At 39.9% G+C, this 275,392-nt stretch overlaps 24 protein-coding genes and 2 long non-coding RNA genes across 38 annotated transcripts; 16 read left to right on the top strand and 10 right to left on the bottom strand.

The window, feature by feature from the left end:
- Positions 1-12,910: 12,910 nt before the first annotated feature.
- Positions 12,911-15,322, bottom strand: LOC120290746. The gene is made up of 2 exons (XR_005548444.1): positions 15,184-15,322; positions 12,911-13,285 (listed from the first exon to the last, which is right to left on the bottom strand). It is a non-coding gene; the product is annotated as an uncharacterized LOC120290746 (long non-coding RNA).
- Positions 15,323-19,292: 3,970 nt separating this feature from the next.
- On the top strand, positions 19,293-21,628 carry LOC104444202 (protein STRICTOSIDINE SYNTHASE-LIKE 2). The gene is made up of 4 exons (XM_018876864.2): positions 19,293-19,428; positions 19,545-19,885; positions 20,435-20,701; positions 20,797-21,628. The coding sequence occupies exons 2-4, from the start codon at positions 19,611-19,613 to the stop codon at positions 21,377-21,379; spliced, it is 1,125 nt and encodes a 374-aa protein (XP_018732409.2). The 5' UTR covers positions 19,293-19,428; positions 19,545-19,610; the 3' UTR covers positions 21,380-21,628.
- An 8,602-nt stretch (positions 21,629-30,230) lies between these two features.
- On the top strand, positions 30,231-33,902 carry LOC104444194 (haloacid dehalogenase-like hydrolase domain-containing protein 3). Its single transcript, XM_010057835.3, has 6 exons — positions 30,231-30,706; positions 30,824-30,930; positions 32,570-32,678; positions 32,768-32,929; positions 33,018-33,191; positions 33,624-33,902. The coding sequence occupies exons 1-6, from the start codon at positions 30,380-30,382 to the stop codon at positions 33,651-33,653; spliced, it is 909 nt and encodes a 302-aa protein (XP_010056137.2). The 5' UTR covers positions 30,231-30,379; the 3' UTR covers positions 33,654-33,902.
- A 672-nt stretch (positions 33,903-34,574) lies between these two features.
- On the top strand, positions 34,575-51,070 carry LOC104444187 (kinesin-like protein KIN-7O). 2 transcript variants are annotated; one of them, XM_010057822.3, is made up of 32 exons: positions 34,575-34,786; positions 34,932-35,021; positions 35,242-35,360; positions 36,213-36,326; positions 36,413-36,494; positions 36,711-36,778; positions 36,882-36,956; positions 37,040-37,185; positions 37,277-37,379; positions 39,035-39,115; positions 39,286-39,354; positions 39,457-39,516; positions 39,587-39,748; positions 40,685-40,741; positions 42,067-42,294; positions 42,368-42,433; positions 42,519-42,662; positions 42,771-42,875; positions 43,724-43,873; positions 44,162-44,275; positions 44,361-44,447; positions 44,526-44,729; positions 44,813-44,983; positions 46,313-46,519; positions 46,646-46,735; positions 46,828-46,968; positions 48,395-48,492; positions 48,858-48,936; positions 49,035-49,196; positions 49,313-49,432; positions 49,520-49,591; positions 50,657-51,070. In XM_010057822.3, the coding sequence occupies exons 1-32, from the start codon at positions 34,663-34,665 to the stop codon at positions 50,891-50,893; spliced, it is 3,825 nt and encodes a 1,274-aa protein (XP_010056124.2). In that variant the 5' UTR covers positions 34,575-34,662; the 3' UTR covers positions 50,894-51,070. The 2 variants fall into 2 exon arrangements, with proteins under 2 accessions (XP_010056124.2, XP_039155610.1); XM_039299676.1 differs by having other exon boundaries at positions 34,932-35,360; positions 48,401-48,492.
- A 3,639-nt stretch (positions 51,071-54,709) lies between these two features.
- On the top strand, positions 54,710-56,212 carry LOC104414395 (transcription factor ORG2). Its single transcript, XM_010025483.2, has 3 exons — positions 54,710-54,963; positions 55,580-55,963; positions 56,089-56,212. Exons 1-3 carry the CDS (start codon positions 54,724-54,726, stop codon positions 56,188-56,190), a joined length of 726 nt encoding a protein of 241 aa, XP_010023785.2. The 5' UTR covers positions 54,710-54,723; the 3' UTR covers positions 56,191-56,212.
- A 19,802-nt stretch (positions 56,213-76,014) lies between these two features.
- On the bottom strand, positions 76,015-95,188 carry LOC104444178 (ferredoxin-dependent glutamate synthase, chloroplastic). Its single transcript, XM_039314739.1, has 33 exons — positions 94,859-95,188; positions 93,232-93,544; positions 92,503-92,945; positions 92,279-92,410; positions 91,101-91,199; positions 90,325-90,395; positions 89,678-89,774; positions 89,138-89,230; positions 88,215-88,360; positions 87,908-88,067; positions 87,280-87,390; positions 86,929-87,144; positions 85,784-85,941; positions 85,527-85,656; positions 85,015-85,073; positions 84,760-84,865; positions 83,862-83,958; positions 83,412-83,527; positions 83,106-83,303; positions 82,879-82,989; positions 82,483-82,722; positions 82,302-82,400; positions 80,728-80,823; positions 80,439-80,636; positions 80,276-80,350; positions 80,005-80,133; positions 79,792-79,890; positions 79,037-79,179; positions 78,772-78,865; positions 78,355-78,593; positions 78,200-78,278; positions 77,700-77,783; positions 76,015-76,808 (listed from the first exon to the last, which is right to left on the bottom strand). Exons 1-33 carry the CDS (start codon positions 95,186-95,188, stop codon positions 76,647-76,649), a joined length of 4,923 nt encoding a protein of 1,640 aa, XP_039170673.1. The 3' UTR covers positions 76,015-76,646.
- Positions 95,189-103,934: 8,746 nt separating this feature from the next.
- On the bottom strand, positions 103,935-108,108 carry LOC104444168 (phosphatidylinositol 4-phosphate 5-kinase 4). The gene is made up of 8 exons (XM_010057799.3): positions 106,675-108,108; positions 106,088-106,255; positions 105,672-105,837; positions 105,473-105,589; positions 105,080-105,273; positions 104,807-104,937; positions 104,619-104,691; positions 103,935-104,526 (listed from the first exon to the last, which is right to left on the bottom strand). The coding sequence occupies exons 1-8, from the start codon at positions 107,901-107,903 to the stop codon at positions 104,235-104,237; spliced, it is 2,370 nt and encodes a 789-aa protein (XP_010056101.2). The 5' UTR covers positions 107,904-108,108; the 3' UTR covers positions 103,935-104,234.
- A 1,252-nt stretch (positions 108,109-109,360) lies between these two features.
- Positions 109,361-110,289, bottom strand: LOC104444162 (hypothetical protein). The gene is made up of 3 exons (XM_010057789.3): positions 110,010-110,289; positions 109,837-109,909; positions 109,361-109,760 (listed from the first exon to the last, which is right to left on the bottom strand). Exons 1-3 carry the CDS (start codon positions 110,183-110,185, stop codon positions 109,512-109,514), a joined length of 498 nt encoding a protein of 165 aa, XP_010056091.1. The 5' UTR covers positions 110,186-110,289; the 3' UTR covers positions 109,361-109,511.
- A 4,171-nt stretch (positions 110,290-114,460) lies between these two features.
- LOC104444131 (amino acid transporter AVT1A) lies at positions 114,461-121,232 on the top strand. The gene is made up of 12 exons (XM_039299332.1): positions 114,461-114,645; positions 116,201-116,484; positions 116,638-116,852; positions 117,001-117,024; positions 117,104-117,284; positions 117,380-117,599; positions 117,682-117,817; positions 117,919-117,935; positions 118,048-118,196; positions 119,088-119,131; positions 120,390-120,452; positions 120,891-121,232. The coding sequence occupies exons 1-12, from the start codon at positions 114,461-114,463 to the stop codon at positions 120,981-120,983; spliced, it is 1,611 nt and encodes a 536-aa protein (XP_039155266.1). The 3' UTR covers positions 120,984-121,232.
- Positions 121,233-125,006: 3,774 nt separating this feature from the next.
- On the top strand, positions 125,007-131,579 carry LOC104444147 (amino acid transporter AVT1A). Its single transcript, XM_010057763.3, has 12 exons — positions 125,007-125,433; positions 126,975-127,258; positions 127,414-127,628; positions 127,777-127,800; positions 127,880-128,060; positions 128,156-128,375; positions 128,458-128,593; positions 128,695-128,714; positions 128,824-128,969; positions 129,886-129,929; positions 130,687-130,749; positions 131,178-131,579. Exons 1-12 carry the CDS (start codon positions 125,201-125,203, stop codon positions 131,268-131,270), a joined length of 1,659 nt encoding a protein of 552 aa, XP_010056065.2. The 5' UTR covers positions 125,007-125,200; the 3' UTR covers positions 131,271-131,579.
- A 7,190-nt stretch (positions 131,580-138,769) lies between these two features.
- LOC104444121 (nudix hydrolase 16, mitochondrial) lies at positions 138,770-142,991 on the top strand. Of its 2 annotated transcripts, XM_039302843.1 has the most exons (4): positions 138,770-139,054; positions 139,159-139,273; positions 141,310-141,393; positions 142,403-142,991. In XM_039302843.1, exons 2-4 carry the CDS (start codon positions 139,232-139,234, stop codon positions 142,652-142,654), a joined length of 378 nt encoding a protein of 125 aa, XP_039158777.1. In that variant the 5' UTR covers positions 138,770-139,054; positions 139,159-139,231; the 3' UTR covers positions 142,655-142,991. The 2 variants fall into 2 exon arrangements, with proteins under 2 accessions (XP_039158777.1, XP_039158746.1); XM_039302812.1 differs by having other exon boundaries at positions 138,770-139,273.
- A 3,008-nt stretch (positions 142,992-145,999) lies between these two features.
- Positions 146,000-146,975, bottom strand: LOC104444112. The gene has a single exon (XM_010057722.3). It carries the CDS (start codon positions 146,729-146,731, stop codon positions 146,264-146,266), a length of 468 nt encoding a protein of 155 aa, XP_010056024.1. The 5' UTR covers positions 146,732-146,975; the 3' UTR covers positions 146,000-146,263.
- A 12,000-nt stretch (positions 146,976-158,975) lies between these two features.
- On the top strand, positions 158,976-162,720 carry LOC104444098 (dolichol-phosphate mannose synthase subunit 3). Of its 2 annotated transcripts, none has more exons than XM_039307991.1 (4): positions 158,976-159,234; positions 160,674-160,790; positions 160,889-160,996; positions 162,322-162,720. In XM_039307991.1, the coding sequence occupies exons 2-4, from the start codon at positions 160,689-160,691 to the stop codon at positions 162,379-162,381; spliced, it is 270 nt and encodes an 89-aa protein (XP_039163925.1). In that variant the 5' UTR covers positions 158,976-159,234; positions 160,674-160,688; the 3' UTR covers positions 162,382-162,720. The 2 variants fall into 2 exon arrangements, with proteins under 2 accessions (XP_039163925.1, XP_010056014.1); XM_010057712.3 differs by having other exon boundaries at positions 160,669-160,790.
- Positions 162,721-169,531: 6,811 nt separating this feature from the next.
- Positions 169,532-175,995, top strand: LOC104444073 (transcription factor TGA2.3). Of its 5 annotated transcripts, none has more exons than XM_010057691.3 (12): positions 169,532-169,677; positions 169,959-170,437; positions 171,444-171,547; positions 172,171-172,244; positions 172,344-172,538; positions 172,770-172,847; positions 172,925-172,984; positions 173,131-173,208; positions 173,294-173,345; positions 174,038-174,309; positions 174,654-174,902; positions 175,467-175,995. In XM_010057691.3, exons 2-12 carry the CDS (start codon positions 170,340-170,342, stop codon positions 175,611-175,613), a joined length of 1,407 nt encoding a protein of 468 aa, XP_010055993.1. In that variant the 5' UTR covers positions 169,532-169,677; positions 169,959-170,339; the 3' UTR covers positions 175,614-175,995. The 5 variants fall into 5 exon arrangements, with proteins under 5 accessions (XP_010055993.1, XP_010055985.1, XP_010055976.1 ...); XM_010057683.3 differs by having other exon boundaries at positions 169,538-169,810; XM_010057674.3 differs by having other exon boundaries at positions 169,538-169,839.
- A 1,391-nt stretch (positions 175,996-177,386) lies between these two features.
- Positions 177,387-180,568, top strand: LOC104444067. The gene is made up of 3 exons (XM_039308061.1): positions 177,387-177,571; positions 178,860-179,006; positions 180,236-180,568. The coding sequence occupies exons 2-3, from the start codon at positions 178,884-178,886 to the stop codon at positions 180,299-180,301; spliced, it is 189 nt and encodes a 62-aa protein (XP_039163995.1). The 5' UTR covers positions 177,387-177,571; positions 178,860-178,883; the 3' UTR covers positions 180,302-180,568.
- Positions 180,569-183,839: 3,271 nt separating this feature from the next.
- Positions 183,840-190,061, top strand: LOC104444062 (microtubule-associated protein 70-1). Its single transcript, XM_010057643.3, has 11 exons — positions 183,840-184,244; positions 185,465-185,550; positions 186,298-186,363; positions 186,464-186,634; positions 186,798-186,968; positions 187,075-187,230; positions 187,345-187,491; positions 188,141-188,212; positions 188,293-188,820; positions 188,918-189,105; positions 189,530-190,061. The coding sequence occupies exons 1-11, from the start codon at positions 184,010-184,012 to the stop codon at positions 189,546-189,548; spliced, it is 1,839 nt and encodes a 612-aa protein (XP_010055945.2). The 5' UTR covers positions 183,840-184,009; the 3' UTR covers positions 189,549-190,061.
- Positions 190,062-191,146: 1,085 nt separating this feature from the next.
- Positions 191,147-194,075, top strand: LOC104444048 (UDP-glycosyltransferase 76E2). 2 transcript variants are annotated; one of them, XM_010057633.3, is made up of 3 exons: positions 191,374-191,504; positions 191,620-191,727; positions 192,900-194,075. In XM_010057633.3, the coding sequence occupies exons 2-3, from the start codon at positions 191,694-191,696 to the stop codon at positions 193,862-193,864; spliced, it is 999 nt and encodes a 332-aa protein (XP_010055935.2). In that variant the 5' UTR covers positions 191,374-191,504; positions 191,620-191,693; the 3' UTR covers positions 193,865-194,075. The 2 variants fall into 2 exon arrangements, with proteins under 2 accessions (XP_010055927.3, XP_010055935.2); XM_010057625.3 differs by having other exon boundaries at positions 191,147-191,727.
- Positions 194,076-197,547: 3,472 nt separating this feature from the next.
- Positions 197,548-208,305, top strand: LOC104444038 (DNA gyrase subunit B, chloroplastic/mitochondrial). The gene is made up of 21 exons (XM_010057619.3): positions 197,548-197,752; positions 198,106-198,250; positions 198,495-198,575; positions 198,689-198,802; positions 199,514-199,570; positions 200,063-200,164; positions 200,886-201,036; positions 201,153-201,229; positions 201,408-201,518; positions 202,520-202,590; positions 202,917-203,058; positions 203,169-203,267; positions 203,394-203,522; positions 203,662-203,776; positions 204,582-204,649; positions 206,595-206,708; positions 206,802-206,918; positions 207,015-207,068; positions 207,154-207,259; positions 207,427-207,557; positions 207,904-208,305. Exons 1-21 carry the CDS (start codon positions 197,628-197,630, stop codon positions 207,970-207,972), a joined length of 2,178 nt encoding a protein of 725 aa, XP_010055921.2. The 5' UTR covers positions 197,548-197,627; the 3' UTR covers positions 207,973-208,305.
- A 1,266-nt stretch (positions 208,306-209,571) lies between these two features.
- LOC108960721 lies at positions 209,572-216,789 on the top strand. 2 transcript variants are annotated; one of them, XR_001988689.2, is made up of 4 exons: positions 209,572-209,936; positions 213,603-213,784; positions 214,105-216,547; positions 216,639-216,789. It is a non-coding gene; the product is annotated as an uncharacterized LOC108960721 (long non-coding RNA). The 2 variants fall into 2 exon arrangements; XR_001988694.2 differs by having other exon boundaries at positions 214,096-216,547.
- On the bottom strand, positions 210,664-215,499 carry LOC104444030 (sulfoquinovosidase). Its single transcript, XM_010057611.3, has 8 exons — positions 214,470-215,499; positions 214,261-214,393; positions 213,615-213,830; positions 213,177-213,332; positions 212,784-213,036; positions 211,888-212,282; positions 211,391-211,507; positions 210,664-211,150 (listed from the first exon to the last, which is right to left on the bottom strand). Exons 1-8 carry the CDS (start codon positions 215,468-215,470, stop codon positions 210,815-210,817), a joined length of 2,607 nt encoding a protein of 868 aa, XP_010055913.2. The 5' UTR covers positions 215,471-215,499; the 3' UTR covers positions 210,664-210,814.
- Positions 216,790-220,985: 4,196 nt separating the features above from the next.
- LOC104444011 (pentatricopeptide repeat-containing protein At1g80270, mitochondrial) lies at positions 220,986-224,366 on the bottom strand. 2 transcript variants are annotated; one of them, XM_010057588.3, is made up of 3 exons: positions 224,130-224,366; positions 222,876-223,422; positions 220,986-222,679 (listed from the first exon to the last, which is right to left on the bottom strand). In XM_010057588.3, exons 1-3 carry the CDS (start codon positions 224,270-224,272, stop codon positions 221,438-221,440), a joined length of 1,932 nt encoding a protein of 643 aa, XP_010055890.2. In that variant the 5' UTR covers positions 224,273-224,366; the 3' UTR covers positions 220,986-221,437. The 2 variants fall into 2 exon arrangements, with proteins under 2 accessions (XP_010055890.2, XP_010055904.2); XM_010057602.3 differs by having other exon boundaries at positions 222,876-223,725; positions 224,130-224,267.
- Positions 224,367-232,602: 8,236 nt separating this feature from the next.
- LOC104444001 (F-box protein At2g41170) lies at positions 232,603-235,484 on the top strand. Its single transcript, XM_010057580.3, has 5 exons — positions 232,603-233,640; positions 233,816-233,895; positions 234,260-234,432; positions 234,559-234,633; positions 234,956-235,484. The coding sequence occupies exons 1-5, from the start codon at positions 232,969-232,971 to the stop codon at positions 235,141-235,143; spliced, it is 1,188 nt and encodes a 395-aa protein (XP_010055882.2). The 5' UTR covers positions 232,603-232,968; the 3' UTR covers positions 235,144-235,484.
- An 874-nt stretch (positions 235,485-236,358) lies between these two features.
- Positions 236,359-241,872, top strand: LOC104443965 (rhomboid-like protein 20). The gene is made up of 9 exons (XM_039314682.1): positions 236,359-236,508; positions 236,564-236,602; positions 236,692-236,792; positions 237,152-237,292; positions 238,109-238,175; positions 239,069-239,217; positions 239,317-239,418; positions 240,388-240,510; positions 241,539-241,872. Exons 2-9 carry the CDS (start codon positions 236,578-236,580, stop codon positions 241,704-241,706), a joined length of 876 nt encoding a protein of 291 aa, XP_039170616.1. The 5' UTR covers positions 236,359-236,508; positions 236,564-236,577; the 3' UTR covers positions 241,707-241,872.
- Positions 241,873-242,199: 327 nt separating this feature from the next.
- On the bottom strand, positions 242,200-247,927 carry LOC104443981 (dual specificity protein phosphatase 12). 3 transcript variants are annotated; one of them, XM_010057560.3, is made up of 7 exons: positions 247,718-247,927; positions 246,650-247,139; positions 245,203-245,255; positions 244,978-245,042; positions 244,798-244,876; positions 243,510-243,815; positions 242,200-242,972 (listed from the first exon to the last, which is right to left on the bottom strand). In XM_010057560.3, the coding sequence occupies exons 2-7, from the start codon at positions 247,084-247,086 to the stop codon at positions 242,812-242,814; spliced, it is 1,101 nt and encodes a 366-aa protein (XP_010055862.2). In that variant the 5' UTR covers positions 247,087-247,139; positions 247,718-247,927; the 3' UTR covers positions 242,200-242,811. The 3 variants fall into 3 exon arrangements, with proteins under 3 accessions (XP_010055862.2, XP_010055870.2, XP_018732328.2); XM_010057568.3 differs by having other exon boundaries at positions 246,650-247,150; positions 247,718-247,905; XM_018876783.2 differs by lacking the exon at positions 247,718-247,927 and adding an exon at positions 247,204-247,695.
- A 6,429-nt stretch (positions 247,928-254,356) lies between these two features.
- LOC104443957 (transcription factor bHLH106) lies at positions 254,357-256,230 on the bottom strand. Its single transcript, XM_010057523.3, has 2 exons — positions 255,713-256,230; positions 254,357-255,005 (listed from the first exon to the last, which is right to left on the bottom strand). Exons 1-2 carry the CDS (start codon positions 256,052-256,054, stop codon positions 254,580-254,582), a joined length of 768 nt encoding a protein of 255 aa, XP_010055825.1. The 5' UTR covers positions 256,055-256,230; the 3' UTR covers positions 254,357-254,579.
- A 6,828-nt stretch (positions 256,231-263,058) lies between these two features.
- On the bottom strand, positions 263,059-266,651 carry LOC104443944 (probable auxin efflux carrier component 1b). Its single transcript, XM_010057506.3, has 6 exons — positions 265,061-266,651; positions 264,287-264,563; positions 264,101-264,186; positions 263,833-263,990; positions 263,667-263,743; positions 263,059-263,520 (listed from the first exon to the last, which is right to left on the bottom strand). The coding sequence occupies exons 1-6, from the start codon at positions 266,193-266,195 to the stop codon at positions 263,454-263,456; spliced, it is 1,800 nt and encodes a 599-aa protein (XP_010055808.2). The 5' UTR covers positions 266,196-266,651; the 3' UTR covers positions 263,059-263,453.
- Positions 266,652-275,392: the final 8,741 nt, after the last annotated feature.

Genomic DNA, 275,392 nt, shown 5'->3' with positions numbered 1-275,392 from the left:
ATCGGGCTATGAAATCAATTCAAAAGTAATGTTGTAGACTGTAAGCACGCGTTTCAATAAGCAGATCATTCTCAAGTATCCAACAGAGCCTCCTCGTACCGTTGATATAAATTGATTTCGTAAATAGGCTTTTATGTCCAAATTTGATGCGGGAGCATCCGATTCTATGGAACAATCCTTAAGTTCCAACATGGTTCCGATGACTAGTCAAGCAATGCCGATATTCATTCAAGGCAAAGCAAATTTTGGTCATTACTTACTTTGATGGTTTCAAGTTGAAGATGTCGACATGAGGATTGTCGACCAAGTTATTGATTAAGGAGTTATCGATTTTTCCATGCCAATCGAGGTTTAAGTTACCGATTCACCATAATAGTTGCCGATTTCAAAGAGGTTGTTCAGAGCAAGTTTCTTGGATATTGATCTCAAAAGATAGTTAATTTCTGGTAAAAGTTCGTGGACAAATTTTGGAAGACTAACCACAAGACTGACAAGCAAAGATTTCAAGACTCCACATGATTAATGCATTTTTTAGTTCCTGTGTCTTTAATGTTGGTCTATTTCCTATGTCTTAATTCCCTATAAATAAAGGAGAGTTCTCAACTATAATGCAAACAGTGGATGATTATATGAGAATTCCTCTACATGAGTGAAGATTTATCTGATTCCTTATCTTAGTTCCTTGGTGGCAAAATCAAACAGTTTTTTAAGCCTTAGTGCTGAGCTGCCATTATCCCGATCATTTATCTTTGGCTGGTGGCGTGTGCTTTCACTCTTTGGTAGTGAGCCACCCTAATCTTTTGTCCTTTTACACATCATTCCATTATAACTCATCACACCATGTTTAAATACTAAGCCAGAAAATTGCTATTTTTGGAATTGCTCATCCCACGAATGAATCTAAATTTATTACTTATCCAAAAGAAAAGGAGTTGGTTGCACCACATAATAAATATGTATCCATTCTCCAACCTAACAGTGAAAAGCTTGACTTTCGAGTCCTAGACAATTTTGGCTTAACTGTTGCCATCGGACAATAGGCATCAGTTCCATATATGGGAGATCTTATTCCTTATCGTTGCATTCAATGTCCAAATTGACAATGAAAACGCATGATGCATTACCCTTTTAAGGACATAAGAAAGATCCTTACCACTATAAATGTCACCTAGTTCATGGTTCATATCATGTGACTACGAAATATATTTGCCAAACACGGTGTTGTCTGCACGTATTTTTGTTTACATTGTCTAATTTGTAGAATGAAATTTTAAGCCCTAAGAATTCAAAAAAAAAAAAATCTTTAGACCTTGAAAATGAAAAAAGAATAGGAAAATTGAGGGTTGGCAAATGTAAAGCTTAATTGATTTTGCTAAATACAAGGCGCGTAATTAGAGAATTGATTTTTGTAAGATCCGTCCTTTTTCTACGCAAAACTTTCAACTCCATGACTACTTAAGTCTGGCTCTCACTATTCCACAAAATACACAGTACAATGACAGAACATGAATTTTAAAAGAATTTTGTTAACACGTCTCTGTTTTAGCATGAAAAGTCTATCATTTTTAAGGTATTTTCTTTCTCGTATTATGTATAGTCAATATTAATATTTTTTTACTAAATATGATTAACGATTGTCTATATATGGGAGGCCACTACATTGTAGGATTTTTTTTTTTTTTTTGACAAATAAAGGGAGGCGCATTAAAGTGAAAAGGATTGTTTCACAAAAGAAAAAAGAGTGAAAAGGCTAAAAATGCTGATTTCAGTCATATCAGAATTCAGTAAGTTTCTCCTTTTAGGTTTATTCTTGTCAATCAAGATCTTACTAATTGTAGGAAAATCAGCCGATGAAGCTGACGTATTCATCTCATTTCTTCAAATGATGACACCCATATGGCCAAAGAGCGTTGAAATTTTTTGCGCCACTTAAATTAGGAAACGGCTTAGCAATTCTCATATAATCAATTCGTCAGTGGTTATCAATGGGGGAAATACATGCCAATGACATATGTAGGTCAAATTCATGCCTCTACCTTCCTCCATTAATTTGAGTAGTTTGTAATTTGCACACAATTAATGAGATTTAAACAAGTAATTTCTAGTTTTCAAATTGAAAATTCGTGGTACACTGCAATCAGTTGTGTCAATTTTAGAGATTAATCACATACATTGCATCAGTTATAAAGCCAAACAGTTCCCAAGTTCGATAGTTGGCCTCTTATAATAACTTGGATTGTGCTTGCTTGACTGTACTGTTACATTTGATAAGTACCGATACAAGTTGAGCCATCCATTTTGTCTTGTATGCTAGTAGAAGATAATGATTTTACATGTGCAATATTTATAGAAACACATCTGATGACAACACTCAAGACAAGAAATCCGAAAGGTAATTGACTGCAATTTTTTTTTTTTATGGTGGAATATTGTTCCAAAGTAAAATAAATGTTATATAAGAATTCATGAATAAAGAATACTAAATACTTAATGCGCACACAATATGAATAAATTGGACTTTTAATTTTTTTTAACTTTATATTTTTCTAAACGGTTAGGCAAGGACTTGATTTTCCACTGGCGTCACTTTATTACCTCGATACGATTGTCGTGGAATATTTTTATTACTGAAAACTTGTAAGAAACTAGTAATAAAAATACACCATACAATATATGTGGAAAAGAAATATATAAGATTTGGCATTTTTTCGAGGAAAGTTGTAGTTAGATAGAAGATATCCAAATTTTGATATTGAAAAGTGTGGGGAATAAATAAAAATTAAGTTGATCAATGATACTTTACAGAAGAAGAAAATCGATTGAAATTTTTTAAAAGGAGGAGGTGCTCAAAGGTAGATGCACATTATTTTGAGTATAGCTAGCCTGACGAGGCCATTATGCTGAATTTGTAACAGTGTTTTTGGGACCATAAATCTTTTGTCGTGGAAGATAGGTAATTGGAATTATAGAAAAGCTGCGGAATGATGAGATTCATCTTATATTAATCTATTAAAAAATAAGTCATGGATCATGTCCTCTAAATCTTTTCAAGCCAGAATCTGGAAGTCATGGTTGATTGAATTGAGCTCTTGATTACGGATCGTAAATCTGATATTGTCGTAAGTATTTTATTAGTTTTCTTCACGCTAATCACTTTCCTTATTTTGTTTTTATCACATTAAAAATCTCACTGTCATCTCATTAAGGATATTTTCCTTCCAAATTTTCGATGATTACCTGAAGAAATTGGAAGAGAGGGAAGGCGCGGTCTCTTTTGCGAGCATTCGCAAGCAGAAATCGGAAGACCTCATACGCGGTCCGTGATTTCGAATCCCAAGCTCTCCTTCTTCTTAGCAGCGACTGCCGTCGTCGTCCTCGCCGTCCTCTTCGCCGTCACCAGCTACTTACGAATTACGAGCTATCGATTGCTTTTTGACAATTTATGTGCGCGTGTTTTGGTGGGCTAGGAATGCTATGGTGGATTAGCTATCCAGCAGTAGATATTCATCTGAAGTTCAGATCCTGTGATCACCAGCGAATGGCTAACTTAAAATTATCAACAGAATAGCCACCGTGCATGGTAAGATCGGGCTATGAAATTGATTCACAAAGTAATGTTGTAGACTGTAAGCACGCGTTTAAATAAGTAGATCATTCTCGAGTACCTAATAAGAGCCTTATACCATTAATATAGATTGATTTCATAAATTAGTATTTATGTCTGATTTTGATGCGACATCATCTGATTCTATGGAACCATCCTTAAGTCTCAACATGGTTCCAATGACAAGTCAGGCAATGTCAATGTTCATTCAAGCCAAAGCAGATTTTTGGTCATAATCTACTTTGATGGATTCAAGATGAAGATGTCGACGTGAAGACTATCGACTAGATTATTGATTTAGGAGTTGTCGATTCTTCCTCGACGTTCAAGTTTTAAGTTACCAATTCACCGAAGTAGTTGTTGATTTCAAAGACATCGATGGGAGGCTTTGAGCAATTTCCTCGGATATTAGTTGATCTCCTAAGATAAAGAGTCAAGATTAATTGATATTATTTTCTGGTCAAGGTTGGTGGATGAATTTTGGAAGATAAACTATAAGAATAAAGAGTCAAGATTTCAATTCTCCATGTCATTAATGAACTTTCTAGTTCCGATGTTTTTTATGTTTGTCTATTTCCTATGTCTTAGTTTTTCTATAAATAGAGGAGAGTTCCGCACTGTAACACAGAGAGTTGATGAATATACGAGAATTCCTCTACATGTGAATATTTATCTGATTTCTTATCTAAATTCATCCATGGTTATCAAACAATTTTTTACGCCTAGGTGGTGAATTGTCATTATCCCGACTCTTTATCTTTAATTCGTGGCTTATGTCTTTCATTCTTTAGTGATGAACCTTTCATATCTTTTATCATTTGTACGTCATTCCATTAAAATTTGTCCTGCCATTTCCATACACTTAACCAGAAAATCCCCATTTCCGGAATCATTCGCCCCGCGCACACATCAAATTTATTACATATCCAAAAGATGAGGAGTTGGTTGCGCCAAATAATAAATATGTATCTTTTTTCCAACCTAACAAAAACAGTGAAAAACTTGACTTTCGCCTAATAGTTGCCATCGGACAGTAGGCATCACTTCCATATATGTGAGATTTTCTTCCTTATCGTTGCATTCAATATCCCAATTGACAATGAAAACGCATGATGCATTACCCTTTCAAGGACACAAGAAAGATTCTACCACTAAAAAAGTCAACGAGTTCACGGTCCATATCAAGTGACTATGAAATATATTTGCCAAACACGGTGTCGGGCACGTATATTTATTTATGTCATCTAACTTGTAGAATGAAATTTTACATCCTAAGGATTCAAAAAATCTAATCTTTACACCTTGAAAATGAAGAAAGAATAGAAAAATTGAAGGTTGGCGCAAATGTAAAGCTTAATTGATTTTTAGAAATATAGGGCGCGTAACTAGATAATTGATTTTTCTAAGATTTTTCCTTTCTCTATGTAAAATTTACTTTCTTTATAATCTACTTAAGTATTGACTTTCACCATATCACAAAATACACAGTGGAAGGACAGAAAACGATTCGAACATTAAACTTAAAAGAATTTTGTCAACGCATGCCCCCGTTTTAAGAAGAAAAACTTATCATTTTCAAAGTATTGTCTCTCTCGTATTTTTCTGTATAATTAATAGAAATAGTTTTTATTAAATATGATTTGTGTGACACTACATTGCAGGATTTTATTTTATTTTTTTACATAAAAAGGTAGGCGCATTAAAGTGAAAAGGATTGTTTCACAAAAGAAAAAAGAGTGAAAAGGCCGAAAATGTTGATTTCAGTCGTATTAGAATTCTCAATTCAGTAAATTTCTGCTTTTAGGTTATCCTTGTCAATCAAGATCTTACTGTCGCGACCAATTTTTTGGGGTTATGAACCACCTAGGGTTTGGCTAATGGATTGTTAAGCCTAGATTTAACTCGGGCTCTCCCAAGCCCATACTAATTCGCGACTTTCGTTTAAATTCTTAACATGCAAATGATTTTCAATCAGGAGTCGCCACTAATCTATTTTTTGGTGGGTCGATTAGAAACCCAAATAAAGTAACGGGAGATTTACTTTATTTCTACGAACCAGAGATTTGTGAGTTCGGGGACTTGATTACGTTAGATTTCTCTAATGCCCTTCCGGTACCTTTATCTTTTATTTTGAAAAAATTGTTTGGCAAACAATTTGAATTGATTTTAATTCCTTAACATGTGAGGCGACCATGCAGGTACGCAAACCACCAATTTAACACTCAAGAAAGCAAATGAATGAATTGCAGGACTTACCTCATAGCAACGAAAGCATCTGCGTTGTTAGTTTAGAATTCACATCAGCAGTCATAAATATGATTTCTAATTAACACGCAATTTTTGTTTTGTTTTCACTTAATTAATGAAAATCATGCAATATGCAATGCATGCCACTAATTTAACATGAAATGATATGACATGGCAACATGACCTAAGCAATATGACATAAATAAGCATGTAGTCTATCCTGAAGCATGAGATGGATTTATTCTAAAAAATAATTTTTTGTATTTTCCATGAGATTCGAAATTAAAGAAATGCAACACTTAAATATGCAATCTAAATTAATCTAATGACCTAATTCTAATGACGGGCAATTTCTAATTAAATGCATCTAACAAAAATCACTAAATGACGTGCATTGTATGAAACTAATTCTATATGACGTGCACATGATTTTTATTTTCCTATTCTTAACATGCAAGATAACCCTAAAACGAGGAATATTCTAAAACGAACCTAATCTAACTCAGTTTTTTCTTTTCTTTTCTTTTACGGGAGCAATCAAAATAAGACATCAAGAACAGCACGGCAACAAATCAGGCAATATATCATCCATGTCCATTTTGGAAATAAATTAACGAATCGTATCTCGTGCATGAGATCGGATTGGCCAATTTCAAATAAAATCGCGAATCGTATCTCGAGCGTGAGATCGGATTGGCGATTTTCCGTGCGATTGCAAGTCGTATTTCGAGCGTGAAATCGGACTATCAATCATATGCACGTTGCGAAATTAGGAAAATTCCTAATTCATGAGGAATCGAGAGATCTTTTGGATATGGAAATATCAATCAAACATTCAAAGAAAGATTGCAATATTGAATTAAGCAGCGAGATATATGAAAATCAAATTGATCGAGAGTCTTACCTAATTCAAGGATATTCTTTCCAAATTCGGACCAAGCGTAATTGGATCGGGATTGCAACCGGCTCCTTGACGGTGAAACACGACGGATGGTGGCGAGCAGCGGTGGCACGGAGATTCACAATCAAAGCCGGCACAGTTTGATGAGCCTGCAAAAATGGAAACTTCGAAAGTCGACTTGGCTCGTGGCTGCTTGAATCAGGAACGTTGTATGATGTAATGGTGGTGTTCCTTTGACAACGAATCTCCCGCTGTCGGTGGAGATCGGGGTTGGACAAAGACGCTCGCGGATGATTTGTAGGCGCGGCGGAGCGGGTGGCCTCTTTTTCAGTCAAAGTCAATGGATCTTCTTCATGCAGCAAGTGGAATTGTCTTCATGCAGCATATGGAATATTCAACGTGAGTGCTTTCGGCAAAAGAACCATGCCTGGAATCGCTAGGACTTAACGGTGAGCGTAGAGCTCGTGGCATATCAGGTCAACGGCTTAGTCGTTGAGGTTGGGGCTCGCGGTGAATTCTACAAAAGAAAAGTCGAGCGCGATGATGGATGATTCACGGTGATATCCGGCTGAGGAGGGACTACTTCGCGGTGGTTGCGGCAACTCGCTAAATTGGACTGAAATCGTCGCAACGAACTGCTCAACAAATCTGGGAAAATCAATGGAGCGGGCTGGATTTGCGCCAGGTGGTGTCTGCGATCAATGGATGTCGTGACTGTGTGTGGCAGTGCATTAAACATATAATAACCACGTCAGGAAAGTGAAGCCATGAGAAAACCAGAAAACTCTTCTTCTCTTATTTTTAGGTGTTCACATGGGTATGATATGTGTCCCTTGTACGTGACTATAGAGAAAGAAAAGTGGAATTTTTATTGAGAATTGAAAACTCCCTTGATAGCTTGATGATCCCCTCGGTTTACGCCTGAAGTTGGTCTCAGTGCAGCAGCAGCTTTGTCGATGAGGAATCCACAGTGATGATGTCACGTATGGACCGATGGTGGGACTCTCAGTACAGGCTGCTTGGTGAAGCCTGCCGGTTCAATAATTCTCGGCTAGGGAAGGAGCAACTCACTCGGTGGACTTCTCGATGGAGGTGGTGACCACGCACAAGCATGGGCTAACGGTGAGGGGGATGCTCAGATGTTCACCGAGATAGTCTCACAGCGAACCTGCAAAATAAAGAACGATTTTGTTGCGGGAAGGCACCAAACTGGTCTCAGCTCGACAACGGCAGCGATGTCATGGCTCACGGCACGGTAGAAAAACTCAGTGCTGCTTATTCGAGAACCTGCGAAATAGAAAGAGATTCGCTGTAGTGAAAGGGAAGAGCTTGGCCAAGAGGGGGCCGTCGCGGTGCAGGTACAACGTGGATGTCTGGCAGCAACAACTATGGCTAGTGGATCTCGGAGGCGGTGATGGAGCGATCTCGGAATTGGGACCCAAAGAGCAGAAATAACTTCGGTTTCTATTCTCTATTGGATCCTCCACTCTATCTATTCTCTCAACGTGTGGCCGTATGTTCAATGTGTGTGGCCCCCAAAACTTCGTGGTTGTTGATCAAGGCTTGACTGGAAGTGAACGCTGTTGCTCTATCATCGGGGAGGATCACTGGAAAGCTGGTCGTTGTCAACGCAACAGACGATCGGCAGCAAGATCGGTGTCAAGGTGCGGCCACGAACTCAGCAAAGTCACGGCCGTGAAGAGCCGGCGGAGCTCCCTCTCCGCTCTCGATTCTCACGTGTTTTCTCTCTCGTATGAAGAATGCCTCCCCCTCACAAGACGTCCCATTGTCTTTCCTTTATATTCATGAGAAGATTGAGCTCCAAGACAAAAATTGAACTTCCACTTTCCTTTACTGAATTATGCACGATTCCCTCTATTTCTTTCCACCTTTGACCATGCAAAATATATTCTCCTTTTTGGCCTTACGTAGTCAGGCCATATGTAACCCACCCGCATCCTTTTCTTTCCTTTTCTTTTCTTTCCTACAAACAAGAGAATCGGCCGCTGCAATATTCGAAGAATTATGGCCATATGAAATATTATGCTGATGATAGCCTAATTAATTTCCAAGTTGAGCACAATGTAATTTTCAGTTATGGACTCAGCTTAATTAATCTCATTTCATGGACTCAAACATGGTAATTGGGCCCAAAACCATACCTGCACCGATCCAATTATTTCAATAAGCTCAGAACTATTTGCTCAAGCTCATATACCTAAATCCACCTCTCGCCAGTTCAATTTATATGCAAAATGCATTTAATACTCTTAAAAACTATATGCTATGCAATTTAGTATTTTTTTTTTAGGGGTTAAAATTAATCCCTAATTTTTAATGCAATAAATAAATGTCTGTGTCGCCAAAATTTAGGTGTCAACACTTACCAATTGTTGGAAAATTAGCCGATGAAGCTGACGTGTTCGTCTCAACTCTCCTAGATGGACGATGTAGACTCCTTGCCCCCTCATGAGTTTCTTTATGAAGACGTATCCCATTGGATTCCGGCAGATCGGAATTTCGCATGCAGTGCGATGATGTCTTTGTTGCCATCGACAATAAAATGGCTAGGGACTGTTTTAGGGAAAACCCTTCTTTACGCTTTCAGGGGAATCCTTCTGTCGTTAACATGATGTCCATAGGAGGTTGCTACTAGAAGAGTCTTGCCATACTAGTTGTCAGGCCAAATGGAAAATACATGTGTTTCTACCGTGAGTGCCAAAGAGATTCCGAATTTGAGAGCATATATGGTCTTCTCACTCAATCCGGTTGTCTTTTGTCATTCGGGCCGAGGGAGACTTTTTTTTTCCCCTTCACCTTGCTTTTGGTGCCTAGCAATACACAATGTCGACCTTTCAGTGAGAAATAAAAACAGAAGATGTGAATATAGTGGTTTACATGCTCATGTATTGGTGGACATACACTGCTCAGGTACTTGTCACTGGTTTGCTGCATCTGGCAAGGGACGTACTCAAGCTATTGAGGCCAGTTGCCGTCTTTCGTTCTCATTTGTGTAAAAACTATCTCATTGTAACATTAGTATCGACATGTATTCATTCTTGAAATTGACTATAGCGAGCAGAGCAAAATTGACAATTGGGTTTCCTGCAGCTGAGTTTGTACTTACTCCTGGGATAGTAATGTAGCTTCGCACAGTTTGAGGGGCTTTAGTTTGGTCTTCCAATCTCAACAAGTCGTCGCTCTAAAACATAGTGAAAAAATCTCAGCAGCTCTTGGTCACGGTTCAGATACAACAACCTTGGGATGTAATAGCCCTTTGAAAATTAACCCATCTGCAGAGAAGAATTCTAAGACACTGGAACAAAATTAATACAGTTCACACAAGTATCATAATCAATAAAATCTAAAGTACTAAGTACATCATTTACCAATCGTTTAATTCTGTCTACGGAGATATGTCCTAATTTCCGATGCCACAACATAGAGGAATGTTCTTTCACAATACATCGTTTTATACCAGTGTTATCATGAACATGCATTGCATCATAATAGGCATTATCTTGTAAATTAATTCGAAAAAGACCATCAGACAAAGTACCACTCCCAACAATTTCAGATTTAAATGATAAACAGAAATTTGAATCTGAAAAGTTAAAAGAGTAATCCAAAGGTATAAGTCTTGAAACTGAAATTAAGTTTTTAGAAAAACTAGGAACATAAAAGGTCGTTTCCAAATTCAAAATAAAGCCACTCTTGAGAACTAGTCTACATGTCCCAATAACTTCCACATGCGAACGTATATTATTTCCTGAATAGATACTTTGTTCACTTCCCACTGGCTTCCTGTGGTTTTGAAAACCCTGCAAGAAATTCGATATGTAGATTGTAGATCCAGAATCAATCCATCAAGTGTTGTGACTCACATCAACCATATTAGATTCATAACAAACACAAGAGATTGAATTGCCTTTCTTCTCGAGCCAGGCCTTAAATCTGACGCAATGCTTGTTTATATGCCCCTCCCTTTTACAGAAGAAACATTTGGATCATTTCTTAATGTCAGTTTGAGGAAGTATTTTACATTTTCCCTTGTACTTGTCATGGCCCTTATTCTTTCCTTGTATTGCCAAATGAGCACTTCCTCACAATTCCATAATTAGTCTTTATTCCTTTTGAATACATATGATCATGAGTTCATTAATTGACCGTTTATTCTTATGTGTGTTATAAGAGATCTTGAAATGTGCATAGTGTTGTGGGAGAGCGTTCAGAATATAATACACAAGAAAAGATTTAGATATCTCAACCTCAAGGTTCTTAAGCTGAGCTACAATGTCTCTCATTTACATGATGTGCTCACGCACACCCCTAACACTAGCGAGCTTCAATGATAAAAACTTCATAATCAGGGTCATGGCATGCGTCTTCTCAGAATTCTCAAACTGCGCATCTATGGCCTCTAATAAAGCCTTAGCATTGCTATGCTGAGCAACCGAACCACAAATACTAGGAGATATTTTAGCCCCTATAAACATTGCACTAATGCGGTTGGACCACTCCCATTGGTTATAAAGAGTTATCTCCTCTGCAGTGCTCGAATCAGTAGGAGCAGGTGGTTCATCATTCCTTATAGCATAGTCAATGTCCATCCACCCCAATTGAAGAATAACTAACTCCCTCTAAACTTTATAGTTCTCACCATTCAATATGGGAACATCACATTTAAATTTAGAGAAATTCACAGGTTGCAAAATTGTATCAAATAATCATGCTTATGTCACAAAATTTGAGGTAAATATACATAAATCATGTTTTACCAAAGTAAACATGTCAAGAATATGAATCACATAACATATAAACTGCATGTGGACTAAGTTTTTAATTTAAATAGATTTATAATTACATCATGAAGAAACTACTATATTATATACATTTTCTTAATCCATGTGGGTAAATTAAGAAAAATAACATGATATTGCATCCTAACTAATCATATTAATACAATGAAAATTCATGTGGGATAAAATTCATCATATTAATATAATTAATTACAATCAATGTCCATTTCTAAATATGATACGGAAGCTCTTAATATATAATTTAATTAATTAAAGATGTTGTGGCTACTCTCTAATTTATTAAATATATGGATCATTGGACATTTAATTTCATACATAAAATATTCATAAAAATGCATGAAATGACAAATTAGTAAATAAATGTACCAAGGGGCAGAACAGTAAATAAATCGGCCAATGGTAGAATTGTAAAATTGCAAGAAGGGCAAAACAAGAATTTTAAAATGGCGTAGGGGCAAAGAAGTAAAAAGGCACGCCACAACATGTCAAGCGCGTGCCGAGCACGTGCTTGCTTCCTCGACGGGCACGTGACCCGCACGCGTGCCGTCTGCCACGCATCGCACGCGCCTGGCAATTGCCTCGACAGTTTTGCGCATGTGGGCCGCACGTGCCAGCGGTTAGCTCCACGCGCTTGCAATTGCAGCATGTGCATGGAGCCCACTCGCCTTCTCCCTCGTGCACATAAGCAATTTTCTACGGGTTTTTGCCGTTTTTAGCTGCAATTTCACCGTCGTTTCCTCTCTAGCAGCCCATCCTGGACACAAATAAATAATGAGATTTGGAGAACATGCCAGTACGACCACATGAGTTCAAGTTTTGGCGAAAATGACAAAAAAATCAGCCCCAAATCAAACGAAAATTTCCCAAAACATAAATCCTCAACCACCGCGACTTCCGCCACCTAATTAGCCTCCGGTGAACACCGATATGCCAAAGTAACTCATGGTTAATGTTCCTCATGGCGGTACGATTGTACAAGTCTGAATTCGAGCGGTGGGTCGCTGGATTTTGCCCGAAATCGGCGAGTTTCTCACTTGGCCTCAAAACTATGAATACTGTTCATCTCTCAAAAAGGCCCGAAAATACATCAAAAATTCGAAAAAAACAAGGCAGAGGCACTAAACATGCTTTGATACCAAATAAAAGACATGAAAATCAATTGCAGAAGCCATGATCGATTATAAACATACCTCCAGCCACTGTTCATATTCACGTTCGTCGGAAAATCCTGAAAATTCAAAGAAATATCGGGCATACGCTACTAACCCAATTCCCTCACGTACTGATGGTGTATTCCAAATGAGAGGGTTTAAGTTAGACCTTGTAATTGCCCGTCAGAAATGAACGTACGTTCCTTTTATACACCGTCTCCCATCAAGACGGTTATCAAATGGGCGATTGTCACGAAAGATACGAAATGTGGAAAAACTTCATGTCGAATAATCGCCACGTTAAGAGAAAATGTGGGTCTGAAAATGTGGGATCACAAAAATAAATAACATTCTTGTTCATGCAGCTCATCCAACAACAAATTCAGAGCTGCCTCCGCCCTATCAAGAGTTGCTTGAGTGCTGACAGTGTTTGCCCTCCTCTACAATGGATTAATCATATATTCTACGGTTTCATCATGCTGTGTCTCTGCTTTCTGAATCTCCTCAGAGCTTGCTCCAGACGAAAGCACAGAGGGGTGGTCATGACTGACTGACTGACTCGCTGACAAGAGATGAAGAACTCACATAAGGCACGAAGATAAGGAGACTACATAGGTATCGAAAAGCAAATGACTGTACTTTTATATCAAAGGAAAATGTTATAACTCAACTTTCTTACTAATAATCTCAGAAAAGCTACTTAAATCAACCATGAAATACCATAATACGAGAAAATCCTACATAATTAGCATTGCAGTTTTACCTTATGAGCATGCACGACATCTCTCTCTCACTCTCACTCTCACTCCTCCCCTCCCTCCTTTCTAGCGACTCAACTTTCCTTATAATTGCAAATTAAATCAAATATGAAGTACAAGACAACCTAAAATGTATTATATAATTAACATTGGAATCTTACCTTATACTACGCATGACAACTCTGCCCACCCCCACCCCGAATTCCGCACATAACTGAAGGTTAAGCACAGACTTAGAAGCCAAAAACAAAAAATAAAATAAAATAGAACTAACTCACTTATCTAAATAATTGAGGTTTTCGAGTAACATAATCGATGAAAATTGAGCAAATGATGAAAATCAAGGGGAAGAAACCGATCGAGATCAACACTAATTTAACCAATTCAGCGCGTGAAGATAAGGAGAAAATTAACAGAGTGACGAAGAAACAAGAACGGAAGAAGCTAGATCGCAGATTAAGAGATGAAATCAAACCTAATCTAACTCGCTCATCTTAGTTTTCAAGCGACATAATCGATGAAAATTGAGGGGAAGAAACCGATCAAGATCAATGCTAATCTAACCGGTTCAGCGTGCGAAGATAAGGAGAAGAGAGTGACGGAGAAACAAGAATGGAAGAAGTTAGATCGCATATTAACAGATGAAATCAAACCTAATCTAACTCACTCATCTAAGTTTTCAAGTGACGTAATCAATAAAAATCGAGCAAAGGATGAAAATCGAGGGGAAGAAACCGATCGAGATTGACGCTAATCTAACTAGTTCAACGCGCGAAGACAAGGAGAAGAGAGTTGCGGAGAAAACGGAAGAAGCTAGATCGCAGATTAACAGATGAAATCAAACCTAATCTAACTCACTTATCTGTTTTCAAGTAACGCAATTGATGAAAATCGAGCAGAGGATGAAAATGAAGGGGAAGAAACCGATTGAAATCAACGTTAATCTAACCGGTTCAAAGCGCGAAGATAAGGAGAAGAAAGTGATGGATAAACAAGAACGAAAGAAGTTAGATCACAGATTAACAGATAAAATCAAACCTAATCTAACTCACTTATCTAAGTTTTCAAGCGACGTAATCGATGAAAATCAAGCAGAGGATGAAAATCGAAGGGAAGAAACTGATTGAGATCAATGCTAATCTAACCGATTTAGCGCGCGAAGATAAGGAGAAGAGAGTGACAGAGAAACAAGAACGGAAGAAGCTAGATCGCATATTAACAGATGAAATCAAACCTAATCTAACTCACTTATCCAAGTTTTCAAGCGACGTAATCGATGAAAATCGAGGGGAAAAACCGATCGAGATTAATGCTAATCTAACTGGTTCATCGCGCGAAGATAAGGAGAAGAGAGTGACGGAGAAACAAGAACAGAAGAAGCTAGATCGCAGATTAACAGATGAAATCAAACCTAATCTAACTCACTTATCTAAGTTTTCAAACGATGTAATCGATGAAAATCAAGCAGAGGATGAAAATCGAGGGGAAGAAACAGATAGAGATCAACACTAATCTAACCGGTTCAGCGTGCGAAGACAATGAGAAGAGAGTTGCAGAGAAAGAAGAACGGAAGAAGCTAGATCGCAGATTAACAAATGAAATCAAACCTAATTTAACTCACTTATCTAAGTTTTCAAGCGACGTAATCGATGAAAATAGAGCGGAGGACGAAAATCGAGGGGAAGATGCGTGCGAGTCTCACCTGGTTCAGCCGCAAAGAGAAGGAGACGGAGAGCGACAGAGAAACATGAACGAAGTAGGAGGAGCTACTTTGTAGTTTGAAGAAGTTGAAAGGAGAGCCCCCTCTTTTCTTTTCCCGCGGCAATCGCTCGGAATTCCACCGACGCCGTTTTAGAGAGAGAAAAAGGGAACTGCTTGAGGCTTGCTCTCTCCCCCCACTTCAAGTTCAGCCTTGTAAAAATATTCCTAAAAATTTGAAATTATCTTTAACTTTTCTTTTTGGTTTTCTTTTTTCCCCTTTTCCTCTTCCTTCTTCCTTCGCCGCTGGCCAGCTTGGTGAGAGAAGAGCTCGCCGATCGGGCAGCACCGAGGCCTACATATTGTGACTTATAAATGTCTCATTCGTGATGTATATTCCAATTCTAACAAGTTACATGCTCGAGTGCTGATTTAACAATAAACCTAGTCGCATCATCATCCCATTCAAATGTGGATGCAGCCAATTTTTTTCTATCCAAACCTTCTCTCATGCAGCTTCTGGGATTAGGGCCAAAAAGGGTGGCGACTTCTTGGGATATTAAACTCGTCACGTTATATTTTTCATTAGTTTAAAGCAACGCTTTAATAATATGATTTGCAAATGAGTAATAATTTCTGCAAAACTTCCAGACATGTCGCAAACTTTGGTAACGTCCAAAAAGGCATTTGCAAACTATTACTTGGAGATTAGTGTACATGAACGATGTAACCCATTCCTACAATAGGTGGAGCCAAAAGAGTACGGCACCCTGATTTTAAATGTTCTTGAACGCTCGACATATCGACATGTCAAATACAAGGCTTGAGACTAAGATTGTCATCTCATAAGGGCAGCCGCATTGGAAGCTGCAAGAAGCATGGTGACTGCCTTTCTCATTTCCTTGCTCCGCAGCACATGCAAATTTGGAGACTTTGCTTTTGTTGTTTCCTTGGAAGACCTCTTCATGAATCAAACAAAATGATGACTCATCGTTGAAATACGAGCAGGGTCGAGTTAGACGCGGGTTTAAGATTTGGTACTTTTGAGGACAGAAGGGGTGATCCAATTTCAACATTGACCTCGCATGGGGAACCGGCGTCCTTCTTAGCTGTTTCAATACTTTCTCTTCTTCAGTTTGTAAATAGGCATCACTTTAACACGACCACTCTCGAAAGCTAGTAGAGCCAACATCATATTAAAGTATCAAAGATTGTACCATTTTAGCAGCCTCACTCTCCTCTCCGTATCTCTCATACACTGCTGAGGAACTTAGCGAGTGAATACGAGCCGAGAGATAATTCTTAAAGCACATTATAATTGGAAGGAGGTTACTGTTTGATTAAATTTTGCTCCATCCATGGCCCGGTGATCTACGCGGGGAGATTAAACTCCTGAACTTGTGTGAGAGGTTTGCCGACTTTTAGGGGAAGTGAAATCGGATCCAACACAAATAAATCAAGTCACACTGCAAACAATCTACAGGCAATAAAAGACACAGAATGAGAAACGTTTATACTGTGGCTTACTCTTTTAAAATCAGATGTGCCTTGAAAATCTTCATCCGGGCCTCCTCTTTGTTCGATATATTGTTAATATAGTCCAAAATAATATATTCACATACAAGTCCAATAAGTAAAAGTACAGTTATTTGGGTCCATATAGGCCGGAGCCCAATAACTTGCATATAAAAACTCTAGAGTTCCCCTAGGCTGGAAGTAACATTGTTGAGCGTTCCAAACTTGATGTCTCTTAGTGTAACACTTCAAGCAACCGTTTCTCTCTCAAAACCATAACCTCCAACAATCTTGAAGTATTATGTTTGTGTGTTGGATTTGAGCGAGTAAGGTGTCTTCTTGAAGATTTCGTTGAGACGAACTCACAGTTGTAATTTACTTTCAATTTCAACAGTGGTATTGGCCGGGATCTGAGTTTGAAGATTCGGGTGACCGAGATCTTTAATTCAAAAACCCAAAAATTATAACCAATTTTAGAGGGTAAAATCATTTGGGCTTTGTTCTACTTGTTGATACGAACGTTTTGAGTGGTCACTCGCATTGATCAGAAGTCGAACAGAGAAGTTATGGCACTCAAAAGTTTCCATCTGAATTTTTAGCAAATTTCGACGATAAAATTTCTAGCGAATTTCGGCAACGGAAATTTCCAGCAAGTTTCAACGACAAGGGCAATTCATCTTAAGGTTTTTGGGCACCCCAAATCTGTTTTGTGGTTTGTTTTGGCAAATTCCATCTCTACAGAGCGATTTGATCAAGGTTAAAGGAGTAATTCAACTTTGTGGCTCCGAGGACTCCAAGGTGCACTCTTTCTAACACTTTGCTCTGATTAAAATGGCAAATTCATAGTTCCTATGATATTATAAAGTTGCAATCATTTGATGTTACTAAATTTCATGGCTGGAAATTACATGTTCAATTTGGCATGAAAGAACGTGACATATTATATACTGTATTAAGTGATTTTGCATCTACCACTAAAGATGTGGATGAATATCAATGGAATAAAGATGATGATTTTTGTAGAGATTACTTGTTGAACTCTTTAAATCCTAATCTGGCTATAACTTATAGTGAGTATAAGACGGCGAAAGAGATATGGGATCACTTGAACGCTCAGTTCCAAAAACAAGAGGGGCTCTCTAAAACTCTCCTAGCGGAAAATTTTTTTGACTTTAAATTCACTTCCATAGCCTTATCTATGCATTATTTAGCAAAACCTTAACTCTTACCCATTCGATGCTGATGAAAGTTGATGCCAAAGCGATATGAAATTTAATGCGCTGCTTAAATTAGGGAACGGCTTAGCAATTCTTATAAGTAGGTCGAGTTCATGCCTCTACCTTCCTCCATAAATTAAAGTAGTTTACAATCTACAGGTGAGATTTAAATATATGATTTCTAGTTTCTCAATCGGAAATCCATGGACATTGCAATCAATTATGCCAATTTTAGGGATTAATCACATATACCGCATCAATTGTAAAGCCAAACAATTCCTGAATTTGATGGTTGGCCTCTTATAATAGTTTGGATTGTGCCTACATGACTGTACCGTTACATTTGATAAGTGTTGGTACAACTTGAGCCAGCCATTTTATCATGTCTATTATGAGCAACTAGAATAGAAGATAATGATTTTGCATTTGTGTAAAATTTGAAGAAACAAATCTAATGATGATTCTCAAGAGAGGGAAATCCAAAGGGTAATTGACCACAAATTTTTATGGTAACATATTATTTCAAAATAAAATAAATGTTATTTAAGATAAAGAATACTAAATACTCAATGTGCACATAATATGAATAAATTGGACTTTCAATTTTTTTTTAAACTTATTTTTTCCCAAATGGTTAGCCATGCGTCGTTTCATTACCCGATACGATTATTGTGGAATATAGTATCATTGAAACCTTGAAAGAAATTAGTGATAAAAATACATCGTACATTATATGTGGAAAAGGAAAACTATATAAGATTTGGCATCATTTTAATGAAAGTTGTAGCAAGATAGAAGAGATCCGAATTTTGCTATTGAAGTGCGTGGGGGATCAAGTATATATTAAGTTGATCGATGATAGTTTACAGAAGAAAAAAGTCGTTTGCAATTTATTAAAAGGAGGACATGCTCCGAGGTAGGTGCATATTATTTTGAGTCCAGCTAACCTGACAACGCCATTATGCTGAATTTGTAACAGTGTTAGTGGGACCACAAATCTTTCGTCGTGGAATATAGTTAATTGGGATTGCAAAAATGTCGGGAAATGACAAGATTCACCTTAAATTAACTTATTCTAAAAAAATTCACGAGATCAAGTCCAATAAATCTTTTAGAGTCACGAATCTCAAGACCACAAGTGATCGATTTGAGCTCTCCTAATCACTTATTTAGTGATCTTATAAATAATTACAAATTATAAATTTTATATTGTTGTGAGTATCTTATTGGCTCTTTTCACCTTGATGGCTTTCCTCATTTTATCTTTATTACGTCCTAAGCAAGCACGACGTTAAAAGGCTTTGATATTTTAAAAAGATAGGATAGAGTCTGGGATTTGGGGCTCGAAAAATATACCAGTCCCGTTGAGGCCTCCGTCTACACCCCTCTTTCGGGGGAGGAGGACCCCCACCTGACTTCTACGATACCTTCCCCTGGGTTGCCAGGCGCAGTAAAATGATGGTGCCAGCCGAAAAACTGGGTGAACGGACATTACAAATTATAAATTTTATATTGTTGTGAGTATCTTATTGGCTTTCTTCACCTTGATCGCTTTCCTCATTTTATCTTTATCATATTAGAAATCTCACTGTCACCCATATTTTCCTTCCAAATTTTCGATGATTTCCTGAAGAAACCGGAAGGCAGGGAAGGCACGTCTCTTCTGCGAGCAGAAATCGGAGGACCTCATACGCGGGCCATGAATTCGAATCGCAAGCTCTCCTTCTTCTTAGCAGCGACCGCCGTCGTCCTCGCCGTCCGCTTCGCCGTCGACCCGAGAGCCCCCTCCGGCGAACTCGGGGCCGTGGACGGCCTCGAGCTGATCCCGGTGGAGGGCGGCGCGGTCGGGCCGGAGAGCTTCGCATTCGATCCGCGAGGAGAGGGCCCGTACACCGGCGTGTCGGACGGGCGGATCGTGAAGTGGGCGGCGAGCGAGAGGCGCTGGGTCGACTTCGCTTTCACTTGGCCGAGCAGGTACGCGCCGCCGTACACGTTAAAAAACCATTGAACTCGTCTCCGCTGCGCTGCATGTTTTTGGCTTTGGAGTTCGATCGCTCGTGCGCCGGCGACCCTCCGGTAGATGTTCTGGCGAACAGTGAAAAGATGCCAGAGGGGAAGAGACAGAGCGTGGGATGCGGTCGTCGTTGACGATGACGACGATTCCATCGAGGCTGGAGCCACGTCGCTCGAAAAGACCGTAGCCATTTACTAGTTGTCGTAGCTTGTTTTCTCTTCACACGCAGAACGAAAAATATATGAAAATAAAAACAGATGAATAAAGTAATTTTAAGTTGACGGGTTGTTTGATAATAATTCCTGGAAATTTGATACGAATGAATTGAGTAATTCCTTTTTTCCCAGTAAACAAAAACTTGACCTAATTTATTGTTTTCTTGTTTGGGCCAGCAGCTTGTAATCCCGCCGCTTTCGCATTTGGCATTACTAGCCCATTCCGGTAAGCCCATGAAACGAAGCGAATTAAGTGTCTCAGTTTTTTTTTTTTTTTTTTCCTTCTTTTTACAGAGACATGTGCGAGAAGCCACACAATCATCAAGAGATGGAAAACGTCTGTGGACGCCCGCTGGGGCTAGGGTTCAACCCGAGAACGAGCCGTCTCTACATCGCCGATGCTTACATGGGCTTGCTTGCCGTCGGCCCCGGCGGTGGGCGGGCCACGGTGGTCGCCGCCCAGGCGGACGGCGTTCCTTTTCGGTTCACCAACAGCTTGGATATCGATCCACTTAGTGGAGCTGTCTACTTCACCGATAGCAGCTCGCAGTATCAACGAAGGTAAATGTTACCATATATACATCGTTTGCCTTGACATTGTAGTCATTTCACATGCATGAACATGCTGCCTGGACATAACGGGAAATGCCATGCAGGAACTATATTCCTCTAATACTGAGCGGGGATCGAACGGGGAGGCTAATGAAGTACGACCCAGAAAGCGACCGCGTGACGACAATCCTGAGCAATCTCTCGTTCCCCAACGGAGTGGTCCTAGGTGAAAGCGGCGACTTCCTTCTAGTCGCCGAGACGAGCACCTGCAGGATCCTCAAGTACTGGCTCAGGCCGCCCCCAGAAGCAGCAGGGGAGGTCGAGGTCTTCGCCCAGCTCCCCGGGTTCCCGGACAACATCAGGAGGAGCCCGAGAGGGGGCTACTGGGTGGGGATCTTCTCGAAGAGGACCGCGATCTTGGAGCGGGTCCTGTCGTCTTCCTGGATGGGGAAGTTCCTGCTCGGGCTGCCGATCGACGTGATGAAGGTCCACGGGATGTACACGAGCCGGAGAGGGAGGGGCGTGGGAGTGAGACTGAGCGAGGACGGCGAGGTGGTGGAGATCTTGGAGGAGAGAGTGGGGAATCGCTGGAGGTCGATAAGCGAAGTCGAGGAACGAGATGGAGGGCTTTGGATCGGGTCTGTGAACGTGCCGTTTGCAGGCTTTTACGAGGCCAGAAATCGATGAACTAGTACGCCGGTGGAGACCTTGTCTTGTTAAAAGAATTTGTGGAATATAATTAGGTTTTCATTTTTGTTAGAATATTTTTAGCTTCTTTTTTTGGATCTTGAAGCAAGGAAGCAATAAAAATACTGACAGCCCATTTGATTTCGGAAGATATGGGCTCGTGATTGAAGAAAAATAAATCAGAAATTGTGCTTTCTGATAACTTTGTAATTAGAATTCAAATTTTTAAATTGAGGATATCTTGATCCATATGATCTATTTGCATTATTATTCTTCACTTAAAAATTCCTGATCTAAAATTGGGAGGAGAGGAAAAGTTCAAATTTTCCGCTTCACATTTTCCTCACTTTCTACCCAACCTCCCCCCACCTCCCCCATTTTCCTCATCTCCTATTACTTTCCGAACAAATCCCATGATGAGGTTCAACCACGATGCATTGGGCTCTCTCTTGACGATCTTCCTAAATGCATCAGATTTTTACCGTGCACTCGCGACATATTACAACATTTCATGTGGTGTTCGGATATTAAGAAATTCAAGTCGCAATGTGGGGAAGAAAGATTGGTCCTCCGACCAGGTGATGGCCGGTCCCTCATCAGAGAAGGCCGTGGCTGTGACTTGTAAACTAAGAAACACCAATCAACAAGCAGCTCTCCAGAAGATGCGAGGGAGGGACGGTGTCCGACTTCATAAGCACATATTCAATACGTTGGGACCGAGCGTGGGCCTTTTCATTAGTGCCCAACAGCGCATCACGGAAAGGGCTCAGATTCCTTGGAACGGACGGAGGATCTGAACCAGACGCTAGGCCCTCATCCGAAAAATTGGTCCCCTTCCTTTTGACTTGGGCCGTAAAAAGTGACAGCAAAATGGTCCCCAAGATTTGACCCTTTCGAAACCGATGTGACGGATTGCGTAAACTCTCAATCCACCACATTCGTGGTCTCGCTGGCATGGGCCTTGGCCAATCTATTTGATCTACATGTCTGTATCGACAGTGCCCAAAATCGAAGTAATTTCGGGAGCCACTCGCCTCGTTGATGGAGACGAGCCTATCGGTCCGGTCCAGGAAAAAAAGACCTTTCTCTTCCGCGGTTTTGAAAACGCAGATGCTGATATGCTCCACAGCTTATAAGAGGGACAGGCCCTTTCTCTTCCAAAAGATCTCCCAACGTCTCCTTTTCAGAGCTCCCAACCACAACCGCCCCCAACAAACACTGGCCCACCCCCTCTCCTGTCTCTGTTTTTTTTTTTCTTTCTCTCGAGACATCGGTTGTTCAAATCGATAATTTAAGTGACGAAATTGCTAATAACCCACTTTTCAAGAAGAATATCATAAATGTCTTATTCTATACTTGAAATTACATAGATGATTCGACAAACATCACCAAATTAGTGTTGGATCAGCGAGTGCATTTCCTGCAAAGCGCATTGAGAAATCGTAAAGGTATGCACGATAGAAAAGAGTTGAAAAAGGAAAGTGTGGATATTTGTATATTTGGCAAATGCGATTAGTGTAAACTCAAATATGATAACTTCCTATCCATGGCTTCATTACCTACCTAAGCTAGGTCTAAAGGTTCACCTTATCAAGCTGCAATATCATATAGTGCACCGTCACTATAGCTTTTTTAGTTAATGAGAGAAAATTTACAATGTTTTAAACAAAAGCATAAATGATGAATGATACACCGAAAAAGTTTTTTAAAGAAGTTGTGAAAGTTGAAATGGAAAGCTGGAGTAGGTAAAGGTGAGAGTATCTCCCTCATGTGTGATCAATTTTTAGTCAATCTACCGTATTTAATGTATAAAGTTAGTGATATGAGAAAGGAATGGAAATAGTGCGTGTGTGGATCATGATGTGACAAATTACGGTTTGATATTTGGAGAAATTATCAACAAAATCTTAAGCCAATTAGGCTTGTACTAATTTAGTTATAAACTTTCAATTTAATCGATTTAGTCCTAAATTTATTGCACTTATACCATTTCTATCATAGATCTTTCAATCGTGTCAAACCTTTTGACAATTTATTAATTTAGTCCATTCAATCAATTATTGCTTGAAATTGCTGATGCGGTAATTTAATTAACATTAGCCATCTTGTGTGACACATATCACAAAATTTCTGATTTTTTTATTATTGTTTCCTTTTTCCTTTTTTCTAACCCTAGGCTGACAATGTTGCCAACCACAGGAGGGTGTCGACGCTTGCCTAGATCCAAACGAGGGCTGCAATGATCTCATTGGCCAACGAGTGAGGGTTGCGAGGGTCCCTGGTCCAATGTTAGATAAACAAAAAATAAAAGGAAAAAAAATATAAGTTTTTAGCGCTATTCATGACATCTTGGTAGGTGCAAAATCAATGGGTGTGATTGGAAATATAGATTTATTAAGCTTTAGCGTAATTTGGATGCATGCTTGAGTGTGTCATCTAGACTCACCCTCATTCAAAAACTTACATGTTAAAATACTTTTTTCAAACACATCCATTTGAATTTAGCAGCTTGGTGGGTGTAGACAAGCTGGGCAGAGCGATCCAAAAAATTTATATGAGACAAAATGGAATGTTCTCTCTAATTCAACGAAAGATTCCTAAAAAAAAAAGCAAGCAAGAAGTCGCTATCTCATTTGACCCATTTCACACGGGCCAAACATGTCGCCACGTTCGCATTCATGTCGCACCGGTGCACGTCGTCGTTGCAAGTTTACTACAACCATGTAATTGGAGAACTCACACGACCTCTGAACTAACGGATATGTCTGTATTGCTTCGATGGAACCCCATAATGTCCGAGTATTCGTCATTTGGCTCTTTCTCTGGGCTGACTCCATTCACGAAGAAAACCGCCATAGTCATCTCCGCCCGCTGTATTTTGGAATCGAGCAGAGGATACAAAATTAGCTTGGTTTCTTTCGATTATTAAATAATTCGAAAATATGAGACTCTTGGAACTGCGAAATGATAAAGAAAGAAAATGTTCATCTTTTGCAACGTCATTTTCTCACAACGGGTCAAAAGTCGTCCAAAAGCGACGGAGGCGTCTGACTCATTTTACTGCGAAGCCTGTTGATTAAATCATGGGGAAGAAGGGATGGCCATTGGCCACCCGTATCGTGGGCCCTACCTTCACTAAATACGTTACTTTCGGTGATAGACTTTTGCCCATAGCCCTCGAACTTTGCTATTATCTCGTTCAAATTTCATATTTCATACTACTGCACATTGGCTTCCAGCTTTGGTAATTATCTCACGAGAAATGATTGGATGATAATCTTTTAACTTTTAGCTAGAGTAGTAATATATTTTGGACTAAAAGATATGAAATAATAAATTATTATAAATTATTATGAAATTCACTCTATTAAAAATTTATATAACTCACGAGAAGTTTTTTTTTTGTTTTTTGGTGAAAGGTAATAAATATAATGAGGAAGTACCATTTGTACACAAGATCACGGCACAAAAACATACACTTCAAATAACTAAATCATAACGAGTGGACAGATGCCGTGATGCAAAAGCCACCAAACCGCGGCAATGACTAAACAGCAAAAGGCAAGCACGGCAAGGACAACCGGCTAAAAGCACCAAAAAACCCTACCAAGGAGGAGGGAAGCCCACGGCTGCAAGTAGGCAGAAGGGCCCCTAGGGAGTCGCAAGATAGGCATGGGGTAGGCTACGGGTCACCAGAGAAGATAATCAGGTCAATGCCCCAACTTTGCTACAACATTATGTTCAGAAAATTATCTTCAACGTTCCTAAAAGTGATAGTTTTGTCTTGAACCACTAAAAGAAGATGGTTCTTCATGGCCGGGACTGAAAGAGATTGACTTGCAAGAAGTTTTTCTCATAATAATCCAAAGATTATTATGCTGGTTAAGTCTTTATTCAATTAGATTGAGAATCAACAAGTTTCCTAGTTTATATGTCTACTTGCTAGGTTGTTTAAAATACAAACCGGTGCTAAGGCACACCCATTGTGTTACTCTTGCACAGGGAAAAGTTCGAAAATGGATGAAGTGAGCGGTTGTTGTATATCGTTTCTTCTCCCATAATAGAAGTAGACATGTTTTCCAGATAATTGTACTCGATTTTTTTTATTGAGACGGCACATTTGAAATATTAATCTTAATTGAATTCAAGAGAGTTTTCCGTCGTGTTTCTTATATAAAAGCATGTTCCAAGTGTCCATTTTTAATTACGCGTTACAACATTTCATGTAATGATTGCGAATATTAAGGAATTCAAGATGGCAATGAGTGCGACAGAAAATATTGGTCCTCGGACCGCAGGATGGCCAGGCCCTCATCGGAGGAGCAGTCGCTGTAACTTGTAAACTAAGAAAACTCCAACTAGTAAGCAGCACTACAGACGATGCAAAGGGAGGACCAGCGTCCGACTTCAGAAGCACTAATTCATACGTTAGGACCGAGCGTGGTCCTTTTGATCAGTGCCCATTATCGCATCACGGAAAGGGGAGATTCCATGGAAAAGAAGGATATGAACCAGACACTAGGCCCCCATCCAAAATTGGTCCCCTTCCTTTTGGTTTGAGAGGTCGAAACAAAAAAAGAAATAAAAAAAGGCGACAGCAAAATGGTTCATATCGATCAGTCGCAAAACTTTTAGTTTTTCCCTTAGCAGTTTAAATGAAGAAATTTTTTCACGTCATGGAAGCACGCTTTGGGCAAAAAAAAAAATATCGTAAAAATTCGGTTTAATGACTTGAATAACCTTGTTAACTTTATGAATTGAATGAGACACGAGCAATAACCTAGTCGGAGGGACTCGTATATGAAACCTAATGGAATGGAGGATGAAATGTGTTTCGTGAGTTTGATAGAGTTCCCGTGGCTCCTGAGATTTGATCCTTTCGAAACCGATGCGACAAATTATCGAAGCTCTCAATCCATTCCGTAATTGCTTGCGCGCGCCAATCCATTCAAGGACACGTCTGCCTTCGGATTTCCGGGGCTCCAATTATTGGGAGTGCCTGAAACCAGGTGATTTAGGAACCATTCAACTCGCTGATGGAGACGTGGCCATCGGTCCAGTCCAAGAAAGGATTATCCCCATGTCGGAGGACGACGGGCCCCGCGGTTTTGTTGATTGCACCGTGTCTCACGATCGAAACGCCGATTCCGATATGATCCCCGGCTTATAAGAGAGGCAGGCCCTCTCTCTTCCACAAGATCCCCCCAGCGTCTCCTTTTCGGGGCTCCCGACCACAACCCCCCAACAAACACTGGGCCACCCATACTCCCGGCCCTTTTTAATTTTTTTTCCTAAGGAGTCACTCGTTTGAATCGATAATTACGTGATGAACTTCACTAATTTCGAGAAAAATATTGCCGATATCTTACTGTAAATTGGAAATTACGTAAATAACTCGACAGGCGTGGCCAAATTGGCGTAGGATCGACGAACGACGCATCAAGAAATTGAGAAGGCATGCACAATGAAGAAGATTTTATACAGAAAAGTGTGGATATTTGTGTTTTCAGCAAATGTGATTGATGTAAACTCGAATATGATAATTTTGTGTTGAGGTCAAGTTGTAGTATCATGCAATGTGTTGTCATTGTAGTCTTTCGAGTTAATGAACATCTAGTGCGTGAAAATTCATATATATATTTTTTAATAGGAGCTTATATTGTGAAAAATACACAGAAAAAGTTTTTAAGAAAAAAAATTTGAAAGTTGAAATGGAAAGTTGGAGTAGGCAAACGTGAGTCTCCCACGCGTGATCAATTTTTAGTCGATCTACCGTTTTTAACGGATAAAGTTGTGGCGAGAGAAAGGAATGAAAGTAGCGCATGGCAAATTACAATTTGATACTTACCTGGGGATTACCAAAAAAGTTTCAAATTTATCAGTTAGTGCCAATTCATTTATAAACTTTCAATTTGGCCAATTAACCATAAAAGTATTGCACTCATGCTCATTTAATTCTAAGCCTTTCAATTGTGCCAATTACTGACAATTTTTTTTTTATGTCAATTTAGTTTTAGACCTTTTAACAATTTATTAATTTAGTCATTTCGATCAATTATGATTACAAATTGCTAATATAGCAATTTAACTAATCTCAATCGTCCTACATAGCACATCAGTCAATTTCTTGAATTTTTTTCTTCTTTTCTTTACTTTTTTTTTTTGGCTCTAGGCCAGCAAGGTTGTTGGCCAGGAGGGCATTGGCACTTGCCTAAATCGAGGTGAGGGCTACGATGCCCTCATCGGCCAACAAGAGAGGGTTGGGGTCTTTGTTCAAACCAGGCGAGGGTTGTTAGCCGAGAGTTAGACAAACAAAAAGGAAAAATAAAATAAAAGAAGAAACAAAAAATAGACAAAATTAAGAATTAGTTACATAAATATCGGTCGTGCCACACAGGACGGTGAGCACTGACTAGACCCCTACAATAAATGCAAAATCAACGGTGTGATTAGAAATATAGATTTATCACGCATTTGTGTAATTTGAATGTAGGTTTGAGTGTGTTATCCATGCTCATAATCATTAAAAAACTTACCTATTTAAATACTTTTTTCAAACACATTCATTTGGATTTAAAAGCTCGGCGGGTGTACGTAAGTCAAGCAGAACAATCCAAGAATTTATATGTAACGTAACCAAACACTCTCTCTTATTTGAGGAAAGAGTCTTAAAGAAAAGAAGAAGGCAAAAGTCACTCTCTCATCTGACCTATTTCAACCAACCAAAATGTCGTCACATTCGCGTTCACGTCACACCGGCGCGCATGGTCGCTCCGAGGTAAGCTACAACCATGTAATTCGAGAATTACATGTCTGTATTGCGTCGATATAACCCAAAAGAATCCGAGTAATCGCCATTTGGCTCTTTCTATCGGCTGACTCCGTTCACGACGAAAGCCGCCCTAGCCGTCTCCACCCACTATATTTTGGAATCGAGCAGAAGATATAAAAATAGCTTAGCCTTTTTCCTATTATTAAATAATTCGACATAGGAGACTCTTGGATTTGCGAAATGATAAAGAAAGAAATGTTCATGTTTTGCAACGTCATTTTCCCACGATGGGTCGAAAGTCGTCCGAAGGCGATGGAGGCGTCTGACTCATTTTACTGCAAAACCTGTTGATTAAAGCATGGGGCGGAAGGAATGGCCACGCACATCGTGGGGCCCTACTTTCACCAAGTACATTATTGTGAGCGATCGAGCGTTGCCCAAAGCCCCTGGAACTTTGGCTATTATCTTCTTCAGTTATCAACTTTGATACTACTTGCACATTAGCTTCCAAACTTTTGTAAAATTACATCTCCTCGAGTTTTGATTTTCATGTCAATTGTTAAATTTATTTTTTTGGGTCCGTATCACCGATGAAAGTTACTCCAAAATGGTTTCATTTATTTTTTTAAGCGTCTATTACATGATTAACAAAGTTAAAAAAACAAGGGTTAAGAAAGATGCATGGTCGATGAAGTTCTGAAATCCTGTTTAAAGAAAGATACAAGTTAATTAATTTTAAGGTATCACTCGATGGTTATACAAAAGGAAACCACTATTGCAAAAACAGAAATTCAGATGGGTAATCTATAATTTTTCCGAAGTTCGACAATGGAGCCAGAGTGCCAAAATTCAAAGGAAATTATAATTCAGGAATTAGGTAGTATGTTTTTGTGCAATCCTCGGTATCGACTTGTCATATTGCATACACAATCCACGTAATGTTTTCCCTCACGCGTCTTGCACCGCTTGCCGTTGAGACGAGCATTTAGCTACTTTATAGAAATGAAACGACCTCTCTATATACATATGTATATAAATATCAAAGACGTTAGATGTGAGACGTGTAATGAATGAATTAGGTCCGGCCAGGGAGCCTGAAATTCATCTTTCATTTGGAAAATCGATCCGGAGAAGTTGGCTGACTCGGATGGTCACCACCTCGCGATCCTCCACGTCACGGACTCCGCCGCATTCCCCGTATTGCCCTTGGCCTCTCTCGGAGGGAGGGGAGCGCAGAGAGAGAGAGACCTTTTCTCTCTTATTAGTCGATTTTCGTGACGTGACACGTCAACGGATAGTCGTACCCATTTTATTTTTTATATTATCTGGGGATGTTTTTTTCTCTATGGTGCTTCGGAGCTATTCGACGAAAATCCGACGGCATAATCATTTTATAACAAGAGCCACTTTGTGGAGATGAGTCACGCGGGACTTATGTGGATTATTACTACCATGGGAAAAAATACTTGATTTTTTTCTCTTTTTATAAAATTCATTAATAAAAAAAGATAACATCAGGACGCTTATTAAATAATTAAATGTAAAAAAATTAGAATCTTTAATGTGGAGGACTTCTCTTATGACATGGGTTGAAATATGATATGTATTTTGATTTAGTATGTTTTAAAAGTGTCTTCAACATACGTATATGATCCAGTGTGAGCTATCTAATTAAAATTTTATTTGCTTTATGAAAAATAAATAATTCTAAAAATATTTTCTTGAGAATAATCTTTTATATTGTTTATAAAAATAAATGAACGAAAAATATTTTCATCTCTCATGAAAATATTTAAACAATAATAAAACTATTTTTCATCGATTAATTATCTAAAGTAATATAAATTATCATTATTTTATAAATGATTTATTTTTAACGAAATAAATGAATTCTACATTTCGTTCAAAAGTCGGAGGGCTCCTTTGTAAATTGGCCCCCATAACTATCCAAATGCCGACACTCCATAATCATCGTAAAAAATGAAAAGAAATTGTCCTCATCCACGCGGGCAAAACCGTAATTTCGTCATCCTCCGGGGGGTATTTCCCCTTAAGACGTCCCCTCTCCCTCGATTTCAGGTCCCTTCCTCCTTCGCTGGCCACTCCCTCTCCTGAGACTCTCACTCGCTCCCTCTCGCGCGCGCGGAAAGAGCGCACCTGAGAGCACTCGCTGAAAACCAGAGTCGCCCGCCGCTTTGATCGCGCCTCACTCAGATGAAGCTCGCGCAATGGCGGTGATCCCCACGAGGACGACGCTCCCCAGGCTCCTCCGCGCCCTCGCCGCCGGCGGCGAATCTCGGCCGCCGTTCCCGAGGCGCGGGCATGGTCGCGCGCCTCGGTCGGAGCCGGCGCGGAGCTCCTCCAGCTTGGCCGCCGCCGCCGCGGTCGCGCCCAGCGAGCCGGAGATGGTCGGCTCCAGGGGCCTGGGGATGGAGATCTTCGGAGTGAAGGAGTACGAGGACTACCGGAGGTCCCTGTACGGCGGGATCACTCACCGGGCTCTTCTGGTGGATGCGGTCGGCACGCTCGTCGTTCCTTCTCAGCCTATGGCTCAGGTCAGCTCTCTCGCTCTCTCGTCGCTGCATTGGATCGAGAGTTTCTGGGCGAGACTTGTAGGCTTTTTGCCTGTGCTGCTGCCGTTTGCTAATGGAGTCGGCGATGTTGTGGTGCAGATATATAGGCAGATAGGGGAGAAGTACGGGGTGGAGTACTCGGAGGATGAGATACTGAATAGATATAGAAAGGCTTACGAGCAGCCTTGGGGTAGATCTCGTCTGAGGTACGTCGGTATTTGGCATTCCAGAGTCATTTATTGCAGTTCGGTGGTTTTTGCTTTAACAAAAGATAGATTGCTTTACGCAAAGGCCGGTTGTCTGAAATTCTTTTTCGATTCCCCTGTTTTTGAGCTCCAATATGATATCATTGAGAACTAGATTCAGAATCTTGTTCTTTCGTAATTCTACTATGGGGTTGCAATTTTACCCTTTTTGGGGGCTTCTTGAAGAAGTAGTTTACACTGTGACGGCACTTAATTTGGAAATTTCTGACTCGATTGGAAATTTCTGACTTTATCTTTTTGCCGAACTTTGTTTTCATTATGGCTCTTGAAGGCATCAATTTGTGAGTTGACTGCAAAGGTCCTTTAGGACATCATCTTGACCCCAAGGACATTTCCACCTCTCAGAGGTTGTATTGACCTTTAAATCATGCGGACATGCAAAAATACTAGTCATGATTAACTGCTTCTATCCTTGCTAAGGGGTCTTCACAATCGTAGATCGTTGTGCTTAGGTCTGTCAGACATTCCTCTGTCCCAGAGACAGGGTTCTCCACTTAGGGTGTGTTTGTTTTGCAAAAAACAATTTCCGGGAAAACTTTTTCCTCATTTTCCAGCATTTGGTTCATTAAGGAAAATGAGTCAACGGAAAATGTTTTCCTAGTCAACGGAAAATGTTTTTCTTCCAAAGCTTAAATTCAGGAAAACGATTTTCCCTTTGAAAGAACCGGAAAATGTTTTCCAAAATGTTTTAAGGTCCTTGCTTAATGAAAAAATTATTATTAAAAAGAATTTATAATTAAAAATTTTGAATTTATTATTATTATATCTGTTCCTTTCTTTTTTTTTCTTTTCTTGTTTTCTCTTTTCTTTCTTTGCTTGTAAACATAAGCCCAAACTCCTCCTCCCCTCTCTCATTCTCTTTCGCCCCCTCCCTTTCGTCACCGCCGCCTCCTCCAACCCTAGCCCCTCCTGCGCTCCTGTTGGCTTCGCTTCCTCCTCTTCCTCTTTGTCGGCATCTTCTACACCTTCAATCATTTTTTAAATGCAATCCAAACACCAGAAAATACTTTCAGTCACATATCACCAAACAAAGGAAAACTAACCGTTTTCCTGGAAAATGGTTTCCCGGAAAACATTTTCCAAAAACGTTACGTTTTCCGTGAAACAAACACACCCTAGAGTTGTTTGATTAAGTTGTTTGGGAGCAAAAATTTTGCTTTTGGATTGCCTTGATTGTAGAGCGAATTCTTTTTCGGGATGAGACCTATGGAGGGTGGAAAATTCCTTTTCCCTGCTAATTTTGGAGTTTTCACGGGTAGATTGATTTGATGTATTGCTCATCCATCTTGCATCGGTTCTTTTCCCATTTGAAGTTTTTCTGCTCTCTGTTTTCTTCTATAGGTCACCGAATTTCAATTTCTATATCTTTTAGATGCATACTTGATATATCGTTAATCCATACGTAAAGATTCAACCCTTTCTCCATGAAATGTTCACAATCATATTTATAGGTTCATGTTCAGTGCGCGGACATCTTGCTCGTTGAAAAATTTATTTCTATTTGGCTGTTAATTTAAAATATATGCCTATCAGAAAAATAAAGAAATATGTAACACTGTTGCGTGTTCATTGTCTGCAGATATGTCAATGATGGCAGACCCTTCTGGCAATATATTGTTAGTTCTTCCACTGGCTGCTCTGATTCTCAGTACTTTGAGGAGCTTTACAATTACTATATGACTGATAAGGTCGGGTATTTATTTTGTCTTATCTGATTTGCATAACGTCTGTAATGGTACTTGTGCTAATGACTTCTCACAATGGTCTTTTCCTACAGGCTTGGCACCTATGTGATCCTAACGCCGAGAAAGTCTTTGAAGCTCTGAGAAAAGCTGGGGTAAAATTGGCTGTTGTATCAAATTTTGACACTCGTTTGAGACCTGTTTTGCGGGCTTTGAATTGTGATCATTGGTTTGATGCTATGGCCGTTTCCGCTGAAGTAAGTTTGCTAACACTGTTGATGACAAGTCACTGCTCCATTTCCCTTATTTACCCTGTCGAACTACCGTGTCTTTCTGTTTTGACAGGTTGAAGCAGAGAAACCAAATCCAACAATATTTCTGAAAGCATGTGAGTTGTTGGGGGTAACCCCAGAAGATGCAGTCCATGTAGGGGACGATCGTAGAAATGACATATGGGGTGCCAGAGATGCTGGCTGTTATGCTTGGCTCTGGGGAATCGATGTTCATTCCTTTAAGGAGGTAGTAGATTCTTTCATCTTCTCCTCTTGTGTTGCCTTTCGATGATTTCTTTTCTCAATTTACGATCTTCAACTCTTCTATCTCATTTATGAGATATGCTTGCCGGGATTCCCACTCTCTCTCTCTCTACCGACTAGCAAGAAGAAGCAATTATGTCTTGAGAAAATGGATCTTGAAGCATTTGTCTTGGTACTTAGGTTACCAATCTAAGGAACGTTTGTATCACCTTTACCGTGTCAATGAAATAGCTTTTTAGGCATGTGTAGAGAACAATATCAGTTCCTCAATAATTAACATCCATTGCTACCCTTCCTCAAAAAACATCCATTGTTACCGAACTGCTTCGTGAATGCTGAAACAGTGCCTTCCTTTGCATTGATGGTTGTGTATAAGAGCGTATAACAGCTTCGTATCATTTGTTTGCCTACGCAGGTTGCTCACAGGATAGGGGTGAAGGTTTGAAGTTCTCTCGTCAAGCAACTTAGGAGCAGAGCTTTTATTTTATTTTTTCAGTTTCCTGTGGCTTTCTTTTGTACAGTTCTAATTTCTAAACGCCATGTTACTTCCAGTCGGCTTCATTCTGCGGACAGAGTCATGTAAGAGACTGTGAATGTAGAGGAAAAGAGAAGCTTAATATGGTTGTGGTGTTTTAAGTCCGAACCTGGTACGATGCTTGGTGAAAGCGACTGGAAAATACTCTCTTCCACCTTCCTTTGGGCACGATAGCGTCGCCATCTTGGATATTCTTCTTAATGCCCGTGTGCTCTGAGTATATTCTTAAAGGGACAGCTATGCGGCTATGCCTGTCTCACATTTAGATATGCGAACATTCACATCGTTACTCACTAAATTTAATTTTAAGGAGTTCCTAGCCGCCGTAAATATCTCTAATAACCGACCATCAACATTGCGTACATCCTGTCAAATAAGCACTTATTTCTCTTCAAATATTTCCGTATTCTTTATACATAGCCTCCTATTGGTGCTAGTCACGGCTCACTTAAAAAAAGAGACTGTTTTTGCAATACTTTCAATTAAATATGTAGATGACACATGTTTTAGGCAGCCTTAGTCTTGCTCTGAGGAGGTGAACCACATAAATTTCACAAGTATAATCTATTCGAATCGATAGCTCAAGCAAATAAGACTAGCTCGTTTATTACATTACCAACCTCTTAATTTTCAGTAATCTCACTAGTAATTTGAGTATATATTTTCTTTCGATTGCCGTTAATCCTATTGAAGCAAGAAAAGGCTGGTCATCCCTTCTATTGGGCCCAAAACGAACCGGGGGCCCAATGGCACAGGCCTTTCGTCATTTCTTACGGAAATGCTAAAAGGCGGGAAAATTGAAGAAAAACCCCAAATCAAAAACTGCAGCAGTCTCCTTCCCCCTCATTCGCTACTGTTCACCGTCTTGCTCCGCCTTCCTCCTCCTCGATCGAGCTGCGAATCTGCGAAGCGGAGTTCCATGGAGAGAATTCACGTGAGCGTCAGGCCGAGGCCGCTCTCGCCGGACGACGCCGGGACCAGCCCCTGGAGGATCTCCGGCAACTCCATCTTCATGGCCAATCTCCCTTCCAAATTCGATTTCGGTATTCACTCTGTGTTCAAGCTCCTGTAATCTAGTGCGGAGGCTCTAAAAAGCTTGTTTGATGTTGTTCTCTCGTCGTTTTAGGTGGAATATTTGGAGAAGTTTCGTAAGTCAGCTTGTTTAACAATCTTCTCTCGTCATTTTAGATCGAATTTTTGGAGATGATAGTAAGACACGAGAAGTCTATGAATCCCGCACCAGAGACATTGTTGCCGCCGCTGTTCGCGGATTTAATGGCAAGCTTTCCTTTCCTTTGGGCCGTGCTATTGATTTTTATGTTGGCTTTCGGCACTTTTTGCTTGAATTGTTCGAAGAAGAATTTTTCCGTAGGAATTCTTTCCGCCAGCTCATGTCGCTTGGGCAAAGAAAGCGCATTTGTGTTTGCAGCTGCACATAGCTTAGAAAATTGAAGTCTGGATTGAAGCTCACGTTTTGTACTAAGTTGCTTTCTTTTAGGAACTGTTTTTGCTTATGGGCAAACTAACAGCGGGAAGACACATACCATGCGGGGATCAAAGGGAGAGCCAGGAGTTATCCCTCTTTCAGTTTATGATTTGTTCGATTCCATAAACAAGGTATGCATTTGCATGTCAATCTTTCATTTGAAATGATTAACGTCTCGGATCTTTACTTCTAGAAAAGTCTGATACATTACCAATAACCGGAGAAAACCATTTCACCAAACCGTTAGCTCCAATTATGCTGCTCAAAGTCCATATTTCTGAAACTTTATCCTCAACCTCCCGAGATAAATTTCTAGAAAACTCATGTAATTTGGAATGCTTGAACATCTCATGGATTCTCAACCATGAAATGCTGCCATGTCAACTTATGATACGATTTTGGATTTGCAAGTAATGTAAGTTGCGAGAGTGAAATTTGATTATACTGCATGTTATTATTCCTGCTATTGCCCTTCGATGAAAGCATAATTAGCGGAATATGGTTAGTGTTCTGTGTCAAGTTAAGCAAACATTCATTGAGTAATAGGCAGCCTGTTGACAGACTCACCGGTATTTCTGTTATCCTCTTCTTTTATTACACAAAAAAAAAAAAAAACTTAGGTTCAGCAGTTTCTTTCAGTACGCTGTTTAATTTATCTTTGATTCAAAGGTGATCTTGGTTTATGTCTCTTCATTTCTCTTCAATCATATAATCATGAGTTTGGCTCGCGGAACTCAATATTTGTAGATGCAGGATATTTCCTTTCGGTAAACTGTAGGCCACTTCTCTTTTTTTAAGCATATTAAAGCCTTATGCTGTTTACCTTTTCCAATCTTTGAATTACTTTCTTTCATGCATCCCTCTTTCTCTTCCAATAAATTGTGTTGAGTAAGTATTGAGAAAGAAAAGAAAGATAACATGCATTCTCTGTGAGGTTCTGTCTGATCTTTCTACATTGCACTTATGGTCCTCACAACACTCAGGAAGTGGGTCGCGAATTTTTGTTGCGAATGTCTTATATGGAGATCTATAATGAAGAAATAAATGACCTGTTAGCTCCTGAGCATCGGAAGTTGCAAATTCATGAAAACTTGGAGGTATGGATTTACTATGTACAAGAGATTTGTGTAATTTCTTTTATTAGGTTGTAAAGTTAATTTGGAAATCAACTTTGCAAGCTTAGCGGGGAATTTATGTTGCTGGTTTACGTGAAGAAATAGTTGCAGCTCCAGACCAAGTGCTTGATCTTATGGAATTTGGAGAAGGTAACTCTCATAGCATCATTACCTTTTGCTTTTGTGCTTCCGTCAATGCGTTTATAGATATATTATGTTGTTGTGATTCAGTTTATTGCCTTTGAAACTTTTTTCCTTGAAAAGGGAAATTATTGGTTTCCAAAGTGTGGATTTTATCAAAGCTTTATAAGGAAGGGTTCTAACCTCTTGGACATCCTGGGAACTGTTGCTTCTTTTACTATTCAGCTCATCGGCATATTGGAGAGACAAATATGAACGTGTACAGCAGCAGGTCTCACACCATATTTCGCATGGTAGATTCATAACCTTTCTTTTCCTTTTTCATGCTTTGCAAATTCTTCCTTAACCAGTTGTTTACGATATAATCTTCAAATTTCTCACTATTCCCACAAGCAGATTATTGAGAGTCGGGATAAAACTGAAGACGGTGATGGTGGCAGTTCTTGTGATGCTGTCCGTGTATCTGTTCTGGTATGAAGTTTTGATTCTTTTGTCAAATTTGTAAGCTTTCATCGATCTTTCCCCTTTTTACACCCATGATCTTTCTGTTTTAGAACTTAGTTGATCTTGCTGGTTCGGAACGTGCTGCAAAAACTGGGGCAGAGGGTGTCCGTCTCAAAGAGGGGTCGCACATCAATAAAAGTCTGATGACTCTGGGAACTGTGATTAAGAAGCTGAGTGAAGGTGTCGAAAGTCAGGGGTAGTGTATCTAACTGTTTTAGATAAAAAATTAGTCAGCAAGTACATATTATATATAGCTCATGGGTTCATATTTCTCACTTTCAATGCAGGGGGCATGTCCCATATCGTGACAGCAAACTTACGCGCATTTTGCAACCCGCTCTTGGTGGAAATTCAAACACGGCTATAATTTGCAATATCACATTGGCACAGGTTATTGTTAAGAAGTCATTTAGCTTAGCTCAGTACATGTAGTTATTTCAGAGTATGATGCTATAACAAAGTTTTGAAATTGGGTTTAAAGTTGATGGTTTTATTTCTCTTGTTGGCTTTTATAATGCCTTGAAGCCAATTTTTGGTATGACAGGGTCAAGTTAGCTGGCCTGAAGGCAATTGGGCCATGCCCTGTCCAGTTCGTGCATTGGCATGGTTTAGTCATAGCCTGGATTAAAACGTGTTTGAGCAGTGATCAGATTAATCATTTGGCTTTGTGTTTTGAGGGGGCTGGTAGCATCTGATGACTTGATTATGTGAATGCTATATATATATATATATATATAGATAAAAATCTCATTCTGCAGCTGAGATCGTTGTATCACAAGACTTGGTCTTCACAATGCATGTAGGCTGCCAGTTAGCTTTTCATTTAAATACAGGCAAAGAGTTTACATGTTTCGTTTTGACCTGATCAAGTGCTAGCTGGTTCAGTGGTTGGTTCATTGTTCTACCGCAAGTAACTTCAGTCATCATCACATGGAATGACAGGCCTTTAGTTGCCGAATGACGTAAATCTACTAATTTTATAGCTTGAAAGATAGGTCATGCATTGAAATTGGTTTGATTGGGCTATTTTCTATCCCATAAAATATGAATGGATTAGAGGAAGTGGTAGCTTTTAGGTAATTTTACATGGAATTCCAGGTGTTCTAAGGTTAAAGCTGGCCATGCTATTTGTCCTGTTCTGTTAAAAAACGTTACAAAAAGCTGTTGTTAAGGACCTCTAGTTGGTGAGTCTGTATTATCTTTACTGCCGAGTGCCCCTATCTTGCATCTTTTGAGGCAACATATAATTGCAATCATGCATGTTGGGATTGTTTTGATTGACATCATTAAGGAGATCTAGTTTTATCCATAGCATCCATAGAATATTAATATTTCTGGTCTTGTGCATTTATCATGGAGACACATGTCGATAAAACTCATGATCCATCAAACTTATTCACTTCCCTTAATTTGTTTTTTCCGGAGTCATAGCCATCGCTTAATGTTTTTCCGCCATAAACATCTACTTCATTTGGTCTTTGCAATTTGTTTGACCTGACTAAGAAATCATTCTTTTGCTTGTATTATAGGATATATAACAACCGAGGGGAAATACATTGGATGTTTTTACTGTTCCGTGTGATGCAATTACTTTTGAGCCTCCTATATGCAAATAAATTGTTGAAACCGTGTAACTCATGCAGTGAAATGCATGAGTTTTTTTTTATTTTTTTGTTTTGAACTCCCTCAAGTTTCCTGCATTGGGACCTTTCTGCAGCCTTTCATGCAGAAGTACCTATTACTTAGGACAGAAGTTTTCATCGCATGCATAGTTACCGTGTAAGCTTATCAAGGGTATGCATTGGATCACTTAGACCACTACCATTTAATGACAACCTTTGTCAAATTCTATTTCCATATTTTAAAATTATATTTATTGATGCATAAGGTGATATTTTTGTATGTGGTAACTAAATGAACTCTTACATGAACACAAGTCTAATTTCTTAACAATCCTTGCTGCACATAAAATTGGCTGACATTGCTTCTGATCATATGCAACTTGCATGTATCTGTCCTGTTTCATAGCAATTTCTTTATTTCAGATTCATGCAGATGAAACAAAAAGCAGTCTCCAATTTGCAAGTAGAGCCCTGCGTATTACCAACTGTGCCCATGTGAACGAGGTCTTGATCCTAAGCCATTGGCTTCCTTTGCACTTGTAGCTTTTCTTTTCCCTTCATTTACATTTTTCCTTTGATGTGCTATATGGTATTTTCTCTGTCCAAACTTCTCCAGGGAAGAACCAAAAGAATGACCTTTGTTGCTTATTTTTTCAAACTTTTCTGTGAGGCAGATTTTGACAGATGCTGCTCTGCTAAAGCGGCAGAAGAAGGAAATTGAGGAGCTTCGAGCCAAATTGCAGGTTACTTATTTGTCATAACTAAGATGGAGAAGAATATCATATGCACTTATTTGCAATGATGACTTTGGAAATCCATCTTCTGATACTACTGATTTTCTTCAGGGTTCACATTCTGAGCATTTAGGAGAGGAGATCTTGAACTTGCGGAATACACTACTGCAGGTTTAGTGTTGCTACTTGTGTTGTATTATATGTCATCGAAAATCGGAAATTGCTCAAACTTCTTTAATAGATCGAACTGGAGAGGGAGCGAATTGCTCTGGAGTTGGAGGAGGAAAAGAAAGCCCAAGCTGAACGTGAGAGAAGGTTACAAGAGCAAGCAAAGAAAATCGAAAACTTGAGCTCCATCGTGTTGTACTCAAACAGGGAAGAGATTCGAGATAATGTGAAAAAGGTATTGTAGAGGTGGCCTATTGGTATATTGCAAGTCCTTTTAATTCTTCCAGTCTTATGATTTATTTTGGTAGCTAACTGGTACTTTTAATCTTTGGTAGTTGTATTTTAGCTACTCAATGAAAACTCTTAATAATTTGTACAAATTGGTACCCATAATTGATTGGGCATGTTTTGCAAAATAATTGTCTATGCACATTATGAAGGTTCATAGCTATGTATCGAAAGCACAAGCCATGCCATGGCTGTGTTTTTTCTGCTGCTCTGTGTGAAGCAACATGCTAATCATACATAGTGCGGTTCTTTTTCAAATAACCAAAAGAACTTTCTGGTGAAAGTACAGATACAAATGCATACTTTAATGGCTTGTCCTCATATAGTTGGGCACTGTTGTACTTGGCTGGTTATATGTGATACGAAGTCTCGAAAGTGATTTACGGCTTCATTTTAAGGATGTTTTGTAGGTCTACCTTTTCTTGCTGGCTTTGCTGATAATAGTTTCTGCTTTAATCTTTCTATCATTATGAGAGTGAAGCTGGTTTCTCGAGCTGGTGCTCCAAACATGAATAGCGCAATACTAGTGTGAAGACCACTTGTCATTGAAAGATAGACTAGCAGAATAAAATGGTCACTGTGTATGATTTATGATATTGTTGTGAATGTACAAATACCTGGCCTTTTAATATAGATCCCAACTCTCATCTGGCTTATTTTAGACAGTTGAGCTAGACACTTTAAGATAGTTATCCACCACTCACGTATCACTTGGTTGTAGACCTCCTAAATTTAACATGCTTTGAGCTTGTCTTTGCCAGGAGACAAAGTGGAGTACCCCCAGGAAAACAATAATAGCTCATGGCAACTTAAATATTCTTGTTGCAGATTATTAACACTGGTTATCTCGCTTTGAATGAGATTTTCCTTGTTGTGTAAGCAGGGTAGGAGGCGGGATACATGGTGTCCCAGTAATCTTTTGCGGGAGACATCTACGGAGGTATTATGTTGTGTACTGACAAGCCAGTCCAATTTTCAATCAGTTATTGTACATTTTTATTGCATATTCTGCACTGCACCTAGCCAAAAGATAGAGCATGACTGCATAGGAGGGAGACAGAGACTTGGAGTGACATGATACAGAAAACACTGTGAATTGCAACCCGAAGAAAATTCATACATAATCTTCTTTACGTCAACTGTATGCAGCATATCCCTAACAATATTCAAGATTATTAAAGGAAAATTTAGTTTTTGACAAGCAGCTTAGATAAACTGCATTTTATGTCTTAAACTAGGAAGACCTCTTGACTGGTCTTTGAATTTTAACAAGCAGTTAAGAGCCTGGGCCCTAGCTATAGCAAATATCAAATACGAATTAGCAACTCAAAAAGCACTTTGAAAGGTTTCTTGACCACGTGCTAGCACAATACCACCGTGATGAGAGACTCTTTTCTTGCACATGGAGTCATCTTGAAAAAATTCAGGAATCTGGCCAAATGCTCAAACCTGGTGGCTTTGATATAGATTGTGTTGAAAGGCAATTAGCTATACTACCATAATGTTTACCGAACATGACGTTCATGGTTGTAGTTCTACTTTGAAGGCAAAGAAAGGATAAGCAGGTTGTGTCATGTATGTGCAAGATCGAGAGACTTGCGCTTTCGGAGCAGCTGGACCAAAATTCAAATCAACAACTAAGTCATATTAGATAGTAAAAGATTTGCGTCAGTTGCTGAACCAAATTATCTGAGATCTCACTATTTAACTGGCAAATGGCAATGACATCAACGGAGACAATGTATTGTTGGAATATGGTGATCTTAAAAAGACGAATGGTCTGTAAATAAAAAACTTTGGCCTTAAAGTAAGTATACAGCAACTAAGCAGAGTTGGCTGCCTTAATCCATGCCAGTTCACCTTGTTTAACATCACAATATTCATCTAATTTTATTAAGAAAAGTGATTTCCTAGCTCATGCCTAGTAGATTTGGTGCAAACAGTAACAACTTTGCCAACTCAAGTACTTTTGCAATATCTTTCCTTCCTTGTCTCCCCTTTTCTTTTTCTGTTTTTTACTGTGGTGATGGGGTTGGAATTATCTGGAATAAAAAGGTGGTATTGAAGTGGAAACGACTCGTGAGGTATGAAAATGATGAGTAGCCAATTACAGTCACATATAATTGTCAGATTTGTGTCTTTTACTGCTCTCTTTTACATCTTCCTCTTCTGATTATATTGTTGCTGTATGATTCTATCTCAAATCAAGTATAATTGCCCTGACATCTCCTTGCTTTACTGAAAGTTATTTTCCTTCAATATTAGGCTTACTCCCTACCTGACTTGACGGATTCTCCTTTCAAACCTGGAAGAGCTAAGCGGGATAATGGTCCACTTCTTTCTTTTGATAAGTTACTTCAAGATACTGAAACTCACAGAAACATTTTTAGCAATCGAAAGAAAGTGGAAGACTCTAATCTTCCTCATCCACGAGCTCTGCAGCACGTGACTAGTAGGAGGAAAGCGGCAGTCAAAAATAAAAGTGCACCTGTGGTTTGTGAAAAGCCTTTCAGTTCATAATGTATGTTCTTTTGAATTTCAACATCTAAAGCTCGTGATGTGGCAGGTCATCAATGAATCTGTAGATATCCATGCAGAGTATGAGGATCTGTGGATGGAATCTGAAGCTCAGGTAATTATTTGCATCTGCTTCTTTCCCTATAGTTTTGTTGCTTTTTTGTTTGTCACGTTTTCCTTTCCTCTCTGGTATTCTACAGAGAATTGCCAATGCTATTCAAGTTGATTGTTTAACAAGAATGCTGACTGAAGCCGAACTGGTTTCTTATGTAAAACAAGAAAATAATGTTACATGTCCTGGAGAGCCGGAGGCTCATCTTGTGATTGAGCAACTCCAAGATCAGGTATCCTTCTCTTTTCCCTGTACATTTCTCTTTCTCAAATTTTTTATGCAGTCCAATCATGGTCAATTTTCTGCCACATTCATTTATTTTGTCATCTCTACATTCTAGATTAAGGTTTTGGAGATTAAGAAAACTTTGAGCCAGCAGAATTTGGATAATTATGTTGAGATGGCAGCAGAAAACAAATTATCTGTTGAGAAGAAGTTTGAGGAGGTATTTATCACTTGTTCCTTTTTTATGCCTAAACTTAAATGCCTATGTATGAGTGGAAGCAATTCTCTAGTGATGTATTTAGCTCGAAACAATCTTTAAGAGAAAGGAGAGGAAAATAGAAGTACTGTTATCTGGAGAAGTTTTGTGAAAATCAAAATGGAAAATGGAAAAGGAAAGAATGTTATGCTCTTTCATAAATGTGCAATTATCATATGAGCTATGCATTGTGGGTAAACTAAGGAAGGGGAAGAAATAATCAGAAGGTATCACGATATATGGGTCCTTAGATAATCTCTAAGCATAAGTAATGGAAGGACATAGTGCCCCTTCCTAGGGATGTGCATCAAGTATGCTCTCAGCCTTTAGTGTCGTCATCTCTAATGTCCAAGTCCATTTTTTTATGGTAGGTTTCTGTATATGCTGCATGCGTCGAGCTTACTTTATGTGCTCATGTACATATCGATGATTTGTTGCACAACCAAAACTCTCATGAGAATGAGTGTGCTTGTAGGTCTTGCATAGTGACTGTGCCTCATTCTGCCAAGGAAGTTCTGTAGCTTTTATAACTTCGTAGCATGTTTCAACTTCTATAACTTCTACTACATGCTTCTATCTTATTTTCTGTTGGATTGGATGTCATTTTTATAGCTTCATGAAGAACTTCTCAGTGCAATAAGGAGGCAAGAAATGCTCAAGAAAGACATGCTTACAATGCATCTTTGGTGTCAAATAATGCATGTTGTTGCTGCTTTTCTATCTCTGTGATCTAGGGATATTTGCATTGCTTTTGCTGCGCCAATGTTCTCAAAACAAAAACTGGAACTTAACAAATTTTGTCTCTTCTTCAGGAGGGCAACTTTGATTCTTTGGTCGAGCTTTCAATGGAGGTTCAAGATATAATGATGGAAGTCCAAAGTTTGCAAAATTATGTAGATGGTGCCTTTTTGCTAGTCGATGAAGTTTTCCAGAGTTTTTCGAGTGTGTCAAGCACCCTTCTTGTGAGTACTTGTTGCATTTTACCATCCCAGAAGAAAGATTTTCTGATATCTAAGTCACTCACCTATAAATATTGGTGCGCATTCAACCCCATAATCTGAATAGTGGCAGATTACTCTCCTGAACTTTTAGATCTCCTGGCACCTGGAGTAGGCTCACTCTTCTGAACTTTTAGATCTCCTGGCATCTGGATTAGGCATTCTATTAATATATCCTATCTGATTTAACTGAAAATTAAAGCCCTTTTGTGCTACAGTGGCCGGTATATATAAGTGTTGGGTTGAATGCAGGATATTAAGACCCTTTCAAGTCAGACATCTCAGCAACAGAAATTAGTTACCATTCACCATGGGAGGTTGCATGATTTCATCAAGGAGAAAGTTCATAAATTTGAGAGTGAGAAGGTGCTGTACTTCTTCACTAGGAAAATATGGTAGTCACTATCTGGTTAATCTAAATTATTTTCTGTGCAACTGAATATAAATGCAGATTCTTTTGCAAGATTTCTCTGATGGTCTCCAGAGGCAAATACAAGAATTGAAAACTGATGCTGAAAGTTCTGAAAGGGCCTTAGTGGTAAGTTTGGACTCTTAGTGTAATGCTTCGGCTTTGGTACATTGCTAAACATTATCTTAGACGTCGGTCTTTACATAGGAACTCAGGGAGCAAACTGAATTGGAAAAGATGGAACTTTTATCCCAAATACAGAATCTTCAAAAGGAAATTTCATGCTTATCCTCATCCACCTTGGCGAAAGAAAGGGAGAGTATGAGGAAAGATCTGGATAAAACAAAGTTGAAGTTGAAAGAGACTGAATTCAAGCTGAGGAATGCTGTCCAAGAAAAGACTAAGCTTGAGGTGTCATGCGAATTAAATTTTGCCATCGTTTGTTTTACTTTCGTGCAAATAACAAGATCACTCATGAACTCCTGCATCATCAGGGTGAAAAAGCATCTGCTGAGCGAGAGATAAAAGTATTGCATGGTCAGAAGTCTCTTTTAGAAAGGGATATCAATAAACGGGAGTCACTTGCTGGGAGACGGCGTGATTCAATTGCAATTGATTCGAAAAGGTCTAAGGGCCCTGTTGTTCATATTGACCAGACAATGCAGGTGCTAATCATCAAAATTGTCACTTCACTTTTGCATTCTGCATACTTGCAAGCTGGCTAATGGATGGTTATGGATTTACCTTCTGTTCTCCTAGTCTGTCAAAACTCACAAGTCAATGGTCCTGCTTTTTTATTTTTTTTGGTGGGGGTTATGAGATGAAAAAAACGACACAAATAAATATTTTTCTTTATATAGAATGAAATCCAATTTTTATTACCAATTGTCTTCGACTTTGTAACCTGTTTGATTGATAGTTCTCTGCTTGCCACCATATACTTGTTGGACTGAGTTTTTGTTGGCTGAATCATCCTATGAAAGAGCTAGTTGTACTTCTTGATTGTTTGTTAATGTTAGGGACTATTGTTTCCTCTCTTTATTGGACAGGCACATAAATTATTTTGGTCTTCATTTGTTAACTGGTCAAGGCTTCCCAATGTGTTGATGCTGTGTGCGAAATTCTTCTTTAGTTTTTTGATGAGTTTCAATGTACTCTGACCCTTTGTCTGCTTGTGATTACCTTGACTGGATGTTCATCGACACCTTTTTGGTTTAGATCCTGTCACGAGGCTGATTAGAGAACCTGCAGCAAGTAGCAAGAGAGAAAGAAGGAAGAGAGAAGGAATAGAGAGGAGGAGAAGAAGGAGAACGTAAAGGAAACAAAGAGGGGGCTGTAGATTTCTGTGTAACAGAAGCCCTACACCCGTTGTGTTTATATTAAATATAAATTATATATGACCATAATACCCTTATGTAAGTAAAAAAGAAATAGAACTCTGAAAATAAAAAAATAACTCAATTAAAGTAAATTAACAGATCCGAAACATCACTGGTAGGTTTGTGTGTACGGTAATTCACATGATGCTGTTTGATAACCAGGTTAAACATGGCAACTCTACATGGATGGGGATACATTTGTCGAGATGTTAATATTTCTAACCAAATGCCAAAGAATTATGGAGCTTGTTATGCATCTCTGGCTGATTATATTCTTGAGTGAACTTACTTTATAATACGGATTTTTATATTTTCCCTTTATTTTATATCTTATATTGCATTTGTATGTTTCTGGTGGTCAAAGGTCTGGAGCTTATTCCTCAATTGCACTTTTTCTTACACCCTAACTTCGTACAGTGCAACTTTATAAAGTGTATTAAAAATTTATTAAATGGAATCTTGTGAAGGCGTTTCCTAATACTGTTCAATGTTCCCGTTTAAGGAGTTCATTTTTGGCATCTTGAGCTTCGAAGTCATCTCATTGTACGTTGTAGGAGAAGCTTCGAACCAATGGCTTTTGTTAATTTGTTCCTCCCTCCTGATTGTATTTTTTAGGAAGAGTACAGAAGGTTGGAAGTTCTTGCATTTGAGATGGAAGCAACTATTGCCTCCTTAGAAGAGGAATTGGCAGCTGCATGTAAGGAAAAGGATGAAGTAATGTCTAAATGCGAGAGTTTGGCCTTGGAATTGGAAGTTCAATCTCAAAACATGAGCAATTCGAGTTCAGAATTAACAGGGTTGCAGGAAGAAATTTTGAAGCTTGTAAGCTTTGACAGCTCTTAGTTTTGACTCCAAAATTCTCTGACTTCTGTTTATGGTGAAATGAAGTGAATTTCTGAGCTCCACTTTATCTATCTAATATGGAGTCTTGTTCTGTCCCTTTCCCAGAGTGGAAAATTGGAAGAATCTCAATCTTATCAGCAAAAGCTGGAAGCATCACTCACTCAGTTGGTAAATGAAAAGGAGGAATTGGCTATGGTAGGAAAATAAAGTTGAGTCCTAAGCAAAGTGTGTCCAATTAAGGTGTTTCTTGAGGTCGGCTTCATTGCTTGGTACATTGGCATTTGCAGCAACTAACAGATTCCCTGCTAGAAATGGAGGAGGAGAAGGCTATATGGTCTGCTAAAGAGCAAGCTAGCATTAAAGCCTTAGAAGAAAACACTAAGTTGTCTAATGCTGAGATTACATCATTATCCACAGAACTGTCCGAGGTAACATATAATAACTATTTTTATTATGGAAGTGTTAATTTTGCATGGATCTCCTTGGAATTTCTGGTTCAAAACATCTTGGGTAGCTGTAACTTCTATGACTTTTTGTAAATTTCAAATCAAGAATGCTTTCACTCCATCGATATGGTTTGGTTGTACATTGAGCCGGCTAAGCCCTTGAGAAGGGGCATTTACATTTTTATACTCATGTGCGTAACATCGGCTTATCCAAGTCAGATAATAGAGCAGGAAGTTTAATTTTAGTTTTGACAACATTTAATATCTCCGTGATCTATTCTTTTTGCTAAAATTACTATTGAGAAAAGTGCAAGACTAGTAAGTCAATTATCTACATCAAGACGATCACTATAGTTTACTTTGTTTGATAGTGTAATAGTCATATGAGTTGGTGCAGGAGCTGAATATTTTCCTTTTATCTTTTGGGCTGGCACTGGTCCTTAAACACTCACGAACAAACTATCTTTAGAATTCTCTAATTCTGTTTCTTAAAGTGTCAACTTAAATTTAGATTGCTTTCAAATTATGTCCTCTTTTTTTTTTTTTTGCCCCTCTTATTTTTGTCATGCATTTGCTGTTCACTCCACCTATGTTGAACAGTACCTCACTATAGATCAAGAACATGCACGTTAAATGGTGCTCCCACAAGGGATTGCAATTAGTGTGATGCTTAAGTTTGGGAAAAACACATTCAACAATCGCATGAAAATTTAGCGAGGAGCTATTTATTATCTCTCAAAGAAAAACCTACAAACCTTTTCTTCAATTGTTATACATGGAACTGAATTATCATCCTGGCTGGAATGGCAAAAACTGTTTTGGTTAGAGGTCTTTGATCTTCTGGGTTTGTGAAATTACTTTTTTACTATTTAATCTGTAGATGTATATATTTTATTGCAATAGTTATATTTTGTTAAGTTTCTAAATTGACAAGTTGAAAAACCTGGACAATACATATTGACAATTAGGTAAAACGGAAATTCCTTAAAATCAATAAAATTAATAGAAATAGTCTGAGAAAAACTGGTGACCTGTCAACTAATAATCAAATAATTAAACAACTGAGGATAACTGATGAGGGCTGATGCTTTCAAACTGCAGTTTTTGAGAGGTTTACTAATATAGGGTAAATTTCTTAGTGACTCCTGGAACGAATTCCGTTGACATTGAAAGAGGGGAAATAAATGCAAACTTCATTTGTCGATTGTAGAAGGGATCGATTTTCATTTAACTATCTTTCCCTTTGGAGGAAACTTCTTTTCTGCATGAAATTGGTAAAAGCTAATTCGGTCATGCATATTACATGTGTCACTTTCTTTATGTGTATGTTATGGATGTTTAGAATTAATTGGATTATATGTGATGGAGAACTCCATCTTATTTCGATCCCTCTTATCTGGAATGTAAGGTGAAGAATGAACTTGAATCCTCTAAGGAGCAATGCAAGGTCCTTAGAGAGCAATTAAAACTTAATGAGGAAGAGAAAGAACTGGAGAGAGAAGACAGGTTTGTCTCAACCATTGCTCTTATAGTTGAGATCCATGGGAGTACTTTTCAATCTTGTCATGTGCTGCTCTGAGTACTATTACTTTAAATGTTATCCTATTCTGCTTTGGCTCGAAAAAGTGGGTAAAAAGATTGTAATTAACTGCACTCTTTGGATATTATTATTATTTTCTTTTCAAATTTTTCCCCTGCTAATGGGGAATGATGGCATTTTATAGATTGTTAATTTTTAGATCAATGAAGTTCCTGCTTCATTATGAGCTTATGTGGTTAGGTGGCCAGTAGGAGGGTTAGCTTCCAGTGAATCAAGCCTCCTTCATCCGTTTCACCAATGTTAATGTTTCAGTTATTCAACTTATTTGCAGTATGCAGAAGACTTTAGAGATTGAACAACTGAAACATGCCCTCGAATTGTCTGATGTGGAGAACAAACATTCCCAAATTGTAAGCACTTATCTTTTCTGCCAATTTACGGATGGAAGTGTAAAAAGTTGAGCAGTTCGGTCGATGGTTTTCAGGCTAATTGATTCATTTCCCTGCAGAAGATGAAGTCAGAACTTGAGACCATATATTTGGAGTGTAATGATGCTTACCAGAGAGCAAATAAGCTACAGAAGGAGCTGGACATTCTTAAGAAAGAAAAGGAAGATCTTATCAAACATAGAGAGTTAGAAACTGGAACAGATCTGGCAAGTAATCTGCAGGTTAGATTGTTCAGAAAGAATATCCTTTTAAGATTTCCTTGCTCAGTAAGACCAAATTATGCTGTAAGTTTTCACTGCTGGTGGCATTCTCTTGACTGTAATTGTTTTTCTGTCAGAATCTCAAGAGCGAAGTTCATAACATAACAAATGAACGGGATAGGTTAAAGACTCAACTAGAGGAGCAGCAAAGGCACATGGCTAAACTTGAATCCCTGAAAATAAGTCAAAATGACAAGGTAGTTTGATGAAAGTGCTTGAGCATAATTAGCATTTAATTGGCATGAAAAGTATCAGAAGTTACAGGGTGAGGTGTTTTCTTTCAGATATCTGAGGACCAAGTTCAAGCAGACATACTGTCTGACAGGATTTCCACTATGGAAATAAAGCTGCACACTGTAAGTTTGCCCACTGGGGATGTCCATCCTTTTCTCTATAAAAGATTTTTGCTGATAGACTTGGTATTCTCATAAGTAGTAGATCTTGGGATTAGATGTTTAATAGTTATATTATGTAGCATGTGCGAAATTCAACTTCTATATGTCTACAACACAATACAATATGTTACTGGGGGTTGTTGAGGTCTGAGATTACTGGAACATGCTCTGCATTAGCCTTGTTCTATTCGAGTATGTCAGGTTAATTTTATCACATTATAATGTACAGTGTGAAATTGGTAGAAGCACAACTTTCACATGGAGGAACATATTATGTGGTTCAATCGGCCTTAACAGCTTTGTTTGTTATATCAGTAGTCTCTTTTGTCTATTTAGTCTTGCTACTATCCAGACTTTGTGTCTTATTATTCAGCAGAACTATTATTCGTTCCCTCCTTTTTAGATGGTGTACATACTTTTCCTTCAGGTGCATTGGGGGTCAAATTTGTGTATAATTTCAACATTGGCACTTGCATAATGTATTTTAATCAGAAAGCTAAAATCCCTGAAATCTTTCGACCATCCACTCTGATTAGGAGTTGCAGCATCCTCATTGAGATGGAAAAGCTGTTTTCAACATAATTGTATTGTTTCTTGGTTAACACTTTGAGCTCTACAATGGAGTTGGCAATTGGGGCTTAGGTAGATGTGGAGAAACTACCTCTGCTAAAATTTTGGATGACCCTTCTAGCGTCTTACGTTTTGAGGCATTAGAGTTGCTTGATTTTGACGCCGTCTTTTGGCAGAAACAATCACCTAATCTTGGTGGAAATGACTTATGCTCTGGCTTGGTAATGAATGGATTTTGTTTTTAGTACTGTGCTTCTGCTAAGTTGTGAGGTGATAGGGTCTCAGGGTTTTATGTATTTCTGATCAGAATCCAGACCATTTTAGCCTACAACGCTAAAAAAAGATGTTAGGGACAATGATAGAAAGAGTTGTCTGCTTCCTGTTTGGTTCCTCTTGCCAAAAGCTTTGACTTTACAAGTATCATAATTAATATATTGTCACCTGATTCACAAACAGCAAGAAGTCAACAATGGCAAGGAAAAAGCGAAGTTGAGGATGAGACTACGGTGGACACAGGCAAAGTTGGACGCCATGAGATATCGATGCACCGAAGCACTAAATGAACAAGACCTGATGAATAGAAAGTACGAGGAGGCTTCAGGAAAGCTCAAGGATCGTTTGGCATCATACGGCACTGAGGTCCTCAACCTCAAGAAACAGCTCGCTGCTGCCAAGGGACATGTTCAGCCATGACTAAGAGTCCGGAAAGTTCAGATGCCCAATTGTACAGAGAAATTCTTCTTGCCTGTACGTGTAAATACTAGCTGTACATTTTTAAGTTCTGAAATAATTTGTCAGGAATGGTGGAAATGCAACGCCCCTCTTAATCGGATAGATATTACGTCACTCAAATCGTGGTTGGTTAATTGACATAAGAGTCAATAATTTCAGAGCACTGGCTATAGCATGCATCAAACCACGTGGATAAGCTACTAAAAAATGGTAGAAGTTATTGGAAAAAATGGTAATTTACAAGCTTTCAAAAGAAGGTCAATACCCGACCAAAATAAAAATAAAAATAAAGATCAATAAACTATTCAACTCGAAAAAAGTTATATAATTTACTAATAGTTAACCAGCTGATTTTTTTTCCTATTCCACTAACGGTTATTCAGTGTCACTAACACTTAAGAGTATATTTAGCGATCTCTATTTATTTTACTAATAATTAATTTTTTCATATATATTTTTTAACTTTTTATTCAATGTTGTATTTTGATTCTTTTTTATCTTAAATATTTCAAATTTTCACAATATATAAACGTTGATGCATGGATTCAGATATGATATTTGTATAGTTTTTAACTATTCGGATAAATATTTTAGATTTGGGCAAAAAATTAAAAAATAAGTTAGTTTTTACTTTTTTTTTATGATCTTACCAAACAATCTTGGCAGTGGAGGATGATGACCGTTTAGAATAGTCTGCTGCCTTTGCCAAGTCTCAGTCAACGGAGGAAGAGCGGATTTAAGCGAAAAGAAATCTCTGCGTTCCAAAACGAATTTTCTTCATAGCCGATCATGGATGACGTGGTGGACAGTGCTAGTTCCATTTGCGGAAAATTCTTGTGAATTAATGGAAAAAAATTATCAAAAAATCCTAAATCTATTACAATTATGTAAATTTACTCTTATTTTTTTTTTATCAATTTAATGCTAAAATTTTTGCATTAATCCCGAATTGAGTCAGTTTTCTCGACTGTCTGATGGGCAATAGACAACTTTTTAATAATTTTTATTTTTTTAAATTTTTTAATATTTAATATTTTATAATTTTTCTTTGTCTCTTTCTTTCTCTTTTTTTGTTTCCTCCTGCCGGCCAAAGGAAAAAGGAGGAGGAAAAAAGGAAATCAAAAAAGGAAAAAGAAAAACAATAGGAATTAATAAAAATTTAAGAATAAAAAAATTATTAAAAAATTGTCAATATCAACATGCATTGGACGGCTAACATCCATATTAGCGTAAAAATTTTAGGATTCAATTGACAAAAAAAATTCATGAATTTTTTGGTGATATTCTTGAATTTATGTTCCCCTTTCAGTCTCGGTAATGAATTCTCCTATGTACCTGTGGCATGCGCGCAAATTCGCGTGCTGAAATAACATTGGAACGAACTGGGTGCATTCATTGCTTTGAGTGCTCGGTGAAGTCAAGGCCGAGCGTCACGCAGAGGCGTTCTTCAACCGTGTCACTGGCAAAGGAGGACTCTCGTCCTGTGGGAGAGAGGGTGGCGGCTCTCCAACACGACCGGCGGACTTCTGGCGTTCCGAATGGTGTCAAATCGGACCGGGAGGATCAAGAGAGATATCCATCATTTCCAGAAGCTAGGCCAAGTATGTAGAAGACGGGAAGGACGACCGTGCTCGGTGTGAAAAGAGAGGGGGAATCCAAGAAGTCGGGTTGAATTTATCATTACTTAATAGACAAGCCCTCCTCAGCCATTATCCTCTTCAGGAAGTTGGGGACCTAACCCATGCCAATTTGCCGATTGGGTCAAGTTCTCTTGTCCCAAAGAGCACCATGTAAATGTCGACACCGGAAGCTGTCGGGAGAACATTTCCTAGACAAGACTGAAGATGCACTAACCTAAGAATAGGCACCTCAGGAGAAAAGTTTCTGCCGGGTCCTGACGAGAAACTCCTCCGGTATTTACTGCATCGTTGGGTATTATATTAATATCTGCTCGTCCATATTGCAAGCGAGCACGAGGAGATCGCGCGCTTTCACGTGGCGTGCCTCTTCGTGCACGGGGATTTCTGTCGCGACCTCGTTGTTTGCTTGTGCTCTGGTGTGCATGGCATACGCAATCCACGAGCCGCTATTTTCGCCGCCCGTTTCTCACCAAAAGAACCCTAAAGACAAGAGGAAGAAAAAAGGTTAAAGATTAATGAGGCTATCGCCAACGCGGTTGGACATCTAATCTGGCATTAAACAAACGGCCGTCCCCTTAGTTAAGTATTCTCGAGAAAGTGATACAAAATACTTGTAAATGAAATGCCTTTCGCCAAGTTGGAAATATAAAATCAGACCAATGATCATTACTAATACTGTCTATATATATATATCAAATATTCTCTTTTGGGTTGACAAATGATTTAGAAAACACTTTTTAAAACAAACACTCAGAAAAATAAGGATAGATTTCATTTTATCCTTGGAACCATCGACAATATTTGTGTCGTGTCATTAAGATAGTTCCGAATAGCAAAAGGAAAGTCTACGTCAGATATCTCATTGAAAAGTAATTGAAGCGTATACTTGAAGATGATATATATGATATTCCGATCGATTACAAATGACCCACTAGTAAAGACAAAAAACCATTAAGCTCAATCAAGCCAGAAAATAAGACTGAAACTTCCAATAAGTTGGGGAGGGTTATTGAGGGGAAAATAATAACACAAGTGTTAAAACCTTAGTATAATACTTATTTGAGTGTCATACTGTTTTTTCGATTACTCAAATGTCACATCGGAATAAATCAATCATTTAAGTGCCATATCTAATAAATCATCTTATATGGATTTTTTTATATTAATTTTCCATATGACGTTGATTTTTTAATGTTATTTAATCTTTTTAGATTCTTTTTTGAATTTTTTGTGTTTTTGTTTTTCTTTTCCTTGCCCCCCTTCTTTTATGGCCGGCAAGGGTCACTTGAGAGAGAGAAAAAGAAAATAAAAGTCAAAATAAAAAATAAAAAATAATTAAATATTAAAAGTATTAAAAATTTATTCACATTAGTACCAACAAAGTTAAATAGGACAATTGGCATCCACGTCGAATTTTTCGGTGAGGTAAATAGCTAATAGTACTCAAGTGATTGATTTTTCAAATTTGTGACATTCAAATGAGCGAAAAAAAGAATTATAACATTTAAATGTACACCATACAAAAGTAATGACACTTGTGTTATTCGTAAGAAAGAGAATTTACCATAAAAAGGGGATGAAAGGTGACTCCAACGAGCTTAACATATGTTTTTGTTTGGTTCTTATGACGTGACTAAAAAAATAAATCAAGAAAAAAAAAGAAAAAAGAACTGCTGCTCTCATCTCTCTATATGTGAAATTAGGATAATGAAGGAGTAAGCTGGTGGATGGACAGCTGCTGCAATAAGTGAGCGCAAGAGGCTTAGCCGCCCAACCCCACAAGTCGTGCACACAAGTTGAGACACACCTATGCACGCTGCAGAAAGTTGAGATAAGAGAGATCCATAATTAAATTGCAGTCCAAAGAGATCAATGCCATTAATCTTTAGCTGAGGTCCTCAAAAGAAGTTTATGTGTAAGCAATTGATGATCTCACCTTGAGTCATCTTTTCCCAACATATTATGCCATTATTATATAGCTGGCATTTTTAATGGAGGTTTATATATAAGCAAGTCATGATCACCCAACTTCTTATGGAACTGAAAATATCAGAAAACTCAGGAAAGAAGAAAATAGTCATACAAATGTTATCTTGTTCTCCTAGTAATTGGCCCTTCGAGGATTCAACAAGCCATGAACAAGAGAACTACATGCGCAGAGATGCCCACCCTTTCTCTTCACCACCTCCTCTCCATTTTGCCTTCTTGTCATCACCATCTCCTCATGCTGAGGTAGTACTTGATCATCTCAATATCCCAGCTGCAGCGACGAACGGCGAAGCCACGATGGTCAAGAAGCTGAACCACAATGCCTGTGAGCGCGACCGGCGGAAGAAAATCAACAGTTTGTACTCTGCACTCCGTTCGCTGCTTCCATCCGCTGATCAAACGGTAATCCTTAAGTCCTTCATCTACAAGGAAGTTATTAGAGCTAGTCTTCTATTACCTTTCCCCGGGTAAACTGTGTCAATTTAGGAAAAGTGATGGAGAGAATACTAAAGAGTAGCAGCTAGTAGACAATGTTGTTGATCACACACGAACCCTAGTTTTTGCATTATTCTCTAAATCTTAATGTATAACTTGATGTTCAACACTTTTTATTTGTAGCTGCTTCAAGTCACTACATACTCAGTTATCTTTTAGTATTGGGTCCGGAGAAATTGACAAAGTTAGATCTTGTCCTTTTCCCTATAGGAAAAGTTGAGTATTCAGTGTCTCGAGTGCTGAAATACGTACCAGAACTGCAACAGCAAGTGCAGATATGAACCCTAGTTTTTGCTAGCGGACAATATTGTTGATCACATATGAATCCTAGTTTTTGCTAGCAGACAATATTGTTGATCACATATGAACCCCAGTTTTTGCTTTATTCTCTAAATCCTTAATGTATAACTTGATGTTCTACACTTTTTATTTGTAGCTGCTTCAAGTCACTACATACTCAGTTATCTTTCAGTATTGGGTCCGGAGAAATTAACAGAGTTAGATCTTGTCCTTTTCCCTGTAGGAAAAGTTGAGCATTCCAGCGACAGTGTCTCAAGTGCTGAAATACATACCAGAACTGCAACAGCAAGTGCAGATACTCGCTCGAGAGAGGGAAGAACTTCTATCAAGAATTAATGCCACCCAAGGAATAGATGACTGCACTCACCAAGAAATCAGCAAAGGAAAAGGTGCGCTTTCCAATCCGATGCCATCTATTTCGACAAATTGTTTAAGTGAGAGCGAGGTTGCAATCCAAATATGCACAACAAAGGTCATGACTCAGAATACTGTCGACTTCTCTGAGATCTTGCTTAACCTGGATCATCATGGCTTTCCTCTGATAAACGCTTCCACATTCGAGTCATTTGGAGGAACAAGAACAACCTTCTACAATCTACACGTTCAGGTACTTCAGTAAGTTTATTATTAGTTTCTTTAGTCGTAACTGGACTTGCAAATTTAATTTCTTGACATGGTATATAGATATATCAATGGCATGTTGTTTGAATGATGATCATTTGTAATGTGAAGGTTGAGAGAAGTCGGGGGATGGAGTGTGAGGCTTTGAAGGAGAAACTGTTGGCGTTATATGATCAGAAGGGAAGGGAAGTAAAATTCCTGATACAACATTAGAATCAGATCATAATGTAATATAGTAATTGTCCCTCCATTAGTATTTAAATTGATCAATGTAGCCTTTCGACTAGGTATTCTGATTATGTATGTGTAAATATCCTGTATATAATTTGAGAATGTCTTTGCACAATTCTTTTTTCAAATATGTAAGTTTTTAAACAAATAATTGTATAAAGGCTGTTGACGGAATGTCTTTTTAGGCAATACAATTTGAGAATGTCTTTGCACAATTCTTTTTTTGAATATGTAAGTTTTTAAACAAATAACTGTTTAAAGGCTGTTGACGGAATATCTTTTTAGGCAGTGTATTGCTTAAACGAAGTCAACTCCTTTTTCAGTTTAAGTAATTTGAAGCTATAATTCTAGAACCATGATGATGATGATGATGAGTTTTACCAAAAAAAGAAAAAAAAACCACTAATTGCATAGATAAAATAAACGTTTTTTTCTTAATCTATCTAATAACGCAAAGTCTTGACATCTACATTTCCTTTACGCATTGAAATAGGTTATATATAAATTGATAATTTACATGGTCAACTTTTGGTTATACATGATAAGGGCCATTGAGCAACTCTCAGTTATGAGAATATATTGGGTACTTACAAAGTAATCTTCATGATGTTTCCGAAGGAAAAAGTACAAAAAAAGTTTTAAATCTATTACATTTGTACTAATTTAGTCATAAACTTTTGAATTGGACCAATTTAGTCTTAAAGCTTTTCATATTGATATCAATTCAGTCCATTCGACCAATTTAGGTTGGAAATTGCTGACTTGGATTCCAATTGTTCTACATAGCACAATTGACAATGACATAGACATTTTAAAATAATTTGTTAATAATTTTTCGATTTTTTTACTATCTTTCCTTTTAATTTTTTTTTTCCTTTTCTTTGCCTTTGGACTGTGGTTGGTATTAGCCATGGCTTGCAATCCACCATAGGTGAGGATTGGCGAGGGTTGGCAAGGGCAACCTTTGCCTGTGGCTAGCGAGGGCTGCTCGTTGGCCGTTGTTTGTAGCTAGTATCGTCCACAATACAAAGAAAAAGAAAAAGGAAGGAAAAAAAAGGGAAAAAAATTAAATAAATAGTAAATTGAAAAATTATTTTAAAATGTCCACGTCAGCATTGGCGTCCATGTCAACAATTTTCAATCTAAATTGGCCGGATGGATGAATTGGTATCAATGTAAAAAAGTTTAGAATTAAATTAGAAGAATTAAAAAGTTTATGATTGAATTTGTATCGGTGGAACATGTTTAAGACTTTTTTGATATTTTTCACTATTTCTGAAACACCTCACAATTAGTTGATGTCCTTTATTAAGAACCAGAGAAATAATAAGATCAACATCTACAGTGAATTTCGGAATACCGAAAAATAGTGTACCGTAAGAGCATATATATATAATATTTCACGAACTTTACAGCGGCCAATAAACATGTCATATGTGTTAATATTTTCTTCCTCTATCATGACCCCCGAGAAAACCTAGCCAAGAAAATATCAACTAAGCATATCCCGAAACACCATGAACAAGGAATCTTTCTTATCCTAAGCATCATAAGAATGGACAATGAAAGCAAGAAAATACTAAACTGCAACTCTGATCCATCATTAAATTAAGACATCCAATCTGACAACACAGATCTTTATTCATGGCATCAAGCACATCATGTAGGAAGACATGCATCACACAGTCCCTAACAAAAAAACTTCACATTAGTGTAATGAGATAGATTTGCAAACATTAGGGAGGCATAAATTTTATACGTATTATACGGTATATGCATTTATCGAAATTTATTTCTTTGAAGCTCTCGCCAATTTGAAAGCTATGAGAAATTGTAAACTACCTTGTTTTATTTTGTACCCATTTTTTATCCTATCATGAATAAACTTACATCAATATCTTGATTCCTAAATCGAAGGAACCTATCAGTGTTATAAGTCTTAGTATGTCCTAATTGTCGTCGATCATGAAGTTGATAACCGTGTTGTCAGCAACTTACCTTAATGAAATGGCGAGTGAATTACTACCAACAACCGATCGACTAGTCTCCATGGCTGAGATTCTGCATTGGACCATTCGCAAGATTTAGGTCTGCTTGGACCACAGAATTCAACCCAAAAGGGATAGATGAATTGATGTTTGATTAAATGGGCCTTTTACGGCCGGCCCATTTGAGGAAGGCCTTTCATGGCCCGGCCCATTTTCATTGCATGCTTCCCTTGACAAAAGCAAAATATGTCATGCTGCGATCTCATCAAATTGTATGTTATATCCCACCAAAATCCTCAAAATCAAATCCCTCGTGATACAAATAAAACTCCGTAGGGACTATAGCTCGACAAAGGGTACCTTCCTCGCTAGTTCTAGCTCCCAGTTGCACTATTTTTTTCATAATATATTGAAATCGAAAGAGACTATTACTTTAAGATTGGAAGAGAAATTGAATGCCATTAAGAACTTGGAGTAGATATATATACATCATAATCAAATGTATTTTCTTATTAGACATGTTAGATAATTGTTCTTGAGACACCCATGAGGATCCATTTTCAATTTATTATCTTTATCCATAAGGATCCTCATTTCGAACTCTTGCCGACAAGGAACCCATTTGCCTATTTATATATGGTTGAATCTTCTAATGGATGGATCAATACTTTATATCCCTCGTACGGACAATGCCTTTCACCTATATATTTTAGCTTCCAGCATAATTATTAATCATTATCTGGATAACTCTCTTATCACCTTTTGCTTTCTTGATACAAAGAAACAAGCAGGTGCAATGTACTTTGCTACCGGCATTGGTATCATGGAATTAATTAATTTAGGTACAGCATGTGGGGCTCCCCCATGTTAATTTTTTTCTCATTTGAGTTTGGCCACCCGTACGGGTTTGAGCGGCAAATAATTTAACATAGAACTAGTTGAGCTAGTTGCCACGAGGTCAGCCCGTAGGAGACTGAAAAGTTGCGTTCGGCGGATTAGATTAAAATACCCGCCATGGACAAAAAGCTCAGCAAAAACGAGGGCATAGTCTAGGGCTTAGGGTCGGATTAGGAAAGCCCGCAACAAGTTGATCCTGAGATGCTGCGCAAGCCGAGGAGAATCATTCTCTGTGAACTAGCGCTCGATTACGAACGGCTTTACGTGGGACTGGTAGGAGTCAACAACCCATAGAGAGAAGAAGACATGCAATGAATCCAGCACAAAAGACAAAAATTTGACATTTGCGTCGGCACGTATGCGATAGAGAAAAGGAGGTTTATTATTGGCACCGGCGTGATCGCAGGTTTTGACTTTAATTCAGGAAATCGTAATCTTATGAAGTGACCATCTGTTGTTGGATATTAACAATTTGATTTGGTGAGATGATTTATGTGTGGGGTTAAGACCTTCTCTGTATACCCTGAAGTGTCAATAAACGAAATGATTCGAGAAAAAGTATACAAAAATTAGACCTAACCACAGGAGATGTATGTGGTTTGAAGCCATGCTGTCTGTTCAACGAGGAGAGATCGAAGGGATGATTGCACTATAGTTGGCAAAACGGAGATACAATCAACTGAAGCGCTTGTGAATAAGCGTTCCCCAATCCTAAATAACAGCCATACCCATCATAAGAGAGGAGTTTTCTCATGATGTCCACTTTCATGAATGACGGCTCAACCCTTTAGGGTTTTTGCAAATTCTATATAAAATAGAATTGTTGAATTAGGACAGCGTCGAGGGACCGGGTACCCTCTCGGCGTCCTGCTTCATCTAGGAGCCAGGCAAGCTGTTTCCTCGCACCTCTCTTCCACCATTGTCTGCATGCTGCTGCTAACATTTCGATTGTCCCGATGATCACAAACTTGCGGAGCTCTGAATTCAACGGCAACCTAACAAATTCTCACCTAACAAGAAGACTATTAGGAATGATAGTTTTTGACACAGTACAATTATGGGGTGTTTGGTAACGATTTTGTTCCCGGAAACATATTTTGACCTGAAATGATGATTTTTTATTATGTTCCCGGGAATAATTTTTAAGCATTTTAAGCCGTTTGGTAACTGTCCAAAATTTCTGATTCGAAATAGAATTGCATTTGGTACTATGCTCATTGATTACGTTTCAAATTCAATTTCTTTTAATTTTTAAATATTTTTTTTTTCTTTTTTATCTTTTCTTTTTTTCTTTTCTCTCTCATGTTCTTCTTCTTTCGGTGGTTGGTTGCCGGTCTGGTGACCAGCCAGATGAGGGCCAGCGACCTCACTAGAGCGTCGCTGACCCTCATTGGGCCGAGCCTCGCCGGTGGCCAGGCTGGCCTCGCTGGGGCTAGGCAAGGCTCGCCTGGCCATCGGTAGGGTTGGGCGAGGCCCACCTGGCCACCGACGAGGCTCACCTAGGCCCGCCGAGGCTGGGCGAGGCTCGCTTGGCCATCGGTGGGGCTGGGCGAGGCCCGCCTGGCCACTGGTGAGGCTTGCCCAACCCTTCAGCGAGCTTGCAGGTGGCTAGGTGGACCTCTGGTGAGCTCGCCAGTGGTTAGGCTTGCCTTCGGTGAGCTTGCCGGTGGTTGGGCTTGCTTTCGGCGAGCTCGCCGGATCGGTTGCCGGCGATTGGCGGCAGACGGCGGCGACTGGCAGTGGATGGTGGCGAACGACGGCAAACGACGGTGAACAACGGCCACCGCGGGGATGGCGGTCGATGAAGAAGAAGAAAAGAGAAGAAGAGAGGAGGAAATGGAAGAAGAATAATTGGTTTTGATTCTTAGATTTGTTCCCGGAACAAGAATCAACTTTTTTTTTTTATTCTTGATTTTGTTCCAAATCTACTTATAGGTACAAAAAACTAGAAATTTGTTCCCGGAAACAAAAATTTTACCAAACGCGATTTTGTTCATAAACTGATTCCTGGAACAAAATATCAGAATCAGGTACTGTTTGAATAGTTACCAAACAGTGCCTACGTGACTCAAATGTGATAATAAATTAGTGGGTTTGGGTATTTGGGTCAATTTCATGTCGACCCGTGATGCATGATTAGTAATCATGTCATGTTTGTGTCCAACCCAACACAAAAGAAATTGATCGGCATAAGCAGTTTAAATCAACGGGTTATTGTGGATATGACTTGTACGGGACCAGTTTAGATACAATTAGTTATAAGATTATTTCTCCATGTTATTCACTATTAAGCTCTTAATTTGATACTCAACCACAGGCAACACAATTGGTGTACGTTCTCCCTTTCACCGTAGAGGTCAGGGGTTTGAGCCCTCTCGTTGCTAAAATGTCTTAAGCGGGGGGTCTTAGTGTTGGGGTCCTGGGCTAACCTCCCTCGAGGTATTGACACTTGGTCCGAGGTGCACCGTGTACTGTATGGGTTGTGGGTTGCCAATTAGCGTAAGCGAAAGGCGGACCTGGTGGATCCTTGGTTACCAAAAAAAAGAAAAGATCTTAAACTGATGATATTTCATTGATTACCAACAAGTAATTGCAATTTGTTCATGTGTTTTATGAAAGCTTTAGCATATTTTATATCGGATTTTTGTTGGCGAGTCAATTTTATATTATGCGGATCATCTAATTGTGTTGACTCTCCGACCCACTTTTAAGCAAATTACACAAATCATGTTGTGTCAACCTTCTAATTTTCGAGTCATGTTCGTGTGACGTAGTTTGACACAATTATTTGATCGTGTTGTGAGCGAATCAATCAATTTCGTAGTACATATCTCTATATTGATTGACATAAGAAACACGAACATGAATTGGCACCCTTAATTTTTACCTCATTGATCGCCATCTCTCCCAAGCCCTCTAGGCTCTTCAGCCATCGCAAACATTAACCAAGTCTGAACCGTTCTTAAATTGATAGGTAGGGCATGTGTTCGAAGAGTACCCAAGGTTTTCTCCAAATAGCAAAGTCCACGGTTTTAAGACCTGTTGGAAATACAAAACTAAGTTATACCAATTGTGAAGAGAGTAAAAAAATATTATATACTCGATACCACTTTGAAAAAGGAAAGCTACAGCCAGCAAAAGTCTGCCCTAAGAGTGACCGACACATTCAAATAAAGTTAAATGCTTATATGTTGCTTAATATATTCTCAAGTGGCCTTTATATATACATGTAGGCCGTCATAAAGGTTATCTTTAAAAAAATTCGCTCATTATATGGTAATAAGGGTAAACGAGCATATATGTCATTGCATATAAAGCAAGATGTGAAAAAAGTGTGGTCGGATAGAAAGCCGAAAGTCTAACCCCGCAACTACTCCTTTGCCAGCACCCACAAATTAAATGGAAACCAATACAAGAGAAATAATTAAACGATTCAGGTTGATTAAAGACAGATTTGGGTCATTTAGAAATCGATCAACTTGGCACCGATAGCGATGGGGTTCGGGGAGAATCATTCCCTGTTCGTACGTCAGACACCTCAACCTCGGAGTTCTGGATTTGATTGGATGATTCCAAACTGAAAACTTAGGTCGTTTCTCATTTCTATTATAGTATTTATGCTTGTGGGCACCAGGAGAGACTTCTGAGAGATGCAATGAACCCGGGGGTGAAGCTGTTAAATCAAACTCCATGATCGGGGGACAAGCATTTTGCACCGCGAATATACCAGGTTATTCTAATCACGAATCTTTATTTTATTTTATTTTATTTTATTTTATTTTACAGTAAAACAAGTTGTTGCGTTCTAAAACAGCAGTGAAAATGGATGCATGCATGAAAGGACGATTACTCTGTTGATGGGGTCAGGGTTGTAGAAAGTTCTATAAGTAACCATCGATGTCTTAAAGACTTGAAAGTAACGATATCTGTTTGTAGGGGACAGATTACAAACGAGTACGTGAAGTAATGCCACTTATCAGTCCTCCAATTTTGGAGAAAATTGTCAAAAAAATATTAAAATTTTCTATTATAACAATTTAGGCCTTAACTTTTTGACAATTAACCAATATAGTCCTTAGTTGGCAGACTATATTTTAAGACTAAATTAGTAAAATAAAAAGTTTAGGACTAAATTGATTGTCTTACATTAAATTTAAGACTTTTTGGACAATTATCATTATTTTGTGTGCTTGTTGCTTGCATAGTTCCACATATACATCGGGTGTGAGTGAGTTTTGTGAGTATAATTCATATTCCCTATTAACAAGATGGCCCGAGGATCCTACTTTGAGGTGGGGGTTGCGGGGACAATACACCCAAATTGCGAGAAGGCTTTTATAGTTTGGGCCCATATTTTAATGGTAGTTTGGGCACGTGCCCATAAATAGTTGTTGGGTTTACATAATATTTTTCTGTTAGATGTAATAAAGAGGCGAGGCGTGTTAATTATAGTGAAATTCCCTACTGGATAAAGTCCTACTCTGTGGATCAATCGGGATAGAGCCTTGTGTTTTGATTTCCTTTTCTCACTTTTACTCTCTATTTCCTTGTGATAGTACAATGCATTCTAATAAATTTAAGTATGTTAATGTTGCAAATGGATTAATATGTTTATACGTAAGTAATAAGCGCATCGTTCACGGTTTCACCCTTGTACCCCGATTATACATGATAGTCTTAGACACGTTGAATTAAATAGGCCAACATATTATATATGTCAACGTGATATGAAGTACATTTTTTTTACAATAGATTAAATTGTGAATATATAAAAAGTGTCATGTCCCATTTAGTAAAAGTATCGTGTTTGGGTTTCAAGAACAAGACAAAATTAATAAAGTTGTCGTGTTGAGGTTTGGACATGAATTCCATAACATTAAGGGAAAATTCCAAATAAACGTTTAAAGTACCATCATTTTCTCAAATAATAATTCGAAGTGGACATTATTTCAAATAAGGGTCTAGTGTCCTTATTTTCTTACATAAGAGTCTGAAGTGTATATATTAGTTCCAAAGAAAGGCTTAAACTCACTAAATGTGAAAGCAATTTTGTCTTTTTAATTTTTTTCTTTAAAAAAATAAACTAAAAACTAAAAAGAAAAAAGAAAAAGAAAGAAAGAAACACAGGCGGGAGGCTCCCTTCTGCCTATGGTCATTGCCCTCTCATCGATGGGGCAGTGATGATGGCTGACGGGGTTGTCGGCGCTTGGGGGAAGGCTAACGACCTTGGCTAACTAGAGGTAAGGACTTGCGGAAGAGAGCTTACTGGACTGGGGAGGGCAAGGGTGGCCCTCATCGGGCAAGGGCAGCCCTCGGCAGTGTTGAGCGAGGCTGTCCTGCCTGACGCCTCGCCCGACGCCGACGAGGGTTGCCCTCATCCGAGCCAAATGAGGGCAACCTCCACCAGCCATCAACGGCCTGTCGAGGAAAGGGTAGAGGAAAAAAGAAAATAATAAAAAAGTATAAAAAATTAAAAAATTAAAAATATAGTGACAATTTTTTAACCAAAATACCTCTTCTCCAATTGCCGGAAAAGTCACCACCGGCTAAATGCCCTTATTTGTGACGATTTAGCCACTTCATACCTTTATTTAAAATAATTTGATTACTTTAGGTTCTTATTTAAAATAATGTTCCCATTAGGTATGTAATTCTATGTCCAAAGTAAGCACCCAAAGAACCTAACACCCATCACCATCAGCCCCAGCTCTCTCTCTCTCTCTCCTCCGACTGCTATACGAGTCACTCTCGTCGCCCGTCGGCGTTGAACAGTTCTCTCCAGTGACGCTTCCAGCAGGTTACATCCGCCAACAGCAGCGGTTTCTTTCTCCTCTTCGTTGACGCAGGCGCCATCGATCGCCAATGGCGTCGTACCAGTCGAGCTCCTGCAGCAGCAGATGGCGGAGGAGGAGCTCGAGTCTAGATGCGCGCCAAGCTAAGTATCCTGGGTTTGGTCAGTGCCTCAGACAACTTACGGTTCTTGCAGAGAAAGAGAGGGGGAAGGAGTGTTGAGGAGGCCCTCGGCGGAGGTATGGCGGCCGCAATTGAGCTGTGGCGGTTCTGGAATTGAAGAGACAGAGAGAGAGAGAGGGTGGGTCTTGGTAGGGTTTTGATACATTTGCGTGAGAAACAATTTCCTGTACATTTTATATCTCACTTAATACCACTAATCCCATAACAGTGATCAGGCGGATTCCTCTAACTATGTCTAATAATAATAAAAAAATGGCGACTTCAACCATTTTTTCTGTCCCATGCGCTTTTTAAATTCAAGAAATTCGTCACTTCAATAATCTTCAATCAGGACAACATAACTCTATGTGATAATATTTGTAAATGCTTGCATGCCCATTTGTAGTCAAACTAGAATCTCTGTTGATTTCCCCTCAATATAAATACAAAGTTCTAAGGCATAATGTAAGGTGACTTTTAAACGATTAATATGATTATTAGTCCTAGCAAAAATCAACCAAAAATAGTTTACACTAATAAATCCAACCAAATTTTAAGCAAATAATCATATGTATAAACACACACATACACATAATGGTGAATATTTTCCATTAACACCTGAAAAGTTAGAAAGTATACAGCATACTGTAAATTTGACGTAAGCAAATGTATGATAGATCAACTACGGTAGAAATCTTCCGTCCTTATTTGAGAAAAGTAATTCTTTTACATTTATAATCATTCTGTTTTTCGTAATTCACCGAAATTTATTGAAATGATGTTCAATGCATGAAATCAATGTTGGATCTACATTCATAGGTTTCGAAACAAGCCCGTGCTTGCACAAGTCATAATACTATTCAACCAAAGATAATTAACATATCACTTTCAACCAAAATACTCGCATCCAATCTTCGTTTTTGTTGATTAAAGCTTGGTTTATTTCACAGAAAATGGAATTTGCTGGAAATTTGTTCAAATGAACTTATTTCGAAGGACAACCATTTCCATGGTTTGATATTTGTACAAATATTATGGAGGCCATTGTCTAATATTTGTTATCAAACACATTTTTGAGGAAAAAGTATCAAATACATATAGGTCCCATGTTTAGGCATCACGGAATCGGCTGCAGGGTCCTGAGTGTGGCCGTTGGGGTTTTAGGCTCAAGCACTAGGGACCTAGACAAGAGCATTGGGGCTTTGGGGTCGGGAAAAAGAGAACACGAGACCCCAAATCTAGAGCCCAGTATGGCGAAGACCTAAGCACAGGCGTTGGGGTTCCAATCCTAACCTGAGGGATCCACGCTTGGGTGTTGGGGACTCAAGCTCAACCTCAAGGGTCTTGGACGTCGGAGCCGGTAGTTGGGCTTGACCTCCAAGTTTCTAGGTATGGGTACCGAAGACTTGTGCATGGCCACTGGGGGCTTAAACATGAGCACTGGTGTTCCGAAACTAGTTGTTTGGGACTCGAATGAGGGTGTCGAGGTCTTAGGCCCAGTCTCGAGAGATTGGGGCCCAAGCGTTGAGGGCAATGATTTTTTCTTTTCGAAAGAGAAATTCATTTGCCTAACTTAAAAATAATTATTTTCATTGACTCATAAGCAATTCAAATGCTGGGATTTGATTTCAGCCATTGATTTTTCCGTAAAAAAAATATCGACTTTAGGCTTTCCGCCATATTATGCTCTCTTAATTAACTGGATAATGATCAGCTTTTCCATGTGGAAACATTCCGAGCATTCAATGAACCATCTCAATCTTTTTGACCTAATCCGTCTCCCAATGTCCAAAGGACATCGTTATCTTCAGCATCATTGCAAAAGACAAAAGGCCGGTATAACAGGTTCCCATTCCCAACCTGAGCTCCAGCCAACCAATTAGTACGGGACAAGATAGGCCAAAACAAAGTTGAGCTTGGAATGACTGATGGAAATAGTTTTCTGCCCAGTCAATTCCAATCAATTTGGCGATTTGGGCATCTTGATAATTACTGTGAAACCTCCTTGACTTTCCAATATTAATAAGACCAGAATAGTTGGAGGATCGACTATGTATTATAAGTTAATGGAATTCGATGCATGCAAGGTTCCACGCATCTGCGCACACTTTCCTGTTGTTAGGTAACTTCCTCACGCGTTAAGTCATCTGAAAATGACTTGTTTGTTATAATATTGGTCCTACGCCATTTCCTGGTCGAGAATATGGTAGATTTTTTTTATTTTTTATTTTAGCAAGAGAATATGGTAGATTAAGAAGCGTAAAATGCGCAAGCGAAAGCATGTACTCAGCCGCCTTGCACCTTGTCAAGGGAGTTGAGAAGGAAGGACGAAGAAGTTTGCGTGGCCCACCATTTGTTAAATGCCCTTTTCTCGGTTATAGGGGTTCCTCTTTAGACTCCAAGGCTTGAATTTCCATTTCGGACATAATTCTTCCAAGGTAATTGGTTCCGTTTCTGGTTGTATTGTTGTTAGGCCATCACGAACTGTCGTAGATTCGTGTATATTTTCTTTCCAAATCAGAACGACTTCACAAAATCAAGGGCTTTATTGTTGTCGATCGAGGGCCTTGGACATTCGGGAACCACGTACGGTCGTTCTTGCGACCATGACGTTCGACGACAAGGAGTCTCGTAAGAACAAAAAAGGCTGAAGCTCAGAGGGAAGTAGCGTATTGGCCGAGGAAAGCGGCAAGAGTCGTATACAGAAAGGCCGGGTGCAGATCGTGTGTTAAGCGTAGGTCATGGATAAGTTTTGGTTTCACATCAAAGGAAAAACAGCACCATCTTTGTTAGGTTGGCCATCTATACGTAGGGACTACGAAAGTCGTGATGCATTTCTTCCTCATTGTATGGCTCCAAGAGGTTACATGATTGATTAGGAACCGAGCCCGGGAAAACTCCCCACTCACGTTGACACGCGAAATCCTTTTCACCACCACTCGATCCCAACCGAACACTCGAGAGGCTTAGAAGTCAAGAAAACAAGAATGGGAGGAGAGTGGTGGTGGGGATGCTTTCGAAGCTTCCCGAAATGGGCAAGACCATGACGACGTCCGATCGAAAGGGGGGAGCACGCAAAGCCCCCGGATGAGCATCGACATTTAATGAGAGAGCAATCAATGGTGATATCGACGATTGGCCCATTCCCTCTCTCTCTCTCTCTTCTCCTGCCTTATGATGTGTGATGTGGGGCGTTGCGCTGTGTATATATACGTTAGGGTTGGGTGAACCGAGACACCAACATCAAAAATCATGGAGGATTGAGTCCGGCGAAGACGACTGGCGTCGACAAGGACAAGTCCAGTGTTGGTTTCTTGTAACAAGACCTAGTCATTAGACGTTTCCATTCTTGCCCTTCTCGTTCATCCCCCCTTTCCTCTGTCCCCATCCCCACCGGGCTGTCCCTTTCACTGGCCCTCCCTCATTTCTCTCTCCTTTTTAAAATTTTCCACAATATTCCCCCCCCTCTCTCTTTCATAAAGATGGCATTTATGACGCAACCGGATGAAATAAAGATTATGAAGCACGCACGTTTTTCATCTACGGTGATCGTCTTCCTTCCATTAAAATGTTCGTTCCTTTAGCTAAAATTTGAATTTATTATAATCCTCAAAGTTTCAATTGGTCCGACCCTGATCCGAACCGGGTCACATCCCTTATCTGGAGGAAAAAAAAATTAAAAAGCAGACGGAATTCTCTCTTCTTATCGTATTTATTCTCTCCTGCTAGGCTGTGTGCGTGTATATATAAACCTCTCTTCAACAACTTTTCAATCTCCTTTGTTGACTGACCACACACGCACCCCCTCTCCCTCTCTCCCTCTCTCTTTCTGGGAGAGTTTCCCAGAGGGTCTTAGGGGAGGCTTCAATGTGAACGCAGCAATGGTTGGACCATGCGGCGTCACATAGATGATCTTATATCCAGGAGGAGATATCTACAATCCAGTGATGATCGAGTGATTATCGATAGTTGCTTCGTACCCATCACCAGAGGTTATAAGATATAGCTTCATGCACAGCGGGCCACATGTTAATGAGGTCGATGATCATCATCCTGGCCTTGTTCACTCTTCTGCTGCTGGTGCTTCCGCTGGTGTTGCCGCCGCTGCCCCCACCGCCGCTGATGCTCCTCTTCGTGCCAGTCCTGATCATGTCCCTCCTCATTATGCTCGCCTTCTCGCCGGCCCGAGATCTGAACGTTCCTTTGGCAACTGCTTGAGCTCGAGACGATGACGATGACAGCCACGGCAGCGATCGAGTTTTTGTGTAAGGTTTGTTTAATTAGATGGTGAAATTTTGGTATGGTAAGATTGTACTGTACATGCATGTCGGTATGTAGTAATCAGTCATGACAGAGACACAAAATATTCTAGAATTATCAATTTGTTTAGAGCTTTTCTTTCGATATCTTCCCTGTTTGAGTGCTGGGGGTTGAAAGATCTGGGGGATGCATGCATTTTTTAGTTTCAAGATGTTCAAGTATTTGAATCTTTTATTGAAAAACGTTCATCAGATATGTGCATCAAACTGAAAGTTCCCTTTCTTACTTGGAAAAACTAACAGTTTTTGCGAAAATTACGAAGGGGGTTTCTTTTAAGGGTTTTTGTTTTGCTGATAGTGGGAAATCATTCTGCGAGGAAATTTAGGGTCTACGATGGATCGATGCATTCTAGGATCTTCTTTCTTTGCTTTTCATTGAGAGAATATATGAGTTTTTCTTTCTTCCACACTCTAAATCAAAAAGAGACGCGAAACGCGAAAAAAAAAAAAAAACCTCTCGAGTTCCTCCACTTTCACGCCAAGAATGAGCACTGGCGTGCCTTGGAGCAACAATATCTGAGAACACATCAATTGGCAAACATGGATTAAGATTACAGAAAGATAAAATCAGAAAGGGAAAAATGAACGAAACTAATAAAGACCCATAAGAAAGGAACAAATCGATTAGTACAAGGTCATTGGTCGAAGAAGAAGAATCGATCAGAAGAAGAGACGGAACGCACGAGGTCGGACCCAGCAAGTGGGGTTGGTTTTCCGCCTCTTAAAAACTTTCTTTTTGCCATTTTGGCGTTAATATCAGCGAAAAGTAGAAAGAAAATCTGACAAATGGACACGTGGTGGCATGCCTTGAATTTGAAGAATTGCTATAACTATGGGCGACAGATTCATCTGTATACTTTGCTCAAAGTCATAGGTATTGGTGGACTAAGCAACGCCATTGTTCTTGCTTCGTTTTTGGCGGTTTTGCAGGTCAAAAGGTAAAAGACATAATAATGTAAAAAGAAGCTTCATGTTTCGTACGTACCCATACTTTCATAGCTGTAGAAAGTAGACCTCTCAGCGCTAGATAATCTTTCGTTGATGGGCTTTTACTCTACTACTCAGCAGAGAAAACCTAATCGAGGCGTTCTCATTTTTTTCCCGTATCGGGTCTTCTCTCTTTGGCACCGTTTAAGTCCCCTTAATTCATGTTTATTCAAGAAAAGAAGGGGTACCCTTGATTTATGGTGCTTGGTCTTCATTTTGCAGCATAGTTTATATAAATGCTGGCATGAATTGCTTGGTGGATTCCCCTGTGTGGATTGTGGGGAAGGATAGGGCCTGTATGTGGGTTTTAATTTTGACATTATTCATAACGGTGGTTGAAGCTTTCCCCTGCGTACGATTAAAGGCTTTCTATAGCACCCATTTTCTTGCTGGTTTTGCACTTTCCCTAGAAGGTTAGGTTATTTATTGCCTGGCATATGACATTATTTATTTATAGTCATTCGAGGCTAGGCTTGAAGCACAAGCCATTTGCATCAGAAACAATGAAACATAAGCATTGCAATGTATCTGGTGTAGATCAGTACACTGAAACTAACATTTAAGCTTTACGTTTTAAATTATATAAGCGGGGGTTGATAGGTACCGCTGATCCTTTTTGGACCTAGCTATGAAGTATTATACTAAAAGAGAAAAATGAGGAATGATGGGGGTCTATCGCTAAAAAAGAGGGTCGGAAACGTATGCAATAAAGGATACACAGAGATGGTACCTCCCCAATGTGACCCCATGGATCTGCAACTCGAATTTCTTTATCGGGTATAGATGAATCGGCCTTTGCACGATTAAGGGTTTGCTTGGTACAGTAACATAGTTTTTCAATGTACTTTTTTCCTTGGTAGTTGGTAGGGAAATATATGATTTGGTTCAATGCTGAGAAGGTGGGTTTTCCACCTACTTTCGGATTACTCATTGGTCGTTATTCATTTTTGGCACCCATTTCAGTGATTTGTCTACTTTTCGTTGGCTAGCTCAGTAAGTTGAAGACTAGAGGTCGGAGGGAATGATTGATGGTGCTAAGGAAGTTTTCTTAAACCTGAACTGTAAAGCTTCGTTTATGGGTGAGCACTTGAGTTGTTTCACAGTGAAAAGGATTGAATCAAGAGACGAGTCTTCATTAGCTTCGCCATTTTGCGTTATGGGTAATGACAGTCTTTGTACTTCATACATGTGTGAGATTTAGCAAAATCATGCATCTATACGGCATGTTATACGTCCCTTCTTTTTGAGACATATTGTGCCAACTTCATGTGCTCGAATGAATTTATAATTCGAACCAAAGTAATATATGGGGAAAGCCGGTCTGTCCATTGTGATGTGTTTGTAATTGGTATGCAATTTTTTCTATCTGGTTCGACCTATCCCGTGATTTCCACTTTGTGTAACAACTCCTTTAGGGTTTCAATCAATCGCTTCCCCAATTTTTATGTAATTTTCTTTGGAGTTTGGATAAACATTCATCTCTTTTAATTAGTAATATCCTATCATATATTATCTTACAAGAGAAGGCATTAGAGGAGCTTGGGCCTTTTTTTAAATATGCACACATGGAAATATGCAAACTTGAAAGGGTGTGTATGTTTCAAGGATTATTTCATAATAAAGAAAAATGTAATTATTTTTTAGAAAAATATTTTTCACTTTTTCAGATTAGAGACTTCATTTTCCTAACTTTAAATATGCATATTTTCTTTCACCATAAATATCTTTCCATTGACTGATTATTTTCAGTAAATCAAATAAGAGTCTTGAAAACTAACGAGTAGAAAAAAAAATTCTTTCACTCAAACTAAAACACCCTAAACATTGATCGCAAGAGTTGTGAGAAGACATTGGAATTTTATTCAGAAAAAAGATAACAATCAAGAAAAAAATGAAAAGGAAAATGCTATTAAGGCTCTCGTTATTTTGCTAAAAACTTAAGATTTGAAAAAAACAATGGTTATATCGCTTAAAAAATTAGTCAACGATAAATATTGTCATTGTCAATAATGATTTATGATTAATTATTTTTATGGATAATGAAAATATTTATTTATTCATTCATTTTTCTAAGCGATACAAGCGATCATTTTTCAAAAAATATTTTCTAGATCTTAAATTTTTCCTAAAACAAACACACCCTAAACTCCATTAACAATTGGAATATTAATCTATAAGTGCAACTACATAAGAATAAGTTCTCTTTATCATTTACAAGGATTAGCAAATCATGGGGAAAATTGTTCAAAAAATCTTAAACATGTTGCAATTTTACTAATTTAGCCTCAAATCTTTTATTTTTGTTAATTGAGTCAAAAACCTTTTCAAGTTTTTCCAATTGAATCTATTTGGATAATTTTGGTCGGAAATAGCGAAAATGACAATTCAATAAGCTCTTTGACATTGGCAAATTTTATTAACTTTTCGATTTTCTTTTCATTTTTCTTTTCTTTTCTTCTTTCTTTTTCTTTTTCTTTTGGTTTTCCCTTTTTTGGTTCAAAGGGTCGACGGGCCAGCAATCTTAGCTAGCCATTTGTCGGGGGTCGGCAACCCCTGCTGGCCCCTAGGTGAGGGCCACGAAGCCCTCATTGCAGCCAATGAGCGCTTATGAGCCCTTACCAAATATTACGAGACAAGTGTGTGGCAATCCTCACTTAGGTCCTCGTCAGCCATAGCAAGGGAAGGCTAGGGTGTGGCGGCTCCCGCCCAAGGGTCAATTATGGTTGCTGACCCTCAGTCGATGGTCGGCAAAGGTCACCAACCCTCAACTAGTGGCTGAGGGCCCTTTGAACCAAAAAAAGAAACAAACAAAAAGAAAGAAAAGAAAAGAAAAGAAAATTATTAAAAAATTCAAAAAAATTAAAAATTATTTATGTGAACGCTGGCCATGCTGCTTAGGACGGCCATATTTATGTCCATGATTTTTTTATTAAAACTAGCCAGATAGACTCAATTGGTGAATCCACTAGTAAATACTCAAAAAATTACAAGACAAGCTTTTTATGTATGCATTGTCCAAAAAATGATTATTATCAACTATAGCAAAGAAAGGGTGGCGAATTTCTCATAGTTGGTGCTGCCACAAATATAGCTATTTTTAGGTAAAAGATTATGATCCAACTACTTGATACAACGATCCGTTAGATCGTGTCCTTAGGTATTGCGACGCAATCATATCACATCTCAATTGTGTATGTATATTTCTAGGCTTTCACAATTTTGGTTTGTAGATTCATAATGATACCATGAGCGCTTTAGGACAACCCCACAATATGTTTTTTGATACTACTCTTAACAATTGGTCCCGGAGACTTTCTTGGTTTATCATGTGATTGCTTTAAGTTTACATACAACTACGTTGATCTTAATAAAAGGTGCTTTAGCTACACGTGGTTCAAAGTTAATGCCAAATAAAAAGGATTTTCAGTTATAGTTTTCCTTGCAATGGTCTAGATGACATAGTACTTGTGATATTTCTGCTTGGGACGCATTTTATTTGGCAGTTTTCTGGATGTTAAATACCATTGGGTGGGTTACTTTTTATTGACATTGGAACCGCATCACATTATAGTTAACGTTTCACAATTTAATGAATCTTCCACTTATTTGATGGGATGGTTAAGAGATTATCTATTCCAATTTGATCCAAAAAAATTTCAAATTCAAAATATAGAATTTGATTTGGCTTTTTTTTTTAGTTAGTTATATTATGTTAACTAAAATTAGAATATATAGAATAATATGGTATATATAGAATATGTCTTTTTTGTTTGAAACAAATTATGAAAATTCTTAAAACTTAATTGGCAAAATCAAAATGTTTAAGGCTGAATTAAATAGGTTGAGAACTTTTTGGACAACTTTCTTATCCAAAAAGTCCTAAACCTTTCTTTCGTCCTGGTGCCTTTCTTGGTCAGTATGCCTAGTCCGTTGCTATAAAATCCGGTAGTGTACATGGGTCAATTCAGTCATAAACTATTCAATTTGATCAATTTAGCCCTAAAATATTAGAAAATCTTGCAATGTAATCCTTCTGGCTATTCTTGGCTGAAAATCACTAATGTTGATAATTTTTGCAATATTTTGAAAATATCATGAATTTATTATTATTTTTTTTCCTTTTTCTCTTTTTGCCATTTCCATCCAATTGTTGCCAGGGCCTTGGCAATGACCAATGGAGGTCGCTGGCCAAGGCAGCAGCCGTGACACTCTTGCCTTACTTGATTTAAGCAAGGCCGTGACGCCATCACTAAGACTCGGCAACCAGTGAAGGGAAATAGGGGAAAAAAGAAATCATAAAGAAAGGGAAAAGAAAAGGAAAAAAAGGAGAATTTTCTTTTTAAAAGATTGTAAAAGCCATCCACATCAATGCTAATCGTACCAGGTAAGACGGTTTAGTATCTAAGTCACCAATTTTTTGCCAAAATTGGTTAGAAAAACTACATTAAAAAATCATCAAATGGTTTAGAACTAAATCAGCCCGATTAAAAAGTTTATAATTGAATCAGCTGCCAAAGACTTTTCGGACAATGATCCCGCGAATCATGTATTTATACAAATTAAAGATCAAGTAATTAGTAGAGCTCCCATTGGATACACCAAAGCTATTTGAACATGTACACATAGATGTCGGTGATCTCTACCGTGGAATATTAAATAAACTGTATTTATTTCAGCGTTTCCCATCGCAACGTTGACGCTACTTGGGCAGTGGGACGAACTCAGGGAGACAATCTAATGAAGAGAGTTCTGAGCTTGCAACGAGTTACGAGAAATACGCAGTGCACTATAATTTATTCTGAACCATTTGAGCACGCAAAATTTCGCGCCTGACTCATTCCAGTACAGTGTCTGTGGAAGCCACGTTATATTAGGATCAGTTGAATAGATCGGACCGTTCTTAGTCATGAGAATTAGATAATTGTGTGGTTTTCGACGACGTAGTTTCATTTATTTATATGTATGTCAAAAGACAAGGAATAGTGAGCGTACCTGCGTAAGTCCCGGTCTGACTAACCGAATGTGCTTAACTCCATAAAATCATAACTTCCAGTGAATCTTGGGGTCCATATTTTAGTTTTTGGGAGGATAGTCCTCATTCTAATAACCTTATATAACTGGCAGCGGAATAAAAGACGGCCAAAAAAGATGCACTCCACCCCGTCCCGAAAGGTGCGTGTAGTGTTGCGTCACTTTATGGCTTACGGAGATCAATGAGAAAATTTTGGAAATAAAGCGTGCAGTGTCGCGTCCTCCTCTGGCTTGCGGAGATCGATGAGAAAATTTTGCAAATAAAGCAACGCAGCTTGCGATATGGTTATAGATTTAGCGAGAGCTCGAGAATTAGAGTGATGTTGAGCGTCACGAAGCAAGAGCTGTAGGCCTAAGTAATTAGTACCAAAGCAGCTGTTCCAATGTCCAGTTAAGTTGTAAGATGATCCTATCCTTTCAACGGCACAGACGACCCTTCGGGAATAGACCCTAAGAAGCTAGACATTATATCTTCATCGATCCCATGAAGTTTACTTTACCGTGTCTAGAGCTTAGATGGAACATCAATCTCATTCAAACAGAGGCTCTCAGACGTAACTCTGCACGACGGTGTATCGTGGGACGAGAAATAGCTGCCGAACAAGCAGCCAAATAATCATACTTGTACAGAGTAAATTAATAGCGAGGCTTTGTATTGCTCGGCTAGAGCATATGATAAGCTACCCATGAGTCAATTAAGCAGGTCATACATATCTAATTGGTTCCCAATTACATTCAATTTGCAACCCTCAAAAACTTGATTTTATTTCCCTTCTGTTAATTCTTGGCGAAACTACAAAGACCCCCAATATAATGTGAAATGCAGGTTACAAGTTCCTGACTGAGGACCGTCGGCGAATAAATCTGAGAGAGAGTAATTGACGAGAAACAATAGATAATAATAGAGCTGACTGAATGCTTCTCTGTGGCTGAACTGATGTTAATCCCAGCCGAAGCACTCTTGTGATTGCTTCTTAATCAAATTCCCAGAAGCTTTGACATGACAGAAACCTGAAAACTTCTCCCACTATCTGTACAACTGCTCGAGTGTCCCATGGACATGAATGACTTTGGAGGTATAGACCACGATCTTTGGTCTGGCAATTTCGATCTTCTCAAACTCGAAAATGCCACCTCAAAGCAGCAGGTGTTTCCTGACCCATTAGTTGAATAACGATACCACAGCTATGTATTCACATTCATTTTTCCTGTACAATGCTGGTTGGCTGCCTCTAACTCACATGCTTTGTTGCTCGCAAGGAAATCATGCAGACTGCAATGTCACCTGTCCAGAGGCTGTTGCCTCGTACTCTGCACAAGCCTCTGGAGTGTCTTCTTCACTAGGCGGAACAAACTGCCAGAAGAGTGGTAGGTACTTGTCCCACTCCTCGAGAATTGCCGAGCCTTTGCTGCTGCCAGTTTTCTCCTACACCAAACATAAGACGAGAAAGGTTCTTTGTGAAACAACCTTGTCAAAGTGAGATGGAAGAAATGTAGAAATACTGATATGAGAGTAATTTCTATTACTCATATAACATGGAAAAGCTTGTTGGGACGAATAATCAATGAGGCACAGTTTATTTGTGAGATTAACCTGCTGATAAATAAACTGGATGCTGTCAAATGCAAAGGCCGTGTTTGGCAACCACTAAAACTGTCAGCAAGTTAAGCTATAGCAAGTGGTCTGAGACCTGCGTTGACCAGACAACTACTGCATCTGGCTTTACGTAACCAGATGGTCCAATCAAGGCTTTCTTCATTGGAACTTCACATGGGTAGTTGCTTCTAGACCCAATAAAAGTTAGGACAACTAGAGTCTACATTTCTGACGTATCTTCCTTCAGAGATGCATGTTTAATTTAAATTGACATTAAATTCCACGGTCAATGAGAGAAGAAATGCATTCATATACAAGATACTTGAGCACACATATTACTCTTTCTGTGTATATTTATGTATAATCCTACATCGGGTTGGATGCAGCTTATTAAGTGATAAAAGGGTCGAGAAGCAGCAGAAAGGAACCCATTTGAGATATTCCTCTAAGGGCTTGGCCCGCATGAATTTGGGCCAGGTCACTGCAACATAGTCTTTATTTTCAAATTTTTTCACTAATGCGATGCAGTAAATGGATATGCTAGACCTATCTCTTTCTCTCGTCACTTAAGGACTTGACCATTGAAACTCAAATGCAAAAATATGGCTGGAGATCATCAGTGACATTGTTTTTCTGCGGTAAAACTGTCAGCCATGAAAACAGGGAACTGACTTTTCTAATGAGCATACAATGAACATATAAAGATCATTGTAAACTTACAACATGGGCTTCAATAAGGCTCTTCAGCTGCATCTGTCCAACTGGTGCCTTCACCCTCTGGATTTTTACGATCTCTCGGTTTACCTGTTAACAATTTTTCAGCATGATTTGCAAATAAAGGACATTAGACATGGCAAGCAAAGGACATTGGGGGACTGATTAAAACTCATTATGCATTAGATATAGTCTCCAAACTATTCTCCACCCAAACTGCAGGGCCAGGCGCCCAATGACATTGCAACACAAACCAAATTCTTGATCAAAAAAGTCCACTGACGACGCACATGCAGCATGCCAAAGAAAAATTAGATAACAATGTCTTGCTCCCTCATTTACTCAGTAATAGATGGAAACACTTCTAGGAGGACGTCTGTCATCATGCAGCCAAGGTCAAACAGTGCCACAGCTCAAGGTGATGATGGCAATAACCCATCTTTCATGCTAGATGAAGCTATAAGTGTAACTGGCAATAAAAAGGAATGGGTTTTATCTGGACAAACCTTAGGTATTAGAGTGTCGTCCTCATCAAGAATATATGCTAAACCTCCGGTCATTCCAGCAGCCACATTTCTACCAACTCTGTCAAATTCAAAACAAACTGGTTGAAAAAATGTTCCTTTCTTTCTAAAGGATTGACAGAACAGAGTATACTCACTTTCCCAGCACAACCACACAACCTCCAGTCATGTATTCACAACAATGATCCCCTGTACCTTCCACCACTGCTTGAGCAAGAGAATTCCTCACAGCAAATCGCTCCCCAGCTTTCCCTCTTACAAAAACTTGGCCACCAGTAGCTCCATACAAGCAAGTATTGCCTACTATTGTTGCATCCTCGGGGCAACAACCAATATTCTCGACAGGAGTTATAACCAATTCACCGCCAGCCATACCCTAAGAAGAGATCGATTTGTGTCATGCTTTCTAGACTAGGTTCACACTGTATTCAGTTATCCTTTGAATCATACCCAATCAAATGAAGACCAATAAGAGATGGCTTGTAGCTCTGAGTTGAAATTAGTGCTTTTTTACCAATCCACTGGAAAGTGCATAAGAAAGAGATTCTGTGTACCTTGCCAACATAGTCATTAGCCTCCCCCACAAGTCGAATGTTCATTCCAGGAGTTAGAAAACAAGCAAATGACTGCCCAGCACTCCCTAAAAATCTGCAGAAGTCAAGAAATATAACTTAGAATGTATGCAAGCATCCACAGTACAAAGCACCTCCTTAGAACATGTAAACTAATCATTCTTTCTGAAACCAAAGTTGTCAGCGGGAAACACGTCCACAATGTTCTTTTTTTTTCCCAAAACAATTAAAAGGACATGAATCTTACGTTATGTTCAGCTGCCCTGCAAAGCCTGTGTCCCCATACTTCTTTGCCACCACACCTGCCACACGTCCACAAACAGCACGATCCACATTGTGTATGCTGAAAGTTTTACTGACCACCTTTTCGTTTTCAATAGCATCTGATATCTGAATAAACACAGTAAACGTCTTAAAAAGAATGGACTAACTAGGTGGGCAAGTATATAGTCGCTTATAACTCGAAGTCGCTAATGACTATATGCAAAGCTAGCAAAAAGACCATTATTTGAGCTCTCGACAGATTTTCCAATTGACTTACTGAACTATATGACCACAAGTTAAGAGTGGTCGGAAATCAGAATTCAGTTATGAAGGTCAAATAAATGAGCAGAACAAGTTTGGCAGGTTAGATTTGCTTCTATTATATGACTAAAACAGCATTCTTAAGGTAGCAGATATTTGATTGAAAAAAAAGGTAGCAGATAGGCTAAACTTCAAATGTATGCTTCAATATTTACTTCGCCACAGTGCATCAGTATCAGATAATTATATGTACACCTCCTCTCCCTGTTAAGTGTGCCCCCAGATAAAGATGATATTCTAATTATGAGGACCATTTTAAATCATATAGACATTTTCTTTTTATTTCAAGAAGAATGTGAACCCATCATAGAAGCTCATAGTAGTAATATGTGCTCAGAGTGACGAGGATTGCTTTAAGAAGTCCCAAAATACAAGGAAAAGAATAATGTCAGATGCAGCCTCTGGCAGATAAGCTACCTCTGGATCTGCCAGCACAGCATCATCCAGCACAGGACCATTAGTATGAACTTCTTGATTTCTAATTTCAGTACTGCTCCATTTTGGCAACCCTACACTCTGGAATGAAGTTAAACATATGTCAGATACACCAAAGAGAGACTGCAAATTTTATCACAGCAAAAAAAGAAAAAAAGGAACTTTTCGGAGAAGAGCATGTTTCCAGTTGCATACTGAGAGAATGTAACTCAGATCAAGATGCTGTGTTTTCACAAGGGAGATATCACGAGGCTTTAACAACTCTGTCCTTCCAATCACATCATCCAACTTCTCATAACCGAGCTGTGCCAACATGCCTCTCACCTAGACAAAGTAATGACAGTTCTGTTTGAAATACTGGAAAAGTTGCAAGCCATGTTATAAGTATGAAATAAAAGCTAAACAAAGAACCTCAAATTAAATGAAGCCCCGCAATTCACAGGAGAAAGATAAACTGGTAGATTACCTCCTCCGCAACATATAAAAAGAAGTTGACAAGATCACCAGGCACACCAGGAAATCTGGCACGCAATTCTTCCCTCTGACATAAGATAAACGAGAGGAACGTTCATAACATCGTATAGCACAAGGAACAAGAGCATAATGAATCTAATCCTTAACTCCAATACCTGGCTTGCAACACCAACAGGACAATTGTTGGTATGGCAAATGCGAGCCATAACACATCCAGTGGCAATCATGGCCACTGAACCAAACCCATACTCATCAGCACCCATTGCAGCAGCCATTAGAACATCAAATCCACTTTTAAAGCCACCATCAACCCGTAGAATTACCCTTTCTCGAAGTCCATTTGCAATCAGAGTCTGTAAAAGTTCACAATCCCGACAATAATGATTTTGTTCAAGGACGAACATTAAAAGAATTTTAATGTATGGTACTTCTCAATAAAAAAACCTGGTGAGATTCTGTCAGCCCAAGTTCCCAGGGTCCACCAGCATGCTTGATTGAACTTACAGGACTAGCTCCAGTTCCACCATCATGGCCTGATATCTGCAACAACAAAAAAAAAAGAAAAGAAAAGAAAAGAAAAGAAAGAAAGAAAGATTACGTTCATATTCTAACTTCCATGTAACTTACAATGTCAAAGAAGTTTAATAATAATTACGATCAAAGAAGCATCCACAGGCCTTCTACCGCAACTTACTGATGTTACTCCAAACAGACTCAAAAATGCAGTATACACGCAAACAAGGATAATTTGTCAATAAGTACAACTCACAGAAGCATAAAAATCCGTAGACAAATTCCACTGCTGACTTTATACAGTTTATTCATTTAGTTAGCAAGACGACAACACTTGTTTTTTGGCCGAAAAAGTCAATGCTACTTAAATAGACAACAAGTGACGCAGATACAGGAAGTGGAATTCCAAAGGGGGATTCTGACATGATATTCCAACCACTTTTTATAATCTCTCTTTGGGTTCATTATCTTCCAAGACATATTCCAAGCTTATCCATAGATCATCTATCAACTTTTGTAAACTTTTAACATGTTTGAGCATAGTCCTCATTTCTATTAATATGTTGGAGAAGGTTATAACTAAATGCTTCTCTAGGAACTGGTAGCAGCGTCAATGATGATACAGTACTTCAAAAAAAACAAAAAAATTCTCTTTTAGTGAAGCAAAATCCTGCTCCCAGAGAACACTACATGCACCCGGAATGCCCAGCTATAATTCTTCCCCCAATGATGATCCCAATGGAAGTAAATTAATTTTGAATTCTGATCTAAATTAACTGATTTTGAATTTGAAATTTCCCTTATACACCAAGTATTAGGGAGTGCACAGTAGAAGTCTTTGATACCTTCACTTAAGAGATCGACAAGAGGGAGCCCAAAATCCAAGCCCGTCAATATTCGGTTGGACCCACCTTAACTCAAAAGCTTAAGCCAATAAGTTATGGGCCAACTAGGATACATTAACCGCTCTACACTACATAATTTTCTGATGTAGGATTTCTCTAACATAACTCACCCACACGTGTATCCTAACAATCTCCCCCTCACATGTGAGCTCAGTGTTAGGCTTGCTCCCCCTTAATTCAGGTATCCTTCTAGCCCAATATCATCCTTATAGGCCCATGTTGCTACACCACAATGCCCACCTGCCCAGAAACCGCAATCATCGGCTTTGATACCATTTGTTGGGAGTGCACAACAGAGGTCTTTGATACCTTCACCTAGGAGATTGCCAAGAGGGAGCCCAAAATCCAAGCCAGTCAATATATCCAGTTGAACCCACATTAACTCAAAAGCTTAAGCCAATGAGTTATAGGCAAACTATGATAAATTAACTGCTCTACACTACATTAGTTTTCCGATGTGAGATTTCTCTAACACAACTCACTCAAACGTGCATCCTAACATTAGCAACCTACTATGTAAAAGATGTAAAAGACAGTGTATAACTACGATGAAAGAGAATAACTAGAAAATCTGTCATGACATATTATCAAAAGTTAAACCTGTATAACATCAGCATTCCCCTTTGCAACGCCAGAAGCAACTGTACCAATTCCAGCTTCTGCAACAAGCTTTACAGATACCTTAGCCTTAGGATTGACCTGTTCATTCAATAGATATCCAAAAGTTTAACTACTGCTGATGACAAGCAATATAACAATTCAAGAAGTAAAATATAATCACCTGATGAAGGTCATAAATCAACTGGGCAAGGTCCTCGATAGAATATATATCATGGTGAGGAGGTGGAGATATAAGTGGAACCCCAGGCTTAGAGTTACGCAGCCTTGCAATGTACGCACTGACTTTTTTCCCAGGTAATTGGCCACCTTCACCAGGCTTAGCACCCTGTGCAATTTTGATCTCCAGTTGGTCGGCATTGACCAAGAATGTTGGAGTAACACCAAATCGCCCAGAAGCAACCTGAAAGGAAAAGAAAAATTTAATGATGCTCGCAAAAGGGACTTTGAAGCTTGAAATTAAGTATTTCTTCTGATATAGAATGTTAACAAGGACTCTAACAAGCTAACAAAGTACGAGTTCGAAAACAAGATGATAAGACAAACCCTCCTTAATGACCTGTTTGATAGCACTGGTAGCAGTATCCCCATTTTGTAGTCCTTTGAGATGAGGCAGTGTTGGAGAATAACCATCAACAACATCTGTCAACGGGCTCCAGCGGATAGGATCCTACCATCACACAACATATCACTAACCGTTAACTTCTGGGCTTGAACGAATTTAAGAGACAACCTAAATGACACATAAAACGAATAGTCAGTGAATGATGAAGAACTGTAGATTACCTCACCACCTTCTCCAGAATTTGATTTTCCTCCTAATCTATTCATTGCTATGGCAATTGCTTCATGAGTTTCTCTTGAAATTGCTCCAAGTGACATTCCCCCAGTGCAAAACCGCTCAACAATGGAAGATGCGGGTTCAACCCTTCCAACTGGTATCGGAGCCCGATCACTTGTAAACTCTAGAAGATCACGCAGTACCTAGATAAGAGAACATGGATAGGGAACATCCATATTAAGTTTCTCCAAGTATCAATGTTCTAAATGACATTAGAAATTACAAAGTCCGAAGAAGAACAGATCACCTACGTTAACAGGACGATTAGCCAAATGCTGCTGATAAATTGAAAATGCACTTAGACTCTTCTGACGAACAGCCTTATGCAGCAATTTTGACATTTCTGGGTTGTTTCCATGATATTCCCCTTGATGATGCCAAAATGGAAACATATTCAGTCATGAGCGGATTACATTCCAGAGAGTGAACCAATCAACTACTCTATCAGATACTGCGCAAACTTGACTGTATCATGCTATCTTCTACGTAAGAGTTTTGACTTAAATTGCAAGTCAAACTGGTGACAATTAGTTAGATATAAATTAACTGCTATTCTACAAATTCTAGATAATATAGGAGGTAAATTATTTCAGTAACAGAATAGAAATCAGTACAAGAATATCCAACTGTATGCGTGAGAAGATACACTATCAGCATGAATAATTTGCTAATTAAGATTCACTTATTGATTTGACTGATACCTCCAGGTCTGAACTGTATAAATCCAAAATTCTCTAGCCTCTTTGCTGTATCCTCTGAAAAAGCCTTCACCCAAAAAGACAATGTCTCCCTTGCAAGCTGGCAGAGAATAAGATTCCCCATGGAAAGGGCATAAATTAATAAAATAGCAGCTGGAACAATAACGCAAGAAAATAGTACAACACGGAAGAGGAATGTAACTAGCATTTTCGTGACAAAATTAGGTTTGCTTCATAATGAGGGGGAAACAGTACGTTTACTATGTAAATTTAACTACAGTAACTGCAATTGTTGACATCACAATAAACACAACATGCCTGAGGAATTGGTTTTAAATTACTAGCAGAAATGAGATCTCATTCCATTGCAGAGTCTCCTAAATATAAAGAAATCCAAGTATTTGGAATTGAAGGCAGTAATATAACGTGTCATGTGTTCTTGTTCTAACTGTAGAAGGAAATTTTTCACCTCTCACGATTCTGTGCATCTCTTTGTTAAATTTTGCCTCTCTAGATTCTTATGTCAAACATTCTCATCTAGGCCACCATAACTAGCCATGGCAGTAAGCATTAGCATATCAAAAAGACATAAGCTATGCTTCTACAGTCCTTCAGATTCTGTAGCAGAGGTAATATTTTTTGGAGGAAAACTACAACTTTAGGCTCCGCAGCTAATCAGAAAAATGCATATAATGAACTTCCCTATGTGATTCAATAGCAATTTGATTCACATATGAACCATACACATCCAGAAAATTTCCATAACGATGTAAAGCATAGACAGTCAACGCATGAATGATTGCCAGGTCTTTGGCCAAATGATTGCCTTCAATATTCATCACACAACTTTCTGCCAACTGAAAGAATAGTTGACTAAGAGACAATTTATTGTCTCACTCACCTCATTGAGCGTCAGTCCGCCAATCACAGATACACTTCCGCGGAATGACAGATCAACAACATCTCTCCCTAATCCATAGATCTCAAATATCTGTGCACCACAATAACTGAAACCAGAAGCAAACTTGTGAACATAATCCATCAGAAGCAAATTGTTCGAAAGCAGTATGGCAAACTCACCGGATGGAAGAACATAATGAAAAATGGTCATAATGATTTTGACACCATATCTTCTTGATAATAATTGAGAATGTACCTTGAAAGCAATGAGATGCCCATTTTGGAAAGAATCTTAAGTAGACCTGACTTGACTGCCTGTAACCATAAACATCACTTCAGCATACTTGGCACAGAAAAGGAAAACTGTAGAAGTTCTACCATCCGACAGAGGAAATTGGGAACAAAAACGAAAACAAACTTGGTAAAAGAAGCAACTGTAGAACAAAGTTATCTACTGTACACAGGATAGTTGCTGGGAAACAAGCTAGATACAGAGAGCTTTCACCAAATTTCAATGACAAAAGGAATAGAATGAATGCATCTGAATTATGAGGGAAAGATTATTGCATATTTTTCCAATTAATCTATAAAATGGTAAATTTTTCAAACAGACGATTACAATAGGTCATCTCTACTCAAACTCAGAACAGTTGAACTATAGTGGCTTAACCAAACTGAGTAAGGTTGAAAAAATCAAATTTTGAAGAAAGAAGGAAAACCAGGGAAAATTGTGCAAATGCAGATTGCTGCTGGAGATTGAGTACCAACCTTACAGAAGTTCTTCTGTGCCTGTTCAATTGTCACTGTAGGCATCTTCCCATTTCGCATCAAATTTACTGTTTTTGTACTCAAGCGCCATTGTCGGCATGTTTCCAATGCCAAGTAGGGACATACGGCACTGACAGAGTAAATTCAGGATAAGATTCTACATGAACATCGGAAGACATGCCACTGCATTTAAAGTATTCAGACTCCAACCAAAAAAAAAAAGTACTCATACAGAGAACACAATTGTTAGGTTTTACCTAGCCCCATATCCAATTAAGCAAGCAAACTGATGAGTGCTGAAGCATTGAGCAGTGTCTGCTACAATTGAACAAGACATTCGCAGGCCATTCTCAATGAGATGTTGATGAACAGCACCGACAGCAAGAAGGATTGGTATTGCAGGGCGTGTAGGTTCCTGAAGAAGGGAGCCAAAATAACCGATTGACATAACTTCCTTCTAGTTTTATGTGCAGAAAATTGTGAATCACAAGGCAAGATTCTCAACCCCACAAAAGAGATCCTCTAACCAAAATTAAAATTTTCAAATGTGACAGTTTGTCAAAGGAACAAAGATTACCAGTAGGAAAATTTAGATTTTTCTCGAGGGGGAAAGCCTCTCATCAGTACATGCTGAAAATACACTCATTCACTTCACTTTTAGAAGTAGTATGCTCATTTTTCCAGGAAAGATTGCATTGACAATCCATGTAATTGGACAGAAATGCACAGAAACCCAACTATTCACGAAAGACCTATTTCACAGACTATTTTCTGTGGTTATCCCATAGAAGATGCACTAAAATGTAAAGCTCACTATGGGACTGATGATTTATACAATCATTAATTGGGGCAATAGGACCATTAATTTGCCCACTAACTAACATGTATGATGCAATAACCCAATGGACTCAATACATGAATCTTATGCTACAGATCTTGTAACCAACAAAACCAAGAGTTAATATGATACCCTAATTCCAATGTAATACGTGTCGTAAAAAAGGAGTGACTTTGAGCTCTTTTTTTGTAAATGCATTGGCATCCTCTTCTTGCCTCATAGTGAATTTCTCTATACTTAACGGAAAAAAAAGTCTTGTAAAAAGTAGGCTAGCACCATTTAGTCAAACATCTTGATTAAAGTAATATTGAAGCTAAAAGCTACACCAGGCACATTGCACTCACTTGCAGACTTTGATATGGAAGGTAAGTTTCACCACTTTATCAAACCTAACATTTGAAAGCACAAGAAATTGCATGAAATGATCAGGCAGGAGGAAGCTTTACCCAATCCGCCAGTAATCTATGAAAGAATCCTTTTTACTGTAAAAAATCACCATTCCTCAATTTCCTTTCATTCCGCAGGGAAGGTTTAAGTATGTAAGGAAAAACAGAATGCACTCACCAATTCATCTAATCTGTCAGAGAGAACAAGCAACTGTGAGCCATTTCGAACAGCCTCATCAGCTGCTTCACACAGCCTGTTCAGTGTCTTCTCCAGTGAACCCTCAATCCCTTTCCGTATATCAAAAAATGTTCGTAATACATAGGGTTTTAAGTTTGGGTCTCGTAGCAGCTCCTCAAGCTCCCCCTCATTCAACACAGGGCTAGATAAACTCACCTGGTTTTAAAAAAAAAAAATAGTTAATCTCATTCCCACTGACATTCAAAATGAAAAGCATTTTGTGGAGGTAATTTCCCATCTAACATGGTTGAGTACAGACTTCTGCAAAGAAGAAAAAATCTGCAGGCATACCTGGGAAGCATTTTCAGGTCCGACCTCCAATATGTTCCCTCGCTTCCCAATATTGACTTCAAGAGACATGACTAAGCCTTCTCTAAGAGGGTCAATAGCTGGATTTGTAACCTGGAAGTCCAAGGACTCAATAACTTTATATGCAACCGACAAACAGACTCCCTCAAGAATATACATAATATAAACATCAGAACAACCAATTAATGTCATGTAATCCATCCTTGAAGATTACACTTGAAATTGCATGAATAAAAAAAAATGCAAACGGATTCTAGGAATAATAGCTCAGCCAATTGGTAGATACTTCAGCAATAAAGGATGCCATGCCATAATTTACGGCACGTTGAACAGGGCATCACATGCAGATGTACAATCTTAAGCTCATTGGAGAAACTGTAGGGCTGGGCAGCCTCTTATGCATTCCCCAATGAGTGAAAGCTTGGGACCGAAGGAAGAAAAGAATGAGACTAGATGAGCCAGCAAAAGAGTAATTCTAGCTTCTTACAACTCTCAGTGCCAAAGGTCGATTTCAATTATGGAATGTTTTATTCATTGAATATCAATCTTTTATTCATCACCATAGTTAACAAATGTAAATTCCTTCAAAGCTAGAAAAACTGTCACAAACCTGGGCAAATCGTTGCTTAAAATAATCATAGAGCATATGCGGCTTTTGAGATAGTACTGCCAGTGGAATGTCATCCCCCATGCAGAATGTAGGCTCTTTTCCCTGTGCAGCCATTGTTTCAATAATCATCTGGACATCCTCGCTTGAGTATCCAAAAGCCCTGCTCCATCCCAGTACCAACCGGTAAAGACCATCAGGATTAAAAGAAAAATCCAGAATTGGTTATGATCTCTATCACTAGCAATGCCAGCAAAACATTTCTTCTAGTCACATGTCCATTTCTAAAGAGCAATAAAGTAACTCTTACTGTTGATGTCTTAAGATTGACTCATTCTCCATTGTAGTAGTTGACTGGAAGTTCACGGGCTTCAACTTTCGCATGTTTTCAGCAACCCATTTTCCATATGGATTTGATAATGCTACTCGCTTTTTGACGTCAGTATTCTCATAAACCTGTAATTTGACATGATTCAGGTAAAAAAATTTGTGAGTTTCAACACATCACTCCCTTCTAGTTATATACACACGACCCCTGAAAGTGCTTTATTTGGGAGAGAAGCAATGAAAATCATAATTTTTCATCAGTGGCTACATGATCTCATCAGCCTCAGATAGAACATGCATACTGCCAGATAGTAAACTAATTACATGTACTCCACATGATAGCCCACCAAACTGGCCATTCAAGCCAAAACAGTCAAAGCGCTCACAAGGTTTCCTCTTCCTAACCTATGTAATTTTTTTTCAGGTCTAGAAAACGGTTTCAAAAGAGTCGAGCAAAAGCATCAATAATATTGAAATATCGATCCCAGTCTGGTTCACGGGCATATTAAGCATATGATTTGGGCAAAATATTTCCACTAAGTGTCTTGTTTTCAATAACAAAATACAACGCAACAGTGGTCTCATGGTCAGGATACATCATTCATGATAAGCTTCTTCACAGTTTGAAATGTATGTGCTACAAAATACACCTGCACTTCAACATGATTCTTCCTGCTAATCACTCAAAATATTTAACCTAGACATTTCTATGGTCCTAGAAGTTCCGCTTCAATGTTATAAGCATCCTGCCCAGATCCATATAATTTTTTTTCAGATTTAAAGACAATCAAACAACAATTGATCAAGAAGAACATATCTTGGGAAACAAAATATATGCATGCTATCACAACAGGAAGCCACGATATCCTTCTAGTGTCAGAAACAAACAGAAAACCCCAAACAAACCTGACCACTTGTTAAATCAACCGATATCATCATTCCTGGTCCAAGCCTGCCCTTCATTGTAACTTTTGACTCATCCATTGGCAAAACACCAACCTGAATATACAGAAAACAGAGCACAGGCAGATTCACTACATTATTGCAGCGTGACTACTGTTCTATGTCAGTCATAACCTTCCACCATCTTATATCAGTGGATGATTAGGCAAATACAGGTACTAATTAAGTAAATTAAGTCATTATCTCAATCCAGTTGGTAAAGTGAACTCTGTCGTGATTGTTTACACTCGCAAGCCTGAATTACACTTTGACCATCTATCCCTGGTCATGATGATTATCCAAATCCATGAAACTGATGCTCACAGAATATTGAAAAAATAAAAAACAAAAAATAAGGACATATATAGAAGAATAAGATGAGCCAATTTTTTCGAAATTTGAAAACCTCAAATGACACATGATCCCCATCTAGGCAAACAGTCTCAAATAGCGCCTGAACGCGATAGAACATTTTGGGCAAAGTGACAGATGATTGAATCATACCTCAGATGCAACATAGACAACATTGTCTTTTGTGCGCCAGTACCTAGCCGGGCGAAGTCCATTCCGATCAAGACAGGCCCCAACAGTTTTACCATCACTAACCACACAAATTAATCAGTAAGAACTGGAAGAATTAGCATAGATGACTAGATAAAGGAGAACAAGAAGGCGGCAAAGCAGGTTTCATAGTAATCAAAATAATGTCATCTATATCATTTGCATGACAAAAGAGCTTAAGTGTCTTCAGAATGTCTAAGATGTCCTCTAAGTAACATAATGACTGCCATAGAAGGAATAGATATCCCAACAGGTTCCAATAATTATTGCAGATTCCTCTGTTGATCTCGGGTGGTTAGCAAAGTAGAGCACTTGAATCATATACAGTATATGTAGTGTGCCAGTCAGCATATAATGCACTGTGTTTCTCACATAGCCCATCCAAATTTGAGTGACTAGATATGTGCCCGAGAAAAGATTGCCACAAACCACTATTGTGTAGATTCTTAATCTCAAATGATAAATACCAGTTCAATTAGTTCTTAGAAGAAATATGAGCTTACTCCATATTTAATTTCAAGTCAAGGCTCCTCCTAACAATAATTCAATAAGAGCACAAATAATGATCAATAATAGTGTTTGAGGATGACCTGAATAAAAGCAATGCTGGTCCATCCCAAGTCTCCATCTGACCCTTGTAGTACTCATAAAAGTCAACCACCTTGAGACAAAGACCAAAGTTAAGCAAAGCTCATTACAAGACAAGAAACAGGTCCGATTTATAAGATATCTGTTCAAAGTGAGCAGTAAAGCCTGTCAACCCATAGGTGCTTCAAGTCAAAGGAAAATCACAGAGCTCTCAACAAGAACTCTGATTTATGTGATCCATTTGCAGGTCACAGAGACAAAGATTTAGGTCAGAAGCATGTCAGATTTTCCTTATGCATTCAATGGTCATCTTATCAGTAAAAGCTCCTTTTGTAGGATTTGGTGACCAAAGTGCCAGCAAGCAACTGCCTGAACAATTGTCAAGAAAAGTCCCTCAGCATGTTCTTGTAAGAATACATTAATATGATTTAGTCGTCCCTGCCTCCGATCACTAAATTCCTCATTGCTGACCTCGCTTGATTACCTATTAGTCTCTAATTCAAAAAGAGTGAAAAAGTAGGACATATAGTTGATTACAATGCCGTTTCCGGTTGTGGAAGAATCAATTTGGCTATGATAGATAGATTTTGTTTTGGAATGTACTCTAGCATTGGCACATTGTAGATGATCAATCTTCAAGAATGGAGAAACAAGCTAGTGAGACTTTCCTTTGCATAAAACTAAGAGAAGATTCAACAGCGACCTTGGTAGAAATTTAAATAGACCAACAGCACATTCAAATAAGCAGTAGGTGTGAAAAGAACTGCAAGTGAAGTACCTCAGGGTATTTGATCGATAAAGTAGGATGATGGTTGTATGCTTCTGGAACAAGAATCATTAGAGACTCCTCAGGAGCTCGGCCACTTCTTATCAACAACTGAACCAACAAAGAGAAAATGAGGATTCATGAAGGAAACTAACAGACTGAAACGGCATATTGATAACCCATTGGTTTCAATCATAGATAAAATAAGCAAAAGTATGAAAGGAATAAAGATGCACAGAAAACATGGGGAACTTTTACAGACAGAGAATGCATTATTTAGGGTGCTGCTTTATTGGTCATTAGAAATCATTGTAACACTCTCCTATCATGTTCACCATTAAGCTTTGTAATTCTGCAAAGGTGGTCAACACCAGTCCAGCATACAAATCTCGCAATCACGGAAGAGAGACAGGAGTAAGGAGGTTAAGATACCAAAACCACTACAGACACAGAACAACAATTTTAAATATTGGCCATATTTTAGTATGGGCCAATAGGTTTGCATATTCTAATTTCAATTATTTATGACCTAAATAAATAATCTTAAGCTCAAAATTTGAAAAGGAATAGAAGGATTCTAAATTAACCAACTACAGATGCACAAAGCTCAAAAAATTTACAATAATAAATTACATCTCAAATATATCTCAAGAAGACGGAGACCAGCTCACTTGATGTCAAAATGCCTCAATAACCACATCATATAGGCAACAAGTTGCAGTAGATATACATTTTCAGTTTGCGTGTCCAACTGGTTAAGCTTTTTGATACATTGCCGTTATCTTTGTAGGAGAGTCGGTGTCTAGGTTTCACTATCGAATTAAACACAACCGCATCATTATGCAGCAATAAAGAGAGGAACACGTAGTTATTTTTGCCACATTAGGTGACCAAACAAAGACTAGTATCATTCTAAACATTGACAGAAAAGTCACGCACTCAGTAGCATCCAAAGAAGCTTTTACGAAAAACAACTGATTGACCTACGTTACACACTCCTTTATATAAATAAATAAATAAATAAATAAATAAATCACATTTTCAATTTCTTTTGTACTTATCCAACAAGTTTCATAGCTAAAATGGCGAAAGATAATATAATCAGCTCATGAAATTGAATGAGCATGAGGATAGTAAAGGTGTTGTAACAAAAGTAAACTATGATGAAACATGAGAAGGATGACACATACTTCTGCTGCACTATCAAGGTTTGCGGAGTCTGATGCTTTGGGATTACCAAAAGGACGAATTTCATTCTCACGACCACGCCAAACAGGGGACTTTAATGAGGCTTCACGAGATTGCATCCAATTCAAGTTGCCCTGCACACACGCACATTTCGACTAAGCTCAGAGACATTTATGAAATCCACAACATGAAAACAGCATGGTACAAAATGGAAGCAGTAGAAAACCTGTATGGTGTTGATCTCTCCATTATGACCAAGAAACCTCATTGGCTGAGCAAGAGGCCACCTGGGGCTAGTGTTTGTACTATACCTTCTGTGGTATATAGCGAAAGATGATGCATACAGATCATTCTGCAGGTCTAAGTAAAATTTACCAAGAACTTGCGACCGCAGCATTCCCTTGTAAACTAGCGTTTGATTCGAGAGAGAACAGACATAGAGCTCATTTCCCCATTTTTCAGTACTCGCCACCTTTTCAATCAATTTTCGGCAAATGTATAGTTCTCGTTCAATGTCGTCAACACTGTCTTCTTTCACAACTCTTACAAATACCTGCTGTATGTCAGGCATAGTTTCTTTTGCATAGAAACCAACTATGGATGAGTCTACAGGGACAGGCCTCCATCCAAGCACCTCAAGACCTTCTTGTCTGAAGATATTTACAATAACTGTGATGGGAAAAGGCAAATCCACCATGTTAAATACTAACTTGCATGGTAATTACCTAGACTTGTGCAATCGATGCTCACACTTGGAAGCAAAAATACTAAGTTCAACAGAAAGTAGCCATGTCCACACTTGGAGGAAAAAAAGAAAAAAAGAAAAAAAGGTGCCTTCATCTAGAAATTTTCAGCATCAATGATGATCATTCACAGGTACATGCACCCTTCCATGCTCAAAATACGCATAATATCTTCCCAACTTAGAATGATGTAAATATCAGCAGGGACACACCTTTCTTGGCTTCATTGATAAGGTCAGAATCTCTGGGGAAGAAAAACATCCCCACACCAGTGTGCGACTTATCAAAGGACGCAATCCCTTGCTTGCTGGCCCAATCATCAAATAGACTCCATGGAATCGATGTCATCACTCCAGAGCCGTCACCGGAGTCATTATCAGCTCCACATCCCCCACGATGTTCCATACAACCAAGAGCAGTAAGAGCATCCTTAACAATCTGACATGATGCTTTATTCTCGAGATTGGCAATAAACCCAACTCCGCAAGCTCCTCTTTCTGCTATTATATCCTCCAATTGTGCAACCTGCTCAAAGGAAAAGTCATCCAAGCTATTAAAATCTATGCTTTTTAAAAGACAGGAGACTTGACAAAATTGAACGTTCACTGAAGAATTCCCAGATAGGTATTGATGCTTCATTCTGAACCACTCCTGAAGTATCTAATTTAACAGAATATTCAAAGGGACATGAATCAACACTCATGAATCTGCCAAAAAGTATAAGAAACCAAGAAACTAAGCATCAATATCCCTTGGGATGGTCCTCTGAATGACGTTATATTGGGGGGGAGCAGCAAGCCAGTCCGTCTCCGGCATCTAAAATTTTAATAAGGTCTTCTGAATATTCCGGCATGGGTACAAGTTTCAACCAGCAATCCCAAGCAATCTCACAAGAACGTTAGCCCCTGAGATCTTGAACTTATTCATAATCATTCCTGATGATCCTTAGACCATTAGAGAAATATTTTTTTACCCATGGGATGCAAAAATGCTCCACTTCAGTAGCATACATGAATCTACTCTCTTCAGTTTACAACATCTAACAAAAAAGGGTGATTTGGTGACATGTCATCAAATTGATCGCTAAGCCACAGATGATTAGTCTCGTGGAGTACTTTCTAGAAGAACATATGAAACCAGCAGCAACATCACAATCATATATCCTAAATAGTTTCCTCCCTAACTGTTTCAAGAAAAAGAAGGGAACGCAGATCAAGGCATGCCAGGACGATTTCAGCTTTTTCATCCCATTTTTTCATCTAAAGGGACCAGGGGACAGTGCACCGGTTCGTAACCCATGACTAACACTGGTTTTTCTCTACATCAACTGAACACAGTAATTTAAGCAGCAACTCAGAGAAGGCTCATAAGCATATGAAGTAGGTCTCCAGAGCAGGTCACCATTGACGTATTGAAATCACTCCACAATCCACGATTCCGAACAAGATTTTCAAGGTCCAACTGCTGCCACTAACCCAAACTGTTCAGTGCCCAAAAAAAAAAAAATGAGAGAGAAAAGAAATGAAGGCCGCAGTAAGACCACATCCTCTTCCAAACCTCCACGACAAACTGTTCTGAAATTGCTTCAGCTCCTAAGCTTACTGAGCGTCCATCTCCGATAAAATAGGAACACTGGAAACGAGCACTCCTAGCGCATCCGTTCACACTTCCGTTTCCAGAGCGACGCACTTTACCTTACCACCTTCACAAGCTCGCGATCGCTCGCGATCACTCGCACCCCTCCCAACGCCACTTTCCACGACAAAAGCACGATAGGGACACTCGAAACCGTCACACGCCAAACAAGACGCTCGCGCGAAGCCGAAGAGAAGACGTCACCTGCGGCTTGTCCCCGGCCTGACGAGGCGATTCGCGGGAAGCCCGACCGGTGCGCTCGAGATCGAGCACGGCCTTCACCGACGACGGCGACGCGGGGAGGAGCCGGGAGAGGCTCCTGGAGGGGGAGCCGGAGACGCCGAGGCGCCGCCTGGCCGGCTTGGATTTACAGTAGAGGCCGACGAAATCGACGGAGAAGATGCTACCGCCGCTCCATCCGAGTCCTCCTCCTCCTCCTCCTCCTCCGCCTCCTCGGTTGGGGAGGAGGACCGAGCTGGGCTTGGCGGCGGAGTGGAGGAGCTGTGCGCCGGGGGAGGCCGACTGCAGAGCCATGGCCGCCGCCCGACGATCGAGCGAGCGAGCGAGCGAGGGAGAGGGAGAGGGAGAGGGAGAGGGAGGGGGAGGGGGAGGGCGGGGATGCGTTCGGATGGGGAGGAAGAGGAGGAGAATTTAGGGAGGGAAAAATGTGGATGCGAGCGAAGATAAAATATGGACGAGAGAGAGAGAGAGAGAGGAAGGACTGTGGCCACCCGACCCTCACCACCTTCTCCTCCTTCTGCGTTCCTTACCTGCGAAGAGGACTTGACTACTAGTACTGGCTGGCCGTCTCTCTCTCTCTCTCTCGCTACTTCACTTCGTCGTCGTCTTCTCCCTCCTCGTGTGTTTTTTTCTCCTTTTTAACTTTTTGTTATTTTCTGTTGTTCGTATATGCTCTCTTTTTCACGCCTCCTGTGCTGTTGATTTGCCCGGGGGAGAGGATCTCTGACTCGGAACCTTGGCCACGATTTGGTGTGTGTGGTGCTGGCGCGCGACTCCATGGGGATTCGATCACGTTGATTGCGCTTGACGTCGAGTTCTGGTCAAAAGACAAGCGGCGCTGGGCCACACGCTTGGGTGTTTTTTTTCTCTTCTTAAAAAAGCTATACACATTATGATAACAAAATTTGCAAAAAGTACAACCAAATTGCAAAACTTTATTTAATTCAATCTTTCCATTAATTCTATCTGTTATACCAACGTGGTTTTTTATGATATTCTCTCTCTCCTACGCATCAATGACATGACGTGGCTTTTTATAATATTTTCTCTCTCCTACGTGTTGATAGCATGGCTAAGACATAGAATTGTAGGGTAAAACAACATCATTTGGATTGAATTCTAATCGTTTAACCATAAAATTAATTAAATAAAATAAAAGGTATTCATTTGAAAAAAGGAGCAAAAGGCAAGGGCGGAGGCCTCTTCACCGCTCACCCCGTCACTAGAAAGGGTTGGCGAGGCTCAACCAAGGCCAATGAGGGTCACCGAGGCCTTGGCCAAGGCCAGTGACCTCACCCAAATCTAGGCGAGAGTCGTAACCCTCCATCCAGATTTGCCTAGCTATGGTGGTCCTCGGTGAGGGTCCCTTTAGGCGGACGACCCTCACCCACATTTGGGTGGGCCCTTACCTCCAATTAGTGAGGGTGAGCCCCGCCAACCCTTTCTAGTGACAAGGGTGGCAACGGCAAGGGCCTGTCGCCCTTTCCTTTTGGTTTTTCTTTATTTTTTGTATTTTTTGAATGTTTTTTATTTTATTTAATTATATTTTGGTTAAATAAATAAGAATTTAAGCCACATGTTGGGAGAAAAATATTTATTAAAAAAAAACCATGTAAACATCTTCCATTAGTCTAAATGGAATAAGTTAATAGAACGACTCAATTGTATTAATTTAACAAATTTTACAATTTAATTTTACTTTTATAAGTTTTATGACTCAATTACACTTTCATGTCAAATCTTATGACTTTTAGTGAACATATCCATTCTTCTTACTATTAGCTACGGCTATCCATTTATTTAAATCTCCTTAGTTAAATATTACATCGTTCTCAATATAGCCTCAATTAGTAATTACACAAATCAATGCTCAAAGTATTGAACATTTACTATTAACTGTATGATAAATCAATTTATGTTAATATAATCATGTACGCATGATTAAATTCTAAATAGTCATCGTATACAAATATATGTTACTGACAAGTATCAAATGTTGGATTGAGGTTGGATATTCGACTTATAATCACTCTAATGTGAGATCTCATGGTATGCGCTTAGCTTTTAATTAGAATCATAAATAAAGTATTACAATAAAAATAAATGTTTCATATGATAAGAGATATATTTAATAATATGTATGGGATATTAAACTCGCGAATAATTATGATTGACTATCAAAACTAATGATTATCGTGTTCCCTCTACTTATGATTTTAGGGGTATTTTGGGCTCTAATACTACTACTCAATTATTACGTTCATTATTCATGATATCAAAACGGTGGCGATAAGTTAATCTATTACTTTAATTAAACATCTTTTAATAGTTATTACGATTTTGTTACATTGCAGGTTGTCATTACTGCGATAGATATACTCGTAAGATTAATCTAATCTCGTTTGTATCTCAATTTGAGGTGCAACATGTTTCGTGAAATCCCACACAAACTCTTTGGACATTTTTGTTCTATAAATATTGTCGGGAAAGAGTTCAAATCTCTAGATGTTTTTGATTAATTAATAATTTGAGATCCCTTTTGTTTTTCGGGCAAAAGCTTGAGATTGCTTTTCAAATTGCTTTTATGTAATCTCAGAAAAATACTCACACGTCGTATGCATGCCAAAAAAAAAAAAGATAAAAGAAAAACTAGAACACTCTATAATACCAAACCCATGATCAAATATGTTGCACAGCTGTTGCTTATCAACCATATCTAAAAACACGATAGCCTAATTATTTGATACCATCTCTGTCTCGAATGGTTGATTATAGATTTTGTTTATTTCGCAGAAAATATATTCCTTATTTTTCAGTAGGAAAATGAGTTAACGAAAAATCTGTGCTTAAAACAGGTAAATAATATCCTTTTTAAGAAATTGAAAATCAATTTTCCAAAATATGACAAAGTATTATTGTTTTGACACGAAAGTCCTAGCATTGGTTCCAAGTCCTCGCCATCCAAGACCAGGTCTCCAGCACTTGAGCTTGAGTCCATCAAGGCCTAAACTGGGACCTAGGTGTCTGTTCAAAGGCCCCCAGCAGTGGCACTCACACTCGGGTCCATCGAGACAAGGCTCAAAGCCTTGGTGCCTCGGCGCCCTTGAGGCTAAGTCCACAAAGGTCAATCGCAGGATCCAAGTGCTCGAGCTTGGATTCCCAACACTTAGGCTCGAGTCCACAAAGGCCATGTCCAGGTCTATTAAGGTCAAACCCAAAACTCTAATATCCATACCCAATTCCCTAGCTGCTTATGTGCAAGTTAATGGTACCTGAACAATACATGTCTATTTAAGAAAATCAAATCAGATTTTCTATGTCAAAGATGAAAATGAAAAATATTTTCCAATTCATTTTTATGCTTCAATCAAAGATCAAAAAAAATATTATCATGTTTCTGAAAAACAATTTCCATGCTCCATCTGTTTTGTAAAAAAGCAATGATTTGAAAAAAATATATTCCTAAAATTGATCGCTCGTATCACTTAAAATAATTAATCAATGGAAAATTTTTCCATTGTCACTAATTATTTATGGCCAAATAATTTCAATAAAAATATTTCTGTCCATTCATTTTTAGGAAAATATTTTTCAAACTATTTATTTTTTGCGAAACAAACGGAACTAAATCAAATTATTAATTCGAGTTCCATTATATACTCTATATATCTCGTGAATTGCTAGTATCCCTGCCATCCATCACGCATGTCCACGTGATCAAGAGTCTCATAGATCAATAGGGAAAAAATTACAAAAAAAAAAGAAGAAGTCTTAAACCTATTACAATTGTGCAAATTCAATTTTAAATTTATTTTTTTACTAATCGAGTCTTAAACATTTTACAATTATACTAGTTTAGTCCATTCAGCCAAAATTGGCAAACAAGTCAAAGTGATAATTTTTTTGATAATACTTTATTTTTTCAATTTATTTATTAATTATTTTTATCTTTTTTCTTTCCTTCCTTTTTCTCCTCCCTCCTCCTCCCTCTGGCTCCGGCGATTGGCCAAAGAGGAGAGTTGGCTAGTTGCCATACTAAGGTGACTAGGTGAGCTCGCCTCGCTGTCGCCCAACGAGGCTAGCCCTCACTAGCCCCGCCAATGATTAGGCGAGCTCATCCGGCCGCCTCAGTCCGATGATCAACTAGCTCTCCCCTCTAGCCGATCGCTAGAGCCAAAGGATGAAGGAGGGAAAAGGGAGGAGAAGGAGGGAGAAGGAAAAAAAAAAAGAGAAAGAAAAAGGAAAAAAAATATAAAATAATTCAAAAAATAATTCAAAAAAATAGAATATCATTAAAAAAATTGTCATCGGTAGCCATATTAGCATTTGCTGGTAAATTTTGGCCGAATGGACTAAAATAGCACAATTACAAATTAGTAAAAAAATTATGATTGAATTAGCACAACTATAATATGTTTATAATTTTTTTGGTAATTTTTTCGATCAATCGGTGAGCACTGGAAATGACCCTTGTGCTCCGGAGCGAGCCCACGTTGACCTAGCCCGCAGCTAAACGTTCCCCTCGGCAAAGATTCCGTCTCTCTCCCTCTCGTCCCTCTATTTTAAGTCTCGTGACGCATGGCATGTTCCCACTTCGTTTAAGTTATTGCGGAAAGCCACGCCCGTATCGAGTCAGGCCCTCTTGTATTTTACCTCTCGTCTTTCTTCTCGAACCTTTTGGGGGCGGCAGACGTGGCTCAGTGATCGAAGCAAGCACGGCCCGTTGACTTGCGAATAGACACTTGTCCCGTGCCGCGGCGGTAGGCGCGACGACGATAGGAGCAGGGTCGCCTTTGGTAAAATTTATGGATCGCGGGCGAACTAATGGTCGCATGGAACTTCACGGGAACAAAGACCTTTGGCTCGGCGAAAGAGTACGAAACATGTGTGGCCACCTAATAGGCTCCTAGGACGACAGTCGTAGGGTAAAAACACACATTGAATAAAGGAGTTTGTCGAGTGATGCAAGCCAACATTGATCAAAAAAATCTTTAAATGGAACGGTCTGAGGTGGCCTGAATCCGACGTCGGTCGAGAGAGTTCCTGTCAAGTAATTCAATAGTCGGCACGCATTCTCGATTTGTGATCATGAGATACTCTTTTTTTATGAAGGGTATGCCAAGAGTTTCTTGGCATTGCACTTCGGAGGGTCGGTGGCCTCTCTGCATCAACGACCGACCAGAGTGGAAGTTCCATCTCTTTTGCAGTTGCGTAGATGGTTCGGCCGAGAGCGACATCGTGGGCAGGGAAGCTGGACGGAATCTCGTGGGAGATTACATGCTTCCAATTTTACACATGCATATAATAATTTAGGCTATAGCTAAGGTCTCATGCTTACTTAATCGAGTAATTATTAGAGTAATTATTATATGTCGTGAAATGCTATGATACTGTTATTTTGATATTGCATTCGGGCCCACCATAATTATTTGTTTACAATTTCGCCCATCGACGCTTGTAATTTTTATCACAAAAAGATCTAAATGCTTCATTTATTTTCGCAAGAAATGAATGATTTGAAAAATGTTTTACTAAAAAAAATTGCTCTAAAGTAATGAGTCGATGAAAAATGTTTTCGCTATCAATGATAATTTATATCTAAATTTTTTTTCACAGATGATGAAAAATATTTTTTATCTATTCATTTTTTGTAAAGTTCCGTGAGTGCTTGAAAATGTTGTTTAAATTATTCATTTTTTCTCGAGAGAAATGCACGCTTGTATCATCCATAGGCATATAAAAAAAAAAAAAAATCCTTCACTCACCATCAATCATGGCTGGACACGAACGGCTCCGAACAAAGTTGATGTTGATAATGCATTGAAATCACGAGGAAGTCCCATGTTGGAAATAATTTCCCCTAGATCTTGTTCACCTAATCAAATGTCAACTTTGATAAAGTATAATATGACCCCAAAAAAAAAAAACTTCGAATGAGTATTATATACTCTTTAAACCAATCAAATGAAATTCGTCGTTATCTTATCCATTAATCATATCAATTATATAAGCCGATAGTAATTTATGTCTAAATATATTTTTTTGGAGGCATCCAATCGTTTTTATAAATAGTAACGTTGTTTAAATCATTCATCCTCCTCGTAACAATCACACACCTTCTGACATTTGAAAGAAAACCTCCACTCGGCATCAATCATGGCTGGACACAAATCGCTCCGTACATGACATTTCGATGTTGACAATACGAAGAAATTGTGAGGAAGTCTCGTGCCGGAAATAATTTGCCCCATCGCTCTTGTTTACCTAATCGAACGTTGACTTCGATCGAGTATTATATATTTCTAAACCAATCAAATGAAATTAGTCATTTAACCTCATCCGTTAATCGAGTCAACATTGCAGGCCACCGCTTTCCGAAGCCTCTAATACATTTTAAATGGAGAAAGCCATGTCACATAAACACACATCTATGTTAGTCTATGCAATCAAGTCGATTGCTTGATACGATCAGTCTTGATTATTGAAATTAGGATGTTGTCCACGTCTGCCAAGACATCGACTATGAACATCGCATGCCCGCTGACATAACAATATCGCTATGTGAGGGGATAAAGTTGGCGAGATGCGACGGCTCGTAATTCCTAAAGTCAATTAAAAATGAAGGAATGAATCTCCTCAACGTTGTTGATGCATTTCAGGGCGGCTTCGAGGGATCAAAGAATATTTATAGTTATTGAAAGAAAGAAAAAGCTACGTGGGAATTTATTGCAATAGATTAAACTCTCTAAGCCACACACCATTTATTTGTTAATTTTAAAGAAGATATTCTTTTGTACCGCAATTTACATAATAGCGAAACTCATACGATTTGTTGTCTCGAAAATACTTTTAAACAATACTCAACAGGGCAGTATTAAAATTCTTGAAGTGATGATCATGTAGATCAGAAGAAAAATTCGAAAGCATCAAAAGCTACACGTTGCAAACTTCTTCTTCTTCTTCTTTTATTAACAAAGTGGTTACATTAGAACCAAAGTTGTTGATTGTTCAAGGGTTTACATCAACACCAAAGGTCAGTATAATTAATTGGAGCATTGGAAATTTCCAGCTCATGAACTAGGAATATTTTGTTTGAATCCAATCAATTTGCTTGCAAACCGCTTCCGGTCAAGGTCATCAGAATAGGTGGCTCAAACTTAATTTATTCAATAGATTTATTTATGGAGTGCTCCATAGGTCCCCAGTTGATCGGGTCTGCATCTGGTCCCATCCCCAGGGTATTTAAAAAAAATAGAATCCCTTCATTTGGGGCCGTGGGATGGGGGGAAAAAATTCTAGTGGAAAATAAGAGAGTGACCCAAATGATTTTTTCTTTAGGAAAATCTAACGAAGAAGATATCGGTACAGCTTCTCGTGGAACCCAAAGGCCGCCACCAACCTCCCGACCACAACGTGCGGCCTGACCCCGGGTCCCCAGAAGCATCATTGGTGGCCCAAATCCCCACCTTTGCTCCGACCAAAGAGGAAAAAAAATATCGCAAACTTCTTGCGTATCGCAATTTGCTCTTTCTTCACCTCCGCTCTGTTCCCTTCTTTTTCTGTGTGTGCTCGGTAAAGCGAGGTCCGCAGCTCTGCAGCGGGTGGCACCTCGTGCCGCACGCGCACGGACCGGCCATTTCAAGATGGGCCCATCTTAAGATCGTGAGGCGGGGCCATCCTTTGGTTTTGTCGTCCTCATAAAATCATCACGCCCTTTAGCTAATCTATCCAGGCTGCTGATTTGACGTCTGTGGATCACCTTTCCCGGAGCTCACCATTCCGACTTTAGTCTGAACTCGCTTAATTTTAAAAGTTTCAAAACAAAATTTGCCATGATATTTTTATTAGTTAATTTCAATTTTCATATATATTTCAAAATCATTTTTCCTATTTAATGTATAATTTGGTTCATTTCTATTATTTTTGCCATCTTAGAAATTTATCAGGAATTACTATTTATCTAAGCCATCTAATATCTATAATCACTTCTACTCTCATCGGACTAATCATTACAGACTAAGTGCAATTCTCTTAGTGCACGGGCTGTGGTCGACCCGACAGGGGCTTGAGGCCCATTACAAAAGTCCTCACATTTCGCGCTCGAGTTTCAAAAATTGTGAATGTATAAGTACTGCTCCAGTCTCTAGTTTGATCCGTCTCATCCCAGAACAAGTGAGGACGAGGAGGGCATTCAAGCAAGATTTGGAGCGAACCAAGAACTGTCCATAGTACATTGCCAATGTGTGGGAACTGACAAAGCGGTCGAGTGACTGGTTTTAGGCTTCCTTTAGTCCGGTCCGGTCCATTTGAACCCAATACTTCTTTTTCCATGTTTATGCATTTGGGTCTGGGCTGGCTGAACTCTAGTGTTTATATCAAGCCTCAAATACCTTGCACAATTTGGGATAGAAGATTATACCTTAGTATAACAACTTGGGGTACAAAAGTTGTGCGGTCTATGGAACACGTAGATCAAGCTAGTCTACGCTATCGATCATGTCGGCTTCGGGGTGGGATCAACATAATTAATGAGTGAGATAATATCCCATGAAAGAACTTTTCAGAACTAGGGTGGTCAGCGAGTGTGTAGAATTCAATATTCAAGTAAGAGTTGCTTCGTCGCTTGCCGAGTATCAGCATTCACTCGTCGCGTGAGATTATAATGAAAAATGGGTGAAATAGAGCTCATCAAATCAACATGTAGGACTTGAGAAAGAGAGTATTGGATTTCAACGTTTCATACCACTCCACGAGCAATAATGTGATGCGTAGCATTGTTGCGGGTTGAGAATTCTTAAAAGCAAAATTTATATGTACATAGCTTGTGTGCTCTCTAAATTTGTATGCAAGCTATATCTATTGCTATTGATTTGGATGATTGATCGATTTTTCAAACTATAACTATAACTACCCAGGTGGTTATAAAAAATAGAGTACACAAGTCATGCACTGTAAAAAGCTCTTGGTGAAAAAATTAAACAAATATATGATTATGCTCAAAATAATAATTACACAGGATTGGTTTGTGCAAGATCAGGACTAGTCTCAGCATCATCAATTCTATACTAACTCAAATAAAAGAATGGATCAATTACATGTATATAGCTACTCATTTGGACACGACATTACAAAGTTGCAGCCATAAATATTTTGTCACCTTTGTGCAATTATTCTATTTTCCTTCGCACACTCCTATAATATGTGTAGTCTTCCTTGTGCTCTGTACATTGCATTATACAGTTTTTAAGTAATGGCCATCGAAGGTCAGTCAGGCGGCCGGAGTCATCCAAGGAACGCCGGAATCCCAAAGGAAAAATGCCGGCAAATCCACATATCATTTTCACAACTCATCTTCGAGGAAAATTTTGAAGATGAAGTCGCGGAAGCGCCTTGAGTATTGCCTAGGATCGACTGCTGATATCGAAGTCGGATCGTACTGGATGGACTTGTACGCATGCTCGAGCTTCTTGCTGATGTCGTAGTCCTGGAGAATGTCAATGATGCCGAAGAACATCACCACCTCGTAGAATTCTCCGGTAGGTTCGCCTATGAGCTGAAGCTCAGAACCAGCTCTTCTGATTGATCTCTCAACCCGAGCCGGCATGTTCACGCCCAACCTGATGCTAGCCCACCTGCAATCAATCTCTCGGAACGTGTCACATGTTGATGCATTCTTGATGTTTGGAAGAAATTGTGCTATGCTTTGCGAAATTTAGATACAAACCTGGTTGGATCAAGAAGAAGCTGGTCTACATCAGCTCGAGAGAGACGAGGAGCACCTTCATCTTCCTGGTCACCTGCAATGTGAAACGAACCCGGAAAGTTAAGCTCCTATTGCTTCCTTAAAAATTTGTACGTTTCAACACTTAATGATGGAAAAAACGACAGATTCAAAGGATGAAAAGTGATAACCGGTTGGAGTACGAGCTCCAGACGGGATCAGATAACCCGCCACCGACGTCTCCCTGAAGTAAAGACCAACCAAAAGGCTGTAGTCCATGATCCTCTCTTGCTCAAGAAACTCACAGTCCCTATCAATTTGCCTGTTGATGATAGGAACAGTACTGTTATATACCAGCAAGACCAAAAGGGCAATGGGTTTCGGCTAGAAAGATTGATGAAGGAGATTGAAGATCCCTATCCTGTCTGTTGTGGATAACAAGGATGAGCATGCCATCAAATTACCTGCAGAACTCCTGAAACCACGGCTTCTGAAGGCGAAACAAGAAATTCAGATCGAGATCCTTAAGGATAGTATTCCCATCGATCTCTGATTCAGGCTTGTCAGTAGTGCGGCCAAGGGACGAGCCTTTGAGATCAAAGCGCCGATGGATGGTGTACTCTGAACAGAAGAGATTGCCCATGACGATGAACCTTACCTAATTCACCAAACCATGATTTCAGTCGCGAATCTTGCATATGTGCAATTGATGTTTGTGCATTTATTATTTTTTGTTGCAAGATCTAGCTGTTGCTTCATGAAAAAGTTTATAATCATAGTTGCCTAATTAGCTCGACAGGATCTTGGCTTCATTTGCAATTCAAAGAACTGGTAATCTATGTAAAGGCATTCTCTACCTTCCTCTGAATAGGTCCAGTTAGCTTCACACAATGCAGACCATAGAATTTCGTCACCAGAGTATTCTCGAAGGCTCGGAAATGATTATAATAAGCCGAAAGCATCCTCAGAAGCACCTGAATTGTTCGAAATCAGCAGGAAAGACGGAAATAGTATCTGTTTTTTACTCAAACAGCCAGCAAAAGATGCAGAACTCACTTTCACTTCCGCCTTTTTTATCGTCTTAATCATGTATCGGTCGTCATTTGTCAAATAGAAGAAGCTACCGCTCTTGCCAGGAGATGAGAGCTCTCGGAGGGCATCGTTCCCGCAGATCGACAACATGTAATCGGCCGGATCCACCTTGAACAACTTCCTCAGGGTCCTAAAAATCATGTGCAACAGTCAACAGCGTTAAAATTCATACAGAAAACCACGACATAATGTCTCATGCTTCATTTTTTTTTTTTTCTTTTTTTTACTGAATGGCATTTGCCATCAATGCATTTGAATTCGAAGTTCTTTCCAATGGCATGTCGGAATCCAATGGTACAATTTGAGCTTACAAAGCAATAACGATAGTTCGACATGTCAAATCGACAAATCCTTTTTTCATAACTGAACCAAGTACTGACCTGAAAACTAAAGGGCAGTAATCCTTCCATTTGAACTCGCAAGCCTGGTGCGGGGGCGTGTATTTGCTTCCTTCCGGAGGAAACCTCGTCCATACCTTTTGCTTGGGGTCGAAGGCTGATGCCTTGAGATCGAGAGATACTGGCGGAGCGGCTCTTCCAACCGAATGCCTGTGACATGAAAATGATATGCCCATCAGACACATTTACACATACATATGAAAATGCTGTTTGAGCTTTTCTTAAGTGCCTATGCTCAATGAATTTAGATGTCCGATTATAACCAAATCTGGAAGAGAAATCACTTGAAGTGAAAACTCAAGTTCATCCATCTTTAGGTCAGATATTTGATAAGGTTCATTCGCATACCGTGCTTCTGAGACTTTCTGCAGGTCGATAAGGTGATATTTCTTAGTTCTGCACTAAAGTTTACGTACGTCAACCAGACATGACTAAAAATGGAACTGCGGAGCAATGATCCTAGACGCCAACACAGACCACATGAGACGAAATCACCAGAGGCAATTAGGCAAAATGAAATCGCGAAGAGCAGATCCGGTGTGGGAAAAGTTTTAACGTCTGATTTATACCTTATCCCGAGCTGCAGATTGAGCATCAACTCGTAGTTCTTGTGCCCTTTGTAAATTGTCTCCCCTTGCTTCTTCCCAGTTTTAGGCAGCTTCAATTGCCCAGGGAACCCCCCCAGGTTCGCCTTCTCAACATCCAGCCCCAAAAGATCCACCTCCACGTCCCTCCCCAGCTCCTCGCCAATGCCACCGCCATCCCTGTCGTCGCCCTCCAGCATTCGCACCCGGTCAATCCTCCTCTCCGCGCCGACGCTGACTCGCCCATCAACCGACACCCGTTTTGTCCAGGCATCCCCCTTGGATGACCTCCACACCGCCAGCTTCTTCTGCGAGGGCAGGATCGAGACCTTCTCCCCGGTGCAGATCTCACGCCCCGAGAGCCCGTCGTACACCTGCTGGGGGTTCCAGTCAAGCTTATCCCCCTCAGCAGGCGGCGACCCACCCACCGGGTAGTAGCTCCCGCTCTGCTCCTCCGGGTCCTTGCTCCAATTCCCCATGTAAAAACTCCCATCAGGCCACAGGAAAGTCCCATTCCCTTTGGGCAATCCATCTTCCCACAAACCTTCATATCTATGCCCATCAGACCAGGCAAAAGTGCCCTTCCCGCAGATCACACCGTTCTTGAACTCGCCCACATAGCAATCCCCATTGGCCCACTGATACCTCCCGCTCCCTTCCTGCAACCCCCTCCTCCAATCGCCCTCGTAGCAGTCGCCATTCGTGAAGCTCCTGACCCCGTATCCGTGCTTCAGGTTCATGATCCACTCGCCACGATAGACGTCACCGCTCGGGCCGGTGTACGTGCCCTTCCCATCCATGTACCCGCCCTTGAAGTCGCCCTCGTAGATCGCCCCCGACGGCCAGCTGAACCTACCCTTCCCCGTCTTCTTTCCCCGGTGCCACTGGCCGACGTAGATGCATCCGTCTGTCCACAGGTATTTGCCGTACCCATGCGGGAAGTTGTCTTGCCATTGCCCCGTGTAGCAGTCGCCGTTCAGGACGAACTGCTCTGCATGGTAGACCTCGCCGCCACCCATAGAGGCATCGAGGCCACTTTTGTTGTCGTTGTTATTGTTCTTGTTGTCGTCATGGTCGCCGTCCTCGTCCTCATCGTCGGCATGGGCCACGGACATGGTCCCGAAGATGCTGTTGGCGCGCTTCTTGGCGGCCTGCGTCTTGCGTAGGGTCGCCTCCCACGCCTTCATCACCGTGTTGCTGTGTTCTTTGCTCATCTCCTATGATCGAAAACCAAAAAAAAATCCCTGCCCTATCTATTCTTCTCGCCTTCTTACGTCCATCCGCGCGAACACTTGAATCCGATGCATTGTTCGATGCGATCCGACTGCACGTGAAGATCTATATTCTTGTTCTCTCCTCCTGGGTTGGCGCGATGAAGATTCGGAAATGCCTGACGCGTCGGTTCGTTGAAGGTTTTTTTTTCCTCTTTTCCTCGTTCGATCTTCTCTTTCTTGCTAACTATCCATGAATTTGTACGAACGGAGCGAAAAGAGCGATTGAACCAAAGATGGGTTGTTTCATGTCTCTCTGATAAGAAGAATAACTCAACGAACACCCTCCAACGTTCCCGTCTTTTATTTCCTTTTTTTATTTCAGCTGATCATTTTTTGTTCTCTCGTTTCTCCAATCCGAAATTGTCGGAACGCAAGAACTTTTGCATTCAACATTCATGCGCCAGTTGGTGATTTAGTTATCGTCCTCGTCCCCGTCCCCGTCATTTTCAATAATTATAGATTAGAACGATGAGATTATCTCATCCCCAGCCCGACCATAATTGCATTGATTTCTTTCGCGTGTGGCAGGATAATCATGGTTACGGAAAGAATAGGATCCACGATGCTTTCAAGACATGAATATATCTTGGACTTACGTTGGATAGCTGGAACTCGGAAGCATCTCTATGTTTGACCTCAGAAAGATCGAAATATTCGACTATAGTATATTCGATTGTGCAGAAGGATAAAGGAAGTTTAAGATTCTTTCAAAAGGGCTTATAAAGAAGATTATAATTATACATACACACACACACATATGTAAAGCATAAATGAGTATAGTAGGGCTTAAGCCAAATTGATGTACTCTTATGAGTGCGTAATTATATCGTGCCGGGGATGACGTGATGTACAAAACCAACGTAAAATGCTCACATTCTTGTCTTGAGAGATGAATTAGCTTTTCATGCAAATTAGGTGGAAGGGGCGTTGGCATGTCATCGGCTTGTTTTACGCAAGTCATCCCAAGAAGCTAACGCAATCATTAAGGTAAACCAAAAAAATAAAAATAAAGAAGATCGATTGTGAATCATGAAATCTCAATACTCAAACATGCAATTATCAAATGACGAATATGAAATTAGTTTATATTAAGTTTTATTTAAAGAAATGAACACGTACCTTGATATTAATGGGACATATGACTTTTGATTTGTTTGATTTATGAGACTCGATATACCAATCTAAAAACGGTGTTCATGGTGCTATGACCTAGACAGATGGGGAAACCCGGAAGTCATTTTTTTTTTTTTTTAATCTCAAACTTCGGTTTTTTGACATTTTTCAACTTTTTTTCAGAAAAGAATTTGTGACCCCTGTCACTGACCGGTTGAATTCAGGCCTCGGACCAGTTTACGGGCTTCCGGGTATTTCCCTTTTTTTCCTCTACACACCTAGTATAATTTGAATCATCACACGAGCATTAAGCTTGATAAATTGACATTTCAACCAAAAGGCAAGAGCAAACGATCCTCCTCGTCCATATATGAAGGGAAAAGCAGCACGAACTATAGACAAGCCCATATGTAAATGCCGCAGGTTTGAGTCAGTTCATATCTTGTTAATCTTCGCCAGGACGAAGACGGTGAGGGACGTGATACCGGGGATGAAGATCTCATTGGGGACCGCGTCCGGCGCGACCCTTTGCTTGATGAACAGCGCCGTCACTGGGACGCCGAAGAGGTAGAAGAAGATGTCCTTGGCTCCGAAGCCGGTGACCCCCGTGTCCACGATCACCTCTTGCATGATCGTCTGGAACTCTTCCTTGGTCAGCGATTTCCCTTTCCCTTGATGGTGAGTCTGCAATTTTTGACGGCATGAGCCAAACGTAACATTCAAGAATCAAGATATCGAAACTGGGTACGGATTCGCTTACCAGATAAACATGATCCAGAGTGGAGACCTTGGGCACGCAAAATTGCGTGTTCCCCAGCTTCTTATTGATTTCTCTGTCCCAAAGATCGACCATCAACAAGGCAATGAACGCGATACAATTCTTGGAAATAATTCAGAGATATCGAATTCGAGAATCAAGATATCGAAACTCACTCCACGGTTTCGCAGACAAGGTGGTAAAAATCCGCCAAGCCTAATTCCTCCGCCTTTTCTTTATTTCCAGCCTCCACCTTTTCTTTCTCGTCGACGTATTTTTCGTAACATTTCTCGATGATCGGCTCGAACTCTTTCGCACTCTTCTCTCCAGTTCCCCCAAGCGTGTTCCCCATCTCGCTCTTGTTTCGCGAGGCCTTTGTGACAGATTTTGAAGGAGGTTTTCAGGCTGTCTTGCTAAAGAACCATGGAGGGGGCATTGATAAAGGCTTGCAGGGTGGGCATAGTGTGTTATGCATTGCTTTAGGTTGCCAACTTTTTGGGTCCGGAATAAGGACGGGCACGAAAAAATGTAAGTCCGACTAAAGTATACAGTTTTTGGTTACTTTTAAGGAAGGAATCGATTCATGCAATTGATACCAAGTGATCGCAAAGAAGCCTATTATTCCTCCCTTTCTCGATCCTTTTCTACAACCCGAAATATACTCCAATGACAAGTTTCTTCAATGGTTTTCGTTTGCTATAAAAATGGCGAGAAGCTTTTGTCACGGGAAAAGAACAAAAAGGGAGATGAAATAACGAGGAAATGAGAGAGAAAGTATTCTTGGGAAAATTATTAAATTTTTTTTAACTTATTGTATGAATGGCAAAAATTTTAAACTTTTAAATTTGTTTTATTTCATCTTTTTTTTTTTTTAACTTTTTCTTATTTCCCTCCCCTTGTCTACAGTCTTAGTGATGCCCCAGACACTCTTGCTAGCCACAGACGAGGCTTGATGGCCTTGGCTCGGGCCCTCGTTGGGCCACAATAAAAAAAATGGAAAATAAAAATAAAAAATTCACAAGTATTATTTAAAATTGCAAAAATTATTTATGTCAGATCGACCATGCCACGAAAGAAAATTGATGTCCATATTGACGATTTCCGGTCAAAATTAAGTGAAATGATTACGTTGATAAATTGTAAGAACATTTAGAACTAAATTAACTAAATTTGAAATATTGATGATTGAATCGGTATCCATATAATAGATTCAAGACTCTTTATGGTAATTATCCCATGATTATCTATTAATTCTTTAATCTTCGAAACAAGGTGAAACTCATAAATGAGAAAGAAAATTCACGTAATTTCATATCGTTATTTTTTTAATGATGTCTTTTGTTAGTTCACTTAAAACGATTCGTACAAATTAAAGACGACGAGGAAACACCTCATTCTATAATAATAATACCAGTTGTGTCTTACGAATGGTGAATTCCAATCAAGTGGAAAATGCATGCTAAATCTTCACCATTCAAATGGAATATGATTCAATGTATATTTACATTGTGCGGATGGCGGATCGTCCCTTCCTACCGTTTCGTTTGTCAAAAAGAAAAAAAGTAAAATCCTTGCGTAAACTTTTTGACAAAGAACAAAGAAAACGAGGGGGAAATAGGGAAGATCGTCGTGTAGAATTTGGGGTCACGCACGCGGAATCTAGATTCCCTTCATCTCTCTCTTTTTGCGTTTCTTGGACAACGCCAGCCACGCGTGGGGCGACGTTTTGGCAGGAAGCTAAGGTAACGTCGTACTCCGCTGGCCCAAAGTCGTGGGGGGCGAGGGCTGCCCTCACATGTTTCTTTTTGTCTCCATTTCGCCTCGTCACATGCGTTCACTGGCGGGCTGGCGGCTCTGTCCTTTATTGAGAAGTGGACAATCTCCGATGCATCATTCTTCCGCCGAAAGTTGGCGCGAAACGTGCGGCCGCGATACGACCAGGACAGCCCCCCGAAGCGCTTCTCTCCCGCGCGTGAACGCGCGCGAGTCCCCCTAGCTCCCCTTCGGCTTATTTCTCTCAATTCGGAGGTAATTTCGATCAACATTCGTATCGGTTCACATCTCGAGTTTTGAGGATTAGGATTTGCATGTATAAAGATTGATCTCCTTTCGAATTTATCCAAAATCTCAAATCTTTTTCTTTCATGGGACTTTCACCACTAACTTCGACCGACAATGTGGCACTACCATCATTTTTAAACAACATCATGCCGTCACCAATTCCAATTGAACCCTCTGTGCGTCTCACTCTTCGCTATGCTCTCCACGTCTCACTCTTCTCAATCATGGCCAATATCGAGCTTGACGAATTTGCATTGAGCTTCCCTGAGGTTGAGCTCGACATTTGATCGAGTCCGACGCTGGCTAAGCTCAACAAGGTGCAACTTAACAAGAGTGGAGGGTGGCCCCAAGAGGGGAAGGGATGAGCAATGGGTGGCTGGGTGTGTTGGGGTTTTGGGCAAGTGGTTGTTTATTGTGAGCAGATTGGAATGATAAGAGCAATTGGAATGATCGAAGGTTTTGAAAACTGAAGGTGCAAATTCATATTAGGTTGGAATGCGAGGTTTCTTTTTGATATTTTCCCTTTAATGTAATTGAATCTCAGAATGTTATCGAGGCACTAGTCAACTTCATATAGAAAATTGTCAATTTTTGTAACATAGTACATAAGTTTGAAATCCAATGATAAATCAAGGCAACTCGCGAGGGCAGTGATTCACTAATTATTTAGCATAGTGCAAGGTCCAAAGTCTACTAAATATACAATGTGGTTTATGAAATTTTATATATAAGTATCATCTCTTTAAGCATTGTGTTTTTTTTTTTTGTCTTTCTTAATAAATGTTTTTGGCATTTACAAAATCTATCGTCTTTTCGTGAATGATATTCAGAGGAGTATGCCTAGTCAAAAGTATTTGCGAGATAATGAGTAACCAAGTTTCTTACTTTGTCAGCCTTCTTCATATGTCAAAGTTTTCATAGTTTTTCTTCATGTATTAAAGAGTATCTGGGTTTTTTTTTTTTTTTTTTGGTTGGAAATAAGACATTCTTTTATTTAAATCAAGGATTACAAGAAGACGATAAATTAGCTTTAGAACATAAAATATTCAAAAGGGGTTGTGGTGGTGCATATAACCAATTTGTGGGTAAAGACTTGAGGTGATGCGCTTTGGCGATCCAATCGGCTACATGGTTTGCTTCCACAGGGCAGTAGGAGAGTTTTACGGATGAAAGCTGTTGAAGAATTTCTCTGATTTCGGTCACTAAATTTGTCACGGCCCATGGATTAGTAGCCCGGCCCAAAATAACAATCTCTTTATTAATTTGAAATAACGATAAAAAAAAGAGTAAATATATATCAAATTTGGGACACCTATTATGCAACTAATACTCCATTCCTTTCGCAGAAAATATGGCGTTTTTAGAAAATATTTTCGAAAAGCAAATTTTCAAAAAAATGACAATATTTTCCGTTATTCAACTGAAATGTAAAAATGAAGTAAGAAGTATTTTTGCAATTTGGTAAGGAAAATCTTTTCCTTCCTATGCTCTTTTCCATAATTTCTTTTATTTTTAAAATTTTAAATTTCTTTCTTTCTTTTTTTCTTCTTCTTCCTCAACTAGTCACCAGCCACAGTGAGAGGTAGCAAGGCTCCAACTTTCCAGATACCAATGAGTTCGAGCCTCGCCCAGCCTTGTTGCTATGGCGAGGTCCGAGCTCGCCTGACGGCCTCATGTGAGCTCAAGTGAGGCCAAGCGAGGCCCAAGCTTGCCTATAGCTAGTTGTTGACCACTACCGGGGGTGGCGATCGGTTAAAGAAGAATGAGAAAAAAAAAAAAAGAAAGAAAAGGAAAACAATTGAAAAAATTAATTTTTTAAATAAAAAAAAAGAAAATGTCTTTGGTTAAAAAAAAAAAAAAAGCTTAGTTTAGAAATGAAAGAAAGATGATTAAAGCAGAATATATTTTCCCTATTTTTGAAGATTTTCTTTTGTTGAAGAAAAATATTTTTTTTCGATTAATTCATTTTATGTTAAACAAATGTCGAAGTAAGTTTGTTTTCGTTTCATGAAAAATTCAAAAGACGTTTTTTTCTAAGTTGTTTTCGATTAAATGAATAGAGCTTAAACAAGAAAATATGCATTCTCATTGTACGGACTGCTCCCGTAAGTCGATAATACACTATCCATACTTTAAAGATTGAATATTATCTCATTAAACAAGCTTAGCGGGTGTTTCGAAAGCAAACGAATTAGATAAGCAAAATGACGTTACTACCCTTTACGTGCTCGTTCGTGTTTTTGTTTTTTTTTTTTTGAACGGGCTCGTTCGTGTTGAAACGGCACGAACGGCGCGCGCGTGGCCACCCCCACCCCCCGTGGCGTCAGCAAAAGCGGCGCCACGTCAGCCTTTCTCTCCAAAACACAAGTGCCGACACGACCAGCCTCGCCGACACTGAGACTGGTCTGCAATCTCAATCTCCATCTCGATCTTCGGCGCTTCCATAAATGGCAACTCCATCGCCCCTCTTCACCTAAAGACGCGAAGCAGCTTCTGCATCTCCTCCTCCCCCTGCTTCTTCTTTTTCTATCTGTTTCCGAGTCTTGAGTGCACCTCTTGTCCTGCCATGGCGGGGGAGGAGGAGGAGAAGCGGAGAGAGGCGGAGTTCTTCTTGGAGCGCGATGATGTCGACGACGACAGCGAGCACGGAGATCTCGAGGTGAACAAGATTGTAGGTAGCAGCAGCGACGAGGAGGGAGACGAGGGGGCAGGCGGCGCAGGAGGAGGCCGGAGCGGCTCGCCCATCGCCTTGTGTCTCCAAGGTGGCCGCTGAGCTACAGGTGACGGTTTGCTTACGGTTCAACCGAGATCAGTTTTCTATTTCCATGATCAATCGGTCCACGGCGATGCCGTGGGTATGGCGAAAAGCTGCCGTGTCCCTGGATTCGTTGTTGCTTATTTGGTTCTCGGATGTTGTATTCATAGTAGCGAAGGGGGTTCTGTCGATGAATCCAGGTTTTGGCCTTTGTCGGCTTTCGGCAGCGATGCCTGACTTGATTGAAAGGCGGGTGTGTTGAGTTTGTGAATAGTGGACGTGCAATTTTTTTAAACCGTTAAAATATTTAAATAATAAATCATACTTTAATTTAATAAATTAAACTTTTAAAATTGATGAAAATAGCCTTACAAAATCTCATTTGGTATCAAATTAGAATCTAAATTCCGAGTTCAAATCCTCCCAGATTTTTGTATTATTCAACAGAGTATTGATTCTTGGAAATGTATTATGTGGTAGGATGGATTTTGTGCTTCATGGTTGTTTTTTCTTTAGGATTTTCCTCGTTTCCCATTTTACTGTGCCTTTATCAAGATTGAGGGGATATTTTAGTTCGTGTAGAAAGTTGTTTGCTAAAACTTGGAGTTTGCAACCATGCTGCTAGCATACGTTTTTTTCCGCCTGGATCTTTGCTGCAGTGCTGATTCTTAAAAAGAGAAGGCTCAGTTAGAAAATACGACAGATATGAAATTTGATATTCAATTTGCTTGATTGAAGGGAGTATAAAGCCCATATATGTATAGCATTAAATCCGAGCTCGTAAAGGAAATCTAGTCCAATTTGAATAGAACTCCTAATTTGAGTGGTTTTTTTAATTTTAGTACGTTTTTGGTCTCCAATTGGGTTTTGGTTTCTGCTCAACAGAGATTGGTCATAACAATCAATTGTGCGGCGTGCTCGAAGCCAATAGATTAGTGAATTTCTCTGTGATATTAAGAGATTGTTCCGTGAACAATTGTGAGGACTAATTATGGAATTATTGGATGTAATTGAGCGCCAAAAAACACCAAAAAGTGTTTGAGTGACTCGAATTTGTGGTTGTATTCTCTGTCTTATCATTTAATCTATGGTGGAATTTTGTACCATTCTTCCCATGGGAGTAGTCACACTAATTGAACCGCATGAATTTGATATCCAATTGATTCCCTTAGTTTATTGTGTTCATTTTTTTTTCCTTGCAAAATATAGTACTTCACTCAACCATCACATTTACTACAACCCAACTACCTTGTGCTCGTGACGCAGAGCATCCACGTACAACAACTAAACATATATGGCTCTCAATAAAAACAGCTTTTCCCACATCAATAATTGTTCCAGTATACACGAGAAAAGAAATTGCGAGTGGAAAATGAAACAGTCATGTGCATGCCTTATGTTGACTATGACCTCTCTTTCTTAAGCTGAACTAGTGATACTTGAGCTACGGCGGCAATAGTAGAGCTCTGGTGTTTTACTCAGCAATTTGAACTAGAAGGATGCTTTACAGTTTTCAAGTGCTGACCCTCCTCTCTCTACCCTTTGTTGCAGGGAGACTACAGATTCTTACACCATCTCGATGTCGCCAAACTTTGGATTTCTCAGTCGCTCACCGAGTATTAGATATTCAAGCTATGACAATGATTACTGCAAGAGCAACATTGACGCAGGTTCAAAATCTCCTTTACTGACTGAAGAGAGTAAACATCCAAGGGAGGAAGATGTGGTATCAAGAGCACAATCATCATATTCAGCTAAGTCTTCATTTCACCGACAGATTACGGGAGAATTGCCGATCAGTCATGGATGTAGCTTCACCCAGACTGTTTTCAATGGTCCGTAGGGAATTGCACTAGTGGCCACTTGACATCTTCAAGTGATAATTCAATATTTTCACTTTTCCATTAGCGCTCTTGTTCCATAGCCGTTTGGCATGAATTAAGTCTTTGGTTACCAGATGTTTTGTGTTGCTTTTGATTCCAAAATAGGGATCAATGTAGTGGCTGGAGTGGGGCTTCTGTCTACACCTTACACAATAAAAGAAGCTGGATGGGCAAGTCTGGCGATTTTAGCTCTGTTCACCATCATATGCTGTTACACTGCTTCTCTCATGAGAGACTGCTTTGAAAGCAAAGAAGGCATCATTACGTACCCAGATCTAGGACAAGCTGCCTTTGGGAGATATGGGCGTCTTTTCATCTCTGTGAGTTTATGATTTCATGTTCTAATGATGCCTGATTATTAATAGGTTTGTAGGGTAAATTGTCATTTAAGAGAGTAAAAGAAAGGTTCATTGCACGAAAGGGGATTGCCTTTAGTCTAATAGTTGCTTTTCTTGCTTGTTGTTGCAGATCATTTTGTACGCTGAATTATATGTAAGTTCCGACTACAAGCATTGCTTTTACTTTTGCCGTGATAATTCAGCCTATTCACTATCTTAGCTCTTGTCTGCAGTCATATTGTGTGGAGTTCATTATTTTGGAAGGGGATAACCTCACCAGGCTATTTCCGGGAGTATCATTTGATTGGTCTGGTTTTCAGCTGGATTCTTTGCACTTTTTTGGAATTTTAACCGCTCTCATTGTGCTACCTACAGTTTGGTTGAGGGATATACGAGTAATATCATACCTCTCAGGCAAGAATTTCCTTGATTTAATAACCTCTATAATTCTTTTAGTATCTGAACTGCAACTTGGGAAATTCATCTGTGTTCACATTGCATCCTTGCAGCTGGAGGAGTAATTGCTACAGCTTTGATTGTTCTTTGCGTGGTGATACTTGGTACTGGAGAGGGTATTGGATTTCACCAGACAGGTCCCTTGGTCAATTGGAGTGGCATTCCATTTGCCATTGGTGTGTACGGATTTTGCTACTCTGGACATTCTGTTTTTCCAAACATCTATCAGTCAATGGCTGATAAAACAAAATTCAACAAGGCGTTGATCGTGTGGTATGGACTTTCTTCTGGTACATGCTTAACATACTTTCTTTAGTTTACTTTTTATATCATAAAATTTTTCTTGTATATGCAGCTTCATCTTCTGTGTCTTAATATATGGCGGCATTGCAGTCATGGGATATCTCATGTTTGGTCAAAGTACACAATCCCAGATCACCTTAGATATGCCAGGACATTTTATTGCTTCCAAAGTCGCCATATGGACAACAGTGAGTAGGAGATTTTGTGCATTGTGCTGCAAAGCTTCTATCCCTGGTTGAAATATATACCGTTGTGGATTCTAAGCGCCCATTCGTTTTTTCTGTGGCAGGTCATCAATCCATTCACTAAATATCCTTTTTGCATTGCATTTTTGAGTCCTGACAATTAAACAACCGATGCATTCTTTTTTGCTTTTACCTCTACTGATTATAACGTACTTTGTATCCTGAACATTGGATAAATATGCGCTGTTGATGAACCCATTGGCACGGAGCCTAGAAGAGTTGCTGCCTGCAAGAATCTCAGACAATTTTTTATGTTACATTCTGCTTAGAGCAACCCTGGTCATCTCCTCAGTTTGTGTTGCTTTCCTTCTTCCTTTCTTTGGTAAATATTTTAAGTTCCTTTTGACAGCAACAATTCATCCTCGTCATTACTGTTATGCATTTGGATCTAAGATAATTGTATATATTGGGAGTGTGTCGCTTCCAATCTTCAATTCTGAACAGTAGAAAAGGAAAAAGCTGTGACTTAGCTCTGTCGTAGGCCCCCCTCCTCACATTTGTTTAGTCCCATTTTAAATACTAGAAACTGTTCTCTCCCTCTCTTTTCTTGGTTAGTGACCCTTTGCTTGCGTGCTGCCAAAGATGATATTAGCTAAACTAAAAATAAAGGACGACTGGAATTCTGCACTTCAAGGCCATTGGAAAACCTGAGCTGCAAGAATTTTTCATTCAATATTGATACATCCAATAGTAGGGAGACTTAAAATAATTCTTCTTTACCTCGTTAACATGCGACAAAGGTAAGTGCGCTTTATTGTATAAGAAAAGATGAATTCTCCATTATAAAACATTCCATTCCTCAGTATTATATTCCATAATAATATCTTCAAATATTCTACGTTGACATATTCATCACATCTATATTGAAGTGACAAACTTTACTTATCATTTTGCAGTTTCTCTAATGAGAAACCCACATTGAGACACTAATAGACACTCGACGTTAGGAACTTTCTTTGAACACATTCTACAAGTGAATCTGCACATACTGATGAGGGTTGCTCGTCTTTAGAATTTCAGAAGAGCATACTGCACAAAAAGTAAATAAAGTACTTAAACTTTGCATCAGCACAAACCTCATATCACTAAAGATTGACAGCTTCTATGACTTTAACTGTTTGCTCACCCGTTGTTTCCAGCTACATCTAGTATTTCAACAAGTACTTGACATTTATGCAGTGTTGTTAGTGTAACTTTTTCTGGTTTGATGCAGGTCTTGTAATGGCTTTGATTGGTTCCCTCCTAAGTGTTCTTGTGGTAGGGATATTATCTCGTTAACTTGAATTTGGATTTATATTTTTCTTCTGTGTAGCCTTGCTGTGTCTGAGTTTCCAGAGTAATTCATTTGCGTCCATTCTTATTTGGAATTGTTAAAAAAAAATTGAATTTGTGTATGCGGAAGCATGGAAGTATGGTTTTGGTATTAATGATAGTTTTTGTTAGTGATATGTGCAAGTGTATGGTGTAGTTTATAGAGGATGGACAGGGGACAAAATATGATAATTAAAGAATAAAGAACATGGGATATAATTTATCTAGTTGATGGAAATGGATGGTACAAGATGTTTTGGTAATGGAGGAATATTTCATGATATAGAAACTATCTTTAACTCTACTCCTCCACACCGGTGGAGGTATAAACCTCACACACACTGAATGAACTACAAGCCTATTTATAGGCGTGAGTCACCGCCTTAGTACAACATTCTAGATTTCTATAGAATGTTGTCCATGTAGGCTTCATCTAGGAAATTTTAGATTGTAGTTCTTCTAGAGACTTCTCTTACATGCTGGACATTTTCCTCTTTCTTCCAGAAACTTCATCTAGGGAATTCTAGAAGTTTAGCAACTCTAGGAAATTCTAGAAAATGGATCACCATTTTCAACAGGAATATTGATAAATGGACCATTTTTTTTCTTAACAAGGTCAAAACCAGGTCTCGTGCTGCATTTTATTAAAGATTTGATCGACTCTGAACCTCTTTCTATTGATAGACCTCATCATTACTTTTGTCTGCAAATGAGCATTCGGTCACTATTTGACACACTTCTATTTCTTCTTTTTGTTTTAGTCCACACTTCCATGTCTATTAGGGGATTAATTTTGTGCAGCAATTGTTCAAAGATTCTGTAGTTGAATCACACAAGCACGTCTCTCGATTTTGGCTAGAATCTATATACATTTTTTTACATGTTTTGAGAACTTAGAAGCAATTTGAACTCCAACAAACTAAGATTTAGTGATTTCACAGTTAATTTTCAGTTAGAAACAGACAACGCTAATCAGTTTAGCATAGTGGATCCTCAAATTCTTCTTGGTAAAATTGTGCCATTGTGTTGATATTTTATTAGTTAATTCATAGTATTGACATCTTCCTTGAGGAGTATAAGCAATAAGTCGACAATATTGAGGCTATGTTATTGTCTCTTGAATGTCCATCTCACCCGTTATTGAAGAATACAAGTCTTGTGCTCATGATTTTCTGAACCATGTAAAATTTTATCCTTGATTCAGGCAGTAATTGTTCCAGCTTTGTGCTTTCTGAGGATCATGGGGAACAAAGCGACAAAATTGCAGGTACTTCAGACTTGATCTTGGGTAAAACTTGCACTGGCAGAAGTGAATTCAACTTGAAGGAGAGAAGTAAAAGTACGAGGCTTATAGAAATGTGGCATACATAAGATAGGCTGTGTGGCCCTTACAGTCTTGATCATGCTTCCTTTTACTATTCCCCTTTTGGGGACAGAAAATAGGAAAGCAGAATTTTTCTTGAGAAGATGGACTTTCAATGGTTACTTAAGTACTATGAATCCAGAAATTAGCTTGACAAACACTAATCTGCAGGAGGTCATCTCAGCAGTGGCTTTGATGTTCTTTTTGCTAACTAAGCAGAACAATGCAGCATCCGCCTTATTTAATGAATTTTTTTCTAGACACTATGATCCTATCGGCACAGTACCCTTCTGTCCACTGCTCCAGTTGCTGATAGATTTTCTTTTCACCCGACATGTTCAGGTTGTTCTGAGTACTGCAATCGTGGTCGTGGGCGTCATCAGTGCTGCGCTGGGGACGTATTCTTCCATTTCCCAGATTGCAAAGAGTTACTGAAGAGGAGATTCAGCCACTCAATCCAATAGAGCTTTAGGCATCATCAGTCCCTTCTATACTTATAAGCTTCATGGAACTTCAGCACCAGATTAATGTGATTATCAACTGTCTTTTTTGTAGTGTTAATTGCTCAGCTCAGAGAAAAAAGGAACAGGAGTAAAAGCTGTCCTTGCTTTGTGTGTGTTAGTGATGCTGGCTGGCATTACTCTTTGACTCGTGTGGGTGATATTCATGTTTGTAACCAATTGATCAGAGGTGTAATAAAAAAAAGTTCTGCTTAACTAAGAATGGGGAAAATTGGATTGGATTTGGAAAGTTATAAAGCCGAAAACAGTTGATTAATTAGATAAAGCATTTTCAAATATACTTTTTGACTGGTGTGACTTATTTTGAGCTCTTCATATGTGGTACAATTATTTAAATAAATAAAAAAATTAACCAATATATTTTGAACATAAAATTGATAAAATTTTGGAAGTTAAGTATAAAGAAAACACCCAATAAAAACTGAACAGAAGTAGAACAAACTGAAGACATATCTTCTTAAATAACAAACTTTTACTAATGTATAACTTATTCTTTGAGGCTTTTTGATGCACTGCATAAAAAGTTGCAATGTAAAAAGATCAATTTAATCAGGACAATTTAGCCTTGGCCTAGGCGGGAGTCAACCTTGCCCAGGCGAGGCTCAATCCACAGAAAGAAAAGAGAAAGGAGAAAACAGTTTTTAAAAAATGTCCATGTCAATGTCAACCCTTGCTTGTGGCCGACAATTGGCCAACAGCATAAAAAAAATAATAATAATAAGGGAAAGGAAAAAAGAAGAATATTAAAAAAAAAATGTAAATATTAGCACCAGTCTTACCGGTCGATATCCACGTCAATTATTTTTTACCTAAATTAGTTGGGTGGATAGAATTGCTACTAACATAAAAAGGTTTAGGATTAAATTGACCTATTGAAAAAGTTGAACAAGACTAAAGCCATCAATAAAATAATATCTCCAAATAGAAATATAAAATGCTTTTATTAATGTATTAGTCTATGGACTTTTCTCAATTTTTTCAAGAAATTTTTTTTTTTATCGATTTTGGTCTTAATTATATATTTGTCTATTCGAGCTAGACTCACCGTTGAATATAGAGGTGCAACAATGCTGAGCTAAAGGCCACATCCATGCTATATCAACGCATAGACATCCTACATCGCGACCATAAGAGGAGGAGAAGCCTACCATGTAAGCTGTAATTCTAAGGCCCTATTTGATAATACACTGAGAACAACTAATTATGTTCTTTTATTTCTCGGAAAAAAAAAAAAAAAACAGAAATTCAATTGGTAAATTTTTTATTCTTGGGAACAAAAAGATTTTTATTCTAAGAAGTAGAAAAAGTTATTTCTTATTCCCAATAACATTTCCTAGAATCAAGTCTCATATTTCTTTACTTTTCTCTTTCCTCTTCTTCTTCTTCTTCCTTTTGGCCAGTCGCTGACATCAATCATGGCCCGTGACTGGCCAAACAAGGCCTGACAGCCTCGCTAAAGCATTGCCTACCCCCGGCAATGTCGAGCCACGGTGAGGCTCATTAACTTGAGCCTCACCTAGGCCAACGCGAAGCTAGGCCTTGCCAGCCGACATGAGGCCAACCTCATGCCACTTGGGTGAGGTTGAGCTGTGCTGATGGCCGGCCTCGCCCAAACCTAGTGAGACCGAGGCTCACAATGGCTAGGTGAGTCTCTGACAAGCTCGTCAAACCTCGCCTAGACGGTTGCCGACCACAAAGAAGGAGGAAGAAGAAAAAGAAAAATTAAAAAGAAAAAAAAAAAAATTTAATAAAAGTATTAAAAATTAAAAGAAACAAAAAAATTTAAGAATCATATTAAACGCATTTTTATCCTGAAAATAGAAATTTTGGATAGTTATCAAGCACCTTCAAAAACTCAAAAATTGCTCTCAAAAACAGAATTAAAAAAAAAATCATTTATGAGCAAAAACTGTTTAAGGAAATAGAATTATTACCAAACACGCCCTAAGAGTTTGTCTCGACAATGGTTCTATTCCTTTGTTTTTCTGTTCTTTTGCTCCCTAGAATAGAAAAGAACATAAATTTGTTTAGTCATATTAATTAATTTTTCTATTTCTCGGAATAAAAAAGTGATAGGGGAATAGATTTAGAACAACAATGGAAATAAATTAATAAATAAGTAGTTTTTATTTATTTATTTCCAGGAACAATTTATAGAAATAAGTCTATTTCTTCTTTTCTTTTTCTTTTTTTCTTCTTCTTCCTTGTCATTCGTGGCCATTCGCCGTCGATCGCTACCAACCACTGTCAATGGTTGACAACCGGTGAAGAAAAAGAAAAAAAAAAAAAAAATAAAAAAAAAAATTACAAGAATACTACTTTACAGAAATATTTATGAATCGTACCAAACGCATTCTCGTTCTTCTTTTATTTTGAGAATATAAATTTTATTAAGTTACCAAATGTGTTCTTTTACTCATAAATTGTTTCAAGGAATAAAAAAATTTAAAAAAATTGAAAAAAATATTAAAAAATATTTTAAATTTACCATATCAGCTTTCTCCGAACGGCCAGCGTCCCACCAGCTGGCCAATTTTGGCCGGATGGACTAAACTGGCACAATTGTAAAGGTTTAGGATTAAATTGGCTAAAAAAAAGTTTATGACTGAATTTGCACAATTTTTTGGTAATTTTCCCAATAAATGTTTTTGGCATTTGCAAAATCTACCGTCTTTTCGTGAATGATATTCAGAGGAGTATGCCCTCAAAAGTATTTGCGTGAGATAATGAGTAACCAAGTTTCTTACTTTGTCAGCCTTCTTCATATGTCAAAGTTTTCATAGTTTTTCTTCATGTATTAAAGAGTATATGGGGTTGAAGAAAATGAAAATACCAATCTCGTTATTAATTTGAAATAATGATAAAAAAGAGTAAAAAAAAAAATTATATCAACTTTGGGATGCCTATTATGCAACTAATACTCCATTCATTTTCCAGAAAATATTGCATTTTTAGAAAATGTTTTGGAGAAGCAAATTCTCAAAAAAAAAAAAAAATGAGAATATTTTCCATTATTGGGCTGAAATCTAAAAACGAAGTAAGAAGTATTTTCCGCCGTTTGGTAAGGAAAATCTTTTCCTTCATGTGCTCTTTTCCAAAATTTCTTTTATTATTTTATTTTTAAATCAATTTTTTAATTTTTTTTTTTTTCTTCTTCTCTCTCAACTAGTCTCTAGCCACAGCAATAGCTAGCAAGGTTCTAACTTGCCAAATATCGGTGAGTTCGAGCCTCACCCATCCTTTTTGCTATGGCGAGGTCCAAGCTCCCTCGATAGCTTCGTGTCAGCTCAAGTGAGGCCAGGCGAGGCCCAAGCTTGCCCGTAGCTAGTTGCTAACCACTGTTGGGGCCGGTGATCAACCAAAGAAGAAGGAGAAAAAAAGGAAAAAAAAATTAAAAAAATTAAATTTTTAAATAAAAAAGGAAAATGTGTTTGGTAAAAAAAAAAAAAATGCTTAGTTTAGAAGTGAAAGAAAGATGATTAAAAGCATAATATATTTTCTCCTATTTTCAAAGATTTTCTTTTGTTGATGGAAAATGTTTTATTCGACTAATTTATTTTTTGTGGAACAAATGTCAAAATAAGTTTGTTTCATTTCATGAAAAATTCAGAAGACGTTGTTTTGTAAGTTGTTTTCGATTAAATGAATAGAGCTTAAATAAGAAAATATGCATTCTCATTGTACGGATGCTCCCGTAAGTCGATAATACACTATCCGTACTTTGGAAATTGAAGATTATCTCATTAAACAAGCTTAGCGGGTGTTTCGAAAACAAACGAATTAGATAAAGAAAATGACGTTACTACCCTTTACAAGCTCGTTTGTCTTGAGACTGCACGAACGGCGCGCGCGGGGCCACCCCCACCCCCCGTGACGTCAGCCAAAAGAAGAAACATCGGCGCCACGTCAGCCCTTATCTCCAAAACACAAGTCCCGACACGACCACCTCCCCGCAGACACTGACACTGGTCTGCAATCTCAATCTCCATCTCGATCTGCGGCGCCTCCATATCTGGCAACTCCGTCGCCCCCTCTTCACCTAAAGACGCGAAGCAGCTTCTGCATCTCCTCCTCCCCCTGCTTCTTCTTTTCTATCTGTTTCCGAGACTTGAGTGCAGTTCTTGTCCTGCCATGGCGGGGAAGGGGGAGGAGAAGCGGAGAGAGGCCGACTTCTTCTTGGAGCGCGATGAAGTCGACGACGACAGCGAGCACGGAGATCTCGAGGTGAACAAGATCGGAGGTAGCAGCAGCAGCAGCGGCAGCAGCAGCGAGGAGGAGGGAGAAGAGGGGGCAGGCGGCGCCGGAGGAGGCCGGAGCGGCTCGCTCATCGCCTTCGTGTCTCAAAGGTGGCCGCAGAGCTACAGGTGAGGGTTTGCTTACGGTTTAAGCGAGATCAGTTTTCTATTTCCATGATCGATCGGTCCACGGCGACGCCGTGGGTATGGCGAAAAGTTGCCGTGTTCCTGGATTCGCTGTTGCTTATTTGGTTCTCGGATGCTGTATTCATAGTAGCGAAGGGGGTTCTGTCGATGAATCCAGGTTTTGGCCTTTGTCGGCTTTCGGCAGCGATGCCTGACTTGACTGAAAGGCGGGTGTGTTGAGTTTGTGAATAGTGGACGTGCAATTTTTTTAAACCGTTAAAATATTTAAATAATAAATTATACTTTAATTTAATAAATTAAACTTTTAAAATTGATGAAAATAGCCTTACAAAATCTCATTTGGTATCAAATTAGAATCTAAATTCCGAGTTCAAATCCTTCCAGATTTTTGTATTATTCAACAGAGTATTGATTCTTGGAAATGTATTATGTGGCAGGATGGATTTTGTGCTTCCTAGTTGTTTTTTCTTTAGGAGTTTCCTCGTTTCCCATTTTACTGTGCCTTTATCAAGATTGAGGGAATGTTTTAGTTCGTGCAAAAAGCTGTTTGCTAAAACTTGGAGTCTGCAACCATGCTGCTAGCATACGTTTTTTTCCAACCTGGATCTTTGTTGCAGTGCTGATTCTTAGAAAGAGAATGCTTAGTTAGAAAATATGACAAATATGAAATTTGATATTCAATTCGCTTGATTGAAGGGAGTATAAGGCACATATATGTATAGTATTAAATCTGAGCTCGTAAAGGAAATCTAGTCCAATTTGAATAGAACTCCGAGTGGTTTTTTAATTTTAGTAGGTTTTTGGTCTTCAATTGGGTTTTGGTTTTTGCTCAACAGAGATTGGTCATAACATTCAATTGTGTGGTGTGCTTGAAGCCAATAGATTAGTGAATTCTCTGTGATATTGAGAGATTGTTCTGCGAGCAATTGTGAGGACTAATTATGGAATTATTGGATGTAATTGAGCGCCAAAAAACACCAAAGAGTATTTGAGCAACTCGAATTTGTGGTTGTATTCTCTGTCTTATCATTTAATCGATGGTGGAATTTCGTACCATTCTTCCCATGGGAGTAGTCACACTAATTGAACCACATGAATTTGATATCCAATTGATTCCCTTAGTTTATTGTGTTCATTTTTTTTCCTCGCAAAATATAGTACTTCACTCAAGCATCACATTTACTACAATCCAACTACCTTGTGCTCGTGACACAGAGCATCCACGTACAACAACTAAACATATTTGGTTCTCAATAAAAACAGCTTGTCCCACATCAATAATTGTTCCCAGTATACACGAGAAAAGAAATTGCGAGTGGAAAATGAAACAGTCAAGTGCATGCCTTAAGTTGACTATGACCTCTCTTTCTTAAGCTGAACTAGTGATACTTGAGCTACGGCGGCAATGGTAAAGCTCTGGTGTTTTACTCAGCAATTTGAATTAGAAGGATGCTTTACGGTTTTCAAGTGCTGACCCTCTTATATTTGTCCTTGTCACCTCCTCTCTCTACCCTTTGTTGCAGGGAGACTACAGATTCTTACACCATCTCGATGTCGCCAAACTTTGGATTTCTCAGTCGCTCACCGAGTATTAGATATTCAAGCTATGACAATGATTACAGCAAGAGCAACATTGACGCAGGTTCAAAATCTCCTTTACTGACTGAAGAGTATAAACATTCAAGGGAGGAAGATGTGGTATCAAGAGCACAATCATCATATTCAGCTAAGTCTTCATTTCGCCGACAGATTACGGGAGAATTGCCGATCAGTCATGGATGTAGCTTCACCCAGACTGTTTTCAATGGTCCGTAGGGAATTGCACTAGTGGCCACTTGACATCTTCAAGTGATAATTCAATATTCTCACTTTTCCATTAGCGCTCTTGTTTCCATAGCCGTTTGGCATGAATTAAGCCCTTTGGTTACCGGATGTTTTGTGTTGCCTTTGATTCTAAAATAGGGATTAATGTACTGGCTGGAGTGGGGCTTCTATCTACACCTTACACAATAAAAGTAGCTGGATGGGCAAGTCTGGTGATTTTAGTTCTGTTCGCCATCATATGCTGTTACACTGCTTCTCTCATGAGAGACTGCTTTGAAAGCAAAGAAGGCATCATTACATATCCAGATCTAGGACAAGCTGCCTTTGGGAGATATGGGCGTCTTTTCATCTCTGTGAGTTTATGATTTCATGTTGTAATAATGCCTGATTATTAATAGGTTTGTAGGGTAAATTGTCATTTAAGAGAGTAAAAGAAAGGTTCATTGCACAAAATGGGATTGCCTTTAGTCTAATAGTTGCTTTTCTCGCTTGTTGTTGCAGATCATTTTGTACGCTGAATTATATGTAAGTTCCGACTACAAGCATTGCTTTTACTTTTGCCGTGATAATTCAGCCTATTCACTATCTTAGCTCTTGTCTGCAGTCATATTGTGTGGAGTTCATTACTTTGGAAGGGGAAAACCTCACCAGACTATTTCCGGGAGTATCATTTAATTGGTCTGGTTTTCAGCTGGATTCTTTGCACTTTTTTGGAATTTTAACCGCTCTCATTGTGCTACCTACAGTTTGGTTGAGGGATCTACGAGTAATATCATACCTCTCAGGCAAGAATTTCCTTGATTTAGTAGCCTCTATAATTCTTTTAGTATCTGAACTGCAAAATGGGAATTTCATCTGTGTTCACATTGCATCCTTGCAGCTGGAGGAGTAATTGCTACAGCTTTGATTGTTCTTTGTGTGGTGATACTTGGTACTAGAGAGGGTATTGGATTTCACCAGACAGGTCCCTTGGTCAATTGGAGTGGCATTCCATTTGCCATTGGTGTGTACGGATTTTGCTACTCTGGACATTCTGTTTTTCCAAACATCTATCAGTCAATGGCTGATAAAACAAAATTCAACAAGGCATTGATCGTGTGGTACGGACTTTCTTCTGGTACATGCTTAACATACTTTCTTTAGTTTACTTTTTATATCCTAAAAGTTTTCTTGTATATGCAGCTTCATCTTGTGCGTCTTAATATATGGTGGCATTGCAGTCATGGGATATCTCATGTTTGGTCAAAGTACACTATCCCAGATCACCTTAAATATGCCAGGACATTTTATTGCTTCCAAAGTCGCCATATGGACAACAGTGAGTAGGAGATTTTGTGCATTGTGCTGCAAAGTTTCTATCCCTGGTTGAAATATATACCATTGTGGATTCTAAGCGTCCATTCATTTTTTCTGTGGCAGGTCATCAATCCGTTCACTAAATATCCTTTTTGCATTGCATTTTTGAGTCCTGACAATTAAACTGATGCATTCTTTTTTGCTTTTACCTCTACTGCTTATAACGTACTTTGTATCCTGAACATTGGATAAATATGCTCTGTTGATGAACCCACTGGCACGGAGCCTAGAAGAGTTGCTGCCTGCAGGAATCTCAGACAATTTTTTATGTTACATTCTGCTTAGAACAACCCTGGTCATCTCCTCAGTTTGTGTTGCTTTCCTTCTTCCTTTCTTTGGTAAATATTTTAAGTTCATTTTCACAGCAACAGTTCATCCTCATCATTACTGTTATGCATTTGGATCTAAGATAATTGTATGTATTGGGAGTGTGGACAATCTTCAATTCTGAACAGGAGAAAAGGAAAAGGTTGTGACTTAGCTCTGTCATAGCCCCCCTTCCTCACATTTGTTAAGTCCTATTTTAAAAACTAGCAACTGTTCTCTATCTCTCTTTTCTTGGTTAGTGACCCTTTGCTTGCGTGCTGTCAAAGATGATATTAGCTTCACTAAACATTAAGGACGATTGGAATTTCTGCACTTCAAGGCCATTGGAAAACCTGAGCTGCAAGAATTTTTCATTTAATATTGATACATCCAATAGTTGGGAGACTCAAAATAATTCTTCTTTTCCTCGTTAACATGCGACAAAGGTAAGTGCGCTTTATTGTATAAGAAAAGATGAATTCTCCGTTATGAAACATTCCATTCCTCAGTATTATATTCCATAATAATATCTTCAAATATTCTACATTGACATATTCATCACATCTATATTGAAGTGACAAACTTTACTTATCATTTTGCAGTTTCTTTAATGAGAAACCCACATTGAGACACTAATAGATACTCGACGTTAGGAACTTTCTTTGAACACATTCTACAAGTGAATCTGCACATACTGATGAGGGTTGCACGTCTTTAGAATTTCAGAAGAGAGTACTGCACAAAGAGTAATTAAAGTACTTAAACTTTGCATCAGCACAAACCTCATATCTCCGAAGATTGACAGCTTCGCTCCGACTTTAACTGTTTGCGAAGCTGCTCCGACTTTAACTGTTTGCTCACCCATTGTTTTCAGCTACATGTAGTCTTTCAACAAGTACTTGACATTTATGCAGCATTGTTAGTGTAACTTTTTCTGGTTCGATGCAGGTCTTGTAATGGCTTTGATTGGTTCCCTCCTAAGTGTTCTTGTGGTAGGCATATTACCTTGTTAACCTGAATTTGGATTTATATTTTTCTTCTGTGTAGCCTTGCTTTGTCTGATGGTTTTTCCAGAGTAATCCATTTGTGTCCATTCATATTTGGAATATTGATAAATGGACCATTTTTTTTTCTTAATAAGGTCAAAACCAGGTCTCGTGCTGCATTTTGTTAAAGATTTGATCGACTCTGAACCGCTATCTATCGCATTGACATTTTCCAACGGATAGACCTCATCATTACTGTTGTCTGCAAATGAGCATTCAGGCACTATTTGACACCCTTCTATCCTTTTCGTTTTAGTCCACACTTCCATGTCTATTAGGGGACTAAGTTTTTGTGCAGCAATTGTTCAAAGATTCTGTAGTTGAATCACACAAGCACGTCTCTCAATTTTGGCTAGAATCTATATAGATTTTTTTACATGTTTTGAGAACGTAGAAGCAATTTGAACTCCAACAAAATAAGATTTAGTAATTTCATAGTTAATTTTCAGTTAGAAACAGACAAAGCTAATCAGTTTAGCTTAGCGGATCCTCAAATTCTTCTTGGCAAAATTGTGCCATTGTGTTGATATTCGATCAGTTAATTCATAGTATTTGACATCTTCCTTGAGGAGTATAAGCAATAACTCAACAGTATTGAGGCTCTGTTATTGTCTCTTGAATGCTCGTCTCACCTGTTATCGAAGAATACAAGTCTTGTGCCCACGATTTTTCTGAACCATGTAAAATTTTATCCTTGATTCAGGCAATAATTGTTCCAGCTTTGTGCTTTCTGAGGATCATGGGGAACAAAGCGACAAAAATGCAGGTACTTCAGACTTGATTTTGGGTAAAACTTGCACTGGCAGAAGTGAATTCAACTTGAAGGAGAGAAGTAAAAGTACAAGGCTTATAGAAATGTGGCATACATAAGATAGGCTGTGTGGCCCTTACAGTCTTGATCATGCTCGCTTTTACTATTCCCCTTTTGGGGACAGAAAATAGGAAAGCAGAATTTTTCTGGAGAAGATGGACTTTCAATGGTTACTTAAGTACTTTGAATCCAGAAATTAGCTTGGCAAACACTAATCTGCAGGAGGTCGGCAGTGGCTTTGATGTTCTTTTTGCTAACTAAGCAGAACAATGCGGCATCCGCCTTATTTAATGAATTTTAGACACTATGATCCTATTGGCACAGTACCCTTCTGTCCACTGCTCCAGTTGCTGATAGATTTTCTTTTCACTTGACATGTTCAGGTTGTTCTGAGTACTGCAATCGTTGTCGTGGGTGTCATCAGTGCTGCGCTGGGGACGTATTCTGCCATTTCCCAGATTGCAAAGAGTTACTGAAGAGGAGATTCAGCCACTCAATCCAATAGAGCTTTAGGCATCATCAGTCCCTTCTATACTTATAAGCTTCATGGAACTTCAGCACCAGATTAATGTGATTATCAACAGTCTTTTTTGTAGTGTTAATTGCTCAGTTCAGAGAAAAAAGGAACAGGAGTAAATGCTGTCCTTGCTTTGTGTGTGTTAGTGATGCTGGCTAGCGTTACTCTTTGACTCGTGTGGGTGATTTTCATGTTTGTAACCTATCGATCAGAGGTGTAATAGAACTGCTTAACTAAGAACGAAGGGAAATTGGATTGGATTTGGAAAGTTATAAAGCCCAAAACAAATTTTTATTTTTTTGGTCGGTCCCACACTTGAAAATGAATCGTCCCCACCCCAACCCTGGAGAAGTTGGGGATTTGAACCCCTACCTCCCCCTTCCATGTTAAAAGGGTGATCATTGGAGCAAACCTCAGTGGTTGCCCAAAACAATTGATTAATTGGATAAAGTATTTTCAAATATACCTTTTGACTGGGGTGACTTATTTTGATCTCTTCATATGTGGTCTAATTATTTAAATAGAAAAAATTTAACCAATATATGTTGAACATAAATTAATAAAATTTTGGAAGTTAAGTATAAAGAAAACACTCAATAAAAACTGAACAGACATGGAACAAACCGAAGACATACCTTCTTAAATGGCAAACTATTATTAGTGTATAACTTATTTTTTCAGGCTTTTTGATGCAGTGCATAAAAAGTTGCAATGTAAAAAGATCAATTTAATCAGGACAATTTAGCCTTGGCCTAGGCAGGAGTCAACCTTGCTCAGCCGAGGCTCAGCCCACAAAAAGAAAAGAGAAAGGAGTAAAAAATTTTAAAAAATGTTCCATCTCAATATCCACCCTCGCTTGTGGCCAACAATTGGCCAACGGCCAAAAAAACGTAAGGAAAAGGAAAAAAGAGAAAAATATTTTTTAAAAAATTCCCATATGAACACTGGTCTTACCAGTCGATATTCACGTCAATTATTTCTGATCTAAATTAGTTGGGTGGATTGAATGGCTGCTAACATAAAAATGTTTAGGATTAAATTGACCTAATAAAAAAGTTAAACAAGACAAAAGCCAACAATAAATTAATATCTCCAAACAGAAATAAAATAATATCACGTCAATTAATTGTATTAGTCTATGGACTTTTCTCAATTTTTCCGAGAAATTTCTTTATTTTGATCAATTTTAGTCTTACTTATATATTTGTCTATTCAAGTTAGACTCACCGTTGAATATAGAGGGGCAACAATGCTAAGCTAAAGGACCACATCCACGCTATTTTAATGCACAGACATAATCCTACGCCACGACCATAAGAGGAGGAAAAGCCTACCATGCACTCTATGCTTCTAAGATCCTATTTGGTAACATTTTTAAGAATAATTTATTTTGTTTTTTTCTTTCTCGGAACAAAAAAAAAGAACAAAAATTCATTTGATAAATTAATTGTTCTTGAGAACAAAAAGATTTTTGTTCTAAGAATTAGAAAAAAGTTATTTCTTGTTCTTAGGAGTAATTCCTAGAATCAAGACTCATATTTCTTCTTTTCTCTTCTCTTTCCTCTTGTCACGTCTCGAACCTCAAGCGCGCGCACATTCCTCGGTGGTTGATTAAATTGCAACGTTCCCATGACGCATTACCAACCCAAACAATTCTTACACATGCGAAAGCGAATTAAAGCAATCCCCAGATAACAAACAACATAGGATAGAAAAGTAGGACAGTCAATTCTCAAAAGAATTCTCACAACAACAAGGTCTACTCGACAGAAATTCGGAGTTGTCACACTTTATAAACACATCGAATTTATACACGGGAGGTCTGACTCAAAAAGAAACCTCTAGGCCATCTACACTCAGGACCCTTCAGCCTTGAGCTTTGGATCATCCATGCTACGACCCTTGAAATTGGTAACCCCGTCAGGGGTGAGATAAAAATCTCAGAGAGTTTGTACCATAAACCCTTATTAGAAAGGTAATACACTTAAAGGCAACCTATACACACATCATAAAGGACTTACCTCGCCTTAGCACCTCATTGCACGTCAGTACAGCTCATATCATATATGCATACCATACATGCAATTGGAACACTTCAACTCATATACCAATCAATCACAGGGGTCCTGATTATAATACCAAATCGCTATGACACGTCCCATTCCGTACTACATAATTTTGTCTCATAATCAGGCGCGATCAAATCACTCACTCAAGCATTCCAATTAATCATGGCCCAACGAGCACGGCCTACTCGACGTTCGGCGGTCTTCCGACATAACCGGGCATTGTCTCGCCCCATCGAGCACGGCATCTATATCTAGACGGCATTCCATATAGGAGCATTGGTCCAACCTCTATTGCGACTAGCATCCATTGTCAGGAACATTCCACATAGGAGTATCATCCACCCGACGTACATCGGGTAACGGGTTCTTATAACTATCACACGTACACCCAATCCCGGCCAAGGACATAGTGCTTTGCACCCAAATGTCTTAATTTAAATAATGTGATTGGTTTATTTTTTCATATTAAAAACACCCGGTAAAATAATCGTGCGTGAATACTCAATCAGATTAAACCATAAAATGCGATATTCTCACTTTTAAAAATCCCATGACTTTATATGGTACTTAAAAATATTTTTTGTGTCATAACCCGACACCCAGTATTTTTTTCTAATTAAATACCAAAATCCATAATTTTGGAATAATAACTCAAAATCACCAATCATCATCCAATTGCACAATTTAACACTCAATTGCACAAACTAATTGCACCACGACAATCAGCACGAAATTCTAACAACCGACTATCCCGGTATAATTTCAGGAAAAATAAATAAATAATTATATAAATTACAAAATAATTAAATAAATGCAAAATAATTAAATAAATCACTAATTAATCTACCTAGACTAATCTAACCACCTAATCACTAATTAAATAATCTACTAACTTAATTAAATAACTAATTACCACTAATTGAACTAACCGCATAATCTCTAATTAAGCTACTAATCCACCTCTAAGTATAATTAGCACCCTAATTAGAGTTTAGGACATAAACTCATTGGTTTAGCACGAAAACCAGGTTCACGGCAACGGCAGCGCGACGGCGAGCACAACTCGGGTCTACGGAAAAACCAAAGGAGGTCCGGACCAAGCTAAAAACGGTCCAAGACGACTCAGCTAGAGCTGCACTTCGGCCTTGCTTTTGCAGAGGGCAGCTGGTCGGTCCGAGTGGGCTGGCTTCGGCTTGGTCTAGGGCTGAGTTGCGGGCTGAACCAGAAGCTAGGAGGGCTGCTCGATTTGGTGCTAGACTTGGTTGGCCTGTTGAAGCGTGGAGCGGTGCAAGATGGGCTGGACGTGGGGCTTAGGAGACGAAGCGGTGAAGGCAGGAGGTAGAATTCACGATGGCCAAAGCTGCTGGGGTTGACCAAGCGTGGAGATGGGCGGTGGAGAAAACCGGGCTGGCTTCGTGAGGTAGCTGGAGTGCGTGGGCGGTGAAGACGGCAATTTGCTGGGCTGGAGTGTAAGTGGGTTGAATGGGCGTGAGGCTGAGTGAAATTGTTTCGGTGGAGGTGGGCTGACGTGTTGAAGGGCTGGCGATGGTGGCAACAAAATGGAAAGGGACGCAGGCTAGGTGGCAGAAGGAAAATGAAGTTGAGGAACGCTGGAATTGGAGGAGATGGGGGCTCACGGTTACAGGCGTGCAGAGAAGGATTCGGCCGCTGATGGGTGGAAGAGAAAATGCGAAGAACAGAAAGAGAAGAGAAGAAGGTGGACGGCAGAGAGAGAGAAGAGAACAAAAGCCTTGAAAGTCAAAAAAAAATATCCATCTTGATAAATGCTTGGTCCCCTAAGTTCTTATGTTCATCTCTTTGGTCCCCATTACTTTGTTGCATAATATTTCCCATAAACACTAATTTTGAACAGCAAAAGTGGCCATTCTCTCTCCCATCCGAATTTCTTTCCTTTTTCCGAAATATCCAAAATTCAATTTTTCCAAAAAATCCCAAACTCAACAAAATTTCTCCGAAAGATGGGGTGACGTCCTATAAATGAATTGTGACACGGTAGAATTTTTTATTCCTGAAACTAGGTTCAATTTCGTGGTTAATTTTAATCGAATGCGATTTTATCGTGACCTAACCTATCGGGTAGCTTTTAGGAATTTTTAATGCATTTGACTTGTGGTCGATTATCTTTGATCCACATTGCATCTCCAACTCATAGATGACTCTTGATTGTCGTGAAAATCTCGAAATTTCAAATACGGGCACAAGATACATAATCGACAAAAAAATCGGTTTAGTGCTGTTCGACGCAAATTTTGCAATTAGGTGGAATCACTCAAACTTTAATTACATGCTTTTATCGAATCGACCTATCTCTGGTCTCTAATTGATTTTAATAGTGTCATATTGACCCTTACAGATTAACACAGTTGAGCAGTCGTTTTTTAGTTGAATTCTCAAGTCTGTCGAGTTTAAATTGCTTAACGGCTTCACCAGATAGATCAATTATCTCGTGAGTAGCCAACTCAAAGAAAAAGATTATAAACGCGTCAATGAAAAGCCTATTCCATTTCATCGAAAATGGGGTTGAAAATCATGTTGTCACACCTCTTCTTCTTCTTCTTCCTTTTGGCCAATCGCCGGCATCAATCATGGCCCATGACCGGCCAAACAAGTCCCGGCGGCCTCGCTAAAGCATCGCCTGCCCCCGGCAATGTTGAGCCACGGTGAGGCTCGTCGACTTGAGCCTCACCTAGTCCAATGCAAAGCTAGGCCTTGCCAGCAGCTAGGCCTCGCTAGCCGACACGAGGCCGACCTCACGCCACCTGGGCAAGGTTGAGCCTTGCCGATGGCCGGCCTCGCTCAAATCTAGTGAGATCGAGGCTCACGATGGCTAGGTGAGTCTCCGACAAGCTCGTCGAACCTCACCTAGACGGTTGCCGACACAAAGAAGGAGGAAGAATAAGAGAAAAGGACAAAGAAAAAAGAGAAAAAGATAATAAAAGTATTAAAAATTAAAAGAAACAAAAGAATTTATTAAGAATCATACAAAATGCATTTTTATCCCGAGAATAGAAATTTTGGATAGTTACCAAGCGTCTTCAAAAACTTAAAAATTGCTCTCGAAAACAGAATAATAAAAAATCATTTTGAGCAAAAATTATAGGAAACGAGAATGATTACCAAACGCGCCCCTAAGAGTCTGTATGGCAGCGGTTCTATTTCTTTGTTTTTCTATTCTTTTGCTCCCCGGCAACGGTTCTATTTCTTTGTTTTTCTATTCTTTTGCTCCCCAGAATAGAAAGTAACATAAATCTGTTTAATAATGTCAATTAAATCTTCTATTCTTTGGAATAAAAAAGTGATTGGGGAATAGATTTAGAATAGAAACGGAAATAAATAAATAAAAAGTAGTTTTTTTTTAATTTCCGGGAACAATTTATAGAAATAAGTCTATTTCTTTTTCTTTTTTTCTTCATCTTCTTCCTTGCCATTGGTGGCCATTCGCCATCAATCGCCTCCAACCACCTCGACGGTCAACGATCGGTGAAGAAAAGAAAAAAAGAAAAACAATTCTTAAAAATTATTAAAAAATTAAAAAAAATACTACTTTACAAAAACATTTATGAATCATACAAAATGCATTCTCGTTCTTCTTCTATTTTGATAATATAAATTTTATATAATTACCAAACGCGTTCTTTTACTCAAATTGTTTTAGGGAATAGAAATAGAAAAAAAAATTATTTCTGACAAAAAAAAATTATTTCTTGAAACAAAAACATTACCGAACAAACCTAAGTAAACAATTGCACGAAATCCAACCACGCCGACCCGATCTGTGACTTCAGTTCGTGCTCCATATAGATTTCGGGCCGCATCGATATGAAGACGCGCCCCTTCATGTTTCGATTCGGATCAAATCGGTTGGAAATCTGAACCGTTGACGGCCCAAATCGCCTCCAGCCCCCCGTCCCGCCTGCCCCCCAGAAAAGAGTAAGAAAGAGGCTGAGCCACGGCGAGAAACGAGATGCATCTTCTCACACGGATCTGCGTAAGAAGATGGGTGGAATGCAAAGCTTAGATCGTTCATATTCTGCACAAGCGATATGGAAGATGTCCACCTGGATATTGGGAGTACGGATGGCAACTTGGCAAGTACGGGATGCAGTAATTATCGCGAATGGAGTGGAGTTGAATCGAGAACAAATTCAATGCTCCCTGGATTGACCCAACTCTTCCTCGTAGAATTTGAGAAGTAGACCCGAGCGAGGCCGCTCCGCCCAAATTTGAGGCGGTCCCTCACCGGCCCGGCCCTCGTCGACCTGGCCTTCACGGGCGGTGCCGACGCCGCCTCGCCCGGCAGGCCCGCTCCGTTCACGTGAACCGAGCGGCTAAGGTGGTGCACTCTCGCCGCCTTTGCATGACTTTGTGGCGGAGCTGGCGACGGCGTCCCTCGTGTATGGTGCCGCCACCACTGGCCAGGAAATATTTTTTGAAAGATCAGATTGAATAAACTGCAAAAATTCAGATGATCCCTTATCCCGGAAGTACGAAAGATTTCGGTTTCAGAGCATGGGGCCATCGCTTTCCAAGAGATACCCATCAAGAACTGAAAGGTTCTAGATTGAGAAACAGACAAGCCCAGGGGAACGCAAAAGCAGAGAGAGACAGAGACAGAGACAGCCAGAGACTGAAGAGCCACCTAGTTTTTATCGATTTAAAAGAACAAGATCGTAATTTAATGCCAGCGCGCGCTGTCTCTCTCTCTCTCTCACTGTGGATCTGAGCTGAAGCAAAGTGGGACAGAGCGTCGCCGGTGACGAGCTGGGTCGGTTGTCGGTGGCACCGCTTGTCGCGGCGGGGAGGGAGAGAGAGAGAGAGAGAGAGAAGCAAATTGCGCTCATTCCCTCCATTTCGAGGAGCGCTCGCGCGAAGCGATGAGCGGAATCGCGTGCAGGAACTGCTTCGTCCGTCGCCGCGCTGAAACCGGAGTTCGGTAGCATTTTGCCGGCCCTCTTCCCTTTTCCCGAGATCCGAAGCCATGGAGGGATTGGTGGCTCGTACCGGTCGCCACCAGCAGCGCTATAAGGACGGTTTCCGACTCGTGGCCGGGTACTACTTCGTGAAAAAAGTCCTTCTTTATCTCCTCATTTCCATGTCTCTGTATTTAGATTGCCTGTGCGTCTAGTGGGTTCCATCCGCATTGGTTCCTTCTCCGTCTCTCTCTCTCTCTCTCTCTCTCTGTGAATCGGCTCAGGGAAGTCTCCGGCGAATAGCGAGTTGAGCGAGACTTGTGAAGATTGATTGCTCGGTGTGTCAGCTTCGGCTGGTGTTAATTTCGGAAGTGAATGGAACCTCAGTTTTGGCTGATGCTTAGTTATATCTAGTGCTTTGCAATTGCCATAACAAGCGATCATTCTAGGAGGTTCAATTTTCGATGAGCCCACAAGCCGAGACATTGTTTGCCGGACTTTGATCCTGTATGGAGATTGTAAGAGCAACTTCACTTCCTTTGCTATGCTGATGCCATTGATGGTTTCACAAGGTCACTCGGTCTGATGCGTTTTGATCAACTGTGCCGTACTTAAGATGTACCAGAAACAGAGGCGTTCACCTATTCAGAGCAAAAAGAAAAACGAGCGGTCTTCCTCTTGGAAGTGTCGGTTTACGAGCTTGAATCTCTTCTCCTGCAAAATGAGAGAGCTTTGTGTTTGACGTATGGATTCCCTACATGCAGTAATTTCAATAGGATTTGTGGGCATTTTTGTGCTTTATGGGAAATAATACAACAGTGTTTAAATTACTGACTGGTGGAAACAGGTGTGTTCCTTTCAAGTATAGAAGTGCTGTTGAAAATGGGAATGGCTTGTGTCACGGAGATGTTGAGGTACTGATGATCAATTCTACCAGCGGACCTGGTCTTCTGTTTCCAAAGGTACAAAATTTGAAGTTTCAAAGATTAATCCCTTTATCTGATGCTCCAAAGAATCTTGACCCAAAAAAAAGGCCCCTTCGAAGAATGTTACAATGATAATGTTGGTACATTGCTACTTTGTTATTGTGAAGTTCTTCAATGATACAATGCCACAATGCTACTAGAAATGGTTAACATCATCCATTTTTCTATCTGTTTTTGTGTGCTCCTGATGATAGCCAGAAGCTAACATATCTTTCATCATAGGTAATGAAAGCAATACTTATGTACTCTAAACATCCAAGTTTATGTCAGATATTTTATCCTTGAGAACTTTAGAGACTTGAGAGCCTCTGAGGAATCCCATAAGTATACAAGAACAGCTATTATTTGATGAGATTCTGCAAGGAGATGGCTCTTCCAGGGTGAAATTACTCTTTTCCTGATTGAATGCATCTGTAAAAAGTTTAGTAGCCAGATCATTGAAAGTAAACAGATTTGTGGTCTCCTGCTATACTCAGTGTATTCTCTAGAACCAAAAGATTTGGTCGGTGGTGAGATAGCTTTTGCATGTATGTATACCTGAGAAAATTGCAACTTTCTGCGACTATGTATTAAAGTCTATGATGACTTTTGAGAGATTTAGTTGCAAGGCTTGAAAGCGAATTCTTACTGAAGCTCTCATCAGCATTGTTATTGAAATTCATATTAAGATTTTGGGGATCTTATAATTCAGTGAGCTAAATCCATAGAAACAGTGAGAAACCTGAGGGAGAGTTCAATCTTATCATGATCTTAATGTGTTGGGAAATTAATATGGACCACATAATAATTGATAAAATCATAGGATCATGGCGAGATGTTAAGATATTAGCAATATGATGTTTACGTGAATTGATATGGGTCTTGTTAACAAGTACCCCCTGTTAAGTAAACCTAATCAAAAAGTGTTTTAATTTTAAATGTATTGATTACATATAACATGAGAGAGACATTGCATTGGGATTTACAATCTTTCTTTACACAGGTGTTTAACAAGTGCCCCAGGACACTTGTTAACAAAATCCATTTGATATATACACAAACGTAGAATTGACTTGAGATTTTAGCTCTACAACGGATCCTTTTAGTAATATTCATTCGAAAAATTTTCTGTACAATGTTCAGATTTAGATGAGTAGCAAGCTATCTATAAATTCATATTTTTGGTTGGAAATTCTAGGAATCTGACATTATGCAGTCCAATATCATGACTCTATTCCTCATACAGCTACACTTTTCAATTTTAATAATCTTGCTCATCAGACTCCTTATGGCATGAGCTAGGCTAGCTTGCAAGGCATAATGCACGGCTGCAGATTGAATGACCCTTATTCTCAGAGGTCAAATTGAAGCATTCGGTGCTTTTTCAGAACAATCCGTGGCAAAATTCTCCTGTGAAGTTCTAGCTGCCCGGTAGATGTAGAGATATGAAGAGCGATTCAGGGTCAATACTTAGAGACATGAGGACCAGACTATGTCAATTCTCTTTCCTTCGGGTACTGTAGGACTTCTCTTGATATTTGCTGATAAAAAACAAGTCCTAATGTGTAACCAGATAGGTGGTAGTACGGAAATTTACTTAGGAAACGATGTAGTCTTGATTGTTTTCATTTTAAACAAACTCAATGGTAAAAACTAGAGAAAAATTTCTCAAAAGGTATTACTCTTTACCATCCACAACAGCCCAATGGTGACTTGGAAAGAGCATCTCTTTTCTTTTCATAATTTGACTGTTCCAGCTGTTGGAGTGGAAAGCCTTACGAATAAGCGCAGAGGAGCTGCAACAAGCTCGACATTGTTATCTCCCTTTGTTCAGTTACTAGGACTAAGAAGACTTAATTTTTCAAGTCTGTTTGCCAGGAAGAGGAGCAACTTTCCTATCCTGTCACGTTTCCTCTTCATGATCACGTTTTTTACGGCGATATTATGTGTTGTCAATAAGAGATCTTGCAGATTTTATGTTGCTTGTTGTTATATAAATTTTACCCAAGAATTGTTTATTTCTGAAATTTTAGGGTGGCTGGGAAGATGATGAAACTGTTGAGCAGGCTGCCTCACGTGAAGCTCTTGAGGAGGCCGGGGTTCGGGGAGATTTAGTGGTAAGAGGGAAGTGCTTGCTGTCTTCTATCTACACTCATATCTAGGTTGAGGTTTGCAATTGTTTTCATTGAGACTATGACTCTAAAAGGCTATATGCGTCGTGATTCTTTTAATTTGAACATGTCTAGCTGGTGCATTAACTTAGACCTAAAGATTAAGGATGCGTTTAATAACGTTTATGTTCAAAAATTATTCCATGGAACAGAAATAAAAAAAACTATTTCTGTTCCGGGGAACAATTTTGGAACAGAAGAAGGTGTTTGGTAAACTTGTTCCTAAAATAGAAAAAGAACAAGAACACGTTTGATAAATTTGTATAATTTTTTTGTTTCTTTTAATTTTTTAATATTTTTATTTTATTTTTCCTTTTTTTCTTTTTTCTTTTTCTTTTTCCTTTTTTCTTCCTTTTGGCCGGTCGCCGGCCTCGACCATGACCGACGACCGCCCGATGAGGGCGGCAGCCTCGCCCAACCACCAGTGAGGCGAGCTTCGCCAGGCCACCGCTAGGCGACGTCGACAGCGGTGGCTCGGCGAGGCCGAGCCTTGCGGGGCGGCGACCCTCTAGCGAGGTCGCCGGACCTCGACGGCCGGTCACCGGCCATGGCCGAGGCCGACGATTGGCCAAAGAAAAAGAATAAGAAAAGAATAAGAAAATAAAAGAAGAAAAAAATAGGATTGAGAAAAATTGTTACTTGGAAATGTTAGAAACAAGTTTTTCTTGTTTCTTATTTCTGTTCCAAATTTGTTCTCGAGAACAAAAAAATAGATTTGGAACAAAAACGCAAACAAATGCTTTTCTGTTCTTTTTTTGTTCATTGGAACAAAAAAATAGGAATTGTGTTCATAACTAGAAATAAAGAACACAAACAAAGAGGGCCTAGGTGACCTTGATGCCCTTGCCGGCTTTGTTAAAATATTACTGTGCTTGACCAGACAAACAAGTGTCACTTCTCCTTCAGTTTTACCTGTTTGTCCACAATGTTCTTAGGCAAACTCTCTGTGTTTCAGCATTTTATCGGCTTCTACGAATTCAAGAGCAAGACGCTCCAGGACGAGCTTAGTCCTGAAGGTTGGTGCAGAGCTGCTGTGTTCGCATTGCTAGTGAAGGAGGAACTCGAGTCTTGGCCTGAGCAGAGCACTCGCCAGAGAAGCTGGTTAACTGTTGCTGAAGCCATGGAGTGCTGTAGGTACCCATGGATGCGAGAGGCCTTGGGAGAAGGTTTTTCCCGGTGGCATGCAGATCGGGATGTAAGAAAATAGACCCGGCAGAACCGTCTGAGCTCACGACTCATCATCAAGACTAACATCGACAGGTTTCTGGACGCTATTCAGGGAAGACAACGGCACACTTTCATCTCTGAAATTAACCCTTCTTTAATCTAATGGAGGTTAGGATAGGAGTCGGAAACTTTTGCCCAGTCTAGTTTTTTACCTTTTTGCTCTCGTAGAGTTCTTTTAGCCGATTTTCTCGTTAGCCTTTTTTGATGTCATTTGCTGATTCTGTAATTAGATAACACACTGTTTTTGACCATTCTGCTGTTAGTTTTGCAAGAATGTAAGAGACAGAAAGGAAAGAAAGGTACATAACTTTCTAGTCCTCCCTTGCCCCTACCTTGCCCCCGACGGTACCTTAGTAGGGATGTTTCATGATGCCCCTACCGTGTGATTATTTATGTAGAATAAGTACTATGATATTTTCTTCTCACGGTGAATTTCGTAGGATTTATTTAGGAAACCGACATCTGAAGTGATTTATTTAAAACCGTAAAACCATCGGTTTTTTTTTTTTTTGGTCGGTGTAAAACCATCGGTTGTTTTCAGCTTTTCCGCTATCTTTGACCCACTTCTGTTATTCAGCTTTTCCACTAGAAATCTTTGACCCACTTCGGTCGAATCCTTAAAGAAGTCGAGTAAAAGAGTCCCACCACCTTCTGTTACAGGAGAGACTTGGTGGCGACTGCCATGACTTTAAGGAGCTTGAGTCCAGTGGTCTGAGCTGGTCGATAGTCCCCAATCAATCGATTCAAGCAATCACTGCTTGCGATATTTTATGCATCGAGGATTGGAGACGACCTGCGGCGTGTCCCCAAGCTGATCGCAATCGGTTTAAATATATCAAAGTCGAGTCAAGTGGTGCAGGTGAATCGGTGCGCGACATTAATTTAGGAGGGACCGATGGAAAATGCACCCTGTCCTGTCTGCCGAGAAGAGACCCATCTCGGGTCCGATGTTCTTGTTCGATCCGCGTTTAGGATTTAGAACCCTGCTTCATTGAAACTCTCTTGATGACACGACAGCTTATGCATCATACGCGTGCCTTCGCTTTCTTATACGCACATCCAATCTAAAGAAGATGGGATTTTTGTTGAATGGTTCTGGCACTGCAAGAGCCAGGTAGGGACGATAGAGTTGTTGGTCCATCGTTCACGTTGGAAAAGGTTAGCCAATGGGCCAATGGGAAAACCCTATAGAATTAGAGAATATCCCCATCGTGATACAACCAAAGTAATATTGTTGTGGCCTGAATAGATCGTGATCAATAGGACAGCCTACGTGGCACCAACCATGCATTTGATTGGCGGATGGACAAGTTGTGAATTTCCTTTCATGTGCAAGCTGATCAATCAAAGTAAATGCGGGTGATACTGATATTTATACCAAAAATTCATTCTTGGAGGAAAACATGGCTCCCTTATAACAAGAAAGTCGACAGTAGAAACTAGCACCGTCAATTGAGTAACCTCTCTTGACCTCACGAGCCATGACAAAAATCGAAGGAATTTGAAGCTAACAAATCTTTGGGAAATGCTAAATAAAGGGTATATCTCTACGAGAAAGCAAAACATTTCAAACACGCGCATGAGAGAAATCCCTACCTGCTAAGTGGGCCTATAACCATCACATAATTAAATCCAACAACCCTAGTTAGATTAAATATTCATTTACATACATATATCATGATTCGAATCCTTCATGCGGCTGCAAGCTACTTTAACCTTCTGTTCGACCATCCAAAGAAGACGAATGCTGCAAGCATCACTTGCATTACACGACAAGTGAATATTTTGCCCATTTGCATCACAAAAAACGAGCAGATGTCCAAGGACAGTGAACCCGTGAACCAGACAAAACAACGCATTGAATTCGAAAAAGTGGCAGCGAGACCTTTATGCAAGTTGGAGGGAGCACGCACAGGAACTGCTAGCTCCGTACGTGCACGCATTAGTTTGGGGTGGGCTAGGGCTGCTCTCGGACCGGATTTTCCAGCTCATTCATAGGCGGCGCTTCCAGTTCAATGAAATTAACCAGCTTGTGCATTGCGCGCACGTACACATTGGCAGACGTATTCAAAACTACATGCACGTATACGGAATCTACTGTTGCTAGTATATATACATTTGGGAGACCTCCGGTAGAGTTAGGTTAAATCTTCTTACCTCTTGAGCAGAATGAAAACCAGTAAAGCCATTTTCTCCCAATGAGAAGACCTGCAGTTAGACGCCTTAGTGATATCACCCTAATATTATGTAATTTTTTTTAAGAACTGAGGAAGCTAGAAGCTTTAGCCATGTATAGGTAAGAAATTTCGAACTCCAAGCTCCAACTAGGGTGTTAGTATTCAGATCGAGACCGCACCAATGCCACCTAAAGCATTGCTTATACTCGAAAAAAACTTGTAAGGTCTTCCTCTAGTGTAATTGGATGTAACCTAAAAAGAAAGTTACCCTTTCTGAGAACATCGCACTTATCATGTTTTTTTTTTTTTTTTTTTGTGGACATCGCACTTATCATGTTGTTCCTTTGAGAGTATAGAAAAATGTTCTAGATTTGCAAATTTTAATCTTTTGGGACTAAACGCCATGTCTAGGTACATGAATTTGTTTCTTACATCTATATAAATGAGAACATTGGCATCTAACGCTAATTTAACCAAGGAAAGGAGCACACTGATATCACTTCCTTACAGTTTTGCTCGAAAATGGGTTGTGTTATCTAATCGGGACTTCTCTAGATCATGGATTCAGGTGATCTTTTTCAATCATCTTCATGTTTTTGGCGGGATCTTCATCTTTACCAGTGCACGTTCGGGCTAACTTTCTGGGAGAGTATCAGCTGGAGACGGTGCAGGAACATAATGTTGGCAAAACTCGTGGCTTTGAGCAACGGGCTTATTTTTGCATCTTCAAAGCCAAACCCAAAGAGCAAAGCTCTTTGATGTTAGTACTCCTTACAGCCAAAAAGTAGGGGAAAGGCACCGAAAGTGTCGGCTACCTCGCTAGGGCTAAGATTTCCCAAAAATCAGGTGCTCATTTTCGCTTTTTTTGTCTCTTTTGATTGACTCGATCTATCGAAATTGGGGTTAGGTATATGTTAACCCTAATCATAGTGACTCGGTCCGCCGTGCTGCCAAGGTGAAAACTTACTTAAAAGCTCTAACTCTTCCCAGATCATCGCAAGTTCACATATAAGAAAATCTCCCTATCCAGGATTTACCAAACTAATCACCCAACATCTAAACCGGTTCAAAAATATATCACAAGAGGTTAGCAATTGGGTAAAAATTCTTCAAATTAGGCCAAAAACTAAACACCAAAGGACGCAACAACTCGAAAAAACGATAGAAGAACATTGATAATTCATAGAATTCTACTTAGAGGAGCATATTATATGGTCTTTAACAGATCGTCCCAACCATGAAGCTGCTTCTCAAGGTCGGTCACTGCTTATTTACCAGCATAATTACACCTGACCTCAGTGCCATTTACATACATGTACAACAACTACGAAAAGACGAAAGTGCAAAAGTCACTTCTAGCACTTACTGCACAGTTATTCCCACGCTGCGTCAAACTTTTCAGGCTTTCTCCCTTAGGCCGAATCCATCGGAGAGGACTCGTACAGCAGGCTTGATGGAAGCAAGAGAGTCTCCAGCATTTGAGGAGTGAACACATCATCGAACGGCTCATAGTTGCCGGCACCCAGTCTACCATGATCGCCGCTCGGGTGATTCTGATGATGGTGGTGAAGATCCTGGACGGACCCCACTTTCGGGAGGCTCAGCCTCCTCCCCGGCTCCACGACGTCGTCATCCGCCGCGTCGACGACGGCACGGGGGGCCGCCGCGCCGACGCCATCCGGATCGGAGCCGTGGAACTTGGCCGGGTCCGGGAACTCGGCGTCGCGGCCGGTGAGCTTCTGCACCAGCGCCCGGAACTGGGAAGCGCTGGTCTTGACCCTCATGGGGTTGGAGATGTAGACGACCTTGATGGGCTTGCTCTTGGGTTTGGATCTCTTGGTGGGCTTTCTCTTCTGCATGCTGCACAGCATACCGTCCATGGTGCTGTGCTGGGTTCTGCTGCAGATTGGAGGAAGACGAAGAGGAGGCTCTCTCTCTCTCTCTCTCTCTCTCTCTCTCTCTCTCTCTCTCTCTCTCTCTCTCTATTCACATGGAGATTTTCCTCGGGAGCTTGAGGCTGCAGATGAGAGTTTGATGTGAAGAAAGCAGGAGATGGATTGGGGGAGAGGAGGGGAAGATAAGAGCGGAAAAAAATGGTGGAAAAAAGCGTGCGTTTTGATGGCAGCAAATGGAAGCTAGCGAAGGAAATGGAGTTATCTTGGCCTCGTATTTGTGCTTGCCCCAAGCACTGCTGAAGGCGCGTGCACCACACTTTCTTCTAATAAAAAATTTATATTTTTGGAAACTTCACGAAAATATTAATAATTTAAATTTTATATTCTTAAAATGATCGTCTATGTCTCTTAAATTATAATTAAAATTTAAATATTTTCTTAAAGGATAAAAATATCTTTTTAATTCATTTGTCTTTGCAAGCCATACTAACAATCATTTTTAAGAAAATATTTTTCACATCATCTATTATTTGCAAAACAAATGCATCCTAAAAGGAACTGTTGGCTAATGACTTCTTTTCTCTTTTTTTTTCCATAATTCACAATGAATACGTAATCAACATCCATTCTAATTTAATATAATGAAAAGGATAAATGTTGAAAATTCAACAAATGAATATGGGGATGCTATAAAAATAGGAATTCATATTTGACGTGTGTGAATAATAGTAGCCCCCTAATTGATAGTGTTCCACAAATTTTGAAAAGGAAAACAATTGAATGATGTAGATTTAATCATCTAAGGTGTGTGCACACCAATTAATCGAAATGTGACCCATGGAATAAATACCTCTTTATTATGATTGACATGTAACGAATTTATGTCCTTTGTATTGTTAAATGCATTCATTGATATTGTACTGTAATTAGCTATAGCATTTATCTCGTAGGGCATACATTTTTTCTGTTGGGCGGAATTGTACATTGTACATCAATAAAGTTGAGTCTTTACTAGTTAATTTAATTGGAGAAGAATAAAGAGAGAAATACATCAAAAATCTCAAAATTGGATCGACCGTGACACGTTTATCATGAATTTTAAAATCTCACATTTTACCCACTATGATACATATACTCTAATTTTTTTATTATAACATAAAAAACCATAAAATTTGTAATTGCGTAACACATTTACTCTTCATCAAAGTAATGTCAAATAATTTTTTGGTTAGACCAACTCTATTTTTATTTCACTTAAGTCACATGAGCTTTATGTCCACATCATTTACTTTCCGATGTCCATATAGATAAATTTTTAACAGTGTTCATTAACAGAACTCTGATCGAAAGTAAATATGACACGAGGGTACAAGTTTTGGATTTATGGTGTTGCGAAATTTAGAATAAATGTATCATAATAGGGGTAATTTGTAATTTTTTAATGACTTTTTCCTAAAAATAAACTTAGGAAAAAAAGGCGCTTAAAAAAGAAAAGGACGGACCCTTAAAAAAAAAGGGATCGAATCGTGGAGGGCAGACGGCCGCCAGCGCGTGGAGAAATCCAGCTGACAGCAACAGTCGCCCAATAATGCCGCGACGTGGCAGTGACCTGATAAGATGTGCGCACGTCACCGGTACGACAGCCGATGACGCAGCCCGAACCTTGGACGTTGTCCCCGGACAGCGTGTCCAGTTCAGCCGCCTCCGGCTTGGCTCCGGTAATGTCATGTCGGCTGGAGATTTCATATCTTCTTTTTCTTTTCTTTTTTCTTTTTTTTTGTATTCGTTGGAGTTCTCCCCTTTTTTGCGTCCTTTGCTTTGTCCATTCGGTTGCGTCCCGTCTAAATTATTATTAGCTTTGGGATGCACGTGATTTAACTGATTTTACAGCTGTTCAGGAAAAGAAGTGATCAAATTTTTATTTATTTTTTACTCATTTCTTTTTTGCTTCGGTTGTTGAAATTGCTTTGGATGCCCGAGAAGGATACACAATCACCCGATGGTGCGCCACAAACCGCGCACTCCACTGTCTTTTATCCGTCAAACTTCGTTTAATTCTTTTTTATTTTTGGTATAAAAAAATTATATGAAGGAATGAAGTAAGCTTCTTGCTTATGCATTATATACCTCTTCCCAAATTGATGTTTTGTTATCATAAAAAAATTCAAGTGTTTCGTGCCGTGTAAACATCGAGGTACCTATGTAGCTAGATTTGAAAGGGAACGCAGAAATTAAAATTAGACGTCACTCCAAATTGAGAGTCATTTTCGTCCCTTTTGTTTTGTTTTTACGCAACACGAAATATTACGGTTGTTTAATATGAGGTCTAGTCCTTGGTACCAATTGTCACCTTTATGAAGAAATATCTCCGAAGCTTTCATGGATGCATCAAGTTAGTCAAGTCATGCACAATTGACGCTATCTATAAATTGGCCAAAGAAAAAAGACACTATCATGTATGTCAAACATCACTAGAAAGGATTCATTAATGTATCGCTCGTGATTAAATGCAACACGACTCTTAATAAAAATGCATTGTTATTTATAATTTTAGTAAAATGTACTGCATGTGTCTAGTCATGCTAGGAGTCTTATAATGCTTAATTTGTATTAGCAGCTCTTTTTGTATAATACCACCCTAATTTGATAGGCCACCCAAATTCGTGATGAAAATTCTAAATTACTCACCCTTGATATTGTGAAAATTCTATTTATATGGTAGATCATATATGTGTGTGTTTTTTTTTTTGAAAACTGAACCAAATTGGTAAAAATATTTTGATGTTGTATTCATTGTAGTGTTGAATATTAACGTGGGTATCTAAAATTCTAAATATGTAGAGAAAAATAATGCGATAGACAAAATTGCAAATCAATCTTAGAATGATTTCATCACATTTCTCGAGAAAGAATTTCACGGCTCTCTCTTTTATTTTCAAATTCGCAATTGGAAAGTGGAAGATCCATCGGCGGGATTTCTTTTGGCGGCCCACGTGGCGTGCGATTTCGGCGGTGGAAAAATCACAGCGTGTGGACGAGCGGCGTGATTAGCTCGAGAGCAGAGAGTGGGCCCGTGCGCGCGCGCGCGCGTGCGTACGTACGCGTGGCCACACGGCGGAAAAACCCTCGACGGGCGGTTCGCGACGATCGAGCCGCGCACGTGTTTTGACTCGGACGAGAAAACGCCGAACGACGTGTCTCGGTGGAGGGGACCGCCGTTAAATCACATCCACCCGAGCCCACCTAAATTCGAATGCCGCTATGATGGCGTCGGCTTCACTTTATCCCATTTCCGATATTATTTTGGGTTCATAGATCTAAGTTTTATTTTGATTTATTTCACCATAAAATAATTAATTATTTAAATTACAATGTGATTTTATGAAATCATAGCTAACTGTTTAATAATAAATATTCTAACAATTGTTTTCATTATTAGCAACAATTTTTGTCTAAATATTTTTGCAAATAATTGAATCATTTTTTTCTAAATTATGCATTTTTCATGAAATAAACACACCACTTAGACTAACGAGTCTCATTCTCAATAGCCAAGACACAATCCATTTTTGTGCTGGAGTTCAATATGCTTCAAACGCATGCAAATTTTAGTAAGTTATCGATGATTTCAAGATTCATATAGAGTCAAGATCTTTGATCAAAAAATGTTATGGAGTTGGGAATGGTAGTGTTACGTAAATAGTTTCATTAGATTGAGGACAAACTGTCCATCTTAAAAATTTGGCTACAAATTGCCATGACTTATTATTTATTTGCACTGAAAGAAACATTTGTAGCTTCGAATATGTGAGGAGAGACCTTGGTCGGGTGAGTTTCGACATGAGATTGAATTTCAACATATTCGGGTGGTTAGGTCTGGGCTCCAACTTGAAAACATTACTCGGATTTGAGTTGAGCTTGAGGCTTGATCAAGCATATGACTTCAAAAATATTTTTTGCGAAACAAATGCATCTTTGGACGAGTGATTCTCCTTCTGGACAGCCACGACACAATTCCTCCGTATGCTCAATTTTGATATACTTTGAACCCACACAAATTTTAATAAGTTGAAGTTCCATATAAATTTAAGATATTTGATTGAAGAATATCATATAATTAGCAATGGTAAAGTGTGTTTATCTTACAGAAAACTCAAGACTTAAAAAATATTTTTTTGAAACAATCGCTTGTATTGCTTAAAAAGTTAATGAATAATAAATATTTTTATCATTTGCAAAAATAATCAATCATAATTTTTTTTTTTATCAATGATGAAAACAATTTTCATTATCTAATTTTTTTTCAAGTGATACAACCAATTACTTTTTAGAAAATATTTTTAAAATTTTGACTTTTCGTTTAATAAATGCATCTGTAATGTTATGTAAATAATTTCGTTGGATTGACAACAAATTGTCCATGTAAAAAATTTGGTTACAGATTGCAATGATTCATTATTTTACATGCACTAAAAAAATAATTTTACCTTCTAATATGCAAGAGATGCTACTTGAGCGAGTTTCAACGCGGGATCGAATTTCAACATGTTTATAGTGTTAAGATTTGGGCTCCAACTTGAAAACATAACTCGAGTTTGAGTTAAGTACGAGCCATAGGTTAGCCGTGCTAAACTCATTTAAAATTGATTGGCAAATAGACAATCAATCGGAGATTCTAGATCATAGGAAAAAAAAATTCCAAAAACTAAAAGAGAGAGGGAAAATTAGAGCATACCTGACAGCAGAAGCAATCTCAGACGTTTAATTTCAAACATGTTTTTTGACTTTCAAGCGTCGGGGCTTTTGATTGACGTCGGGAACTTATCAAAAGGGAGGAAAATTGATGTACGGAATTGAGGGGCTTCCTTCGACAAAACTAATGTGGGGCCCCATCGTGTTGGTTTTCTAACACGTGTACAACAATTCTCAGCACCGAAGAGATGGATGAACACGCCTGGCATTCAAGAGAAAATCGAATATTTCCTTGGTCGTTTGTTTGTTGTAAGGAAGGACAAATGAATAATATGGTTTTCATATATATTGCATTTTGTTGAATCTAAAAACACTCATTAATTTTATATATCAAGACAGAATATTGAATTGTCATCTCACTTTTTGTCTTTTCAGATCTATTCTTAATAAAATAATAAGAAAAAAGTTGGCAATTAAATTCTAACCACATCCCTAAGCTCCACTTAAAGAATAATTACGGTCGCACATCTCTTCCGCTCGAGAAAAAATAACCATTGTTTTCATTTTCGAAACAGCTCTTAATTTATATTGATATGAAATTTTTTTCTATGACATAAAGTTATCTTGGGATCAATGTAAAAATAATTTGAGATAAATATGACACGAATATATCAATTTATGACTTTTAGTCTTATTAACTATTTTATTTACCATTTACATGTCATCCATCTTCATCACGAATCCTACGGAAGGTATGTCTAGATTGGATTTTGCCCGACCTCGCAAGTTGGAATTTAGGGACCATCAAATGATTCCGATTGTGACCCGTCTTTTGTTTCATCTCTTTTTCATTTTGTCACGGAGCAGAGCAATAAGAAAGCCTATAACTGCAAATTAACTCTGATTCCGCGTAGATAGAGATCTCTATCAAGTCGATTCGTTTCTTCTTTAGGGATTGGCTTCATCCTCCGACAGAAAAACTTTAAAATATAAAATTTTAATGTTTTAAAATCTGGATTATTAATATTTACAGGGTAATTATGGGTTATGGCTCTTTGAGATCTAGCCAATCCTCACAGTTTTTAACGTTTCTATGGTCTCCACATTCCGATCGAGTACCAAAGATGCATAGGTAGCTCCAAAAGAATAAGCAAATGTTGCGATTCAAATCTCGGTCTCCAGTGATGAAAACGAACACGCTCATCATCCCTTGAAACTCTTTTATCCATTTAATTATTTCATATCAAGTTGGTGAAGTTTTTGTTCCTCGGCTGCGTGGGCTCCTAGACCCAACTATCTAGGTTATGCTAGTTCTTATATATAAGTCAATTCATGTCGTGTTGCGTCGAAGTAGGGGTTGCCAATCCAAGCACAACAAATTTAAGAAACACTTTGAACTTATTCAACATGAATACAACACAATTATCAAACACATTTTTATATCAAGTGTTGATGTGACACAATATGGCTCATTAACCTATATACATATATATGTTAACTCGAGTGTAAGATAAACACTTAAAAAAATGTTCATACATAATAACTAGATTCAACACACGTTTGTTCACTTCACATCACATCTACATTGTATTATTAGATAAGTTTTTCTATATATTCAATATTTCTCGAATTCCTAAATACATTTGCATTTTACCATTTATCCTTTTCCACATGGATGATAAAAAAATCTTTAAATATGAGAATAAATTGTGTTCAAACTTGTCTAATTATGCCGTGTTGAAACAAATCTCACATTCACATGTTAATTGATCATGTCAACATGTGTTGAAACGGGTTAAGTGGGTCAAGACCCGCATAAAGCATGGTTTTTGTCCCATTATAAACCGGTGATCAATTCATGACACCGCACCTATTTACGCCATGTCTAAATCAGTTTAACTATATGTTGACGTGTGTCGTGCGAACAGGTCTCATCGAGAGTCACCGGCACATGCGACCCGTTATAAAAGAGCAATGTGAATTAATCACAGCCGTGCAAGGGGACAGCACGTCTTACGGATCCTATCTCAAAAAGGACTATGAATTTAAAACAATTACGGTCGTTGATCACGTGGATTGTATGTATAAGGGTCCACACAATCAACGGTCCACATGGGCTTACCTCCACCTAAGTACTTGTCCGGAAAGAGAGGGCGGTAGGGGCCCGACAGCCCACGCGGCGGGGCAGCCGGCCACAACTCGAAAGTGTCTCAAATTGCTTATTTGCCTCTGCTCTGTCCACCAATTTTTTCTTCTTTAATTTGAAAACTAAAAAGGAAAATTGTCATTGCTATTGGCTACATTTAACATCTCCATCTTCCATTCCAATGCAGCACTTATTGCGCACCAATGCAGCACTTATTGTACTAGTCTTTTTACCAAAGAGTTATTGAATGCGGCTTACTTATTAAATCTTCAGACTTGCCTTATTTTTTGAAAAAAAATATTAATTAGCACTATCACGTTAATTCGCAACTTGAGTTCTGAATATTTACAATTATCATTCTGAATTATATGGTTACATATGGTCCTAACTTTCCATCCGAATGTGCTATTTTTCACTATTTCAAAACTATTCATGATTTGCGATGTACATATAGATTCAATGTCCTTATCACCATCGTTGTGCAGAGACGTCAATATCAAAATGGCAAAAGAACACATATCAAATACCTGTAAGGAGCTCTCAGATCCATATTTAGATCTAGTTCAAGAGAGTAAAACCTCCAAAACTTGACCTAAATGTAAATTGGGAGAGGAGAGTGGGAGAGGAGAGTAGGAGAGATTGTGGAACCACATTATGAACATCTTCCTCGGTGGCTATCGACTAGACAAATGGTCGAAATGGTCTCTACGTTCATCGGAGATTAGCTAGAAATTTATTCACACAAACTTTCGGAACATATCGGAAGTGAAAAGAAAGACAGAAAGCTTTAAAAGAGGAAAGAGGGAGATAGAGAGGGATGAGAATATGTTTTTAGCTTGGTGTATATTCATCATTGAATCTGATAATTGACCACCGATCATTTATGGTGTTAGATATCTTCTCGAGGGATGATAGTGTGCTTCTAACTGCAAATCGTGCTTTGTTATTTCCTTTCTGACTTTTGAGTTGTTCTACAATTATTTGGAGTTTTTTAGGCTTAAAAACCTTCCATGTACCTCTTGAATATCATTATGATATATGAATCGTGTCTTTCGTCTGACAAATGAACTGTCACAATAGAATCACTTGCTTGGAACCCTAATCCATCCACGGCTAGTACTCAACCCCTCTCCTTTGGGTTCTGTCGATGCTCGCCATGCCATCGCCACCCGCCACTACAGTTGAGCTATGACTCATCGAGCTTTGTGGGCGTTGAGCTCAACTCAAATCTGTTGAGCTCCGTCGGCATCCAGCTCAACTCGACAAATCTCTCTACCTAACTCATAGCTAACGGAGCTAAGGTGGAGCTCGACCTGGATCTATCCAGCTTGGCAACAGCCATGGCCGATAAAAGAGAGAGAGAGAGAGATGCACAAAAAGCTCAACTGGGGGTGGTGGCGCGACATCGATCGAAAGTGATGGTGGTGTAGCATCAGTCGGTGTTGGTGGTGGAGCCCACAATGGAGAGAGAGAGAGAGTGCAAGTTGAGAGAGAGATGGAGACAGGGAATTGGGTTAGAGTTCGAGGGTGGATTGGTTCATTTGAATTTGAGAAATCATATGAAGATGATTGGTTCATTTGAATTTGAGAAATCATATGAAGATGATGCAAATTGTAGTTTTTCAAAATTGGGAATGTAGATTTTCATTGAAATAAAAAAGCGGATGCAGTTTCTGAAAATTTTCTTTAAATTTACTTTTCAAACTTTGACACTTGAATGTTTATGCATTTCATCACTAATTTTGTAAAATCGATTTTTGGTGATCCCCTACGTCCATATTTATATCATGTGACCAGTGGATGTAGGGATAGTAATTATTTGATACAGCAAGGCGTCCATGTTAACTAGTTATGCATTTACTTTTTGTCGGTACAACACAATTTATTGACATTTCATTTTCAAAACTATAACAAGTCCCTATCTCTACTTTTTCTTGTCTCCTCCTCATCACAACCGGAAAAAAAGTTATTTATCACTCTAGTAATATATGGTACAACTGACAAGATTAATGCCACAGAAATTTGTGTGAATAACGTGCATTGCGTGCAATCGAGGTGTTCTCAAACAAAGGAAAAATAATAAATCGACTTAGTTTAGTTCTTTAAATACTCAACACGTGAACCAAAAGTACATCTAGAATCGGCGCCATAAGTAGTTATTACATCTCGGCTATGGGCTACTTTTCCACTTATGCTTATTGAAAACCCAATCAATTCAGACCCATCATAATTAGAGAAGGAAGAACCCAACCCACGTCCCTCTTTTTCTCTAGGGCAGCCTGAAATATTAGAAGAGATCGTCCAGAATTTGCCCTAATGCAAACTTGCGCACGACCCAATCTCTCTCTCTCTCTCTCTCTCTCTCTCTCTCATGAGGCTTTTGCTCGAAAGTTGCACGTCCAATCAAAATCTCCAATGCATGAACCACGGGGCGAGCCTTAAATGAACGAGACACGAGTTGACACGCAGTAGGGTCGATCCAAGAAGCGCAAATCCCTGCAAATCCCTGCGAGGACGGGAGAGCTTCACGTGGAGTTTCACCGCATCAATGATTATGCAGCAGTTCCGGAGCTCCTTTTTCACCTTTCCCCTTTCTCCCCTTCGCTGCGCACGTCGTGTTCTCTACTCGTCCCGCCTGCCAATGCTCCGAAACCCGACCGTGGCATTGGACCATGTTTGAGTAAATTCCAGGAACGAGGCGATAACCTCGTCACTTCTAAGTACCCCCAACTCCACGGAATCTGGGAAGCGACAAAAAATGAGCTCATTTCATTGTCCTTTTTGTGCCCACCCATCTCTATCTCTCTCTCCTTAAGTCTTCACGTGATGGGTGACGCGGCAAATACTTTTTTCTCGAGAAAAATAGGGGTGCACGGTGCTTGTGAAAAAAGGAAGTTTTTGTCCATGATGATAGGATCATTATAATTGCTCATTTTCTCGAATTGATGAGATGATGTATGAGACGTCATTATAACTACTCATAGAATTGATAAGATGATATACGAGACCGTTTGTATAATTTCTGTTCAAGCTCTCTCTGTATGCTATAATTAGCTTTGATTAAGTAGGTTGGCGTGTATTAAAGGGCGAAATTATCAAAAAAATCAAAAATATTTTGTACGAATATCAATTCAATAATAAATGTTTCGATATAATCAATTTAATCATAAATTTTTTTGGCTATTTTTCAACATAGGCATTCCGGTCAATTTTGTCTGGAAATCACTAACTTGGTTAGTCAACATCAATCGTGTTACGTGGCTTGATCGTTGCTAAGGTTGATAATTTTTGCACATTTTTAAAATTTCCTTTTTCCTGCCTATTTCCCAATTTTCCTCCATTGGCCGCTATGCCTTGATGATGGCATAGTTGAGGGATGTAGAAATAAAATAAAGAAAAGAAAAGAATAAAAAAGGTTGTTAAAAAAATTGTAAAAATTGTCCATATTAGTATTGATCAATCAGGTCATGTAGGAAGACCAACATCCACATCATCAATTTTCCGATCAAAATCGATTAGATGAGCTCTACATTGGTTGACCAAAAAAAAAAAAAAAAACTCTATATTGACAAATTGCCAAAAGTTTTACAACTAAATTGGACTGAATTAACATCCGTACAATAAGTTTAATGACTTTTTAATAACTCTCTCTTGAAATAGAAGAGCCGATTATTTGAAGTGGGCTTTTCATTAAAAAGAAGCATCAGTGTAAGGCTCCATTTTATTTTCTAGGTCGTCTTATGTACAACCATCCGTATGGTAATGGACGCTACGAGTAACACCAAACTTCTCGATCGTTTTTGTTCGCAATTCTAAACACAGAAGAAGATTTGGTGCTTGGAATTAGCGTTTCTTAGCTAACTCCGTGCTTCTATTAAGACTAATTGTTTACACCGCTAATGAATTGGCACGAACTCTAAGTAAACACGGGGATGACATATGATATTCGTTTGAAGGGCCGAAACGTGCAATGAGAAAGCCCAGGCCTTTTTGGTGTGCAGCCCAAATCCAAATCGAGTGGATCTGGACTTTTGAAATGTACCCCGGGGATTTAGCGTGCAGCCCAAATCCTATCCCTCGTTACAAAATTAGACCAGCAAGATCTAATTTCCCACCAGATTAGCAGCAGTATCTTTCGGCCATATCGGCGACACGCAGACTGCCGTTTCCGGATATTCCATACAGAAATTCCTCAACCAAAAACGCTTGTGTGTTCCCTTTTCTCACTTTTCAAGCCAGAATTGCAGACAGTTGTGCACACCACGCGCAAGTCAATAGTGGTCTTCCCCTAACATATTAGGAAATTCTAAGACCTGCACATATGACTGCCTGATTCAACTCAAAGAATATGACTGAATCGAGGATGAAGGAGAAATATGGGAAGCCGATCTTATTTGGCGTGATCATTATGTTGACACTTGAATTTTCCCAACAATGAAGGTGGGAAAATTTGAGTCACAGTGAGTCTCGCTTCTTGATGTTAATTTAGCAAAGGTGTGTAGAATTCGGCTTTTATATATCGTATTTTCATGAAAATGGTTGAAAGGCTATAGTTTTTGTCAAACAAAAGTATTTGACCTTTGATCAAAAAAATTATTAGAATTTCGTTGGTTTTCAATTTTGTTTAAAATGTTTGATTTAGATACAATGAAATTTAGAAAAGCTCAAACCGAAATAAAGAGATTTTAACATGTGAAGCCGATGGATTGTTTAGAGCATGACCTTGGCATCGCATGATTTATTGCATAAGCTCACCCTCGGCATGATTGCAACAAGTGGCATCAGAAGTTTAGGTTTTCTATTTAGAAAGAGATAAATAAAAATAGAGAAAATTTCAACTAAGAGCATGAAGTATCATAATTTTTTTTTGTTAAATTAATGTTGGAAGTGGATTTGTGTCAAATAATTGCCTAGATTAGTTATGGTTATTTCAAAGAAGGGCTTGAAATACTCATAATTATTTAAAATAAGGGTCTAAAGTGATCATGATTATTTTAAATAAGAGCCAAAATATTCTAACGATTAACGCTGTTTTGGTCCAAATAAAATTTTAATCTTAAATCATTTTTTAGTCTTTTCTTTTATTTTTATTTTTGATGAGGACTTAGTGAATAAGAAAGAAAATCCAAAAACTGGGAATTTTTTTTTTAAAATGATAAATGATGAAAATGTCATTGACTAGCTAGAAAATCATGCTCTTATATAAAATAGACATAATCGCTTCAAGTCATTATATTTGAAATAAGATCCTCTTTGAGCCCGTTATTAAAAAATAATAATACTTTGAGCTCTTATTTGAAATAAAATTTATTTCAAGTTTTTATCCGAAAAAAATAATGATAATGTATGTATTTATCTATAATTTTCGCATAAAAACGAGGCTTCCTTTATTGCGCTCACGGGGACCCTCCTCCTTCTCGGTCGGACCCGATCAGCCATCTCCGCCGTCGCCGTCCGACGACCTCCTGCCAGCGCCCTCTCTCGCACGAGACTCCTCTCCCCCGGTCCCCAAGCCTTTCCGGCGAGCCTCTTTGGTCGTCTGGTTCGAGCCTCTCTTCCTCCGAGCATCTCGGTTCGCAGACATTGCGACGCCGCCGCCCATAGTTCGATTCATCCCGAACTCGCCCTCTAGCCGCCGCCTTCGAGCCAGGTAGGGACCTCCGCGGTTAAACCGAGATTCGTTCTTTTCGTTAGTCCGTGCGCGTCCTGGGTTCGAGGGGAGCTGCTGTAGTTGGTTTCGGATGTTCACTTGATGACGAGTTCGAGTTCTAATGAAATGGTCGATATCTTCTCCTCACTTTGCGCTCACCACCTGCTCGACGAAATGCGTGAATCGAACCCGTGTTAGTTTTGACTGTGTTGGACGGATTTTGGGTCACTGGGAAGTGTGGCGTTGATGTTCTGCTGTTCTAAGTTTTGAGCTTTGATTAAAATTTCGCTATGCCATCTGTTGGCTTCGGTAAAAGATGACGATGGAGAGAGCGTGAATGAAGAGGATGATGATAGGCTTGAAGTGTGGGCTAGTTATGGTTCTTATGGAGTGAGAGCGGGGTGTTGTGGTTCATCCGAGTTATGGATTACTCTGGTACTGCATTGAGTGAGGTTTTACTATCGTGTTATTGTCCATAAGTCGGTTACAATGTGATTTCTTTTGATTGAATAATGACACTGAGGACTTATATGAAGTATAAAAAAGAGAATAATGAGAATATTTCTATACAGTTTTTCCTTGTTAAGGCTCCATGTGCATTTAGCCTAATCTTTGCCGATTGGCTTTAGTTCAAAACACTGCAGGAATTATCAATGGCGATAGTTATCTAGCATATTAGGCCTCATTCGAGTTTATGATTCCAATTAGCCAATGATGGCATTTTCTTCTTTTTTTTTAAATTTAAAAAACACGAGTTTATGATTCCAATTCCACCTTCCTCTTTCAAGAACTTTTTATAATCAACTATAATTGACATTTTATAAATTAAATGAAAAAAATTGGGAATAAATTTTTTTGGGAACATAAATTTTTATTCTCGTACCAAATGCATTTCTGTTCTTTTTTTTTTGTTCGAAAATAGAAATTTTGTGCGAGTTACCAAAACGTGTTTTTTTGCCCAAAAACTATTCCCGGGAACAGAAATAAAAAAATTTGTTTTTGAACAGAAATTGTTCCCGGGAACAAAAATGTTACCAAACGCATCCTTAGCGGCTGACTCTAAAAGCTATAGTTAGACTAATATTGAGGTTACGATCACACCAAATCAGATTGGCTTCCTGAATTTCTCTGTCATCACTCTATTCAGATAAATTCTTTTGAGTCAAATCCCGTATTAATTTGATGTCCATGTCTTAGAGTTTCCTAATTAGTTAGGGAAGACTGGTATTGACTTATGTGTAATTTGCCCAACTGTTTGCAATACTGGCTTGAAAGTGAAAAAGGAAACATACAAATGATTTTTTCGAGTAATTTCTGTATGGAACATCCTGAAATGGTAGTCTGTATCTCGCTGATATGGCTGAAAGATATTGTTGCTAATCTGGTGGGAAATTAACTCTTGCTGGTCTGATTTTGTATTTTCATTTGATGAAGTATAGGATTGCTTGAGCATAATGAAGCAAATTTTGAAGATAATAGCCTTGTTGGTGACTATCTCTGCCATGTGGATTGGTCTCCTGGAGATGTCTGTAGTTCCACAAAATCAGACTTGGTTGGTGAGAATCTTTTTAGTTGCCTCTCCCTTCTCTGACCTCCTTTACACTTTTAAGATCCTTGCATAGCCTGATGTTTTGAATTTTTAATTGTCCTTCAGCTGCCAATATACTTCATTGTTTCACTGGGATGCTATGGGTTTCTAATGGTTGGCATTGGCCTAATGCACTTTCCAACTTGTCCTCACGAGGCAGTGTTGTTGCAGCAGGTATTTCGTCTTTCGAAATTTCTTAAATTTGTTATTGGACAAGGTTCATATGTCCATAATCTGTTTCGACCCTCAGTGGGTTCTGTTTCTCTTTGTATTTGTTTCTTTTCCTTCTGGTTGTTTTAATGGTGCTAGCGTGTATATATTTGTAAGGATTATACTGAGTCTCCTCTTTAGAATTTCTTAGCTAAGAATATTACTGGTAGTGTGTTGCATGCAAAGTGCACAAGTGAATGCCTAAAAGGAAATTATCTCGAGGGAGCTAGTTTTGTTGCCTATACATCATCGAGATTATGACCTTCTAACATTTTTGGTCTCTTCCAACATTTCTCAAAGAAAGTCTGTGTATGTTTTCGGATTTGATACTCGAATTGTATTTTTCAAGACATCACTTGGTTTCATGTTCAGGCAGTCTATGAAATCTTGACCAGTCTTTTAGGTTGGCACTTTGCTGCTTGTTTTATCAGGTTTCTAGGAGCATTCTATTTAACTTGTTACCCCTGGGACATATGGAAGTGGTAAATTATATGACTCCAGTATCATCTATCATTGTATTTCCATAAGTTCGAGCTTGTCTTGACCTCGAGAAGCAATTGATCTGAGATTCAAAACAATACCTATGGTATTTACTCAATGGCTTGTCAGTAACCACTCTATGTGTGTTGTTTGGGGGGTGCTGGGCGGTTTAGGGAAAATATAGTCCCCTAGGAGCTAGTTGAGTATTTTAGGTTACTGTGGATTATCTTTTTAGCGACGTAATGGGTCACATTGCTTAAGCAAAAGAAAGAGGAGGAGTTGTTACCGGATTTAATCTAGTGGGTGGTTTTAAGGAACTACATGCTTCAAGAACTAGCGGGGCATTGTGGACAACTGTGAATTCTATTGCCAGTGGGGTAAAAGGGACACGTTCTACATCGAGAGGACTTGTTACTTGATTTGGTGTATTAACCGGCCCGCCTGTGGTAAGGCTGACTCCTGGGTCAACCACAGGAGTATGGGGTAACCCGAACCTGACCTTACATCCAGCGCGATTTCTTGCTCTCTGAGTAGGCAGCTCATGCTTGTTGTGCTTGGTGCCTCTGGAAGGAGTGGTGGAAGCCTGTGGTGAAATATTTATGATGTGATAATAGGATGGCACACAGCTGCAATGAATCATATGAATTTGGTCTTTCAGAATAATTGCTCCATTGTTGGACAATTTGCTGGAACTTAGCAATGGATTCCATACCTGCCCATTTCTTTTATGCACATTTTAGTTCAGTTTGATTTTTTTAAAACTAGAACATATAGTTTAAGCTGAGGCAAGTGAGTTGGATCTTTTGCAGGACGTTGTCGAGGCCAAGCATTACTTGAAGCAAAGAGGAGTCGATGTTGCTTCTGAATGATTTGACTTACTGAACTCATTTACACACAGAACATTCCAATTTGACTGGAAATTGATCTCCGAGTCTTCTGGGAATAGAGCAGATGAACATTTACTCAAGTTTTTCGTCAATATTGAGCGTTGGGTTAAGTCATCATCTATTAATGAAAAGTAATGCTCTTGGTTCTCATGCTTGTAGGCGAAATCGAATTTTTGTTCATTGTCCACCATCCTTTGGCCATTTTTTAATGTATAGTCGTACAGCTCTTTCTCTCTCTCTCTGGGTTCTTTTAATTATGTGTTCTTTGATGTACTGATTGCCTTTGATTATAGACAATGATATAATCATTGATTATAGACATCTTAATCCAAATATATTGATATGTTTTAGCAATCATCGAACTTTTTTTGCCTTTGCAATAGAGGATGTGTCCAGATCCAGTCAAAGATGAGAACATAATTTGGGGTAATTTCTTCACTATGCCAATAGGGGGAAAAAAAGGCCCATCGCCAAAATTAAAAGAGCCCGGACCATTTGGAGTTGTTTTTTTTTTTTTAAATAAAAGAAAAGAAAAAGAAAAGAAAAGTCTAACATTGTGTTTTAATGTTTTTGACGAGAATAAAATTATTTTATGTTCTAGTAAATCATGTAAAAGTAATATGTCAATTTACAACGAATTTATAAATCGAGATTTGATATTGTGTTAATGGTTTTCAGTATTTTATGTATATTATTATGTAAAGCGAAGAGATGATCTCAATTAATTTTTTATTCTTTAAATCTTCTCAATTACTTATTTTATACATATTGAAACCATGAGTAAATGGGTAAATAAATAATTTAATTGGTACACTTGCATATTTGAAAATTGTCAAAAAAATTAGTTCACAGTAAATTTGACATGCCAAGAGTTTTTATGAGACAAATATTAATTTAACATAAATGTGATATAAAAATTAGTTTGAAATAATTACAACTATGAAAGAGAATAGCATGTTGTGACTCTTATCTCAATTAGGACTATGAATTTAGAACAATTGTGGTTGTTAATAATGTGGGTCGCATATATAAGAGCACACACAATCAACGATTGAGATGGACTCACTGCTAGTATGCTATTATCTACATTTAACATCTCCATCTTCCCTTCCAATGAGGGTCTCTTCTACCACGGTTCACAAAATAATCTTTCCCCAACGAATTCTTGAATACAACTACTTATTTTATTTTTTGGAAAAAAAATTAACAAGCATCCTCGTATCAATTTGCACTGTGTTATGAAAGCTTACAATTAACATTCCCAGTCATACGTGACATCTGGTCCAAACCCACCTTCCGTTTTTGCTCTTTTTCGCCATTCATAATCCACCCACAATGCAAAATCACTTGTCCAGAACCCTAATACTTCCACTGCTAGGAGCCTAGGGCTGAGCCCCTCGTCCTCGGGTGCTGCTGGCGTTCGCCGCGGCGTTGCTCCTTGGCGCAGCAGTTGAGCTGTGATCCATCGAGCTCCGTCGGCATCGAGCTCAACTTGATAGCTCTCTCCACCTAACTCGTTGCTAACGAAACTAAAGTGAAGCTCGATTGAGATCTTTCGAGCTCGACATCAGCCATGTCTGAGAAGAGAGAGAGAGAGAGAGAGATGCATAGAAAGCGTGATGAGGGGCGGTGGCGTAGTGCCGGTCGATGTTGGTGGTGCAGCTCACAATGGAGGGAGAGAAAGCAAGTTGAGATAGAGATGGCGTAATGCGAAATGGGATAGAGTTTGAATGAGTTCGTGGTAGATTGATCCTTTTGGATTTCAGAATTTCGTATGAAGATGCCAATGGCAATTTTTCAAAATTCCAAATGTAAATTGTTATTTGAAATAAAAAGCGGGGATGATTTTTGAAATTTTGCTTTTTATATATATTTTTAACATTGACCTTAAATGTTCCCATATTTCATTGGTAATTCCGTAAAATCGGGTTTTTGTGATCTTCTCATATTCATACTTACATCATGTGAATATTGGACAGTTTTTTGATATGGCAAGGCATTGTTATCGCATTTTCTTTTTATTGGTAGAACTCAATTTATTGACATTTCATGATCAAAATCATAACAAGTCCTTTTCTCTCTTTCCTTCTTCTCCTCCTTATCATAAATTTTTTTTTTTTTAAAGTTATTTATAATTTAGTAATATATGGTGCGATGGATGTAATCCATAATAATGTGCATTCCCTACAATCGAGGTGTTATTGAAAAAGGAAAAAACGATAAGTTAACTCATTTCATCTCTTTAAACACGTGAATTGAAAGAACGGATAGTTGAAGTCAAAGGTGGCTATCACATCTCGGCCATCGACTGCTTTTCCACTTATGCTTTTTGAAACCCAATCGTGTCAAACCCATCATAATTAGAGAAGAGAGAACTCAGCCCGCGTCCCTTCTTTTCCTCTAGGGCAGCCTGAAAAATTAGAAGAGATTGTACGAACTTTCCACTAATGTAAACTTGCGCGTGACCCATTCCCTCTCTCTCCATCTCTTGGGAGGCTTTTGCTCGAAAGTTGCACGTCCAATCAAAATCTCCGATGCATGAACCACCGGGTGAGTATCGCGAGCAAGATTTCCCACCACCCAGCCACGATTACTCAGTGGCGATATTCGCATTAAACGCACGAGACACGACTTGACATGCAGAAGGGTCGATCCGAGAAGCAGAAATTCCTGCAAGGACGCGCGAGATTCAGATGGAGTTTCACTGCCTATTTTCTCAAATCAGCGGTATATGAGAGACCGCATGTATAATTCATTTTCGTACTACTCATTATTTAATTAAAAGAATTAATTGGTCAAGCGGGATCTTCACTTCGAAAAAGAATATCGCTATGACCCTTCATTTGATTTGTACGTTGACTTATGCACAACGATCTCTACGTGAAGTGATTCCAAACTTCCAAAACATTTTAATTCTAATTCTAAACACAAAAGATTAGGTGCTCAGTGGTCATTCTTTTTATTAAAAAAAAAAAAAATAAGGAGCTTGAAATTAGCCTTCCTTTTTGGTTGATTGCATCCTTCTTGATGAAAAGTGTGGATAATTGGAATGTGTTACTAAGTGCAACCTCGCCACATAAGGGTAGTCAAAACTCCCATGGGAATTTTTGCAGCCTGTCCATTTGATAAACAATGATGGTGAGCTCCACGGATGCATTTTTTATTTTAATGTTTCAATAGTGTTTGCACACCCCGTGTCTTCAATCGGTACAATATATTTTTCCTTTTGTTATTTTACATTTAGGTAATATTGAGATTTAGACAATAATCCAGATGAAACCTTTTAAGAGCTCGCTTAGGTTCGAAAGTAGCCGTTCCTTGGGCGCAAAAATACTTGTTTATTCTTAAGTGATCAATAGGTTGATTGTCATATTGCTAATAAAATGCCATAAGCTTTGTCTAAGTGAACGCCCGGATGACGTATGATTTTCATGTTTGAACTATAAGGAAAGGGCCGAAACATGTATTGGCTACCGAGATAGCTTGTCAAAAATCTGTGTAAGGATCACTCGATTTGGACTTGGGCTGCACTCTTCTCCATGTCCCCAACTAGTCCTGTCAATGCTTCTCTTGGTCAGACTTTGTGGTGCACCTCGTTAGAAGACCCAAGCTGCACCACCTCGAACACCTAATTGTGCTTTCTAGGATCGAAACAGATCCGAGAGGGCAAAAGATACTAAGGCGTAGGGATTCATTGGTTTTTCCGTTTGATATACCGTGACGATGAGTTCCACGAACACGTTTTTTATTTTAATGTCTCGGTATCCACGCGCCTTATATCCCTAATTAGTATAGTGTTTTTTTTTCCCTCTCATTGTTTTACATCTAGGTGATCTCGAAATCCAGATAAGAATCCAAATGAAGCATTTTAAGGACTTGAATCAATCCAAAAGTAAATGTTCCTTGAGCATGAAAATAAATATTCATTCTTAAGTGATCACTAGGTGGATTGTTATACCACCAATAAAATAGCATGAGCTTTGTCTAAGTGAACACCCGGATGACATGATTTTCATGTTTGAACTATAATGAAAAGGTCGAAACATGTACTAGCTACTAAGATAGCCCATTGAAAGACTGCTCGATTTGGATTTGGGTTGCACTCCTCTACATGTCCTCATCTAGTCTTGTCAACGCTTCTTGACAAGCCTTTGTAGTGCTCCTCGCTACAAGACCAAGCTACACCATCCGAGCACCTAATAGTGCTTTTCGGGATCGAAACATATTAGTGATTTGAACTTGAAAGTCGAGAGAGGAAAACGAGCACGCTTTGCTCTTGGAATTCATTCAGATGTCACGTTTTTTGACGCCAAGATGGTACAAGGTGAACTCCGCCGACAGCGGCAGCTAATCTCCATGTTTTGGAGTTTAAAGTTTTAATGAATAGTGGGTAAGGAGATCGAGTATTCTGTGATATATATCAAGCTTGGTTAAGAACGAAAGCACGATGAAATAGTATGTTTTCTCACTCTTCATTTAAGGAATTGCAGAGAAAGTCTTTGCCACGCGTATGCAATCGATTTGCACTTCGCGAAGCAGCGATTTGGTCAGCTAACTTCGGGATGTCAACCCGATCGGATTCCAAGCTTTGCTCGTCAAAGGACGTCGTTTCCCTTTCGATAGCTGATAAAAGCAGGTGTCTACTCGCTGATATCCTGTCACGTCTTGAATCCTGCTGGGCTACGTAGCCCTTTCTTTTGACCAAAATAATAATAATGATAATAATAATAATAATAATAATAATAATAATAATAATACTGACGATGACTCTTTTTTTTCAGCTTCTGCTTTTAATGTTTGAAATTTAAAGGCTTTTATTTTGCGTGAAATTTAAATGCTCCTTCGTATTTTTCGAAAAATTGTATAATGGAAATTCTTTTCAGTGTCAACGACGATTTTTGCATAGACATTTTCGTTAACCACGAAGATGCTTTCTATTGATTCATTATCGTGAGTAAATATACATCCATTTTTAGAAAATTATTTTTCGAATTATTTTATGGATAACTTTTTAGTGTGAGGAAACTTATGCAATATGTTGATTAATTTCTAAAACTAACTAGTACTCATATACATATATGTCGATTAAATTATTGAAACCTAAAGGGCAAATACTATCGAAATTCCCTAAACTATTTCCATATTGGCACAATTATCTCGAGTTTTTTTTTGTCATTAAAAATCCAAATTTATACACATATAATGTATATACCATCGATTACAGTTTCGTTCAAAATATATTTGTCTTATCGGTATAAATTCGAAATTTTTTTATGACGACAAAATTTAGATATTTATGTCCCAATAAAAAAATTTAGGGTTTCGATAATAAAAGAAATATTTTGAATATTTGCGACGCAATACCAATAAGCATGGCATGGGATTTTCATTTCAAGGCTGTTTCACACCTGTCCCGCGGCCCCACCGTCTACTGCACGGTGGCGGCGGCGCTGCACTTTCGTACCATTTTCCACGATTCCTCTTTTTGTATTTTTTTTTTTTTTTGCAGAAGACCCATTGCCCACCTCACGCGGGTTATCCCTTTGCCCCCTCATCTTTTCCGAAATTCTAATTACCTCCCCGAGATTCTCACCAACTTCCGGGCCCCCGCCCCGACTCTCGAGGAGTTGACTCGAATCTCCCCACGCCTCTCGAATTATTAACTTATCATTTCAGGTGTCCAACTCGAATTTTCTTTAATATTCGTCATCAGAGGCAGAAACTAATCAGTGCCCTGATCTTCCATGGTGCATGGCTCCATTATTGCATCGGGAAAAAAAAAATTGTGGCTTAAGTATTTATGTCATGGAAATGATGGAATAAAAAAATTTCTCCCTCTTTTGAGGACGAAAGCAATCTACCTACTCTTCATAATTTTTTATATAATTGGAATTATAATTGGTCGCATGAAATTTTTAATGCCCTCGGCATTTAAATATGAATTCGATTTTCTTATGTTGTTTGATTGCGTAGGAGCATACTTTATTCAATTGATATGGACAGTTAGTCGGACCTCTAGGTATTGTGCTCATTTTAAGCACATTTCTTAAACCGATAGATTTGACTTATTGTGATCATCGGCATTGATGTTCTAGGCCCATGCCTATGGTTAGCCCATGCCTCAATTGGCATGTTTCATGGTAAATTTACATATAACTACAGAGAATGATTCGCTGTTTTTGGAGAAAGAAGTTAGATTTTTAACATAATAGAACTTCTCAACAAGTGCCCTTTAGTAGTTAACTAAAAATAGAAATGGCGCTATTCAAGGCACCTTAAGAACAAAAACAAAATTACACATTCTAAAGGAATTAAATGCTTCAGAAAGAAAAATTCGCATTCCGACACCATATTAATAACACTTAAAAAATGCCAACGGCCACATTTGAACAGTTTACTCAACGCAACAAGAAGTTTAAATTAAGTCACTAATCTTAAAAAACCCTGTAAATTCTAAGGTCATTTAATACTCTAATTGTTCCCCCAAAAAAAAAGAATAAATGCCTGGGCAATATTTTTCAAAAAATAATTACAGAAAATATTTTCAGCATCCATGCAAACATCTAGACATTAATTATTACTTTCGATCAAAAAGAATTCTTGAGCTAATTCTTTTAAATGACAATGCTTTTCAAATTATTCAGAATAAAACGAAATCTTAAATCATTGCCAACCTTTCGTGTTTTTCAAAGCGGAATTGGACGCGGACTATCATTGCACTCGAGGGGCCGCTCGACTGAAGGGGCAAAGCGTCCACATCAATTCCTGGTTGGGTTCTCACTTCACGAATTGGTCAAACGCAAGAAGAGAAGACCGAGAACTGCATGAAATCAACGCATGAGCAGATCAACGCGAGTTGGGCAGTGGGGGGAATTCTGGAGAAAAAAAAAGGGGGAGAAAAAGAGAGAGCAAAAAGAGAATCGCGACGAGAGCTGCAATTTTCAAATCGGCAAATGAGAAACAGAGAGAGAAACGATTTGTTTATTCCGATTCCGCTTTCGAGAAATCAGGTGGCAGAAAAAGAGAGAAAACCCCAAATAAAAATTGGGGGAGAAAAGGACGTGGTGACAATGGAAAGAGAAAAGAAGAAAAAAGAAGAAAGATTGCAATGCACTAAAACCTCACGCTTCTTTTATACTAACTCCGGCCTTGCTCTGCTCTCTCTCTCTCTCTTCTCTCTCTTTCTCTCTCTTGCCCTCTTCCTTTTTTCCATCCCTTCCAACCAACCCAAGAATCGCAGCAGTCAAAGAAAACGAAAAGAGGTCGAACTTTCGGGAGGTGGGTCTGTTCAAATTTTTGGCCAGAGTAAAACAGAGAGATTTCCCCCATTTTTTTGCTGTTGCCATCTTCTTTACCTTCGCGGTGTGTAAGTCTCAAGAGAAAAGATACAATCCGCCGTGGACCCAAGAAGGTCAAAGCCCGCTCTCTGCACGATGATGGGTAGTAGTAGTAGTACTACTTATCTTCCGTGAGGTCTCTCGAATTAGGGTTTTCTTGATTTTCGCCAACCCCCCAATATTTATCTTTTCTTTCTTTCCTTTTTTTCGCTTCTCTCGCAGTTCACCTAGAAAAGCTACGAGGGCTTCGCACCAGTTCCGTACGGGGCTGCTTCAGTGCGTAGCGTGTACTATCTCGTCTCAGGTGGTGTTTCGCTTTTATGGGGATGTCCTTCGGCGGGGGCGTTTCGAAGATTCTTGTAGCTCCGTAGCTTGTACTGCGGGATTTGGTTGGGCCGATCGTCAGGTTTCTTCCAGTTAAAGTTGCGATTTTTAAGGGGAGCGAGGGCGTTTGAGCTGGTAAAGTTCGAAGCTTTTTGAGTTCGGCCGCCAGGGTTGTGTCCTAGAGATAACTGGAGGCGAAAGGGTGCGTTCCGGTCCGGTCAGCATCCGCTGACTCAGGAGATGGTTGGGGGTTGTTGGTGGCGGTGGTGATGATGATTCATGGGTAGTAGGACTAGAGTTGGCGGTGGTGGAGATGATGGCAGAGTTGTGAACGGCATGCCGAGCTTCGTCCCTCAATTACCCACTTCGAATTCCATGTAAATTTCTCCCCTTGATCGATCATTTGCTTTATTTTTTGAAGATCTCGCGTTTTTCTGTTTGCCCCTGTTGAAATCGGGACTACATATGATTGCTTGTGCTGAATTGGTGCGCCTTTTATTGCTAAGGGCTGGCTATGTTCTTCATATGAAGTGGTTTTCTGTTTAAATAGAAGAAAAGTCACCTTCCTTTATAAAGTTGCTGGAAATGAACAAAAAGAACTGGGAATCTAAGTCTGGGAATCGGAAAAGGGCGAGAAATAGCAATCCGCATCTTTGCTTCTTTTGCAGTTTTTTTGGGTCTTTTGGGTTGGTGGCAGAATGTTAAACTTGGCATTCTCTTTGCATTCTTCATGTTTAATTGCCACACAATCACTAATGATCTGTTTGCAATCAAATCTGGAAGCAAATATGGCGTATGATTTCCTTAGTCACGTTAGTATGTTTCTGGTTGGTCTTTTAGTCACTACTTCATTTAATTTCTCCATTTATTGGAGGGGGATAAATTAGCCTGGCAAGTTGCTGTAAGCTCTATCCAGAGAATTCAAAGTGTTAATAGTTATGAACATATGGGAAAACAAAAAGGTGATAGTAAAGTAGCTTGGTAGTGGAAGAGTTTGCCTAACTATATTCTGTTCCCATAGCTTTGGAGGACTGCAATTTGATTCTGTTCATCTTTTAATGAATAAGGACGTTCTCTTTATCGCTTCTCTGAAAGAGAATGTGTATTCTTCTTTGAGCATTGTCAATTTAGAAATGCTGTATTTATCATCTATTGAATGAGGAATCTTGATTCACTCAAATAAATGCCAAAATCTCTGTCATTGGGTGTAGAATAAATGCTTTATTGAGATAATAAATTGCTTTGTCGCTGCATTTTGCTTCTCTCCTGCCTGACAATAATTTGAATTGCCCTGGAGTGTGGCCTCCTGTTATTTCTTGTCATTCTATAAGGTATAGTTTAGTTTTGAAAATCAATACTAAAGTGGGTGTTTATGATTCTTAGGGGATCAGAAGGAAACTCCATTCGTTCTTCTCGAATTACAGACTTTGGAACACTTGAGCAGTCTCTTGGATACCGCATAGAAGATGCAGTTGACCTCAGCAGAAGTATGTGCCTGTGCATACGTTTTATTATCCTCTGCTTGAACTAGTGCTTCTATAGAATGTCAAGAAGTTGATAATATTGCCAAATGGATGGCCATACAAATATCTCTTTTTACTTTCTTCTCCATTGTGCCCATGAACAGTGAATTGAACTCTTGCTTTACGTTGGGCCTGTGGCATGTGATTGCATGTCCCCCACCATTTAGGTTAACTGCTTGTGGCTGATTTGCAGTTTAATTCGTTTTGGTTCTGTATTTTTGTCCACATATTGCTTCCCAAGGCCATGTTCCTTTGTGGTGACATTTGTCATTCGTTGGAGCTGAGGCTCTGCTACTATCATAGCTCTTTAAAAGGCCTTATCTGCCAAGTTGTGCTCGAGTATGCTCTAATTAGTATGAAGTGACTAATTACAGGATTTCAGTCTTTGAATTTGGTAGGATGTTCCTGCTGACATTCTTGGTAGCCTGTCTTGAGAGTCTAATCATTGTTGTCTTAAATACTGATGACAGCACCTTGTTGTTAATTTGCAATGAATAATAAGTTGCTAACACATGTAATTTTTGGGTTTATTGTCCTTCCATGTTACTTGGGCTACATTTTTCATTTGGTAATTTTGTTGCCTGCAGATCCTGTCTTCAATCAGATGAAATCAAGTGCCCAGGCTCTTGGGGCTGATGTCCAATTTGGTTCTTTGAATAAGGTCAACTTTTCTCAATTGTTCATGCAGTTTCTGCTATAGTAAATGAGAAGTAACTTATTGTTGTCTCTTCTTCTCTTTTCTTATATATTGCGGATTCAGTCCCTTTCATCCTCAGACAGAAATCTTTCTGTGAATATTGTGGGGTCTCAGACTCTATCTATGCATAGAGAATCACAATCAAACTTAGTATCAATACCCGGTGCTCATCGTGAGAACTGGGGGGATTCCACAATGGCAGATTCCAGTCCAAGGACAGATACCTCAACCGACGACACAGGTGACAAGAATCACAGGGTGATGTCTCCTACGCCATCTCAATGTTTTTATTTTTTTTTAGCTTATATCTCTCTATCTGCCAATTTCTTTTCAGAATGTTGCAGTATCCACTATTTTGATTTGACAAGTGACTAACATCTAAAGTTAATGGCACAAAAAAAAAGACAAATATATGGCTTCTTTCTGCGATATGGTGTGGTTCGTGATGTTTGATTACTGTTTTTAAATCTTCTGTACTCAATCGTGCAGTTCGAAGGGGGTCAATTGGGTGTTGCAGCAGCTTCTGATTCCAGTGACAGATCAAAAGAAAAAGCCACAGATCAAAAGGTGCAAATTTTATCATCTGTCTTAATATCATTTCAGATGGGGATTATGATTTCATGGTTTACCATCAAATTCTGCAGACTTTACGCAGGCTTGCTCAAAACCGTGAAGCTGCCAGAAAGAGTAGATTAAGGAAAAAGGTGGGTCTCATGATTAGTTTTTTTGCTATTAGTGGAAAAGCTGAATTCTGATCCAGCTTCGTCAATCATTCTTTACTTAAAAAGGTTTACCAGCTTGGATGATATTTAGATCTATGTTTTCTCATTTCTATCTCATCTGGTTGCAGGCATATGTCCAACAACTGGAGAGTAGCAGGCTGAAACTCACCCAACTAGAGCAAGAACTGCAGCGAGCCCGTCAGCAGGTTCAATTTTGTATTGCTCCGTTTTGACTTATATTGGTAATGTATCCCTCTGTGTTTGAATCAACTCATTTGTCTATATATGTAGGGCATTTTCATTTCAGGTAGTGGAGAACAATCCCACTCAATGAGCGGAAATGGTACTTCAACATTTTCTCATTCTCTCCTCATTATGAATTATGTTTTCTTTAGTTGAAATTATACCATGCTAGAAAACTATATGGTGGTGTTGTTTTTATGATTGTGAAGTTTGAAAATAGTGTGGAGGGGTTGCCAATCTCATAGTGATGTACATAAATTTTCTGGAGCACAGGAAGTTGTAAATTTGAGAGGAGCAGCATTCCACAGGCTATGGAACTAAGCAGCGAAAATTGGAAGCGCAATTTAACCCATCCCTGCATGGGCTTTTGCTGTTTTTCCTTCTTTGCATAAGCCAAAAAAAGGGCTGAGTCATTTTTATTCATGATGTCTCAGTTTTGCTTTGACGACTGATCAACATCTTGAATGCTCAATATTTGCTTATTCTGCCCCCTGAGGAACAGAATTAAAGCTCCTTAAATTTTTTTCCTATACCTTACCATCTACAAGTACAGGCTCATTCACCAATTTTTCACAGAACTTCCCTGTATCGCTTGATATTGGATGTCTTTCGCTGGATCCATACAGTAGAATCTTAAACAATCGATGCGGTAGAATCTTAAGCAGTTTTCACGTGTTCAATAAGTAATTTGTTGGTCTTTAATTACCTGGAATGATGATTCTTGGGATGCAATTCCCCAAGTGGCAAGCTCATCAGTAAAAGATCGGAGTTTTTTATTCCATCTATCCCCAGGTGCCCTGGCCTTTGATGTTGAATATGCACGTTGGCTTGAAGAGCACAACAAGGTTGTTAATGAGCTGAGAAATGCGGTCAATGCTCATGCTGGAGACACTGAGCTACGGACAATTGTTGACAATGTCGCCGCACACTTTGATGAAATCTTCAAGCTGAAAGGCACTGCAGCAAAAGCTGATGTTTTCCACATTTTGTCTGGAATGTGGAAAACTCCAGCAGAGCGATGCTTTATGTGGATTGGTGGGTTTCGCTCATCTGAAGTCCTTAAGGTATGGGACCTACTCCTGAAGGTCCTTTCTCAATTTCACTCTTATTCAGGAGAAGTGGATATATTCACGGTGTGGCCTTTTTAAATTGAGGAGACTTTTTTTGACCAAAAAATAAAATAAAATTTGAGACTTTTGACTTTGCCTAAACTGCACAAGGTTAGAACTTCATAGATAATGTGAGCTCATGCAGATGTGCCATTAGTGACAGAATTGGCTTTTTCTCTTGTGCCTTGAGTTCAACCCTTTGGATATTCTGAAAATTTTTCAAAGGAAGCTTGCTTCAATACAAACTGTGTATTTTTTGTTATCAAGTCCATCTTGTTAACCAATTTGCGATTGTGCAGCTTCTTGTAAATCAATTGGAGCCTTTGACCGAGCAACAGTTGGTGGGAATTGGCAACTTACAGCAGTCGTCGCAACAGGCTGAAGATGCTCTGTCACAAGGGTTGGAGGCATTGCAACAATCTCTTGCAGAGACATTAGCCAACAGCACAACTGCGACAGCAGGACCTTCTGGGAATGTGGCAAACTATATGGGTCAAATGGCAATGGCTATGGGCAAACTTGGAACTCTCGAGGGTTTCCTTCGTCAGGTAATAGTATTTCTAGTGTTACTTCATGGCTCTCTTTAATAGAATTTCTAGTGTTACTTCATGGCTCTCTTCGGCTCAATGTACAGACTAACAGGTTGGTTTGTGCCAGTTATGGGGAAGTCTTTCAAAATGATATGAATCTCTGTGTCTATTACAGCTGTGGGTACAACGCTGCATTGCAATTTAGCTTGCAGTGTCTATATCTTCTTCGATCGAATGCATTCTTATGGTATCTAGAGATTGGCAATATGTAGTACGTCTAACTGAAAAATGGACAACGAATTGTACGTACGAGCGATCAAGGAATTGCCTAACTAATTAATGCAGATATTCCCTCTATGAGTCAGTACAACGGAGTAATTCCTTGCATGCTTTTGTATGACTTGTAGTTACTAAGAAAATGTCCAGACGTTAGCTGTTTTGTGGAGGTGATTTGTGTTAGCATTTGTTACTGCATTATTGTTCTACCAGTTTGCCTTTGTAGAAGAGACCTACCTCCTGGATTTGACCCCTTCAGTGAGATGTTGATGCCCATTTATTCACTCATCTTTGTTTAACTTTCAGGCGGACAATTTGCGCCAACAAACTCTGCAGCAAATGCACCGAGTTCTAACAACGAGGCAATCTGCACGAGCTCTTCTCGCAATAAACGACTACTTTTCCCGTCTTCGAGCGCTCAGCTCTCTCTGGCTTGCCCGGCCTCGGGAGTGATGATCCTATTTAAGGCGAGTTCATATAGTATTTAACCTTTTGAAATCCACTGCGGCCCCTATGCCTCCTGACAGGAGATGAAGAAGATTACCTTTACTTGGGTCAAAGACCGTTGAACGTCCAAACTGCAATGCGCCGACGATTGGCTGTTGTAATTATAGACTCTTCTTGATGTCACAACACTACAGCGATTTCAGTGTTCATGCTGTTGTAACATTATAGCGATGTCATGTTTAGTTCTTGCGTAACTCCTAATGTATTCTGTTTAATGTGCATTAACTTTGGGGAATAGAAAGTGGGGAGATGTTCATGTCACAATGATACTGTTGAAAGATATCAGGAAGTTACAAACGGATGTCTCTGTTGCATTGGGTTAGAATAATTTCTCGGCCTGCTTTAATTTTTCTGCTGCTCATTGAGTTCTTAATGCAGTCTTTGCAGACTGATTCCTTCCTCATTCATGATGAGAAGGCTTGTATCGAGTAGACATTTCAGTTCAAGGTGCATAGGGTACCTCATAATCCATGAACAAATAAAGTTGCTTGAGTTAAAATACAGCATAAAAATATACTCAGTTCGGGCCAGGATTGGCAATTTGTGTCTGGTTGGGTTGAAACAGAAGTATAATGTGAATGCGATGAACATGGGTTCAATAATTCAGCACGAGCAGTGTGTGCCTACAAGAGCGGGTTATAAAACATGACACGAAACATGATAACTAATCGTGTCGTCAATACAAATATGTGGGTGCATGATAATCATCTAAATACGTTTGTACGCGATAGTGTGAGTGGGGTTTCATTTCACATAATAACTAGAGCGTATACTTAAGTTAGCTTTTTAAATATATTTTATTGTCTACCATGTGTCATGGTCATGAGGTTCCCCTTCTAGAGTGTTTTGAAGGAGGGCAAAACAGTTATTGCTCTGAGATCTAAAACTCTCTCGAAATAAATGTCGGTAATATGAGGGTATCGATTATAAGAAGAGTGCCCTCCCTTTATTTGTATCCATTCAACTATCCAATAAATTCTCATTTCCAAAGCTTCTCTCTATAAACTTTCTCTCTTTATGATTTGGGTGAGCGAGCGAGCGATCATCCAAGCAAGGCTTGACTTAGGCACCCTGACAATCCAAGCGTTCTCATAAGAGTCTTAGTTGCCACACGAGTGAGTGAGTGAGTCAAGGCTTGGCTGAGGGGCTCGACAATTCAAGCGATCCCAGAAGAGTCTAAATCGTCACACGATCACAATCCAGTGATCACAATCCCAAACGATTGGCCTATGACATATGTCTCTAACTATGTCCTACTAAACTTAAAAGGGATGAAAAGCTATTAAACAAGATAACTAAATGGTTAGATTAGTTTAACGCCGCCTCATATTAGAATAATGACATGTTAACGCACTAACTTAGCATGTAAAATTTGTGTTTAAATAGATTAAATAAGTCAATTTGACACGAAACAGTCCAAACTCAAAGTGTCATGTCTTCCATATATTACGGGTGACATAGGAGACATCTCTATTTTTCCCCGGAAATTTTTCAAATTACTACTGCTTAGCTTTCAATTCGTTTTTACCATCAAATGAAATGTAAATAATCCGTCTTTTCTTTCCATTCATTTCAAAACTTCTATAATCCCTTGCTAAACCAAACATGATCTTTCAATTACTCTCACGCTTAATTACTTATATAAAATTTCCATATTTTTTTTTTAATGTAATGAGCCTATCCTCTCTTCCCTATCCATATTCCTCCAAAAAGATATCGTCAATAATCCAAGACCAAAATAATATTTGGAGGAATCTTCCGAAGACTCCTCGGAGCGTATAAATGGAATAAGCCCGAGCATTTTGTAACTCAAAGACCACTCGATCGTCGTTCTCGTTCGGCTCCTGGGGAGTGCAAAGAAATCGCACAGCAGCAGAGAGAACTTGCATCCAATCTTGAGCCAGGTAAACGAGCGCGAGAATGAGATGAGAACCTGCCTTTTTTTCAATTCTATCTCTGGCCCGTTTCAGCACGATATTTGTTTTCGTACCCAAATAAAAATTTGTAGACTTTACGTGTAAGATGCTCATGAATTCACAGGAACTCAGTTGTTTTAATCAGACTAGAAACGCAGAGTTTTCTTTCGAGTTTTGAGGACAGCTTTTTACTAAGATCGTGTGAGGCAGCAGGGCGTTTTGACTTTCCCAGCAAAGAGCTATCCTAAGCGGCCGAACGGGATGGCGACCCGAAGTTCCGTAAATGCGAAGAATTATGCGAAGAATTTCTTATTTGTGTGGCCCCTGTTTGGAGTCTTTTCATATGATGTAGGCTCGACCGAAAGCTGTGGATTGGTGACCCGACCATCTGTTTGATGAAATGCCTGTGAGAGTTATGCGTCCATCTTTCTTTTTTCTTTTCTCTTCCCCGTGACATTTTTAGCCTGGGGTTCTCGTTGCCATTCGCTGGGGCTGGTGTGGGCTTGGGAGAGCCGTACGCAAAAGCTTGTTGTTGAGGTGGGGGAGATTGATACTGTCTAAATCTTGTGTGGATGTCCCTTGTAGAAAATACAGTTTGGGTTGGAATGATCTGCCGTGCTTTCATAGTCGTGGCAACAGTCTGGGCTGGCAGTGCATAGCCATTAGCTTTTACTCGTCCCTAGGTGAACTCTGCAACACTGGTGTCGCTAACTGCAATGTGTAATTGCAGTAGGGACTAAGGAAACTCATGGTAAAGAGCTTTGGTACCAATTGACACGACCCTTGGGAAGTTAGCACCGTAAAAGCTAGCTGTAGACGTGGGAGAGCAAGGCCAAATATTAGTGTATCAACTTGGGTCGCTTTGTTTTATCAAAGTGAAGTAGCATAATTATGAGGACTCTGAATGAATTTCTCATCAAGCCCTCTCTGAATATATCTAACTCGATTTCCTACTCCTCCAATGTGACCCCACAATTTGCTAAGATTTTTGTGAGCAGGGAGCAGATATTGTTAGTCATTTGTTCCATCTTTTTTATACATTGGACCTTGAGAGCGGATGTCGTGGACATAAGTTTGATACTCTAAAACTTGTCTTGTCATTGTAACACCTCTTCTTATTCAATAGTTTGTGTTTCTTCTTTTGTACGCACGAGATAATGTTTAGATGAAGCCTTATTTACTCAAAACAGTCTGTGGATTATCCTTGGAGTGCGAAGTTAGCTTAATTGGCTTAATTTCTTGTCTTAACCTGGAATTTCACACCATACTTTTGCAGAGAGGTATCTGATTACTTGGTACAATGCCACATAAGACCCGCCCCATGACGGCTTTGTTATTGTTTACCGGAGTAAACGCCATTTTGGTCTCAACTATAACTCCCGTTTATGACTTCGTCTGCTTTCTACCTTACTGGGAGAGAAGGGTATGGTTTTCATTCTCTTTTGCATTGACATTAAGGTTTTGTTTGGGAAGACGGGAGGGGAGAGACAATCTGTTAAGATCTGAAACTTTTCATTCACAAAAATTTTGAACTTTTAGCTATTTTCCTCACCCTCCCATTTTCGATCCCCTCCCTCTTCGCAAGGAAAGCTATACATTTACGGAAAAACTCTGTGTTGAGAACTGTGTAATGGTTGATCTTTGATTGTTTGATAGAGCAGTTGATCTAGATTTGTCAGTTCTGTGCATTCTGAATAATGTCAATACATGATCCTATTTGGCCTAGTGTGCAATGTAGTCCCTAGGCTTTCAATTTGTTCAACGTGGTCCATGAATTTTGGTATATGTTCAATTTAGTCCATTGACTATATGAAAAGATTGATTGTTCATTTAGGGATTAGATTAAACATGTACCAAAAGTTTAAATATCACATCAAACGAATTAAAAATTCAAGGACAGCATTGCAAATTAGACTCAAATTCTAGGACTGCATTTAACAAATTAAAGTCCAAGGACGTCATTACACATCGAGCCAAAGTTCGAGGACTACTTGTGTAATTATCTCTTTGGTAGAATGTATCTTGGTTCTGTTACATGATGGCCTGTTTTTGGAAAATAATCATATCAATGGATACCATCCAATACTGCCTGGGCTTCAAGTTTTGTTTTTGCATCCGTGCGTCTAGCCTATCAAATTCTTTGATATAATAATCTTGAACAGAAAATGTGGGATGCAAGAGTTATAAGTGCTACTATTCATCTTGCTCATAATTCTATTTAATCATCATAACGCTGGATCTAAATGAGTAATTAGATGCAAGATCCTTGTATTTTAGTTCCATTGACTATTTACATGCTTTCTCACAGGAAAACTATGTTGTCTGATTTTCCCTTGTGTTATGTGCTTTTGTCAAAATCATTTCTTTCTTAGATGACGAAGCAATCTCCATAGCCTTGGATTGTGTTCAACATTTATTTAACATAAGCACTGCTGCCATAACAGTTGCAGCATATTTCCAAAAAGTCGAACATATGACCAAGCCCTGATGATAGGCTTGTGCATTTGTTTCATGTAGGTGGACTATACACAAACTATTAAGATCAATATGAAATAGTTTTGTTTACCTTGAAATTGTGAGACATTGAAAAAGGTGCTCCATACCTTAAGTACATCTTTTCTTCTTGACATCCTAATTTTTTCCTTGTTTCAGAGAGAACATCGTCGTCAGGAACGTGAAGCTGCTTTAGCTCAGAATTCCAGTGCTGGATCAACATAGAATCAACTAGGGTGCCATGTCTCCCATACTGGAGTTCCTTTATTTGCATCTTGACCTATCCATACAATTTGTTCGCATCCTCAGCAAGAGGGGTTCTGGTTGAAATCACTGAGCAAGCTCTCTCTTTACAAGTCCCAGTTGATTACTATTTGCAGCTGTACATATAATTGTTGAATTCTATTGACATTTCATTATGGTAGGTTGTACTGATTAGCTCGAACTGATCCTACCGATAGTGCTAGTGCAGTCGATTTCTTCTACCCCACACGGGAGCTTTCGCAGAGTTGTTTTTTCCAACAAATCTATTACTTTAAATGTCAAGTTGCCTTTTCGACCTAAAAAATAACAAAAAATCTCAAGTTGCCTAGGATTTTCAGCAGTATCTTTTTCGTGGACTGAACCTAACAAGCTTCGGAATGGTGAAATCCATAATTCAAAGGGGGAAACCGAAACAGTCATCTTTTGACTCCGGGCGTCTCTTTCGTCGAGATAGGAACCTCCTTCTATGCAAGAGCAGATTCAGTTGGTGCATAATAGAGTCGAAACGCACGGCCAAACTGGTGGTGTATCATTAGCTTGTTCATCGGGATTGGCTTTGGGGGGCAGTTTTCTGGAAGAAGACTCAATCTTGAGCACGGGGTACTGACATGAAGTACAAGGAAAGCAAAGGGCATGTGTCCTGGAATGTAGGGATGATTCTTCTCCAGTGGAAGGGCAAGTAGGGGGTGTAAAGTTATGTTCTTCGACAAAACCAAGGTAACAGCATTTGGTGAATTGGAACCCACCAGACATGCCACTTTCCCACAGCTGTTCCTCAAGACTTGCGACCTGGGATTCGAAGGGCGTGTCGTGCTGGTGCAGGATCAGTGCGCCCGCATAGCTTTTGAGTTCTTCGGCCCGGCTAGTGCCTGAAGTTAGTTAGTGCGTTTGTTCTGTGATTTGAAATTCTTTTTCTTGCAAAAAATATCTTTATATTACCTGTAAAAAACTAATCAACAAAAACTATTATTCATGATAAAAAGTATTTTTTATTGATTAATTACTTCTCTCAACTGAAATGAATTTTTTTTTAGAGAAATATTTTTAAAATCATTTATATTTCGCGGAATAAATCAAGCTTTATTTGTGAATGGGCGTTTGGCAATACTGCACTCCAACAAACACGTGCCCACGTGAGACGATTCTGACGTGTCGAAGCAGCTTAATGAAAACCAAAAAGAGAAAGGGGCCCACGGAGAATGTGAGCTCCAGCTTCCGTAGTCAGTTCATCAGCCCAATAATAATGCACGCACGCTCGCGTTGGCACGCACGTGCGCAGCGAGCCCCATCCGTCGTCCTCGTCCGTTCGTGCCGCATTTTACCGAATTTGCACCGGCTATTCGACCCTTGGATTAATTTATACGTCTCCAATTTTTACAAATATCACCCGCATGTTGCCGAGCGAAATCCCACGTTGAAATAGATCATAATTCATTCATTCTTATATACTCATTCTCATTTTGTTCAAAATCTATTTCGACACTCTGTAGCGACAGAATAATTCAAAATGTCATGATTTTGAATTGGAAAGTGGCATTTTCTTAGTTGGTACAAGGACGGACGTTACTCGAGCACGTATGTGAAAATGACATCGGAGCGATGTTCGATTTGAACCGTCGAAGTTTGAAAGTAAGGATGGCAAATTATCCTTTAAACTAAAACAAGAAATGATTTAGGCCCAAAAAGAAAGCGAAAAAGAAAGAAGATGGCGATATTTTCCAACTAAACGGATGTGTTGTCCGCACGTGGCATTCAAGCGGAGCTTATCTATCCGTCCCCCCCGGGGGCGGGGCCTCCACGCGCGCACGCGCGAAGGAGAGAGTCGAGGAGGGCGCGTGGGGTCTCCCCCCCGCGCATGTGCGCTTGTCTTCGGTGTCGCCCCACCTCCCTCCCCCAATAATTATTCCTCGCTTTTCTCTAACTCTTTCCCCACTCTCTCTCCGCATATTCCGATAATCTCCTGCCCCGCCGCCCACCGCTCTTGCCGTGCTCCCTCGCTCCTCCCCCGCTCGATCCTCATCATCCGGACGATGGCCTCTTCTCCCGCTCGTTCGGCCCCGATCGAGCCGATAATCACGTGCGGCGGGGGGTCCAATGATTAACGACGATGATGAGCGCCCCCTTTACTTCATGATTCCGGATCCAGATAAGAATTTCGATCTTCGTTTGTCCTCTTCGACACGTTTTCGATTCTCGTTTCGCCCTTTTTCCTTGATTTTCTCGCGTGGGATAATCGCGACGAATCCTCCATTTCGGAAATGATACCGGTCTTTTCATGTCGTTCGATCGATGAGAAATAGCGTTGTCTTATCGCGGATGGTAAAGTCCCGGCTTTTGTATCTTGCCATATGCGTTTTTAACTTTTGATCAGTAAAGATGCATGTCGCCTCGAGCAGTAACTTTGCCCGCATGAATCGACGCCCGATTCTAATTTTGGACGGGCTGCGACGGCTGTTCGTTTTTCTCCATCTGCTAAGGAAAGAAAAAAAGAAAAGGACAGAAAATCACAAGCGATTTTCCACTCGCGGCTCGCACGCATGAGCCGACCATCATAAAATCCAAGCGAAGGAGAGAGAAAAAAAGGAACCCAAAAGAGGGAAAAACATAAAAGAGACGAGAACGAAATCGATCTCCGTAAACTTGTAAGGTTCGGCTGATACGGAAGAAGGGCGCGTACCTCATCAATTCCAGCGGCTCTGTGGTCATTTGCTGGACCACACGCGTCGGCTGTGGAAGGCCAACGAAGCCGTCGTGGCCGAGCACCGGATCGAGATCGAGACTTCTTTCCTCGCTTGATCTTGTGGTCCATTTGGCGTTTTTCTGAGGTACAAATCGCGGTTCCTTTTCGGACAAATCTCATCCGCACGGGCTACGGACGGACGGGAGAGAGAGCGCGTCCCGGTTGATGAATACGTGGAGGCGATGCAAATTTGACTATTGAGCAAGTATTTTTAGCCGCGCTCGATTCAAATCAGACGGCCGTGATTGACAGGTCGAGTCAATTGTCGGGTCCCACCCGTTTGGTTTCGAAATCAAATCTCCCCCAGCCCTCCCCCACCTCCACCCCATTTTGCATTATGCAGTATCTTAATGACATTTTAGCAAATGCCGCCCACCTCGCCGTGTCTCCACAAAGACAATTAGACCCCCGTAATGGAAATTTCAAAAAACCCCCTAATAAAACTTTAAGGTCACGTAGCCGAGCCACGTGTACGCTCGTTTCGAATTCGAATGAGGCAGGCCCCATCCTGCGTTCGAAAGAGAATAGTCATTATTCCGGATTGGCTCAAAGGTCATTTTACCGAAAATGAACTGCATGGCTCGGGGTAGTGATTCGATACGCTCGGGGATACGCAATCTTAGGCCTTGGAAAGATTGATCGAGTCGGAAAAATTCGAAATATTCGATGTCTAATGATGGTGTCTTAATCAACCGATCAATGAAAGTCCCCCCCGCCTAAACGTCCTTTTTAATTCTCAACTCTGTCTAACAAATCGCGCAACTTTTTCAGACACTCTCTTCTCTCTCTCTCTCTAGTTTCCAAAATCACATCACACCCAAAATCTCTCTCTCTCTCTCTTTCTCTCTCTTCTGTGACTGGTTTTGGCATCTTCAGCTCGGAGGGACTCCAGCCCGTCGTCGCGGTCGCGCACCGGAAGATCTCCCCCGATGGCCGGCGCTCGCATTGCCAACGGCGACGCCGAGCACCTCAGGCCGCCGCCCGCCGCCGCCCTCGGCTCCTCGGCCTCTTTCAAGTCCGCCCGCCGGAAGCCGAACGGCGCCGCCGCGGCCTCCGGCGCCGCCCTGTCCCGCGTCGGCTCCGACGTCGACGACCTCATCACGCTCCTCCACGGCTCCGATCCCGTCCGCGTCGAGCTCAGCCGCCTCGAGAACGGAGTCCGAGGTCGCCCCCGCCGCCGCCGCTCCTTTTCCCTTCTCTAGCACCTCGTTTCTGCTTGCGTACCGCATTCCCGTCGAGTGTCTTCGTGCGTCCGTGCGCGGTCGTGTGTGCTTGAGGTAGTAGCGAGTGTTCATTTCTCGTGCTGCATTTGCTCGTGTTTCGCGATGATGCCTGAATCATCGCTGTCGAAGCGGAGGTGTATTGATTCTCCTCTCTTTTGACTCAATTCGGCGGTATTTTAAGCAAGTTTGCTTCTTTTGGTGACGCATTTTGAGCTCCTGCGTACTTGGAGGGGGATGGGACTTGACAACTAGATCAGTGGAGCAGTGTACGTTCGAGTGTGGGTGTGTGTAGCGAGCAATTTATCGGAGTCGTCGATTTTTACCCGAATCGATGGTGCAATCTTTCCTAATCCGGCCATTTTATCAGCAGACTCAGTGGAGGGCCGGATTATGAATAGAAATGTCTTGCAGCATTAGTCGCTTCGCCAACGCAAATGCTAGATTTGACTTGGCAAACCTTCGTATAACTTATCCATGTGGATGTGATTCTTCTCACAATAGGTTGTGCTGCATTTTGTTCGTCCATGTTTGGATCATTTTATCCCCGTTATGAAATTATGAATTGCCAGTTCCTTGTAACGTTTTCCCAGCAGAGTACACCACGTGCATATTCCTTTTCTGCTCTTTAACACATCGTGCACTTCCTTGTGCATTTGACCACGTGATGGCGGCGTGATTCAATGACCCGGTCAGTTTGACGTGCCGTGTTTTTGGCTCTTTTCCACCTGCCAAACCTCATAATGAGGGATAATAGATGCCCTGGTCTCAGAGGTTTGCAGGAATGAGTCATCTCTAGAGATATATTTCAATAAGCATTGGAGGTCAAATTTGTAGACTTGTTGAAGAAGTAGGTTGAGATTTGATGGACCTTTGCGATATTAGGCTATGCCCCTTCGATGGTCCAGCTCTTTGTCAGAGTAGCGAATGAAGGAAATAAATATATATCCTTTCCTTGAAGTATATTTCTATAGTTCTTAAATTACTTTGTTTTGTCTAATTTTTCTGATGATCGTGTTTCATGGATTGGGCTTGACTTATTACCTTGGCTGAGCTTCTTAGAAATATTAGTAGATGTCAATGAAATTATGTCCTTTTGATATTCTTACTGTTGAGCACATCTGATGGGCAGCGATCTTATTAGCTTTTATACTCTATTCACAGACAAAGATAGAGAACTGGGGGATGCACTTGCAGAAATTAAAGCTTTAAAGTATTCTGAACGTCTTAAAGAGAAAGCAGTTGAAGAGGTACTTACATACCCACAATGCTCTACAATGTGTCTCTTTCATGGGATGACCTATCGCATGCAATTATTGTATGAGCTGACCAGCTTGGATCATCATCTCGCAGAAGAGTAACTTTGACTTTGGCTTAATGAGAACTGAGAATGAATCGTAATTTCTTACGATGATGACTACTTTTCAATGAGTAAGAAAGGTGAAAAGCGGTCAAAGTGTTAGGGCTAGGCAAGTTGCCCTTATAGATTTAAGCCTTGGTTTCACCTGAATTCAACTATGGTTTAATACGTGATTTTACCTAAGTTTCCACTGAAAGGAAATGGAAATTCTTGATCTTGCATGTTGGCTTGATGAAAAACATGCTTATTCTTTGTATCCAAGAGTCTTATATCCCTTCTTTGGACATTGGACGACCAATAGTGGTAAGCATGGTCTTGGAAACTTTAGTTCTTTGGCACTTCTCAATAAATGAAACTGGTGCCTCTGGTATCGTCCTCCAGATAAACCGGGCTTTCTGATGTTCTTTCTGGTGCTTTATTTGTTAGCGATCTGTGGCTTTGCTTTATTTTTCATGTAACCTCATTCATTTTAAAATTCTGATATTGCTTATGCTTATTCTATGTAAAATTAGCTAAAATGGGCAGTTGCATCTTTCTCCTCTTTTGCTCCTTAGGATGGCTAGATATTTTCATGTTTTTGAGGATTATCAAATGGTCAAAAAAGTTTCTCATTGTCTTGTGCAATAATTGACATCAGTTGACTGATGAGCTGAAGAAAGTGGATGGGAAGCTAAAAGTGACAGAAACTCTTCTAGAAAGCAAGGTATGAAATACCATTGTGACTTGTCGCTTGCTTGCAATTCTTTTCCATATCAGTTTAAGAACTTGGCCATTGTCATGGACTAATCCAATTATATTTACAGAACCTCGAGATTAAGAAGGTAAATGATGAGAAGAAAGAGGCCCTGGCTGGACAATTTGCTGCTGAAGCTACACTTAGAAGAGTCCATGCTGCCCAAAAAGATGATGAGATGCCTCCAATTGAGGCAATTATAGCCCCACTTGAGGCAGAGCTTAAGCTAGCTAGGCTTGAGGTATATGTGGGAATTTGATCAATTTCTTGCTATGTTCCACTTTATCATCTTTTGTGATGTTACTTATGTTCTCTGTTCTGATGAAACATCCTGACATCCCGAGTTCTTCTTTTCTGGTAGAGAGCTTAGTTGTCTTACATTGTAAGTCTTGCCTTCTTGCTAGGCTGCAAGGTTGCAAGAAGACAACAGAGCACTTGATCGGCTCACAAAGTCCAAGGAGGCTGCTCTACTTGACGCTGAAAGGACTATTGAGATTGCTCTAGCAAAAGCAGCACTGGTGGATGATCTGCAGAACAAGAACCAAGAATTAATGAAGCAAATTGAAATTTGCCAGGTATTTTCTCTTTCGAGTATAATTCTTCTTCTTCTTCATGATATGATGTAGATCAAGGCTGTCTCCAAGTATGCAAATATTGACTATATCTTGCACTTCTGTGCAGGAGGAGAATAAAATTCTCGACAAGATGCATAGGCAAAAAGTTTCTGAAGTTGAAAAGCTAATGCAAACTGTTCGAGAGCTTGAGGAAGCTGTTTTGGCTGGGGGAGCTGCAGCTAATGCTGTTCGGGATTATCAGCGACGAGTTCAAGAAATGAATGTAATCTATTTTTGAAGTTTCTTCTTTCCATCTAAAATCTAGTGTCGTTGAATGCTTTTCCATATTTAGTCACAAGCAAATGAAGCTTTTTCTGACACGAAAAGCTTCATATAGGAGGAGAGGAAGACCTTGGAAAGGGAAGTTGCCCGTGCAAAGGTTTCTGCAAACCGAGTTGCAACTGTAGTTGCTAATGAATGGAAAGATGGCAATGACAAAGTTATGCCTGTAAAGCAGTGGCTCGAAGAAAGAAGATTTTTTCAGGCAAGTCAATGGCAATATGCCATCTTTAGCAAGGCTGCTTATCTTTTTCTATTCATCCCCTGATTAACTTAAACTGCTGAACATCAAATGCAACAGTTTTTTTTTTTTTTTGGTCTTACATTATGCTGCCGAAGAATTAGCAAACGTCTCATCAACCAAGGACTGTTAATGATATAGTAGTCAGACTCTCTGTGCACACTGCAGTACCATATAGTGTTGAAAGGGTACCTAGGACACCCACGTACGAAGCCACGTAGGTGTTAGCATTGAGAGTGCTGGATTAATTACATCATCCAGGCATTAAGGACCTTTTAAATGCCCCTTTGATGCCATGCTTTTGTCATGATGGTGAAAAACACTGCCGTGCTTGAAACTTGAAAGCATTGAACAGCTCTTCAATTTTCAAGCCTTAAACAATGCTTGATTTTTAGTAGGTTTCTAACTTACATTTCTCAATTCAAATGCATCTAGAAATCTCTTTTTTGGCAGAGATCTTTCGCTAGCTAAGTAGATAGAGGAAATTTCTCTAATGTCATTGACTCCCGTTCTTGGAACTTCTTTTATTCTGAGCATCTCGAATCATCTGAAGGGCAATCGGGGCAATCTAATTTGCAAAGCAGGATTTACTGATGTCTTCTTATATCAATAGGGTGAAATGCAACAGCTTCGGGATAAACTTGCTGTAGCCGAGCGCACTGCAAAGGCAGAAGCCCAATTGAAGGTGCGAAAATCATCAATTATAGCAATAGATTTTTTTATAGGTAATTAATCTTGATGGCAGGCTGCTTCAATGATGCTTAGGAAAAATACCAACTGCGATTCAAAGTTTTGGAGGAAAAGCTTAAAGGATCTAATGGCAATGCTCGGATGCACTCAGAAGGAAAGAGTACTAACGGACATGCAAGGCGTCTGTCTCTTGGTGGATTGGAGCACCTGTCCAGACAGTACTCCAATGGCTCTTTACAAAAGAAAGCATCGAGTGCACCGACTAGCCTGCTACGATCCAACAGTGCCAGTATACTGATGAGACATGCAAGAGTGTCATCTGCATCATTTGACGGCGGCAGCAAGTCCCTGGATAAACTGATGCCAAATTCAACTGATAATGACAACGCCACAGATAGTGCAGGGGGACAGATCAAGAGCACCGAGATGATAGGTAGAGTTGAAGAGATTGCAAATGGGAGTCATAATGGAAAAGCGCAGCCAGAAGATGAGGACTTTGTATCGGGAACGTTGTATGATATCTTGCAAAAGGAGGTTATAGCCCTGAGAAAAGCTTGTCAAGACAAAGATCAGAGCATTAAAGAGAAAGATGATGCTGTAGAGGTTGATTGATTTGCCTCCTATACTATGATTATCTATGCTTTCCTCATCACTGGTGTCGTCTCTGAGTACTTGATATTTGCTGTTGTTGAATAAGCAGATGTTGGCAAAGAAGGTTGATACTTTGAACAAAGCAATGGAAGTTGAAGCGAAAAGAATGCGTAGAGAAGTAGCTTCCATGGAAAAGGAGGTTTCTGCTATGCGTGTTAGCAAAGAGCAGAATAGTAGGACAAGACGCCTCAGTGCTCCCAGAGGGGCTGTGAATTGCACTCAATCAATTTCTGCAAGGTAACTAATTGTAAGCAAGAGAGATGAGCTGTTATCTTTTCTGATTATTTGACAGTTGAAATCATAAAACCATGGTTATATCTTGATAATACTAAATGCACTTTGTGACTTCAGAAAAAGATGCTTCTTTGACTAAATGCAATGCTGTGCTTCAAAATAAGATGCTATTAGATGTTGAAGTCCAAGGAGAATAGTTCTTCAACTTGTGCTGGTCTCATCAATTTTAGAGATGGAATTATAACAGAGTTTACTAATTCGAAAGGCCAATTTGCTCTAGAATTATGCTCAGTTTCGGATTAATGCATGCACCTGATTTTCACCTCTTGTGTGGCCATTATAGAATCAGATATTTCACACTAACTGCAAAAAAATTTCCCATCTGATGGTCTTCTAAATGACCTATTTCATCATGTTCTGATTACAGGAATGCACGGAACTTGTAGGTGATATAGTTGGCATTTCCACCGAGTTCCTGCTGAGATAACTCTTTCAAGCAGTTACTAATTAGTGTGGTTTTGGCGTGATCATCCATGTTTGTCGTCCCTTCTCCAGCCAGATAATCAATTTGCAAGGGCCCAACTTCTCTTTCCGATTGAGGATTCAAGGATCTTGTACATGTTTGTATCTATACAGCTAAGGTCAAAGCGGACTCACTCAATTTGCGGAAGCCAGACAGAGGCCACCCAAATATTGTGGTAACTCAACTCCAACTATATAAAAATATAGCGCAAGCGCCTCTCCTGTTTGTTTGAATGCTTCTCCAGAGATGTAATGCAAATTGATTGCAGATCGGGAGAAAGATAAAAGAGATGCTCCTCTTATGTTCATTTTGTTTTGGGTTTATATTATTTTTTTCCTTTTCGAGACAAGGCTGCTAATATGGTAAAGAACGGGGAGTTAAATTAAGATGGTCTTTCCGAGGATTAAACTGAGAATCTGGAATTCGCCTTCTGGAATTTCTTCGTAAAGTATCTTTTTTAGGAGGCCACGAAAAGACATTGCCCATGATCCTGCTCTTGCCAGGATCTCCTTTTACAAGGTGCGCTAACAGCTGGGAGCATGCACGGGACATACCAGACTGCATTCCAGCATCCGTAGACGAAGGGTTTTCGAAACCCGAGTCAAAAAGATTTCCTTGTTTTGCTAGTGACCACATGGTAGGCTCTGCATTTAAATTTGTGAGAATCAGATAATGTTGCTGGTAATTCCCGTCAAAGACTCATTGCTAGAAGCTGTACTTCTCAGAAAGCGTTGTGATCTGCAATTGAACCCCGCAGAAAGATACTTTTCTGTATTGTAATAAGTGTTGCCGACGTCCGCCGAAGGGTAGTTGTGGGTATGTTTTCCTGCTGCACTGGTGCACGACGAGTCTCATTCGAGGGTTCGACACCACTTAGTCATGGATTGAGGAGAGGTGAAAAGGGCCTTTTTAACTTGGCTATCATGCATCTTCACCCATAAAAGTCACGATCAAAAGAAATAAATGAAAGAAAGGGAATGGACAACCGAATCATAAACTGAACTTTAATGAATTGCTTGGCCTTTAGTTTATGCAAAAAACCCAACCAAGCTGAACCCAAACACCATGCTAGGAATGCGCTGGATGTGGTGGCAGAAGAGCTAAACTTGTGTCCAACCATGGGGCCTTGTAAGGCTTCAATAGGGGTTGCCATGTGAATAAATAGCGACGGAGAGTTAGATTGGGCTGCACGAATCGTAGTTCAGCAGCGGGAAGATTATGCCACCGTCGAACGAATGTTCATCCAAGTTCAAAGGGAGCTCCATGGAATTCTGATTGCCTGAAGGCCACACTGCTTTACATCGAGCCGAACTTCTAGTATCTTGCTGATAATAGATGCGACGCTGTGCTTTAAGGCACCTTCGTCGAATCACATCCTAAAGTCGCAGCTTTTATCCATGGATTTGACTAGTCATGTCCCTACCTTGGGCACCGTGGCGACGTTATGGCCAATCGCACCGTGTCAGCCGTGCTCTAATATCAAAAGGTTCCTCCCAACTACCTGTCCATCATCACCATTTCATCACGTCAAGCTTTTGGCCCTTCCTCTCGACAACAAACACAAAAGGAGGTTCCTATAAGAGGAAGTACTTTGCATCGGTTTGCATTCCAAGACATGGACGAGAATAGAAAGAGAGATTGGAATCGGCATCTGGTCCTTGTTCCCTGTCCTCTCCAAGGGCACTTGAACCCAATGCTCAGTCTAGCCAGCGTTTTCCACTCCAAGGGTTTCGGGGTAACCCTAGTTCTCGTGCAAACGTCCTCTCATCCTGCCGCCACTTCTTGGGCATCCGACGACTTCTTCTATGAATCGCTGGGTGGATCTGATGGCAGTATCTCGAATGCTCCCGACGTGGATCTCATGCGCTTTCTGAACGAGGTTAACTTGAAGTGTAAATCGTCGTTTCGAGATTGCTTAATGGGATTGCGAATGGGTCGACTGAGAGATCGTAAACTATGTGTTGTGTATGATGCTATCATGTATTTTTCAGCAGAAGTTAGCGACGAATTGGAGATCCCAAGGGTGGTCCTGAGGACTAGCATTGTAGCTAATTTTCTTGGCCTTTCAATGCTCAATCAGAAGGCCTACCTTCCAGCTCAAGGTAATTAGTGGATTTTGTCTTGTCTATGAGTATTTGACTCGTTAAAAACCTCACAACCAGTTGCTATGAGTGACGTATAAGAACTATCATAAAATTCTAAGTTCTATGGTTCGTTTTCATGTTAATTTTTAAGGAAAAGTTTTTTTTTTTTTTTTTTTTGGTGAAAGTAAGGAATTAAGGAAAAGTTTCGTCCAAAAGTTTAAGCTATTAATTAAGAGACGAGAATGCACAACTGTATATGTATAATTTTCTTGTTCTTACCTTACACCCTCTAACAAATTTGGTTGCCAATAAAGTTGTTAACATATTCACAGGATCTATAAATAAAGAATTACGCCTATTTATGTGAAAATTGTTAAATATGTTTTGTTTAAAAGACTAATTATGTTTTCCATTTTACCAAAATTTTAGGAAAAGTAGTATTGTGAGTATAGGTGGATCTTTAAAGCTAGAATGGCAAGTAAAGTCTTCATTTCTATATATTAAAATCTTGAAATCTAGAACCTATTTATCAGCAATCTATCTCGTAAATAAGTGCATAAGAGAATGCGGATCTGGAAATATCTTTATTGTTTGACATGTGTCAATTATTTCTTCCATTAGTTAATAATCCAAATACTTTGTAATGAACTAATTCTGCGAAATTCTCAAAAGTCAAATTTCTTAGCATACACAATGGATGTGCACTTTTGCCATAATATGAGAATTAAATTGATACTAATGATATATTGGCCGCACTATTTATGATTTTATTGTTCTAGGCCGGAAACCTCTAAAGATCTTAACACATTGTGATCCTACATAAGATTGAACCCTTTAATTAATCTTTCCATTTAGAGTCTTGAGATTTTAAGATTCGAATCGGAATGTCAACACTCAAAAGGCAAGAACGATGCTCGTATTCAGTGCTTCTTCAATTGAGTATTTTGAGACACCTGACTTTATCTGATTCGAACTTCTTGTTCATTTTCTGGGTTCAACTTACTTCACTTCATGCAAATTCTGTAACAACTTTGGACAAGTTTCGCCGACAATCATCCAAGAAAACCACAAGATCTCACGTTATGATGCAGTCTTCTTTGTCTGTTGTAATCTCTGGTGGGCGCAAGTATCATGGCTCTATAGCAATTTTCTCGTCTCTAACGATCGACTCCCGCGCATGTGGAATGCAGAAGATGGAGCGGTGAAGGCCATCCAAGAGCTGATCCCGTCGATGAGAGCGAGGGACATGCCTGTGTTCGACAGGTCCTGCCCAGAAGCCACGGAGCGAGTCCTCGCCCAGATCCATGAATCCACAAGCACAGCCTCAGCAATCGTATGGAACACGCTGCAGACTCTGGAGCAGGCCCTCCTCCACCGCCTCCAGTCCTCTCTCTCCCCTCCCATCTTCCCCATCGGCCCTCTCCACAAGTACCGAACCCGGGATCCTCGTCGTCGTCACCATCGCTCTCTCTTCGCCGCCGAGACCGGTGCTCGTCGCGAGGAAGATCGCATCAAGTGCGTGTCCTTCCTGGACTCCCACCCCCCGGGCTCTGTCGTCTACGTGAGCACCGGGAGCCTCGTCAGGCTGAGCCGGTCCGAGCTGGCCGAGATGGCCCGGGGCCTCGCCGACTGCGGCCAGCCCTTCCTGTGGGCGGTGGAGCTGAGCTCGGCGCACGATGGTGACATCGCACAGCTCATCCCAAGAGGGGAAGAGCTGCTGTGCGCTGCTGCAGACTGTCATCCTAATGCCCCTTCGATGCGGGGGCTCGTGGTTGCGTGGGCGCCGCAGGAGGAAGTGTTGGCACACGGGTCGGTCGGGTGCTTTTGGACGCACAACGGGTGGAACTCGACCCTAGAGAGCATGACCGAGGGGGTGCCGATGCTGTGTTGGCCTAGGGTTGGGGACCAGAAGATCATCGCCGGGTTCGTGACCCGGGTCTGGAGGGTGGGCTTGGAGCTGGAGTGCGATGGCAATGGAGGGTTAGAGAGAGGGAGGATCTCGAGGTCCATTAAGCGGTTGATGGCGGGCGAGGAAGGGAGGGAGATCAGGAAGAGGGCGTTGGAGATGGAGGAGACGGTGGAGCTCGCTTTGAGCGATGGCGGTTGCTCTTCTCAGTCCCTGAGCAAGCTGGTGGATTTCATCCAGCTGCTCTAAATGACATCATTTTGTCCATCAATAAGCGCTTTCGCTAGGCAAATGTGCCCTCAATTCCGAGATGAAGAAGTCGAAATTTTGGTCGACGACCGTGTGTGGTTATGTAGCCGAGGAGCTTATTTACCATCATCGTTAAGAAAAATAGATTGTGAATTTACATATGATCATTATTCTATGTCTATCGTTGTATCTAAACAGACGATGTAGATGGTGTTGGTTCATATGATCTATCATATCATATAATAATTTCTTTGTAATTACTATACTATTATGGATCTTGCCGTGTCCCTACCGTGTCTTCAAGCGTCTCTTTCCTTTCAATTTCCATCTCTGGCCCTAGTGAAGATATTAAAATTGGTCCTTGAATAGAATAGAGTTAGTTGTAAAGAATAGAGTTAGTTGTAACATCGCTTTAACTCAAACTCATATCTGACCTTCCTAGCTTGTCTTTAGGAAGTATCCTCGACTTTGAATCAAAATAAACTAATTCAAGACCATCTCATGTAGCTTCCGCCCAATTTCTTCGCTAGAAAAAACGCGTTGAGCGGGTTGACTTGGAAAAGATACCGAAGGAGTTAGTAGTCAAAGATTAGGTGTATTAGAATAGAAAAGACAATATTCCGAGCGTTTCAATGGTATATTGAGTCCAACTTACACGGGTCGGATTAAGTTACATTTTCACTGTATTGATAAGTAATTACATGTCTCCATTTGATTCAAATTTTTTTGAGATTATGATATCGCTTATACGTTCTTTTTTTTGTGTGGATACTATAGATATGTTTAGATGGTATTTCGAGTTAGCAATTGCATAAGGCATAATTCATATTTTTCCGGTAAGATTAAGTACCAAGCAACATGACCCAAAGATGTTGTATCAAGCAAGAATTGAACCCTAGATGTGACACCTCACGCTTCTTTAACGCGCAAAGTCCTGGCTTTTACCACTCAAATACCCTGTGATCAGTCAAATTCTTGATTCATAATCAAATGCACGTATTGACCCTGTCCACGCTTCTTCTTTCTATATAATAGTCTGCTTACACTATCATTTTCTTCCAAGTCGTCCAAACACACAATTCAATGGCTACCCCAACTTCGAGCAATCCCAGAAAACCCTTCTTCAACCTCTTCTGCCATGGCCAGAAAAGGGTCTTGCCAGACGAAGCCCGGATCGTGCTGCTGCTTTTGCTCGCCGTGATCCTGATCGCGTCGCTCGCGTTCTTCCCAGCTGGAGCACTAAATCCTCCTGGTGCTGCACGATGGCAGGACGACGCTGATCGTTATAACAACCGCAATTATGCAGGGCGTGCGATGTATTACTATCTCAAGAACGCCTTGTACGTATTCATGGTCTTGTTCAACGCGGTGGTGATGGAGCTAATCCGGAGCACCGTTGGGCTCCTGTCCAAATCGATATTTGCAATCGGTTTATTCCTCACCTGCACGTCCTCTTTTCGCTCGGAGATGTTCGGCGGGACAGATTCAGTGATGCTGACCTGCGCAGCTTCTTCAGTTCTCGCCGTCGTGCCACGCGAAATTGGCAAGTTCCACTGTGTTCTGTTCGCAGCTTTCTTCCCAGGTGTTGTGCGTAATCTGATCCAGATATTCTGCAGAGTGTAGAGATCATGAATCGGGTCCCTTTTGTTCTCTCTTTTAAGGGTTAGAAGAAGATTTGGCAACTTAGTTGTGCAGATTGAACTTGTAGTTGTTCACTTCAGCACCTGTTTTGTGTCGAAGTTAGCTTTAATTGTATTGCAAACTCGAGCCACTTTAAATACCCGTCTCGATGCATCAACCACCACGGAACCGATCCACCGGCTGCGCCGGGAAGCAGATGGGGCGCGAGGATAAATCGGCTGGTAGCAGGAAGCAGGAAATGGGGGACTTCATGACCTGCAATCAGTCAACACTAACTAGACAGTTTGTGTCCGGGGAAGGAGCTTTAGGTTTAGGAGACCCGCTTTCCATATGTTGGTTCATTTTAATAATGTATATAGAGCATTTACCTAATATTTTCTGCTGTGTAATATTAAATTTCGTATGTTACGATTTTAAAAATCAAATATCTTAATGAAGTGTCCTTACATAGTTATCGTTTTGTGAACATGCAATTGATTAAAAACTGAGTTAATTTTTAATTAAGAGTTATAGAGAATACCATTAGATGCTTTATATTTGAATAAAATATTACATGATGTACAACTTCTTTTGCACTTCATATCCTGGCAATGTCCCAACGAAAAAAAGGACGCTTGGTCAAAGTTGTTAGCTTAAGAAGCATAAATATTACTTAAGAATAAGACGAAAATTTGCAATAACTTAATCTGCAGTGGTGATACACAAAAAAAATAAAAATATTTTCGATAAAAATAGATTAAAAAAATGAACAAACGGAACGTGTCGAGTATCAAAAACATCGCCCCTTCGACTAGCTACTGGGTCTACAATTGACAAAATCTATAAATTTTTAATTTTAGGACAAAAAGTGCTTCCTCGAAAAGGTATACCAAGTCCATGAAACATCTTACTTATTTCGTCGACATAGTAAGCCATAATTTCAAAGAAATTAATTACTTTGCTCTAGAAATAGACTGTAACTTATGCCCAAAAAAAAGATAAGAATAAAGATTTGGTTTATCTATAATAATTAGATTTTAGATTTTTTATTGACTTTTATCAATTTGCAAGGGCATTACATAAAAACTTTAAAAAAATTAAATATTTTGTTGCGAGTTCAGAAAAATGACGAGGGCAAGATTTTTCGACATGAAGCATAAATCCGTCAATGTAGACATGGAATTAATTATATTTGATTGTGTGAAAAATCGAACTTGTGTCGTGCGTATAAATCGCATAGAAAGTTATTTCCTAAACACGAAATAACTTCGAATTAATACAAATAGATAATTTTGACTAATACATTTATCTTTAATTGCCGGTCACGATAACATTATAATTTTTTAATTAATTATAAATAAGGGCTCGAAGTGTAATCATTTTCTTAAATAAAGGTAGGAAGTGAACATTATTTCAAATAAGAACATGAGGTAAATTTTGTCACTTTCAAAGAAAGATCTACACTCATTATTAGGTGAAAGGCAATTTTGTCTTTTTAAGTTTTTTCCTTTTTTTATTTCCATAAAAAAATCAAAACTAAAAAAAAAGAAAACACACATAGGGAGGGTCCCTATATTTTAGCCCTTTTAAATTTTTAATCTAATTTAATTAAAATTAAAATTATGCTTAGATGAAAACATCATTGATTGGCTGGAATTTTTTGTTAGCCGAAAATGTCAGATCATTTTTTGAAACAATCATATCTAATTTAGGCCATTTTTTAAAAATGATATGACCACTTTAGTTCCCTATTTGAAATAAAATCTGCTTCATACTCTTATTTGAGAGAATAAAGACATTCGCTCTTATTTGAAATTTTTCTTAAATCTCTTTTGACCAAATGCCAACATTATAATTGATTGATGTAAACTCTGAATTTATCTAGAATTGTAACCCCCAATTTGTTAACGAATTAAATTTATTAAAAAGAAAAAAAAAAAAAAAAAAAAAAAGAGCACCAGCGAAGGAGAGTGGGTAGGGTTTTATGGTGAGGGAGGGAGGAGGGAAAAATAAAAACAATTCAGAGGTACGGACAGAAGAACGGGGTTTTTATCATCGTCCTCACGAGAAAAAAAGAGAAAAAAACATCATCAGCTTCCGGTTTAAAATCTCGGACAAGCCTCCTCATGTTTCGCAGTCTCCTATGGCGCTTCTCCTGAAACCGCCTCGTCACCTCAGCTTCCGGACCATGGCTTCTCGCTTCCTCGCCCACTCCCCTCTCCACTCTCACGCCCACGCGCCTCGCTCCTCCGTCTTCTTCAGGCCCAGGTCCTCCTCTTTTACCCGCTTCGCGTGTTTCATTTCTATGGAGTAAAGTCGCGAGCTTTTGGGTGGAGCGATGCGTTTCGCGATGTTGTTCGGGGGTTTTAGTTGATGGGTAGCTTGGTATGGTGGTGCTCGGCGATGTATTGGCCCGTCCTGCCTGGAAAGTCTCTTCATTGTGGCCTTCGAGTGCCGATTTCGCTGGATTTCCAAGTGTTATTTGCTTCGCGAATTCGTTTTTTGTGCCGGGGAGCAAGCATTTTACTCTCGTCTGTTCATTGAATTTGCCCGGGACTTGAAAGTGGGGTCTAATTGTTCTTGGCGTTGTGAATCGTTGTGTTCGTGTGTTATCGGTGCAGAAATTGTTATCCATTAAGGAGAGTGACCATTCAATTGCCGAGCCGTCAAGCATGTTTTCTGAGGGCGTTCATGTCTACCAGCGCCGTGACTGAAGCTCTTCAGGGGAGCACAAGCTCAAAAACTTATGGGTCTGAGCAAATTCAGGTTATTGATACTCTATAGATCTCCCCAAATTGGTTTGCGTACTTACATTACTGTGCCGAGCTATTCAGTTATATTAGTTTCAAGTTGGCTTTAGTAGTTGTATAAGTTTTGACAGTTAAATCTTGATTCTTTTTTGTCATGGATGAACTAGCATGTGTTATATATTTGATGTTTTGGTTTGCTTATTCATCTTTGTCATTGATGCTTGCATCATCACCTAAGGATTGTGTACTGATGTGTTTAGGTACTGGAGGGCTTAGACCCTGTTAGAAAAAGGCCAGGTATGTATATTGGAAGCACTGGACCACGTGGTTTGCATCATTTGGTATGGCCATTATTCCCTTTTCATCTGCAGTAGCTGTACTATTGCTAGTGAATCAATTTAGTGGATACAAATTGTCAATACATCACTAATCTCTTGTTTTTGCGGTCTACCAGGTCTATGAAATACTGGATAATGCCGTTGATGAAGCTCAGGCGGGTTTTGCTTCCAACATAGATGTCGTTTTATATGCAGATGGCTCTGTGAGCATCACTGATGATGGGCGAGGGGTATGGATCCCATCTGTGTAGTTTCAGGAGACACCTTTCATATCATGCATCTGAATCAGAACTTATAGATTGTCTACTTTTTTGAGGAGGCATGGTGGATGCGTTATTTTTACTGCATGCCCTCAAAAGGACAGTACCTTCTCCATTGTTGATAAATAAGCTAATTGAATGTGGGAGCATCTTATTAAAACGTTCTTTGTTACTTGCTTCTTGATATGAAGTTGATCCTCATTATTATGGTCCAGTTAAGAACCTCTTGCAAGAAAATCTGAAACTCAATGTTACTTCCTCTACTATTGAATTGGAGATGTCGTCAGAGGCCATGTTCATTGACTGACCTGAGTTCCTTTTGCGACCATTTTCAAAATGATTATGTAAACAAGTGCCTCTGGGCACTTCTTAAGCAATTAAATAAGGTTTGCAGTTTTAATGTGTTGATTGTCTCGTGTATGTGTGACCACTGTTTTGAAAATGAATCATTCCTCTTTAGTATGCTGAACAAGTGCGCCTGGTTAACTAGTTAACAGGATCCTTTTCAAAATGTACTGGACAATAAACTTTCTCTTGGTGCTTTGGCTGATCAGTCAGCCAATAGAGTTCCACAATGTCCACCTTATAAGTAGGTGCAGAAGTTTGAATTAAGAAACTAGTCATTTCAATTTTATTGGATGATATGTGTTGCTAAATTTATAGCATTTCTCCAAATTGCAGATTCCTACAGACTTGCATCCCGTGACCAAGAAATCTGCATTGGAGACTGTGCTAACGGTAATCTCTCATGAGCAAATATATAATTTTAATCTGTTTAAGAAGCTATGGGTTGGCAATGCCTGAATTAATTTTGTTGAGAAGGACTGATATATTAAAAAGGATATGTAAATGGTTTTCTTTTTCTCCAAATAATTTATGAGTCAGATATTTGCCTGATGGTATGATAAAAAAGTTCATTTGTGAGATTATTTTTTTATGTGAATTATGTATTCTTGCATGTGCCTGCCCTTGTGCTTGCACATGTATTCACACGCGTGCATGCTTCATGCTTGGGACATGTTATTGATTTGCCTTTTGTTTCATGCTCTGATTTTTTTCATATTTCGATTCAAGCCTTTAGGCATGGATATATCTGTATGGGCAGGGGTTTAGGTGGTTTGGAATTTTCTGATATTGTCATTAGCGAGGGATATTTGGCAATTTCTGACATCTTTTATCATTGAAATGGTAACAGAGTATCATGCATCTCCCTTGTGTTACATTTTGCAGATCCTTCATGCAGGAGGTAAATTTGGTGGTTCTAGTAGTGGCTATAGTGTCTCAGGTGGTTTGCACGGAGTTGGCTTATCAGTGGTTAATGCGCTGTCTGAGGTGAGCATTCTCTTGTTTGTCAACTTATCTGCCTATTTGTTGTTGCATTGAGGGGATACTTCCTAAAGATTTATGAGGTTATCTGGAAGATAAGATAAAGGTGTTCTTTGATTCTATTATTGGTTAAAACAAATAGAAAATGGAGGGTCAAAGGCTGTAAGGGGGAACAGACCCAGGCACCTAGACCTAGGTAGTGCCAGTCATATCTTAAAAGGGTACCTAGGCCCAAAGGGAGGTGCGTGAGATCTATCATAGCCTGTGTAATTGAAGAATAGCCTTGCTGATTTACTGAGCAGTTCTCTAGAAAATCACATAGTTTTTTAACTCCACTCCCCATATAGGTATCAAAACATGGACCGGGAAATGGAGGAGAAAGTGGGATCTGTTTAGTCACTATTGGTTAATTTTCTCAGGATCAATTAGGAACAATCACAAACAATGCGGATAAAGGCTCTGCCTTGTACGTAATCCATTGAAGTACAGGTTTAGTGGTCTCTACAGAGTGTTACAAAAGATGGTAGAGAATACTCACAGGTTCAGAAACTTAAATTAAACCTAATATGGTGCTCTTCAAGGTTCTAGTTTTGTGGGATTGCAAGACTTTTTGTCCAAAATATCTCAATGATCTTTCTGACAATTTCTTACATGCGTTTCTTTTTAGGTTTGTTGACTATTTTTCGTTTTATTTTAGAAGTTAAATCCTGTAACTTGCTGTTGTCAGGCATTGGAAGTTACTGTTTGGCGTGACGGAATGGAATACCAACAGAAATATTCTCGTGGGAAACCTGTGACAACTTTAACATGTCATGTGCTTCCACTTGAATCAAAGGATCGTCAGGGGACATGCATACAGTTTTGGCCAGACAAAGAAGGTAATTCTTGACAACACCATATGCCTAGAGGATTACCTTGTTGGAATTTATCTATATTTTTAATGCTTTATATATGCTGATACACGCTCCTATGTCTGCTTTCTTTATTGCTACAGTGTTTACGACAGAAATTCAGTTTGATTACAATACTATAGCTGGGCGAATCAGGGAGCTGGCTTTTCTAAACCCTAAAGTATGGTTTTGCAAAACTTTGCTTCATTACATTGATTATGTATTATGTTAGCATGCATCTACTCAGCAGATATGGACAACTTTTTAGGTTATGCATTTGTGTGCATGACTTTATGTGAAAATCTTAAGGTTTCCTGTCATATTTTGCTCAATTGTGTCTTCTGATTTGGGCATTGCAGCTCAGGATTACTTTCAAAAAAGAAGATGATAATCCGGAGAAGACTCAGCACAATGAGTACTTTTACGCAGGAGGATTGGTTGAATATGTGAGCTGGCTAAACACTGATAAGGTATGCCTGCCTTTATTACTGTCCCTTCTGCTTCCCAAGAAATGATGGTAATCTGTAGATTGTTTATTATTCTTGATCTTGCTTTCAAATAGTCTAATTGAAGAGTTTAACTTCAACAATTAAAGTTACTGAAGAAAATTCCACCTTTGTCTGGATCTTTATAAATGAATTAAATAGGAATTCTACTCCAGTGCCCCAAGGGGCAGGGTGGGGCTGGAGCAGGGTTGCATCCCCTAACCCTGCCCCATAATAAGTTAGCTGGCTCCTTATACACCCCATGCCCTGGTAGGGCAAGGTTGTATGCCCCATCCCAAATGCTCAGAGCATTCAGGTTCCCCCAACCTGTCATTCTCTCTCCGTGTTTATGTTGAACTCAACTCTAATTAAAGAAAGAATGATTATCAGTAAGTACACCAATGAAAAAAGACGACAAATGCCTATTATTTATAAATCATGTAATAGGAAACACTAAATTTTAATATTAAAATAATTAAGGCATGGGCTGGGGCAGATAATAGGCAAAGATGACTAAATCAATCCGCATCCCATCCAACATGTGGGGAAAGAAATTTGATCCAATCACCTCCCCTCAAAACCCACTTGTTGTGGGTTTTCTCTGCCCCATTAGGGGTGGGGCAACGCGGGTATGTGATGGAGCGGGTTAAATTGCCATTGCTAGCCAGTGCTCTTCTGCTAACAGAGCTGTTTTAAAAGTCAGACTGCCTGAATTGGCAACCCTTAGTAGGAGATGACTGGATCATCTGAACATTCATTGAGCTGTCTGTGTCACTTCTTAGTTTTGGTTGACACTGTCAACTTACTTCTTTGTAATCTGAAGTTCTTCGGCGCTGATTTACCTCTGATGCGCTCAAATTAGCGCCTTAACTAAAACCATGTGAAGATCCTACAGGAATATCCCTCTTGCTTCATGTTAATTTGTGTGCTCTTCTATTTCTTTTAAGTTGTGTCTACTGAAAAGTCCTGACAGTTTTTTGACACAGAAACCGCTTCATGATGTCGTGGGTTTCAGGAAAGAAATAGACGGAATGACAGTTGATGTCGCTTTTCAGTGGTATGCTTTCTTTCCTCTTCTTATGCTGATTTAAGGATTCAATTGTCAAACATGTGATTTTGGGTTACATTAACTTTCCTATTGCCATCTGTCTGTGCAATTTATTTATACTTGGAACTTTCATTTAGTAAATATATATTCTCACTGCTTTGCTGTATAACAACATTTTGGTTACCGTAAGATGGTTTTGACATAAGATGATTTTTGGTTACCACAAGAGTGGCAATGTTGTCATACTCAACAAATTGACAGTCCCTTGTATTCCTTCCAATCGTGAGTAGAACAATAATAATAGTTAACCTTGTTTTTCATGCAATGTTGGTTAGGTGTTCAGATGCATATTCCGATACAATGCTTGGATATGCCAACAGCATACGGACGGTTGATGGTGGGACTCATATTGATGGTTTAAAGGCATCGTTAACACGAACACTCAATAACCTTGGGAAGAAGTCAAAGGCCATTAAGGTGTGCAACTTCTCAAGCTGGGATTTTTAAATTAAGCATATGAGATGTGTGTGGAAGTGGAAAATAAGTGTATTTGTCAAATCTAAATGCACCAATTCGTTTGCATTTAGGACAAAGACATTAATTTGAGTGGTGAGCATGTAAGGGAGGGTCTGACATGTGTTATCTCAGTCAAAGTTCCAAATCCAGAGTTTGAAGGACAAACAAAGGTATTGTCTACTGCGATATTCACTTGAAACTTCATATGGTTTTTCACCAGAAGTTCTTTATTAATGTCTCAATTTGGCAATTGTTTGCATCAGTTATACTTAGCTGACTGTTTTTTCTTCCTTTAGACAAGGTTAGGGAACCCAGAAGTACGCAAATTGGTTGATCAATCTGTGCAAGAGTATCTTACCGAATACTTAGAGTTGCATCCAGATGTGCTTGATTTGATCCTTTCCAAGTCGTTGAATGCCCTCAAGGTGCACTTATACTTATTTTGCTGGAAAAATGTTATGTTTTGTTAATTGCTGCACTTGATTAAGCGTGCAGACTTTGGAAACAGTTACCAGTAATTGTGAGCTTGAAGTTTCTCTGATTTGTGCTGCTTTTCTTGTCTAGGCAGCTTTGGCAGCAAAAAGAGCACGAGAGCTGGTGAGACAAAAGAGTGTTTTGAGATCATCATCTCTTCCTGGAAAGCTAGCAGATTGCTCGAGTACAAATCCAGAAGAATCTGGTAAATTGTATTTTTCATGTTAAGCTTTTCATAGCTTATTATTGTGACAATATTATTTGATGTCAGATGTTCCCATTCTTTCTTTTTGTCTTTTACATCAAGCTGCCTATGTTTTATTTCTACATGAGTAATTAGAATGAATCTCTTCCTAAAGATGAGGAAGATAAATTATTTGTTCCTTATCTCTGTCTATTTGTTAATATAAATCCTGAGAATGATGTGTTAGGGCATATATGTTATCATTCACCAATCTTATCCTTATAACTGTTTCCTCTGGAAAAAAATTCTCTAGGGTACTAATGAGTGTTGGGTATTTGGAATTATCCGCAGTGGATAGAGAAGTTTGTCTTGATATATGATCATGCAAAAGCAAAGGTCGGGGTTCATTGGAGATCCTTTGTAGCATACTGTATGCTGTTTGCATCAGTTTTGGAATTACTGTGAAGCTTAAGATATGTAATAGAAGATCTTACATTTGGTAGATGATACTATTTATGGAAGCTCATATTGGTACCTCCGTATGAGAGGATGCTTTAATCATTCATTGGAAGTAGTTTGCAGCCTGTATTCCCTGTGGAAGTCCATTCACTGCAATTACAATTTCTTGACCTGTCATGATCAACCATGGCATTCTCCAATATCTTTATCTAGCTTGCACTCGCTTTTAAAAATCATGTTAAAGCAAAAAATTGGTAACACTTCTCCACAAGTATATTGGGATGCTCTAGGAGGACTTGAAGTTGGAAAAACACCTTCAAGACTTAAACATATAATAATTTGATATCTGATGCTCAACTTTCTACAGAAATTTTTATAGTTGAAGGGGATTCAGCTGGTGGAAGTGCAAAGCAGGGGCGTGATAGACGCTTCCAGGTATAATTTTGGTATAGCGTTGGAATTTTTTTTATAATAATTTGTCAATACTAGTCAGTTTTTTCCGAGCTTTTAGAGTAGTGGCTAACTCTGGTGATATATATTTTGGATGATTTTTATTTGGAGTGCTGAAGCTGATTCAATAGAGGTGCTATAGGATCAGCTAGGCGATAAATGCTCTCCCTTTTGGAAACACAGAACCTGAGTGACAGTTGCTTGTCTGATATTTGGGGTTGGAGAAGTTCTAACAGCTGTTTGCTTTAGTGAAATGGTTTGTCCTTACAGAGAAGAATTGATCATAGAATTTTTTCCTTTTCAGTAACAAGATGTCTAGTTTATTGCTTTCCTACCAATCATTGAATGGAGAAGCTGTTTAATGGAAACTTGATTAGAAAATCCAACCACAATGGAAATAGTCGTTCTTTAGGTTTATACTCTTAGGGTATGTTTGGTTAGACTTTTGGGGAAAGCCTTTGGGAAAATGCGAAGGACTTTAAGTTAAAGGGGTTTTTAAAGATGTAAATTGCATTTGTTAAATTGTAATATGAAAGTCCATTGTGAAGTATTTTCGAGCAAAATAGTGTTTGGAGAAATTATATTTACGAAGGACCTTTACAAAGGACTTTTGTGATTAAAAAAAAGAAAAAAATTTTGGTTAAAAAAAAGAAAAAGGCTGACAAAGGGCCAGAGACCACTGGTGAGGGTCGCTTGGGGTTGGGTGACCCCTGGCGTGGGTCGCGTGACCTAGGCAAGTGAGGTCGCCCGATCCGGGGGAGGCTTGCCTGAGATTGTGCGACCTTGACAAGGGTGGCTTGGTCAAGTGACCCTTGCAACCTCTGCGAGAGGTTGCGCGACTTGTGGGGGGTCGAACGACTATGCCAGGAATGCCTGGTTGCACAACCTAAGGCGGCACTTCATGGAGGTCGTGTGACATAGATTTGGGTCGCCGCAACATGCGGGGGGTCGCGCAACCTAGATCTGGCCCTTTAGCTCTTATGCTCATTATCCCAGGCAATATGATATGCTACTTGGAGGGTGATGCCCTTTCTTTCTGGACATAGTCATCCAAGGAATCTATGTATTCTTCCAAGGTGGATTTCTTATGCTTTAGTTGATGTTGCCACGACTTGCTGAGGTCATGTGACTAGCCGGTGATGGTCACTGGGGTAGCCGCAACCATACCGGACTCTCTCTAGCCTGTTGTCGGCCCCTCGCAGCCATGCGCAACCATACCGGCTGACTCAACGGAAAAGAATAGATGAATAGTGATATCATGAGGGCAAAAACGGAGAAACGAAAATTGAGTGAGGATAGTTTGGAACGAAATTTTTATACTAAACCCTAAAGAGGGCATGCTGAGAATGCTGAAAGCCAAGGCAGCCTAGGACCTGCCTTGGGATTTCAGCCTTGTGGAGGCCTACTTTTCCCTAATGGGGTTGGCAAAATTTTACCCAAACACTCAATATTTGGCCAAATGGGCTTTGACACCCAAAGCCCCTTCCCAAATGCAGCCTTACTTTTCTCTCAGTATGCTGATTTTCCTGGTGTGGTCAAGAATGTTGAATTCTCCTTTGGAAAATTGTAGGCCTTAAGCAGGGTTGTGGATTGTCCTGATAATTGGATTGTCTTTGTGACAGGCAGTCAAGTATTTTGAGGCATTATCACCTCTCAACGGCTGTGCAGTTTGTTTCAAACTTCAACCATGCTGTGTTTATTAGAATTGTGTGCTGGCTGTTGGTCTAGCCTGACCTCTGAGTTCGTCAGTTCTGGAATTGCTGTGTCATTCTTTTTGTTCTCTCCTATAACCTGTCAGCAAGATGCTGTAGTTTGGAAAATCTGCATCTAAGTAATGATACACAATTTGCTTAAATATGCTTACCGTACCGTAGTGTACTTCAATACTCACATGAATATTCATGGTTACCATACAAATATGTTTTATCAGGCTATCCTTCCTCTAAGGGGAAAGATTCTGAATATTGAAAGAAAAGATGAGGCAGCAATGTACAAGAATGAAGAGATACAAAATCTGATTCTTGGTCTTGGACTTGGAGTGAAGGTCCAAGATTTTCTTGTTTCTATTGACACAAATTTTCTTTCCTTTTCATAAGCGGCAAAGCTTACTCTGTCTACTTGATTTCCTTGATTAAAGGGAGAAGACTTCAATAAGGATTCTTTACGGTATCATAAGATCATTATTATGACAGATGCTGATGTAGATGGTGCTCACATTAGAACTTTGTTGTTGACCTTCTTCTTCAGATATCAGGTGATTATTCCTCTTAGATTGTTTTACCTTAAAAAACCAAACCGCATAGATGTTAAATTTACTCCCAACATACTGAACCGGCTTTTTTGTTTGCAGAGATCCCTTTTTGATGAAGGTTGTATCTATGTTGGAGTCCCACCACTTTACAAGGTTTCACTTATTTTTAATATATCTCGATTCACTGTATCCAAAGTGGACCCTTGCTAGCTTTAATTTGCTTGTATTGAAATGTCAGGTTGAGAGGGGTAAGCAAGTTTACTATTGCTATGATGAAGCAGAACTTCAGAAGCTTCAGAATTCCTTCCCTCCTAATGCGTCCTACAACATTCAGAGATTTAAAGGTGAGAAAACTTATGGTAAAGGCTGCAGTTAGGGGCATGATGATGTAGATGAGAGCCAGTATTGGGTTGTGTCTTTGCATTTCACTCTGCTTCCCCTCATTGAGTCATGAATTTAGATCTTGCTTGGCAGCCGATGCTTGTTCACACTTTCGCTGATGCTGATGCAGGCTTGGGAGAGATGATGCCTTTGCAGCTTTGGGAAACGACAATGGATCCTGAACGAAGGCTTCTGAAGCAGTTGGTGGTGGAGGATGCCGCTCAAGCTAATGTGGTCTTCTCCTCTCTCATGGGTGCCCGGGTATGTGGTCATGCGTTGATAGTTGGTTCTGCTTACTCTTAATAATAATTTCGCTTATAATTTTTCACGCGAAGAATAAGGCTTTGGTTAATTGCTTACCATAAATCTATGAAAGATCATCATCTCACAATTACTTAAGAATAAGCTTTGGGATATTATTCACTTCCATGATGGAGCCTTGCTGAAAAGCAGTCTATCCCATGAGAATAGTGAAGAAGCTTAGGACAACTACAAGGGCCAGGCGACCCCTTTTTTTGGGCTATGAGAGCCCTGCATACGTAAACTCATTGACTGCTATAATATTTTGTCCTCTGTGACAGTTTTTATTCCTAATTTTCCATATCAGGTGGACGTCCGTAAGGAACTTATTCAGAAATCTGCAACTATGGTCGACGTTGATCAGCTGGACATATAGAGGCTCAACGGTAGAAGGCAGATTGATTTGGTCCAATACATTTTACGGCGGGCTAACAAGCAAATTTTAATTGCTTCACCATTTGCATCTTGACCAGCATTCGATTATAGCACTTTTTTGTTGTATTCCAAGGAAAGGGGGTAGGGCCTTGCATTATCGTGTAAATTCTTAATTGTTTTATAGAATAGGTACAGCGAAAATGTGCGAGACATCAATTTAAATGTCGGTGCACTTCATGATTTTCCAAAGCATTGTCAGTGCTTTGACGGAGTGACGCGTGCATTGGGTTCATATGCTTCAGACATTGGAAGTCTCAGGACTTTGATTTCACCAGCTCCTTGGCTCGATGCACTTGGCGGGTGATTTTTATATTGCATTTCCACAGATCTCATACCGAGTCAAGGGTAAAGCTTCTTACCCTCTCGAAAACACATGAGGAAACCTTAGGGCTTGGACGATGTTCTGTGATGAATCATTCTATCTTATAGCTCCAAACGTGTGACTTGGTCTGGTTGACTTGCTGAATGATGTTGGTATGCGCATATGATGCAACGGGGCCGGTTTAAATCCCAACGAAGCCTAGCATCTTTGTATACTGTAAAGAGGGATTGCATTGACAAAGATTAGAACAGAGTAACTACAGGATAGAGCGAAACATTAGTAAACATTTCAAAGATGGTATCGTTGTTGTCCTTCGCCAGCTTCTTAGGAGTCATCCTAATAGAAATTGTAGGGGTTTGCCGTCCTCCTCTACTGAAAATATCGAGATCACGACAGTCCATTCATCGTTGCTCTACTTTTGAATGTATCAGGTACATCCCCGAGAATTATATTTGGAAGTCATTTGGCATCTTTACATTCATTCTGGTGTTCCTATATGCAGATCTTCAACATCTTTCGTCCTCGTACTCACCCAAAACATTCAAGAAAAAGATAAAAAGAAAATTGTATAGGCAATTTGATCTTTTCAATATTGGATTTTACTTAGGAGTATATGAATGCTATTTTGAAAAATGAGAAAAATGCATTTGGTGATTTACTCGGAAGTGAGTTATGGTTCTTGGCATTGTCCGAAACCCAAATACCGCGCGAAAATCTAGGTTCTATTATATAGTAAATTACCAACTAGGAGAAAATAAGCTAACTCTCAGGGAGTTTGGTAAGCGGAGCTTCATCATGTTTAGCAAACCGATGCGCATTTTGGTTTTGGTTCCCTGCAGAATTTAATTATGTCTATATTTATCATCCAGTCTTTGTTTTGTTCATATTTAATAATGAAGTTAATAATACAACCAAAATTCCCAAAATGGTACATTCGTTCACATTTTCCCGAACTAATATTTTTATCACAAAAAACATCAAATTATTAAACCTGATCCCAAACTAATCTACTAATCATAAAAAAAATCCCGATCACCAAAATCTTAGATCAAGAAATCAACTAGAATTTGCTGATGATGATCGAGAAATCTTTGAAAATCCATTAAAATTTCTAATTTTGCCCCCGCCTTTAACACAAAACTTTGACGCGAAAACTAATTTGAGTTAAATATCATTAAGAATTCTTTATTACACGAAAATTAATTTGAGATTTTCCTAATCCCGTTGAAGAGGAAGAGAGAATATTCGGCGCTCGTATCCGGATCAAACCAAAGAGAAACAGCATCAAGATTCATCTGAACTTCGTCCTTTCACCAGCTCCTCGTCCTCCTCCTCCTTCTGCATCCCGAAGCTTCGCTACTTCCCTGTAAGCTCTTCGCCCCTCGATTCGTTCGTTGGACTCGAGCTGAAAACGGACGGCCATGTCGAGTGTTTCGTCCGTTGACTCGCTGTCTGACCCGCTGGAGAATGTCTGCGTCAGCATATGCTGGTCGGTGCCGGGCCATGTTGCTCCGCTGATGTCGCGCTTCCGCTCGCGTTCGAATCGTGGGGCGACTAGAATTCGTGATCACTGGATGATGTCGGTACGTGAATGTCTCACTTTTCGAGTTCTCGCTGGTTATCGAGAGGTTTAAAGTTTGGATTTTTATGGCTGAGATTTGATCCTCGGGGCATTTTAGTTTTTCATGTTTTTGAAGTCGGTTCGGGATAATGGGTCTTGTCAAAAAAGGAAAATGATCAATCAGAATAATGCGCCGCGTGCGCATGACATTCTGATTACCAGTCATGATCTCGAGAGCATGTAGGAAGCCTTGTAGGGGACCATAGTCCTACTAATTTCTGCCGTTCATGAGCTATCCGGATTTTTTAACCAGGGTAAACAGTTTTTGCTAATGCTTGCCTTTTAGTCAACTAATGAATGATTTACCTACAGACTTTGCAAGTGCCTAGAGAAAAAGTTTTTAGATGGAGATTGTGTTCGCCGTTTTCTTTAGAATAATTCATTGACTGTGTAGTGTGTTGATCAAATAGCACTTTTGGGTCGACATTGCAAACTTGTATGGCGAGGAAACTCGAATGTGCAACTAGAGTTTTGGTTGGAGTTCTTATGAATTTCTTCAAAATTAAACTGGGCCTTACTATGTTCGCGATTTGTGATGGAAATTGACATTGAGTTATGTCGCGCCTATCATAAGGAAGACATATTTGATTTGAAGCATGCTATAGGCGTACTATCAAATTATTGCACTTTGAACCCCTCTGGATGGCAATTTGATTAGGTTATTTCAGCCCATGTCTGAATAATGAAAGTAGCAAAAAGATTTTGATCATACACGATTTCCAAAAAATTGGCTTTATAATGAATATGTACAGAGATTAGCAAAGAATGATGAACACTTTTCTTTCCTCCTCCTGTCTCTGTCCCCCCTGAATCAGAGGCTGCCGTTGGCTTTGCCTCTCTTCAAAGTATGTTCAAGTCTTTTAAATTTTTCAGAAAGGTCTCCCCAACTAATGAGCCAGCCTTAACAAATACAGCAGGCTGGCCGATTGGAGATTCTACCCAGGCTTCATAACCCTGATTTGTATATAACTTTCCTGTCCAGATATGTTGCCATGGACAACTTTCCCCAACCGGAAAGTAGGCTTTAACATTATTCTTCCCTTTGTCAAGCACCGGAACTACAAGAATCTCTGTACCAACCAAGAACTGCTGATAAGTAAACTTATGTACATTGTCATCCTCAGGATAGTGGAGGAACAGGTGCCGGCAAACAGGCAAGCCCTTTTGAGCTGCTTCCTGGTTTAGAAAAAAGCGAGCGCATCAGTGAAAGTATGAGGTTTTGGACATATTTGCTCTGTGTCGATAACTAAGGGAAGACATTATATCTATTAAGCATGAAAGTATATTACTTTTTTTCATTGACTAGGAAAAAAAAAACTATTATGAGAAGTGAAAACATTTTAACATTTGCTAAATTATCTATTTGTCAGTCATAACAATTAAAATGTGAAGTTTGAGCTGAGTTCCGGATAATACCTTGATGAGTTGTATTCTGTAGAACTTCCAAGCACTGTACACTTTGGCAAATCTTGCAAAATGTGAGAAGGTTTTATGGTTTGAGTAGAACTGGCTGTTACAGGATGGCTTGTTTCCCTGCTTGCAAAAGATAGATTGAACTTACTTCCTGTTTCCCAGGGTACATGAAATTATAATATCTGGAACTAAGACCTTTCCATTATTTAAATCAATAGTGGTTATTTGGGCGTTTTATACCCCACAGGTTGTAGTACCATGTTTATTAAGGACTCTTTTAATGTGTCCAATGAAGTCAAAAGAGCAACACTTCTCAGGAAATGGTCTCCTAAGAAGTGCCTGCATGTTCTTGGATGGTTGGGGAAAGAGGGAGTGGAAAGCTGCCTGAATTGTAGCTTATTCTTGACAGAACATATATTTATCTCTCTTCTTTATGCGTGAGTGGCAGTGCAATATCAACACAGTGAAATTGATGAATTTACGAAGCAAATAATACTTACTTCATGGGTCCGGAATATTGTGGTAAAAGCATTCAGCTCCATCCAGCGTAATAGCAGCTCTTCACTTCTGTGATACCTGATTAGGGGTAAGCTTACTGCACAATAGCCTCCAATATCACTATGGTTAAAAGCATATCCAGACAATCCGCTGCTCAGGAGGCCGACAACTGTACTCTTGATACCATCATTAACTTGCCAGCTGACCATTTGGTCTCCTTCCCAAAACAGCATTCCCCATTTAGGACTTTCTCTGAAACCAGCCCTCATAAAGAAAACCAATGTATCTTCTGGGTCTTCTGCCTCTCCATGGTTGCTCTTCCATTCGTCCACGAACTGTCGGTTTATTTTAGCCCATAGTTCTGGATATCTATTATGAGCAACTATTGGATCTTCACCTGAAATCATCAATTCCACGAGGGTGGTGGAAATAAAAAAATCAGTAGCTAGTTACACTGTCCTGTAAGAGTAGCATTATGACCCTCATGTCTATGCTTTGCTATGTTAGCAACAAGGGTTTTCAACTCTAGTTCCCTTCCATCGCTTAGGTTGTGAAAGGGAGGATGTGCATCTAGGAATCAGGGGACTAGAGTATTCAAAAAACTTGCATTTTATTGTCAGTGTTTTCAATTTGTGATGGTTCCAATATACTATATACCATGGAACAGTCTGATGTTTTGGGGGTAGAAAGATTGGAATGGAGATTGATGGTGATGTCTTATCTGTGGACTTACATGAAGAAATTAGTTTGGATAGTGAGTGATGCGTGTTACTTGCTTAGTAGGATCCTTAGCTTTCAAGGGGGAGAAGAACTGTTATAATAAAGTTAGGGGTTACACAAATGTGATAAAAGATCGAGACTATTTCTTTCGAATAAAAAAAGGCTGGCAGTTAAGAACCTGAATAGAGTTTGGCATCCACTGGAAGGCCTTCGCCAAAATCTGCCATCCATCCTCTGATTCCGTCGTCCACCATATCTTGTAAAATTTGTTTAAACCAACTCTCTGTATCTGGGTGAGTCAAATCCAGCATTCCAACATCAAAAGCTGTATTTGGAACCATGTACGGTTCCCCAGTCTTATCTCTCACCAAGATGCCCAGTCTTTTTGCCTCCTCGAACATATTCTTCCTCCTGTTTGGGTTCTCCTCAGCCTGCAAGCAAGAGTGAAAGCTTCTTGATAAGTTCACAAGCTGAAAATCTATTATGAGTGGGAGGTTATATGATGAAGATCTTGATTCCCCGTTGAGACTGAGAAAGAAGTATGCTTAACAGAAGGAGAAGGGTTAAATACCGGAGCCAGACACGGATTGCAGTATGTCATTACTCTAATGTGCTGAGCATCTAAATCCTTAATTAGTTGTCGCCATCCCCAGTACCTTGTTGAATCCACTTCCCAGTTCCACCAGAGTTGTGATCCAATGAATGTCTCTCTGTGCCCAACCCAATCCTGAGGAATGCTACTAAGTCATTACAATTTGATGGACAGAGCTTTATGTGTGTAAAACTGTATTGGGTATTGATGGTTGGCGCTGGTGTCCATGTTTTCTTCATCTTAATTAGACGTTATAGTGATGGTGTTCAACTTCACTATCAGTTAAAATCCTCCTGTTTAGGTCATATGATCAAGTGCAAAGTGACCACTAAAGTCAGTGGCATTGTATTTGATTTACTGAAATTGGATAAGTCTTTACTCTTTTTTGCTAATTTTCTTGTGCAGTCATGAAATTACCTGCAACCAAAAGGCAGAAATGGGAACATTGTAGGCCCTCAATTCATCCCACACATGGCGAACCATGTCTGTGCCACCCTGCATACCAATTACAGCTCCAGATATGATCCATTCAGGCAGCTCAGGGGGCCTCCCAATAGTCCCTGTGAAGTGCTCAAGGAGCTCAGTGGGTGAGTTGCCGTGCACTAGACTTCCTTCGATTGAATTATTATGCATCTGCCAGCCCAGTAAAAGAGAGGATGAAATTAGACGGGTTCAGGATGCTGTATAATCTCCACTGCATATTTAATTTACTGGACCATTCACCTGCACCTATACAAAGTACGCTACTCTTAACCGAAAAAACGAGTATGGACATTGTTTTCTCTTTCTTCAGTCTATTCTTCTTAAACAAATCTTAGTATATCTTGACGGCAAAAGAATGTTGATAGTCCTTGAAGACAGCATTCTAGAAGAACCCACAAGTTATTTATTGCTCTAGCATGTGCAGGAATTCAAGCTAACATCAAAAGCTTTGAACTGCATGTTTTGCTTGTCACTTCAACAATTCTCCTTGATAGTCCCAGCAGAGCTCAACTATTCCCACCTTCAACAATATCTGCAGTGGTGAACGAGAAAGTTGCAGACATCGGTTATCAAGAGGTACCTGTATCTGGACTCTGTCATGTCTTGTTAGATCGAAAATGGAATAGTTGTATCCTTCAAGATAAAGAGATCTCATCTTTGATGTCATGTAGAACGGTGAAGGAGCATAAGTGGTACTCCAATCACCCCCAGCCCTGCAAAAGAAGTGAAATGTTCCAATTATATCCATCTGTGATCAGTGAATTCACGACAGAGCTTAATGCTACCAACCTGTGGCTAACCAAATTAGCTGCGAAAGTTATTGGCTGATCACCTCGTCCAATGCCCTGTTCTTGTACGAAAATTGGCACCCTTCGGCCTTTAAAATTCATGTGAGAGAACTGCTCCCCGAAACCGTAGAATTTTTCACTTTTTTCGCTGGAATAAGTGAGACAAATCCTGTTAAATTCTGTGGACTCTGGAGGCTTCACTCCGACTATTTCGTCCTCAGCAGAGGAAACCGCAACATAATTTCTTGGCCTCCGAAAGGACCACCACCATCCGAGTTTCTTCTTCCGAAGCTGGCACAGCTTCAGTCTTAAGACCTGACGCCTTCTTAGACCAGCCGGAGAAATTGCCTGGCTGAGGTTGAAGTTGGGTTTGCCCAGCCTCACCTGAAACCCAACTTGGTGACTGCTTTTCTGACCAAAGAAAACCCAGTATCTTGCATAAGTGCAATCCTTTCCTAGCGTCATTTTCTTACTCAAGCTGGAGTCTTGAGGGCGCTTCTTTTTCATACTAAAGATCCTGCCAGTTATCATCAGGACAGGGAACTCTGTTTTCTTCACATCATTCTGATCAAATCCTACACATCCCGAAGGGAAATCAGGATCGGTGGCATGCAAGAAACTGTCCAAATGATCGATCACCCTTATGTCTTCGATGGTTTGATGATCACAGACCAAACGGACTTCTCTGTCCTTGATGACAAATGATCCTCTGCTTTCTTGAATCTCTGTTTCGGCCAAAGCCCCGGAAACAAAGGCTTGTCCGGGGATGGTGGACCATAAGGATTTGTCGGGCTGCAGTCGGTGAGAAACTGAGAGAAAGCCTCCATTTCTTGACTGCCAAGTGAGCCGAAAATCTTTCCCGATTGGGAAGGTCTGGTGTGTCGCCAATGTCAGGGACTCGGAGAACAGAGTCCCCTGAACGAAAGGCAGGGACTTTGGAGCGGAAGGGAAGGGGTTGTTGAGGTGCCTGTGGTGCTTTTTGGTGATTTTGAGGCTCGACATTCTCTAGGGAAGTCGAACAAACAAGGAAATAGAATCGATGGATTCTCGGGTGTTATATATACAGGGTTGGGAAGGAAATTTCAACCAAGATTCGTATTTTCAGTTGCCGGGCGAATGGTTTTATCTAGAATTTGTCCCACGTTCTGTTCTTGGATGCAGAGTGGGGACCGAAAGTGCTGACTCTGGATGTGGATGAGCTCTTGGGGGAAGAATGGGAAAAGTCGCTTTTGACTCTGATGGGCACGCCAGTAAATGTGCCAGCTGACCTCCCCCTTTGCCACGGCGGTCTGCCCCGTATTTATGCGCAATTATGGCCCTGCCCGTTTTCAGTCTTTACCCCAGCTGGTGGATTCTTGATGTTAAAGAGAGAGAGAGAGAGAGAGAGATCGTCTTTTTGGAGGATGAAAATGATGATGGAGATGCTAAAAGGGGTTTGTGGAACGCCACTGTGGACTCCTTTTGGTGTTTGAACAGATCAAATTTTGCGTTGACGCGATCAATTCTAGCGTTGGAGAGTAAAAGTGCCTATCTGGTGTTGCGTGAGAGGTGTATCTTGTCCACAAGTTTAGATTTTCTTGGCGACCCGCCCCGATACTCCACATGGACATTGAATCGGTGCCATGTTTAAGGGCATCGTAACAGCAAAAAATCCTTACGTTCATGGAGGAGATAGCCGGGGAGGGTTCACAGGCCACCTCGTTGTTTCTGGGGAAAACCCAAGAATTGTCTGGAAACATCACTGTAGCAAAACATCGTAGGACCGCGACCGGGACCGGGTCGTCTTGTGGACCGTCAAAATGGCCTGCTGAAACGCGTTTCGCCGGAAGGTCAAACGGAGGTCCCGAACCTCTGGCGTCCGTGGGATTAAACGATCTTTTTCAGGTCGTCTCTTTTTGGTATCCAGCCGTGTAAGGTGGGGTTGTCACCGATTGGAAAGCAAACTGAAGAGGCGTTTTCCAATTGTCCGGTCATATTCTAGAAAAGTCGAATTTCTTCTCGAGTCTCCACTGAAGACAGGCACGTGAAGAACAGGAACGGGGGTCGCGTTTTTCTTCGATGGGTTTTGTCAAAAAAATGGTAACTTTACGGCACTGGAAAAATCGAAACTTTTCTCTCTTTCTCTAATTTGCTTCTTCTTATTCTTCTTTTGTCTTTCCTAATTTGCCAGATTCCGCATTAGTCGGTCCCTTCTGACATGCGCCGGCCGGTGAATCTCGACGTTTTTCGAGGCATCATTCGCCTTCACGTGGGCAGCTGCGAAATCGTTTTTTTTTGTTTTGGTCTGAATCTGCTTGCAATGCTGAAGGTGAACCTGGACATCAGTGAGGTCTTACATTCGCCTGTGGGTCTGTTGCTGTTTTAAGGGTCCGTCTAGGTTCTTCTTTCTTGTCTCGAGTTAATGTGTACTTTTCTTCAATATAATAAGGCGTGAACGATGAAATTTCTAACTAGATGAGTTTTTGAAAAAAAAAATTATTGTTTAATAACAATACAAAATTTATATTTTTAAAACATAATTTTGTTTGATGACAACACAAAATTTCTCCTTTGAGGGGCTACCAAGCAGCGGATGGTAGCGATGGTGGTGGGCGGCGGGCGGCATATTGTGGATGGCTGGCTGACTAGTAGAGAGAATGAGTAATAAGAAATTTTTTTATTTCTTATTTTTATTCCAAAAAAAAAAGTAAAAAAAATTTACTTCTGATTTTTGTTTCAAACATATTACTAGAGTAGAAATATGTTTCAAAAAAATAAAAAAATGAAATAGTTTTATCAAATGGATTATTCCATAAACAAACCTGGAATAGAAAAATTATTTTTGCAACGGAAACTTTGGTTTGTCATGCGCCCCTAAATTTCTTTTCTGAGGTTACCTTCCCTATTAGTCAATTCAAATCGGTTGACTATGTGTAGAAGTTCAATTTTTTCTCTTTTATCATTGTCACCAGTTCAGAAAATTCAACAGGTTGCCACAAAGTAAGCTACGCACAAAAGCAAACGTTTAGTCTAATGCATAAATTTGTATATAAAATACTGTCCCTGAGACTTTCGTTAGGTGTTGAATGTGACTAGTTCTTTTGAATGCGGACTTACTATTAATCATGTCGCTTTAATTTAGTACGCTCTGTATTACCATTTCCAGGCAAAACTCTCAAACTTGGTCACGTTCTAAAAAAAACTCAACAGTACGACGGCGCTAATCAAATTGTAAAACGGATTCCGTGTAATCCTAGCATTGCTCGAAATAATTTATCGTTATTGTGAGTGCGTTGGGATCTGGCGGATGTAATGCACCTACCCCGGTTCACATCCAGATTCGATCTCCCTGGCTTGAACGTAGCCGATGTTTACTGGCCACATTCATTGTTCCTTCACGCCACCAAACCCCCCTCGATGCTTGCAAGTCTCGTGCTCGAATCTGACCGTGATTGAGTGCACGGTGCTGAAGTAGTCTTCGATTCGGAGTGTACAAAGTGCACTCTCAAGTCGTATGACATAATAATCAAACCCCATGGATGTAACCAAATTCCTTCGTCGCTTTTTGTCGAGGGGACAAGTTTGTCGGAACACGCATCCACCCAAAGTCAGAGAAAATTATCGAAAAAGTTATAAACTTACGACAAGGCGACCGATTCAATAACAGTGTGTAAATTGAATTATTTAGCTTTCCCCATTATACTATTCTTTTATTCATTATTCATCATTTCAAATGTGTCACAATTTAATCCAAAACATTTTAACAATTTATTAGCGTAGTTCCTTTTGACCAATTTTTACCAAAATCACTAATGTGGATAATTACTTTTTTAAATTTTTTTCTGATTTTTTTTTTATTGTTTCTTCTTAACTTTTCTTTGCTTCTTAGCCAAGGGGCCGCAGATCTCACCTGTTGGGAATTCGACCAAAAAAAAAAGAGATGGAAAATGGTCCATGAGTTTTAAGATATTGTGAGAAAAAAAAGGAGAAAAAGAGAAGAAAAGAAAAAAAATAATTCAGAAAGTTTTAAAAATTTGTAAATTGTCCACGTCCGCTGGCATGTATGCTAGCAATTTCCAACTAAAGTTGACAAATTGCTAAAAGATTTAAAATTGAATTGGTCACCATATAATAGATTCAGTACAGTTTGGGCTATAATGCGTGGATTATTTCATGTAGAGATGATTGCAATTCATTATGTCTCTGAAAAATTAAATGCGTAATCTGGGATTGCAAGAAAATGTCGAATTGCTAGTCGTCATACTGATACTATGAATGTTCTCATGGGCGAATCTGGATGAAGCCGTACAAAAAGTCGAAAAAAAACAAATGTTGAAATCTCCTTCTCGTGAATATTTTCCTTCGCCGCAAAGACAATAAAAGGGCGAAATGCACTGATGGAAAAGTAAGGAAGAAATCAATCAATCAACAAATTCCCCGTGTTTTCTGTATAAAGATTCGGCATCAAATTACAACTACTGCATATCACTTTAACACAGAAGAGTTACTTCGAAAAGATTTCGCGTGAGCGCCAACGTTGGTGCTTGTCTTCCACGCATTTGGCCATTGCGAAATGTGCTCAACCCTCTCTTTTCGTCAATCGTCACGATGGCCTCCTCGATCATCTGTTGAAATCACCATCGGGAATTCATCAGAGGATGCCGATGAACACCTCCGTATCCGAATGACCAAAGCCATGAAGATGGTTGGCGAAATTCATGAGCCTCTCGATCAAAATACAAACACGGTGGATGGACATTTGGATTTTTCATTATACCCGGAGAGACTTGACAATGGAGCATTTGTTCTTTTCCAAAATTATACAACTAATACGACAAAGTGGAAGCATCAGGACTCGGGACTAGTAAGGAAAAACTAGCAAAAACTTCAGCAGAATCCAATAATGTTAAGATACTAATGAAGAAACGGTCCCGCTGCCACCCCAGGCAACCCACTCACGTGGGTGACGCCGGCCTTCTTCATTTCGCGAACCCAGCCCTAGTATCTGAGAAGGGCTCACGGGATCCGAAGATGGGTCCCTCTCCCTTGTCGGGAGTTGGCGGGGATACCCAATGGGGACATTATCCCATAATCACAGTTAAACCCCCGGTAAATGGGGGCTAACTGGGCACCTGGGATGCCCGATTCAGGGTGGAGCAGTTTAAGGATTTGCTCAAGTCCAAGTAGAATCCAATAATGTTAAGATACTAATGAAGAAACGTGGTGACATCAGCCACTTCTGGATGGTGTCGGGAGTCAGGATTTTGATGGGTTTGTTGGACGTCACAATAGGCTCGAGATGGGACTTTCCATCATATCCTAGGTTGATCAAATATAGATGATGAGACATTTCATAGTATGGAAGATTTTTAAACCCACTTTGGTCTATCCCATCTTAATCCGTATCCTGACAACCAAATGCAGTCCTGATGAATTAGACTCGGGTTTTATTCAACAATATGAATATCTATGCTTTGACTGCATTTTCGCGAAGCTGCAGCAAGTGCTCTGCACTCAAAAGCTATTTTCCTTTAACGTGCATGAGCAATGCCTCAAGCGGCATAGTCAATTCATTTAATATATTCTTAAGTCAGGTTTGCAAATCATTGCAGAGTTCTTTTCTTTTAAGTTTCTTCGCATGCTTTCATATGAAGAGTTACTTCGAAAAGTTTTCGCATGAGCGTCGACGTTGGTGCTTGTCTTCCACGTATTTGGCAATTGCCAAATGTGCTCAACCCTCTCTTTTCGTCAATCGTCGCGATGGCCTCCTCGATCATCCGTTGAAATCACCATCGGAAATTCATCAGAAGATGCTGATGAGCACCCTCCATACCTGAATGACCAAAGCCATGAAGATGGTTGGCGCAATTTATGAGCCTCTCGATCAAAATACAGACAGGGTAGATGGACATTTGGATTTTTCATTATATCTGGAGAGACTTAACAATGAAGCAGGTTCTTTTGTTCTTCTCCAAATTTATACTACTAATTCGACAAAGTGGAAGAATCAGGATTCGGGACTAATAAGGAAAAACTAGCAAAAACTCACAGTAGAATCCAATAATGTCAAGATACTAATGAGAAACAGTGGTGACATCATCCAGCTCGAAAATGGGACTTTCCATCGTATCCTAGGTTTGATCAAATATATATGATGAGACATTTCATAGTACGGAACATTTTTAATCCCACCTTAATTATCCTATCTCAATTTATATCCAAACAACAAAACACAATCTCAATGAATTGGATTCGGTTTTTATTTAACAGGGTATTTTATGCTTTCTCTGCAGTTTCGTGAAGCCGCAGCAAATTCTCTGCACTCAAAAGCCATTTTTTTTCTAACGTGCATAAGCAATGCCTTAAGCGGTTTAGTCAATATATTTAATTTGCAGAGCTCTTTTCTTTGAAGTTTCTTCACATGCTTTGATAACGCAAAGAGCTTGATAGTTCAAATGGAAATATCATCTGTGAGCAGTCGTCAGTCTTTTATTCTTCCAGTTAACGCACCGCATAGATATGTTTTCTTTCCATCCTGTTATCAAGGCTAAAGTCCGATGCATTACGAAAATGTGACACGGATCCAAGGTTTCGCTTCCTGAAACCTAAAGAATACCATACTCCACTGGCTTCTTCATGCATCTTGAACGAGTCACACATTGCTTGAACATCAGGGCAAAGGATATGGCAAAAAAAAGGACGACAAGCCATCTTTTCTCACTGAGATGATGATCGAAGAACATTATCGAATCCACTCCAAGCACAAAGACGAGTCCGCTCTGTATCATCCTTACAGTTCATCTTAAAATCAAACAGCTCCAAAAGTATGCTTAGATTCAACGTGCTGTGTGGTCCATCGAGAGAAGGAGACCAATATAGAAAATCAGAGAGGCAGAAGAGGCTCATCTCCAGATACAATACGTCAGCTTGTTCCTCTTAATCGGGTAAGAAGCGGAAGTTAGAAGATATAAATATGTAGCCTAGGAAACATCAGTCTAACAAATTCGAGACACTTGAGCTTTTAAATGGATTAACCAAAGCCAACTGCCTCACCAAGTTTTTATCTGGAAATATATCATCTGCTTTCATCCTCTCCCAAAGCCCATAAGCTGGAGCTTTTGCATTTATATAAGCCATAGTTAGGAATCTAAAGAGCTGCGCTCGACCAGGATAACCAGCCTGCCTTATTTGGTGAAAGATCTTCTCAGACTTGTGGACGTCACCCCTTTTTGCATACTCCTCCATGATGGCCGTCATAGATGAGTACATTGGCTTCTGCGGGTTCTTCTTCACCGCCTTCTGCAAAAAAGAGTCGGCCTTTTCAACTTCACCCGCTTCCACGTAAAGCCTCACAAGAGCATCCCAAGTTAATGGCCCAATAACACACCCGCTATCTGACATGCGTCTAACCACATCCTTTGCTTTGTTCGGCATCTTATTGTCTACATACATCTTCAGGAGGACCAAGTAAGTCTTCGAGGGGATCCGACATCCTGTTTCCATCATTAGATTGAAAGTGGCTTCTGCTTCTTTGATATCTTTCAACTTACCCCAAGCTTCCATCACGGCAGTGAACTCTGATAGCGTTGGCTTTGGCATGCAAAGTGCCCAAACTCTTCTCACTTCATCCGCTTTTCCAAGCCCTGCATAAATAGGAAGCAAATATTCGCAAGCTGGCCTGTGTCTTTTCCAATCTCCACCTTCCATCTCTTTCACAATAGCCTCCACTTTCTCCTTCATTCCACCTGATATATAATACTGAGCCAAGCTAGCTTTTGTCATGAGGTCACATTCCATGCCTTCAGCCTTCATCGCCTCAACAACTTGATCCATGCCTTTCAGATCATTTATTCGGCCTTTGACATTTATTAAGAGCCTGTAGGTGAAGGCAGAGGACTTAACATTTTCCTTCTCCATCAACAACAATACATCAGAGATCTTCTTCCTGTCATGCCTACTGTAAAGCAGGAGCAACTGGTCGCAAGCAAATGGTGTCAGAGGAAATTCTCGATCCCTCATTTTATTGAAAACTTCCTCTGCTTTTCTGATGTTGTTCGCCATGACACAGCTTGCCAACAATGTCCTGTAGACTCTTTCCCCCTGGAAGGATTCTGGAATATTCTCAACATAGTTCTCTGCCTCCTCTAGTCCAAGCACCTTGGCAATTAGATCAACTTGAGATGCATAATCTCTCTCGGAAGAAGGGAAATGCTTCTTCAACCACTCTGAAAGCTGCAAACCAACATCGTGTTAACATGTATCTAATGAGCAGCAAATTCAAAATCAAGCCTACAAAGAGATTCAGGAATACAGAAGACAGGGGGGGCACTAATGACTTAGAAAACTGTATGCTGCTCTACAATGTGGAAATAAATCTAAATTAAAATACAAATAACCCTTGGAAGAAAAGCAGAGCAAATCAAACCACCTGCAAGGCCCTCCCATACATTTTACGGCCACGAAGGTTAGACATGGTCAATGATATCTCATCCCTGCCCAAATCTTTCCCTTCTTCTAACCACTTATCAAGGACAGTCCTCAAGGACTGACTTGAAGTGCGAACGATGGCCGTGAAGAGTGCTGATGAAGCTCTCCTCACTGATGTTCTCCCTGTAGGACGAGTCTTCGTTTCCAGCTTTTCCAAACTACTTCCAGAAGATTCTTCATCATCATGATGAGAAAACTCCGCCTCTGAAATTAACCCATCATCAACATCCTCTTTGCTCTCTGAAATGGACTTGGTATTAATTGATGCTCCAAGTTCAGCTTTATAGTCATCTTCCCCTACGCAGCTTCTACCATGAGCTTTTGAAGAAAAATTGAAAACCCTCATAAACCGTCGTGAAGATGTATTATCACCCGCTTGGTCAAAGCTCTCTAACATAGGGAGCCTGATAATGCCCGTGGCATCATCCACGTGGCTCTCTGATTTAACAGAACTGGATCGCCCTAGCACCACCCCAGAACTGCAGTTTCTGCATACATGAGAAGAGCAAATCACACACTCATTCCAGTGAGCCTAGAGACGAAAACATTCTACAGAGAAAATTTTTCCAACAGGCCAAGTCTAAAAGAATTAAAAGAATGAAGTAATCCTGAGATGCCACAAGTAGCTGTCTGGAATGAGTTGTGCCATCGGCTGCTGCATCCTATCGTCCTTAAATCCCTCGAACGTTGGACCACAGTTCTAAGAATAACTTCATTGCCCAAGCACGAAAAGATGGCACTTGAATGAGAATGTACACTCCCAAGCTGGCCACCAATCCACAGGGAAAGTACTGAAACAAGTAGGACGATCATGTGACAAAACTTAAAACGCCCTCCCATCGTCCATTTCCACAATTATAGTCCATTCCCTGCAAACAAGCCTAATTTACACCTCAAAAGAGGCCACCCCATTCCACTCTCTGATCCTGATTACAACCAGCATCAAAACAACACGCAAGAAAAAGGGCTCTCTTCGATTGCCCGGAAACTCCGGAAAAAACAAAGAAAATCACCGTCTCACCAGCCCATGACTAGATTGAAGCTAAACCTCGACCCAACCAACCCAAACGGCAGCAAGCTCATTCAGCACGTGGATTCAGCGACTAGCCCATGCATCGGACGAGACTTCAAATAAACAGAAATGGGTCGAAAGCAACGCGACAGAGAAGCAACGAGACGAGAGAAAGGTGGTTACTTGAGAGGACCAGAGGCTCGGCGAAGCGCCCACATGCTGACCCCGAAGCTCTCTTGCCGGTCATCAACTAAGTCACGTCCTTCGGAATATCGAAAGAGGGCTTCTTGCACCGGGTGATGAGGACCTGAAAATCGATCAAGCATGGAGCAGCATCGTTACCGGCATTTGGCGATTAGCAACTCATTCCACGTGAAGCTCTTAAACCCTAAACCCTCTTTCGTTTTCACTCCTTGTTTGGTTTTTTCTTTTTTTATCCCCTGTTGCAGTGATAAGGAGAGGATATACAATTCAACGTTATTTCTTGGTAAAATAGAATTACGAGGTTTTTTGTAGCTCATTTTCAATGACAAGAATATTTTTTGTTAAATGTATATCTCTACTATATACAAAGTCAACTTTCAAATTAATTAAAGGAATAAGCGTATCGAAAATTTTAAAATTTAATTATATTTTTAGGAAAAATTTCAAATAAAGATCCAAAGTGGACCAATTTTTTTAAATAAGGACCCTGCCACCGTTAATGTCTCAAATAAGCGACTGAAGTGGTAAATCAATTCCAAATAAAACCCGAGAACTCTTGGTCAGCCAAATATTAGCCGGTATGGCATGTGACATTTTCGATGACTAGAGTTTAGGCAAATTTGTCAAAAAAATATAAGAAAAATTAACAAATCCTAAAAAGAGAAAAAAAAAAAAAACCTAGGTTTTCTACGGTTTTTCTCGTTCCTTATACCCGTCCTCTGCAAAGTCAAAGACCGAAGTTCTCCCCATTCCTTGTACCCATCATTCGTAAAGTCAAAGACCCAAATGTTTTGCTGGTTAAGGCACGAATTAAAAAACAAAAAGAAAATTCATATGCTTCTTTCTTTGTTTGTGGAGACCCAAATTCTCCGTCAGTCAAGCAAGGTGAGGAGCGATGAGAATTGAGTCACGACGACGACCGAGCAGCGATTTGGTTGAGAAACCGAGGGGAAGAAAAAAAGAAAATGTAAACATCTAAATGAATAGCCTAAACTTAATTAATTTAGAATTTTCCATTTTTTTCCAATCACAAATTTTTGACAAAATTGCTCCTATTTTGATCGATGGAAAATGTCTGCTTGGCGAGCTAAGGTCCTTAATAGAGATTAATTTGATCACTTCCGGTCTTTATTTAACACAAAATTCACTTCGGGTCATTATTTGAAACAATGGGTCCACTTCGGATCCTTATTTGACACAAAATTTACTTTGGGTCTTTATTTAAGAAAATAGATTCATTTCGGATTCTTATTTGAAATTTTCCGTATTTTTATGATAAATCATAAAATTCACGGTGAATTTGCTTTTAATGAAATCAAAATTATCTTTAGAGAAATTGCTCCTATTTGGTGGCATATTTTCAGAGCCAGCCATGCTTGCGTTCCTTCCACAATGGAAAGCTTGCAACTGCCAAGCACAATATCTGGTTCAAATCTCTATCACTTTATTCTTGCCAAAAACTACCTACATCTATTTTCGAAGATAACTTTGAATTTTTTTTTTTTTTTTGCATATAAAGTATCTAAACCATTTATGTGATAATGCCTATTCTATTGAAAGTTGCATTAGTTAAAAAAAGAAAAAAAGAAATTGTATACATGTGTAGCACGCATTTGAGGTCTAGTAACGATAAAATAAACATTTAATGAATTTTGAATTCCAAACTAACGCAAAGTCTATAAATATTAAATCGAGAAATTGCTTTCATATTTATAAGTAAGTTTCTTGAAATGATACAGTGATCTCTCATTGCAGCAAATCAAATTATCATAATCCCTAAATTGAGAAGATCCAAATATCCCTAGTTAAGACCATACTTGCCATCTCATAATATACATTGTGTCTTAAAAATATAGAATTACTTGTACCCAATACTTCATAACATAGATATAGCGGGTCTTTGCTATATATGAAGGAATTATGAAGTGTGTATTATATATTAAGATCAATGTGGATCATCAAATCTAGTGGAAACCTTACAATCATATGGAGCTAAACTTATCAAAATGTCTTTTAAATCTATTTCTTAACCCACATATGATGGATTAAATTGTTATGTGAATTAATTATATTTAGTAAATTGGTTTATAATGGTAAATCCCAAATAATATAGATATTAAATGGGTCCATAACTTACTTTAATTCAATTCACATATGTAATTCTCTTTTCACTCTCTCTCATGCCCGCTCATTCCGTACTCTATCCTTAATTAGTTTTCTTGCATTTGGGTTAAATATAGAAGTGTTTTAGTGATATGAATTGAGTCAGATTTGTTTGGGTTAGGTATTGGTTACTGGAGTTGTATTATTGAAATGGATTAAAACTAAATAAATAGGTTAATTTGGGTCGAACTATTTTGATCCGGTCCAACCAACCGGTTTGACTGAACCATACGGAGCCAGCCGTTTTAAATGGTCCGGAATCCCTAATAATTTCTGTCGTGTGAAGAATGAACTTCGCATTTTCCAGCACACATGGGCAGAAGTGGTTTGGGCCCAGGCCCAGCCCATCTCTTTGGTTATATTGAATATTGATACGTAGTTATTTGCTGACTCGGATACAGATACAATGATCCGCCTTCTACTATTTCATGGGCCAAAAATAAGAATAACAAATCGAAATTTTATTATTGCATAAACATCTAAAATACACCAAAATAGTGTAACTATTTAGATATATTCAAGAGAAAATTGAAGATTTAAGGATGTAATGATCGTTTACATAACTTATATGAATTCACATAGGATAACTTATCCAAAAAATGCAAAGACAACAAATTAGGGATCGATCATGTTATTTTGTTGATGATGTAAGATAAATATTATATAGTAACGACAACATAACAGCGTAAAAAATAATAGTCAAATGAATGAAATATGGACGGGGAATCAATTTTTTAACAATAAACTTTAAGGCTAGAAGTAATTAAATTTGCCTTTGAAATCACAAACCAAAGGAAAGAATGAAAATTGGCTTTTTAATACTGACCAACTATCTAGAATTAATACTAAAGGTGGAGTTTTTGAGTACCATCAACTCCAACTAGCTTCAAATATAAAAAGAAAAGCATACCAAATTTCCAAGCACACCACATCATTTTTTACTAATTTTCACCCACAATCACTTGATGTATATAGAATAACAAGGTTTTTTTGCTTGTATTTCTAACCAAAAAAATTCAACCCCCATTGATGATGGCCAAGTGCTACGGCTCAACCTTGAACACAATATCCACTTATAATAACTAGTTAGCGTGTGCTTTTTCACTTAGATAAACGCTTTCCGAACCTCGAGCACCTCCGCGCGGCTATACCTCGAAATAATGGGTCACGATAATATTGAGTAATATTGAGTGACGACTCATTTCTAATTTTAAATTTTGATACTCCATGACAAGATACATAATTCTCAGTGAAATTTCGGATGAAGTAGCTACATTAGTTGCGCCTTAATGCTCAAGACGACTTTTCTACAAATGAAAAGGACATCCTACTTGGAAGGCAGCTAGGCAACTATCAAACTTAGGAAAAGATGTGCGGGGGAAAAAGCATAGGAAGGGCAATGCTCTTTCCATTCGTTCTGTTCCTTCTACACTTATGCAATTCAATATTTGCGTCATTATTTTCTTTCATAGCAAATCCTTTATTTTAGACGCATTTCATTTTCTAGTCATTGAATACAAATTGTAATGTTCTGTTAGGTGATTTATCTTGCATTATCAAGGACCACTGAAATTTATAGATGCCGGGTGGTCCTACGTATACATCGTTGTCACTTTAGAGGCCAAGGCCACATGACTATCGGCGACATCGACATGTGCTTGTTCTATAACACGGTCTAAATTGAACTTGCTCATGATGTTCCGGCAAATATGTTAAAAAAAAAAAAAAAAAAAACACCGACAATACATATGATTACGCCCATTACTTTTCTTCAATTTCTTTCGCGTGAAATGACTACATCAATTGTTCGCATCATAAATCAGTAGCAGTGGACACGAGTCACATTATTGTCGCGTTATGCAATCTGACATTTTCAAGGTGTTTACAAAATTAGAAACCATTAATTTCACTCCAAATTTCACATGTGAGATTTTTTGGTTCAATAAAGTAAAGTTAGGTGGTGGTCGGCCGATCGAGCTTAGACGGCATGCCGAACCACGACCATGGACGGTGGTCGATCCAAGCATCACAAAAGAGGCCCCAGTCCCCATCCGATGCTGAGAACTAGCCTGGTCTATCAGTCCCCCATAGTACAGGCACTGCAAGCCTAGCAAGAGGTCCCATGACAATAATTGGCCCCCAATCTGTCTCGCCCATTAAATATATGTTGGACCATTTTAGTTTGAGAACTAACTTGTGCTTGTCCCTTATTTTTGGGAAAAATTATCTAATCTGTCCTAAAATATTAATTCAGTTCTAAAATTCTTTAATTTTGCCAATTTAATTATAAAATTTTGCGTGAAATTCTAATATAATCATTCCGGTCAATCTTCACCGAAAACTACAGATGAAACCATCTCACCATCGCGAGCTGTCCTAGGTGGCTAACCACCATATCAGCGGTCGTTGGTGACGGAGGACTATGTCGCGTAAATGTTTGAGATTAAGTTGACAAAATTATAAAGTCAAGATTGAAGTGGCGTCCATACAATAGATTTTTGATTGAATTGGACAATTCATCCCCTCATCGAAGCAAAGGTGCTGACATACCCAAACACGAATCCCATTCCCCTTTGCCCCTAATAATGGATGATTTTTTTTACACATGAGATGGGCCAAGGAGTTATTAAATAAATACATGTTTATGATAAAATTGATAAAATTATAAAATTTTGAATTGAATTGGCATCTATACAATACGTCCAAGATCGATTAGGCAACTTTTTCCCCTCATTTGGGCCCATGTGTTGATATACCTAGATACGATCCTCATTCCCTTCCGTCCAACAGGGAAAGATGTTTGATATACACACAGGAGATAGGCCAAGGAGTTGTTAAATCGGCAAATTAGCCAATACACCAAGCGAATGAACCAAAAGATTTGGATGATTTTCCCTTGCACTTTTGGGGCAAAGATCTGGATTCCATCATTACTTCATGGGCGTGGCGTGTCATACGCTACGCACCACCGAAATTGAATATAAACCCCAAAGCAAATTGCAAAAGCGATTGCGCCTCGCTAGGTGTCCAAGGTCTAGAGACTCTATTATGCTTTTATACTATTGGAGAGGTGGAGATCAGCAATAGAGGGTCCCCAGTTTTTTTTTTTTTCTTTCCCCAATTCCGATCCCATTCATTATGCACTATATGCTCTTTTCCGCTTTCTTTGGGTCGATTCTATGCATTTTCTTTAGCCATTTAGCGGCTCGATGCTGACGTACCAACCGGCCACGATCGGAAAGCTCAACCGATGGCATTAAAAAAGAAGCAAACTTGAATCATGGGTTGTTCCGGTTTCGAGACAAATCTTGGATTATCTTTCTTGCTTGATGATTGACCAGTGCATTTGATAACAGCTAGGTGAGCTGAGTATGAATGATTAGAAAGAGAAAGAACGGGTTCGCACGGAAATTAATTTCCAGCATGATTAGATCCGGATATACATCATTAACCTTCTTATTAAGCTATTATTATCAAAAGAAGAAGAAGAAGCAGCTAATTTTAACACGTTATGCGTTATTATCGAATATCTAGGCATGGAACGTTGATACCACGTGCAACAAGTCAAGGGAATGGCATTAAATATAGCTTTACCACCCATCTAATCCATCCTAAATTCGAGAACATTTGGTCGCCCACAGACCATGTCTCTAGATCTGGGTCACGCAATTATTTTATGGCTATAATTTGATGGATCCTATAAAAGTTCTCCTCTCTGTAAACAACAAACGTGTCGCATCATTAGGCAAATCACATGGCCCTTTTATCATCCAGCCGCTCACCCACTCATTCCAAGAAAAATATTACTTTAAATTCATTCTCTAATAGGGAGATAACCATTGGTTATTGAAATTGCATATTCAGTTTGAGAATTGAAAATGGGATTGGTCAATCCAAAAGATCTACCAGTCACATGAGGAATGAAAGGAATTATTCAAATCCTGAAGAAATTAGCTTTACTTTTTGTCGAGCATAAAATCTAGAATCAATCAAGGTGATTTCTAATTTGGATTTTAACTTTTTGCATAGAATTTAAAAAGAAAGAAACTTTACTAATTCTCAGCCGAGTGCTACCACCAGAAACGGTGGCTGAGGTAGGTGCGTTGGGTCATGATTTTTCCAAGGTATATGATAATCTGGGTGCACGAAAATGCTTTTTCTTTTGTGAGATGTATCAGTGAGAATTATGTAGAAAGAGTTCCCAATTCATGGATGCTTATTGGTTTCTTCTTTCCGTGTTAGATTTTTCCTTCCGTGCCATATTGTGGGAAGAGGTTGGAGAGACTGACCAAAACTCGGATTTCCCATTGAAGATTTGCATAAAATTAGGCGAACATATCCAACTATTATGTCTCTTTACATGAACTATGTTTAAGACAGAAAAGGTTGGCCAACTGTATAATTTAAGATCCTTTACTGCGGGTAGGTGATGAAGTGGGCCATCGTAGGTACGATTCTGACGGTATGTAGTTCAACTATACATCTTCAAAAGAACCACCGGTGAGTAGGGCTGGACAAACTACTCAAAAGGAGAGATGTCTTGTGGTAAAGGGAAACCGAAAAGATCTTTCCATGTGGTTTCACAACCACAAAAACTTATCCTTCCCAGTTGGATTTTATCAAGTTCAGCTGTCGGTTTACATAGACTTTTCATTCCAATCCCTCTAGGATATTTTTTTGTCGGAGCGATTTCATTTCAACCATTTAATGAAACTGGATAACCGTTAGCTGCTTAACCGCTTAGCTTCATCAACCATGTTGATTGTCCTCGACACTGTTCATTGGGCAAGGTACTGTTTATCATTGGTGGGAATATCCACAAGCATAAGGCAAGATGCAACCATATTCTTTGAACATTCAAGCGTCATGTTTGGTCATTAATTAGTTAATTATTTATACCCATTAATATCTCTCTTCCTCATATCCTTCTTGACTAATAATTGAGGGACAAAAGCTCATGATAATGTGAAAAAAGGTAAGGGAGAGAAGGGCAAAAGTTGAAGAGGACAGAGGAAGATGCAAAGAAAAGGCGAACAATACGGTAACCGTGGCTCTGTCCATAAAGACGTCTGTCCCCCACGAAAGAGATCATGGGTCTTTATTTAATCCAAAGGAAAAGAAAGTAAGCAAGAAAAGAAATTGAAGTGGATTCATAGGCTGGTCCAAGCGGCTGAAGGGAACAAATTAGGATAACATAGGAAACATCATATGCAACGAGGCCAAATAGGAGGGACTTCCAATATATTCCTGGGATGACCAATGGGATTGAGTGGATATAAGATTTGAAGAGGATGTCATGATCCCATTTTCACATTGGTGGGGGTGATTGATAAAGGAGCAACTTTCATGGTGTGTGGTAAAGAATAAGGACAAGTGGTGTTGGAGTTTGGTGGAAGTTAGGCCAAATATCAGGTGTTGTTGTTATGGCGTGGTGACAGATCGCTTTTGACCCCCACCTAGAGAAATTTAAAGACGGGTCTCCTTCAAATGCTTTAAACCCCAAAAGCCCATCAATCAGAGAGCTGTCCTTTTCTGATGCTTTGGAGTTAGTGTGATTTGATAAATTATGCATTGTCATGAATTGAGGAGGACCCAATTCTCGTTCATTGCCATTTTGCTTCTCCAATCTTTTCTGTAGCTCGGTGAGTGTAAACATTGAAACCATCGAACATACCATTAACAACAGCAATTCACAGGCATTTTCCTGTTAATGGGAAAGACAAAACAGATCCAAGGCACCATTTCTTTTCCTCACTAAAGTCCTGTGAAACCTTGACCAGTCCTCTCTCTCTCTCTCTCTCACACACACACACACACACCCACATTCAAGGACATTTGTTTTTCCATAGAAAGTTCTCAAATTTTGAGGTGGGGTCTAGACACATGTTCACTCCATTCTTGACGGTGGCTCTGTTGGTGACTTGTTGGGATCTCCCAAGTGCCATCTGACAAGCTGATCTTTGGATTCCATTCTCATACTACTTTTGTCTATAAAAAAGTGCACAGTCTATCGATACGGATGGGTGAAATTTAAACTTATAATGTGAAGTACTGTGATATTTGGAACCTGGAGTGTGACTTTCTTGCTTAAAATATGTTTGCCGTTTATTTATTACATCATTTTATCTATTGGTATTATTCATCAATACTCTTCTTTCTCTCTCCCTCAGATCCCACCAATCATGAACCGACAGTTGTCCCCTCAAACTTCCCCACAGTTCGGACCATAGCCGGTGGGAGGAAATAAATTCAGCCCTCGGGATGCGATAGATATAATCACATAAATGCGTATTTCTCATTTTTCAAGCCAGCCTGAGAAGGGAAGCATTGCTTTGTGTTCCTCCTCGTTGGCTGACCTTTCTCCGTTTTTCTGTGGTATTCTGACCACCTAGCAATCAAAGCTTGTCGGTTGCGGTGTCTATGCATGTCCCTCGCGTTGTTATCAAAGCTCTCGCTCTCACTCCACCGCAACCTCGATTTTGCCAAAGAGCACAGACCTTGGCCCATCTTCCTTTGTCACCATATAAAACAGGACTTGCTCATCAGACTTTTCCGTCGATCCTTTGCATAATATAAATAAACCCCATTGCTTCCCATCTGTTTCAGCTTCAATTCATGCCAGCCCTGCACATTTAGTCATTTCCAGAACTTTCAAATGCTTCTGTTCTTCGTCTCATGCTTCTCATTCATCCTGATCTCTAGATCCATGTCCTGCAAGCCACTCTTGCCCATGAGAAACCGGCTAATCCTGTCGTTTCCCATCGCCTGGGGACAGCTTTCGAGCTTCTTCATGTCTTTCTTTCACAGGATCAAGCTCAACCAGGTCCTCATGATGAAGCCACTCAAGAAGATGACGACCGGTCCATCTCAAGTCTTGCAAGTTCAAGACTTTCCTGGGGAGGAGAAGTTTTCTCTGTTGGACTTGCCTGAACTGACCTTGGACTGCATACTGGAGAGGCTCTCGCCGGCTGGGCTGTGTAGTATGGCTGAGGTTTGTAGCTCAATGAGGGAAAAGTGCAGGAGTGACCATCTGTGGGAGAAACACATGAAGCAAAAATGGAACAGATTGATTGGTGATGCTGCTACAAGAGAGTGGCAATGCCAGCTCGCCTCAAGAAAGAGGCCTAGCCTTTGTGGCCTGGACAGGAGAAATGGATTCAAGAAAGACTTGCTTTTTAGGGTTTGGCCCTTTACTTGGATGAGGCCAAATTTGGAATGTGGCAGTAATAAACCAAGAAGTGATTTTCCTGTTGATTCCATCATGTGTTTGTATCTGTCACTTGAGAATGGCAAGTTTTGGTTCCCAGCTCAGGTGTACAATCGTGAGGTAAACTTGGTTGTGATCAATTCTTTTTCTAATTTCTGGTTCAGGGAATTGAAACTCATTGTTCAGGTGGCTATATTGCTTCTGAGCTGTCTTGTTTGGTTTCAAATGAACTGCGCTTTCTTATCCTGAAATTGTGGGATTGTAAACTGAAATTCATTGCTTTTCTGAATTGCAGAATGGGCATTCTGGGTTCATGCTTTCATGCTACGATGCTCATGTCAGCTATGATTCTCGGACAGACACTTTTCAGGCGAGGTATGCAGATGGTGGCCTCCTATGGAACTTTATCAATTTTTCTTTCTTTCCATTCTGGAACACAAGAATCTTTAGGACAACAGGTTTCTTTTTTGGTTATCTGCTTCACCAAGTACACAGACTCCGCTTATCTGAGCTCAGATCTATGATCTCCCAATCATCCTATTAATCAGCCCCTGTTCTGCATCCTGTGCTCTGCTGATATAAATACCCACCTGGAAATCATTCATTGTTAATAATTTTGAAAGGAATCCTCTATAATTAGAAAATTAATTAGGAAAATTGCATTTTGCTTTCTAAATACTTGATTGAATCTTTTTTAGTCCCAAATCCTAATGATGTAATATGTTGATTTTGTCTACAGGTATTCGTCGCCTGGACGGCGAACTGTGGAAGAGAACATACCGTGGGACAGACTCAGAGCACCCCCTATTAGTACTCCACCACACGAGCTTCATAACTCAGATTGTCTAAATGACCTGAGACCTGGCGACCATATTGAAATCCAATGGAGAAAATCCAAAGAGTTTCCCTATGGTGAGTGCCTGCATGGACTTAAATTTACTTGGCCCCCTTAATTCCGCAACACCTTATTCATTTGCTCAAGGAAATTCACCTTTCTTTGACTGTTGATTGATACGATCTATTCAATGTGGATTGCAGGTTGGTGGTACGGTGTTGTTGGCCACCTGGAGTCGTGTGATGGAAATGGAGATCATTGCCGATGCCATTATAGTGGTGAGAAATTAGGCTGGATTTTCGGCTTTTATTAATGATACAGATGAATGCTATGATACAGATGATTACTGATGTTGCTACATTCTAAAAACTGAGCAAAAAGATGGTCAAGATCTCCAGGCTGAAGTTATTATTTAGACCTCCCTTCTAAGAACAGCATTAGTTATGAGCATAGATCTCCAGGCTGAAGTTATTATTTAGACCTTCTTTTGTAGAAACAGCTTTAATCATGCTCACAAATTCTTCATTATCCTCTTAATTATAGAGTAAGCGCTTGATGTGTAATGCTACCAGAATCTCACAATAAAACCCTTTTCGACAGATAACGTCATGCTAGAGTTCAACCAGTACCCATTTGACTCTAGATGGAGAAGAACGATCATAAACCGAAAGGAGCACAAAGAAGCAGGAACTGAAGGTAACGGCTTTTATGGAGGGATCAGAAAGCTCTACGCAAACGAGGAAATCTCGACTTGGAAGGGGCTTCGGCCATCTCATGTGATGGAATAGTCCTTAGCAGCAATGCATCTTCGCACTCAACGACTTTGTACATAAACCATCTCTATCTTTTTGTTCAACTCGACAAATCTGAAAGATGATTGGTTTTTCGAGCGTAGGATTTCTAGGGTGAGAAAGATTGACATCGGGCTTCATTTTTCTTTAGTGTCTAGAGGCCTCATACCACGAATGTCCATGTCTAGCATTTGAGCTAGGGGATGTAAATGATTAGTTGAAGAAATACTTCCATTTGTAATCCAGTGCTGCTGATCCAGTCCAGTATATATCAGTATCAACTGAGCTGAAAAGCATTCTGGTCTTTTCAGGTGCATCTTTGGGTGCATTGACATTCACTGAAGTCTCAATCAAACAGAAATGCCTTTGACTTATGCAGCTAACATTAGAACATTAAGACTCACTGCTGTGGAAACTAAACACCGGAAATGATGTTATCGCGAGTACGTCTGAACGCACTTAGCGGAAATCCAGCTCCAAAGTTCATCGCAGGTGACAGTTGAAGGAACATCTCATCTCAGCGCTGTTTACAAACTCGTGATCGTTTCAAAGTGGAAACAAACCATAACCACAGATTTCGCTGCAGTTTGCGCGCGCGACCAGATACCGATCCGAAATAGTTGGCCAAGAAAACAGAACTTGTTTTCCAACTAGATGAGAGTAGCATCCACTCTAAGAGGCACAGGAATCACCAAACATACATTACACAAGGACAACTGCTTCCATCCTTTTGGTGCTTGCCCCAGATCAAATGTTGATTGATGGGCTCTTTGCTCTTCGGTGAGGCCCTTGGGCCTAATCCTAATCAGACTGGGCCCGTACCCAATTCCACAAGCTGGGAACTGACTGTGTCTGGTTTGGTTCTAGGCAATGGTCCCATCTTGATTGATAGGACAACAGAAAGATGCTAAATCTTTGCCAAGAATCATTTTCCTTTTTCGATGAAACCAAAAACAAAATATAAAAGTTATTGCTTTCACCATCAATATATGACATTTCATGGTAGCATGTGGGGAAAAGAAATTGACAGACAAAAGTATATCACGAATTGTCGATGTGCGCGACGAATCTCGTGTTCAAATCGCTGATCGCATTCATCACCACGTGTAACATGGACAGATCAATTTAGGAGAGGTGCTACCCTTAACATTAATCATATCGAAATTTCGACCAAAAAAAAATAATAATAACGTCTCGCGTTGTTCCTAAACTTTGCGAATTCCGACTAGTTCGTCCTTTTTCGCGTCGAGCGCTAGAAAGTCCCGAGTTCGTTCTCTCTCTTTCTTCGCTTTTCTCCTGACCGGAGCTGAGAGCGTCCGGATCGGCGGAGACGACGGGCCTCTCCGGCGAGTCCGTACGCCGCCGCCGCCTCGAGAGCGAAGCAGCGCTCCCGCCGGCGCTCATCGAAGGCCGCCGACCGCCGCCGGGAAGATGAATGGCGGCCCCTCTGGCTTCAGTACGCGCTTCCTCTAGCCATTCTCTCTCTGCTTTTCGTACCGCGTGCGCTCGATGTAATCTGGGCGCGTTCCTTCTTTGGTGCTGTAGATAATGCGCCGGTCACCAGATCGTTCATCGTTGCTTCCGCGATCTTCACCGTCTTCTCCGGCATCCAGGGTGGCGCCCACAAGCTCGGATTCTCTTACCAGGTGCCTCGATTGAGTGTTCAATTCTCCTGTAACACCGGTTGATGTCGGAAAGCTGGTGTTTTTGCTGGTTATTTACTTGAATTTGCTTAGTTTGGAGTAGGATCGGGTGTTGAACAGCAGAATGACTGCGTTTATATGCACAGAGATGCGGGGAATTATTTAATGAGCATTCTAGTTGAATTGGGAACCTGATGCTGATATTGGGGCTGTCTATCTTACATTCTAGTTGATGGAAACTTTGCCTAGGAAGGGGACTTACTGAATTGCATATTAGATGTTAATGCTGCTTGTGCTGCTAGCACAGGGTGTGTCTTGCTTTAAAAAAATTTCCTTTTTCTTTTTTCTCATATCGATGGCAGGATGTATACCAAAAGGTTAATTTCTTGAAGATATTAGAGTCGGCATTCGCCTTCTCATCTACACCGGAGCTAATGTTTGGGCTCTACATGCTATACTACTTTCGGGTTTTTGAAAGACAGATTGGTTCCAATAAGTACTCGGTGAGTCACCTTTGCTTGATTTTTGTTCTAGTGAAAAGTCTGTTACGTGTCTGTTTTCTGCTGAAGGTTAGGAGGATAGTTGAAACTGTTACTAGAAATAGATATCTCATTTCATACGTACATTACGAAAATCTAAGCAACATACTACAAGTGCACTTTGAGATGTAGTATGTCAAATACATGAGCTTCAAGTAAGTACATTGTATTCATAAAATAAATAATAAATAAATAAAGTTTCAAGGACATGATCTATGAAGAGAGGAAATGAAGCGCCTGTCCAACTCATAAATTGGCTTGCCCCTTTTTTCTTGGCCATTTGCTTTCTTCTTGGATTTCATTGAGTAGTCATTTTTATGTAGTTGGAGAAAGACTCTAATTTGGTGCTAATGTGGCGTAATGCCCCCATTGAGGTTATATCTTTCTAACAAATGGTCAACAAACAAAGAAGAAGAGAGTGCTTATAGAACCCAACACAGGACAACTCGTCTCTTGTAAGAGGAAAGTTAGACCACTGAGCTGGCATTGTGGTTGCAATCAGACTGTTTTGTGAAGAGTGTGGTAGGCTTATTGAAATCACAACATTAGTGAGTTATGGCAGGGAAAATTGAATAGAAGTATGCTTTTTGAGAATATCTGACTTACTTTCAGAGAGTATAGTTTTTTGGAAGGCGTAAGTTGTAGAAGACAAGTTCCTCTCCTTTTGTTGGTAGAATACTGGCATGGATGCTTCTGCGAGGATTTGCTAACTTTGGTGACCTTGACTACTCTGTGTGTGCCATCAAGTAGATGTCTTACATTTTACCTGTTGTATTGTAGGTCTTTATATTGTTCTCATCCATGACATCAATTATATGTGAAGTCCTTGCACTTGCACTCCTTAAAGGTATGCACAAAATATATCAAGGTCAACTTTCTTCCAATCTTCTTTTCAGTCTTCTTTATACCCAAGCATCAAAGGTGCTTATAGATGTGTGGAAGAGTGAGCAAAGAACAATACTTTTTGCACTTTGCTGGTTGTGAGAAAACTATTATGTACTAAAGTTTTTGGTACTTTAGTATTATGTGCTCTTTTATGCAGATTCTTCATTTCATTGTCATTATTTTCCTCATTTCTTAGGAGTGTCATCTGCTTATGCTCTTGGTTGGCCAAAAAGAATCCACTTATACTCATGAATGGGATGGATCATCATCCGCTAGTGTCTTTATTTTATTTTTTAAGAAGATAAGTTAGTGAAATAACATAGATGTCATGAAATCTTGCATGTAAGGCAATTTTATTTAATGCTTCAAGATATATTACTCAGAAGTTGAAACTGCAGTTATTTCCAGAAATGACTTCAGTTCAATACATACAGAACTTTAAACATTGTTTACTGGCAAATTCTGGACTTGATGGATTTAGACAGTGAAATCATGTGCATACATTTGATCAATGGAAATGTAATCTGAAATGAAAAGTGTTGCTTAAAGCACCAGGTTGTTTGAAGAGCATAAGAGAAGAATTATTCTGGAGTAATCACACGTTAAAGGTCTCATTCTCTTGAAGATTTTTTAGTGCAGTGCTACTACCCATTTCTTGTTTAAAGTGCTAATGGTGTTATAATTAATTCTCTAACCATCTTCTGAGAATTAATATGCAACACTGGATTTTTACTCATGTCACTTTTAGATGGTTCCAGTCATGGGCCATCCTCTTAAAAATTTAGAAGTTGCAATATCTGACGTCATGTTGCTGTCAATTTTGGTTGAAGTATTTATTCCCGTTTTTCCTTGCAGATACCTCCTTAAAATTTACTCCTGGACCTTATGGTCTTATATTTGCATCATTCATACCCTTTTACTTGGACATTCCAGTATCAACAAAAATTCGGGTCTTTGGTGTCCAATTCTCAGATAAATCTTTCATTTATCTAGCTGGTCTGCAGGTAAAGTTTGGTCTTTGTCATCTCTTTTTAATCCCCTTTTATCTTGCTCTATAGGCCTCCTTTTTCTGCTGCAAACATCTAAAGAGTTTTGTCTTTCAGCTTCTGCTATCATCTTGGAAAAGATCTATATACCCAGGAATTTGTGGCTTTGTAGCTGGTTCATTGTATCGCATGAACTTCTTCTACATCAGAAAGGCAAAGGTCGTACTCTATCATCGTTGGTGACCATTTATTTACTTTGCATCTCTGGAATTTTTTACATTTTGGAGATTCAGAAGAAGGTAGTTTCAAATCTTGTAGATTATATCAATGAACTGTAAGCTTGTAAATGAACTATCTTAGCTTTCTATGATTCTTGATAGATGTACTGTTCCTTATATTCTTTGCTATAAAATTGGAGGCGAGAAGCTCTGCCCGATGCATGTATGATTATTTAACAATATTCTCGCCTATAATTTCCATATACTTGATAGTAGTTTGTGATGAAGTGTTGTGCTAACAAAAGATGAACAACCTCCTGGCCCGTCCTCACACCCAAGTCATCTTTACACAAGCAGTCTTTTCAAAGAAGATGAAAAAGGAAAAAGGGAAAAGAAAGCTCAGTTCCATTCCTTCTTTTTCTTGTGAGATAAAGGGTGAGGTGAGAATCATAAGAGTATAAGCAGAACATAAAGCTTTTGAGAGATATCTTATGTCCACACTCTTCTAGTATTGCCTTTACCTGTCTCTTTTGTCCACTCAGACTTCTCTTAACAATTGGTGAGCTAAGTTGCAGACTCCCTGAACTGAACTACATGTAACTGTGAAGTTTTTCCAGGAATGGATAATGTTACTGCAAAACATTTTCTGGCAGCACATCGTATTTTTATTTCTTGGGCATGTGGACGAAAAGGACTCAGTTTATGTTCTTGGATGTGCCACTCTTGTGGATGCCATGGGTGGGAGTCATTGAGGCGTATTTTATCCATCCATGTGTATTGATGTCAATGTCTTTCATTAAGAACTGAAATGCAGAGTCAATAGCTCTATAGCCCAGTCTGTGGCATTGCTGCTGAATGTTGATTTTTCAGTGAAAATTCACAGTTATCCAATTTATGAAGCTCATAGGGCTTAGCCATTTGCTTCCTATTATGCTGACTTTGGTTGGTGCCGGTCTTGTAAATTTTTCAGTTTCCAGAGTTCATTTCTTCATTTTTTGCGCGGCTTTCATGGCCGTCTATTGGAAGGATGCCTGCAACATCTACTAGGAATGCCATGGGAAGTATGCCATCCTATGCTGTTCGCCCAGTAGAGGTGAGTTAAGCTTTAAATGGTTTTTCAATGTATTACCATTTCCACTTTGAAACTTATGTGGCCAACTCATTTAAATGATCTGACTCGGTTTATCTGCTTGATCTCATCATTTATTGTGCATCTCGTGGGTGTCTGTCACTGAAATTTTCTTTAATGTTAATTTGCACTTAATTGCACCCTGGTTTACTAGTTAGATGAAGTTAATCAGACATTACCAGTGCAATATTAGTTATCGTAGTTTCAAAATGCCTTCTACAATTCTTCGAGAACCATAGTGGCCCTCTTAAGTGGTGACTGGATTAAATTGTCGTTTTCCAATTTAAAGTGGCGAATCTAGAGATTTGATTTTTTTGCTTTGTGTTCCCGTTTTGGGGGACTTTTAGGGGTGACGTTTATGGCATTGCCTCTTTGTTTTATCTCGGTGCATTCAAAAGCCAGCAATTAAAAACCCAAAAACTAGGAAGGGGAAGCTTCAAGCTAGGTTTGTGCTAGTCTAAAGTTTCTAGTCATCGAATATTTCAGCTCAAGATTTTAAATTACCTTTAGGGCAAAACCATACTTACAGGAATTATAGAAGTCACGGCTTCCAGAACGCTGATGAAACAAGATGCCAAGTAAATAATAACTCTGTAAACCTGAAGAAGCTCTTGAACAGAATTCAACCACACTGGAATGGATGATACGAAGTTCTCCAGCTTTTCATACTTTTGGAGAGAGAACCCCACCCTACCCCGTGCCCGGGGGAGGCCAACTAATCTATTATCTATGAGGGATAGGCGGCTTAGCCAATAGGTGGGGTTTGTGAGTAGGAGATATTATGTAGTAGGCAGTGAATGTTTAGCTCCATGTGCTTAGAAACTATTGGAACAGCTTGAAAATCGTAGTGTATCTTTCACTTCCCCCCTCCTTCCTCTTGGGGCAGGTAGGCATATACTTCTCTCTCATGGCAGTGAGCAGTGCTCATTCTTTATGTTTCTACTTAGTTTGACTCTCCGACCACAGCATCTGATCCTTTTCTTTGTGTTTAGCCAAACTATCCTGCTCCAGTGCCTTCCACCCCAGAGCCATTGGAGGCATCGATTGCCACACTTGTTTCGATGGGATTTGACCGGAGCTCTGCCAGACAAGCGCTCATCCAAGCAAGAAACGATGTCAATGTGGCGACAAACATCCTTCTTGAATCTCAATCCCTGTAGTACAGCTTTGGAGAATTTCTTGTGACATGGGGAAGGTATCTTATTAGTTGACTGAGCTTTTCTAGCCGGCCCATCGATGGGCTTTTACCATCATTCTTGAGTTTCTCTCCTCACGCGATTGCTGCCCTCTTTAATGTTGTCTGTGCTCGTCTCGTTTTAGGTAAAAGCTCAATCTTCCCCCCTCTTTGGGACCTTTTTGAAAGAGAAATCATATTGATAGCGACACCCTGACAAAATTGGGCTGTTTAGGTTGACTCTGGCCAAGGGATGCTGTCGTCTGAAATTGTCACGGTATTATTAGCGCATTCGCTTATTGAACCAAATAAGAAAAGTCTGCCGATGCATTTCTCTTTTCGTGTAATCATAATCAAATATCAAAATACTATAACACAATCGGGAAGCATAAGATCCGATAGAAGTTTTCAACCCCTTACTTCTATTTTTGGTGGCATGAATACGCCCCTTACTTTGCCAATAATATGGAATGCCAAGGTTTTGAAATGCCGAATAATTATAGGCAACGTATAAAAGCCCAAACCTTTGATTACAACCACTCTCTTTAGCGGCTTAAGCCAAAGCCACAATACATGAATAATGAAAATGTTCGTTTCTCAAGTACCAGCTGAGAACACGGCAAAGACTCTGCAACCGTTTCCTCCAGAATGCTCGATGGCTGGAGTAGTTAAAAAGAATCACAAATACAAGTGATGACCATCAACTCTCCAAGGGCCAAAGGCCTGAAAGGGAATCCCTCATCCTACTCTCGTTTCATAATTGTTTCTATTTTGTGTCAACTCGGAAAAACCAAGCCATCGCCGGTAGATGGAAGTCCAAAACGGGAACTCACGAGTTCTAAAGGACCTCAGACACAAAACAGTTTTCGCAGATGCCAAAAGGCACCCAACTCGAGAGTCATCTCCAGTCACGACTTGGAAATGCCCATCTTATCAGAATAGCAAAAATACCAGCAAATGAGGCCTCTCCCATGAACGGGCATTGACATTGTGTACTGTACTTTGAGCTGCCTCATAGAGGCCTATATTTAGTATTGGCAGTATATCTGACACTGGAAGTACGAGCAGGATAACCCCCCTCTCTCGACCTCTTAGCATCGGACGCTGCTGATGTCGACTCGGCTTTTATGGAGCTGAAAAGCAGGGGTGATCCAACTACCACAACTGCACTGGATACCCGACCAATTGAAGTAACCAAGGCGAGCATCGCAATGTGCACAAGATAACTTGCCCTCCAATGCCCCTTCTTCAACTGCAAGGTATAATAACGTTGAGAATTTCAAATATATGATCCCCATGTGCCCTTCTAGAGAAGAAATAACATAAATTCTCCCAGCACCAGCCAAAAGAGAGATCAATCATCACACTAAGCACTAATATAAAGATATGCAAGAGATAGTTTAACATGGTTGTATTTTAAGCTAATTCTGGGTCTCTAGTGGACAAAATGCTTGTCAACTCCACAGGTTCTTGGGCAAAGGAAAAAGGTTTTGCTGGTGGAATCATTGCTCTGCAGCATATGATGATGCCAAACTTGGAGAAAAGGCACGCCCCATGTTCTCATACTTCTAGTGAAATCTATGGAGCCTGAATTTCTTGGTTAAAGAAAACAAAGAAAACTTCAAAAGTTCTACTTGCAATCAGATGATCATTTCCTTCTTGGTCTACTCCAAGGAGTGAAGGAAGAAAACTGACATTCTCAATTTTAAGTATTTCATTTTCATAAGCAGTTCCATTAATTCCTTAAAAGAAAATAATTTCCAAGAATAAGTTGCAGGACATAGTTTACCAGCTGTCATCCATCGCAAAGGCTCGATAAATATAGAAGAGCACCCAAACTCATCAGATTTGTTATAAGGGTTGCCGCCTCTTCTCTTGTTCCACCCAAAGGATGTTTCGCCCTCTCCTGGAACATGATCCACAACATTGTCTTGCGAAGCCACAATCCTTCTGCACTTCTGGCAACGGTAGGTAATCTTGCGGTCAACCGGTCCATTTTGAGATGCTTTGACTTCAGATGGAGCTTCTGTTGGCAAGCCTGGATCTGCTGCAAACTTGGAACTGTCTATTTTCTCCCCACGGTTGTAAGAATCGCCTAAACCATGGAACAGAATTAAATTTAGTAAATAATTGAAAAAGAAATTGCAAGATACCATCAAACCAGCACTCTTTCCTCACAATCCATACAAAAGCTTGGTAAAACAAGCATTCCAAGATATCATTATACCAACACTTTTTCTCATGATCCGTACAAACGCTTGGTAAAGCGAGCATAACATACTGACATTTGTGGCTCACTTCTAAAAAAAGTTATCATAGAGGCATGGCAGATGCAGAAAGGGACAGATGGTGGAGACAATGAATGAGAGGAGAAAAATGCTATCTGCAATATGACTCTTTGAATCGAAAAATGGCACTGCCTTCAATTTGAGTAGGTCAATATAAACAAATATTATTTTAGTCAAAAGATGGTCTCCTTAAGCACCAAGAAAAACTTGATGGATGACGATAAACACCTAATAATACATAATTTGGTACACTATCACTAAAGACCTTTTCCACGTACATGTCTGTATAGTTAAAAGAAATGCCTTGCCAGCCTTATGGATTCTAATACCAACTAACCAAACTCCAATAAAATTTGGCCCAGCCAAATGTACAATTCTATGGTTCGCTGGATTATTACCTATTTGAGACAGTCAATTAAAACTATGAAAGGGAATCTACGGCAACTTCAAACTTGAAGACATCTATTGAAACTTTACAGAAGTAACAAGTAATTAACTGAGTGTGCCTCATAAGCCACATTCAAGTCTGGAAGCCCAGTCATTAGGCTACAAGGAAGGTCATTCACCATAGAGCAGTAACCGAAGATCAACTTGACAGACCTCACATAACCATATAAATTTAGCTCAAAAGAAGTCACAGCAGGAGATTTTCCTTGAACAATTTCTTGGCTTTTAGGTCTGTGAAGCAAAATACAAAGCATCTCTTCCACACGAGAAAAGTATAGGAGAGGGAATCTTTTCTTATTAATGTAAGCCCCACCAGAATCTAGGGAAGACAAATTAAATTACCCAGAACTCTCAGTCGAAACTTCTTGTAAATGGGGCTGTCTCGATTGACTTTGAAGCCCATTTCCTCAAACATTTGTAACTGCAATGCAAATGTATAGAGCAATTGAAGACTGGAGAAATAAAAGAGATACTGACATTTTTGTCCTCCAATAATGTCTTAAGAGTATGACACCATATCACCTGCTCTAAAAAACCATCATTTGGGCAAACAAACTCGCAACTTTGCCGCAGGGATTCAAGTGCGTCTGCAAGGTTGGGCAAAAAGATTACGCTTGTATATTCATAATCAAGAGAATGACGTGAAGATATCTTCTCAAATCTTTCAAGTGTGAAACGAAAGCCATCGACATTGATATCAGACTTTCAGGACGTTTCAATCCAAATAAAGAGGTAAATAAGTTGCACCTTTTGCAGATAGTTGCTCTGATCTCATCAGATATGCTGTAATAATAGCTGCACTGCAACGGACACATGGAAAGGAGGGAAAAACTCCTTAGGACCTGATTAAACAGATAGCGGAGAAACTACAACACAAAGTAGACCACCTCTGGATTATTTTTTACCCGTATTAGGAGCCTCACGGCAAAAGAAATTCAGAAAATTTCTTACAAAAGACTTTACAAAACATAAATATGCACATTAAAAGTCATGATTTATTCTGGCACATACATTCGAACTACTCCAACCTGGCCTCGAGCTGGGATATACAATTGGAAGATATGCGTCCCAAACGAGGGTGCTTTTGAGGCTAGAATTGCCAGAAGTGGCAACCAAGACAAAATGATGCAACCCAGACAAAGAAATTACTAAGGAGAGGGGCCAGAATTAAGTTAACATAACAAAAACATATTTATTCAGATGATAGGAGTTCGAGAAAGAAAAGAGGGAAAAAGAAGATATTAAGACCAACTAATAAAGCCAATATCCACTATTAAATAGGATTGTTTCCTGTCACCTTGTATAGAATAATTTGCGTCGGAGGAAAATTCATTCAGCACCGAGATGCTGCTTCAGCAGCAAGCATAACTGATCGACTTATGTACTAATGTTACATGTCAATGACTATAATCATCCAACATATGCCACAACTATGAGGCAATCATCAGAAGGAAATGGGAAACTTAATCAAAGCAGAACATATCTCAAGTAGCTCCTTTGATTGCTCAAGGTCAATCTTCATCCTCTAAAGTTATTTTCACACATCAGGTTGATTTTGATGGAAGGAAAATAGCAATCCTGACACATCAACCCACATTTAATTTACCTCATGAACACGATAGGAGAAAATGGCAGCTACAATGAATCTGATTCTGTCATAGGAAGACTTGCACATACATTTCATAAAACTCAGACTGAAAGACCGCACACTCTTGACATATTTTTCAATGTGTTTAAATTATAACGAAATTAGTTGCCATGCCATTAATAAATTACACACCTAAGCTTTCATTGACTCATTAAAGATTGACCATACTCTGAATATTGAACGACGAGACATGCAAGGGACTGATGCGTATAGCCATGGGCAACTATTACAATGAAATTAGTAAATGCAAGATTTGATAGATGATATTGTATGGCTAATCTTAGGTAGCAATACAAATATGCTTCTTTACCATTACACGATTCGCATACATCACTCACTTAAATAGCTATGACCCATGCAATCTGTCTCAGAATGGCAAAAAGATGTGGATTCAGGCACATGTACTGTGACTCGAGACAAAAGGAAGGCATGTGACTTAATTAAGAGGTGAGAGAATAATAAACTAATTGTATGCAAGCATCATTCATGTTAGGCCATTCCAGGATATATAATAATGGTAATTTAAACACTAGAAAAAAGCTACACCTTCTAGACACTCCAGCGAAGCAATGTACCAAGACCGACCCCTCTTTCCGACTCTTTTCAATGAATTCCAAGCATGGATCAAAATAATCCAACAAGACCTCACTCTCCGTATCCTTAATTGACACAGCCATTCTCACGAACTTCAAATCCTTCCCCGCATGCTCCAGTGAATACAAGAGCTTCTCAGGCGACAAACAACTCTTGGACCCATCGTCCCCAGCATCCTCAGAATTCACAGCACCACCGGACCCTCCAACATAGACCTTCTTGATTTCTTTACTGGGTATTGTTAAACTGCTACGCCACTCGGTGAAAAACGATACGGAGGCAGAGCTCAGTACCGACAGAATATGAGTAACTTCAGCGCTGCCATTTTGGAGGACTTCTGCTGCATCTGAAATATTCCCAATGAACAGATTTTCGCGAACAAGGTGCATCACAGCTGAACGAAGTCGGTTTTCTCCCCCCAAAAGCCGAGACTTTCTCTCACCTGCAATTAGACTAAATGCATTGGTCCTTCCAATCACCATCAATACGAGAAATTAAGCACATACGGTACAAGAATATAAACAAATACTGTCCCAATGGTAGAGAAGGCGCAAAAAAACGCGCGACCAGTGTCCACAACCGGATCAGCTTTAGCTCATCAGGGAGTAATTAGCCCGGCGCCCCGCACCTTGCCTTCGCATGTTCATAAATCATTCATCACCAAAACGACTCCACGTGATTAGCCCGACCGGGCTTCCATCCGCACGGACAGTATTACTTCTCACTCCAGCAGCAGAACAAGCGTAAATCAACCCGGCCAAACGGAACGAGAACATCGACGCCGCGAAAAATTCGAAATTTCGAGCTCCCAAAAGACAGGAAAGGAAAAATAACAATAAAATCTCTCCTGGGCGCCCTCGTTCTCCCCAAAAGAACTCAAATTCTTCCCCTAGATACGACGAGCGGCGCATCGACGGACGACCCAAAACCGGGCGGATGAAGGAGTACTCGATCGTTCCGACATCTCCACTGATTGGATTAACAACACAGAGAGAGAGAGAGAGAACGTAGAGGACGGACCTGAAGGATCGGAAGATTCCAGCGACGGAAGCGACACTCTGCTGTCTTCTCTCTCTCTCTCTGCGCTGATACTCGTCCTCACGTTGTATCTTGTAGCAGTTCCGATGCCGAAATGCTCGACGCTCGTACGATGTAATGGGCGTCGCACGTGCGGCGGCCGCGAAAATCTTTTGCTTTTTTCCTTCTTCTTTTTATGATGGTTCAATTGGTAAATTCGATTGAAGTCATGCCCCGTCTGTACTTTGGAGATCAAAATGGATTCTTGAATGTATGTTTGTCGAGTTTGGGATTAAAGTGCCAAGTAACAACGAACCAAATATCACGATCACATATGTTGGACTAATTATTTGAATGCGATTTTTAAAATATGAATAGATAATATGATTAAGTGACGGTACTTACACAAGTCGAGCCCAACATTAGGCTTGGAAGTCTTTTTCCAAGTGCTCCCATCATTAAATAAACCTATATTCGTCATACTCGTGGAATGACTAGACCCGTACCTAACTTAAGTGAGCTAATGTGAGTGGACCAAGGTAATTGGATGTAAGAATGAAATTATTTGTCCAAACTCGTTCAATTTACCCGGAACCATACTCATATTGTAAAATTTATATATTTATTATCTGACGCCATAGAATACCATAAAATTGTGCAAAGAGACAAAATAATAAAAACACAAATAATTATTTTAAGTTCGAGATCCCATCAAAATAAATTCCTCGAACCTGCTCATGCATATTCTAGAACCGAACTGATGGAAATCGATCTAGTTTGACCTAGTGCCCGTCAGAATAAGTTCCTTGAATCTGCTCATGTATATCCTAAAATTGAACGGTTGGAAATCAATCAAGTTCCCAGTTTACCTGGAATCATGCTCATGCCGGTGGATGCCATTTCCAAGTTCCAGGAATGCGGCCGCTTTTGCCGTGGGATTGTAGCCCCCTGTGGGTCCACCAGCGGCTTTCGGTGAGGGTGGGGGCCCCTGCGATGACCTGGCGAAATCAGAAGCGTTGAAGGTGCCTTGGGTTCGTGATCGCGGGAGCACCTCATTTTCTTCCTTTTCGCTTTTATATGCTTTGATGCCCTTCGGCGTCCTCCGGATATTTTTCTCATCCTCCTGACAAAATATCGAACTTATGCTCGTCAATAGATTCCTTTATACCTTCGAACATCTTTCAGTTCCTGATGCGTACGCATCTCAATTTGAAATCAATATGACATCCAAAGCTATCATTCTCGACACGACTCGTTTACATGGATATGTTTATTATCGTAAATGAGATGGCCCATTTATACAGACATAACAAATATCTCCTGCATAGGTTGACTCTTTTGATTTGCTTGCGACATATTCGATACGTCCAGCTAAGTAGACCGGCGTCCTATTGGTGTCGGGCGCTACCCATTCACGCATGTTTGAGCAAGTTACATAGATTTGAGTATGCTCTTCAAGCAATTATCTGTAGATGGGCCATATATTTAATTTGCCTGGGATGGGCTTGATGGACAGAAAGAGTTGAAGTTGTCTTTTTTTAGTCTGGGCTCTCTAGTCAACGAGTTTGATGGGCTCTCGGCCCATTTGGCTAAAGCTAAAAGCCACAAGGTGAGTCTTTTGGGTCCGGCAAGGCCTCTTTTCACCGGCTACTTTGTCTCCACGAGGCGTCCCGGCAACGGCCCAGTGGCCTTGGAGGGAAAACGTATCAGAGGAGGCTCAGCATCGAATCGCGGGTCTAAGAAGCCACGGTCCTCTCTAACTTGAAGCCGATCTTGCCGGAGAACTTACTCCGCTGCAGACCTGTCGTGCTTCTTGGTACCGTGAAGTTGCAATTTGTTAGAGAAAACTCCCAATCTTGAAGTTGACCTTGAAGTTGACAAAAAAAAAAAAAAAACCTTCCAGCATACTATATTTGTCTTGAAGAATGATGTTTTAGGTAGATGTTCGAAAGGGTTCATACGGCATTCGGACCGAATTCATTCAGACTTATTCTCAAATTGTCAATCCAAAGTCAGACATAGAAGGAGAACGTTTCTCATTCCTATCCTGACATGCTTAGAATGTAATCAATTCTATACATGGATGATACAGAATCTAAACCCTGCACTTATCCATAATGAAACAAGTCCAAAATGAGATTACTGTTGATTTTACAATGGCTAGTAATATAGTTTGACTCAATCAAATTGATTGGAAAATCAATCATAAAGAGTTCTTTCCAAATGAAAAAGCTCATCTTATGGAAATCTGTTTGGCAACATTTCTATTTTTCCCAATTTTTGTTCTTTTGTTCTCTAGAATAAGAAAAAAAAAAAGGAAATCTGTTTGGTAACGTCAACTAATTTTTTTTATTCCCCAAGACTAAAAAATAGTAAGGGAATAAATTTGTAACAAAAACAAAAAGTAAAAAAAAAAAAAAAAAAAAATTCTTATTCTCAAGGACAATTTATTTATAATAAAAAAGTGCCAATTAGGAGAGAGAAATTAATTTAAAAATGTCATATCAGTATTTTCGTTAAATAAATTGACGGCATTAATTTTAGGACTTGATTGCATCTATTTAACAAATTTTATGACTTAATTGCATTTTTTATAAGTTTTATGATTCAATTATACTTTTATAATAAGTTTTAGGATTTATTGATAATATAAATAATGAGCTTAGATGAGCTTCTCTCCTGTCACCACAACTCTACAAGTATAAGGGAAATGACATGGTTTCCCAATCTTGTCATAACCAACATTCACCTATTACCCGAATTCATTATATTTCTCGAAGCTTGATTCTTATAATATCAATAGATCCTCGCCACATGTTCACATGGTTAATATATCTTTGGGCCATTCTAATTTGCGAAATCAGCCCTCCAAACGTAAGTTCTTGCAAGTAATATCCACAAATTCGCGAATCGATTAGGCTGATGGGAGAACGTACGTGATGCAAAGAGAGAGAGAGAGAGAGAGAGAGAGAGAGAGGTTAAGAAAGCGAAAACAGCACGAAAGGCAAATCCGAAAAGCGCAATGACTTTCGCACATGCTTCTCCTCCTCCTCCTTCCTTTTAGCATTTTTCCACAGGGCGGGGAGGGCGGCATCGGATTCGAGCACGAAAGCAACGCGAGGACAAAGACCCTTTTGGGCCTCGATCCTCCTCATCAGGACCGATTCCAGAAGAGCTTCCAACGCTTAACCCGGCATCACAACGAGGAGATAGAAAAGAGAAAAGCGAATGGACAAGCGCAATGATGGTGTCACGCACACCAGCATCGAATCGGACGCCGGAGGGAGGGAGGGAGTGGAAAAAACGGAGAGAATTTTTGGGGGGGTGAGCGATGGGAAAGAGTGGAAGAACGAGGGGGAGGAAGCAATGATTGCGAAGGAGGAAAATAAAGGGGGGCGTGGGAAAGGGCCAAAAAAGAGAATATGTTTCACGCTCTCGAGATCAAAGGGGGGCTAGACGGATAGGCAAAAGGCGAACACATGTCGGAACAGTGCTTGTCGTTTCACGCATGGCAGGCAGCGAGACGAAGAAGCAGCAGGGACCGGGAGGGTCGGCAGAGTCGAGTTGAGAGCGAAAGCCATCCCACGCCCCTCCGACACGCCGGCGCTTCGACCGATGCAGCTGTCGGGGAGTGGTTAATGAGCGTTCACCCCTGCCACCAACCCTACACAATCCTTGTTGCAGTAATTTCAAACTATTCAAACGATAGAAAATGGAAAATAGTTTTGAATTTTGATGTAACGTGTAATGTGATTCGTGATTTTAAATTTGATCAATGTAATTTTTTAAATTTAGCTTAATTTATAATATCTTTTCTGGATTTTTAATTTATTTAATGCGTTCCTTAAATTTTTATTATGTGTTTAATTTAGTTCATAAATTATATGATAATTTTTCTTGAATTTATTCAATATGATTCATGAAGTTTTAACATATATTTAATTTGATGTTGTCCTCGTACAGCCACAAAAAAAAAAATTGAATTTCCGGTGCATATGCTTTGATCAGAAGTTCTCAATTCTCGTTAAAAAGAAATTATATTTTAATTCGTCCCACCCTTTTAATTTAAAACTCTGGCTATCGTCTCATCCTCCTGCTTTTCCTGTAAATGCCCATCATTGGCCCCCCCTATCCTTTTGTCAGCTACCTTTTCGCACGCCCTCTCCCTCTCTCTCTCTCTCTCTCTCGATCGAGACAAGAGACACATGTCCAGGACATTACGAATTGCCAAATCCGCAGTGGATGGAAAACTTACAATAACGATTCAGTTCGATCGATTCGATATACAATCGAATCTTATGAAACCCGCTTTCGATCCATACGATTATACACATTACACGCACTCAGACCTATATAACTCGGTGCGGCTGATAAATTTTTGTGGTCGGTAGTCCCCGTCATCTTTCTGCCCAAGCAGAAGTGGCCAGCTCGGATTACGAGTCTTAATGACGTGCGCATTGCGTCATGCTTATGCACTCCGTCCTTAAGCAGGAAGCGCCACAAGAAAAGAGCACCCTTCCTTTGTTCCACCGATAAAATTCGTCCTCTGCTCAACTGTATCTATCTTTGTACCATCATTCACGGAAAACAGTATGTGTTTTGGTTATCAACTACCTCCATCGATTAGGGTTTTTAGATGACGAACTTTCAAGTGGTGAATGTGTCTAAGATGGCGTTTGTTCGAGTTTTGCATCGCTCCGGTTCGCTTGGTAGGTTAGTTTAGGAACAAGGTTAGGTCAACTTTCATTACTCATCATTGAGAATTCGAAAAGAGAAAAGAGAGAGAGTAAATCTTTGTGAGAGATTTGCTTTCTCCTCTCCACACTTATCTAGCTAATTGATCGTTTAAACTAAATTAATTTCAAGAAAGAGACAGACCTTCTATGGAGAGGTGACCTCACTGTAATTGTGAGGTCATTTACTTCAAGTCTCAGGTCAAAAGCTTAATCGTAGTAAATTGTATCCATTGAAAGTAAATGGGACCTCATTTTTAGTAAATTCTATAATTTTCAAAAGGAATTTTTTTTTTTTTTGTAAAGTAAAATGTAGTTATGAACGCCAACATAATATATTTTGTGATGTACCACATTCCTTGAGAGTAAAGTGAGTCTAGTTGTTGGTAAAAACTAGTTGTACATGGTAATCTCTACTAATCTTAAATATAACTTGTTCTTCGTAAATGCAAGTTGCTTTAGGTCAAAACAAGTTGTTCTTGATACATAAGTTTGCAAGTTTAATATAAACGTGTTCTTTTTTGGTAAATGTAACTCGATCTTGGTAATTGCTAAATATTATTAACAATATAAGTTGTTTGTTTTGGTGTCAAATTTTTGTTCCTGGCAAATGTGTTCAGAGGTTTACCTTGAATGAATAAGCTTTCCTATGAACAAATTTACTATTACTACTACTTATTGTTACCGTAACTTGTTGTCGGTGAAGACAAGTTGTTTTTGGTATACGCAAGTTGTTCTAGGTATATAGAAGTTGTTCTTGGTCAATACAAGTTGTTCATGGTATCTGCAAATTTTCCATAAAGTAGGGTTTTGATGGTAAATGCAACTTGATCTTAGTAAATACTATCCATTCCTCGTAAACATAAGTAGTTCGAGTTAAAAGTTACTTATTCCTAGTAAATTGACCGTGTGAAAAGAATGAATAAGGTTGACCACCATTGATTGTAAAAATAACCTGTCCTCAGTAAGTACAAGTTTTTCTTAGTAAATGCAAAGTCGTTCTTAGTGGACCGACCCTCAATATGGTCAACCAAATGAAAGTAATCATTCCTATCGATTTAGATTTGTTACTGCTGGTAAGTCGTTTAATCATAGGTGTGTTTTTTTCCGCTGGAAAATAGTCATTCTACTGTATATTAGATTCTCTTACCAGGTAAAAAGATTGTCTTGCGAAAAGATCGGCTGACCGACAGTGCAGTCCACTTGACCTAACCTCTAAAAATAGGCAGGCCGCTTCATCAGGTAGACGAATGGATGGCTCAGATCTTCTGCCATTCTATCTAAAGGAACCCGAAGTGATCCGACCGTAGAAGGCCCGGTTCTTGAATTGCTTCTGTTCCTCGTGAAATGAGTTTGTGAGATTCTTTCTTGTTCTGGACAATTGTGATAGACGTTCTCGATCTTTTGCTTGTAGATCAGAGCTTGAGAAGATTTAAAAATTGAGGGTATATTTCAGTGGAATGATTCAGACAAGACCTTCTTACCGGGCTGAACACAGCTTTCGATTCTCGTGCTGTGTCCGCATCTTCGCTGTCCGATAATGTTTTCAACTAAAACTCTGTCTTCCTCACGCCTCGAGCACAATCAGCTCTCATTCCTGTATCACGCATCATCAAAATCAGTGTAAAAATGCCTCGCAGACGAACCAAAATCAGTGTGCTCAGATTCGATATATCTATGTTCCACAGAAGAAAACAGGAGGATACTGTCCAATCTTGAGCTTTGGGAACTCACGCACTGCGTTTGCTTTTTGCAGACTTCGCAATCGCTGCACCTTCCTTATTCGCACAGGTTCGCTGTCTTCAAGAATTTGCGTCCGTACGTGCAAGAAAAGATAGATCTCATGCAGGAAAAAGATAAACCCTAGATCTCTTGAATCTTGATCAAGAAAAATGTAGGAATACACATATACCCAAATCAATACCTCCATTCCTCTTGAACTAATTTTTTTTTGCTCCAAAGATTTGTGACTATCGACATTTCGACACACCCAGAAAAAGAAAAAAGAAAGCGTAGCAAGCTCTCTCACTCAATATATATATTAAGTAGAATTACAACGAAAGACTAGGATTACAGAATACGCGCATGGCGCGAGTTTCCATGCGATTTATAATATTACGTTCCATTGATTATCATGACATGATGATTTTACGGTCCAGCACGCGCCTCCTCTTCGACCTCTCGGCAGAGCTTGATCGCTCGAGCAGCGACTTCAGTGCGTTTTGCAGGAAATGAATAGACTCGACGCTGTGATCCTTGTCGGCGGCCACGACGAGGACATTACGGACTCTCCCTCCGAGGGTCGCCATCTCCGCTTTCTGGACCTTCAGGTGGAGGGATTTCAGGATCTCGATCAGGTCGGGCAGGAGATCGGACCGATCCTCGCAGCACAAGGAGGCCTTGAATATGAGCTTGCCATCGCTCGAACAGTCGCTGGAGAGAACCGAGATCTCATCGGACTCCGAAGGGAACATGTCGAGCGCAGTTATGTCAGACGCCTGCTGTTTCAGTTCCCTCACGCGTTGGACGACCATCGCAAGCAGCGTGGCTTTATCAGTCTGAAGAAGGGAGAGAGAGAGAAAGAAACGATCAGAGTGAGGCCAATGTGCATGCTTGGAAAAAACCCTAAGGGCTAAAAAGCTTCAGCTGACTTGGCCGAGCATACAGTAACCCTAACACACAGAAGTCTTCGCAATCTCCTTTTTCTTCCAGACAGAGTGTCCAGTGTCGAGAGAGGTTTAATATTCAGAAAAGCTGAAAAGGGTCGCACGCACGCGGGTCCAAAGTCTCGGAATCAAAATGCGTAAAAGAAGTTGCTAGCTTAGCAACATGGCTCAGCAAAGAAATTGAGGGAAAGAGAAAAAAAGAAAAGTAAGGAAGAAAAAAAGATGGACAAAAACTATTCCAAGGTTGCTTTTCTTGACTTAGCCTGATCAAACGAGAGGAATTCAATTTCGCGGCGTGTCAAGCGAAGCATATACGCCGGTCAACCAGTGCGGGTTTTCACACTTGAGGCCTCCCGGGAAGTAAAGCTTAGAGCCCCCTCACTTCTTATGGCGTTGCACGGACTCGAATTCCCGACTCTCGGGGAACACGATGGACAGAACCGATTGGACAGGAACCCTCGAGGGTCGTCCCCAGTTCATCGGACGACATCTCGAAACATCTCATTCGCGATTGTAATTGCAGCCGAATGAGGGGGGGCAAAAGACGTGACGTTGCTAACAAAAATAGCATTCCGATGCTTATTACGTGAATCATATACCTTGGAGTTGCAAGGGAGGAGACTCCTGAGCTTATCGAGGTGCGAGTTGATCCGAGCCCTCCGCCTCTTCTCGGCCTCCTTGTGATTCTTCAGCGCGGCGATCGTCCGGTCCTCGGGGGCCCCGGAGTCCGAGAGGAAGTTCGCGGAGGCGTCGAAGGGGCCGTAGCTGAAGTTCGAGGAGCTGCTGCAGAAGCTCTGCTGGAGGAGCCCCCCGGGGGGAAGGAGCTGGTGCTGCTCGCAGCTCACCGGGAAGCCGCCGCCGTAGGACCCGACGTTGATGAGGCCGGCTCCTGCGAGGAGCTGGTAGAGGGAAGGGCCCTCCGGTGAGCTCTCCGGCTGCATGACGGCTTCGAGCGGTGGTGGCGGTGGTGGTGGTGGTGGTGGTGGCTATGGTTTGATCTTTGATGCGCGTTTGACTGAAGAAGGAGAAGGAGGACAAAAAGGATAGAGGAGAGAGTGCGAATGATGGAGGAAGCGAAAGTGGTGTTTCGCAAAGTGCTTTCGGTGGTTGGCTTTTCTTTTTGTCTGCAGTGGGGGTGTTTATTTATCTGTGAATAATTAATTTAGCCTTCTTCTTTTTCTTTTTTTACGTCGTTTTCTAGATAAAGAATTTCCACAGATAAAGTGCTTTCGTTTTTCCCATTGAGTTAAATCGGTGCTTACCTAATTATTACCATCCATAGACCAGAATCAATAGCTGATGACTTGACTCACCGAGTAAATGCCTTTTTTTTCTGCATGACATTATTGTCACGACAACCCTAATATCACAACTCACTAAGACAAACCTCGGGATGAATTTGACATAGCACTAGACAGGATGATATAATCCTCTTATGAGATGACTCTTATGTTTCGAACACCCTCTTCCAAGCATTATCGGCCGTAGTCATGTCTCCTGTGTATCATTATTGAATGAGATTATAGTCATCATTAACCTATGCTATGACCTTTAAAAGTTGAGAGCTTGAGACGTCACCTTAATTCTGATTCGAGGATTCGAGGATTTGGTTACACTAGTTTTACCTAATGCCTGCTATCGATACCTTTTCTTTTTTTTAGCTGAATATTGATTCGTGCAACATTTTACGACCCGTTTAATTCGTAATCATGTAATTCGAAATGTCCATATGTAAGTGCGTAATCAATAAATTAAATAAATCAATTATGGTGATGATAATAATTTAAAAAATAAGTACACGTAAACAAAAAGAAAAATTGTAATCCGAGCCGTGTTGGGTAAAATTAATACATGGACCTCAATATGAAGCTCAGAACAGACCTCGTGAGCTATGTTTGAAAAACTAATGTGCATTGTTCAGACCAAGAGAGAGCTAAATGCCCACTGTTGGGACCGGGGGAAAGGTGGGGGGCCGGTCTGAACACTGAGCATTCGGCCCACCTTCGAGCCTAACAGTTTTCCCGAAGCGTACCTCGATGACGCTCGGATGACCGCACAATGCACGGATTGGGAAAATAATAAAGACTTAGAGCGATAAACAATAAGTCAAATTTGGATGGGAAAATGCCTAATCGGGCGTAAGTCTCCTTCAACGAGGAGTTCGCCTTTCGTGCGTAAGTATTCAGAAAAGTGGCAAAAAAACCGTCAATGGGCTCAAACACGAAATTATCTGAAGCATGAAAGTTTAGAGCGAAATTACTTGTCCTTACGAAAAAAGGCGTATGGAAGCATCGTTCGGGAAAGCCAAGAGGATGAGAACGGTTCACGAATTCCCCTTCCAATGGTCCCTCTCTGACTGGGGGGTCACGGCCCCGGTCCCTGCCCTACAGAATGCAGACATGCCCCGCCACCGGCTCATCCCTGTGCGGGGCCGGGGCCGGGGCCGGGGCAGGGTGGGGGCGGGGCGGTTATGTCTACTAGGGCTATCGGCGCCTCGCGAGGCTGCTCTAGGTATAGAATCTTTTTATCCCAGAGCACATAATCTCTTTATTGTTAGCCATCTGACTTGACAACTTTCCACAAGAAAGAATGGTCTTGTGGATAAATTTTAAAAAACGGCCTGAGCCTTAGGAGTGGGTTTCACGTAGTCAAACCAGCTCTAATCTTCTCCGAGTAGTCAATATAAAACAAAGGTGAAGGTGGAACCCATAGAAACAACCCTAAGCTGAACGACAAGCTTGACTCTCGTATAAAAGCCGGGCTTGTGCTTGCACGTGAATTCCCTAAGTTGAACAACAACAAAAGTACGAGCTAGCCTAGTTTTTATAAAACGAATCTTCTCCTCTTCACCTCTTAAGTAAGCATGTAATAATTTTTAAAATGAAAGTCTTAAGCCATTACATTAAAATTGAAATACGTATAAGATATATTATTGTATAAAACTTAGTTTATAGTAGGACCGATTAACATGGCAAGGCAAGCTTGGGACAATTACCCAAAAAAAATTCTAAACCTATTATACTGGTACCAAATGAGCCCTAAACCTTTCAATCATGACAATCTAGTCCTGAACTTTTTTTACATTTTGTCAATTAAGTTCATCCGGCCAATAATAACTGAAAATTGTTAATGTGGATGTTGATAATTAGGGGTGTGCAACTAAAACCGCCCGAACCGAACGGGAAGACCCGGACCTGGGACGACCGTCGGTTTCGGGCGGTTCTAGAGGGTCTCGGTCCGGTCTCGTGTTCCTATTTTTGGAACCGGTGACCGGCTGGTCCGGTTCCGGTTTCGGGTCGGAACCGGACCGACCTGACCGACCATTTATATATATTTATTTATTTTTAGTTTATAAACTAATCTGCAGTACCCATCCCCATATTCATTTTTCCTCTTATAACTCTTAAGCTAATCCCTCCCCTTTTTTAAGTTTCTGAACCTATCTACAACAGTAACCATCACATCATATTTCCTTTTTTCAAATTTTGCAACTCTCACTTTCCCTTTCCCTCTCTCGTAAGCCTAACCGCTCCTTCTTTTATTTAGTTTCTACTCTAATCTACAGTAGCCATCACATCAACTTCCATTTTCCCAAATTTTACAATACAATTTTGGCGGCAATTCTCACTTTGCCTTTCCCTCTCAAAACCGTAACCCCTCCCTCTTGCTCGCTGGACGCCTCGCCCCAACGCCTCACCTCCCGTCTCACTCGTGCGATGCTCGGCTCTCTTCCTCCGAGTGCCTCATCGCAACGTCTCGCCTCACACCTTGCTCCCCGGACGCTTAGCTCTCTTCCTCCTCCAAGTGCCTCGCCGCAACGTCTCGCCTCACACCTCGCTCCCCTCGGATGCTCGGCTCTCTCCCTCCTCCGAGCGCCTTGCCCCGATGCCTCGCTTCACTCCTCGCTCACTCGACGCTCGGCTCTCTTCCTCCTCCGAGCACCTATCCGCGAGGTCTCGCCTCATACCGCGCTTGCTCGGACACTCGGCTCTCTTCCTCCTTCAAGCTCCTCGCCCCGACGCCTCGCTCGCTCTAATGCTTGGCCAGTGCCTCACCTTGACGCCTCGCTCGCTCCGACGCTTGGCTCTTCCTCCTTTGCTCCGCCCGAGGTCCGCACATTTACGCTTGGCTCTCTTCCTCTTATGCTTTGCCCGAGATCCGTGCATTCCTCGCTCTTTGGAGTGACGTTTGCCTCCCGATTGACATAGGTGCGTTTCTCGGCTTCACTTTCGCCGGTTGTAGATCGCTGTCTTTTTGTAGCGTTTGTTTCAGTATGATCTCACTTGATATAGGTGTGGCGGTCTCATTGGAGTTTGCTTGGTTGTTTAGTCTCTAAATGGGTCTGCTGATAGGTCATGCGAAGCATGTAGCGCAAGTCGCAGCCTCCTCCCGTAGTCGCAACTCGCCTCATGCCTAGCTTCGATCAAGTTGCTTAAGCCTTGACGTCAACACCTTCCCCTCTCACAACCTTGCCTTGGGCCTTGCTCAACACTCAAATGCCTTTCCATCGTCAAAATTGGTACATTTTCTCTTTCTCCACAAGTTGTGAAAATTTTAATTGTCAATTGATTCATTGATTCGGGACAATCCTCCGAGGTTTATGAAATGAAACAAGTGATGGTTCATTGGAACCGGACTGACTGACCGGTTGGTCGGTCCTGGTTTCTGGTTCCAAGACCAATCGGTCCGGTCCACTGGCCCGTAAAAGTGGGAACTGGTCCTCCCGGTCCGGTTCCCTGGTTCTTTGGGTGGAACCGGACCGAACCGGGAACCGATCACCCCTATTGGTAATCTTATGTGAAATGACTAGTATAAGGTGAACATTTTTTAATATATTTTTTTTGAAATTTTGGTATTTTTTTGGCTTATTTTCTTTTCTTTGTTTTTTTTTTAATGAATTGAGGATTGATGAAAATCACCAACCACTAGTAAAGGACTCATAAGCCCCCACTGTGGCTAGGGAGGGCCCTGATGAGGGCTATGATGCCCTTGCTAACCAAAGCAAGGATGCACATCCCCTCGCCTATATTTGGAGAGTGTGTTGCATCTCGACCCTTGCTTGTGGCTAGCAAGGGTTGGTCAGTGACCCTTGCCAACTCTAAAAAAAAAATGAAAAAATCCATAAAAATATTATATAAATATCAACATTTGCGCTGGTCATGTCACATAGGATAATCAGAATCTAAATTAATAATTTCCATTTAAAAGTGGTCAGATTAACTTAATTGGCAAAATGTGAAATGTCTTAGGATTAAACTAGCACAATTGAGAAGCTTTAGATTGAACTGACAAAAATACAATGTGTTTATGACTTTTTGGTAATTTCTGCGGGCAAGGTGAATACCGTCCCTGCTCCTCTCCACCCAATCCTTGCTTTTCGCCCCTTCTTTTCCAAGAAAATTTTGCCTCGTTTGCGACTTGTTACGAGGGGGTGCTGGCCATTGCGCCTCATGCCCCATCCCCAGTCAAGGGCTTTTTAGTCATTGGCGACTATTCAGATTTAGTTTGTTGCATGAACTAGGTGTGTATCAGTCTAATAAATCTCAGTTTTAAGATATGGATCTCTCATGGTGACCATGCAATTCGGCGGTCAAAATTCACTGGATTCATGTTCTCCCGGAGCATATAATAATTTTTCAAAATAGACATGTTTCCACGTGGGATCCACGTCATCCAACGATTGAGATCCATTGGGCTTATCATCCATACCAGGTTCATGCAATACTTTTCAAAATAGACATGTTTGCCACTTGCTTATCTGCTCGATTTGCCAGTATGTCCGTTTAGCGAAAGGTTCAAATGGGTTGACTACTAATGCAGAGATCCGGGCTGAAGCATCATCCGTGAAGGTCCAAATGGGGCTTCAAGGCCCATTGAGGCTGTCGTCCTTTTGTGTGCTGACTAGTGGTTGGCTCAAGCCCAATTGTACTTTCTGAGTCTTGGTCCATATGTAATAATTTTTTATTTTTTTTTGGTAAGGATATGTAATAAATTGTTCATTTGTATTGTGTGTGTTTTTCCATTTTTCCAATCACAAGATGCAAATGATAACGATCGACTAATCCAGCGTCGTTCAACGATCCAATTATACTCTAGTCCTCCTCTGTCGTAGCATTAATCACTGTAGATGGTGCCAATTCTAACTTCGGTCTGATTGTAATCCATAGGGACTGATGTTGGATATTAGGAGTTCTGAGTAATCAATCAATATTGTATACCGTCCATCACGTATGCATGCATAAAATAGGATAAGTATCACCTCTAATGGAATACCACATACTCATAACTAGCTTTGCTTCAACAAATTTGTCGTTAACCATTTAGCTCCTAGATTCCAAAACTTGTAAAATCAACCAATGCAACGCCATCTGCTCATCCTCCTGATGTCATCAAGCCTTTCACGTTCATTCCCTATCGTTAAATCTCATTGAGTCGCGTCTTTTCTTATTCAGAAAGAGCATAAAGAAACCGATGGGAACTTTTCATTGCTCAGCGAGCCGAAAAGCAAGAAATAAAACTCGCGAGGGAGGTGATATACAATTCGGACCAAACCCATCTGCTAGCCTATTCATTTGCCCTTTGTTTGGGCATTAGGAGTGCTCCCATCATACCTTTACAACTAGTGATGGGGATTAAACAATGAAAGGCCCCCTTAATGTTAATACAGGTCACATGGGTCACCCGACCATGATCCATGAGTGAGCCGACGTTTTCTCTATTTTGGTCGCACCCAAGGAGGAGCAAGTACAATGCTTTTGAGCTGAAAAAAAATGAATCAAAACCACCCCATAAAGGCTAAGCTCTATGGTTAGTGACTTATCAGTGGTTCATGTGCCGCACATTTGTTCTTGGCCCCGCCTCCTTTGAGTTTGCAGACACGGAAAAAGCTGGCGATAACACCAGGTTTATGCGGTCACTTCACGCTTTATGGCACTGTTTTCTGCTTATGAAATGTCCAGGTGGTGTGGTGCGCGCTTTGCGAACCGGGGAGGTTTTAAGAAAAGAGATGGTGGGATGCATTCGGGACACGACCGGATTAAACTAAGGGGGGGAAAGCGGAGGGACAGGGGCCATTTGTCTGCTTTGATTGAGAGTAGTGGCGCTTTGCTCATAAAGATGGCATTGGGCAACTTCGGTGGGGCATGTTGACAAACACTCCGCAGGTATGTTTTGGCACGGATGAGTATTTTTTAATGCAGTAGGCCGTGGCCATTGCCCCGAGATTCAGCAGGGTTTGGCGGACGATACGGCTTTTGATGGGGGAGGGAAATGATGGGGCATCATCATCAATCCTTTCTCTTCTTTTATTTCCCTTCGGTTCTCCATTTGCCCAAAGTCCCGTCAATTCATTTATGTTTCTTTCTGTACCTTGTTCTTGTCCTAAAACCTAACTTTGATACCTCCAGGACCACTCGCAGCCTTCGCCGGATGAAATGGCATCGTATCTCTCCCCGAGTGATCTCAGAAATCTCTTGGGAACATTACCGCAAACGACAGATAAGCAAAGCCGTCTTCTGCAGAAGACCATGGTAATCTCATTAAGTTTACAAAAAGTTAAAATAATATCTTAAAAGGGACCGGTTTTTTAAAAAATCCGAAATACCCATCACTTTTTTTTTTTTTTGGAGAAAAAATACCCATCACTTGGTACCCCGGAAAGTTACCCTTTTTGTTTTTCAATTTACTCTGTCGAATTTTGGGATGCGTCGATTTCAGGGGATTTTTGTAAAGCTCGGTGTTTCTCATCGATGCGCGTCCGTCTGTGCTCGGTAAAGAGCCAACATTTGTGTCAGGATTCGCCGTCTTTTTACAGTTGCAAAAGGATACGGCTAAAGCTTATATAGCTCTTATCATTAGACCAGCCGAGGCATTATGGCATTTTAGCTGGTCACAGCTCACGCAGCTCGGGATCAATTCCTATCTCTCAACGGGAAAGCGCAGAAAGTTAAAGCTCCGACCATGAACAATCTTTTTCACTTTTCTTCATCAAAAAGAACACAGCCCCAGGTTCACGAAAAGATCAGAGAGAGAAAGGGAGATTTTCAAGTCGAGATCAACAAAAAGGCCCCAAAAAAGAAAAATTAGTCCTAAGCCTAATGATGTCCCATGGACTCATCCACCTCTTTTGCTCTGCAAAAAGACCACCTCCTTTAACTCTGTCAACCGTCTTTCTCCTCCTCCTCCTCCTTGGATTCTTGTCCGATGTTTGCTTTCTTCTGGTTAGATGAGAAGGGCAAAAGCCAAAAAAAAGAAATAGAAAAACCAGTCACAATGGAGGCACTTCATCTTTTTTTAGCTCGAGTCCATATCAATCGGAGAGCTTTTCTTGCATGGGTGTCTTCACAGTTGGAGAAAGATGTAGTAGACCAGGGTGATGGGAAGAGCAATTAGCATCCCAAATATGACCCTGCAAAACGAAAACATTGAAAGAGTTGATTCCAAGATCCAACAAATAGAACCGTACACGTGCATACACACACAAGGTTGGAGAGGAGTTCGACTAGCTGGATGACTGGAATCAGAATTGATCAACGGGAGAAAATGAGAACAGACCCTGTGCTCAGAATGTCCGGATGAACGTTGTACTCCTTGGCAAATACGAAGGGCACAATTCCTTGGGGAAGAGCAGCCTGGAAGATCAAGAACATAAAACGTCATCCAAAGAAATTGAAGGGTGACTCTTCGGACCAAGAACTTGGTAAAATAGATGAGTTTTGACCTGCACGATGGCTATGTGTAACAGGTTATGTTTTAGACCAACGGCAATGGATGCGGCTGCCATGACAGCCGGACCAGTGAGAAAGCGCACGGCCATCGAAAAGGCTGCTATCGAGTTTCCACAAGCAATTATCCTCGGTTGTAATGCCATGAACAGACCTGCAAGATCAACTCAATCACTTCTATGGTTTAGGCGAAATTCAAGTGATCAAACACAGCGAGATTTAACGGTAAAAAAAGTCGTTGCTATGCATATGGAAATTACGTACCAAGACTGAACATTGCCATCCCAAGACCTGCATCCGACAATATAGCAATCGACTTGCCAATTATGGCCGGCATAGCCAAATTCCACCTGGAAAGTAATGCCATCAAAGATTTCATTAGCTGAATGAGGTTGGCTGCGATAGACAATGCGTTTTTCAGGTAGCTTAAAAGCCGTAATTTTGACATACCTGCACGAAACCAATGACCAAGTGAGGCCAAAGAGACTGGAGTATGTGTTGGGGTTCCTGATGAGTTTCCTCCACACCATAATGAGGATGAGCCTGGTCATCACGCTAGCCGGAGGCATGGAAGTCGGCTTGGCCTCGCCGTCCACGGCCGCCTTGGGATGGAGCTCCGCCGTGGAGCTCGACCCCAGCTTGGACAGCACCGGCCCATCACGGTCGACCCCGTTCGGGACCTGCCTGTTCCCGAAGCTAAACTCATCCCTCCCAAACTCGTCATAATCTGACCAAGGCAGAAAGAAACACGAACATGGGTGGTTCTCATTTTTCAACACAAACAGCGGAAAATGACAAATGTTTCAGAAAAAGCATCCTGTGTTTGCGATCGAATGATGCAGGCCAAGACAAACCAATACGAAAATATGAAATCTATCAACGAAAAACAGAGCAGGCACGCCCAACTTGCAGGGACAAGAAAACAGAGCACATCGGCCAAACAGAGGAAAGAAACAAAAAAAAAAGAGAGAAACCAAGCCAACCCCACACGGACACATAAAAGCAGAGCAATGACCTCATTCGAGGGCTCAAAGGGACAAATACAGTTTGACGCCACCACCCCCATAAAACACAAAACTCCAACGACAGTGCACAGTGAATTGTTGCATTTGCACACGCGCATCGACATATTTTCAATCAACCAAGAGACAAAGACAAAACCACAACACATGACTGAAAGAATTACTATTTCCGCATTAAAAAGGGGGTCAACAAAGGCCGAACCTTTCTGGTGAGCCACCCCACCCCCACCACCAACGCCGAGCTCATTCCCGTAGTCGCCCCCGCCTCGGAAGACGTGAAGGCCGCCCTCCGACACCGGCGAGGCGCTGGAGCTCCAGACGAACATGTGCAGGTCCTTCCCATCGCCTCCCTTCTTCTTCGCAGCCGCCGCCGCCACGGGTGAGAAAATCCCGGCATTCGGCGGCGCGGGGTACGCTCCGCCGCCATTGGCCCTCGCCCCGTTGCCGTACACCGGGGGGACGCCGCTCTCCTCGTCGAAGCCCAGGCCCCCGAAGTTGGACTGCCGCGGGCTCACGCCGCTCATGCCCTTGCCGTTCACCATGGAGTAGAAGTCGGTGTGGTTGAAGCTGGACCCCCGCGGGGTCGGGTTCCGCGACGACTGGAGGGAGTAAATCTCGGCATTGGTCAGGTTGGACGGCCTCGGGGTGAGGGAGAGGCCCGAGTTGGGGCCGTGCGAGCGGCGGGAGAAGACCTCGGAGCGGGAGCTGGTGGACTTGCGGACGGTGACGTGGAGCTTGCCGTCGTCGCCGACCGCGGCCTCGGTCTGGAGGGGCTCCTTGCCGTCGAGGGAGATGATGTCGGAGTCGACGCGGAAGGAGATGATGGAGGCGGCGGTGTCGGGGAATTGCTCGGCGATGAGGAGCCTGGCGCCCCGGTACTCGAAGAGGAAGAGCATGAGGGTGTACCAGATGATGCACTGGAGGACGACGATCTGGACCATGAGGCTCTTGGACTCGGGGCCGTACATGCCCTGCAGCAAGGGGATGCCCATGACGAGGGTGTTGGGGAGGGTGGAGAGGGAGAAGAGGGTGATGGACCACTCCAGGGAGCCGCGGCGGCTGACGCGGGACCAGACGGCGAGGACGGCGAGGACGATGAGCTTCTGGAGGGTATCGGCGGCGATGAAGCGGTAGTTCATCTTGTACGGGTTGTTGAGGGAGATAAAGTGGAAGGATAGGAGGGGGACGGCGAAGAGGGCCACGAAGCGATTGATCCCCGAGCATTGGTCGGGGCTGAAGATCTTCCACCACTTGACGGAGCCGTAGGCCAGGATCATGGCCACGTACAGCGGCACCACCGCCGTCAGCACGTGGTACAGGTCCGAAGCCTTGATCATCTCCGGAGCTCTGTTTTTCCTTTTCCTCTGTTCTGGGTTTTGCGAAGGGGTTCGAAGAACGGGAGTCAAAAGCAAAATGCAGGCGAAGTCTGCTCAGCCGGGTCACCGAGTTCTGCTGTAGCGGAGCTTCCTCAGGGGAAAAGGTCAATGCTTGAGGAGAGAGCGAGGGGTCAAGAATCAACCCATTACCGGAGAGACACCCTGAGAGCTTTGGGCTTGGCTCGGAGCTTTCAGCTTCAGGGTGGCTCCTGGCGAGAGAGAGAGAGAGAGGGGAATGAGGAGAGTGGGGAAAGAGGAGAGTGAATATTATTAAAGGCTTTGTGAGTTTCTGGGTGGCAGACAGGGGAAATAGAAAAGCAGAGAGAGAGAAAGCTCTGTTCTGCTGTGCAAGGGGAGAGAGGGAAGGGAAATGAATGTCGTCGCACTTATAGAGAGAGAGAGGGAGGAGTGTGGGGGGATTTCGATTTGTCATGGAATTTAAAGGCCCAGAAAAGAAAAGATGGAGAGAGAGAGAGAGAGAGGGAGAGATATGGTCGTTGTTTGTGTATGGTCTTTGCTCAAGACCGATGAGGGGGACAAAAGTCCAAACAGAATCGCCAAGGGAAAAGAGGAAAAAAGGGTAACCCCGATAGAGGCTCCAAAAGATTCTCTCCATTTTCCATTGGGGAAATTTCAAATATGAGCTTGAATTGGTCTTGATTTCTCACATAAGAACCTGAAATATCTTCATTTTCTTAAATATGAGCTTAGAAGTGGATTTTGTTTTTACGAAAGTTTCAAATAAGAACATGATCTCGTTCATTGGCTAAATATTCGATTAAGGGCGTTTTTGTCCAAATATAATTTTAATCTAAATTTAGTTAAGTTAGATTAAAACTTAAGAAAGCTGAAAAATTTTAGAAAAGAAAAAAAATGGTGGGAGGACTTAGATTTTTTCTTTTTTAAAGTTTCTTTTTTTAGTTCGTCTTCTTATGGAAATACTAGATTTTTAACATAATTTAGTTAAGGAGAAATAAAGAAAAAAGATGAAAGAATAAAAAAAAAAAGACGAAAATGCATTTGCCCAACTGGTGAGGTCATACTATTATTTGAGATTGGTATAATTACTTCAAGCCCTTATAGAAGAAAATTGTGACATTTAGACCTTATTTGAAATAAAATCCACTTCATATCTTTATTTGAAATTTCTCCTTTTCCTTTTTGCCAAGAATAAATTAACATAAATTTTACCCTCTCAAACAAGGAATAATGGCTACTGTTGGTGAAAAACGGCCCAAATGATCTTAATATATTAATTTGCTCATTATAATTCCTAAAATTTTATTCAATAATGTATAATGTCATTTTTAAACTCTTTTAATTTGTCAATGTGGTCCTTGAATTTTGCTTTATTGTTTAATGTGATCCTGAAATTTTAAATATTTTCATAAAATCCATGGACTACACTGAACAATTACTAAAAAAATCAAATACCATATTAAATAAATAAAAAGTTTGTGGATAATATTGCACATTAAGTATAAGTTCGAGGACCATATTATATATTGAATTATAATTGAAGGGCCATTACTATCATTATCTTGTGCCATTTTGTTATGAAGTAACTCTTGGGACATGATTTGATTGTAATTGAATACATAAAGATTAAACTTTGTATGTCACTACAAGAAGTATGCTTGAAAAGCTTCGTGAAGGTGATCTGTAACGTAATTCAGAGCAAATCATTGTACTTCGGTCGACAGAAGGAGCTAAATAACTTACTTTTTGTTTATCGAAAAGAAAAATATTGTATGCTATCACGCGAGAATATAAACCAATGTATACTTATGGATTTATAGAGAAAAAGAAGAAGAAAAAGGCTGATCGGGGATAAGATTAGAGCAACTACTATTCGAGTAAAATTTACAATTTGGTCGGAGTGACTTTTAATATAATCGACAAACTTAATATATTGAAAAGATTGAAATATTTATGACAGGAAAATAGATACATTGCAATTTTTAATATCAAATCCTGGTCAGAAAATAATTTTCCAAAAATTTCAACTTAAGTTAGAAGTGAACGCTCTCTAAAATTCAATGCCCCTGGGAGAGCATCTCTTTCATTCTTCCATAGCGGTCTTTCCCCTTCTTGTTTTGATTTTTTTTTTCATTTAATTCTTCAATCTGCGAAGCTAAAATCATCGGCTCTGTCGGATCGATTTCATCTCTAATAATTATAAGGAAAAATAATGTTTCGTATCATTATTTGTTGGCAGCTGCCTGTTTTGCGCAGACTTGCTAGGGTTAGACATTAGGGCATTATTTATCGTTCCACCATTTCTAGGGGTTGACTTGTCCAAGCATGGTCAACATTTTTGGCTTTAATTCCACGGACTTACTACTACCACTCGTACTAGCACTACTGTATGCCGGTCAATAGGTTTGGAAAAATGGCAGAAAACTTATTGCAAGGCTACACTTGGTTATGATCTCGTCACAAAAGAATCGTGTCAGTTGTCAAAGATACGGAAAGTACTTATTTATTTAATGATACAGTGAATTATCGAGAATGATCATTGACATGTCAAAATATATCTTCTCGATAAATGTGTATTTATCGTGACATATTCGACTTGACTCTATTTATTATAATTGCATGATTAGGATTATGATATTAATTTGTCTACGAAACGAAAGGGAATTTTGGACCGACGATGGAAATAGAGTCCAACACCTTCAGGACAAGAGCACATCATATATTTATTTATTAATCTTGGAAGGGAGGGGGAAGGAAGGGATCAAAAGAATCCTCAGATGCAGGAATGATTGCGGCATATCAGGGAATACAAATCCACGATATCACGCGCAACTATCCACCACGTGTCACGTACTCCCCTTCATCATTGACCATCATGCTTATGTGGAGGCGGGCCCCCCTTGTCCGGTGTCGGATTTAGGGCACGCCATTACAAGGGAAACCCTTTTCCTAATGGCCAGTGCAAACGGACATTATCGAAAACATTGAGAAAGTGTTCGGAACGATTGAGTTAAAAAAGAGGGAGAATTGTCCAAAAACGCATACATTCATTGCACCTTTATTAATTCAATTTTAAAATTTTTAATTTTATCTATTAAATCATAAATATTTTCATATTTTATCAATCAAGCATATTCAATCAACTTTAATAAAAAATTATCAAAGTGAATACCAATCATCCTACGTGATACGACTGCTACTAACATTAATATTCTTTTTAAAGATTTTATGAGTTTTTTAGTTCTTTATTATTTTCTTTCTTTCTTCCAAACTTGATGAGAGCTGCAAAGCCCTCAATGTACATGGGTGAGGAATGCCACCCTTGCCTAATGGCTGGTGGCCCTTCTATGGTCGACAGGTGTGGACCAGTCCCAGCTAAACTTGATAGAAAAAAAAAAGGAAAGTAAGAAAGAAAAAAAAAGAATTATAAAAAATTTATTTATGTTAACATTGGTTATATTACAGTTATTATTATCCACGTCTGCAATTTTTTTTTAGTTAACACTGGACGGTGGGCCAAAGGGTTGCCAAAAACATCGCCCCACCCTCATCGAGGGAAGGGCTTCTAGGCTTGGAAAAAGGTCACCTTCATGACTCATTCCCGTCCTCCAAAACAAAAGTCCCGAGGTCAAAGGGTCGTCACGTAGGCATCCACCGAGCAAGTTGGATCTCTCTCATATCAAATCCGAATCTGTGTCCGTCGCGACTCGAAACTTTCCATTTCATCGCCACGGCATCGCCACTCCTTCCCTCTCAAGGACTTCCAGAACAGGGAGTTTCCTTAGAGAATAGTCCAACCCAGATGCGGCACCCATCTCATTTGCTCGAAGCTTCGAAAACTCCTCCGACCCTCCTCGAATCAAATCTCTGCAGAAGAACTAACATGTATATCTTAGGCACGAGATCGCGCAAGTTGGGGGTAAAAAGGAACGATCCACGGTCGCCCGTGCAGCAGGGAATGAATGCCATGGCTACAAAAGGACAGGGTGACCCGCTTCCTCCTTTGTTCCTTTACCAAGTCGGGATAACAAAAACCTATTTCTGAAAGCAGCCTATGCAAGCCAGTCAAAGTGGAACCTCACGGGCATTTGTCTCGCCACTAACTTCAAATTTAAATCGTTGGGAAAGATCGAATGCCACCCATTTTTTTTTCTTCTCCCTTTTTAAGCTGGTTCAATCATCTTAGATTGCCTTCCCACTGATTCTGATAAAAGAGAGAGAGAGAGAGAGAGACGGTCAAATTCAAAGCGGGCGAGTTTTCTGACGTTGCATGTAGATTTTCTTGATCGCTTTCCCTTCGCGTTTTTGGCTTTAGCATCTCCCGCCCCTTATGAGCGTGGATTTTTGTGTGGACGTGTGTGTGAAAGCGGTCCCCCTATGATGCCACTATGCATCGTGCTTGCGCTCGCGTTCGAAGGTAACAATAATGTCGTTTTCATGCATGTCGAGCTTTGGAAAAGCGAGCAATATGGTATGTTAAATCTGCTCCTGATAACGACGTAGAACGAGTTAAGAACATCGTGGTCTGTCCATAATAGTTTAGTTTGACTCTCGTAAACCATAGGGGATCTGAGGGACCTTGATGGATGTAAAGTCTAAATAGTGAGAGGACGTTGGACGGCATGCAAGCTGGATTGCTTTAAACTAACGCATCTTTATTCCCACATCCAATTCCAATGCGAGCGACGCATTTTCCACGAGATGCAAAGCTTTCTTGCATACGTCCGAAAACCAATATGCGAGCGAATATTTCTATTGAGAGCGCACGTTAAAGCGACAATCACTCGTTTAGGAGACCAACTGGAAAGACCAGTCATCGATACTTTAAGCACCTTAAGCACCTCAACTTGAGGTTGCTGGTGCTGGTGCTGGACATCCCACTTCAGATGGCGACTTTGAGGGAGCTTGCTTCAGCTTCATCTCGTGTATTCACACGCTACAGTTCTATGCTGACAAGTTCCGTTTTCATCGGGTGGTGTCCGAGCCACAAGGGTTTCGACCCGTCTGCCTTCCCGAGTGACTTCTTTTTTTGGTCGAATTTCCGGGTAATTTTAAGAGTGTACTTCCCCACATCGGCTTGGTGCGTTCGGGATTCTCACTACTCTCAACAATACTTGAACTCGATGGAACAAGGAGAGGAGCAAACTTTCTTGCCATTTAAGTCCGTGCCTCATTAGAGATAAAGTATCATTTGGAAAAGAGGGGTTGTCGTATGTGCTATCTAAATTAAAAGTATATGTATATATGAACAGTGAAAGAATTTGCAATACCTTAAATCCCACGTTAATTAGATGGGAGGGAGATTGTTATCTTAAAGAATGAGTCGCCTTATAAATGGTGATCGTGTATATTCTTCCTAAGATCTCATTTCTCAGGCGGGCGATGTCGTTATAAATAGTATCAAAGCATAAGACTCCTCAGATAAAGATTTTATTTGCTGATGAACTAGATGAGAAGCCTTGATTCAGCGGTGCCAAGGAGTGATCGACTGCACAAGAGTACTCACTTTATGTTTGACCTTTGAACGAAGTTTAGGATGGCAGAGGGACCTCAAATAAATTGAATCATCAGCTATACTTCTTTTATGGGCTTGACCCATTTGAATTGGGTTGTGTCGTTATAGAGTTTATGCTATACTTTTGTGAAATAGAAAGTTTAACAAAATAACTTAAGCTCATAAATGGAGGAGACAATATGAATATAAAGAGCATATAACATATTCACAAAAGGGATATCACGATCTTTGATACCATGTTTAAAAGTCCAACCCAAAAATTTAAGCAGAGATAAAGAATATCACATGAATATAAAGAATATATGAGATCCGTTGTTAAGTAACGCCAGACACTATTTCAATAGAACTTAATTAAATATCACATCATGTCTTGATGTTTTATATATTTTATCTAGATCATACTACAATTTTCTCGTAATACAAATTTAACTATAGTCTAGTATGCGACTCCAAGATAATGGACTATCAGGGCAATTTGGCTATTCAAACCACGTTATCCCAAATTACACATGATGTTTTCTTTCATTAATGGGAGTAAATAGTTGAAATGAAGAGATGTACCAATCAGATGTTCAGATTCCAGTCGATTTCGGTTCCATGATGGAGTCGTGTGATGTTCCAAGATGGTGATGTTGAACGTTGAGCAAGATGGAACACGGAGTTAGAAAATCGATCCAGCTGCAGTTGACAAACGCGCCGGAAATTCGGAAACGACGTTGCCAATGGACATGCTTTGCTTTTTCTTTTTGTTGGTCAGAGACGTGCTTTGATTGAGTGTGTGGGGAAAAAGAAAAATAGGCCCGACAATAGCCTAGGCAAAATCGAGTTCGGTATGCTTGCTTGGAAAACCATGTTTTTTTTTTTTTTTTTTTTTTTTTTGGTAAAGGTAAACCTCCCACCATGTTTGGCATATGCAAAAACGACATAAATAATTTTTAAATTTTTATTCAATATGTAATCTCGTTCCTGGATTTCTAATTTATTTACCGTGATCTCTAAAGATTCAATTAATGTGTAATATTGTTTATGAACTTTTAATTTATTGAAATGTGATATTTGATTTTTGGTACATATTTAATATAGTACTTGAATCATATAAAAAAATCTTCAATGAGATATTTATATATTCATATAGTTTAAGGACTGGATTGATTGGATATTCTCCTATTATTTAGCAATTGGATTAAACATATACAAAAAGTCCAATACCCATATCAAACAAATGAAATTTTAAATACGATATTACATATTAAGTTAAAATTCGGATGACCATATTCATTAAAAAATTTACTAATAACATTGTATATTAAGCCAAAAATTAAGAATCACTTTTTCATGCGAGTTAATTCCGCGATTGAGTTGGATTTTTGGACTGATATATTCACGCGATGAAATCGACTATAGAAGCTAAACCGCTTCGGCTCAAGGAGTAAAAGATGAAATTGAACAAAACTCGAATTTAAAGAGCCAATTACATCTTGGTCCGGACCATTTAGATATGATTTATATCATCGAAAAGAGGGACGCGAATATTCATCAGATTTGGGAAGGAAGCGGGGACCAACCCCGTACGAATGGCTCAAGGTCGCGTGACGCGACGCCATCATTTGGCAGCGCGTGGTCCGTCGTCCTTCCCAGCTGCGCGCGCCGAATTTCCCTCCCTCAAGAGAAAAAGAAAGGACGCGGGGGAAAATCCAGATTATTTAATGCCGGGCTTTATAAATTTCTCCCTGCCAAACAGGCGGCGCCGCTGTCCAAAAAGTTAAGTCGCAGCAGCACCGAAGAGAGAGACTCCCCACCCACCCCCCCGCCCCACTCGCGCCGCGTCCGCCGTCGCCCCGCCACGCGCGCCCCGATTCGTCGTGACGTCGCCGGAGCCGCCCCCCAATCGACGGCTCCCGCGGCGAGTGGCGGAGCGGTGTCGTAGTTGGCTCGGATTGGGGGTGCGAATTCCGAGGTTGCCCTTTCTGCTACAGAGAAAACAGAGCATGTCGGGTTCCGCAACACGACACGACATTGAGGAAAGAAAAGAAGAAAAGCTGATCTTACCACTTTTTTTTTTTTTTTCAGTTTTTTTTTTTTTTCAAAAAGAAGGGCAGAGAAAAAGAAAAAAGGAGCATGTTTTTGCTTCTTCTTTTTTATTTTTATATAATTTTTCGGTGGAATCGAGGGCTAGGGGTGTGGATTGACGGGGGGGGGGAGCGTGATAAATGATGGCGTGCAAAGGCTCGCCTAGTTGTCTCCTAAATTGTCAGCACCAACCACCAGGTCGAGCGTTGAGCCGCCTCAGTCCGCGAATTCAAAGTGACATCATTCCCGACATTATATTGTCCATTATTCTGTCCGACCATTTAATCAGTAGCAACTAGTAAGATTCGGAGAGAAAAAATTATTTCATGCACTTCTAGGTTGGGATGATATCTAGCGTGATTCGATCTAACCCGACTTATTCACAAATTCGTTATGATTTGTTGTGTTTGTTCACCGAAAGAGTGATACCCCACGAAGTCATCATTTTTGGAGGGCATCACAAATTGGCATCACGAATTTGCATCAATGTCGTGTTAAAACTTATTTTTTATAAGGCAATCATGGCGTTAAAAATTGACTTATCAGTTTGTAATTGAGGTTTAAAGATTGATATGGTATTAACTGTATTTAGAACTCGACTAAATTTGAGGTCCTTTCCTTGGGACTCGTTTCATGGAGACAGATTATATTTTTCTTTTGTTTTTATGTATGTTTATCGAGGTGAATACAGGCCTTTTTCATTTACTCATTCTCTATTTACTCGAAAGAAAAGGACCTCCTTTTTTATGTCGCTTTTTGACAACTTTGGGGCAAGATGACTTTTCGGTCCCTCTTATGTTTTTCCTTCTTGCCTTTTTGGTAAAGATTGAAGGGGTTATTGGTTAGATGAAAAGAAGGATTTTGGTATTAATTTTGTTCAGAAGAAATTCGTGAAATCTATAAACTTTAAGTCCAACATGAATTTCTTCTCGCTTTTCCAATCACAAGACTATTTTTGCATTGCATCCTTGACAGCTAATCACCAATTTTTAATATTCTAATCGAACAATATTCTAAACGAACATGTGCGTGCCTTTACTCTAGTAACCAATTCACAAAAAATTCTGCATTTAAAATATATATGACTTATCTCGCCTAGAGCCCAATAGCCATTTAGAAAAAAAAATGGAAATGTTTTCAGAAAAGAAAAAATACTTATCAACACAAGTCTGAAATGAAATATTCGTCGAAGGTTAATAGATGCCATCATTTTCAAGGGAGAAAAAGAAAAAAAGAGCTTTTGCAGGCTTTCCCCCGTATATTCTCCGGTCTCCTCTTTGCCGCGCATGTTCCTGATCTGTCCCATTCCTTTTTCGCCCGTCCATCGCCCCTTCTCCATCTCTTTTTCCATCGGCTCTCCTCCATACGCCAAGAAACCGTCGAAGGGGCCGCGATCGGGGTTCGATTCCGGAGAGAAAATTCTCCCTCCACAACGTTAATATTCCTTCTGCTCCTACTGCAGACAAAAGAAGAAAAAAAGCAGAAATTGCTGGCCTCAGATCAAAGCAGCGCCCTCCGAAGCATCGCACGATGCCCTAAGATTTTTTTCGGTTTTCGAGGACGTGGGATTCGCGGGCACCGCCTTCTCGAACGT

The sequence above is a fragment of the Eucalyptus grandis genome, chromosome 1, assembly GCF_016545825.1.
Source record: "Eucalyptus grandis isolate ANBG69807.140 chromosome 1, ASM1654582v1, whole genome shotgun sequence".
Classification (NCBI taxonomy): domain Eukaryota; kingdom Viridiplantae; phylum Streptophyta; class Magnoliopsida; order Myrtales; family Myrtaceae; genus Eucalyptus; species Eucalyptus grandis.
Note: the sequence above shows the minus strand (reverse complement) of the source record. Positions and strands in the feature narration are given on the sequence as shown.

What these genes read in the sequence shown, in the direction of transcription:
- LOC104444067 (XM_039308061.1), top strand. Translation starts at nt 178,884, where the DNA reads ATGCCACATAAGACCCGCCCCATGACGGCTTTGTTATTGTTTACCGGA. An exon ending in TACCTTACTGGGAGAGAAGG is followed by an intron (nt 179,007 to 180,235) that starts GTATGGTTTTCA and finishes TCCTTGTTTCAG; the next exon opens with AGAGAACATCGTCGTCAGGA.
- LOC104443944 (XM_010057506.3), bottom strand. Translation starts at nt 266,195, where the DNA reads ATGATCAAGGCTTCGGACCTGTACCACGTGCTGACGGCGGTGGTGCCG. An exon ending in GATGGCAATGTTCAGTCTTG is followed by an intron (nt 263,991 to 264,100) that starts GTACGTAATTTC and finishes TTGATCTTGCAG; the next exon opens with GTCTGTTCATGGCATTACAA. An exon ending in CCGGACATTCTGAGCACAGG is followed by an intron (nt 263,521 to 263,666) that starts GTCTGTTCTCAT and finishes TTCGTTTTGCAG; the next exon opens with GGTCATATTTGGGATGCTAA.
- LOC104444062 (XM_010057643.3), top strand. Translation starts at nt 184,010, where the DNA reads ATGGCCGGCGCTCGCATTGCCAACGGCGACGCCGAGCACCTCAGGCCG. An exon ending in TTAAGCTAGCTAGGCTTGAG is followed by an intron (nt 186,635 to 186,797) that starts GTATATGTGGGA and finishes CCTTCTTGCTAG; the next exon opens with GCTGCAAGGTTGCAAGAAGA. An exon ending in AGGCAGAAGCCCAATTGAAG is followed by an intron (nt 188,213 to 188,292) that starts GTGCGAAAATCA and finishes AATGATGCTTAG; the next exon opens with GAAAAATACCAACTGCGATT.
- LOC104444194 (XM_010057835.3), top strand. Translation starts at nt 30,380, where the DNA reads ATGGCGGTGATCCCCACGAGGACGACGCTCCCCAGGCTCCTCCGCGCC. An exon ending in CTTCTCAGCCTATGGCTCAG is followed by an intron (nt 30,707 to 30,823) that starts GTCAGCTCTCTC and finishes GTTGTGGTGCAG; the next exon opens with ATATATAGGCAGATAGGGGA. An exon ending in ATGTTCATTCCTTTAAGGAG is followed by an intron (nt 33,192 to 33,623) that starts GTAGTAGATTCT and finishes TTGCCTACGCAG; the next exon opens with GTTGCTCACAGGATAGGGGT.
- LOC104444048 (XM_010057625.3), top strand. Translation starts at nt 191,241, where the DNA reads ATGGACGAGAATAGAAAGAGAGATTGGAATCGGCATCTGGTCCTTGTT. An exon ending in GGCCTACCTTCCAGCTCAAG is followed by an intron (nt 191,728 to 192,899) that starts GTAATTAGTGGA and finishes TGTGGAATGCAG; the next exon opens with AAGATGGAGCGGTGAAGGCC.
- LOC104444121 (XM_039302812.1), top strand. Translation starts at nt 139,112, where the DNA reads ATGGGAAATAATACAACAGTGTTTAAATTACTGACTGGTGGAAACAGG. An exon ending in CTGGTCTTCTGTTTCCAAAG is followed by an intron (nt 139,274 to 141,309) that starts GTACAAAATTTG and finishes CTGAAATTTTAG; the next exon opens with GGTGGCTGGGAAGATGATGA. An exon ending in GGGTTCGGGGAGATTTAGTG is followed by an intron (nt 141,394 to 142,402) that starts GTAAGAGGGAAG and finishes TCTGTGTTTCAG; the next exon opens with CATTTTATCGGCTTCTACGA.
- LOC104443965 (XM_039314682.1), top strand. Translation starts at nt 236,578, where the DNA reads ATGAATGGCGGCCCCTCTGGCTTCA. An exon ending in TGCACTTGCACTCCTTAAAG is followed by an intron (nt 238,176 to 239,068) that starts GTATGCACAAAA and finishes TTTTCCTTGCAG; the next exon opens with ATACCTCCTTAAAATTTACT. An exon ending in TTTATCTAGCTGGTCTGCAG is followed by an intron (nt 239,218 to 239,316) that starts GTAAAGTTTGGT and finishes TTTGTCTTTCAG; the next exon opens with CTTCTGCTATCATCTTGGAA.
- LOC104444131 (XM_039299332.1), top strand. Translation starts at nt 114,461, where the DNA reads ATGGCGGGGGAGGAGGAGGAGAAGCGGAGAGAGGCGGAGTTCTTCTTG. An exon ending in TTTCCTTCTTCCTTTCTTTG is followed by an intron (nt 118,197 to 119,087) that starts GTAAATATTTTA and finishes GGTTTGATGCAG; the next exon opens with GTCTTGTAATGGCTTTGATT. An exon ending in ACAAAGCGACAAAATTGCAG is followed by an intron (nt 120,453 to 120,890) that starts GTACTTCAGACT and finishes CGACATGTTCAG; the next exon opens with GTTGTTCTGAGTACTGCAAT.
- LOC104444112 (XM_010057722.3), bottom strand. Translation starts at nt 146,731, where the DNA reads ATGGACGGTATGCTGTGCAGCATGCAGAAGAGAAAGCCCACCAAGAGA.
- LOC104443957 (XM_010057523.3), bottom strand. Translation starts at nt 256,054, where the DNA reads ATGCAGCCGGAGAGCTCACCGGAGGGCCCTTCCCTCTACCAGCTCCTC. An exon ending in TCCTCCCTTGCAACTCCAAG is followed by an intron (nt 255,006 to 255,712) that starts GTATATGATTCA and finishes TCCCTTCTTCAG; the next exon opens with ACTGATAAAGCCACGCTGCT.
- LOC104444178 (XM_039314739.1), bottom strand. Translation starts at nt 95,188, where the DNA reads ATGGCTCTGCAGTCGGCCTCCCCCGGCGCACAGCTCCTCCACTCCGCC. An exon ending in AGGCCGGGGACAAGCCGCAG is followed by an intron (nt 93,545 to 94,858) that starts GTGACGTCTTCT and finishes TCCTTTGAGCAG; the next exon opens with GTTGCACAATTGGAGGATAT. An exon ending in ACGACACTCTAATACCTAAG is followed by an intron (nt 77,784 to 78,199) that starts GTTTGTCCAGAT and finishes AATTGTTAACAG; the next exon opens with GTAAACCGAGAGATCGTAAA.
- LOC104444187 (XM_010057822.3), top strand. Translation starts at nt 34,663, where the DNA reads ATGGAGAGAATTCACGTGAGCGTCAGGCCGAGGCCGCTCTCGCCGGAC. An exon ending in ATATTGACCAGACAATGCAG is followed by an intron (nt 44,984 to 46,312) that starts GTGCTAATCATC and finishes TGTATTTTTTAG; the next exon opens with GAAGAGTACAGAAGGTTGGA. An exon ending in ATCTGGCAAGTAATCTGCAG is followed by an intron (nt 49,197 to 49,312) that starts GTTAGATTGTTC and finishes TTTTTCTGTCAG; the next exon opens with AATCTCAAGAGCGAAGTTCA.
- LOC104443981 (XM_010057560.3), bottom strand. Translation starts at nt 247,086, where the DNA reads ATGCACCTTGTTCGCGAAAATCTGTTCATTGGGAATATTTCAGATGCA. An exon ending in AGAGCAACTATCTGCAAAAG is followed by an intron (nt 245,043 to 245,202) that starts GTGCAACTTATT and finishes CCAACCTTGCAG; the next exon opens with ACGCACTTGAATCCCTGCGG. An exon ending in GTTTCGACTGAGAGTTCTGG is followed by an intron (nt 243,816 to 244,797) that starts GTAATTTAATTT and finishes TCCATGGTTTAG; the next exon opens with GCGATTCTTACAACCGTGGG.
- LOC104444030 (XM_010057611.3), bottom strand. Translation starts at nt 215,470, where the DNA reads ATGTCGAGCCTCAAAATCACCAAAAAGCACCACAGGCACCTCAACAAC. An exon ending in GCAATCCGTGTCTGGCTCCG is followed by an intron (nt 213,037 to 213,176) that starts GTATTTAACCCT and finishes TCTTGCTTGCAG; the next exon opens with GCTGAGGAGAACCCAAACAG. An exon ending in CAATATTCCGGACCCATGAA is followed by an intron (nt 211,508 to 211,887) that starts GTAAGTATTATT and finishes TTTTGCAAGCAG; the next exon opens with GGAAACAAGCCATCCTGTAA.
- LOC104444162 (XM_010057789.3), bottom strand. Translation starts at nt 110,185, where the DNA reads ATGGGGAACACGCTTGGGGGAACTGGAGAGAAGAGTGCGAAAGAGTTC. An exon ending in CTTGTCTGCGAAACCGTGGA is followed by an intron (nt 109,910 to 110,009) that starts GTGAGTTTCGAT and finishes TCTTTGGGACAG; the next exon opens with AGAAATCAATAAGAAGCTGG. An exon ending in CTCTGGATCATGTTTATCTG is followed by an intron (nt 109,761 to 109,836) that starts GTAAGCGAATCC and finishes CAAAAATTGCAG; the next exon opens with ACTCACCATCAAGGGAAAGG.
- LOC104444098 (XM_039307991.1), top strand. Translation starts at nt 160,689, where the DNA reads ATGAAGCAAATTTTGAAGATAATAGCCTTGTTGGTGACTATCTCTGCC. An exon ending in CACAAAATCAGACTTGGTTG is followed by an intron (nt 160,791 to 160,888) that starts GTGAGAATCTTT and finishes ATTGTCCTTCAG; the next exon opens with CTGCCAATATACTTCATTGT. An exon ending in AGGCAGTGTTGTTGCAGCAG is followed by an intron (nt 160,997 to 162,321) that starts GTATTTCGTCTT and finishes GATCTTTTGCAG; the next exon opens with GACGTTGTCGAGGCCAAGCA.
- LOC104444202 (XM_018876864.2), top strand. Translation starts at nt 19,611, where the DNA reads ATGAATTCGAATCGCAAGCTCTCCTTCTTCTTAGCAGCGACCGCCGTC. An exon ending in GCTTTCACTTGGCCGAGCAG is followed by an intron (nt 19,886 to 20,434) that starts GTACGCGCCGCC and finishes TTCTTTTTACAG; the next exon opens with AGACATGTGCGAGAAGCCAC. An exon ending in AGCTCGCAGTATCAACGAAG is followed by an intron (nt 20,702 to 20,796) that starts GTAAATGTTACC and finishes AATGCCATGCAG; the next exon opens with GAACTATATTCCTCTAATAC.
- LOC104444011 (XM_010057588.3), bottom strand. Translation starts at nt 224,272, where the DNA reads ATGCTTGATCGATTTTCAGGTCCTCATCACCCGGTGCAAGAAGCCCTC. An exon ending in CGAGCCTCTGGTCCTCTCAA is followed by an intron (nt 223,423 to 224,129) that starts GTAACCACCTTT and finishes TCATGTATGCAG; the next exon opens with AAACTGCAGTTCTGGGGTGG. An exon ending in TGTATGGGAGGGCCTTGCAG is followed by an intron (nt 222,680 to 222,875) that starts GTGGTTTGATTT and finishes GTTGGTTTGCAG; the next exon opens with CTTTCAGAGTGGTTGAAGAA.
- LOC104414395 (XM_010025483.2), top strand. Translation starts at nt 54,724, where the DNA reads ATGCGCAGAGATGCCCACCCTTTCTCTTCACCACCTCCTCTCCATTTT. An exon ending in TTCCATCCGCTGATCAAACG is followed by an intron (nt 54,964 to 55,579) that starts GTAATCCTTAAG and finishes TTTTCCCTGTAG; the next exon opens with GAAAAGTTGAGCATTCCAGC. An exon ending in TCTACAATCTACACGTTCAG is followed by an intron (nt 55,964 to 56,088) that starts GTACTTCAGTAA and finishes TGTAATGTGAAG; the next exon opens with GTTGAGAGAAGTCGGGGGAT.
- LOC104444073 (XM_010057691.3), top strand. Translation starts at nt 170,340, where the DNA reads ATGGGTAGTAGGACTAGAGTTGGCGGTGGTGGAGATGATGGCAGAGTT. An exon ending in AAAAAGCCACAGATCAAAAG is followed by an intron (nt 172,848 to 172,924) that starts GTGCAAATTTTA and finishes CAAATTCTGCAG; the next exon opens with ACTTTACGCAGGCTTGCTCA. An exon ending in CCACTCAATGAGCGGAAATG is followed by an intron (nt 173,346 to 174,037) that starts GTACTTCAACAT and finishes ATCTATCCCCAG; the next exon opens with GTGCCCTGGCCTTTGATGTT.
- LOC104444147 (XM_010057763.3), top strand. Translation starts at nt 125,201, where the DNA reads ATGGCGGGGAAGGGGGAGGAGAAGCGGAGAGAGGCCGACTTCTTCTTG. An exon ending in CACCCAGACTGTTTTCAATG is followed by an intron (nt 127,259 to 127,413) that starts GTCCGTAGGGAA and finishes ATTCTAAAATAG; the next exon opens with GGATTAATGTACTGGCTGGA. An exon ending in AGTAATATCATACCTCTCAG is followed by an intron (nt 128,061 to 128,155) that starts GCAAGAATTTCC and finishes GCATCCTTGCAG; the next exon opens with CTGGAGGAGTAATTGCTACA.
- LOC104444168 (XM_010057799.3), bottom strand. Translation starts at nt 107,903, where the DNA reads ATGAGCAAAGAACACAGCAACACGGTGATGAAGGCGTGGGAGGCGACC. An exon ending in CTGGACCTATTCAGAGGAAG is followed by an intron (nt 105,274 to 105,472) that starts GTAGAGAATGCC and finishes TTGGTGAATTAG; the next exon opens with GTAAGGTTCATCGTCATGGG. An exon ending in CTTCTTCTTGATCCAACCAG is followed by an intron (nt 104,527 to 104,618) that starts GTTTGTATCTAA and finishes GATTGATTGCAG; the next exon opens with GTGGGCTAGCATCAGGTTGG.
- LOC104444038 (XM_010057619.3), top strand. Translation starts at nt 197,628, where the DNA reads ATGGCGCTTCTCCTGAAACCGCCTCGTCACCTCAGCTTCCGGACCATG. An exon ending in ATGGGTCTGAGCAAATTCAG is followed by an intron (nt 198,251 to 198,494) that starts GTTATTGATACT and finishes TGATGTGTTTAG; the next exon opens with GTACTGGAGGGCTTAGACCC. An exon ending in CACGTGGTTTGCATCATTTG is followed by an intron (nt 198,576 to 198,688) that starts GTATGGCCATTA and finishes GCGGTCTACCAG; the next exon opens with GTCTATGAAATACTGGATAA.
- LOC104444001 (XM_010057580.3), top strand. Translation starts at nt 232,969, where the DNA reads ATGCTTCTGTTCTTCGTCTCATGCTTCTCATTCATCCTGATCTCTAGA. An exon ending in ATCCAAAGAGTTTCCCTATG is followed by an intron (nt 234,433 to 234,558) that starts GTGAGTGCCTGC and finishes TGTGGATTGCAG; the next exon opens with GTTGGTGGTACGGTGTTGTT. An exon ending in TTGCCGATGCCATTATAGTG is followed by an intron (nt 234,634 to 234,955) that starts GTGAGAAATTAG and finishes CCTTTTCGACAG; the next exon opens with ATAACGTCATGCTAGAGTTC.